The sequence below is a fragment of the Indicator indicator genome, chromosome 2 (genome assembly GCF_027791375.1).
Source record: "Indicator indicator isolate 239-I01 chromosome 2, UM_Iind_1.1, whole genome shotgun sequence".
NCBI lineage: Eukaryota > Metazoa > Chordata > Aves > Piciformes > Indicatoridae > Indicator > Indicator indicator.
The window spans coordinates 40,371,268-40,640,171 of NC_072011.1; the positions used below are offsets into that span (position 1 = coordinate 40,371,268).

At 39.1% G+C, this 268,904-nt stretch overlaps 1 protein-coding gene across 1 annotated transcript; it reads left to right on the plus strand.

Moving 5' to 3' along the window:
- Positions 1-32,822: 32,822 nt before the first annotated feature.
- Positions 32,823-224,297, plus strand: LTBP1 (latent transforming growth factor beta binding protein 1). Its single transcript, XM_054398281.1, has 33 exons — positions 32,823-33,265; positions 33,974-34,044; positions 49,425-49,707; positions 84,011-84,186; positions 98,245-98,412; positions 117,380-117,604; positions 121,022-121,299; positions 131,461-131,563; positions 136,658-136,729; positions 150,366-150,488; positions 151,336-151,503; positions 154,504-154,737; positions 156,661-156,683; positions 157,681-157,783; positions 158,376-158,474; positions 160,483-160,608; positions 161,751-161,876; positions 162,594-162,716; positions 165,766-165,885; positions 170,122-170,244; positions 172,239-172,361; positions 176,139-176,261; positions 180,804-180,929; positions 187,961-188,086; positions 190,167-190,310; positions 198,200-198,382; positions 199,664-199,750; positions 201,946-202,074; positions 203,358-203,498; positions 206,974-207,144; positions 219,312-219,434; positions 222,797-222,946; positions 224,128-224,297. The coding sequence occupies exons 1-33, from the start codon at positions 32,823-32,825 to the stop codon at positions 224,295-224,297; spliced, it is 4,983 nt and encodes a 1,660-aa protein (XP_054254256.1).
- Positions 224,298-268,904: the final 44,607 nt, after the last annotated feature.

A 268,904-nucleotide genomic window follows, 5' to 3' on the forward strand; every position in this document is an offset into this window, starting at 1 on the left:
ACAGAATCGTTAGGCATTTGTTTTTCTATCTGAACTTGCAGTGACAAAATATTTTAAGTACAATAACTACTTCAAATACTATGTATTTAGTATTTAGGTACCATAGTACAGTTGGTTTTTATCAGAGAGATGAGAGGAGTGATACCAGAATATAAAGAGTACATTTATACATACACATTTTATTAAGTAAATATTTTTTAAAAAATATATTGGGATATATTTCAGTCAAAACAAATACTTTATCCTATGTGTTTGTGAAATCAAAAATCTGGTCTTTCTGCCTTTGTATTTTGGATCTCTGTGGCATGAACTTGACTTTCAAAGTTTCCATATGACTGTCCAAATTGGTTAGCTATTACAGCTATATTGTAAAGTTTATTTTCAATTTTTCTTGCAGTCTGTCTAGTACTTATCAGTTCCAGGAAAAATCTTGACATAACAACTGGGTCATTTTTCAATTTTGTGAGGGGGTTTGTGGCTTTTTTTCTCCTTATAGTTACAACATAATTCCATATCATTGAGCTTTGCAGATGAGGTCTCTGCTCACAAAAAAGAAGATAGAAACACAGTTCCAGCAGCGCTCCATAACAACGAAATGAGATAACTCAGGTGCTATTATGATGGAATTACTGCATGAGATTTTATGGCTTGTGTGATTAGCTGTCCAACTCTTCTGAGGAGGGAGGGTCATAGACTAGTTGTGGTACCTTCTCACTTATCATGGCATAGAGATGAGAGGTCCTGGATTGAAGTGCTTGGCTAAGTAGAACTCAAGGTCTTCATCACTAGGTGATGGGGAACAGCAGCAGACATTCTTGGGAGGCAGATGCAATCTGCCTGAATGACATGCACAAACTGGCACTTTGTGTGCAGCAGGTTGGGGCTACACAAACATTTTTGTCTTAAAAAACTCCCAAAACTCTATCATAATCACTGTATAGAAAATAGTTTTATGAGCAGCAAAGCTACCGAAGTCGTCTGATACACTACATGTAGCTTTCTGTCTTATGGGTAGATCTTATCAAATCTACAGTGCAAATACCAACCAAACCTGTTCCCAGAGCTGAGATACACACATTTTGCATTCTCTGATGTCTAATGCTGTTGTCGTTTTTCAGTTGAGCCAAAATGGAATCTTTAACAGTTTAGCAACCTTGTAGAAATCAAATACGTTTCATATATTCCTCTTGAAATGTGAGTGAAACTGGCCATGTGCTTAACATTTAAGGGAAGGCACATACCATGATTACACATTTTCAGTATCTTATGAAACTAGGCCAAGAGTAATACAAGTATCAGGATGTTTCTGCACACAAACTCTCCAGGTTTGGCAGGATCTAACTTGGAAAATGAATTATGCATTATAGGGGCTTGCTGCAAAGTCCATTGTCTGCATATTCCTTAGTAGGACAGATCTCTGTCTTCTGCTTTTCCCCATATGAAAGACAGGTGGTGAAAACAGATATGCATTAATTTATTTAGAATTAATTTATTTGTAGAAAGTCAAAGGGGAAATGAGTTTGGATGGATTACCTACTTTCAACATTATATAACATAAAAGGTCTAATGTCGGTCAGCCATGTCAGAGGGAGTCCATATGTATTCACTATTTGTAAAGTTAACTAAATGTGGATTTTGGAGTTTCACTTTAGGATTCTACTTCTTCAAATATTTAACACAGTAAGTGATGTCTGCAGAGATGTTTAGTACATGCTTCACTTGAAGTATCTGTTGATTCCTGAAATAAAGTCTCTGATTGTCTTTGGAAAAAGCTACTTGATTGGTCTTTTAGGATAAAATCTAAGTTAAGCAATTAAAAGACCTCTTTGTACTATCTTATAATGAATGCGTAAAACCAGAGTTGCTTCTGAAGCAAACAAAAATATTCAGCAATTTAAGCATATCTTTTGGGGAAAGATGGAGTTGCTTTTTGATATATTCCCCTACACCACCCCCCCCCCCCCCCCCCCCAAAAAAAAAAATCAGGAAAATAAAAGTGGAGCAAACACTAAAAAACAGGACTGTGTTTCCAAAATTATAAGCATTTTTAAAATCTCAAATCAATAGATTGGGGAATTCTTCCAAATGTCATAGTGGCACTCAGATCAGAGGTCAAAAAAATGGTAAGTTTAAAGACAGGAGGAGTTATTAACATTCATCTTTTTTAGCTTTCCTTGTAGGACAAACTGTAGAATTTCACTCTGTAGTTCTTGATTTGTGCCCAGAATATTTGAGCTAGGTGTGGAAAAAAGTCAGTATTGACCCAGACTTGAAGTCCTGGAGGATTTACTGGATCCATTTGTAAGCCGTTTAGCTGTTTAATTTCCTCACAGCAGAAATTTGTGTGCTTTATCTTTTTGAACTTCTCTAAATTATAATCTACTAGCCATAAGATCTTGTTATGCACAGCATTAAATCATCTGTGAACACCACTGCCTGCAGTGAGGCAGAGATGTCTGCTCATAGAAATGAGGTTAACATAGAAATGTGTTTTACAACTCTGACTGTGTGAACATTTTTCCCAAAGTTAGTTACCAGGAACAGAAGTGAAAGACCAGGCAGTTTTAGTACCAGTTACTAGTTCCCCATGTGGCTCTCTTTAGTGGTAATATCCTATGAGAGACTGCTTTAACACAGCCGCCACACTGGCACATCCTCCAACTTCAGTCCATTCAGACAGCAAGATATCCCAGCTAACGTGTCCTAGGAGCCTGCTGCTGAGGTCCAGGCAGTGCTTCAGGGCTTCCCCATAGGACCACCATGCTGGGATATCTATTGAGCCCAGCATGACTTGATTTGACTTCTTCAGAGCTACATGTCCCATTGCATCCTCCAGCCATCCTGGCTCCCAGGGAGGCTTTTACCCATGAACCTGGATGAACAAGGACAGGACATGTGCTGCATTGATATACACCTCTTGCCATGGTCCTTCAGGGAGCACCTTGCCAGGGAGGTCAGACACAACCTAATTTTTTCCCTCAGGCTGAGGAAATGCATACATGTCCAGGCCTGATCCAGCCAGCTGTGTTTATGATTGCACCGGGTCTCTCCTGAGGGCTGCCCTATCAACCCAAGCATAGCCAGAAAAGTAAGTGCTCCTGAGGCTCCAACTGTATAGAAATCCAGGCACCTCAAAAATCGAGGTATTTGATGACTGTGGGACTGTGATGAAGCAAAGTGAGGGATTTTTTGCTTTATATATATTTCCAGCTCGAACACTGAGGCTCTTTGTGGAGTTCAGCCTAAAGCTCAAAGTTCGCAGTAATACCTTGCATGTGTTACCACACAGGAATGCTTCTCCTTCAGATACGACCATCTATCTTTACTGTTACAAAAACTTTCATCTGAATTACGCTGTAAACATATTTTCCTATATAATAGTCCAGGAGCAAATAACATGAAACACTACATCTATGAAAGAATCTAAACAAACACAGAAACTGTTTTGTAAAAACTAACTGCTTTTCATAGGAATACATAAGGCAAAGAGAAACAAATATGTGTACTCTGAGCTTCATGGAAAGATGAGGTGAGGGTAAAGATCCATATCATTTTAATAGCATGTCTTTTGTAAACTGCTACTTCTCCTGCTATTTATGATTCAGTTCATGAGATTAACTAGCCTGAACACAGACGATAGCAGTATTCTGCAAACACTGTTTTTTAGTCAACATTCATGCTCAGAGAAGCTTAGCAATATCTGTGATTGTGATGGAAATCTGTGAAACTATGCTTTTAGAATACAGAATCTGATGTTTTCAACTAATCTGAAAAGTACCTTACATTCCTGCTTATAATACCACACATAGTGTAGTGTCATTATGCTAGTAGAAATGGGCATGTTTACTTGGGTACCTTGGTTTTGTGTGTGTTTCTGCAATGTCACACATCCGGTGTTTGTCTCTGCAATCACTTTTTGATGGTTTTGGTCTAACACATCTACTGATAGCTATGGTATCTACTGTCCTGTAGCAAAAAAAACCCAAACAAACAAACAACAGGTAATATGCATATTGCTGCGTCTGTGTTTGTTTGCTTGGTGGTTTTTTTTTGTTGTTGTTGTTGTTGTTTGTTTGTTTCCCACTTTAGAGCAGTGGCATTCATGCCAGTATAAAATAGGGAAGCATCAGCAGTTCCTAGTGCAGTCAGAGACCCACACACAATGACTAAACTGGATTTGTTCAAACCTTTGCCATTTCAATGTTTCTCAGATGTTTTGTGGGGAAGTTTTTTGTGCTCCGACAAGCCAGCTATTTTGTGTGTGTGTTTGTTTGTTTCTTTGCTTTTTAAGCATTCGGTATTTTTGAAAGTTCATTTTTATGCTCCAATGACTACACAAATTGTTACTGTCCATTAGTATTTGCTTGGAGGATTAGGACTAGCATTTAGAATACACACCTGGCATCTCGATTATTACAGAAGTGCCACATGAAGTATTATTCGGTGGCAATTTTATGATGTGCTCCAGTGGGATAAAATATCTGTTTTATTTTTAAAAGAATGCACTCAAGGACAGTGCAGAGGGACCCTGATACAAATGTTTTGCAATGGGACACATTCTTATGAAGTGACTTAGTGTCTCAGCTGGGATTTAACTCCCAGGGAGAATTCCAGAATTGTCACTTACTGATAGTGGTTTATTTTCAGTGGAGAATGCTGACTTCTCAGAAAAGGAGGGAGGGGACTGAAGAACCATCTCATTTCTTTTATCCTTCTATTTGGTGGGTCAGGGCAAAGTTATTTAAGGGCAATTCTGTTGCATTCCTTGTCAGATACTCATTTCTCGAGTGCTGAGCAGGGAATTTTTATTGCTTTCACTTGGGATAGTTAAAAATAATAAATTTGAAAATAGGAGATGCATTTTATGTCTCTTGTAAACTTCACACTCACAGATCTCTATCAGCTGTGCAAATGTTCCATCAATCCTGTTAGCATCTGGCAAGCAGCAAATGGGAAAAAAAGTCACTTAAAAATTTTGTATTGTACTATTCCAAAGTGAGTTTTCAGCTGGGGGTGGGAGGTGTCCCTCTCATTTTGCACAGGCCTAAAGCAATTACAATTTCTTAGAAAACAGGCTTCTTCCACTGACAGTTCCAATTCAAGTGTGATTGTAACTACTGGACTGTCTTGTTCAAACTGAATTGTTACTGATGGATTTTGGAAAACTGAGCCTTTGAGTTTGACGAGAGTAGTCCTTGTAGGACTGTAAGTGACTATACATCTGCAGTCAGCATGTGACAGTAGGAGATGCAAAGTTACATGTCTCCTTGAATTTTAACTGTCATGGAATGTAAATCAGATAGATAAGAGGTACAAACACTCATTTTTGACAGCTATGTTTGTAACTGGAAACCATTTGAGTTCTGATTAATGAAACAAAATAAATCTACTTTCAGCATTGCTTTCCCATAGAAGGATTTTTTTTAATGCTAAAACATGTTATGACTAGTCATCCTGTGTGTAGGTGTGTCCATGTATACACAAACAAGGCATGTCCATCTCTTGGGTCATTCAGAACCCACCTGGATGCATTCCTGTTCAGCCCACTCCAGATGAACCTGCTCTGGCAGGAGGATTGGTGTAGATGGTCTCCAGAGGTCACCTCCAACCCCTGTCATTCTCTGATTCTGTGAAAGAGGAAACTGGGTTTAAGTCATGCCTGAAGAAAAGTCAAATTCTAAGGTATAGAATAGACACACATGCAAAAATGTGTATTTTGGTTTTGTGTGCTAGCAGTGCCTCTCACCACTTCATTTCATAAGAAGTCCTACTCAGAGTTAAAATATGCTTTGGAATTTTTCAATATTTGTAATATTTCCAGAGAAGCTGTCCGTGCCTCTTGCTCAGAAAATTCAGAGATTATCTCAGGGGCTCCAAAGATTGGCAGTATCTATTTTACTTACACATATATGCCTTACTGGTACCCAGAACTATCCATTCCCTTCTTTTCAATTAATTAATGTTTAACTTTAAAGGCTCACAAGGCTGTGGCAGGGCTCAGGCTGGACACTCTTTGAATGACAGGCACCCATCTGTGAAGTAACGCACGGCAGTGATGCCATTCTTTCTAACAAGTGTTACTTGCTGTGAGATGCAGGTGGATGTTTGTGGCAATCCAAACTCACCATATCAATGTGAAAGGCTCTGACAATTTATCTCTACATGATGATATTTTCTTATGATTTTAAAAGAATTTACTGAAAATGTGAAAATCAATTAATAGCATTTTAAATGTAGTATTATTGCCAAAAGCTATAGGAAAGGTTATCTCTTGCATCTGTCCTTAAAGAGGGTCTACAGAAGGGGATTATTTTGTTTTCTCCATGTGCCTTGTCTTCCCTTTTCAGTCCTGCAGACGGACTTCTGTCCCTCATATATGGCAGCGCAGAGATGGCAGAACCAGTGAATGCGTGGTGGAGTGCAGAGAGGTTTGGGCAGAAGGACAAAAGAAGAGGGACTGAAGGGAAGTGAGAGTTACTTCCACTGCCTGCAATTCACTGTGAGATGAGAAGCATTTTTGAGAGGACCTCAACTTATTCTGTAAAGGTTCCTGAAAGAAAGGAAGAATTAGAGAAGACTTGTACTTCCTAATGGGAGGTCTGACCAAGATCCTAGAGGATATCTCAGTTACAGATCTCCCTGGGGCAGCATAAAGATGCTGGGAACTCCAGTGAACAGGCAGTAGGGTTTGTGACTTTTGAGTTTTAGAGTAGGTAAACTTCAAAGTAAGTCAGCTCCAAGCAACCAAAACTCTTGGGTACATGACTGGTATCCTTATTCTTTGGAGGTGAACATGTACTGGTTAATCACGAGCTAAATTGTCACAAAATTAGTCACTGAGGCTCTTTCACTGGAATGTTGTATGCTCAGTTCAATGTAAATTGTGACAGAGTAACTGATGAACTGGAACCACTTGAAGTTAAGTGCTAAATAACTGCAAAGCTTAAAGCAGCAGAATGCTTTGAGGAAAACACCCTCTAGAGTGTTTGTGTTTAGGCAATTTCTTATTCCTTTCCTCTAACCATCCACAAGGTTCTGCTGTGTTAACTGTGAGGCATCTCTCTCCATTTTCTGCTGCCTCAGCAGAGCCTTGTAAGCATCCAAATCAGGCAGGTACATGTGGCAAGTCACAAAATACGGGGGATTTTCATCAGGACATTCTAATGATCTTAGCAGATGCCTGGCAGCCATATTCAGAATTGCCAATGCCTTTATTTTTATCTCACTTAGTTTGTTTTCAAGCTTGAACACGTGTGTACACTAAGATTAGAACGATTTGCATGCCAGATTTCAGAGCTCAGTTATTTTTGAGTTAAGTCCATTAAAAAAAAAAAAAAAAAAGGAAAGGAAAAAAAGTAGATGGCATTTGATCAGGAGGAAAAGGGGATATGGTATTATTTAAGGCAGTAATAAAAAACTATTCTTATTTCAAATCAGATAATACTAATAAAAAAAAAAGGTCAAAGTTATGCATGGAGATCAAGCACAGGAAAATCTGGTTTATTGAAGGAAGTATTCTCTTTACTTCCTCCCTTCTCCAAAGGTAAAAATAAATTTAATTTCTGGGTCCATGGAAGCTGGTCCTTATATCCCTGTATGGGAGGTCTGCTGCATAAGGAATCTGCAGCACTTCAAGTGACATAATGGCCAACTGCACCAATACCTCATATTTCTACACCAACGCTTAGCTATTTTTTTAATTAATATTTTTACTTTCCAACTAGATTGAAGTGCATTTGGATCAAATACCCAGCCACATACAGGTTCCATATGCCTTGAAGTTAACATCTCCTTGCAAAGGCTTGTGCATATAAAAAGAGCGCTTTCCTCACAACTGGTAGATTGCTTAATAAGACTACTGATGGCATAATCTAGCTTCATGAAATCTGGTGGCTACTAATTCTCTTTAATGCTAATCCTGAATTAATGGCATTTTTATATGTGAAGGTCAGAAAAAGGAAGAGACTTTCTGTGAATTTAGAGAAGCAGTAAAACCACTCTGCAGCTGCCACTGCATTAGCCAGACTGCAGTTAAAGCCAAGACTCTGAATCTTTGCATCGGTAGAAAGGGCTCTCAATTTCTAGATATCTATTAAAAGCAGAACAACATCTGGCTCAGGAAATCCATAAACTTATGACTGTCGGAAACAGGGAAGATACTTTTTTTTATTTTATTTTTTTGTTGGAGAGAGAATCACTCTGCACACACCCTGTTCTTATATTCTTTTCATAAGCATCTGCCTCTATCTTATGTCAAAGGCAGGATATGGGCTGGATGGATCTTTCATCTGACCCCAGATGACAGTTCCTGTGTGTCTGGGGGGTGGAGTGGGGTGTGGCGGTGAACCTCTGTCTTCCAGAATATAAGGATCCCATACAAGGCTTCCGCTCCTGCCTAAACCTTTATGGTTGTAGTGCCTCATCTATTATCTCTGTTCCCCAAACCCTGCACATAGCAGAAGTGCAGCATAAGGGGAGAGCTGGCCTCTTCCTCAAGGGCTGTGTGGTTTTATGTGTTTATGTATTTATTTTGGCTTGGATGGAGATTTTTTTCCCTTTTTTCCCCCTCTGAATAGGTAATTGAGAAAAGCGACATAATTTTTAATGCTTGACAGTTTACGGGCTTTGAAAGAGTTTCTGGATAACACTGAGCAATTAAGATGCCATTTTATTGGTTCTTTCAAGTGAAATCAAGTGAGTAATTAAATAAAATTGAATAAGGGCCATGTCAGGCCACCCACAAGCTCTTATATCCACTACAAATAGATGAATAAGTCAGGGTGGGGGACAAATGCATTGTGCTTAAGTGGTCCTATTTATGTATTATTGGGTAATTCTAGGAAGGAGGCTTTCAGCTGAAAGTTCTGTTTTCTTTGTACATTGTTTTCAAGCAAGAGCATACAAGACTATCAAATGCTGTTCAAGCAGTAGTAACTTTCCTGTCTTTTTAAATTCTACATGGTGGTGTTAATGCCATTGTTTTGCATAGATGACCTACTGTAAAAGTCACAGAACATAAACAAGATTTTTTTTTACATTAGATGCTGGATTAGAATTTCTGCTGCCTTACTATTTATATGATTATATGTGGATGCTTGTTGAAAGTTGCTTTAGAGCATAAGCATGGAGTATGATATTACACATGCTTTGCATTCATTTTACACATATTGAAAGAGCAAAATACAGGCAAGGGAAAACCAAGTGCTTTTGAGATTTACAGTATGATTAAGCAGAGACTGATGAAAAGTGATATCTCTTTGTTGCATATAAGTTCATTTTCTTAGGGGGGAAAGACCTCTTTTTTTTTTTTCCCCTTTTCTTTAAGACTTTCCACTCTTACATGTTAAATTTTGTGCCAGGATTTCTCACTATAATTAGAAGTATTGACTGAAAACTGTATTTCCAAAGTGTATTCTTTGTACTGTAGTTGGGATACCTAACCCTGTCTTAGATCTATGCAAAATACCGATAAAATATTGATGATGGAAAAATATCCCATTTGAAATTAAAACAGAAATATCAAGATGATGACATTCAATACCAGTTTTCAAAAGTTGCATCTACAGCATTACTTTTCCTGAAATAACACAGGAGGAGGCAGTGGCTCAATACAACAGCCTAAACTATCTCAGTTATTTCACATACAGAGTCACAGAAAGTCTATTATTCCTCAAGAATTTCCTCTGTAGGACACTTTCTGAGGACAGCTGATGGAGTAAGTACCCTACAGCATTCCCTGCTCACACCACATAAACTTGCTTTCCTTTCTTCTCATCAGTGTATTGCAATCAGCTGATGATTGCTCAGTACCTGCAGATGCTACCCTAATACAAAGATAAGCCGTTTTCTTCCTCTCCTGAAACATCATTCTCTGTTTTTACAGTGAGTCTGGGGCGATACAAGCCCCCTCTGGTGGTCAAAACAACACCTGTACATTTCTATGGGATTTCAATCTCAAACTGTTCGCCTGAGGGGCCAAAACGTCTGCTTTATGTTTTTAAGTCATATGACCATACCAATTCATTTTTCTAAGAAAACCTCGGGAATGAGCCAAAAGGAGAGAAGAAAAATGTGTAGGAGGGATGTTCCAGCATGTGTCAGGTCCCAGGAATGCATTTGGTGATGCTGACAGAGGCACATAGAGACTAGCTGCAAAATTCATTGCACCAATTCTCCCTGCCCAGCTGGAAAGCAGGTGTAGGGATGGCACTTAGGATGCCAGGACTGGGCCCACTGCTGGAGACAGGAGAGATCATTAGGGAGAAATAGGAAACAAACTCTTACTGTGGAGAAAAAATACCTGACTAACGTTACAGACCACTCTTTCTCTAATCGCTGTAAACCACAGGGGTACTGGATGTGGCCTATCAAGGTAGAGAAAGTGAGTGTAAGCTGATTTACCAGTTTCTATGGCACCATTTTAATTTGGTAGATTTGGCCTCATGATAACAAAAATATTTGGACTCACACAGAGGATTATAGTATACAATACTTAAATGTAGAAGACTCTCCTAATAATTTTCCTGCTCTTTTTTTTCTAATATTCTTCCATGTGAACAAGTGGCATTTCCCTTTGCTGTTGTGAGAATGTTTGGTGTCATCCTTTCAGGCAAGATATTTCAACAACATCTGACTTCCTGGAGGTTGAGATGGTTTCTGAACTTGGACTTGGGGGTACTGATAAATGGGAAGCTGGACATGAGCCAACAGGGAACACTTGCAGCCCAGAAGGCAAATTGCATCCTGGGCTACATCAAAAGAAATGTGGCCAGCAGATCGAGAGAGGTGATTCTGCCACTTTGTTCTGCTCTAGTGAGACCTCACTTGAAGTACTGTGTCCAGCTATGGGACCCTGTTGTGGTTTAATGCCTGTGGTGGAAATCCAACCCTCTGCAGGCTCACCTAAAGTGGGTGCAACCCAACCCCCAGGGGAGGGGTCCCCTGATCACGTTATTCCCTCCCATTTCCTGCCTATCCTCTATATACGGGGGAGGAATTTCCAGCGTTGCTCTCTTGCCTTCCCTACCCTGCCTGGTGGGCTGTTGCCGCTGAGAGCTGCTGCCATCTGGTGAGGCCTACCTCCATGCGGTCAGGCCTCCATCCAGGGAATCCATTACCATCCGTGACTGGGGGTTGTAGATATCTATATCTAATCCCTTCCCTAATATCTCTGTGCGTCCCTTTTCCCTAAATACCTTCTATTTTTTGTTAAAATTGCTTCTTTAACTATGAAGTCTGTTTGAGTCCTTTTGTTTACCCCTTACCTCCTCTGCCTATCTTCTCCCTATGGGGGAAAGGGCAAGAGTGGGATAACCTACATTCTGTCCTGTGGAGTTTTTGCCCTGAAAACTTATATGGCAACAGACCCCCCAACACAAGACTTGCTGGAGTGGGTCCAGAGGAGGGCCACAAAGATGATCAGAGGGCTGGAGCAGCTCTTCTGTCAAGGCAGGCTGAAAGAATTGAGGCCCTTCAGCCTAGAGAACAGAAGGCTCCAGAAAGACCATGTAGCAGCATTTCTGTATCTAAAGGGGACCTACAGGAAGGCTGAGGAAGGACTGTTTAGAAGGGCTTGTAGTAATCAGACAAGAGGCAATGGTTTTAAACTGGAGCAGGGTAGATTTAAGTTGGACATGAGGAGGAAGTTCTTTATAATGAGAGTGGTGAAATACTGGAATGGGTTGCTCAGGGATGTGGTTGAGGTCTCATCCCTGAAGACATTCAAGATCAGACTTGATGTGGCCCTGGGCAGCCTGGTCTAGTTAGAGGTGTCCCTGCTGACTGCAGCAGGTTTGGACAAGATAACCTACCTATGAGGGTCCCTTCCAACCTGATGCCATCTGGGAAACCGCTGGGAAAACCAAACAATGTTTGAAGTTCCTATGGCATCCTTAAAAGCAACTATCAGCCATATCATCAGGAATAGAATCTAATTGTTTGTCCAAAATCAGTCACTAGCCAAGGCTTATCCTTCCCAATTGAATCTGGATGATTCTTGTGCATTGCACAAGCTTCCACTGGCATTTCTTAGCTTTTCGCCTAAGCCCTTGACTTGACTTTCTCTCTGCTGCCTCCCAGCAGCCACACATAACCATCCGCTACTCAAAGGATAAACAAGTCCTGTCAACACAAGAGCTGACCAAGAAAAAAAGTAATTCACCAACATGTTTATTTTCTCAAGAGCACTCAATCAATTCTATCGGTGGTGACAAAGAGGATTTAATAATAACATACAATAATTCTTTTGTTGTTTTAAAACCTCACTAGCCACAATAATGGCTGCTGAAGTGCTCATCATTGTCAAGTGATTCTTGTTAGCCTATTCTGTTCTAATGTTTCATAAAAATATTTATAGTGTTATTTAAGGGTTTGTCATTGAGACTGTTGGTTTCCCAGAATCCCCTGCTTTTATTTGTCTCCTAGTATCACTGAATCACAGAATGGCAGGGTTTGCAAGGGACTTCTGGAGATCATCTAGTCCAACCCCCCTCCTAGTGCAGGTACATCTAGATCAGATTGCACAAGAATGCGTCCAGATGGGTTTTGAAAGCCTCTAGAGAAGGAGACTCCGCAACCTTTCTAGGCAGCCTGTTCCAGTGCTCTGTCACCCTCAAAGTAAAGAATTTTTTCCTTAAGGTCAAGTGATACCTCATACATTCTAATTTGTATCCGCTGCCACTTGTCCCATTACTGGGCACCACTGAAAAGATCCCAGCCCCATTCTCATGACCTCTACTCTTTAGATATTTATCTGCATTTATAAAGTCCCCTCTCAGTCTTTTCTTTTCCAAGCTAAAGAGCCCCAGGTCTCTCAGCCTCTCCTCGTAAGGGTGATCCTCCATTGGACTTTCTCCAGTAGTTTTCTGTTCCTCTTGAACTGGGGAACCCCAAACTGGATGCAATACTCCAGGTGTGGCCTCACTAGGGGGGGAGGAGAACCTCCCTCGATCTGCTGGCCATGCTCTTCTTAACGCACCCCAGGATACCATTGGCTTTTCTTGGCCATGAGGACACATTGCTGGCTCATGAGGAACTGGTCCACCAGCTCTCCCAGGTCCATCTCCACAGAACTGCTTTCAATCAGGTCAACCCCTAACCTTGGGGTTATTCCTTCCCAGGTGCAGGACTCTACACTTCCCCTTGTTGAACTTCAAGAGGTTCACCTCTGCCCAGCTCTCCTAGTAGCTTTTCTGAAGACCTGGGCACTGCAAAAAATGGCTCTGTGCCATAATACACTGTGAAGTTTTAAACCCCTGGTAGCAGAGGTCATCCTTGACCAAGGGCTTCTGAATGTTGTTTTCTTTCTGTAGTAGGTCTGAAGGTGCTTCACAGTTTGCTGGTAAGTGTACGCTACTGGCAGCTACAGGCCACCATCAGAAAATAAGTGAACTGCCAGAGCAGCTGGACTGGTTACAGTTAGGTGTGTATGTTTGGTTTTATTTTCAGGTTTATAAATTTATATCGTAAATAGATATTTCCAAGGTAGAAGGTTAGAAATCGGTACTATTATTTATTTTTCTTTTCAATATAATTTTTATGAGACTGCTTTTAGTTATACAACTACTGCCATTCTCCATGTCCATAAGCAATATTTGTGCAAAAGGCTATGCAGAGGAGAACGGCTTTAAAAGAGAAGAGGTGGAGTATATGGCTGCCTTGGACTTTCTTTTTCAGAATGCCAAATGCTGGGTTACATTCAAAAATAGCTTGTTCATCTTAAGAAATGGGGATACTATTCAGAGCAACCTTCAGAGTCCTTTTCCTTTGCTGAATTGAACAGTTGTTGTCAAAGTCTTGTTATTCATGTATTAGTTTCTGAGTATGGCAGTCCTTAACCTTCTTTCTGATGAGCTAAGTGGTCTGGATTCCTGGTCTTTTTCATATCTGACATTTATTTTCCAGGTGGCTAACTGGCATCATGTGAGCTACATGAAATGCAAGCAGTTAAGGCATGGTTACAAAAGAGAGTGAGTCACCAGCCCATCTTTTATCACACCATTTGTCACACCTTTCCTGTAGTGAGCAGTGGGACTCCTAGGGGATCAATATTCTGTTGATCATTCTGGAGTTTCGCGTTCTGGCTTTTGATCAAAGGAAGGCAAAGGACAAAGAAGATTGGTCATGTTCCTATTAGTCACTGTGGTGGCTTTTCTCTGAACTTTGTATAACTTATCAGCATCCCTTTTGAACTGCAGGCTCTAACCTCGGGCAGAATTCTAGCGTAATTCCTTAGCATGCAGACATATGATAGCCATCCTGCTTGCTTATACCTTGGGTATATGCTTGTGTATCTGAGAGCAGCATTGTGTCTTTATAGCAGAATGTCACATCGGGAGCTCCTGTTCAGCTGACAAAGCAGCATGACTCCAATGTGTTTTCAGCGACCTAAAGCTCATGAAAGAGATCCAATTTTTTTCCCTGGCTGCAGTTAATCACGAAGGGAAACAAGATTACACAGAGGTCTTTTTAACCATTTTTCCCCCTGGGGACCAGCTTCATTCCTGTGCCCTAGAAACAAAGACCTTAGGTATGAATTGCTAAATGGCTGAAAAGGCCTGTTCTCTTTCTTTGTTCAGGCAGTATACAAGAGATGCCAGCAAAGGTATTGAAAGAACTTCTGGTATGGGCATGCATTCCTTTAACTGAGTGCTTGTGTACAAGAAAGTTTATGTAGTTACATTAGTAAGAGCTGATATTTGACTACTATTCTTAGTGCAAGCTATAAACCAAAGTTGAACAGGACTACCCTATTCATCCTGATGCTGATATTGAGAGCCACTCCAAAATGCTATTCAAAAGTCAGGAAACAAATGCCAAGAAAAATACAGTATATAAGCAAGTTGAGGGCAGGTGTAACAGGCACATAGATATCCCATTACTCTAAGTTGGTATATTCATGTGACAGAATCTGGCTAAGATCCTCCATCTTTCTTTCTCACTGCTACTGCTGGGAACTCCCTGAGCTCCTGCCAGGGAAATCCAGCTCCAAGCTGCTGTAAGCTGTATGCTCAGAAGCCTGAACATCAGAGGCTGATAAAGATATCGGGTCATGATCAAGCAACATAAAGAACTGAGTGAGGAATTTAACAGCCACACACAAGGGTGGTGTTGAGAAATGATGGAGGGAGGGAGACAGGGTTGTTTAATAGGAAGAGCCCATTTACCTGTAAGATCAGGTTGGGACAGAAAAGGAAGATGAGCTGGTAGATCTAAACAAAACAAACCAGGAGTTAGGCCATAATGTTATGGTGTCCTCCATAGCAGCAAGAAAGCAGGCAAAGAAGCATGCACAGGCTTCATAGCAAACTCCCTCATAGTGCTGTGTACTTGGCAGACCCCTGGCTCACCCTGTGTGACAGAGGATTTTCCTGGCTAAAGCAGTCTGTTGGCAGATGCTCCTCCACCTCAGACACAGAGATACCATCTCTCAAACAGCCTGTGTGACTAAGAGGAGGCTGACTGTATTATCATTACAGTATCCTGAAAAATACAGATAGTGATGATGGTTACAGGAAAAGCTTTAAAAGCCATGCTTGCAGGAACAGAGTGCTTTATTATGTGAGGCTACTTCCAGACAGATTTTTCCCATAATGGAAAAATTTTGAAGGTAAAAGAAGACGCTTACTTCAAACTATCAATCTGTAATACAAAATTAGAAAAAGTAAACCAAAACACTATGGAAACTGCATTTGGTAAGCATCCTCTGTGGGCACAGGAAACTGCAAGCCTCTGTATACCCCAGCCATGACATGTGCTGGTGGGTGCTCCGAGATGTTGTGCATGGCTTTTAGGACCAGGCAGGGCTATTGCCTCAGTGGAGACATCTTTTCCCAGCCAGGATGGCAGAACTGATCTCTTCCTGTCTTGTCTGCCCCACTTTCATGGCACTGGAATACAACACAGTACTAAGGGGATTATGTCATGTCTTCCCCCTTTCTCCTGAAACCTTTCAACCTCTAAGGTCACTTGGTTAATATTTCTATTGTATACTGTAATTAGCACATTCCTGGCTGCAGGCTACCTTCTCCTGGTCTCTTTAAAACACAGCAGTCTATATAATATATATAATTTTTTAAATGCTAATTGTGCAAGAACCTTTTAGGATTTGTCATGTTTAGCTTGCTGTTACCTTTGCATAGGATCTGCCTGTAAAATAGATACTGCAATCCACTGGCTTCTGGCAGACTGCCAAAATCCAAGCATTTTACCACCTCATCCCCTGCTTACAGTTTGTTAGATTTCTGGGGAACCCTGCCATACATGTTAGTACAGTGAAACCCCATCTGTATCTGATCCTTAACACCCATTCTGTAGTGTGTCAAACTGAGAATAAAAGGTTACCTTTGATTGGCATCTGAGGACATCTGCATTTGTTTTTCAGCAGTTTGAGAATAAGGATTAGCCCAGTGACCTGCAGCAGAGATTTCCATTTCTCAGGAGTTGTGCTCAGGAAGGGCTCACCTACCCAGAGGCAAAAAGTGTCTTTGATTTTCTGCTGCTATAAACTCTGGAATCTTACAGCAGCCTTAATGACACTGGTAAGCGCAGGCATCATCAAGCCCACTGAGTAAGCTCACTCCACTTCAGTTGCCACCTGTGAAAAACTGAAGAGAGATACAGGTGGGATCTTTTCTGGAAAATAAGTATCTATTGAGAGGTATCTATGATAAAGCAATCATGACAGTGACTACAACAAAATTTCACAAATGTCAACCTAAGCATGCAGTGACAGAGGCAGATCTCAGAGGAGGGTAACCTCTGGCAGAGGAGAAAAGAAAAAGCAACAGTGAGCAACTGGGATGGTGCCCAGGAGGTTCAGTTTCTGATCCAGTTTATCTGCAGATGCACCCAGGCAAAGCCTCAATAACAGCTGTATAAATTTCTGCAATATCTGAGTGTTGTCTGAAGGTTTCCCTTGAGTATGCCCACATGATCTGAGCCTCACTCCTTGTGGCTGTAGAATATACAGGAAACAGTAACAATGGTTCTTTTTAAGAAACAGATACCAACACCTGAAATAAGTCACTGTGTTTGACTAAGCCAAACCAGATTCCTGATGTCTAGAGTTTTGTCTGTCTAGTGATAGCAGGATTAGATACAATATGCATGAATATACTGCGTGACCATGCAAAACCAAATAGTGCTACAAAGATAATTGTGGTTTAATTAATACAGTCTGCTGCTCCATGCTCCACCAAGTTTTTGTTTGTTTGTCCATCTTTAAATTTTCAACAAAGCATTCCTGCACAGTGAGATGCCTTCAGAAAAAGAAGACAAATTGTATTTCCCTTTCCATTTTGGAAATTTGACTTGATTTCAAACCATTTCATTCAATAATTTTGTTGTTGCTGTTTATTAACAACACGTTTGGCCTGTTCATTTTTCAAAAGCTTTTGAGATTCTAAATCTCTGTGAATTTCATAAGTAAAGAACATGAAATATTTTTATATCTGGCAATTTGGAAAACTTGCTTTAGTTAAGGATATAAACATGTTTCTGAAATACTAAGTTTACTTGTTAACTTTGTTTAACAGTTTTGTTTTCATGTCTCAAGCTCCAGTTTTTAAAAACATATCTCTCAACTATAAGATGGTACTTTTGCCCACTCACAGCAGTTGACACAGATTTTTTGTCATTATTATTTAGTGTAAAAGACTAAAAATAAAAATGTATTGTTCTGAGGATTGTGGACAGCATTTCCAGATAGGGAAAACAGAGGCTTTTGTGACTTAGGAAATCAGAGTGCCCAGAGGGCTGGTCTGCTTTGCTTCCACTCTTCCCATTAAGATTTTCTGAAAACATTTCACTCACTTTTGACTCTGCAGTACATTTGTAGCCTCTTATTTTTAGGGTTTTGTGTGTACCTCCCATGTGCATGTTCCAGCCCTGCCTTCTGCCTGCTTTCCTATGCTCACAGAGGTATTGCAGCATACTTGTTTACATTCACTCCCTCAAATTTGACCTAAGTTTCAAAGTGGCGGGGGTGCCTGGTTTTGGTTTTTGCCTTCCCAGGTGCTGACAGAAATTGCTTTCTACTTATAATGAGTTAGGCTGAATGTTCAGTCTTCAGGAGGGAGCAGCCCTGATGAGAAGGGTACCCCTCAAACCTCCAGCCTGGGGTGTTCCCTCATGCGGCAGGCAGAAGGGCAGGCAGTAAAGCTGGGCTTTCTGGAATCCTTTGGCTTCCTCACCCCACACCATGTTTCTCTCCTAGTGGACAGTAGGCAGGAGCTTCAAGGAATGTTATATGTGTGCCCATTCATTTTCCAGGGATATTCCCCAGTGGAAGTCTATGCCCTCCCCCTTCATTTGCCAAAGTAAAAGCTATGCCGAAGCAGCACAGCAAGGTCTGAAATGCCTTTGCCTGCGCCCTTGTTATCCCGAACAGCTGGGTTAGAGCCACACACAACCTGTGGCTGTGAATGGCAATATTAACTGTAAAAAGAAAATCCTATTTTTGATTAGCTATGCCAGCTGTTTGATAGCACAGCTTTCTAGCAGCTCGGAATTTCTTTGTAAATAGCAAATCGCTACAGAATAGGGAACAACATTATAGGAAGACTAAGATTTAAACTAGGATGGCCAAATTTACCTTCTAGTTGCAGCTAAATTAATAATCTAATTTTGAAAGGAAATCAGAACCTAACAGCTGTTGGTAACTTTTTACAAACAGTCAGATTATATTTTTTCTGATTGAATGCATATGGTAGAAAAATTTGTAGCCTATTTTTAGAATATATTTCTGTTCATTGTTGATTTTTTTGACCTAGCAATCTAACTGGTAAATGTACAAATGCCTTAAAACTCAAACCACATAAAAAGTATTTTGTACTCGACAGAGGTGACCCAGTGTGTATTTCTTGTTCAACACATAAGCCATGATGAAATTAATTGGCAAGTAACTCTATGCTTCCCAATGTTGTTTTTTTAAGCTGATAATCTTTACTGTCAGACTATTTATTATTTGATATTTTCTAAAAACTGATTTGTGTTTTCTCTAATGTCTCTATTTAAGCCATAATTCCATGCTATTTAAATGTTTTCTTAAGGCTAAAGCTTAGTTATTTAACTGACAAATCTGTTAAGTCTGCTTACTAATTCTTAAACATCACAGATCTGTTAGTGGTTTAAGTCAGGAACATTGTCTGCACCTCTTGAAAAGGAATTAACATTTTACATTAACAACTGAAAGGTGTTAGGAAGTACACTAGATATATAGTCTTCCTTTTACATCAGAACTGGAGTATGCTAGGAAAGAGTCCTGTATTAACATAGCAGTTATTAATCCATAGGTGATGTGCCAGTAGATTTTCAGTTAACTCAATATGCATGTTATCCACTTGGGAAAAGTCCTTAACTCTAGGCTAGGACTCTCACACCAAAAGCAGGGAGTCGATATAAGGTGGTGATGAATAAGTGGAAACTGGAAATTAAAATAGTGTGTCAGCCTTACAAAGAAGTGGTGGGGCAAAACTTCTGCAGGCTATGAAAACTGAGGCTTGATATCTCTCTCCACTATGGATGATGATGTTGCTCCTAACAAGGAGGATTGCAGTGTTGGCCCTTCTAACCCTGGAACCTTGCCTTATGATATGGTTTTGTTCTTATGTAATTCTAGGTGTTCAGCTTCCTGTTTTGTTAAGTTTTCATTTACCTGGGCATTGTAATCAAAACTGGACTATAAATCTGTTAATGTTTCCAATAGAAGGCAGGAATATGGACAGATGTCTGTGTGGAAAAATGCTAAGACTGCAAAACTCAAAATAGGGAACTCCAGGCTTAAATCTGTCTTCACACTCCTAATTCACATTTTGCCAGAAGCAGGTGCACACTGCACCTCATTTATATTCCAACTCCCCAAATTAAAAAGACATTTAAGCAATGCTTAGGGTTTTTGCCGGATCCAAACTTGAGTGTATGAGTTGGAGAGTGTCCCCTTCCCACGTCCTTCCCTGAAAGCATTTTCCCTCACTATCCTGGGAGTTTCTGCAGTTGTGTCCCTCCTTACAGTCTTCTCCCTTTTGCCTTCCCTCTGACCCATACACTAACCTTTCTAAGGTTCTGTGTCTACCTCCTCTTTATTTCTGCTTATTGTTGTAATGTGGGACCAGGCTGTGTTTGGATGTAGCGGATGTGCTGCCACACTTTGGGCTTAGCCCATCACGCCCAAAGCACAACCAGCTGTGCTTGCAGGAGTGTGGGAACACTGCCGGGTCTTTGGCCTCATAAAGGGCTGCACAGTTGAAGCTCACTGTGGCTAATTAAACCCTTTTCCAGCACACCAGAGGGAAAAAAAAATTAGTCAGCTTCTTGCCACCCAAAGTGCAGCATGAATTAGAAGCATCAGTCTTGCTTTCCTTGAGTTTTCCCTAGTGTAAAACAGGGCTATACCTGTGCCAGTGTGCTGCTCTATAAATGAGAAGGGTTGTATAGGTGTCAGTATTATTAGCTGCTTAATAGAAGTAGGTGATGTTAGAAATGAACCTCAGTCAGTGAGCCACAGCATTGTCAGTTTAAACCCAGTTAGCTAAAGTGTTTTGCTGAGAACTACTAAAGTGGAAGGAAAAAAATTAATTAATTCCTGTAACCCTGTCAAAGGCTTCTGTCTAGCAGAATCAAGTGCACCAGAGACAATGTAAGTCCTGCAAGGTTACCAAGATCACTTTTTGACTCAAATTTTTCAATGTAGTCTTTCCCCAAAAAGCCCATTTTGAACAAATGGGCTGCCTTGTCCTCTCAGAACCTTACAGAGAGATTTCCTGATAGGCTAACATGTCCTCTCATACTACTGGCAGCTCCATGCTCAGTGCGTTCATGCCACATCGGTGCTTTCCTTTAGATGAGATGACAAGGTCAGTTTTGGACACCAGGAAAGCAAACGGATGATTTCCCATCAAGAAATAAGCTTTGGATGAACATATCACCAAAGTTTTTTTCTTACAACGGCTCACTATGGAGTGGCCACAAGCAGAGGTGGCAGGACTGTGATCCCTGCAGTGTTGTGGAAGAAAATCCTGTGAGACTAAACTGGGAAAATTGAAGGGATTTTCTGAGTTAACTTCTCTAGGCTGAGAAGCACTGGGATGTGTGCAGCTATACAACATACATTGCAGCTGCACCCAGGACAGGGAATTGTCTTCTAACAGAGACAAACATGAGGTTTTTCTCTCTCCTGCCTTGCGCTGTTACTTTTTGATACAATACCCCAACCACTTTTCCTCCGACCCTGTTAACACCTCGTAAAACAGAGTGCTTGGTTGACTTGGTAGGAAACTGGTATATGTAACTTGGAAAATTTTTTAGAAAGCCTGTTTGTATGGTTGTTTTTGTTTTAGTGTTCTACTTGCAGCTTCTGAATTCACAGGCTACCACAGCATTTCCACTGAATTTCAGAGTTTTGGCCCCAAGTGCCAGTGGGTAAATTGTGCCTAGGATTTAATGTGGGAAAATGTGGGGGTTTACCATATTTTAAGTAACAGCTATATTTGGAAATGATACACTGAATACTTTTCTACAGTACCTACAGATGTAACATCATACCAAAAAATCTGTACTGATTTTTCCTAAAGAACTTGGAGACAAAACAGTGTGACCATTGTATTTCAAACATTAGAGCAATTGTTCAGTACATGTGGTGCAACTCTAAATTTGTGTGTCAGAAGGCAGTGCCAGCTCTGAGTCTCTGTACATTACGGTCCTGTGGACATGTACATGTTTAAACACTTGCTTTCCTGTCTTCAGTTTATGTAGCCATATTTATGTCTATGGTTTGTAAAAGTCAGGCAACACTCTAAAGAGATAAAAGGGAACCTAAAACTCATGCTCCTTTTTCACACCATCGTACTTTTAAAACAAAGCAAAAACAGTTACAAGGCTTAGGCTTTTCCTCTGAGTACACTGGCATTTGCATTCTAATGATGTTTATTCCTGTATACCTTAACATCTGTAGGTAGAAAAAAGAGACTTAGTAAACCAAATATAGATAAACAAAGTATAAATTCATTGCCTGCATTTGAAAATGTTTTGTGCTATAGTTTGTGTTACTCCAGTATACTCATAAACCTGTCACTTTAAACAACGTTAAATTTCAAGTTTAGGCAGCCAAAGTATTAGTGTAACTCCTTTTGACTTCAAGAGGCTGCCTAGTGGCTTAACATGGTACTGAAGGTCAAGAGAATATAATTCACGCTCCACAATGCCTAGACATCACCAAATACACTTCTGGAATTATCCTGGACGCTATGAAAACATTCCAAACACTTCAATGGGATTGTTGTCTATGACAAGATCGTCTTGGACAATACGCAAATATTTGTGCACACATCACCACAATATCAAAAAAAAAAAAAAAAAAAAAAGAGTTCCTCCTTGGGGTATCTCTGCTTGCTGTGTACACTGTTTCACATGGGCTGGTAATATGTGGAATCAGCACTATCAGTAACAAAAATGAATGGCTTCTTGCCCACATTGTCAGCTTAAGAAGTCCTTGTTCTTTTGAATGTGTTATTTTCTTACTTTGAAGAAGTTTCCCAAGTACCATGCATAACACCTAGCCCTGGAAGATGCTAATCAGGGTGCTGTATTTCCTTGTTTGCACAAAACAGGTTATCCTCTCAGACACTATTTTACTTTTTTATTTAAGTCACAAAAGTAAGAACATTTTCTTTTTTTAGTTTTCTTACTGGAATTACCCTGTGGAAACAATGGTTGTATAGAATAGTTATGACATCGTGCAAAATTAGTTAATTGTGGGATCAGCCAGTATGCTCAAAGAGTATTCACTCTTCCCAAGACATGAATCTTGCACAAATTAAAAGTAACAGGCAGTGCTAGCCCTTGAACATAGGCTTGATGTCCACCACCACGTTGCTGCTGATTTCAATCTAAGCTTTATTCACTGGAGTGGTGAAAAGAATGATCACATGCAAACAACATAATTTCCTAATGCAAGTGCAATCTATCTGACAGTATGAGAAAATAAGAGCTTCTCCCTTACTGAAAAATGTTAAGAAGATTGATGTCTGCTTCAGAAATAACATGAGAAACCTAAAAGGTAAGTGTGTTGTTTTGATTAGAGAGCCAGACCTAGGAAAGCAGAAAGAGGAATGGCAAAGTAAAGAAAACTGCAGAAGGCAAGGAGGCGAGAAGTGTGGTTTGTAACTGCAGAGGGCTTTTAATCTTGTTAGTATTGAAGGTTAGTATTGTTTTCAGCTGTAAAGGATAATTTGGGTTACGCTGATTTTATATCACTGAGGCAAGGAGCTGGACAGATTCTGCAGAAAAGAAGTGTGTGACTCATGGAAAGAGTAACTAGTGAAGAACTTGCTTGACTTGAACTCTTGCTTATAGAGTATTTATTTACCCCTGGGGAAGGGTGAAATTTTCCAGTTTGGCACAGAGCTAAACTGCTTTACCGGTGAGAGAGAACTTGAAGCCTTCTTTGCTGAGAAGATAAGCTTTCTTGATAAAGTATGAAAGCTAACATATATTGAAGATTATTGCACAGCAGGAAAGGAAAACAATGCCTTTGAAGCATGTTTCTTTAACTGTGAAAACTAGCTAATGGGATATTCAGCACATAACTTGTACTTAATTAGATGGTCACATTCATTCTTCTTCAGTATACAGGACAAACTATCACACATTTCTTTACAGCAGACACACCAAAAAATTAAAAGAAAAATGCTCTCTGCTTTGAGGAACTGAGAATCCATAGTAAGTCCTTCCAGAACATGATACCCCTCTTCTCATTCACAAAATCTCCATTAGAATATTCAGTCAAAACTCTCTTTTTAAATTTTTATTTCTAATGAGAATAATAATTCACCTGCATGGTGACAACATTACAGACACAAAAAAATTTTGTTGCGGAATCATTTAGGAAGAGTCACATTTAAGAAAATAGCTTGCTAAAGAGGTTTAGCTTAAATGCCAATTCGGTCTCAGCTCATCTGTACAAACATGTTTTAAAAGAGAGGGAAAAAAATCCCACATTCCCTGATGTGCTGATCAGAGCTCTTAATAGCAGTCTAAACCAGGCGTAAGTTAAGCAACACTCCCCACTTTCTCCAGAACAGGGCACAACTTAATTCTCAGATGAAATTTGGATGCAGATTCCAAACAAACACTTTTAATACATGAGTTATGAATATGGATTTATTTTTTTTATACAAACTCTATATCAAATTGTGAGGAAATATTTAAACTGCTGTTGTGAATCTTTTGTTCAGAATAACTATTGATAATTTTGTAAAAAGATTTTATTCTACTTAATTTGGTATCACATCATCTAGATCCTCTCTGCAATAAAACCAAATCTTTCATTTTAAAACTAGTAAAACTTAACAAGAGGTAGTAGGAGTGAAAGTTCAGTTTATCAGCAAAGCTAAATCATTCAAAATATGCATAACACAGATTACAAGAAAAGACTAAAGAACTCTTTGAATGTGGCTTGCAAAAGCTGCTTTAAGTAATGAGACACTGAAGTTGAAAATGTCACTATTTGATGAACTGAAACCTAAGGAATCGTAAGAGGTTCCTGCAGACCCTAGGAATGTTGTGTAGTGCTTCTGGCTAGAAGTCTACATAGGCAAAATGAGAAAAAGGGAAAAAAAAGAGCTACATAAGCTGAAACTTAGTGCTACAAATACTTGCTTTCCTGGAAGACTCTAGTCTGAACAGATAATGGCTCTACTCCTTAACTCTCCAGCTACATGCAATTCAAACAAATGCATCTCACAGACTGACTGTTCAGTGCTAAGGCACATCTTCAGGTTATTTCCAAACAGGAATACAGGTGTGTGTAGCTAAAAGAATTTGTGCATGCTGTTCCTATCTGCTGCATGTGATACTATATTGTCCTGTAAATCTGTATTCCTGTAAACCAGTGAGCAGATGTGTAGGGGAAGTGCCTGCTTTTGTGTGCAGAGAGGCATATGAAGAGACAATCCGCACACCACTGCAGAGACACTGCCCATGCTGGAGACTGGAGCCCCAGTGGGAGAAGTAAATCCCTGAAGAAAGGAAGAAGTGAAAGGCTGCCCCTCAGGTAGGCTCCCTTTGCTGGCAGTGAGGAGCTGCAGTTGTGTGACTCAGCGTCTGGCCGCCACGGGAATGTCTGAGCATGGGACACTGTCACGGGCATGCTGTGGATGGACCAAAAGCTGTGCACTGCTGAGATTAATCTGCTACTGCTTTAGGGAAGCATGGTAAATTACAATGGCAGGCATAAAATAATCGGACATTTATATCGACTTAAACAGAGACATTAAGGGATGATACAAGTTTATAATTTTCATAATCATCCTTTGTTTAGGTGCAGCGTCCTGAGCCCAACAAGCAAACACTGCGAAACAGACCCTAATCAACAGGGATGGACAAAGGATTTAGTGATGTGACAGACTCTGAGGCTGGTTAAAGCTATTGCACAAAGTACTCCATACCTTCCCACATACAGGCTTCAATGCAGAGACCAGCAAAATCAGTAGAAAGTCTTTCCACTGATTGCAGCTCACTAAGATTGAAGCCTTTTGAAAAAACCAGAAATCTACTTGTTCATGCCCATGTTTCATCCCCTTGTGGCAGGTAGTGTTCATTCCATTACACACAACTGAGGATCACAGACCTTGCTGAGAACTGCTAGGCAGATGCTGTCTCCATTCTACTTCTTGTGTCCCAGGAAGCCCACACTGGAGCAGTGCTTCTCGCTGCTGTCCCTTTGCACAGGAATGCAACAGCATCTGAACTACTGCTGGGTGTACTTAGTCTGCCTCATATAGAAAGACCTTAATTAGAGACTGGGCATGAGGCTAGTGTGATAAGAACGAATCAAGTCACTGGCTTCCTCTGATCTCTGCATGCCTGTTTTGCTCTTGCAGGCTATTTGGGACAGCAATAGTTCATCTGCTTTGGAAATAGTCACTCATAACTTTGATCTGGCTGGTTAGAAACCATATTTTGATGATCTGGTATTGTCAGCCTCCAACAGGCCCTTCTTGACTAAGACCCTTTGCTATAAGGCCAGACTGAATTTCTGTTCTCTAAATACAGGTGAGGCTCTCTGCTGGGCTGGCATATTTCCCTACAATACTCTTCTGTTATAACCTGCCTGGTGGCAGTATCAATTCAGGCTGTGCCTGGCATCATATTTGAGCTCAGGTGTTTAGCTTTTTTTCCAGGGTCTTCTTCATCCCTTCTGGCATGTCCCAGCTTTTCCAGTTCTCAAGCTCCTTCCTCCTTGCAGCCTGCACCAGAAAGCCTTGTACATTATTACCCTACAGGCTTACTTGATTTCTGGCCCACTCCAATGAGCATCAGCTGTGCCTGTGTCCAGTTAGGCACAATGTGACACCTCATCACAGATTCACACAGTAACTGAGATGGAGGAGACCCTCAGAAGTCCTTCTGCTCAGACCTGTGTCAGTGTTCAAGTATCCTGATGCAGAACACAGACACATTGCAGACTGACATTAAACACCTCTACAGACACCTCTTGCAATGGAGGTGCAAAGAAATTGCAAAGAAAAAGCAATGGAAATGAAAGCCAAGCATTTTTCTCTATACCTACTTAAAAAAACCAAACTTGTAATTTTAATTTCATCACCTTCCACCACAAACTTTGAAAGAGCAGCAGAGGACCTACACACATATTCTCAACCTCTAACATTGGTGTGGTTGGGAGCTAGTCCAAATACCTCATTAAAAGTAGTATTCTGTCCTGTTTTTAATCCAGAGAACCAGGATCTGCTGCTCTGTGGGCCCAGCTGGTATTTATTGTTTACCTTGACAGTCAAGCCCAGGTACTAGTTTCTAGCACAAGTCTAAGCAGAGATTGGTTACTCTCTTTGTGACAATCATCAAAGTTAAAGGAAACAGTAGATTCCCAAGCTGTCCACCCAGCATCATTTCAAGCTGTCAGAGGGTGAGACCAAGCATGGACAAGGGGGTGAAAACATTGCCTTTCAGGTTGTTAAGCAACTGCTGCAGGGAGAATCATGGCTGCTGTTCCTACGAGCTGTGGCTCCTCTTTCCATAGCCTCATACCGTTTCTGTATATTTCTCTTCCACCTATGCCAGTGGGCTGATCTGCCTGGATTGTGTATAATTACAAAATCCTTAAGGATTTCATTCATGTCAGGAAGAGTTTTTTTCCTTCAGCTTTCATAATTCTGAGCAGCACACAGTGCAACAGTGAAAACTAAGGATCCACTGCTGAACTTTAGTTTTGCAGAGGTTAGTATTCTTAGCATACAACATAGCCATACTGCAAGAGTTTTGAAATGTTAGTTATGATATTTACTTTGCCTTTGTGAAGTATGTATTTGTTTAAACATGTCTTCTAAGGTAAAGTAAACCAATTACATGTATTTTCTCATTTATGGTTCTTTCCATCTAATTTCCTCTATAGTTTATTTATTTTCAGTGTATGTGGGACTGTACAAAGAAACAAGCAATTGCAAGGAATAGTGCAATACAAAACTCTGTTTTGTAGACAAGACATATTTATTTCCTTGAGGGGAAGAATAATTACAACAGTACAGTGTAGAAATTTTAATATCTTGAACAAAATCTTGTTTTTTTCCTGAATGAGTTAGTTTATATATGTGAGGATAACTGCAAAACTGCCAAATACTCTAGTACAGGAAAATGGAATTCAAGGCTATCCAAATCCACACAACTTCTTTTACTATGACAGTTATGTCAGCAACTTGAAAAGAAGCCAACTTCTACTTGTCTTAAACATGTGTTTTGTTGGATATGGCAGTAGTCAGTAGTGATAACTTTGCCAAATGGATCCACCTTTTGGTGTGACTTGCTAAAATAGAAAAAAAAAAGTTCTTTTGGCAATCTCTTTTGAGATTGCCATTACCCCAGCTATCACTAGTCTGTCTTCTTTTCCCATCCAGCCTTGTAGCTGTGGAGACTTTTCAAGACCTGTCTGGATGCATTCCTGTGTGACCTGTGCTAGATTCTACAGTCCTGCTCTGGCAGGGGGGTTGGACTCAATGATCTCCTGAGGTCCCTTCCAACTCCTAACATCCTGTGATCCTGTGACTATTTGAATGTTAATCTACCTGCTTCAGCCACCCAATGCCACACAGGACCCATATTTGCTCCAAGGTATGAATTCATACACAGACCAAACTCTAAGTCTCATCATCAAAGTTCCATCATGCCTGAAAAGGTAGTCTGCTTCAAGACTCTGTGACTCTCAATCAGAAAAGCTGGTATGGTTTATCTGCTGGTACATGTTTATAGTGACTAATGCTTCAGAGCCCTGATCACAGGGGTAATAGTGATGCATTGGGAGATGGTGACTTCTTTCAGAGGAGGTGCTGAAGAAGGCACTACAAAGATGCATTCATGGTAGCAAATCCAGGGAGGGGAGGCAGAAGGTTGTTTGCTCAAGGTAACGCAGTGTGAGTCTGGAAACACTGAGATGTGCTAGGGTTGATCATTATAGATCTCCAAGTCACAAAAGGCCACCAGTAGTGAATGGGTTTAGCAAAGCTAAGACACTTCCTTCCAAGCTTCACAGATCCACCCAGACGCAGTCTGACTATCTGAGTTCCTTGGAAGTGAATATAAGTGCCTACATGAATAAAGTGAGCAGGACTTGTCCTTTGGTGAAATAGTTTTAATTATATTTATACCGCAGTAACACTCAGGAACAGTTGTGGCCTCAGGATATTAGTTGCAAACCATAATTACAATTTCTGCCTGAAGGAACAAACAACAGTCATGGTTGGAAGGTACAGTTCTGTTCAAAATATCCTGTGAAGAAATTACATTATCATGTCTTACTCTGCAAATCTACTTCATCTATATATTCAGACTCACATGTGCTATATACTTTAGTGACAATTGCTTCTTCCCCTCCTCTTATGTCGATGAGACTAAGCTGTTCTCTTTTGTTCAGAAGAAATACCTTCTAAATTAGTCATGTTACCTGTGCAAAGTTGTGGCTAAAGGTATAATTTAGCCTGCAAAATATTTTTTTTCTTCAGATACTTGTATAGTATGGAAAAGGAAAACAGCAGATACATGCCTCCAACTGATTCTCAGCTTACAAGAAATTACAGGGACTGCTTTTAGTTGTTTGGCTCAGAAGTTTGAAGTAATACTATTGAAGCTAATGGAGCTACGCTACTATGAAAGGGCTGTTCTCTAGCCAAAATTGGGACTGAACACAGCACTCAACCTTGTCAAACTTTTGTTAACTGTGAGCTCCCAAGCCAGATTTCCTTGAAGGCTAAGGCTTGCTGCCTGGTGGATCTAGAAGACCACTAGCTAGCCCTGTAGGTTGACATATTGCACATTGCTGATCATTTAACTACTGCCCCTTTAACCTGGACATTGGGTCACAGGGAAATACTGTGGCACTGAGCTACTGAAGGAAAGCTGAGTGATCACCCATGCTCAGATGACTTCAGTTCCCAGTCTTCCAGCTGGTTCTGCCATTCTCATCCCCAGCTAAGCTCTTACAGCATAGCACCCTGTTCTTGTTTTTGCTGGTACAGAATCACAGACAAGCAATGAGGCCATTAGCAGTTTTGAGTCAGCCAGGACAGCTGACTTGAGTTGGCTCACAGGTGTATCCCATACCATAACATCATACTCAGCATGAAGAGAGAAGTTGCTGAGAAAAGGGGAGCTTCCTGCTCTTCCTGCTTCCTCTTTAGTATAACTGCTGTACCTTTGCTGGGCTGAGTGTAACTTGGTACATTTCATATTGACATTGGTATCAGTTTTTTTGTTCCATTAAATCAATGTTTATTTCAACCCACAGGTCTCTTTTCCCCCATCCTCCTTCTCTGCTAGGGAGGAGACATTGGGTGATAGAGCAATTGCTGTGGTTTAGTCCCAGATATGGGCTAAATGTAGATGTGAGTTAGAGGACTGTTCCTCTGGCAAGAGGTGTATGGATTAAAGACTTTACTTTTGTTTCCCTATGTTTAGTCACAACGAAAAGGAATAGAAACAGCAACAGCATGAACTGCTTTTCTAACTCATAAAGGAAGTGGTGTGGCAGGTAGGTGGTGTGAGATAGTAACTCCTGTAATTGCACTCAGTTCCAAACAGGAGGTGGGGAAGCAGCTAAAGCAGGTTTCTCATGAGCAGTGATACTACTTAATAAAGGATCCTCAGAAACTTTAGTAGCCACCCAGGTTGTTTTTTTGAAAGACCAGCATCTAGCTGTCTGATTCTGGACAAATGTGCTTTTTCTCCTTTGGAAGGAGGGATTTCTATGTGTGAAGAAATTTTGAACACTTCTTCAGACTGCAGTGGTGGTTCACTGAAGTTCTCTTAGCTGTTAAAACTTCTACAGCCAATCAAATATGTTACTACACCCAAATGAGGTCTCTAAGACCCAAGACCCTCCAGACTTGGGGGGTGGGGAAAGTGTGGTGGGTGAAAAAAACTACTTTACCAAAACCAGACAAAAGGTGGAAGAAAAATGTGGATTTCCTTGTTACTCTGAAAGAGAACACTAAAAGTCTGATCTGCTATGTGAATTTGTGAGGAATGCTTGACCTCAACCAATTAATCTCAGCTAATATTTAATATTTCTTTCAAGAATGTTTTTCAACCTCAATCACATTATGTAAGGCATCCACCTTTGTGGATATAATTCCTTGAGGTCCCTTACCATTTGCTGTACAGTAGCCAGAAATATACCACATTTGCCCCCTGCATGACATGACAAACTCCACATTTCTCAAAAACAACTGCCTTCTGCTGTGGAATGATGCAGTTTTTGCCCTCTGTTCAACAAACCCAGCCACACACGTAGTTGTGATCTCATTCTGGAAAACTTCTGAAGGACAGCAGCCTTGTGCAGAGCAACAATCCCAAGTACCACATCAGTTTCTTTCCGCTTAGTTGTCACCCCACCTCTCTGATTTCAAGGTATTTTTTGTTCCCTAACCCCTGCAAAAATTTTTAACATACTCAGGATTGACAAAATTATCCTCAGCAGGCTGAACAGTTTAGTTGCTGAGAATGTCTTCCAAGCTAAAAAAACAACAGACATGTATGTTTGCTGAGAGAGGAGGCTGTAGTCTTACAGCTAACTTCTAAGTTATCTTCATGCTGAGGCTCCTTTGAGGTTTTATCTCTGTTTTTTTTTTTTTCTGAACCACCACGGAGTTTAATTCTAGCTTAACCCACTGTGAATTCAGAAAGCCCCTGTGCTAGTGGCATTTTTTTTGAACACTGGAGGCACAGAACAGGAGCCTTTAACATCAGTGTGGCTCCCTTACACTGTGACTATAGAAAGCTCCAAACTCTCATCTATTTAAAACATCTATTTATTTTTGAGCAGTTTTAAATAGATGAGAACTAAGGAGGAAGGGACTGTTGTGCTCCTAACACAGGCTCTTGCCTGGAATCCTGTCAATGTAAAACCCTCCTGTTCTCTGTGCCGGCTGTGTAGCTGTGCCAAGAGCATTTAAGAGCAAAATCTCATCAGTTTGGAGCCAGGGTCAATGTCCTTAAAGCTTTGGAAAACAGCAGAGAACTTAGATGCCAAGCCATTGGATTTGCAAACCGTTTGATTCTCTGCAAAGTTTCTTCGAAAGAATTCTGACACACCAGCTTCTGAGTGTTTTAAGAGAGGTAACCTTTGGGTTATTTTGTGACCTTTGGGTTTGCAGTGGTTTGGGTTTTTTGGGTGTGTTGGGGGGGGGAGGGGTTGTGTGTTTTTTGTGGGTGTTTGGTTGTTTGGTTTTTTTTTTAATATTTACAATGCTAAAGGACGACATCAGTGACACACTGGAGAAAAATGTAGGCAGTTTTGTTTATATATTAATTCCAAGTGTACAATTATGGCTGGTATTTTGTTCTTTAGGAATACATAATGCCTTACCAACACAAATTAAAACAAGAATATGGTCCCTCCTAGTAAGATTTCTGCTGAGAGCAATTGCAAGCCAATGGCTTTCATCAGGCACTTTAATGTGCATGAGTGCTCTCATTGAGTTCCTACCTACAAAACGAAGCATGTATATAAAGCTTTTGGGGGTTTAAAGCCTTAGTTTCACTGAAATAGAATTACTCAGCTATTGCAAAAGAAGAGGTATACTACCCCAACTGCACGGGACAGCTTTGTAGTCTTTGCCACAAGTTAGCACCCCTGAGTTAAAAATATGTATTTTTGAGGCTTACTTAGCCGTGACGGGTCTGTCGCAGGGTCTAATCGCCCCGCTCCCCGTCCCCATCCCTTTCACCTGGCCCCGTCCCCCTCCTCTCGCCCCGGGAGCGCCGCCTGACATCACGGCAGCCCCAGATTGGCTGCGCGGGGCCGGCACCGGGGCCGGGGCACCCCAACTCCCCCGCCCCCCTTCCCTCCCGTACATACTCTAGGAGCCACTCTTAAAAAGAGAGGTGTTTTTTTCCAGCTCGGACTGGCTTCAGGGCCATTTCTTACACACACCCGCAGACCCCTGGCAGCTCCAGCAACCGACACATCTGCTCTCCATTGCGACCACCCCCCTCCAGCAAACACCCTTCCCCTGCTGCTGCTCCTCCTCCCTTCCTTCTCCGACTCGCAGCTTTGCTCGCACTCGCCGCTTCCTTTCTTCCAACGATGTTTTCCTGCTCCACGGGGCGACGTGTTTGCTGAACTTTTCTAACAGTTTGGGGGGCGGGCAGGAGGGACCTGAAGGTTTTTTCCTTTTACCCCTCTGGGGCAGCTTGCGGGGAAGCGAGCGGACGAAGGATCCGCACCCGGGCGCAGGGACGTACACGTCCTTTGGAGGAGAGGAAATTCGTGCACTAGGGGTCTGCGAAGTTCGGCGTCTGCAGGGGCTCCTGCTGTGGAAATGGCTCGGATCAGATGGAGCTTCCTCCTACTCGCTGCCTGTGCACTTTTGTCACCAGCGCTCGCTGCCTCCGAAAAGGGCAGACTGAGAAGGATCACGTACGTCCTACAGCCCGGCCGGGGGAGCTCCTCCGGCAGCCGGCATCAGCACCCGACCCTCCTCGGGGGGGAGCAGCAGCAGCGCACGTTTAACGTACAGCTGAACACGCGCTACGGCGGCGGCACCCTAGAGCGGACCCGGCGGATGAGCAAGTCGGGCGGCGCCGGCGCCCAGCTCCGCTTGGGCCCCGCCGGGCAGGTCCCCTCCAACTCCGCCGCTCACGTCTCCTCTATCGCCAAGCCGGCCCGCTTCGGCCCGAGGCCCAAGTTACCGCCGGGCTCCCACGGCAACGGCAGTGCCGGCCTGCCCCTCCGCCAGAAGCACCAGTTGCCGCCGCTGCCGGGGTAAGGCGCCCTCCAGCCCGCCGTCCCCCGCATGTCTCCCGCTCCCCAGCATGGCCGAGGCGTCGGCGGTGCCGCTCGACCGCCTACAGCCTCCCTACCAACCCGAACATCTTCGTTGCCCCCTCTGTCGCCCCTTCTCGGTGGGGGAGATAAGGGCAGGTGACCGGGAGTCCTCCTTGGGGGCACCGCGGCGTTACCTGCCCGTTGCTGGTACCTGGCTGGCTGGCAAACCCGCTGTGGGCACGTAACCCCCCGATTCTCTGCCGCCTCCCCTCGGCACTTGAGGCCGGGAGCGGAACCAGTCACCCCAGCAATCCACGGCGGCTCCCGCGGCACCGCGCCTGGGCTGAGGCGTCGAGAGCGCGAGGCGCCCGGCATCTGCCCCCTGCTTGGTCCTCCCGCTGGGGCGGCGGGGTTGGCCCCGGACCTGACAGGGCCGCGAGTTGCGGCTACTGCTTTCGTTGCTTGCATCCCTGAAAACAGTGCTCGGGATGGCCTTCCGTCCCCAGCCCTCTCCGCCTTTCCAGTCAGAGCTGGCGCCGGGCTAAGAGTTCCCTCAACGCTCCTCGGGACGTTTAATTCTTCCCGCCTTTTCCCAGCCCAGCGCCCGCCCCGCTACTCGGCTGGGGATGGGGAGCACGGATGGCCGCCAACGCGGCGCCTGAAGGGGCTCCACTGGACCCTCGTCCCTCTGTGCTGTTCCCGCAGGGTCAATGTCTGTGGGGGGCAGTGCTGCCACGGCTGGAGCAAGGCCACGGGATCCCAGAGGTGCATCAAACGTGAGTAGTCCTGTGACTCGGAGATGGCGGGGGAGGGACGCCGCTGCCGTCAGTGCCGGGGAGACCTGTGGGAATCGCGCTGTTTTCTGGCCAGGCAGTGGATCCCGACATGGGTTGTGGGTGAAGAGGTGCCTGATGAGCTGCAGATTCCACCTGCGCGGCCCCGGCGTGGTCAGCCAGCGCGCTGGTTCGAGCTCTTTTTTTCCCACAGCTTCATTGTGCGCAGCAGTGTTAACACTTCAGTTTTCACCCCTAAATCCTTGCTTGTTAACTTTCAGCTTTGCTAAAGGATGAATAATGGAGGCCTCTTACGTTTATTCTTAGCACAGGTAGTAGCCTTTTTGTTAGGTTTGTGGCGGAAGAAAACAACGTTAATGCTTGGGTGTTAGGAGTTTTTGGAGCAGAGTGGTGAAGAACCTGCCAGAAGAGCACAGGGAATTGTTCTCTACTCTTATTGTCCCTTTATCAGCAGTCCACATGATGATCCTGTGCTTAAGGCTTCAAAATGGAATTTTTGAAGCATTGAAAAAGACAAAAGAAGCTCCTGTGGAGGGATGTATGTACCTTTGCTGAGGTATCTAGAAACACAAACCATGTGTAAGATAACACCAAATCAAGCCTGCCCTTTCTCATATGAAAGAGGAAGAATCTCTGCTGATGTAGGCAGGATTCAGGATGATTGCAAATAGCATAACTAAAGTGATGTTGCTACAAGATCATGGAAGACTGGAATGACATACCTGTTCAGGAAGTTGCTGTTAGGCATCAAGCAAGACTGGGCTGATCTTGGAACATTGCTTTGAGCGAGCAGGACAGACTTCTGTCCCTGAGAGAGTAGCAGTAAACAATTCTCCAAAGACACAAACTCTGTTTTTTTTGTTGTGTTTTTTTTTTTTTTTTAAATAGTGCCTTTTGTCCCTGTGTGGAATTTTTCACAATAGCAAGAAATCCCATTCAGTAAGGTTAGGTATCTTTGACTTGCATGGAGCTGTTTCTAAGAAGCTAAGACTTAATTACAGTAGGCTGTTAAACACAGAATGTCAGTTTCCCTGACCAACTTGAACATACATTTCAGAGGGTCTTCTGAAGTAACATTTTCATCCTAAACCACATACTGCTGTATTAGGTTAGTCACTTTTTTTTTTGCATAACATCTTTTACAAGGACCAGAATGATTTATTTCAATTTATGGTCTTTGAAACGGCATTTTGAGTCTCATTGCAGAACTTGGTAAACACCTTTGCTGAAAAACTAATCAAAGTAGAAAAAAAAAAACCTCTTAATTTCAGGAGATTAAAAGCTGTATTTCAACTACAATGCTATTGTCAATGAATTTTATTTTCACTGTTTTGAATAAAACCTATCCTTTTAAACTTTTGTTTAGAAGTTAAGTTGTTTTCTTTGCTTTTTGTCCTTTAAGTTTTGTCTTTTTTTGACTTCCCAGGTTATCCTTCAACTGTTTCCTCTTTTTCTGTGTGTGTGTTTTGTTTGTTTTGTTAGTCTTCTCTTTCTTTTAATTCTAGTTTTGGGACCTTTCAGTAAGGACTAAGTCAGTCAATTAGATTTTTATGGGATAGCTGTGTAGAATCTCATCTAAATAAATTAATCACTTGCTTCATTTATGTAGTTATTGGAGGAATAGACTAGTAAAGAAAGAAAATTTCTTCACCTTTCTTTTAACTCTTTCTCATTTTGTCTCTCTGATACTGGGTTCTCTTTATCATTAGATATATTTACTGCCGCCTCTGATAGTACTCCGATACCTCCAAGCAGTGGAATAATATCCTTGGCTTGGATCTCGGTTTTACCCCTGCTTGGCAAGCTAAGGGAAGCACTAAATGTACAGAAATTGTCTGTTTTGTAACTTAGGCAAACTATGAGATAGCACTGGCTTGTTTTAGCTGTGGAAGATTAGTCTCATAAAAGCCACATATCTCCTTTTCTTGACCTTCCAAATGTGCCTTTCAGAAGAATAGAAATCCCATAACCGAAGAAAAGTTAATTCCTTTGTTTCCTGTAAAACTGAGTAGTTTTGATAGTGGATTCTCCGTTGGTTTTGAGTGGATTATTGCTGTTGTGGATTAATTGTGCTACAGGTGCAGGCACACCTGAGCTGATGTCATGCAGAGTCAGTTTGGATCTGTCAGGGGTTATTAGCTCAGGCTCAGTATCACTTAAATAAGCTGTTTGGCCTGTAGGGCCAGTTTATATTTTTTGTGTAGTGCAAAGCCTGAGCTAATAAACCCCAGACCCTTGCCAGAGCTGCTTTCCATTTGTCTGCATTGTGCTTCCAGAACCAGAGTGCTGAGAGCCAGCTCTGGTTAGGGAAGCTTATTAGCTCAGGTGTAAGCCCAGGCTGGAGAAAGAACCACATGTTTCTGCTCTGCTGCACCTGTGAGAATAAGCCTGCCTGTAAGCCACAGAAAGAGGGGTGGAAGGGCAGAGGAATGGTCTTGCAGAACAGGCTATGTTAATCTTTATGGCTCTTTGTCTTACATACTGGTGATTGCTAGCACTAATTTCTCATGCATGGAGCTATGTTTGAGGCTGCCATTCCCTTGGGTAACTTCTAGCCCTCAGCTGGGACCAGGGGCAGCTGTATCACATTTCCCTCTGTAGCAGCTACACGGGGTATTTTAAATGGTTCTGTGCAGGTCAGAGGGCAGCATCTGCACGGAGGAGGCAAGTGGACTTTTCAAGTCCTTTTTCTGAATTGTAGTTTGAAGCTGAACTGCCTGTTTGGTTTATAGTATTAATTTCTCTTGGAAGCCTTATTGTATGTCCTCAGAAGGTGATCTGCTTTTTCCTGTTATCTACCTATAGTAATAATGTCTACCATATCTGATTTTAGGCATGTAGGTTATCCCCCTCTGTACCTAATACTTGAGTTTTGCATTGTGAAGTTTTATCTTAAGAACTCCTTTTTTGAGCTTGGTGTGACTTTATGAAGAATTGCATAATTGTAATTAAACAGATGAATTCATAAAGCTCATCATTAAAATTATTTGGAATTGCTTTATACTGGGAGAATGATGTCTAACAATCAAAAATTACCCTTTAGAAGCTTTCAGAACATTCAGCTTTGGGTAAAGACGAAGATGAGAAAAATTCAACCACAGCAGTAAACACCTTTGAAAGTTATAAGCATTTGAAAGGGTTTATGACAAAGATTGTCTTCAGTCATAGTTATCATAGGTTATAATCTGTTTAAGCAGAATAATAAGATACCACCAAGGCTGGAGACATCATGTTTTGTTAGTACTTGTTGCATGAACTGAGCATTATACAAACCTTAATTAGCTCTATATCATGGCTGTAAGGCAAGGAGAACCTAGAGTGTGGGGGTTTTGTTATTTATTTAGTTTATGAAAATTGAGCCATAGGTTAAACAGGCCTTGGACAAGTTACAACAACTAGCTGGAAGGCCTAAGACGGAAATTAGGAGTTCCTGCCTCTCAACTGCATGTCTGTTGTATTGAAACCTGTCATCTCCTGCTTTGTTACTTGCTACTATTGAGGTAATTAATGCTACTGCCTACAAACTATGCTTATCTATTTGTTCTGGTTTTGTTTTCTTTCTCTAAATGGTTACCAGGATCTGTTTTTCCATGTTGGGAAGTCAAGAAATTATGTATTGCATGCAGGATCACAGAATCGCACAGAATCAGTGACCTTGAAGTGACCTTGAAAGATTGTCTAGTCCAACTGCCCTGCAAGAGCAGGATCACCTAGGTCACACAGAAGTGCATCCAGGCAGGTTTTTAATGTCTCCAGAGAAGGAGACTCTACAACCTCTCTGATATCTTAGGATAGGATATCTTAGAACAACAACAACAAATCACCACCACCTTATTGTAATAACAGACCACTTCTAAAGTGTGTCATAATACACTTTGTGGGTGTTCTCAGTTTAAGTTGGATGGTTTTAAAAAGCATTGCTGGAAAGAATTCTAAGCTTTACTAACATAACAATGAGATTTAACTAATGCTAGTAGGAAGGAGAGAGTTGGCTGTAAATGGAATACTGAAGCATGAGCTCCTTATTGCAGAGGTGTAAGAAAGGCTTGTAGGGCAAACAGATGAGGAAGTGGATTTTGCAGGATTATGTTTAGGGAGGTGAATTACTGTCTATGTAGATGTAGAACCCACATACATCACTGTAGTCAATTAAGAGAAAAAGAATCATTGTTAGCTACAGGTGTTGTCTGTGTGCATGCACGTATTCCATGCTTGGGCACAAGGTGAAGATTCTGGAGTTGGAACTGAACTGGATTCTTTCAGTTATGAAGTTCTTCCCTGTCTGTTGTGTGCTTAGACACCTTGGAAAAGTCACCAGAAAATAAGACAAGCAGTCTGTTTTTTTGTGTATTAAGATTATTATGCTCATTCTCTTCTCTTTCGAAGATTTCCTGACTCAACGTTAAATAAATGTGCTAAAGATAAAGAAGGTTTTGTTTATTTCATAGTAGGAAAATATGCGGTGATAGAGACATTTGGCTGGAGAAGGAGACTGAAAAAAAGGTTGCTCTAATACTTGGCCAGAGGCAAGGTCCCCCCCTTCTTCAGTTCCGGAATCTGCATGTGTATTGCTACTCAGTTTGAGCCAACTGATCCCTAAATCTCCAGAGCTATGCTTGTTGCTGTTGCTGAGTTAGCATGCTACAGTTTTGTGTCTCCTTCAAGACAAAGACACATCAGAGTGTGACCAGTAGTTCTAAACCTTCAGGTGTCCAAGACCTGGATGGAGCACACCCTAGGTTGCTTCTGGCTTGTGCTGCTGAATTGTCTCTGGAAAGGTGAGGGAAAGGTTGCATGCTTAGATGTTGTTCTGATACAGGGTTGGGATACTGTCCTGAAAGCTTGGAAGAACACATGGGCCCCCTAGTTTAGATATAGAACTCTGTACCACTAAGTATTTTAGTATTGGTTGTTCAGAATCTCCATTCTTTGTTTTCAGTGCAGCTCTTAGAAATGGTGGTATCCAGGAGAACTGTACTTATTGGAACTGAGTACTTCACATGTTTGCAGCTGTGCTTCATGGAGGTTTTCTGGTTATAAATGGTTCCTGAGGCTTGTACTTAATTTGTGACTTTGAGTTTTACTAAGTTCTGTTTATTTACTTCGTGTATACAAAGCTTAACTATAACATACTTTCCCCAAATGTTTCTTCTTATTATCAGACTATCATCTCAGTAAAGACAGTATCAGTCTCCTTCAAATTATGTCTAAATCAAAATGAAATATCTCAGTTTTAAAGAGGTGTAACTACTATGAGCTGATGTAACTGATCTATACATTAGTCCTTTTTAGTGTGTCCTCTGATACTGTTTTTAAATGCTTCCAATTTGAAAAACTGAAACCCATTACTTGAGTGGCTTAGGCTTGCCTCTGCTATGCTTGCTACTGTAATATTTATGTAAATAAAACTTTTGAATTTCATATACAAGGCATAGATTGCCTTTTCTAGTGGGAAAGCTCTTATCAGCCCTTCGTGGTAGTTCTACTCTGTTTTATTTTTTCTTTGGTGTCCTTGGAATGGAAGGGAACAAGAGGATCCAAATTCTTGTAATCTTTGGCTTTCTCTACATTAGCAAGCAGTGTGGACTAACTGGAGCAGATCTATAGATTGCTCCAAAGCCTTTGAGTTTGATGACCTGAGGTACATGGTATGCATATTTCAGGGCTTAGTGCTTTATTTCAAGCTAGGTGTAGTCTGGTCTCATGGAATGAATGCCAGTACAAGGCTGAAATACATTGGGTGCATTCATGGAGTGTTCAGGATTTCAGTTTAGTTTTTCGTTATGTTTACTTTTTTTTTTTTCCTTCCCCCTCTGCATTTGAAAGTAATAAGATGGCCCCACAACATGAACCAAACTTTGGTGAGTGCAGTTTGCAAGATACCCTTTGAGAGAATCCTGACCCCAGGTAAAGCATTATTGCAGACTTCGAACACAGTGGTTTTATCCAGGTCACTGATGGCAGCCGGCCTCCCTCCTGCAAGTGGGGGCAGTCAGAACTGTGAGAAGGTGGGGAGATGTTAGCTGCTCCATGCTGTATAGACATGACTGTGCTGTGTGCTGTTGCCTTGAAAATGGTTGGGGGGCTGGAGCATCTCTGCTGTGGGGAGCTGGGATTGTTCTGCCTGGAGAAGAGAAGGTTCCATGGAGACCTAATTGCAACCTTCCAGTAGTTGAAGGGGGCCTGCAAGAAGGCTGGAGAAAAGTGTTTACAAAGGCCTGCAGTGATAGGACAAGGGTCAATGGTTTGAAATTAAGAGTAGATTTAGACTGGATGTTAGGAAGAAGTTCTTTACAAAGAGGATAGTTGAGCACTAGACCAGGTTGCCCAGAGAGGTGGTTGAGGCCCCATCCCTGGAGATAGTCAGGGTGAGGCTTGATGGGGGTCTGGGTGACCTGATCTAGTCGAGGATGTCTCTGCTTACTGCAGTGGGGTTGGACCAGATGACCTTCAGAGGTCCACTCCAACTTGGATGATTCTATGATTTTCTGGTTTCGGTGAAGAAACCTATATCTACAATTAGTATGAGCCATTTCTTCGTGAGTCACTTGGGACTTCACTGTGAACAACGTTATAATGATACTTTGTCTCTATTTCATACCAGTACTACATGTGTATATGCATTTAAACCAAAACAAAGAACCTTCAATGAAACTTCTCAAGATGTTATGCTTCTGTAATGAAGCAGATGACAGATCTATAGTAAAGGTGTTCAGCTCATTGCAGCAAAAGAAGCAGGATGTAATAAAGTTTTGGTAAATCTACAATAGATAAAAAGTCCTGAACACCTCCTCTGTTAATGTATTATCAGACGAAACCCAGGAAGCTAAGAAGCTGCCTTTTCTTTTTTTTTTTTTTTTTTTTTACCTGAGGTGTATTGGCTATTTGTTTTCAATGTCTAACTTCAGAGTGGTGCAGAAAGCTGTGTAGGTGCCGGGAGGAGCAGTGGTTCATCCAGCAATTGTGCAGTGTTCTGGTTCTGCTCATGTGCAGGAACAAAATGGTGTGTTGACAGTGAAGTGACACTCTAATGCTTGCAATGCAGTCTTGCACATCTGTGTGGCTGCTCTTCCTGAGTATAGAGAAGGGAAGAGCTGGAAGCAGGACATGCTCCCTTCTCCTTCCTCTCCAGCAAAGTGAGAGAGCAGGGCAAAACGGCTGTATGTATGGGATCAGTGAGCCTCCTGGTCTTTGGGAAAGTTGGAATGTGCTGTGGAGTGGGATTCTACCTTCTCTGGGGCCTTGAAGTTAGGTGCAGCACCTCTAAAGATACACTTCTTTGCAGCTTCCAACAGGAAAGGCTTCTTGTACCAACTGATCCTACCTTAAAGCAAGCTTAGATGACCTGGAAGCTACTGGTTTAGTAGAGGGTAGATGGTAGGACACGCGCTTCCCTCAGTTGGCTCCTTTTTCAAGTACTGCAATACTGGGTGTTAGAAGAGGCTGTCAAGTGAGTCTGTGTTCTGTGACTAACATGGACTGATACGGTGTTGGATTTGAGGTTTATGCCTTCGAATTTTTTGTTCTGCCTCTGAAACCATCAGTACTTGACTTGTGTAGTCTAATTTATTCTTAGAAAACAGATCCACTCTCCAGTGACTACAGACAAAAAGCAAACTTTAGTATTTCTGACTGCACATAGAAAAGGAACAAGAATTTTACATCGTAGTGAGGCAAGATATTAATTTAAATACAGAGCTAAAAATAGTTCTGCTTTACCATATTTTTTTTTTTGGTGAAACGCAGATAGCAATTCCTGTATAAACCTAGAGTTTTGGAGAGCTGCTTCCTGTTATAGGACACAAAACAATCCCCTTTTGTCAAGTTTCTATTTTCATAATTCAAATTTTTAAATTATCCTTAGAAGGTAGTTTAAGCCTGGATTTTCAAAGAATCTCAAATAAATAGTGAACTTGTATTAAGAGTTGGTTTGATTTAGGAAAAATTTTATTAGCATTTTAATTACTCTAATAACCATTTATCTGATATTTCTTTTCTGTGACACTTCAGTTGTCTGAATCCCACGTATGGTTAAAAAAAACTTCAATTTGCTCTTTATTGAGTTTGTCATTTCAGTTTCCTTTATATTTCTTGCAAAATATTTTGTAACAAAATGAATAAACACTTCAGTGAGAAAGATTAAGATAATTAAAAGGATTTCATATTGGAGTGCTAACTACTCCAGGAACCAAGAACAGCATGTAACATGTGAATCTTCTGGCTTCCTTGGCTTAGTCCATTCTGTAATGAATACTCTTTTGATACTGAAATGATAGAAAGATCTATAGCATCTGAAATGTTTATACTGTAAGAGAATGTATAATTGTAATCTCATAATTAAGTACTTCAATATGTCTCCCAAGTTGTACAGTCTAACTTTTTATACTATATGAACTCCAGCAAAACAACCTGATTGAAAATGCCAAATCTCAAACAGCACATTGTATTCTTATGACTGATAAAATAATACATCCTTTTGCTGAAGTTAGGCTTTTGAAATGAGTATATCTGCTATTAAATTCTGATGAATCTTGGCGTTTAGAGATATTACTATGAAAACACATAAAAAATAATAAAATGTTATGTTGTTGTTCGAAGAGACACTGTGAATTTTGTTTGTTTGAAATGAAATATGTATGCTAAAAAAGCATACCCAAAGCACTGGATTTTGTTTCTCTCCTTTCTTAGAGGTCACATTTGCATAGTCATCCACACCAGTGTGGGAATGCATCAGATATTTTGAAGTGCATCAGTGAAGAATTCCAAAAGTGACACATGCTTTTATTTGAAGTGTGTTTAGAGAAAAAAAAATCTTTAAGACCATATAATTGTGATAAAACTAAATTCCTGTGTAGGAAGACACAGATGGTTGTAATGCTTCCCCCATTAGTAGTGTAGAGGTCATATAAGTTTTCTGTGGGTAATGCCATTTCTTTTGATAAAGTAATTTCAGCTAATTTTATTGAATGGTCTTACAACATGGTTGTCTTTAACACAAATTCCTCTCTTCGCTATCCTCAATGAATGCATAGAATTGTTGGATATAGTTCTGGTAAAATTCAACTTTTGAGAACTGGTTGGAGGGGGAGACTCATTTGGAGAGCTACATTCCCAGAAAAGCATTAGATGATGAGCGCTAAGTGTTGCTTTGGTCAGCTTTGGGGTTTCTAGTTTCCAGCTTGCATCTTCACAATGACTTAAAAGATTCTAAAATGGTATCCAGAATAAAAGTCTTAAACTGGTGAGGTAATCAGGAGGGCAATTTGGAGAACAGTAAACCATTGTAAACTCTGCTTTTCTCCAGGGTGTCAGCACCACATTCAGATTTTTCTGAGGGAAATTGGAATATTCCTCTTTCTTTTCAGAATTTGCTGTTTGTCAGTCTTCAGAGAAAGTGCTGCCTTTCTTTTGGAATCTGTGGGAGGTCGTCACTTGGTCTTTCAACACAGCAGGAGTTAAAGGTGCCTTTGTATCACAGCTTTTTTGTTTAGGATGAGCAATCAACCAAGATGAGCTTTGGGTTGGTTTCCTTGTTTACTTGAGGAACAGAAATCTTGAATTAATGAAATACGACAGTATTTGCTTTGTTTTTAACAGTATTCCTGTGCTGCATGTAAAAGGACTTAAAATTTCTGCTCTAAGCACAGATATGTTCATGAAACAGTGCTGGGTTTTCCCCTTCCTGTGAACTTGATGCATGCGTCATTTGTCAGCCATTTTATGCTGGAATCTGAAACAGAATCACACTTAAAATCATCTTTGCAATTATTATACTTGCTATTATTTGCCCTCTAGCATGTATTTTGCCTGGCAGGATTTACGTACTCCTATGAGGGAAGTTGGTATGTACTGTACCAGTATGCACAGTAATGAAATTGTTGGAAGTCAGTGCTTTTTGCTTGACTACCTGTTGTTAAGAGGATTTTATATTACATTTTATGTGGAAACAGAAAAGTTCTAGTAGATGGGCTCACTAGAAATAACACAAAATTCTAAACGCTGTTGTAGTGTAATCCCATCAAAGTTGGAGAAATTTAGGAATGAGACTAAAATTTAGCTGAGACTAAAAGGGTAGAAACTTGGGTGCAGGAAACTGTGGGGACATTAACATTTTTTTAATTGTTTCTCACTGAAAAAATACAGTTTTATGAATTTCAGTTCTCCACCTGATCTAGAGACACAAGGAAATAAACTTGCAAATGAGAAGTTACTTGAATTTTACCTTGATTTACAATTAAAACAGTAATTTGCATAAGAATTGGAGCTTTAACTTCCTGGTAATTCTTCAATTAAGATATTTATATAATAGTTTTTTTTTTCATGACAAGCAGAGCTAATTGTACCAGTATTGTGATCCTTTCAAAAGGGCTGAAAAAGAAACTTTTATCTAAACTTCAATCTATGATAGTATTTTTCTACTCAACAAGTTAAACATAATTTGTCATGTTAAATCAGAATGCATTAGAACAGAAACATGTTTTGTATATGTAGAAGTTGTAAAATACTTACATATTTTAAAATGTCATGAACCTTTTATTTCAGGTCTTGCTCCTGAATGTTTATATACTCTTTAACCAAAATAACATTAACACATGGACTAAAAAGTCCTTATGTATAGACCAATCCCCAACCAACATACAGATGTGTTTTTGAAGGAGTGTGTTTAAGCCTAATGTTAATATTGCTACTTTATAGTTGCTTTTCTGAAAGAATGTTGTAAATACAACCATGTTAGGTTCAGGATGTGTTTCTCTAATCGAATACTCTCTTTGTCATGGTGGTGAGAAGTAATTGATTAGGGAAAGATGCACAGAAGGGATGAATATGTTGGGATACAGCCACCAAAAATGCTTTTCATGTTCCTTCGCCATGCTTCCGGAAAGTGGGATGAGTTCAGTTGTTTTGTCTGTGCCTGGCCTTCCAAGCTGTCCGATTTCCATAGCACAGCAAGTTTTGGGTGCTGAAACTAACAGGTTCAAAAAGCAGATTATGAACTCCTGAGGAAAAAACAAAACAAAACAAAACAAACCCCCAAAAATCCCAAAACAGCAACAAACTGAGGGTTATTAAGCAGAAAAAGAGCTTTCTTGCTCAGGAAATTGCTGACCCTCAAATTATTGAAGATTGTAGTGGTACAAACTTTTGCTCCTCCTCACCCTATTGTTACACTTGTCCTTAAGCACCTTAGTAATGTCTACCTTATCAATGGAGAGAGGATCTTTATGTGACCTACTAAGACTACTCTTGCTATTTTCTCTTTGCCAAGCTCAATTTTGACTTTCCAGTCATGACCTCCTTGAATTGAATAGGACCATGCCTATTGTCTTTAACAGGAGTATATTGGCCCACTTTTCAGTTTTAAACTTAATACTTCCATGCTCCATTTTTTTGAAGCTTAGCTTTATGGAAAATAATGTTGTTTTCAGTTAGATGTGCCATTATTGTTGTCTTCAAATGAAATAATTAGGTCATGCATTTGGCACACTGTGGCTGTCTTGAAATTTTTAAAGCTAAACTGCTGTTTTATGTCAGTTAAACTGTTATTTTTAATTTTTCCCTAAAAATGTTATCTTTTGTCCTGTTTTATAATCTCCTGTTACACAACATTAATGAGAACTTCAATCAAATCAGATCAGGTTTTTAATGGATTGTCACCATTCACATCACTTGAGACAAATTGTGTCTTTTATAATGTAGTTGCTGGATCTGCTGATGTTCCTGAAGAACTTTGTATGATTTATGTATATATAAATCTGAGCACCTTTGAGGGTTTATATTGCTGTCAGTGAAGTAAGAGTCTTCAAGTCTGGGTAAAAGAGAGAGGTCATTTTAAAACAGGTTTTATTTTCAGCTGCATAGTTTTAAATTCATCACAAACTTATTGAGTTCACTTTGGTAAGTGGAAAAATAAGTTTTCTTAGGCTTCTGAAGCACAGCTTTGGTTCTTAATGTCAGGAAATAGAGTTGCAGTTTTCTCAGGGCTGTCTTCTGTGTGTGTACAAGTTGTTATTTCACTTTTGAGAGCTAAGTTATACACAATGATCAGTGCCCTAGCCGAGCAGACATTTTGTTATAATGACTTTTGGAGTGGTCTGTTAGCTTGCTTGTGTTTTTTTTTTTTTTTTAAATAACTTATCAAGAAACTTGGATATTAATATAGATGAATGGCCATAAATCTCCAAAAATATGTTTAGTATGAGTGTTTTTATAATACTGGAAAAATGGGACTTGTGAAAATCCTGATTTTAATTTTTTTAACAGAAGTACTTGCAACAGTGCCCAAAGTTGTTGTGGGTTGTGTTTTTTGTTGTTCACTGTGATCTTTGCACACTTTCTACAGATGACCTGGATGATGTGGTCAGTGTTCTGGAGACTCTCTAAAGCCAGTGAAACTTAATTAGAATTGATGGCTCCAATTAAGGAGCTTTGTTTTCCAAAGATATAACTAATTTCAGTCATGTGCATATAAGTGGATTTTTACTGCTTGTGACAAAGTCCCTAAAGTCCCCCAAAGTCTTAAAAGCAAGGTGCAAGAAAGAGGTGGCTTGTACAGTGTAACATATGCTTGTTGTCAATCGCTTGTCAGGTTTACAGTGGAAATGATCTTCAGTCTTCCAGCAGCCAAAGACAAAATACAGTCTCAAAAATAAACAGAAATATAAGTAAGCAAATTATTTATGTTTTGTTGCCAGGTAGGTTCAATTAAACCAACTCGGCTTGGTAGTGTTGGAAAGGAGTTAGGTTGCTGAACATCATTTATAAGGGGGAAGTGTGCGTGAGAATAACCCTATGTAAAAGCTCAAGCTGAATTGTAGGGCAATTTTGGTATTGTATTACCAGTTGACAAATTAGTCCTCCAAATTAACAGTCTCATCCCAATAAATGTATGCCTGTGTGTTTACTTCATATACATAAGTATATATTAAAACTTGATTAAGTGCCAGGTGCTCAAATTTATTTGAACCAGGGCTATGGACAGACTTTGGAAAAAAACTAAAACAAAACAGAAACTTCTCCAATTGGCTATACCCGAGTATGGCACAGAATCACATGTCATGGTTTAAGGTATGACCTTGCCTATTTTATTAAAACGTGTAGACTTTATGTTGTGCCATATCATTTTGTCTATGTTAAAAGCTCTTTTAGCGTTATTAAAAGTATGCTTAGTTGGAAGGAGCAGAGTAGCTTAGCAGTGATTTTTCTTCAAAATGCTTCATCTCTAATGAGACTAATGAATAAATTATTTTGATGGGTATTCTAATTAAAATTGTATTTTACTGTTATTGTATTCTCTGGATAAGAGAATTAACTTGGTTTGCCATCTTTGTGTTATTTTAATATTCTCCAAATACAATAGCATTTTGAATTTAAGCATCCAAAATAAATTCTCAGATTAGACATACCTTTGCTATATTATGTATACATGTGATCAACAACTGCTTTTGCTTTTATTTGCCTTTTTTTCCTGGAATGGGAATAGGATTTACTGCTCTTCAAAGTTTCTTGCTCTTTCAGAATGGAATTGATCCTATGTTAATGAAGTCTACAAGCTGAGTGAGTCTAGGCTGATTACTCAGACTCCCTCTGTAGTCAGTGGATAGAACAAAACAGTGTAATTAATCCTATCTGAAGACAGGTATCTAAAAGTGAATTATCTTTTGAAGAATCTCATCCCTTTTCACTTGTGGTACAAAGAATCCATAGAAACTAGTTCAGGATAATCACAAACACCCGTCTCTTCAAATAATGCAACCTCTAAGTGTAGCCACGTCTTCTTTTTTGTTACGACAGTGGTGATATCAGAGGGAATTTCACTTGGGATTTAGAGGGGAAAGGGTCGAATCACGTTATGCTTTTCTACATTGTTTTGGTTATGTGCATGACTGTAAGGATTCCTTCAAGGTACCTTCAAGGCCTGTTTCATTGGATGCAATTTGCTTGTTGAAGGGAGGATGCAGTGTGACATCCATGTCTTAAGTTGGAGAGGTATGGATTTGATGGGTGTACTGTTCAGTGGATAAGGAGCTGGCTGGATGGTTGCATTCAGAGTGTAATGATCAATGGCTCGATGTCCAGATGAAGATGAGTGACAGGTGGTGTCCCTCAAGGGACCATACTGGGCCAGCTTAATATCTTCATTAATGACATAGACTCTGGGATTGAGTGCAGATAGTACCAAGCAGATTGGTGTGGTTGATGTGCCAGGGGATGGGATGACTTCCAGAGGGACCTGGACCAGCTGGAGAAGTGGGCCCAGGTGAACCTTATAAGGGTCAACAAGGCCAAGTGCAAGATCTTGCACCTGGGACAGGACAATTCCACATTACCAGTACAGACTGGGGGATGATGTGATAGAAAGCAGCCATGCATAAAAAGGCTTGGGAGTATGAGTTGATAAAACGCTGAACACTGACAGACAATGTGCACTTGCAGCCCAGGTGGCCAATGGCATCCTGGGCTGCATCAAAAGAAGCATGGCCTGCAGATTGAGAGAGGTGATTCTGTCTCTTCACCCTGCTTTGGTGAAACCTCACCTAGAGTACTGTGTCCAGATCAGTCCCCCTCAATGCAAGACGGATGTGGACGTGATGAAGAGGGTCCAGAGGAGGGCCACAAAAATGATCAGAGGGCTGGAGCACCTTTCCTACAAAGACAGGCTGAGAGTGTTCAACCAGAAGAGAAGTCTATGGTGAAAACTTATAGCAGCCTTCCAGTACCTGAAGGGGGCCTACCATATAGCTGGGGAGGGACTATTTACAGAGGAGTGTAGCACTAGGACAAGGGGCAATGGTTTTAAGCTAGAGAAGGGTTTATTTAGATTGGTCCTTAGGAAGAAGTTCTTAACTATGAGGGTGGTGGAACAATGGAACAGGTTGTCCAGGAAAAGTGGTGGAGGCTCCATTGCTGGAGACATTCGAGGTCAGGCTTGATGGGGCTCTGAGCAGCCTGACCTAGTTGAGAATGTCCCTTCTTACTGCAGGGGTCTTGGACTAGATGACCTTTCAAGGTCCCTTCCAACCCACTATATTCTATGGTTCTATGAAGGAGACTGTAAAAGGCCACTAACAGTAATTTAAAATAATACTGTATTTCTTGATTTAACATGTGCATTTCTCCAGCACATTTCTCCCGTGCATTTGCTCACCAGCATTTTACTTCTTTGAACAACATTTGAAGTTTTTCAAATGTGCATGTCTTATGTAGAAAAGCAGTAAAAGCTATGTCTTTTGTGGAACTTAGTGATGTTGCTCTCTTATGCTACATTTAACATTAAGAATGAATGCCTTTTCTTATTGTGGGGAGGGTTTGCATTTTGAATCATGCCTTGTTTCACAGGTACTTTTAAAAATATCTTTTCTTAGCTAACTGTGCACCACCGTGCCAAAATGGAGGGATGTGCCTGCGACCTCAGCTTTGTGTGTGTAAACCAGGAACAAAAGGTAATTCCTGTGAGGATACAGTCATGCAAGACACGTCTTCCACTGGAGGCCGGAGCCCTGTTGTTCCCCCGTGGCCCATACCCCAGCAGGCAGTCAAGCAGACCTTCTCCCAAAAGGTTCCACCAAAGGTTGGCCCTATGACTCAGATGGCATTCACCATCAAGCAGAAGCCTCCTGTTGGGTTACCTCAGCAAATGCAACCACAGTAAGTGTTTTCTTTGCTTTTCTGGTCCAGTATGTCAGATTTGCAGAACTGATCCTTGGAAGTGTTTTCAGATAATCACACTTGGAAATGTTCACAGATTTTTTTTTTTTTTTTTTAAAGAGCTTTCTATTTTAACTGTCAGACTTCAGTGGATTTTTAAACTTCTGTTACTTGTAAGCCAGATCACCTCATCTGAATAGAGTATCCCATAATAGCAGTCAGCTTCTGTTTTCCTTAGAATAACAAAACCGTACTATTTTCAGAGGAGTTATTCTTAATTTGCAATAGTGACTTTTGGAGTTTAGCCTAGGACAATCTGGCATGGAATTTCAACACCTCATGAAACTGAGGAGAGTAAGCTTTGGTGCTTGTGTTCTGTTTTCTTTCTTCCATTTGCATTATATTATTTTTCAGATGAATGTGTATGGCTTAACTACAATGGATACTTATGCTTGATGCCATTGGAAGTTCAGGATTTTATCTGCATGTCAAATGCAGCAAGAAAGCACCCTTCCTGCTTGAGAAGGTTTTTCTATGTCTCTTTGGTAGCTGGTGACTTAGATTTTGGTCTTACTTTCATTGGTTTAAACAGGTCAAGCGAGTCTGAAATTTCTGTGACTATAATGCTGTTTTATTGATGTGTCTGCCTTAACTTGTTTCAAAGCTACATTTGATATGAGAGGTGCACAGGAGGATGATAATCAAATTGAACGTAGACAGTTTTAGGTGTCTACAGCAGTTGCTGTTGTTTCAGTTGAAGTCAGTGACAAAAGTGTTTCCATCCTTTAACAGGTGTTGGTTTTGGATAGCTGTAAGCAGTGTGTAGTCTCTCTCTCTTTTAGCTTCCAAAGCAAGATAATCAGGACTGGGAAATTACTTGTATTTTCCTGTCCTCAAAATTATAAAAATGAATGCAGGGTGGTAGCGTGTGATTATAAAAGTCTGCAGATAAATAATTACACACTCCTGACAACAAAGTACATCCTGGCACCAAAATCCAGATCTGAGAGTAGAGGTCCCTGGGCACTGCCAAACATGTTTGATGCTATCTGGTAACATCTTTATCAGGTTCTTTCCTCCTAAATCCTTCCAGTTCCTTTTACTGTCGTCTTCACTCATCTTGCTGTGGAGCTACAAGCAAAACTGGGTTCATACATGTCTTCTGTAATAGGAAAGAGGAATTTGTCTTAGTTCTCTTGAAGTTCTAAGCTCTAATGCAGTATGTACTTTGGGAAAGGTAGGTGGGTATGGGTGGTCTTTAGGAACAATTATTACATCCATTGTTTTGAAGGACAGAGAAGTCATTACCCAGTTTTAGTTGAGCCAGTAACTGAGCCAGTTACATTCCTATCAGTGAAGCCAGGGTTATCAAAGTGACTAATGTGAAGACGAAATTACCTGTTGAATCATCAGGCTTTTTCTTCTGCTCCTTTCTGTCTAGACCAGCAGGACTGGTAATCCTCAGCACTCTGCTTTTCTGCTTGGCTCCACAAAGTACAGTGCAGCAAATCACTACAAAGTGGCCAAACAGTTTCCATCTTATAAGTACTGATATCTGTGTAGTGTACTGTGTCTTCCTCCTTCCACACACACATTCTCATGAAATTCTTCTTCCTGTTGTGATAATGGTCAATTGTCCAAATTGAGTAGTGAAATATACTTTAAGAAAAGTAAATGCAGTTTGTTCTTGCCTGAAAAAAAACGAATCTCTCTTCTTCCAGGTGCTCTGAAACTGTGATTAGAAGACTTGCAGGTGCCTCTACAGAAGACTTCTTTTCTGTTATTTCTGGAAAAGTAAAGTTGGGGGATAAAGGGCTCCTCTTGAATGCAAAGATTATGTTAACCTGATATTCTTCTATGCTACGGTGATAGTTGCCAGGCTGTGATGCTCAAAGTGTTTTTAGAGGTTACCTACAGCATGCCATGCTTCACTAAAGTATTTGCTCCTGCTGGCATGAGACAACATGCCAGATGTAGAGGAATCAACTTCAGACTAATAAAACCTGTTACGTGCTATCCAAAATGCCACTGCATGCTTCCTATAAAAGTGTTAACCCAAGTGGGCTTCGTTGTTCATGTGACCTTTGTCAACCTAAGGGTTTTCCCCTAAATGTAAAAAGAAAAGCTGTTCAGGTAGATAGGACTGTTAGTCTTTGAGATCACGTAAGGATAAATCTATTTCAACCAGCTTACTCATAAAGTAGGAAAATGGAGGACTGAGTCTTTGGAGTCATGAGAAAGCCAGGCTACAAACTTGTCAGGAGCCAGACATAGGAGTGGGAGAAGGAGAGGAAACAGGTTCCTTCACAAACTGAAGAAGTTGTGTGAAGTGCAGCAGAAAGTGGTGGATTTTTATATATGTGAGTGCTGACAGTAGTTCTTGTGTAGATGTAACAGTGTGAGAGCTGAAATTCCTGTCCCACACTGACAATAACCAGGCTAGCTCAGTCTGGAAGCAAATGAAAGCTGTGTTTACAAGCAAAAGTACAACCTATGATGAAATGCAATGAATATGTACAAATATACACTATTCACAACATTTACAAATATGTACAATCTACAGAAAAGCACAACCAAGCCCCCTTTGCTATTCCCAAGGCCCCCCCCCCCCCCCTCCCAGCCAGAAGGAATCCCCCTAGACTCCCCTAGAAGAAGGCAGAGAGTCAAGAAGCAGAGAGGCTGTTTGACTCAGCTTGTCAAGGTCAATATGTTATCTTCAGCCAGAAAAGAAGAAGAAACAGAGAGAAGTCGAGCAAGCCAAGAACTGCCCAACTCCCCAAACCTTGTTTTGAGTAGAGATTCTTAAACATTCTCTCTCTCCAATGGAAGTGTTTAGAATAATCATTATTTTGCTTTCTTACACCCAATAGTGACTTATTTACATTCTTTCACTTTCTCTGCTTGAACTTTTTGAAGAAAAATTAAAAAGACAGTCTTAGAACCATCACAATCCACCCCTTCTAAACAATTCCATTGGCTGCTACTACTATCCGTCTAATCTGAAACAATATCTACAACAATGAGTGAATAAAGTTCATAGTCCATTCTGGCTATCTCAGATGTAGATGATTCAAAAGTTTGAATCACAGGAAAAACAGAAAGCAGCCTGTTTCCTCGCAGATGGAGCGAAGAAAGGAACAGGGACACTCAGGTGGCTCAAGGCTCTCAGGATTCTTAGGGTTCATGCACCGTAGATCTCATGGATTCTCCTCTTGGGCGCTATGTCGTATCTGTACAACACTCTGAATTTAACCTCTTTCAGCCAAAGTTAGATTTCTTTGTGGAATACACTGAATTTCACCCTCTTGCACACTGAATTTCACACTCTTGCATCACCCAATAGGTGTGCCCAGGTGTGCTTGTTGCTCAGGACCTCCCTGGAAACTGTTTCTCTCCAGTCACATCATATAGAGGTTTCACAATCTGACTGTATCCAGGAATGTGCAGTCTCCAAAATCCCACTATGCCTAAGAAACGCAGAGTTTATTTCTTATTGACTGGATTTGCCATGGCGGAGACTCTGTTTATCACATCCATTGGGATGTGACAGCGACCATCTTGCCACCGCACTCCCAGAAACTGGATTTCTCTGGCAGGTCCTTTCACCTTGTCTCGCTTGATAGCGAAGCTGACTTTCAAGAGAATGTCAATGATTTTGTTACCTTTCTCGAGGACTTCTTCAGCAGTTTTAGCGCAGACGATGATATCATCGATGAACTGAATGTGTTCTGGAGCTCCACCTTTCTCCAAAGCATCATGGATCACTGCATGGCAGATGGTTGAACTGTGAATCCACCCCTGGGGCAAACGATTGAATGTGTACTGAATGCCTCTCCAGGTGAAAGCAAACTGAGGCCTGCATTCCTCTGCTATGGGAATAGAGAAGAAAGCATTAGCAATGTCTATGGTAGCATACCATTTGGCCTGCTTGGATTCCAGCTCATATTGGAGTTCCATCATGTCTGGTACAGCTGCACTCATGGGTGGAGTTACTTCATTCAAGGCACAGAAATCAACTGTCAGACACCATTCTCCATTCTGCTTTTGCACAGGCCAGATTGGACTGTTGAAAGGTGAATGAGTTTTGCTGATGACCTTCTGACTCTCCAACTGACGAATCAAGTTTTGAGTGGGCACCAAAGAGTCACGGTTGGTTCTGTATTGTCTGTGATGCACAGTTTGAGAAGCAACCGGCAGCTTTACATCCTCTATCTCATGTTGTCCCACAACTGCAGATTCATCTGAAAGCTCAGGTCTAATAGACAGCTTCAATTTTCCTCCATCAATTTCTACAGTTGCTATTCCAAAGGCCCATTTGTAACCCTTAGGGTTTCTGAAACGCCCTTCTCTCAGAAAATCAATTCCCAAAATACAAGGTGCATTAGGTCCCATTACAATAGTATGTTTCTTACACTGTTTCCCAGTTAAACTTATATCAACCTCTATCTTAAACAACTCTTGAGATCCACCAGTGACTCCCTGAATAGTTATAGATTCTCCCCCTTGATAATTTGATGGTATTATGGTGCACTGAGCTCCTGTGTCAACCAAGGCCCTGTACTTCTGAAATTTTGAAGTGCCAGGCCACTGGATGTACACATCCCAATAGATTCTGTTATATCCATTTTCCCTTACTTCCCCCTGGTGGAAGGCAGGGCACCCCTAATTATGGGGATTGCTTCCATGTGTATAGCTGGCACAACGTTCAGCACCGGAATTAGAATCCCTGTTGGAACTATTAGAGTTGTCCTGGGAAACTGAGGAAGTGACAGCTACCCTCCTGGTATTGTTACCTTGGGCTGTGCCACTTTGCAGCTCCTGGAACCTCCTGAAAAGATCTTGGAGGACATCTGTTCCTGACAGCTGAAACTTGTATCCACCTGGAGGAAGAGAAATCGGCATCATGCCCCTTCATCAAGTTGGATATGGAGGTTTTAAATTCCTCCTTCAGCTCTTTCATGCAATTCTTTATCTCTCCAGACAGAGTTTCAGTGGCTGAAACCAAAGAAGTACATGCAAGGCTATCCTCCAATTGCCTCATTTGATCGGTGAAATGGCCAAGAGTAGGAGGCACTCCGCCATAATTTCTGACCACAATTCTGCTTGCCAGAATAGTAGCATAATTAGGAGGAGCAAGCTTAATGAGCTTTTTGGCAAGGCCTGTTCCCACAGGAATTTCATCAGGATTCAGCATCTTATGATCTCTATACATCACTTCTCTCACAGCATCTCATTTATTGTGGTCCAAGGCTTAGGGTTCCGTGGTTAATCATCTCTGCTAGGGTACCTCATAAGGACTGCCAGTCGGAGGTGTGCCCACCTTGTGCCACCAAGAGAAACTTGACCAAGGCACTTGCCTGGGTGCCTGTCTATGCCTATATCTTTCAAGAGCATCCCCAGCTGGGAGGCCGACTTGTCACCTACCACCAAGACTGGGATTCCCATATCGAAACACCTGCTTAACCAAGACAGGATTGGCTTAGTATCTCCTCTGATGTAATCTTTCCTTACATGCCTAATTTCCTGTCTGTGTGCATTAGCTGACTGTATATCATCATCATCATCATCTTGAGCTCACTGTCCCCATATTCCTGCTGCAATCCTCCGTGCAAATTCCTGGAGTTCAGAGGCACTTCCAGCAGTTGCTAATTTACTAGGTCCCATATCCTGTCCTACATCTCTATCATCCATATGAGGTCTCAAGAAGTCTGCCACACTTTTAAGGCTAACCTTCTCTTCCTCATCAGAAGGATCTTTCTTAACAGAGGGACCCTGAACAGAAGGATCCTGACCTCCCTCTTCACCCTCTCCTGCAGCATCTGCACCTCCTCCTGTGGCTCCCTTGCACTTTCTGGTGAGAGTAGCAACCAAATTCACTGGTTTAGCTTTCACATTCGCAGCAGAGTCAGCAGGAATGGAGAGATTCTGTGCAGAGACAGCAGGTACTCTTTGAGACCCTGCAGCCACTGCTGCTTCCATATCAGCAGCAGAGGGAGGAAGAGACTGTGCCTCGTTAATGGCGTCTGCCTGTGTAGCCATGGCTGTTATCTGAGGTCCTGGCAAAGTTCCTGGAGCTACTGGCAGAGTTCCTGCAGCTGCTGCTACTGGCTCTGAGCCAAAGCTCTTGGCAGCTTCCTCATAAGCTTTCTCTTCTCTACACTTAATTGTGATCTCCTGGACACTGTAATCAGAATCAGAACCTAATTCTGGATCTCTCTGAGCTTTTCTGTGTTTTCTTTTATGTCTGTGCAGACTGCTAGAGCAAGTAGCCCTATGTCTTTCTCGATACAGTACTACCAGTAGCCATATGACTGTTACAAGAAACAGCAGATTCAAGCTCAGCATAAAAATCAATTTAGGGTTCCATTTGTTCCCATAACCCTCTGCAAGAGGAATAGCAAACTCATAGGCTTCTGCTGGCAGATTTGTAGTTGAGTTGCCTTAACTCCTTAGTCTGATAAACCAGAACAATACTCAAGAACTTTCAGTAACTTGTTCTTACCCTGAAGAAAGAGTTTATATGCCACATATCTCACAATCTTGTCTATCCTGATAGAAATGGCCCATCTGTAAATCACCACGGTCAGAAAAGAATACATAATATGCCAAAGGATCCAAAGCAGCATCATTTTGCTTCCTAATCTGAGCAGAAATAAATCATACAAGCAATTGCCTCACGTTGGAGCACCAAAATAATGAATTGTAACAGTGTGAGAGCTGAAATCCCCATCCCACACTGACAATAACCAGGCTAGCTCAGTCTGGAAGCAAATGAAAGCTGTATTTACAAGCAAAAGTACAACCTATGATGAAATGCAATGAATATGTACAAATATACACTATTCACAACATTTACAAATATGTACAATCTACAGAAAAGCACAACCAAGCCCCCTTTGCTTCTCCCAAGGCCCCCCCCTCCCCCTCCCAGCCAGAAGGAATCCCCCCAGACTCCCCTAGAAGAAGGCAGAGTGTCAAGAAGCAGAGAGGCTGTTTGACTCAGCTTGTCAAGGTCAATATGTTATCTTCAGCCAGAAAAGAAGAAGAAACAGAGAGAAGTCGAGCAAGCCAAGAACTGCCCAACTCCCCAACCTTGTTTTGAGTAGAGATTCTTAAACATTCTCTCTCTCCAATGGAAGTGTTTAGAATAATCATTATTTTGCTTTCTTACACCCAATAGTGACTTATTTACATTCTTTCACTTTCTCTGCTTGAACTTTTTGAAGAAAAATTAAAAAGACAGTCTTAGAACCGTCACAGTAGACTATTAGGACAATTTACAGAACTGAAAGATTGTTCTGAGAGCACGTGTCTGTCACTGGTGCAGAGCATATGGTCTAGTTCCTGCTTCAGTGTCTTTGAATGTTGTCTAATGTCCTACATTGTATGGGGGCGTCCAGATATTTTTGGAATGGCACTTTTCTGTCCCGCTCCTACAGATAGATACAGGGAAGGTTATGGCAGGAGTGGAATCATCCATTGCCAGTACGGTTGGTACACTGCTGCTTTGCAGAGCTGTCAAGAACTGGTGAGAGTCAGGACAGAATCCCCTACTAAAGACTGAAATAAGCTTCTAGGGGAGGCTTGTCTCTACAGTGTTTCTGAGTTGCCATCATTTATCATTTTGTTTTCTATTTTGTGTATGAATGCAGCTTTTCCAACTTCTGTCATCAAGGTGTGTTCTTACATGTTTTCTTAGGATCATGGTGGCAATGGTATTTAGGGAAGCAGGGAATTCATATGTATTTCTTTCCAGAGATTTTTATTTTTTTAAAGAATATGGCACTAGTGAAGTCTGTTATAGCCCTGAGCTGAAGGTGAATACTATTGGATACAAGGTCTTATCTTGGAAGAATGTTAGCAGAAGTTGTAGCTGGCTGTAATTGAAAACAAGTGATGTCTCAGAAACAAATCTGCTTCTTATGGGAACCTGGGAATTCAACGTGCTTTGTGGTCCTGAATTCTAGTGATAGCTCTCCAGTAACTCCAGATGACCCTTTCACATCTCATTCTCTCCCTTGTTTGCAACAGTATAGCCCCAACAGCTTGATTTTCTGCATTTACCAGCTGTAGGATCAGAAAATTTTAATTCTTTTAAAGAGAACTTTTTTAGTACAATCTTGGAAATGGTCCCCAAAAGGAGTACAGCATCAATCAGCTGAAGCTCCATAATACAATTAAGTGTCACATTATTGCTCCTACAGCCTCCTTTGGAGGCAGTTGGTAAAATTGGAAGCTTGCTTTTGCATTGGGCAAAGCAAAGTTCATCAAAAGAGGAGTGGATGCAGACTTTTAAGAGGCAGATTTGGACTTACTGGTGTCTGATACATCTAGAAATGTTGCCTAAGATGCTCCAAACCAGTATTCCTGGATCACTGGATCTAGTCTCATGCTAATATAGGCAGGTGTATTGTCTGCTAGTTTTAGTGAACCTGTCAACCTGTGTCTAATGAAATTTTGTTTGCCCTTCTGTTGAAGGATGTAGTATTTTTTTCCAAATTTATCTGATTTTAACTGATGTGAGATTATGAATTGAGATAGGGGAAAAAAAATTGAACATTCCGTTGTGACCCTACTGAAATGAGCAGTAAGTACAGTTGTAACTGAAAATGGAGAGTATTTGTCACACGATCTATTATTGTAAGTTATTACTGACTTTGTTGTGCAAACTCTTGGTTGAGATTTACTGCAATATATGAGACTGTTCTGTCTAGCATACTAGTTCTTTACATATAGTCAAGCATACAAAAAATTAGATGGGTTGGTTTATGTGATGACTGACGATGTAATGATATAAAAAGAAGATAACAGGTATGTTTTTTGAAGGTTAATAGCTAGTGTGAGAATTGATAGCTTTGGAGGACATCTATTTTCATCACCTTTTTTGTGTGTATGTGTGATAAAGAGATACAGAGCAAGTGAAACTTCACTACTTTTTTGGTTAGAAGGGCCCTGCACTTCAACTCAGTTGTGAACTTTTCCCCAAAAAGACCTTGATTTTTTTTTTTTAAATAGAATCAGAGAACAGCAGCAACAAACCCACAATAAAACCAAACCAAACCAACCTCCAAACTTTAAGAAAAGATAGGACTTTGGTAAAGAAAGGACTTTGGGGTAGGATTGGTCTTAGAAGCATGTTAAAACTTAGGTTGGAAGTAGAGGCAACCTGATCCAACCCTCTGCTTAAAATGGGATCACCTGTAAGTGGTTGCTTGAGGCTTTGTGTGGTCGAGGTTTGACATTGTCAAAGGTGCAAGGTTGAAGATTTCACAGTATCTCTGGAATATCCTCTTGTAGTTTTTGACCACACTTGGGAAAAAAAAGTCTTCTTGTGCAGTTGCAATTTCAATTATTGCACATGGATTGTTTCCCTCTGTCTTTTCACTTGGTCTGTAAGATGTCTTGTGCAGTCTTGTGTACATATTCTCAAAAGGCAATTGTAGATTGCAGTATTATCCTTTGAGCTGCCTTGTCTTAGAGCTGAGCCAACTCACCTCCTTCAATCTCTCCCCATGTACTATGTGTTCTAATCCCCAACATTCTTGGTGTCAGGTCTGTCTTTATTTGAGGAGACCATAATTGGATGTAGTAGTTGAGATGCAGTATTACAAGCATCAAATACAGGGAATAAATCATTTTCTTAACCCTGCCTGGCTATGTTGTTGCTAATGCAGCCCAATATATGATTGGCAATCTTCACTGTGAGCACACTGCTGGCTCACGTTCAGTTTGTCCACCAGGACCTCCAGATAACCTTTTGCAACTTGGAGTTTAATCTTGGGCACAATAGTAGTACAGTTTAAGAAAAACAAAGTGAAGGAGCCACAATGGAAGATAATGTATCAGTTCACAATACAGAAACAAGTAACTGTGAAACACCTCACTAAAGCTACACATTACATGCAAACACTGAATATTGGGGGTTTAATCTTAGGCACATGCATACTTTAGGATATTGAGTGTATAGAGGGGCCTGAGCTGATCCTTGCGTGAGCCGTGACTACACTGTTAAGGTACAACCATGGATGGTTATCTTGGGCTTCAGAGCTTTTGTCCACAAGTCATGGGCTACTGGATTCAGCCCTCCCACAGCCCAGTGTAACAAGTGTTTGATTTGCTCTAAGAAAGAGTATCTAAATCCTGTTAGCTTGTCTCAGCACCAGTGCTTTGCAACATCATGGTGTTACTGTTTCTCAAAATTTAACTCCAGTGGTCAAAGGTGAGGTTTTTGCAGCAGTTTCTGATCCCGCTGGTTTGTGTCAGAGAACTGACTGCAGTGTTGAGCTGATGACTGTATTGCTTCAGCGTAGGCTTCTAACATGCTATAAACTCATGGTGTAACTGTTACAAGGTTTACTAATGCAAGGTGGCTCTAGGGGGAATCAGGAAAGTTAATTTTGTCCTTGTTGGCTGTCTTCCTACATACAAAGAGTCTATTGTCAAAATAAATCTGTACCTTTAACTTCCAAAGGAAGAAAAGCAAAGTGAGAATAAGATTATTACTGATTTCAGGTGCAGAAATATGATTTAACAGTATTCTGTCTTTAGAAAAATCTAGGTATTTTTGTTCAATATTGTAGTGATCAAATGATTGCTGAACTGGAGAAACTTTCCTCTGTTTTAGTATATTGAACTTGGAGAAAAGGCTTGCTTTGTGTAACTTTTGTCATCATGTCAGAAATCTTGTGTAATATTTGATCTTTAGGCTTCTAAAATAAAATTGGCTTCAACTATTAGCTGATTTGTATGTTGTTGGTATTGTCTCAACACTTACAGTCTATAATGAGCACTCATTCACAATAGCCTTATTAAAGAGCTAACAAAGACACAAAGAACAGTTCTTTGGAGGATTTACTTAATCTTAACATTTAGCTAGTGTAAAAGATAACTAGATTGGTCGAGAATCTTCATTCAGAGAATGATGTGGGCTGTCCTTCGATGAAAGCAGATATATTTCCAGAATTGGGCCTGTCTGATTCTTCAGCAAAGAAATTCTTCATCATGAGAGTGGCAAGGCACTGGAAGAAACTGCCAAGAGAAGTTGTGGAGGCTCTGACCCTGGCAGTGTTAAAAGCTAGGTTGGTCTTGAGTAACCTGTTCTTGTAGGTGTTGCTACCTATGGCAGTGGGGTTGGAACTAGGATGGTCTTGAAGGCCCCTAACAACTTAAGCCATTCTATGATTAATTACAAATGCCTCATTGATTTCTCATCTATGAATAGCCTGTTCTGCTCATGGTTTAGGAACCCCAAGAGATACATACTAAATCTCTAGGAAACTTTTCTTCTTTGGTGCTGAGATCTGAATACTACACTGTTTCCCACTGAGGAGTTTCCAATTTACTTCAGCTCCTTAAAGGTTACATATGACATGTATCCTTGTACTTTGATAATTCCTCCCACAAATCCCAAACTATTCTTTTACACAATGTGTAATTAGTTGCTAATCTAACCACTGCCAAGGATGGCATCTGATGTTGATGTTTGGGTGATACTGCCATCAGCATTTAGTGAGAGAGAGATTTTTTTTTTTAATGAGTGAATGTAAACACTGAAGAACGCTAGGCAGCTGAAGGAAGCAAGGTCTTCTCCTGATGTTACTGTTCAAATATCGATTGGTAGGATCTTCCCTTATGTTACTGTTGAGACTGCAACCAGCCAGTAGTCTATTAGAGGGATTCAGATCCTTGTTGATTTCCCTCTTTAGCAGTCTTTCTCTGAATTATCTCATATGCCTTAGAAAGAGGTATTGGCTAATTTGAAGTGTTCAGCATAGATAGTGTTGAATGTAAAGATAACTCTTGATAGTGTAATTCAAAGTTATGTAGGCAACTGGATCGTTACCACTTGACTGAGTTCAGCAACTACCTGCGCTAAGCAAAGGATCTATTGAAAGATTCTTTATATGTAGGAAAACAAATACCTCCAGAATAAGAACTTATGGAAGCACTGTGATTGTTTGAGAAAATTTCTCCATGCTTGAAAACAAAAGGCATTGTTTCTGCTGCTGAGATGTAGAATTTTGAGAATGAAGAAAGTATTACAGCCCTGGTTTGTTACTAATGTAATCTATAGATTATAGCTTTAAAAATACTTTCTCCAAATGTGTGTACAGGCAAAAAAATAAATATTTTCTGATAGGCTTTATCTGTTGTAATGGGTTTTTTTTTTGTATTGTGTGTTTTGGTTTATTTGTTTTTAATTTCAAGTACTCTACACAGAAAGCATATCATGCAGCTGAGGCCAGACTTTATTAAAGCCTGTAGCACTACTAGAGGGTATTAAAAGGAATTATTTTTTCAGATTGGATGCTATGATAAATGATGTTTGAGGGTTGTCAGGGATTTTATAAGAATTTAAAATTCAATTAAAGGAAAGGATAATTTTGGATATTCTGTGTGTTGGCTTTGTGGTTTCATTAAAAAGAAAACTGAACATGCAATTCTGTATGTTCTGTGTCAGGGAAGTTAGTTTCAAAGCCAAGATAGTCTGTTAAAAGGACATAGTAGTAGTACATACTATTATGTCATTGGGCAGTAGGTGGCAAGCTTTACTTTTTTTTCTACTTGGGATTTATTTTTATGTTGCAGTATGCCAGAATTTGCTAACAGAATGCTGGAATATGTAATTTATTGGCATGACGTCTTTTTGAGCAATCTATTTTTGTTCATTGTGTATAACTGTCTATTGAATGCTGAAGTGAGGCCTCTCTTCTTCAAATGACAGACACAAGTTAATATATGTGAACTCTGTTGTATTCTCTTACGGCTTCATCAGGCAGATTACTAATACACAAATTAAAACCAAGTGAGTTGCAGTCACAGTCAATCCCAAATTATTTGAGATCCTCCTAAAATGTGATTTATACTTCTATCTCTGTAGCTAATAACTGAAAAGGAAAAACAGCAGAATGTTTAGTTTACCTTTCTTCTATATCATTGTTCCTGTTCTCCCTGCTCTATTCTACTACTATGAACGAGCTGTTGTAGCTCCCCTTTACAAACTCAGCCTGCTCTGCTGATGTGTAGGGTCAGGCATGGGGGCAGTAAAGCAGAAGCAAACTGCGTAATTAAAACTAGGAGTGTGTAGAGTGTGCAGTGCTTGAGTGCTTGTCCTTAGATACTTTCTGTTGTCGGTGACTGTTAATGCAACTTCTTTGCTCTGAATTCCTACCCAGTCGTCTGACATCCCATGAATTAGCAGACAGCTCTGTATCTGTACCAAGGATTATGAGGGCACAGCACCTGTATTCCTGTGCAGTTTGTCTCAGCTGTTGTCCAGCTAGGACATCCTCAGCTGTTGTCCAGAACACATTTATACCTGTTAACCAAGTTAATTCTTCATTGAATTTTCTCATGGTGAGTGAATTAGCGTTCTTTTTGCTTTGCTATTAAAGTTTTTTAAAAGTTTGTTCTGGATTAACAAAAGCGTAGGTTCCTCTTGCTCAATCTGCCCTGCATGCACTTTATAATAATTATTTGAAGGAAGATCAGCTGTCTTGGAACTTCTTGATCCCAAACTTAAACACATTAATATAGATAGCTGTTTAATTATGTCATCCTAGAAATTCTAAAACAGTAATTGGCATTTATTATTTCTTTTTCTTACTATGACAGGACATTCTGCACAAGGGTCTTCTTATGTAAATAGAGGATGCATATGAGTTTATGTCAGTGTTTTGAGATTCTGATACTGCAGATATTCTCACTTCTGTAGTCTTTGGCAAAGCTGTTGATGTATGTGTGTGCTATAACAAAAACTGGTTCAAAGGTGGTTACTCATCTCTGTGCTGCCAGGCACTGAGTCAGTCCTCAAGAACACCTCCATTCATCATTCTAGGGGAATGTAGTCATTGGGCTGCAGGAGCTGAAGTCACTGTTTTATGGAAATGTCTGGTCTCCCTCAGGATAGGGATCATTTGTGAACATGAGTTTTTTGATGATAATGTTAAGTCTTAGTCCTAGTGCCCTTTTGGAACGATCTTGCTGCACACTTCAGTGCTACTCCATAAACTAACAGATAATTTGTAGTTACCTCTGTTGAATTGAGTATGCTTGCATTTTGTGACTTGTTTGTAAGACCTTTTGGAAATGAACTTCTTTTCTTAACCACGCCTGTTTTGGTTTAAATCCTTGGAGCTGGAAGTATCCTGTTTACTTAGGTTGAGAGCCCAACAAAGACAACTTTCAATGGACTGGAGCTAGGTGTCATCTGGTCATGTCGGGAACTATGCATAAGCAGTGAACTCTCAGCACTATACTGACTTCTGTCCACCAGAAAAGCAGAGTGGTCTTGGAAGGAATTCTGAAAATTAAAGTATCATCATTGCACCACCATTTAAGACATTCATGAGACTCAGTTGCGGTGTCCTACACTTTGGATTATTGATGTACCTGAGATGAGTTAGCCTCTCATTGTGTGAACATCTTTTTTTATCCACACTTCAGCTATCCTCTAGTAAAGATCCCACAGAGAGGCATGTTCAGTGTTTTCATTAGTATCTTTGGTAGGAAAAGAATTTTCTTACAGAAAAAATGAATGCCTCTATATAACATAATGATTCTAAAATATTTTTTATAATACAAGAATGTTAAGTTCTTAAGAATCAGTCTAATTAAAGTTGTGGTGTGGGAAAAGGTCAACCAACATCTAAGCTTACAGACTATAAGCAGTACTCCTTTACATCAGTTTCATAGCTAGAAGATTTACAACGTTAATACATTAAAAAAAAAAAAAAGTCTCACTGTGGTTCTGCACTGGGCCCCAGTTTGTTGCTCAACTACTTTCTGAACCACATTACCAGATCACCTTGAAACAAAGTTACTACTTTAGTAAGTCAGATGTTCAGTGATCTCTTCTGGAAGGCAGTATCTGAGTCTTAAATCAGTTTAGATTTAAATGCTTCTTTTAAAAGTACTTTTAGAATGTCACTGTTTTGGGAAGCATAAAGGTAGACTTGTATAGGTTTTACACTGGGAGAGGTCTTTCCTTAAACTCTTTTACATTTTAATAGCCTGTGTATGCTTCTGGGAAAGGTAGCAATCGGATACAAACTGTACAGTTAATGAATACTCTGCTCTTAATTACTACTTTGATCTGGATTCTCTTCTGGCTTCTGCATGGTGGACAAAGATGGTTGTAGAATTGATACCATTGTCAAATTAGTAATTACAGTGAAGCAGAAATACATTTATAAATCTATATATTTATTTACTGGAGCAAAAGCTCTGGTTTCTCTCTTTCTTCCTACACTAGACTCTTGAAGCACTGAAGTAGAGGACAACTGCTGGTCACCACAGTCCCAGCTGTGCTTCCTTACTGCTTTGAACAGCTTTTGTTGTTGTTATATAATGCCTGTTTGGGAATTCCAGATGTTGCACATATGCAGATCCTTTACAAGAAGACGACTCCCTCTCATCTCTTGTTTTCTATTCCAGTGGCTTTTCACTGCAGTGTATGTTTTGTATCCTGTAGTATTTTTCTTCTGTTGTACCCTGAAGGGCTGTAAGTATAATTTTATTTTTTTTATGGACTGTTTAGAAATCTAGTGAATTCCAAAGCTGAATTGCCTTTCAATGTGCTTCTGGAAGTGAGATTATAAAGAGATGTAACCCACAGCTGTACATTTAGATCATTTGTAATGGGAGGTTGTAAAAGGAAAAAGAGGTCTATAACTGTATAACTTCAGTGGTGTGTGGTGATGTTGGGTTTTTTTTGTTTGGTTGGTTTGTTTTAAATTATTTTATTTGCCTCCCTCCTTTCTTCCCATTCATTCTCAGGTTCTGTGGATATTGAAACAGTAGAAGGGAACTGCTCATCCTCTGTGTGGTGCTTCTTTAAAGAGATCATTCAGGGGTGGTACAAGAATAGTCAATCTGTCAGTCCTTTCTGTAATAGCTAGTCTGGAAGAATGGCATTTCACCTGCTTTTCATGTTCTTATTGGAAAAGGGAGATACAGCTTCCTGTTTCTATAGCTGGGATGCCATTTTTGGAGGGGGAGCAGGTTTTACTTCTGATTGCTTTGGCTGATCATGGCCTTAAAGCAAACACAGACACCTTTTTCATAGTCTTCCTGTCATTTTACCTTTCTTCACTCAGGGCATCTTTGGAGAAGTGTTTTGTGTGGACATTGTCATTTCTTGTTGAGTGGTATGCTATTATTTCTGTTTAAGTAAGAGCAAATTACTGAGCCCACTGTTATGAATGTAGTTTTTCCTTAAATGTTAGCATGCTTTATGGAAAAGCTCCTTTTGGAGGTATCATAGGGGTTAATCTTCAGTCTACTTGGTTGTCTGGTGGAATATGAAGTGATACAGTGTAGTTGTGTAAACACTGGATAGCTTCTGTAATGAGTTTTTAACCAAGGATGAGATCTGGCAAGGCCTGCTAAGTATGGCGTGAGGCTTATAGTTCTTTTAACTTACCCTCTAGGTTGCTTTATACAGGTCAGCAGGATGCTCTGATGTTACCATGTGCTGTCACATAATGTGGACTGCAGCTGCATATTCTACATGCTGCACAGGTTGTTCGTACCATGGTGAGATATTATAACTGCTGCCTGCTTAATTGATATTTACTTGTATTGTGGTGTTATTGTTGAAAATGAAAGAAATTATTTATAAAAAGCATCTGGAGGAGGTCTGGTGACAAATTCTTTTGGAGCTCCACTTCTTTCATTCCTAGTTCCTGTAGTCTGTATAATCCTTGTGCTGTAATTTCTGACTTGATATGTACTTTTGAAGTGTTTTACATGGCAACATTGAAATCATGGTTGAGGTATCTAAAGATTTACACGGTATTACTAGCAATAATATTATGGAAAAAAGGTAAATCATTAGTTGCTGTTTGTGTCTTAAAACTACCTATTTGTTGTCTTATATTTAAACCAAGGCATTAAAAAAATATTTGAAATGCCAGTTATTTTCGCTCTAAAGAGAAAGGGGAGGGGGGGCCTGAAAGAATGAAACCTGTGGTGGGTATACTGTTGTAGGTAGAAAATTCTGTGAGAAGGCTTGTTAAACATTTCTCTTTTTGCGAGTACAGTGCAAAGTCAAAGTTCATTTTCAGTGCTGAAAGCCCTGTGCATAATAGTTGCCAAGTTGCTCAATATGCTGAACTTGGTATGGTTTTATTAAATTTGCATCTCAATAATATTTATGAAGTTCTATACTACTAGTAACATATGTGGAAAGTAGTTGCTATGCTGATTCAATGTACTCCTTAACCATATAGAAAACAATATACGTCTGTTCTTAAAATCTTTTGACTTTGTAACATCACAGTGCTTGCTAGAGAAGACTTATTTCTACAGACTTTGAACATGCTTGGCACAAGCTTTCAGAATTGCTTTTTTCAACAGGACTCTTAAACATATGGTATGGGGACCCATAGATGGTTTTGACTGTGGTTGTGTAACTCAGGTAAATAATTCATTTTAGATTCAGTTAAACTATGAATTACAGTGATTTTCTTCTGAAAAGATATTGTTTTAATTGTTAAACTTAGAATTAGAGAATTAAAGCACTATGTGCCTCTACTATAAAATTCAAATGTTGGCGTTTGGCTTTTCTGTGCCTTCCTGATGCTCTTCTTCCCATCCCTCTTGTGTCGTTGGATGGCGGGGGGAGCAAACAAAACCAAAGTTGTATCGTTTAAATCAGTTGTTACTGTTGTGTGCTGTATTTATTGTAATTGTTTTCTGAAGTGATTGATAATTTAGCAAAATTAAGTGATTGCAGTTTGTATGCAGTTCTGTCATTTTCATACAAAAAATTTTGGAGTTCATAGGAGCTGTAATTAGAACTCAAATGATCAGTAGGCAGGAATAACAGTTATGGCTGGAAGAGCACCCCAGATTTTAACACTTGAATATGTTGTTTTGAAACCTTCATTTTTTTTTTATCATTACATGTTATTTCACAGTTAATAAAGCACTTGAAACTGCAAAACTGCAGAGCCTCATACAATACACCACAAAGCTAAGAACTGTAGCAGCTCATGCAGTAACAGAATGCATGAACAGAGAATGCAAAAAATTATGCAAATTAAAGGTACTTCTAAAGTCAAAATAGTCTCAGCCTTCAACTGGATAATTGTAGTAGCAAATAGCTGTGTGCCCTATACTTCTGAAACCGAATATTTTTTCAGGTACTTGTGGGTTTTTTGTCTTCAATTCCATTAAAGAAGATAACTTAGGATGTTTCATGGATAAGTGTTAAGTCCATTTGTGCTGCATCAAGATTTAAGATGAACTGTAAAAAACCTGCTCTTTAAGAACAACTATGCACAGGAGATTATTTTGGTGTAACTAGATTGTTTTCATTGTAAAAATAAGTCTCTCTACTATAGCTGAACAGGAACCAATCTCATGATGGCAAACTGCCTGGCCTGCAAGTGCTTATGAGAGATTGCAGGGCTTCCATATCCTCTAGTCAGCTGAAGGGGCAGAACTAGGGTCTTCATCACTCAAACAAGGTGTCTTTGGTTATGCATAGTGGAGTTTGCGGCTTTTGTTCATTGCTTGGGTTGTATATCTTGTGCCAATAAGCTCGTATCTGAAGGGATTAAGGCATTTGAACAAGCCAAGCCCAAAGCAGTGTTTAAAGAACTGGAGATGAGCAGTGACTACTCCATCTCTTTGTTCCGAAGCAGCATGTTAAGCTCAACTGTGCCTATTCAACATTAAACAGTGTATAAGGGTAGGTACCTATGATATTTGTTGCTGGGGTTTCTAAAAATAGCTTTGAGCTGAGTCCTGCTAAAGGACTCAATGTCAAGAAATTCCAGGCAATTATTGGAATGTTTAAGCATTGGAAACAGGAATGTGGTCAGAATCATTCTAATTCAAAGTAGTAAGTGACCTGGGAATGTGTAACATTGTCAGTTTCATTGCAGCATCCACAGCTTTCTGAAGTCTGTGTTGCTTTGTTAAGGTGAAGGTGGATTAGCCTCATGCAGAACCAAGGACTGTGGAGTTTCTACAGGCTGTTTGGATGTGGAGGTGAACACATGCCTCAAAAAGGTCTGTTTGGCACAAATGCCAGATTCCAAAAGTTCACAGGAACAAGTTCTGCCTGGCTGTTGAGGACGTGTAATTCACAAACCATATGGCACCACCTAATAGTATGCTTTCAAAATACAGTCTTTTATTAGTGGTCCTGAGTTACTTAGCTAATATTCCTACTGCAAGAACTCATCTCAGTAGATTTTTGTTTCCAAGATGTATATATTTTAATTTGCTCCTAAGGTGCTTTGATCTGTTTTGTGGTGCAATATATTAGCCTATGCAGATGTTGAGAACAATCAGTTTTGTGTTGGTTTTGGCAATGAGGTGTCACTGTTGGTCATCTGATTTAAAAATACAAAATTTGATTTGGTTTATAATTAAGATACCTGTTTTAGTAACAATAATTTTGTCTTTTTTTTTCCTTTGCAGCCCAAAATATAGCTACATTAAAGATGTTTTTTTCAGTTCTGTATATAATATAAATAAATAAATATTAAATTCTCATTTCAATTTTGAAAAACTCTATATTAGAACTCATGGTTGTAGAGGAAAATGCTGTTCTCTAGATTTCTGGTTTTCTTTAAGTTTGCAAACCTAGGTATGTCAGATACTAGTTAGAATGATACTGTGAAGTGATTTTTAGATTTGAATTGCACAATTATGCATAAATGATATGCCATGAAAACCTTTTGTGATATATACTTTTAGGAGTTTAAAAAAAAAATCTCTGTTTGTAGGTTGCCATGGTGCTTTAACAACTTGAACAAACTCAAATTATATATAGATGTATATTGATGGCACTCTTTATTTACATTATTTTTTTTTAATTGTGTATGCAGTTCACCGACTTCATAGTATATTATTTCCAGAAGCACAGTCTGCTTTTCTGGTTTGCCGAGCAGTCACTAGGTGTTTTAAGACAATTTAAATTAGTTAAATATATTTAGGAGTTCAAGCATGTATTTCTTTGAAGTCATTAATGAGGAAAGAAAAAGAACTCTAGCAGGCATTTCAGTCATGAAGCCTGCAAATCAAAGGAATGTGAGGAGAAGCATCGAAACTGAGCCCTAAGGATGTAATTTCAGACACCTTGTAACCTGTCCTTTTTATAGTTTAGACTTGTTGGAATGACACTGTTCAGCTTACATTTAAAAAAATCCTTTGTGCGAAGGGAAAAATAAGTACTCTGAAATGTGGTTTACTGTTGAGCCAATGTATAACGCAAACCTGTTAATCACAAACTTCAGTAACTTAGAATAGATGCATAATATGTTGTACCAAAACTTGTGGACCAAAACCAAGGACTGGGACAGTGTTAAAAAGAAGATATATAGCAACTGCATATTCTAAAATTTCACTTTGAAAAATATTTCTTATAACAAAGCTTGTAGCTTTAGGGAAATCAAAATTTTACATGTAGTTAAAGGAGTACAGTGAATTTTTGAGGAGAAATCGGAGACATCCTTAAAAACCAGAGGAATGCCTCACAGACTTCAAATTTACCAACTGCAAATAGGAAAACATGCTATTCCTAGACCTCTGGAATGTGGTCTGGGCTTTTGGTCACAGTATGTTTTTTTTTTAAGTAGGCAAAGTGGTTTAGAATAAATGATCCAAGTTCTTCCAGACATTGTCGGTTCAGCTGTATGTCAGAAATTCCTTATAGCTGCTTTCTTGCAAGCTGAACTGAACTGTAGTTAGACTTATTTTTATAATAAAGAATTAGATTGCTTCCATATACTTTATCCCTGTGTTGATTATAGGCTGAAGTTGGGGGTACAGTGTTCCTTAAGTTTGTTTGCATTTCACTCCTTCCAGGGTGACAGATGTGTGTTTCAGGAACTAGAGTTAAGAACCAAGAGGGATCTCTGTTTTGGCATTTGAAGACAGGGTAAGGGCTGCTGAACATATCATTTATGGGTTTAAAGCCCAAAGGTGCAAAGCTGTGTTTGACAAGTAACAAAGTCTTGGGATGAAATCATGGCCAGCAATGAAAGGAATGAGAGCTCTGCTGTTAACTTCGGTGGAATCAGGATTTTATGCTAGTGTCTGGGAAAATGGACCACATTAAGCCAGTTTAACAGTGTTGGGATGTGTACCCAGCACTGTACAATTTTAAAGACTGTTAAATACTTTTGAGCATCTTATTAGATTGTATGTAGATAATTTTTTTTACAGATACAGAACTGGAGAGGAGAAAAAAAATGCATGCCTATTTTAAACTTTTGTGCTAACTTCTCAGTCTATGGCATACACTGTATTGCTCTGTATAGCAAGATCAGTAGAAAAAATGAGATTTCAAACAGTTTAGCTTTCATTGTTGACCTCAGTGTACAAGGTAAGCTTACCTTCTACCTAATTATTGTAGAAAGAACAAGAGTGCATCATTATAATTATACTTACAGAATTAATTTGGCTCATTAGCAGTGCAATGGTGAGTCACTATTCACTGACATCTATGTTCATGTTTAGCCCTGTAATCTTTGCTGAAAATCATGAACCTTTCTCAGACAAAAACATTAATGTCTTTAGATTATCTGAGTTTGCTTTCTGAAAGATCATTTTAATACTCAGTATTCAAGCAACCAACCTTTTTCTAGCAGAATTATGTTAAGCAATCAAATTAGAAAAGGACAGCCTATTTTAAAATCTTGATTCTTTGAACCCTGTTTTTAGATTTACTTGCTTGAAATGTTACAGTGATTATGCTAAGAGTCTGTGTTAATATGCTAAACTTTTTTTTCTTCCTCTAATGTCTGAAGTTAAAAGGTATATTGTACCTCTCCTGATTCTGGGACACTAAGCTAATAGAGCTACTCCTCAAGTGTGGCTCCTTTTAAGCCTTAAAACAATTAGTCATGTAGTTAAAATTGCCTGATAAGCTGATAAATAGTGTTTTGGTGGAGTTGCATTATTTTTTTGGTGGTATCTCTAATAGAACTATAAATAAAGCATGTTGACTTTTGCTAATATGCTGTCAAGGTTCTTCCTGCAGAGGAATTTCCCAGGTTTTTTGCATCACTTCCAGGCTTACCAGATGTTACAGGAAGCGTGCTATGGTTGCATCACTTAAATTTATGTGGCTGCTGTGGAGGCAAACTTGGATTAACTTTCTTGGGTTTTGCATTTTTTCTTTACTTTCCATCCTTAGGATTGCTAAATTCTGTGGTATAATTTAGTAAGAGCAGTCCCTGGGGCATTTCAGGGAGTGTATCCTCTAGCCAGTACAGTCTGTCAGAGCTTGTTGATGATGATTTAGTATACCAAAAGAACTTCTGCTGAGAAACACACATACTGAAGTTGGAGTCTGGATTTAATGTTGAAATTTTCTTGTCTTGCCTGTCATAAAATACGATGCATTTTATGCTTCTTGTCAAGTACATTTAGAAAGCCTGCAGTAAATATGGTTAAGATAGTTACTGTGCAATGATCATCTCTCCATTCAAACATGTGAAGACACAGGTTATTCTCATATAACACATGGCACTTTTTGTGTATAATGCTTGGGCAAAGTCAGCATACAGCTACATCTGCTAGTAGTTGCTTATGTAGGAAACCTGTGTGTTACAGAGAGTTAAAGTGCTCTGACTTGTGCACTTGTTGGCTCTTCCTTGAGTGGAGAAAATTAAGGTTTGTTTACATTGTTTATTATGTAGGAAACTGATCCCAAGAACAGGGACTCGTGATTTTTTCTTCTTTTTTGTGTGTGATCTCATCATCAAATTTGAGATGTACTCATCATCCATTTACATTAGCAGGCTTGGAAGTAATTATGATTCATCACATCTTGTGATAGTTCTTTCCATAAACCAATGATGAAGTATGTGGAAAAAGTATTTCCTTTTCAGTCTAGAACTTATTTAATTTAATTTTGAATTAAGGATTATTTTGTGAATTTCTGTCATAGATTCTCTATAGAATTTTCTCTGGAATTGAACAGAGTCCTGGACACTGTCTGGACACTTCATGAACTGTTGTTTAGATATGTGGGTATCAGTGCTTCTAAAAAAGTCTTCCTTGTTATTTTCCTTCCACTCTTTACACTTAGTAATGCTTTAAGTTATATATTTTAATCCAATTTTGTACACTGGGAGCTTCCACCAACCTGATGCTAAGGTCTCTTGGTTCGGTGGCTGCAGTCAGTGTGATGAGTTCTGGTTGCTTCTGATGCAGATTGTTGTGTTTGTAAGTGTTGGATTTCATCTGTAGTCCAGGTACTCTGAGGAGTTCTGTCTTCCTGTCTAGCCGTTATTAACTGCCTTGAGTTTTTGTGCCTTTTCCTACTAATCTAATTTACATCTACTAGTCTAATTTATGAACAGGTTTAAACTTATTATGTATTTTATATTTCTCAGCCCTCCTGAGAAGTTACAGTTATACTAGCAAGGTCATACTTTTAAAGCATTTCCTAAACATAACAGGTTGTAGTGAAAGAACATTTTTGCCAATCCATCTACATCTACACAGAAACTTGATGGTGTAGTTGCCTACTCATTGCACTTCTTTGTTTTGTAATCATGACTTAACCTGTCAAAATGTCAGGCATACGCCAATGTTTTAGGTTCTTTACAGGTACATTTGTTTAGTTATTGAATTCCTATATGACAAGTTTCTGCTTAATTCTGACAAGGCCATGAATTTTTATTGTGCAAATATATACGAAGATGATTAGGGGACTGGAGCACGTGCCATATGAGGAGAGGCTGAGGAACTGGGGCTTTTTAGTCTGGAAAAGAGAAGACTTAGAGGGGATTTAATAAATGTTTATAAATGTCTGAGGGCTGGGTGTCAGGAGGGAGGGGTCAGGCTCTTCTCACTCGCTCCCTGTGATAGGACAAGGAGCAATGGATGTAAGCAGCACAGGAGGTTCCACTTCAACACAAGGGGAAACTTCTTTACTTTAAGGGTCACAGACCACTGGAACAGGCTCCCCAGAGAGGTTGTGGAGTCGTCTTCTCTGGAGGCTTTCAAGGCCCGTCTGGATGCATTCCTCCATGACCTGAGCTAGATTGTATGGTTCTGCTCTGGCAGGGGGATTGGACTTGATGATCTCTGTGTTCCTTCCAACCCCTGACATCCTGTGATCCTGTGATATGCTTGCTAGTCTGGACGACCAAATTAGGTTAAAGGGTTTTCTGAGTTACTGTAACAACATTTCATATACTTAGAAGTTACTTAAGTGAAGTGAGGTATTGCCAAACCATATGTATTGGTGGCCTTCAAAAGGACATACTATAATTAATACATGTCCAAGAAAAAAAAGTATCTGTTCTGTTCAATATCTTTACCCTTTTTCAGCTTGCACTGTTTTATAATTTAATTTATTAGTAGCCTCTTGTAAGATAAGTCTTCAAAGTCTTTTTTGAATTTGAAAGAAAGTATATTAACCAGCTAGGCCGTTTGTCTGCTATTTTGTTTTGCATGCTAAAGAATTTGAGTAGATTAGTGATGCATGGTTTTGCTTTGCCGCAGCTGTGCTCATGTGCCATCCATTGTGGGAGTTTGTCTCTATTTTTAATGGTCATTTCAGCATATTTTTCTAATACCAAAGCCTGTGTCCTGAGTGGATGGATTAGAAATTATTCGTTGTTAATCTGTCTGTATCAAAGTAATTTGTTTATTATACACTGTCAGTTTAATGTTATGTAATATGTCACTAGTCCTATGGAAACAGAAACAAATTTTCTGTAGAAAATGTCATGTGAAACAGGTCATGTTAATTTAGTAAAGACTATGTACTGAAGTTGCTCAATGCTCTGGTTAAGTAAGCTTCCCACTAACTATTGAATTTGATGTTCAGGCACAAACATAGTTAGTGCCTGAACATCTATTTTTTAATGCAAATGTTTGTAAGATTGGCAGCTATTCTTACAAGCTGAAATATTGATGACCTCTGGTTTCTAGAAGACATAGATTTAGTGTTGCTAAACATAATGCCCTGAAAAAAAAAACCAACAACAATAAAACAAACCAGCAAACAATCAAAAATTGAAAAACAAGCCCCAAATGAAAATCAACAAAAGCAGGTCAACAATAACAAGTCAGCAACTCACATAGGGTTTCTTGGTTTGTTTTGTTTTCTTTCTTTGCCTCCTTGAACTTTGTTGGTAAGAGATGCCCGACAAGTTGAAGGTGTATGTATGGCTGAGAACCTGTACAAAATTATCTAGATTTTGAATTAATTTTTATTCTTGAAGAGCTTCACTGGTGAAGTACTGGTGAGGGTCTGCATAAAATAATGAATAATTTGTAGCTTCTAGTTGCTGTTTTGGTGCATGGTGAAAAGGGGGGTTAGCAAGTTTTTTGCTGTGAGACTACAGGTGCCTTTTTTGTGCTAATTGTTCTCTCATACTAGATTTTCCTAGCCTTCATACAGTTTCCTTAAGTGCTGGTTTACTTTGAGAATAGTTAAGACTTACATGGTAAGAAGATTTTTAAATATTTGCCTTAGTTATGTCTTGATGGCATTTTGGGAGCAGGTTGAAACAAACCTTCTGTGTCGGCAATCTTGCCTTTTTCTTACTGATAAAATAATTTCTGTAATTTCATTCATTTTCAGAAGGTGTATTCTTCAAACTTAACCTTTAATTACTCTGTTATTCAAGAAATGCTTGTCTGCTTTTGCATAACTTGCCAGAATTGTAGCTTCCGTCAGGTTGTGTCTGACCATTTGTGGTTTTGTTCTGTATGTAAATATTTGACCAACAGATACATTTCTTTTAAGAACTATTTTTCTGTTTTTTTGACATCTAGGAAATTAATCATTGCTTGTAATTCTGGAGAGCTCAATGTGCCTGTTCTCTTTAGAAACCTGGAAGAACGTTCATATTGTACCCGTTTCAATTTATCGTCTTGTTTGTAGAAGATGGAATAGAATCAATGGAGTCATAGTTGCACTTAGTTTGAAAATGCTGTTTCACAGAGGTTTAGTTCAGCTATTACACCAGCTTGAGCTGGCAAAGGGTTTCTAACCAATGATCAATTTAGTTGATTCTACAAATGCAGGGCTAGATTTATTAGCAAACTCTAAAGAGTCGATAATACCTAAAAATGTCTTCAACAAGGACTTTACCACAGAAATTATATTTAAGTTGGGCAAAACTGGCAGTTGTGGATAAAAGATAATACTTTCCATTTTTTGTGGGAAACATTAAAAACAATTTTGATTCCATATTTACCCTTTTTACATTAAATGTATTTATTAGGATTTGTAGTATTGCTTCCTTTACAAATCAAATCAACTTGATTATGATCAAATAAGGTCTTGTTGATAGTGTAAATAACATCATAATCTTTTAAAGAGGTAAAAAAGGTAAAAGTCAGTAACCTGAAGATATTGTTTGAAAGCAAATTAGTCATATCCAAACTGTGATCTTTGCAGATTTTTGCCTGGGGAAAAAAGTATCACAAAGATATGAAGTCAAGGCAAGATTATAATGAAAAAACAAATGCTACCCTGGTTAGACTAGGGCAGGCAGGTCTAAATGCTTCTTTTGCAGTGTTTGCACTATATTTCAGGAGTAGAATTTTTGATTATGCATTAAAAATACATTTTTTTACACAAAATTAATGTGGGTAGTTTTTGCAATGGCAAAGAGAAAAGCTTGAAGGCTTCTGTTCTTTCATCTGTTGTGAATGGTAGAACATTGTGAAACAGGCCATGTTTGATTAATGTTGAGTATGATAATGTAAAGGGCTTTGAAGAAATCCCATCTGTTCATCATCAGCTGGGAAGTTAAACTTTATCATATATCTTAAAAAAAATTAGAAAAGCAATTTAAGCAGTAAACAGCTGGCAACGGTCAGGCTGAACTAGCAAATTAATTTTAATAATTTACAGGGGGTGGATTTAGTTCCATTTTCATGCCTTTTGAACTATTCTGCATATTGTAACTCATAGTTTTAGAAAATGCTGCATTATCTTCCACTCATTCTGAGTTTGAGCTGATGTACTGAAGAAGGAATTAATTTGTAGGCTTGTACAACACAATTGTGTTAGCAATTGAGGGTTTTTTTTAAGTATTGCTAGCTAGGAGCTAAGCATGGGCTCCAGACTTACAGTAAATAAAATGAAGAAAACAGCCTGAGTCAGACTTGTCTTTAGTCTAGACAGTACTTTTCATGCCAAACATTGCTGGTCTCATTTCTGCTTGCCGGAGTTACTCTAATACATCAAATTCCTGATATGCTTTTATCAAGTGAGAGAGCTTTCATTTGCATGACTGTTAGCAGCAACAAATGTTTGGTTCTCCCTCTGTAGTGCTTTTATAACCTTATTAGTATTTATCATATAGTTTGTTTCTTGAAAATGCAGTTGTATATTTGTCTGCCTAGTGTACACTAAAGCAATGGAAAACTTCTTGTGAAGTTTATTAAGTTAATGTCAGTTTTGACCATCTAATTACAAACCATCAGATGAATTAATGACATAAGCTGGTGTAATGCAAAGTTCTAAAGTTGAGATGTAATACATACATTCAGTTGGGATGATGGCTGTTATTAATAGATAGATATTAATTCTCAATATTAAATATAGTGGCCAGGAATTGATGAGTTTCATGTATCTGAATTAAATTATAAACCCCTTATTTACAGTGTCTGCTTATATTATAAAAAACACATTTACAGTTACTATTGAGTACTCTCTTGTGGGCTATGATAGCAAGAGAGCACCAGCTCTTCATAGTGGCCTTGAGCCTTGAGTAGTGTTGTGAAGAAATTAGCTTGTCCTACTACTTATTAATTTGTATATTCCAACAGGAATAATAGATGAAGATGCTCCATTCAGTGCCCAGCATTGTTGTAGCCTTAGTGTACTGTGAGATTAAACTGCCTGAACCATTGCCTTGGGACATCTTAAATGTATGATAAAAAATCAGAGGGAAGGCTGACAAAACTGACATCTTGATTGGAGTCTGTAATAGACTGGAGTCTGTAATCCCAACCATGATGAAGAGGTAGATGAAGTATTCTACAAACAGCTGGAGGTCATCTCCAGATCGCCAGCCCTTGTTCTTGTGGTTAACTTTAACCTGCCAGATATGTGCTGGGAACTTAACACAGCAGAGAGGAGGCAGTCCAGAAGGTTCTTAGAATGTATGGAGGATAGCTTCTTGGCACAGCTGCTTATTTAAGCAACTAACCTGGAGAGTACCTTGGGAAGCAGCCCTTAAAAACAAAGGGGGTCCAGGATGGTTGGACCTACTTCAAACAGGAATTCTTGAAGGCAAAGGAAGCGACTGTCCCATTGTGCTGAAAGATGAGCTGACAGGGAAGGCAACCAGCCTGGATGGGCAAGCATCTTTTGAAGGAACTAAGGAAAAAAAACCAAGGTATATCACCTTTGGAAAGGGGGGGAGGTAACTCGAGATATGTTTAAGGATGTTGTTAGATCATGTAGGAGAAAAATTAGAGAGACAAAAGGCCAGTTAGAATTCAAACTGGCCACTTTTGTGAAGGACAATAAAAAGCATTTTTATATGTATATTAATGGTAAAAAGAGTGACAATAAAACCCTCACCTCTATTGGACTTGGAGGGGAATATTGTAATTAAAGATAAGGAAAAGGCAGGGGTACTAAATACCTTCTTTGCCTCAATTTTCAACAGTAAGACAGGAGGGCTTCAGGATAACTGGCCTCCTGAATCAGTTGATGGGGTCAGGGAGCAGTACAGTCCCCCTGTAATCCAGTAGGAAGCAGTTACAGACTTGCTGAGCCGCTTGGATACTCACAAGTCCATGGGACCAGATGAGATCCATCCTTGGGTACTGAGAGAGCTGGCAGATGAGCTGGCCAAGCTGCTGTCCACATCATTTGCCGCCAGTCGTGGCTCACTGGAGAGGTCCCAGATGACTGGAAGCTGGCCAGTGTGATGCCCATCCACAAGAAGGGCTGGATGGAGGATCCTGGAAATTACAGGCCTGTCAGCCTGACCTCAGTGCCAGGCAAGATTATGGAGCAGATCATCTTGAGGGCAATCACAGTGCACCTGCAGGATGGCCAAGGGATCAGACCTAGTCAGCACTGATTTAGGAGAGGTGGGTCCTGCCTGACCAACCTGATCTCCTTTTATGACCAGGTGACCTGCCTGGTGGATGTGGGGCAAGCTGTGGATGTAGTCTGTCTGGACTTCAGCAAGGCCTTTGACACCATCCCCCACAGCAAACTCCTGGCCAAGCTGTCAGCCTGTGGCTTGGACAGGAGCACTCTGCGTTGGGTTAGGAACCAGCTTGAGGGCCAAGCCCAGAGAGTGGTGGTGAATGGTGCCACATCCAGCTGGCAGCCAGTCACTAGTGGTGTCCCCCAGGGATCAGTGTTGGGCCCAATTCTGTTTAATATCTTTACTGATGATCTGGATGAGGAGATAGAGTCCCCCATTACTAAGTTTGTGGATGACACCAAGTTGGGAGCAGGTGTCGATCTGTTGGAGGCTAGGAGGGCTCTGCAGAGGGACCTTGACTGGCTGGACACACGGGTGGAGCCCAACAGGCTGGCATTCAACAAGTCCAAGAGACAGGTTCTGCACTTTGGCCACAACAACCCCATGCAGCACTACAGGCTGGGGTTGGAGTGGCTGGAGAGCAGCCAGACAGAAAGGGACCTGGGGGTACTGGTTGACAGCCGCCTGAACATGAGCCAGCAGTGTGCCCAGGTGTCCAAGAAGGCCAATGGCATCCTGGCCTGCATCAGGAATAGTGTGGCCAGCAGGAGCAGGGAAGTCATTGTGCCCCTGTACTCAGCACTGGTTAGGCTGCACCTTGAGTACTGTGTCCAGTTCTGGGCTCCTCAATTTAAGGACATTGAGATACTTGAACGTGTCCAGAGAAGGGCAACGAGGCTGGTGAGAGGTCTCAAGCACAAGCCCTATGAGGAGAGGCTGAGGGAGCTGGGGGTGTTTAGTCTGGAGAAGAGGAGCCTCAGGGGAGACCTTACTGCTCTCTACAACCACCTGAAAGGAGGTTGTAGACAGGTGCGGGTTGGCATCTTCTCCCAGACAACCAGTGACAGAACAAGAGGACACAAGTCTCAAGCTGCGTCAGGGGAAGTTTAGGCTCAAGGTGAGGAGAAAGTTCCTCACAGAAAAAGTAATTAGCCATTGGAATGGCCCAGGGAGGTGGTGGAGTCACCGTCCCTGGAGGTGTTCAAAAAAAAGATTGGATGTGGCACTTGGAGCCATGGTTTAGTTGTCAGGTGGTGTTAGTTACCATTTGATATGTTGGACTTGATGATCTCTGAGGTCTTTTCCAACCTGGTTGACTCTGTGATTCTGTATCTGAGCATAGTAGCAAGCTTGGCTTGTGTTTTGCACCAGTGGCCCCTAACACAGGTGATGTAACTGTGGATACAGCGGCTGAGCCCCCATGCAGAGACAGGAGCAGCACGAGGGCTCGGACAGAGCTCCGGAATTTGGCAGAGGCCACCTCACAGGAAAGGGAAGAAGCAGTAGTACTTCTGAGCTGGTAGGAGGTTTATGTGGCAAGCTGTCACCAACAGTCATAGCAAAAACAGCTGCTTTTTTGAAGAATTGGGAATACATGGTAGTAGAACTTTTAAAATTATTTAAAAAGAATCTCAGTGGGGACTGGGGTGATGCTTGTTACCAAACCCAAAATATTTCCTTGTGACATCTTCCATTTTTTATTAATCAGTTTCAGTGCTGATATATTACTTGCCTTCTCTCTGGAGCTCAGGCTCTCTCTCTCTTCTGAGATCAACTAGAAGGGATAGTTCTGAAGATTTCACAGTGATCAACACAAGGGAAAAGACCCCGAACTCCTCACTTTGTTGCTGAGCCCAGTAGAAATCGTACCTTCTTACTTAGAGGTCCTGCAGCACTGATTGACCCTCTATGTTCTGGTCTAGGAAGAGAAAATCCAGGTCCTTCACTGGCATCTATACCCTAACTGTTGATAGAGCTGTGTAACTGCTATCAGATAGCTTCCATGATGTACTTAAGTGGAATTTCCTTCCATTCTAACGGAATGTGCAGCATCCCAGCTATACAATATCCTTTTGATTACAAACTAATGTCTTCAAGAGTGAGGTTATGTTGAGAAGAATTTGAATATCAAAAGAACAGTCAGAAGAGAAGAATTTCATAAATGCTTTTATGTTTGACCATATCAGCTTTTACTGGAACTGCACTTCTGGTGAGTAAGACCAATGAAACTGATTGGATGGCTGGCAAAAACTTGCTGTCAGTTAGCTTACATTCACAGTAGCAGCAGACACCCAATACCAGGCAACTTTAAAACATGGGAGTTTTATACCTATGCTCAAGATCATTGGTAGTAATACACCAAGACCATAAAAGCCAAGCACAAATGTGCAAGAAAAAGGGTCTAGACAAGCCCTAACTTTGGGTTCAGGCAACTGTTTTAAGCATGCACCTTGATAGGAGAATAGGTGATTTATTGTATACCAAAACCAAATCAGCAACTTGCACATCAGGTGAAGATGTTTTCTTTTAAAAGCTGGGAGTTTCTGGAGTCAAGATCACAGCTTTACTGTGTACTTCTGAGTAAATCACGCCCTTGTGTTTCATAGAGTCATAGAATGTTTCAGCTTGGAAGGGATCTTTTGAAGTTATCTAGTCCAACCCTGCAGTAAGCAGGGACATCTGTAGCTAGATCAGGCTGCTCGGAGCGCCATCCAACTTGACCGTGAATGTTTCCAAGGATGTGGCATCTTCTGCGTCTCTGGACAACTTGTTCCACTGTTTCCCTACCCTCACTGTGAAAACTTTCTTCCGTACATGTAGTCCTAAAGCTACCCTCTTTTAGTTTAAAACCATTACCCCTTGTCCTGTCACAAAAGGCCTTGCAAAAATGATTATCCCCATTTTTTTATAGGTCCCATTTAAGTACAGAGAGGCCACAATAAGGTCTTTCTAGAGCCTTCTCTTCTTCAGGCTGAACAACCCCAATTCTCTCAATCAGTCTTTATAGGAGAGGTGCTCCAGTACTCCAGGCCCTCCTCTGGACCTGCCTCAACAAGCTAATGTCCTTCTTGGGTTGAGGATGCCTGCTCTGGACACAGTACTTGAGGTGAGGCCTCACCAGGGCAGAATAAAGGGGCAAATGTGCTTTCCTCAACCTGCTTGATGCAATTCTTTTGCAGCAGCCCAGGATATGATTGGCCTTCAGGGCTGTGAGCACACATTCCTGGCTTACACCCAGCCTTTCATCCACTAGTACCCCCAAGTCTTCTTCCTCAAGGCTACTCTCAATCCTTTCATGTCCCCGCCTGTATTCATACCAGGGATTTCCCTCACCCAGGTGTAGGACCTTGCACTTGACCTTGCTGAACCTTATGATGTTCACCACACAGGTCTGCTTTTCCATCTCATCCAGGTCTGTCTGGAAGCATGTCAACTGCACCACTTCACTTGGTATTGTTTGCAAACTCACTGGGGATGCACTCAATTTTACTGTTTATGTTGTGGATGGAGATATTATACAGCACTGGTCCCAGTACCAACCGGTCCAATGTCCCTAAAGCCTCTATTTGATCTACTGGTAGGAAACCTTAAGACAATGTGGAATGTACAGTATTTTCTCTTAATCTGGGTTAAGGACTTTTAATAAGTATAACTAAATTGTAACACTATTAGAAAAAAATTGACCTTGAGATAGTCTGAGGAGTTAGGTTTCTGTTGTGTGTAATAGTCATATAATGTCTCTAATGAAAGCACTTTTTCTCAAACAGATCCAAATTTATAAGCATTTGTTGTATAGAACAAACTCCCATTGTCTGTCCTGACCACAAACACAGCAGTTACTAAGCATCCTTGAATAACATGACTAAGGAATCAGGTATTGCTTTGGAGACAAGGGCTGGCTCTGGCTCCATATGTCAGAAAACAATCTGACTTCTTACTCAGCTGTAACTCTTCAGTCTCACCACTATGGGGAAGTGCTGCTCAGCTGTCCTCTGTGATACAGGGTCCATGCCTATTCTCAGAGGACAGTTATTTACCCTGTAGAACTGTTGCTTTTTGAGGAGTGGTTGTTACAAAGCCTGTAACTTTCTTTTCCGCTTGTGCAGACTGAGCTTAGCACAGACCCTCAGTTGAGAAGAAAGTGAACGAGGCTTACAGCATCCCGTTCTTTTATGTCTTCATTTGAGCAAAGGACAATGTAGTCCTAGTAGCCACTGTCATTATATTAGTAATTGATACTTCTCTTTGAGGAATGCATATCTGTACATTGTGATCTACACTTGCTACAACTTCTTGAAACCTTGCTATTAGTAGGTTTGTTACTCAAAGGTGTGCTGCTACTTGCTATACAGTGGAACCCTGCAGCTCAGAGCCCCATAGTGGCCTGCAGTTTCATTGCATTTGGCTAACAGCTGTGTGATTTGCTCCCTTGCTTGTTTATCCTGGGTAGCACTGTGAAAGAGTGAAGACAGTTTCTTCTGTTGTTGGTGGCTAAATAACAATGTTTTTCGAGAGAAGGAGAAGGGAACTTCTAACGAAAGCTCACAAGGTCTTGTGCAGGGAGAACCTGAGGTCTTAGGGAGGACCCTAACAATACAAGTAAGAAACTGGGATTGACTGGCAATGAGAATTGGTGAGCTTGAAGGAATCAGCTTGTTTTACAGGATGGGAAAATAGTTTTGCTACTAAAGGAAGCCATACGGTTATGAGACATTTGTTAGAGACGTTCAATAGTGCAGGCAAAGACCAAGTGGATGGGGAAGGTAATGTGGAACTGGGAAACAGAGACTTTCTGGTGAGATGGGAGGCAGACTGAAAAAGGGAAGAGGAACAGTGCTGTGTTCTATGGCTTAGAGGAGTATGGTGGGGAAGAGAAAAGAGTTTCTGGGATCAGAGAGGGAAAGTCAGCTAGGCTTAGGTTCTAGTTAACATACCTAGTATTAAGTGACAGCTCTAAGAAATAGAGAAAGGTTTGAATGCACTTTGCTTCTTTGACCAGTCTGAAAGCTCTCTGTGTGAACGAAGTTGAGCACCAACTCAGGATTTTAAGGAGGGCTTTTTCCCATTCCTCACTGTTTTCTGAGCTGTCCATGACATTTCTCTTGCTATGTCAAAAAGGAAGTGTAGTCTTTTTCTGTTCCTCTAGTCTTTGTTAGGTGTTTGCTGAGCTAACGAGACAAGGAAAATGAAAAATATATGGAATATCAGGTACTTAATTGTAAGCTAGTAAGTTTCCCAAACTGTTTCAAGAAATTGGGGTACAGATGAATTTGTCTTTATTTTCTTTTTTACCAGTAGTTTCTAAGTTATTGTTACCTCATTCTGTTCCTTTTTTTTTTATTTCCTTCCTAAAACAGGATGATACCCCTTTCATCACAGACACTAATGATGAATCTTCATCATGGCCAAACACAGGAATATGTGATCAAACCCAAATATTATCCAGTGAAAAAAGTGATTTCAGGAGAACAGTCCACTGAGGGCACATTACCACTGAGACTGGGCCAGGATCAACTTGTATCACCTTTTCAGTGTGAGTACAACTGCAAAAAGCCTGCTCCCTTCTCTCCTTCTCCCCCAAAAGTCCCTCCCCCTTTTTTAAGATCGAAAATTTCTTTTGTTCACCTTAATTGCCATTAATACTTCAAGGAAGAGGTTAAACGAATTAAATGTGAGAAAATTCTTAGATTAGCAAACGTGCCAACATTCTGTGTCCTGCTGAGAGGCAAAACAGACTTCCTGGATGAAGAAAAGAAAATTGAATTGACTGCTGGAATCTCATAATGCTATTTTGGATGGTAGTTTTTCCTTCAGATGGAGGGTGCTTTGTGAACACTTGCTTGAGTAGGCTTTACTGTGAGTGTAGTCAGTATAAGATGACTGTACCCTTCGTTCAGTATGATGGGTACCGTTACTGGAAAGCTGAAGTCCAGGATTGTGGTCTCCCTGGTGACCCTTTTTCTCTGTATTTAGTTTGTGTTTATGACCTTCTGCACACTGTGAAGGCTGCATGAGAGTTTCTGCCTCATATATTAAAAAGGGTTGTATAGGTGCCCAGTTTGTAGCCTGGGCTCATGCCCCCTTTGTGTGAGGAGCTCGAGGATAACTTTATCTTAAAAGATGAAGATTGTAGTGGATTATGGGTTAGATGTTTCAGACCATCTTCTGGCTTGATTTGGAGATATGGTTTGTGTGAACATCCCTGAATTTCTGCCTCACACATCTTTATGGTCTGTCTGTTTATACTTAAATGCAACCCTCTGCTTCCTTTCCCTGAAGTGCAAGTTACATCACATCAACAGAGCCTGAAAATTCAGTACGCCATTTGGGTTACAATCATAGAATCATAGAATCATAGAATCATGAAGGTTGGAAGAGACCTCAAAGATCATCGAGTCCAACCTGTCACCCTAAACCTCATGACTATCTAAACCATGGCACCAAGTGCCACGTCCAATCCCCTCTTGAACACCTCCAGGGATGGTGACTCCACCACTTCCCTGGACAGCCCATTCCAATGGCCAACCACTCTCTCTGTGAAGAATCTTCTCCTCACCTCCAGCCTAAACCTCCCCTGGCGCAGCATATAAAGTCACCATGAATTGTGAAATGCATTTACCTGCCAGTAGCCATTTCTACTATCAAGCATTTTGATCTTTTGTGCTGTGGACCATAAGCCTTCTCCCGAGACCACCCAGCATAATTAGTCATAAAGCTTGAATAAAAGTTTTGAGTTGTTCAGTGCTAAATCCGTAATTCTAATTCATTGTGCTTAATGAGGGAGACTGTTAGAACCGTTTATACTGGTTTTGAAAAAGTCTTAAATTTAAAAAAAAACAAACAAAACCAAAACCCTACTCTAGAAATTATATTAAAGACTTTGAATTAAACTTTTAACTTTTTTTTTTTTTTTAGTTTGTGAACTCACTCAAATTCTCAGAGTAGTTACATTTTTATTTCGTAATTAATTCTGAGTCTTTATGCCCAGTATTGTAACACAGTTTTATTTATTTGGCCATATATTGCCTTTTTTTTTTTTTTCCAAATGGCTCATCCAGTCTTTCCTTAAACACCTCCAGGGACACTGACCCCACCACCTCTCTGGGCAGCCCATTCCCATGGGCAGTCACTCTTTCTGTGAAGAACTTCTTTCTAAGATCAAGCCTAAACTTCACCCTACACAGCTTGAGGCGGTGTCCTCTTGTTCTGTTTCTGGTTGCCTGGGAGAAGAGACCAACCCCCCTGTCCCCCCGCCCGGCTACAACCACACTTCGGGTAGTTGTAGAGAGCAATAAGATCTCCCCTCAGGCTCCTCTTCTCCTGGCTAAACACCCCTAGCTCCCTCAGCCATTCCTCATAGGGTTTGTGTTCCAGGCCCCTCACCAGCTTCGTTGCCCTTCTCTGGACACATTCAAGCAACTCAACATCATTCTTGAATTGCGGGGCCCAGAACTGGACACAGTACTCAAGATGCAGCCTAACCAGTGCTGAGTACAGGGGCACAATGACTTCCCTGCTCCTGCTGGCCACACTATTCCTGATACAGGCCAGGGTGCCATTGGCTTTCTTGGCCACCTAGGCACACTGCTGGCTCATGTTCAGCCAGCTGTCAACCAGTACCCTGTGGTGGGTTGAAATTGCCACCAATATTATCTTCACCAGACTAGCTCAGTTTGGAAGCAAATGAAGCTGTATTTACAAGTGAAACTACAATCTACAATGGAATGCAATTAATATATACAAAATATACATAATTTACTATATTTGCAGGTATTTAAAATTAATGGAAACAGCACAAAAAACTTCCTGGCCAAATCCAGGAAAGCTGGCTCTCTGCCTCCTCCTCTTCCACCCCCTGTCCAAAGGAAAGAAAGAGAGAGAGAAGCAGAGATTATGTTAGAACTTGCCAAGGTCAGCAAGCAGGTTGTTATCTTCCCCAGCAAAGGAAGCAAGAAGAGAAGAAAACACCCAGTTAGACTGCTGCAGCAGAACAGACCAGACTCAACCTTGTTTTGAGAACAAAATCTTAAGGGTGCTATCCTTCCAACTGAATCTTTTAGAATAATGATTATTTTCCTTTTTTACACCCAATAGTGGTTTATTTACATTCTTACAAATTTCTGCTCAAGATCTGTGGAAAAATTTTAAAGGCATAGCCCTAAAACCAGTACATACCCCCAGGTCCTTTCTGCCTGGCCACTCTGCAGCCTGTAATGCTGCATGGCGGGTGGGGGGTTGTGGCCAATGTGTAGAACCTGCCACTTGTTAAATCTCATGCTCTTGGACTCAATTCAGAGGTCAGGGAGTGATGCTAAGGCTGTGCTTTGATTAAACAGGTATAGCCAGCAGAATGAGTTGGGTAAAAAGAGAATGAACAGTTAGATGGCTAACGAGTAGAAATAACTGAAAAATCACCACACAGTCTATTTAGGGAGTGTAGAGTCAAGTTCACTTCAGTCACTCATGGGAACCAACATTCATGTCATGTTCCTGAGGTTGTACATAATCAAATTCAAAGAAGAGAATAGGGTAAGTGTATGAATGTCAGGGACTTTTTTTGGTTTGTTTTCTTAAATGCAAAGCACTTGCATGTGTGTTCAAAGCCTTTGCTTCCATGAAGAGGTGAGGGGAACTTTTCAGGAACATTCTAAAACATTTAAGAAAAGGGTTTTTTGGTGCAGTCAGCACTCAGGTCAAACAACAGTGTGGCTTTTGTGATTTTTAAAACTTGAACTATTTTATTAAAGCATCATCCATTTCCTCTCTCCCATTGAAAAGTATTACCTATACTGCTGTTGAAAGAAATAGTAGTTCATAATAGCCATTTAAACTTTGGATTTGGTTCCAGTGGGACTTGGAAACAAGAAGCTAAACTCCAAATATAAATTAAACCTGATTCACACTAATGCAGTTAACTCTATCAAATCATCCAGCACATTTATTTTGCATTTTCTTTAAGAAGTAGAGTGACAAAATCTGAAAAAAAAAAAGTGTAACAAATCAACATAGTTGCTTTGAATTATTTTTTGTTTCACTGGTTGTTTTTTGTTTGTTTTTTGTTGTTTTGTGGGGGTTTGTTTGTGTGGTTGTTTAGGGGTTTATTTAGCAATTATGAAAGATAATGGAGTTCTTTGAAATCCTTGGAGACAGCACAACTCTATAAATACAAACTGATTCTGTCAATATACTGTAGCTGCAGGCACTTTAACAATACTCTTTCTAATCTGTTTTTGTGATTGTTTGTACATCCATAAAGAGCTCACAACTGAGAAGGCCAGTAAATCAGTACCCCCAAACAAGTACTGTTTTTTCCTCTTTGACTCAAAAGATGTTATGGCCCTGGGCTCCCTAGTAATTGCATATCTGCATGACAGGTAAAGGCTGCTGATGCTTTTATAGGAACTAATTTAAATGTTTCATTAACCCAAAAATGAATTATGATCTCTCTATACCTTAAAATATGGAGGCCAAGGCTGATAAACAGCAGTGTGAGGGAAAATGCTGGAAAAACAGATTGCTGATCTGGCAAACAGATTCAAAATCAGTTCAAAATGTGTTATAGGTAGGGGAAAACAAAGTCCGAGACAAATGCATTTCAACTGCTATGATGAAAGAGAATTGGCTTCCAAACCCAAGGATTTCTCAAGAAGTAAAACAGAAGAGGCTTTCCAGAAAACTCTGCAAGGGAAAACCTCTATGATGTGTTTGAAAAATAGTAATGTAGCTGAATATAGAGTCCAATTAAACTCACACAATTAAATATTAAAAGTCCCTTAGCCAAGCTAACTCCAGAGTTGCTGTGAAACAAGCCTTCAATATCAACAATTCATTCTGACTGTTGCAATTAGCTAAGTCTGGTTCTACTTGTAAGAGATGTGGAGGTGTTCTTTGATGTCAATACTGTCGTCCTTGCCAGAAGGAAAGAAAAAGTATTGACCAAAAAAAGTACTGCAAGAAGGTCCTCTCATACCCAGTGAAACTGAGATTTCAGAATTGGTGATATCCTTATTTCTGTTATTTTCTCCCCCTTCAGAAAATTAGAGGAAAAAAAGATCTTTGCTTTATGAATTGCTGAGAGTTGAGTAGTGATTCAGCATGTGGAGTGGGCTATGTTCATTTATAACTTATTTATAACTTAATTACATGACTTGCTGTCCTTTATTACTGTTTACAGTTTGACTTCCTTAGTGCATTTGAGTTGCTTCCTTTCAGGAAACGGATTGTTAAATGGGTATAGTTAGAAAGGTAATATTAGTTCAGTTTTTATTTCCTATTCTTTCTGGAAATGGTAAACGTTTTTAGAGTGTAGCACTTTAGACTTGATTCTCATATAAGGGAGTCATGTATGCTTGAAGTGGGAAACTGTCTATCTCAAGAATTTATTTTCTAAAGTAACACTCTTGCAGCTTAAGACTTGTAATACTGTCATAAGGCTTGGTAAAATCTGTTGTCATGATTGTGAAAGGAGCCAGATAATTACCTTAGGCAAAATGCATAATTTCATATGAATGAAATCAAGTGGGAATGAGTCTCGTTCCTGATGTATGAAGGCCTAAGTGAGACCTTTTTGAAAGAGTCCTATTGATAAAGTGGGCAGTACTGATTGTAGTTATCTGGTAATGATAAGATGTCAATGACAGTAATAATGTGTGTTCATCTGTGCCCACCTGAGTTTGTGTGTGGCTGTAAGTTTTTGTGTGTGAAGAGACTGACTTCACTACTGGGGTGTGCAGTTCCTGCAACAGTCTCTGCAGTAGCCTTTGTGAGTGGAAAATTGTGGTGGACTGTGAAGCCATTCCTGCTTCATTACAGCTGAGATGAACACTGTGTAGAATGGCTTTCTGTCCTAGATATATGTCTGTATCTAAATGTGGCTTTTTGCCTTTTGTTCCCTTGTCCCCTCAAGTTCAGATCCGCTTTAGGTACCAAAGAATCTGGATAACTTGAATGGAAGTTTAAAAAGGCTTGTGGACCTGAAACCTGTGCTAGGTTGCTTACAGCTGGAGTTGTCTCCAACCCCCAAACCTAAAGCATGGATGTGAACTTCAAAGCACAAAGCTCCTGAAGAGCTTGAAGTTTTGTTTCCAAAGTGATTCACTTTGAAGAAGGAAAGCTATCTGGGTGCTAATATTTTGCTTAATTCCTATCTAGACCTGCAGCTGAAGCACTTGATTGTACTTCTAAGGATAGTCAGGCAGACAACTAAGGCTTGTTAAACTCTCTTGCAGGATTAAGCTCCATAAGGAGCACTGCAGTATGGTCATGATGGAATTTGGAACCCAGCTGTGCAGTGAAGAATTGCCTACTTCCTCAAAGAAACGTGTCTGAGCCCTAAAAGGATTTGAACTAAGCAATCTTACATCTCCTCAGTGTTTCCCGTTTAATGGGTGGGGCACATTCCTCTTCAATATGCTGGTTAGGCTGCTTGCTCCATGCAATGAACTTTACTCATCTCTTATACAAGAGACCTAGAACTGATCAGTGGTACAACTCAGGGGTAAAATTTAGGGTTTTTAACATCTCATCCATTTGTGACTCTAGTCTACATATAATACCTTTAAATTAAAACTGAAAACAGATTTAAATAATTATCCCTAAGTAAATTTAACCGAATAAAACTGAGGATATTCCATCAGATATCTCAATACATTGCAGTCTCTTTCTCTTTTTAATTTTTTTTAAATTGTTCTATTTTTCTGGAACATTCTGAACTGTGCAAAGGGAAATGGTCATTATATTTCTCTTGATCAGCTATTGATTAGAGGTTTTAATTGCTTTAACATGAAACTGTAATTCAGAATAGGATGTCCATTGCCTGAGGGTTGCATATGGAGAATATTTGTAGTGGTAAAAAAGGAAGACAAAAGCTGATTCATTAAACCTGCTTGACAAATCTCAGATTCTGAATCTGTGTGAGTTTATGTTATGCACTTGCACAGGACAAAAATTTATGTAATTTCTGTGAATTCCTCTGACTTACTCTAAAAAAGCTGTGTGAGTAGGAGAATTTATCAGTGAAAGGCTCTGGCTCCTGCAGGGGACATGTAAATACAGTTGTGAGTGTCTTGTTCCTTTTGATACTTCAAGTGACAGTCATCCCTATAGAAGAAAACAGAAACCTGTGTTGTAGATGGCAACAGACAGCAAGTTTTGCTGTAGTAAATTACTTCAAACAATATACTGTTTACCTTCATCTTTTTCTTAAACTGAGATTAATAGAATTATGTAGTGGTTTACTTGCCTCTCCTAGAACTGACTAAAAACTTTGTTAATTTAGGTGTAGTTTTTTGGTTTTGTTTTGGTTTTGGATTTTTTTTTTTTTTGTTTGGGGGGTGTGCATAGTGAGAATGACAGTGATGAAAACAGCAGAAATCCTTCTTCTCTCTGCTGTGACAGGGAGCAAGGAAGAAATTGTATTTCCGTGATAATCAGGAAGGGAAAAGGATTTTCCAGACACCTTTTCCAGGTATCTTCTTCCTTAGCTTGGGTGCATCAAGTCTTCTCAATGATTTACTTGCCTGTCTGTCACGGATGCTTTAGAAGCAAGCACATGATGATTGTGGTAGAAACATTTAAACAAGACAGGAGGAGGAAGTGATGTGAAGATGTAATGACATGGCTAATCAGAAATAGGTGTATAAAGAAGTGTGTGTTATAGCAATAGTGGCAATAAGAATGGACACAAAACCCAGCTGGGGAGATCACTGCTCAGTGTTGTAACAGGCAGCTGGATCATGTTTTGCTCTTTGAAAGCCCTGTTGGTTTTCACAAAGACAATATAACTGAGTACTTGAAAGTGACAAAATATCAAAGGTTAAGCTGTATTAACTAATGAAATACCTGCCAGATCGTATAAATGCAACTAAAATAAGGAATTACAGAAATAGAAGGAATGCTGGAGTTAATTATATGTAAGTAATATGTAGCTGTAACTGTCCAGACAGTAATTAAAGTACAGCTTGATACACTGACTCCTTCAAAATATTTGACTGTGTGGGTATGCACACATATACCTCACCTCATGCAGGACTGGGCAGGGATACTTTCAAGCATCAGGCAAGGCACTGGATCTTGGATTAAATAAAGCTGCATCATCTGATTTTTAGTTTCATTGCCATGCCTATTTTTTACCAATGCTTGTGAAGAGAACCAAGTGTCAGGTGTCCAAATGTACTGTAACAAAGTTTCTGGAAAGAGCGAAGGTTCATAACTGTATCTGAAAAGAGACATTCTATAGTGAAGACAAAACTGATATTACCCAGTGGCTGTGCCTTGCCTTTTTGAATCCACATGGTTTCCAGAGTTGCTTTTGCTTTTGACTGTTACAGGAAGAATAAAGCTTCTATTCTGCATAGTTTTCAGATGGATGAGGTTTGAATGAGGTTTGAATTCAGAAGGTTTTACTCCCATGCTCAGAGCAGAGTAAGGACCAAGTTCATTCCTGCTAAGGTTGTGTAGGGTACTTTCCACATTGCTTCACTGGGATGACATCTGTAACAACAGTACAGAAAGGGGATTTGGGAGATCTGTGCCCTTTTGGCCTAGCCTGTAGACTGGTTCTGAGCATGAGGCATTAATAATGAACTATTGCAAGAGAAAAATAAATTATACTCACATAAGCATTTTACATAAGATGTGTTAAGTAATTCTGCTGCTCTCCACAGCACTGATCAGACCTTGGCTGCAGTATTGTCTAGTTTTGGACAGCACATTTGAAGAAAGGTGAGGACCAAGTGAGTGGTATCAAAAGCAAACCAAAGAATGGAGGTATGCAGAATATGGCCTGTTAAACTGAAAATAGGCTTTGGTCTGGAGAAAGTGAGACCAAGGGATGTTCAATGTAGCAGTCTTCAAGTACATTAGAAATTGATCCATAGAAGAGTAAGATTTTGTCAGAGTTTGCTGTAGGTAAGGCAGATCAGTAACACACTTGAACTGCAACAGAGGATGTGGGTCAGGTATTAGGAATACCTTTATGAGAGGCTGAAGTACTGGAATACCCTCCTTAGAGTGACTGGAATCTGTATAACAAGAGTTTTGAGAGTAGGATGTGCAAACTTTTTATGTACTGCTGCTCTTTCATCCTGTGTTAAGAAAAAGAAGAGAGAAGGGATCAGGTCACCTCTCAGAATCTTTTTTGTGTTCCTTTTTATGCTGAACAAGGGATATATTCTCTCAACATATGATCTGAAATTTAGGGAAGATCTGCCTGTGGTCTGTATGTGAGTCTAGTGTCTCTTTATTGCTCTTCTCTCTTTTTTTCTTTCTTTTTTTTTTTTTAACTTTTTCTTCTTCTCCTTAGCATTAGTAAATCTTCCAGATGTTGATATACCTAAGACATATGATAGCTAAGTTTCAATTTATTCTTATCTTTGGGAACTAGGTTTTGGGGTTTGGTTTTGTTTTGTTCTCAATTTATGACCAAGTGGTGATAAGACAGAACTTCCTCATATTGTCAACAGTAAAAAAAGTCATTCAACAATAGTTCTAAAAGCTTAGCTATTTTACTCGTGTGGTTGATTTTTATGCAATATCAGCTTTCCTTTTGGCTGAACAAGCATATCTAGTAGTAAGGACTAAACCAGGTGGACTGACAAGATAACTAGGAGATACCTGTTTTAGGAAATAAGTAATTTCCTTAATTTCCTTCTTCCTTTTTTTTTTTTTCTGTCAGCATTTAATTAAGAAAAAAAAAAAGAGTTGGTCATCTGAGAAATTAAAATGTGAAATCTATTTGCTGTTTAAAGCTTATTGACTTTGATTTAAAAAAGATTTTTCATTCCAAAGTTCTTGTGCATCATGGTTGTAATTTAAAAACATGACATTGTCTAAGATAATTTGTTGTGAGGAGGAGAATGTAATTTTGAGACAGGATGTCCAAGTCTGATGAGATTCATGTACATACACATATGAAAACATACTGGGTTCAGTGCAAAAGTGTCATGAAAACAGGAGTGTCTGTCATTCTTGGAGGTACTAATGGTAAAGTTTACTTAATTCTGTTTCCTCAGGCGATTAGCCTTAGGATGTTTACAATATGTGAAGGTCCTACCAACCAATAGCCAAACACAAATCCTTCTAAAAGTAGAGTCAGAAAGAAGTTCTATGCAAGGTTTATGGTAGAGGTATGTGTAAACTCTAACAGATAAGATGTCATTTTTATTGTGAATAGTTTTGATTAGGTCACTGGAAGCACAAAAATATCATGCACACAGTAATATAATATTTGTCCAACATGTTAAAGTGTGTTCTTCTCTTCATCCCACCTGACCTGTTAGGCAGTACTGTGCAGATGTATTTTAAACCAAATACCAGTTCTGCTTTCACTCATGTAGCTAGCCCATTATCTTCCCACAAAACAGGGATATGTCACAAATTCTCTGAGACCTACTCTAGCTGTTGAACACTATCTAGTTAAATCTTTGCAGAATTATGGAGCTGTAAGAGCATCCATAAAACCAAGAAAAATATGTGTTTATAGAAATCCTTCTGGAAAGAAACAAAGGCTGAGTAGTATTATAAAGGGACTGAGGAGGTTGAGGTGGAATGCTTGCTCTTACAGAACTCTTCTGAGACATGGCTATGTGAACAGTTGTGACCACCTGTACCTAAAACCTACTGGTTGTCTCGTCTTAACTCGTCACCTTCTTTGCTAATGCAGAAAAAATTTAAAATCGTCAGTTTATCATAATGGACAGTGGGGGCAGAAGGGATTTTATGAAGAAATCCTCTTGCTTATGTTTTCCATTTTACCAGCAGTTGTTGCTAAATCATAAATTTATCACAGCAGGAGCTTGCTGTGTTCGTAATACTCTATCATAGTGACTTACAGAGATGGAAACAGAATCTCATACATGTGGTGCCAGTTTGCAAGTAAAGTCTCAGCACTTTACCCAGGCATCTTTGGTTTTTAAATCTGGCTCAAGAGTTTAACAGATTTTGGAAATTATGAATATGTTCTTCCACTGATCTCTCTGACAAATGTACATCAGAGATCTTAGGTGTGCACCTGAATTATGAGGCAGGATCATGGTACGATTGGCTAAGTCTCTTCATGAATTTGTTGCCTAGCTCAGGGATGAAGCTTTAGCCAGTATTAGTAATTCAGATTGTTGTCCTAATAAAGATGGGACAATCTGAGTTTATCTCTAGTACTGCCATTTTCTTGGTACCTTTGGTATTCATTTGATGTTTGTATCTTCTGATTTTGTTGTCATTCATTTATCTGTCTTGTCTCACGTTTTTTTTTTTCTTGTCTGGTGGTATATTTAAGAGCAGACTGAGGTGTTTAATTTCCATATGCTTAAAATTTATTTTGAAGAGTTTATGATATATTTTTGTGTACATATGAAAAATAAATTCCAGGTGTGTTGCAATAGCACCATCAATTCCCCCCCCCCTCCCCCCCCCCCGAAATGAATCTGAGATAATCTGTTGCAGATCTTTCATGGCTATGTCACCGTGGCGTCATCAGTATAGCTTCTGAAGTTTAAAGAGGAAAATAGTGTGTGCTACCTTAATGCACTCTGTCCTCCTTTACTATGAACTAGCCCAAAACCAAAAGAGGTCAAGGCCATATCAGTAATGAGTTTTTCTCTAACTCAGAACTGTGATGTTTAATATTAATACTGCTAAAACAGCTAAGACTATTGAAGCATACAGTTTCTCATTTGGAATTAATCATACCCTCTTTGGAGAAAAGGGAGGGAAAGAGCCATAAGGGAGAGGATTCAAGGAAGTCCAAGAGTTTGGCAGAGTTTCTGCCAAAAGCTCTCTTTCAGGAGAAAGGTTTGTGGTGTATTCTCAATTTAAATCTGTTAGGGTCACTAAACCTTAGGATGTGTGAGGATAGTACTGTCTACTTAGGTATAATGACAGTGAAGAATGAAGATAATGTCTCTGCTTTGAATCACCTCCTCATACACTGGTCCATTTTCAGCTCTGAGGCTATAATTGGCTTTGCATTCTTCCTAAATTTCTCCAAAAGAATTGAAGAAGTTAAAAGCTGTGGAATGCTAGGCAAGGAGAAGAAAATAATAGTTTCATTATAGCTTTCATAAATCTGAGATAGAGAAAGTCTTCCCATGTCAAAAGAATATGAAGCTGTCCTATTTCTAGCTTTCTGCAAATAGTAAACCAGGAATATCTGTGAGAATTGACTTTGCTTTATGGCACAAGCATTGCTGAACAATCTTTCAAATGTTAGTAGGGGCTAGGGCTTACTTTATGTTGGTTTTCAGTCTTCTTACTTCCCTGAAAAGTTGATAGAAATATTTTTTTCATGGATACTCTCTACTTCTTTATATACAGACCTGTGGTTTTTTTAAGGTACTGTTGAACTAATGTTCCTGTTTTGTTCCTCCCAAACTTACAGGCTAGCATTTTCTCACCCAAAGGGGCTGAGAGTCAAATCTACAATTTCAGTTCAGTCTCAAATTAAGGTGTCTCTTCTACCACAAAACCTGGTCCAATCTGAATGGTATGATAAAAGTGACTTATTAAAATAAGATTGTTTGTTTGTGTGTTGTTGGTTTGGTTTGGGTTTTTTTTGGTATAAGCATGTCCAAATTGTGTTACAGCTCAGAACTCAACGTAGTACAGAATAATATGAAGGAGAATGAAATCATAGTTTAGTTTCATCTATACTGGCAAAGCCAATTTTTAAGATATTTTTTTTTTTAAGCTAAGCTGGAAAACTTGTGTGGATACCCCAATACAGTGTAGGCAGAACTGACTCTTGTGACTCAAACCATATTTTTTTAATTAGATCATGTCCTAAAGGAAAAATGTTACTAAAACATCTGAAAATATAAAACATAAAATGGATTGGACTTTTCTAGGAAAAGGTATATATAACTATGCAAATAAAATACAGAGGTGGCAGTATTGCTTGTGTAGCTGTACTTAACACAAGGAAAACTTAGAAATTCTAGCTTTAACAGTTCACAAATCACTTATTGGGAAAGATGTATTAATAAGTTGTGTTAAAAACAAAGAACATCCCCACCACCACCACCACCATGCCCCCAGAAAAACAAAACAACTGCAAGCAAACACAAACAAACAAAACACACCAAAACAACAACAGCAACAAAAAAACAACCCACAAAAAGAAAGCTTGGCATCCCTGAACACAGGGTGTCTTCTCAATTGACTAAGATCACAGTACTAAACTCCAGCTGAAATATTTTATTCCTCTATTTGTCTGGGCTGTGCTTTTTCTAGCTGTTGTTTAGGAAGAATAAGGTGGGAGCATCTGTACTACAGCTGCTGTTGAAAAAGAGTAGTGCCTTTACAGTAGACAAAACAGTTGGCAAGATTGTTTTATTTGTTTATGAAGAGCTAGAGGCTTTATATTCTTTTGAAGTAGGAATATTTTCTTCATTGTACTGAGATTTAAAAAATATATTTGTCCAGAGGGTATTTCACAATGTTGGTTAGAAACTATCTGCCAATTTCTTTTTTATTTCTGTGACATGAAGGAGATTCTTCTGGTTTTGTATGTCATTTCTTGGGATTGCTAGGTTTGATACAAAAGTATTTGCTCATAGTGTCCACAAAGCTGCTGTTATATATTCACTCAAATTAACTGAATTTATTAGTAAGCGTGCAGAGGATAAACTGTTTTCTTTTTAAATAATTGCAAATGGAATCTATTTTTCCCCCTAATTTTCCTAATGAATAGTTTTAATCTCTTTTTCTGTCTTCAGCTGTTAGATGTGGAATCAAATGCATCTGGTTTTAAATCAAATTACACAACAAGAAGTTCTTCTAATTAACTTAATTTAAAATTGTTGTTGTCTTAGTCTTTGTTCTGGTCAGGTGTTTAAAATTACTGTAAGGAAGTATATATAAAAAAGACAATCTAGTGATTATTTTATCTTTTGAGTTCAGAACCAGTATTTTTAGGCATTGATAGTTAGCCTTTCCTCTGAGCTATTTATTAGTTAAAGGTTGACAGCATAGCTTAGTCTATAATATGTAAATCTGTGTGGAAAAACAGTGCCAAAAAAATGAAAAAATGGGTCGAGGCAGCTGCGTCACAAGGTTTGACCACTTCAGGCTGGGGTGCCAACAGATTTGAGACAGATGTTTTCAGACATGCCGCATGCCTAAAACATTTCCAGGGGTCGAGCTACAAATAGTGACTTAATAAGTGCAGAAACAGGAAAAGTATGCAGGAGGACACAAGAGTTTATTCACCCTTAGGTGCACAGCCAGCCTCTTTACATTACATCTGCCTGTCAGGGTTGGCTATTTAAGCTGTCATGCCCTTGGTATTGCTCTTTGTCTGCCTGTGAATAAAGTGCAGCATTGTGATTACTAATCCCACTCCAGTGACTTGACTTTAAATGTGGTTTTGGAGCAGATCCCGGAGTTCTGTTTGCTAAGCTTCCTACTCCTGTTTCAGAGACACCACTGGAGATCTATGAGCGAGCACGGCAGACTGCCCTCCTCCTGTAGACCTGTCGCCTTTTTCTCCCCGCTGCCTTTTTTTCCTCTTTCCTTTCTTCAAAACTTTTTTTAAGGAAATCAATGGATACCAAAGTGATCTGTTTATTTTTCTTTTTTTCTTTGCCTCCACTGACAGTGGGAAATCACACTGGTCGCATTAAGGTGGTCTTTACACCCAGCATCTGTAAAGTAACTTGTACCAAAGGCAACTGTCAGAACAACTGTGAGAAGGGAAATACCACCACCCTCATTAGTGAAAACGGCCATGCTGCTGACACTCTGACAGCCACTAACTTCCGAGTAGGTAAGTACCCTGAAACTGTTTGTCCTTAGCTGTCCTCTCTTGACTAACAGAGGGAGGAGATGTTTTATTATTAATACCAGTTGTGCATCTGTTGCTCTTTGTTTGAAAGGCTGTGCTGAGTAGGAACCATTGTATGTTAGAGAAGCTTTCTGGTATCCTTTGGAAATGTTCCCAAGAGTTCATTTTGTGTCATAGAAAAAAAAAATCTCTCTGAATGTTGGTCTGAATTTTCAGCTGCAGGGCTGCAGCGTGCTAAGCTGAAGCTTTTGGCAAAATTTATCCATTAAAGTTTTTGTTGGTAAATAGAGAAAATGTCAGATTTCTCAGAAACTTACGTTTTCTTTTTTTGCTAGTTGAATAGGTATCAAATGCACATAAAATCTAGCTACTGCAGTGAATCTGTCTTTAAAAAATTGTTCAAGACTTCCTTAAAATTACAACCCTCTTAAAAAATCCATCACCTTAAACCTTTTTCTTACTGCTGAGAGTAAATTAGATTTCATAATTACCACTTTTAGAAACCAAAATGCGGTTAAGTCCAATTAAGTTATTGAAGCCAGTCATTTCCCTGATAATGTGTATTCTTTTTACTTGCTCAATAGAGTCTCAGCAGTATGCTGATACCCTACAACTGCTTGACTGTGGTGAAACAAAACCTAAAAGCTATCTAGGATAATGATTAGCATGTTTTAACTGTACACTATATGATGTTGGTAGGAATTTGTGTACAAATATTAGTTCTGTAAGCTAAGAGAAATAGAGATACGTGGATATACACTTAATATTTGTTTCACATTATAATATCCTCAACAGCTCTAGGAAAATATATTATTGTTATCCTGAAATATCATAGTGTTCTCTTCAGAAAAACCAAACCTAACAAAAAACCCCAAACACAAACCAAAACCCGACAAAACAACACAAAGAAACAAAACCCAACCCATTTTAAAAAATAATTATTTTGTCAATTTATTCTCAAAGAATGCCAAATATGAACATTATCATTTTATTCTCTGTCTAGTATAAATATGATGTCAGGTAAACTGGCCAATACTGCCCTTTTTAAAGGGCACTATAATGAATAGCATGTTCCTTGATGATACACATGTTTTTAAAAATATATGTTTTGAACTAATAATAATAAAAGCAATATTTAAAAAGAACAATGGAGCACATTTTGAGTCTGTTTTTGCTTGTTCTGCAGGATTAAAAAGAAAATAATTTTGCAAAGGAATGGGGAATCTAATACTTTAAACTTGTTCTTGCTTTCAATATGTACTTTCACCAATGTTTTGGCAAGAACCACAACTAAATAAGTATTTTTTTGTTTAATTTTCCAACTACTGTGAAAGGATAGGGTTGTGCTTCTCTCCTTTCATTTGACCTAATTTTTTAATTGAAATTATGAAATGTTGAGAATGGGCAGTCATGTAATTTGTCTGCTATGTGAGTCTATGCTGTAACATGACCTTTCAAATACTTGAAACTGGAAACTGACCTGTGAAGACGTGTTCCACACCTTCCTTTCTGGCCTCAGGCCATGCAGATCCTGACTGTGCAATAGAGTGCTAGAAATATTCAAAAAAAGCAGCTTGTTATAGTATTTGATGGAAAGATAAGGGAGGGTTGTGTTAAAAAATGTATAAAAACAAGTTACTACATATGTGTAGGGATTTTTAACCTGCCTGTAGCTATCTGTCTTCCCTGTTGCTTTTAAAAGACCGAAAGCATTCCCCGCAGCTTTAAGTTTCATCATTTTTACAGAACAGGAATAAGGAAGAGACCTAAACTGTGACTTCAAGACGTTCCAGTGAAAAACAGAAGTGCTGAATGAACTTAACTTCTTAATGGCCAGTGAGGAAAGATCCTGCACCTGTAGATTGAGCTTTTTCACTGATTGCAGGTTTTCAGGAGCTTTCAAACCAGGATTTAAATTACATACTACTGAAATAATTTTTCTATCTTTTCTCTAACTAGTGTATCTCATTAGCTTAGGCTTGTCCTGATAGAGTAAAGCAGAAATAATCTGGGTCTTCTGAGATCATTTATTTTTGTTATATTTTTAACATCTGTATCGTGTTTTACTTGTACTTTTTTGCTTTTAAGTTCCTGTTCTAAACTAGATTATCCAAAATGCGTAAAAATTCTTATTCTGATTATTTGGCATTTAAAAAGTGCAATCATAAATCAATGTTGTGTCAGAAAATACATACTTAAAGTAAGGCACAGCATGTTTTTCAATATGTTACAGTTTTTTTAAAAAGTATTTGTTCTTCTTAAAACCAGAAAAGATAACTTCACATCCTCTATTAGGGAAACTAACTGTTACTGCTAATAGCATGTACTATCAGTGAGGAAATTAGGAAACTTCTTTAGGTTCTTACATCTAAATACATTTCTGGAGCAGGAGCAGCATTCTAGTGTACAAGATTTAGTTTATATTCTGTGATGACAGATTGCAGCTAGCCATCACTTTTCTTAGTTCTTAATAATCCATTATTTCTAATAATGAACCAGAGTAAAATTTTGTGTTTGTGTTTCAAACCTTATGCTGAACTTTGTAAACACAGAGAGAATAAGTTGCAGTACCTATAGTAAAGCTGCTGAAGTTTTCCATGGGTTATTTCAGATTCTTAAAATTTGCTCAGTTTGTCATTTCAGCTGCAACGTGGTACCAATGAGTCCAGGCAAGGAACAAATAGGTTTCCTGCAATGGATTAGCCATTAAAAACACAAATTCACAACAAGAAATAACCTAAGGGGAAGTATAGCTTTTCAGGTAGCTGAGATTTTGGTTGTTCTCATGCTGTTCTCTAGTATTTCAACTTAAGGTGATGGAAGCTTGGTGTTTAGAAGGAAAGATCTCCTTAATTGCCAGTTTGCTTCAGTGAAACTTTAGAGGATTTTGCAGTTTCACTTTGTGAATGGGATGTGTTACATAGTTAAACTAACCAACCTGTAATATTTCATTGGCTGGGAGAGTTAAAGCATTTAATCTAAGTGGAAACTTCTACTGAATACATGATTCTTGGTATTCTATTGGACTGATGCATGTGCAGTTTGTGTGGTATTTCAGTCTTCATATATCTACAGATGCTTGTAGAACAGGGTTGATACATGTGCATAGAAAGGGATGTATATAGAATAGCATAAAAGGTTTTAGTCTCATTCATTGTTGAAGTTACTCAGTGATGTGTGCTGTTTCTTTTCAGAATTATTCCACATTCCAAAATACCCTTTTTTTTGGCATGAATTTTCTCTCTGTGGGCAGTAGGAGGGCAGCATCTAATTTGTAACTGTAAAATGATGCTGTAAGGAATTAGGAAATGTCCAAAGTCATGTTCCTTGTGCTTTTAATTTCCCCCCTATTGTGCATATGTATGTAATTACAGATTTGTGTTCTGTTTTTTTCTACAGCATCCCCACCTCAGTCATTGCACAGAAATGACAGAACTTAGTAAAGGAAGCAGTTACTTAATACTTAGGTTTATGTTTGCGTTCATTTGTAGCTTTGCGTCTCTTTTGAAAGTGCTTCATTCAAACTGTTAGAAAAGTTAAAGAGTTGCATGCTATTCAGTGGAGTTGCGTGCTATTCAGTGGAATTGCATATCATTCTGTAGAAATTTTGTGTCTGAGCACTGGGCAATATCCATATCAAGAAGGGAAGCAGCAGCATTTTGTATTGTGGAGACCAAAGAGAGTTTAAGACTTTTTTCCCAAGACCATAGGAGATGATTGTGGCAGAGGTGGTGACAGAATTATTACCCTGCTACTCCACTTTATGTCACTCTTTAACACTCATCAGTATCTCTTCCTTTAACATTCCCCTTCCTGTTGCTTTTAAACCTTTTTCATATAGCCTGCACAGTTGTCCTTCCTGGTGGTGTTGTGCACAACCAGTGTTTGCATGGGCCATTATTTGTTGAGGGCTTTCCCTTGGAAGAAAGGCCGATTTTTAGGAACCCTTTATTTTTTGTTTCACTGAATTTAAGTGAAAGTTACTGTTTCTCCTATGGCTTCACTGGTCTTCACAGCGGAGTTGTGAGCTTGAGAATGATGTTAGATGTGTCACATATTAATAATATGTGACATGATTTGGTGACATGGTGTCATGGCATCTGAAGTGAAAATATGTCTGGTTCTTCCTATATTGAAGGCCCTGACACATTTATTTAATCACAAATTTTAAAACTTTCAGCATGGATCCCTACTATGCATATCTTGTACCCTGTCACAGTAATGCTCAAATTATATTGCCTGTTGAATTTTTACACTTTCCCTGTTGGAATTTTATATCAAGGTTTTTTTCTGTTTCACTGTGTTAACTCTGTACAAATGGTTTTGGACAATTGAAGCTGCAAGCAAGCCAGCACATTTCTCTTGTAGTTTGTGTATGGCAGGAAACCTAGGACCAAGGAGTGACATTGTCTTGCTACTATTTATCTAATAAAGTTGTTTCTTTGCTTTGTGAGATACATCCTACACCTATCCTACTGCATTTAGGAGTTACTGTACAGCTGTTACACTTGAGGAAGATTTTTCAGTCTTGTTTGATATGAGAGGGCTTTTATTGTCAATAATATTGGAGGATGGATTTTATGACATATAAAGACATACATGACCAACACCTAGCAGAAGTATTTGTGTAGATTTGTAAGAATTTACAGACTTTGGCAGCTTGTGAGTTGTACAATCTTCAGGTTTTTTACCTATTATATTTTGTTCTTTGTTTTGTTAGAGTGGGTTTAATAAGAGTTGCTAGAATGTCAGTATGTTAGAAGAGATGCTTTCTTGCCTATTATGAAGTGATGTTTCCTATTCAGTGAAGGATGTCAGGCTGGGTACATAACTCATCATGTCTGATCTCCGTAAATTATGCCCCAGTAAATCAGTATTTCTGGGGCTTAATCTAAGACTTCGCAGATGTACATGTAACTTCTTAAATGGAGGATTTAACATAATTGATAGCAAATGACACACAGAGATTTGTGAATTCCTTTTGGTAACATAACTGGGAATGGATTTTTTTTTTAAATGCTTTAGTTTTCAATTTGATTATATTCCATCAGACATCCTAATTGAAAAGGAACTTATTTCTGGAATAACTGCTTAGCTCAAGAACAGTGTGTGATAATTCATAGTCTGCTTTTAGTAGTGTGCTGTCTGGATAAGAGGGCTGTGTTGCTTTGAAATATCTTTGGTTTTTACACTTTCCACAGTATCCTTTTCTGAAATAGTTATCTAAGAACCTTGCTATTCCACTAGTATTATCAGTTTAGTCCTTTTACTGTAGAGTGGCTACCTTGTAGCCTTATTTGGTAAAAGTTTTGTTTCTGGTGTTTCTGAAGTAATTATCATATCTGCCTTGTCAGACTTTTTTGCTTTATGCTCTTTTTGTTGCCAGATGAAATATTTTCTATTTTAACAGACACTGGCAGACACTTGAAGGTTTCGGAATTCTTGGACAACTTGGTTGAAAGATTAACTTTCTAAACTTTCTGCAATAGTAGTCAAGAAAGTTGTTCAGTCTGTGGGTGTCTCTTTCTCTGGGGTGGGGTTAGGGGGGGAAACCAAACAAGGATCAGAACACTGGAGTTTATTTACTGCTGTAGATGGTAATTTGAAATTTTATCTGTATAAATGATGACCATGTTTGAAATATTTATACAAGCAGCAGCATTGTAACAGCTGTGACCAAATGAAGGCCAAGTGTTTTTCTCCAGACTCTGCTCTGAGTGGCTAAAATAGAAAAAAGGGCAAATAATGGTGAAAATATTTCCCAGAATCACAGAATGTTAGGGATTGGAAGGGACCTTGGAATATCACCTAGTCCAATCCCCCTGACAGAGCAGGATCACCTAGAGCAGGTCATGCAGGAGCACATCCAGGCAGGTTTTGAATGGCTCCAATAAAGGAGGTTCCACAACCTTTCTGGGCAGCCTGTTGCAGTGTTCTGTCACCCTCACCGTGCAGAAGTTTTCCATCATGTTTACATGTAACCTCCTATGCTCCAGCTTTCACCCATTGCCTCTTGTCCTATCATTGGACATCACTGAGAAGAGCTGAGCTCCATCCTCCCAGGACGCACACTTCATGTATTTATAAACATTAATGAGGTCAGCCCTCAGTTTCTTCTCCTCCAAACTAGAGACCCAGCTCCTTCAACCTTTTGTCATAAGGCAGCTGTTCCACTCCCTGGATCTGCATTGGACTCTTTCAAGCAGTTCCCTGTCCTTGAACTCAGGGGCCCAGAACTGGACACAGCATTTCAGATGCAGCTTCACCAGAGCAGAGTAGAGGAGAGAGGAGAACCTTTCTCGACCTGCTAGCCACACCCCTTCTAATACACCCCAGGATGCCATTATCCTTCTTGGCCACAAGGGCACATTGCTGGCTCATGGTCATCCTGTTGTCCACCAGGACTCCCAAATCCTTTTCCCCAGACCTGCTCTCCAAACAGATCAGCCCCCAACCTATACTGATATGTGGGGCTGTTCTTTCCCAGGTGCAAGACTCTAAACTTGTCCTTGTTGTATTTCATTACATGTCTCCCTGCCCAACTCTCCAGCCTGTCCTGGTCTGGCTGAATGGCAGCACAGCCTCCAAGTGTGTCAGCCACTTCTTCCAGTTTTGTGGCATCAGCCAGCTCGTTGACAGGGCACCCTGTTCCACTGGAAACAGGCCTTCAACTAGACTCCTTTGCTTACATCGTCTGCCATATAGAAGGTATTAGGAAAAAGGTATTTTCCGGTCTGAAGAGCCAATGCAAAATAATTTAGGAGGAACCACTTATCATGAGCATCAACTTAACAGATACTCCTTTTTTTCCCCCAGATTCCTTGTGTTCTATAAAGTAAATTTGAGCAGACAGGAGAATGAATTAATTTGCTTACAATCCAGGTAGTGCAATGTAGGAGCTTTCCTAATGTGAACTCTACCCTGTAATGTAAATGTACCATGCTGCAATTGAGCAGCGCTCAAGGTTTTAATGCATTTTCAGTTACCAGCCACCTATACTCAAACTACAAGGAAAAATTGCATCTTAAGGATTTTGTTGTTGTCCTTGATATCTACACCTGTTCAGAAGAAATTCTTTCTTTCTTTCCCCCATGCATTTATCAGCACTTGTCACCAAAAAACAGTTCTGGTTTTTACCCTATAGCTTAGAGCATCTGTAAACTCTTCATAATCTTAAAATAATTATTCAAATTTAAAGTATTTCACTCTGATTCTAACAATTGTTCAGCCAGATGATTTTAATAAGTTTGAACTTAAGCTTTAGCAACTCATTTCCACTCCCTTCCTCACCTTAAGGACTTCAGACTATCACTGTGAAGAAAAAGTCTGTCTATTCTCAAAGCACTTATCAAACCATATATTATAAAGAGCACGGTTTTTGGATGTGCAGTCACAGGAAAAACCACAAATGGAAATGGTACAAATCCACACCCGCAGCCATTCAGATACACACAGAGTATGTTTCCCTCAAAGTTAAAGCAAAATAGAACCCAAAGTTAAAATGCATAATGTATTTTTTTAATGTATATGGTTATAATTTATAGGGATTAGTTTATGTACATCTGATGTGAAGTACTGTAAAGAGAACTTAGAGTGCATTTGTTTGAATGATTAAATTGTTGCAGTGTATTCAAATCAATACACTACCTTGTACAGCTATAATTTTGTTACTGCTAAACCAAATGTCTTTGCACATATCTCACTGAAGATCAAGCATACTTTGTTTTAAAAAAGAGGAAAGGTACCTTTGATTATGGAAACACCAAGGAGTCTGACAAATTTCTTTACTGGTTAAAATATGGCATTTCTCATAGATAGATTTCTTAGCATATGAGTTTGTATTTAGTGTGTCTTTTTGGATGTAACACAATCAGAAGGAAGCCAACAGCTGTCACTGCTCCACTAATCACAATTTCTCCCCATTCAGCTTCTAATGTCTATTCTGTTTTTGTTTATTCTGCTTAGATAATTTTTCTGTCTCTGCACAGCGTAGCCTGTAACACTTTCACTTATCCATTGCACCTAAAATTAACTCTTAGATTTGGGTATCAATGTAATCAAGAGGCCTGTTTTGTAGTGTAGTGGTACAGAGATTTCTGGGCCTTCTTTTGGAAGATAAGCTATATTTTCAATATACATGTCTTCATTGAGTTGAAGTCTGTGGAAGTTCAAACTTCTTTTACAAATTAGTTGCAAAGTCCTGAGGAAGGGTGATGAGTTTTAAGATACCCAGTCACAGAGAGTATTTCTCACCTCTGTTTTATTCAGCGAGACAATGTGTTAATTTGTCATGTTGGGTATATTTTCAGTTTAATTTAAAGATTACAAGCTATGGAGTCAAATTTTTATACTTGATATGATTCTGATATTTCAAGTTCAGGGGAACTTTCAGCTTTTCATGTCATAATTTAGGAACACAAGTTCTGTGACTTCTCCCTGAGAGGAACTGCCTTTGTCCATATGTTGTATAAAGCAGTGGTCTCCAAACTTTTTTGATTGCACACATCCCTAGCAGTAAAATCTCTTTGAGCACGCTCCCTCAGTATATGTATTAATAGACTATATACATGTACTACTATATATATCATATATATAGGTACATTATAAAGCATAGAAATATAAAATGGATGAGATAAATATGAAGTAAACTCTATTTAGAAAATACACTTTATTTATTAGTGGTGCAAATGATATTTTTCTCCTAACGTCCCAGTAGATTGTCTTGCACAAAACCTGGAGTGAACACACCCTGCTTTGGAGACCACTCATATAAGGAAACAAAGGAGGCCAACTTTGTTACATAAGCTATAATATTATCTTTCTGCAGTTGGTGTGTGTCCATCATGTCTCTTTTACTCGTTTAATCATATTAAATTCAGCCTGTTAAGTTAGATGCTGTAAGTGCTGTAACACCTATTTTTCAGTCTAATCAGAAGCTACAAAGGTCCCAGAGGCAAAGGGATTTTTCTGTGTGCACACATTTCAATGCATGGGGTCGGGTACAACACTGCAGCAGAGTGAAGCTTGTCAGTGGGGTTGTTCCCAGGGAAGTTGGATGCTTGTTTTAGTTGCTTGGAACTGGACATGACTCAGAGCGTTAACTATGTGTTAGGTTTGTGCACCTTGCACAACAATTTATGTAGCTATTATGCTTTGTTAAAAGAACTGCAATGAGAAGTGCTGATATCATGTGGGGTTTTTTAATGGATTTCCAAATGTATGCTCTCTGCAGAGTCATCTTTATCTTTTTTACTCATTAGCACTGAGTCTGTTCCTTTCCTCCTTCAGAACTCCAGGATTTGAGTCTCTTGCTTTTCATTTGGCTCTTATGACCTAATTTATTACTCGAACTCTGAATAATATCCTTCCCAATGCTCTCGTGTCACCTCTTCAAGGTCAACTCCCTAGGAAACTTTCCAATTTCTTGTGATGTAGCCAGTGCCATAGATAGTTAGATTTTCATGTTTTTTAACTAGTCCAGGAAGATCTGGATTATGAGCTATTATTTGTATGTTAATGAGCAATCCACTTGAATCTGTTCCTACTTTATTCTTTATGTAAATATTTTCACACAAAAATGAGCGCTGTGGTAATGTTACAGTAATTGAAGAGCAGTCTCCTGATGTTTGGAAATTAGGAAAATGTTTTGATTGAGTAGTTTTTGAGGCTTCTCTTTTTCTATTCTGGAGAATTTTGTTACTGCAAGATTTCTTGTAGAATGGGATGTAGTGGATCAGTGCTTATAGACTCTTTAGATCTAAGGTTTGGGGTTCTTGCCACTCACTAAGTCATACTGAGGTGCTTGAGAAGCCTAGCAGTCAGTGACGAGAGCAACCTTTGTGTCAGGTTGGCATATGGGTGGCCTGAGTGGCCTGCTGTGTGAGCCTGTCTTCCCCGACAGAGTGGGAAACCTTAGATGATAACAATCCTAACTTAGATGGCTTGGGAAGTCCCAAAAATTTAGATGGGATGAATCTCAGTTTAGCTATTTATTATTCAGTTGCTATAAATGCTAAGGATGCTGATGTCTTTGGCCAGTATAAGCTTTGCTGCTTCTGTGGTCTTCAGAGCCTTTACCTAACAGAGGAATAACCAATTGCTTAAATGTTTCTCAGGACACTTTGCCATTTTGTGTGACAGTTACCAAATAGTTTGATGTTGAAGAGCAGCTCTTTGCTGTACCCTACTGCATGTTACTACTTTTTTCTAACTCCATGCAAGAGTTCAGTATGTTGGTTGTAAACAGCCTAATAGGAGAATGGTGTCAGAGCAGAAAGTCAGTTCAGTGACTGTCAGATTGTAGCAGTGCATGAGCAATAACAGCTTTGTGTCATTATGGTCAAGTAACTGGTCAATCCTGTAGTCCTTAAAAGTACTGCTGCTTTGTAATGGTAATGTACTGCTGCTGGTAATGCTGCTCTGCTGACACAAGAAGGAAAGGAGAGTGCAGCCTGGAAGGATTGTGTAACAATAAAGATGCTGCTTGTTCATTGTTATTTGCCCTTCCATTGAATTCTTGTTCCATCTTTTGAAAATGGATACATTGCAGCATTGACTAATACATGTTAGTATTACACATGCTCAGGCACATGCAACTATATAGAGAAGTGTCTTTAATAAAAACACTGGGAACATAGGATAGGCTAGTCTTCACCAGACACTGATCACCTGCATTTCAGTGTTCCCACTTTCACAATGGCAATTAAGCTATTGAGGACTGTTTAAAATGATACCTATAAAGTCTTTGTGCTGCAACATAAAATTTTGCAGTCTGCTTAGGTTTTGTTTTCTGCAGGAAATTATTTGAAAGTGATAGTTTAAAAAAAAAGTTGCTAACTTGCTACACTTTCAAGATGGACCTTTCCTAGAGACTTTATTTCAGTTGCATGTCTTGCACAAAGAGGAAAATTAATATGAATACACTGCAGAAATCTGAAGAAATGCCTGGAGTAGCTTTTCTGTATGTCCTAGCATGATTATCAAAGGTTTGATATTAGCCATTTGTAATGCATTAATTCCTGATAAACAACAACCAGTGGTTTTGTTGTTTGTTGGGGTGGTTTTGGTTGGTTTCTTTTAGTATACTGATTCTAGGCTTAACTCTTATGTTGTACTCAGTATAATGAGGGCCAGCTCTAAGATCAATAGATTCACCAAATATGATCAAGGTAAGAGTGAGTCATCCCTTTACACTGTCTGTCCCCTTGGCTTTAAAAATTGTGTCTCAACCATCTGATACTGAGAATATTAGAAGCAGATTCAGCAAAGAGTTACTATAAGCATCATGCCTGATAGTAAGCCAGAATCCTCCAGTCAGTCATTTCTCAATTACCATCATTTTTGCTATACACTCTTTATGTTTGGTAACCACAGCTCTAGGCCATTTTAATACTGTTTGTCAACCATCCCATACTTTCCACATTGCAACATTTAAATAGTTTTTTGGCAGCTATTGTTAAATGGTGCTAGATTCAGCCACCTAGACGCAGGCCTACAGTTGTATTTGACATGTCTGAGGATGGCTGACTTATCAAGGGCTTAGAAGGGTATGATACAGGTTCCATAAGACTCCTCCTACACTGAAGGATGATTGAAACACCATGGGGGCATATCACATGTCTGTTAACTGTGTACACATCCGCACATCTTGCTGATCATGATGTTTAATCAGCAAGTATATATTTCTCTAAAATGTGTCGCAGCATTGTCCTTTATAATCTGAACTTGTGTCCCAGTTTTCAGTATCAGGACGTCCCATAGTTGATAACATAGCCTCCAATTAAAGAATGACTGATAACCCGATATCGGTACGCTCTTATACTGAAAAACTGAGACAAATGGCACCAGCATGTAGTCTGAGACTGCTTGAATGTCGGCTTCTACATAGGAGATGCATGTTGAAATTTACATTACAGACAATGGAAATTTAAAGATTTGTTCAACTCACTCCAGTACAGACACAACTATCTTATGGGTAAAGAAGAAGTTATATAGAAAAGGAAGTGTTATAGAAAAAGATAAAGAAGTTTCTATAGAAAAGCATCCATACATGGCATGTACATAGATGTCCTTACTCTGGGATTTTTAGAGGCAAACTGCTGCTTTGGTCATCTTGACAGAGTTGAATGTGGTTGCAGTTGAATTAGAGCACAAGAAAATTGTGGCTACTTGAATATGAGTCATTCTCTTGCTCAAGAATTCTTTATTAGTTGAGTTCATCCTTGCACTCTGTCTGCTTACATCTTTAATGTTAACAGTCTTGAAATGTCTTGTGTACTCAACTTCAAACCAGCCAAATAACCCCTGCAATTAGCAGTAATTACACCCCCCCCACACACACCCCTTTTCCCCCCTCCTCCAAAATGTGCATGATCCAGACAGGGTAACACCACAAAACTTGTTTATTTTGGCAATGATTTTGTTTCATTGCCTGGATAAACAACATTACTTACAGTCCGTTCACAAGTTGCATTACTTTGTTAAAAGTCCCCTTAGTAGTAATGGTTTAAAAATACAAGACAAATTCTAGTGAAGTCAGTGATCATGTTGATTCATAATAGCTGAGAACCCAGTTTAGTAGCTGCATATTTTTTGTCTGTACCATTAAGTCTTGAGTTTAAAAGTTCCTGTTGAAAATTTTTTCCTGCAGTGAAACAGAGGAGCCGTCTGAAGTGTCTTCATTATTATGTCTAGTGTTTTAGGATGTAAAAATTTGTTTGATAAGATCTTATAATATTTGAGCATCTACTGATAAGCACTATGAAGGTGACAGTGCACTGGACCCCTTTCAATGTAGTTCTTCTGTATCCCTTTTTTAGTTGGAAATCGGGTGTAATGGAATATGCCACCTTGAACTGCATTAAGTAGATTTTTTCTTCTACTTACGAAAATTCTCAGTTGTTTTAGTTCTTTCTCCCTGAATAAGTGTTAATGCACCCACTGAAGTAACTACTGCATTTTTTCACAAGATGAAGATTTGAGCACAGAATAAGGAGAAACAAAACCTTGGGAGTATATAAACAAACTAGATTTTGGTGTTCTCACTCACAAAGGGTTTTCATCAGGTCTGATAAAAACAGCCTCTGATAATAAAGACGGACACTTTGAGTAAAGATGTTGTTTGAAGTATGCCCCTTATCTATACTGTTCTGTAATTCCCACTCGTGATTATTACTTGTAAAAATATTACAGTTTAAATTCATGCCATTTCAGGGGAATTGGTATGTGTGAAAGCAAATTTTAAACTATTTAAACTAACAGTAAATTAAATAAAACTGTTTACTGGAGAGATTTAAATATGGCAACTCCTCAATTAAGTTTTTTACTTTGTATCTTTTTGGTGTACTTGAACTGATAAAAGTGTGCACTGTTGCTCTACCTACCTCTCCTATACTGATTTTTCCAAAAAATGTAATCGCATAGTACTATGCATATTACAGGGTTCTGAGTTCTTGCCTTGTACTTAAGCCATTGTTTATGCAGATTGAGTTCAACTAAGTGAAACAGAGGAGAGCCTCAAAACATCTTTCCCTTCTTGTTGAATACTAGAGATTTCCTTAAAAAAGGCTGTGATGGGGAGGCTTATCCCACACACGGTACTGCCATTTGTCACACACCCTGACTGCTCTCTCAGCAGTAGCAGAGAAGCATTTCTACAACATTGCTCACATCTGGAATCATGCCTGGTGGTGTCTTCACTGTTTGAATAACAGTGGCACATAACATAGGCTTTGTGGGTGGTAAGTAGGCGATTCACGTGAGCAGAGCATCACAGGCCTGTCTTAAGTGGTTAGCAGGGAAGAACATTTTTCATCTGCTGCTAGAGCTCTTGCCATCAGATTTGCTTTTAAGAATTGTGCTTGGCTGTTGCAATAGAATGTTTCTCTTAGAAGTTGCCAAAATACAAACATTAGAATAAATGTAGAGGTGAATGTAGAACTGTTACCCTTACTAAATCAAGGCTACTTAAATTTTCTTACTCTGCTTCCCCAATCACAAGCTGGTAATATCAAGACTATCTTAATATTACCTTTAAAAAAATTAATTGGTGACATAACTGGAAACTTCTTTACATAGTATCTCTGAATTAAAACCAGGAATCTAAAGAGATTAGTAGTTACAAAACTGGGAGACAAAAAGACAGATGTTAAAAAAAAAAAAAAGAACAAAAGAAACTAACCAAACAAAAAAAAAAATCCCAACCCCAAAAAACCCTAAACAAACCCACCCCCAAAAAACCCAACTAAACCAAACAGACACACAAAATGCAACAACAACAAGCAACCAAAACCCCAACTCAAAAGATGTAGGGGAATAGGGACGAGTCCAAATGGGAGGATATCATTACCATAGCTCTTGCCTCTGTGCCTTTTGTGAGTAACAGAATTTCTGCAGTTAGAAAGTAAAAATAAGTTAGGAGCAATTGCACAGATCTATATGTAGCACTTACGAGTTTCCACATTTACCTAAAGTATAATTTTTTAGAGGCACTCTATTGTAAGTATGTTGTATATGGCACTGTTTCCTCTCACTGATGTCGGGTTTTCTTCCCTGTGAAAGACTGTGGAAGGCCTGTGTGCTAGTCCCTGCACTTCCCATGTGTTTAGTAACAGCATAGATGAAAGATGCACAGGCAGCTATGGAGCATGTAGTAATGCTGGGCAACTCTGGAGTACTTGAAGACAAAAGTAATCTAATTTGTGATGCATCCAGTAGAAATACTGTAATGTAATGAGCAGTTTTAAGATTTTCCTTTGAGAGCCTGTTGATGTTATTGAATAGTGTTTACACTTGAATTCAAGTAGAAAGGACAAAGAACCATGAAGGAAAGTGAAATAGAAGCTTGTGTATTCCCTTGTATTTGCAGTCACATAAGGAATGCTTCGAAACACAACTTCATTTTCTTCACATTGGTTGCAGGTTGATCCATTCTAAGGGCTTTTTTTGGTAAGCATGGGATATTTTTTAAGGATTAGGAAGATTTAAGTGCTTGAAATTTGTTTTGTTACACATTATTTTGATTAAATCAAAAGGTTCAGACTTGATTTAAATTAGTTTATCTGTAACTGTTCAAGGTCGTTTAAGTATCTTGAAAACAAATTTGATTATGTAATTACATGGACAAAGTGCATATCAGTGGTTTCCAAGTTTCTTTCTTGATTATTCCATACCCTGTTCTTGTATTTTCAGTGCACATTCGTGAGCATTATTTGGATACATATTGCAAATGCTTTCCTTTTTCTATGCATCCAGCTTTTCTTGATGCACTTTCTCTGCTTGGCTCGTTTTGAACAGTGACATCCACCAAGCTGTGCCAGGCTGGAGAGAAACCGAAGCTTGTTTTTACCAATTAATTGTCCAAGGATAAGAAAAATACTTAAAATGTTTCTAATTCCTCAGACCTGTCTTTACATTTCTAAAGCGTGGATCTTCATTTATATCAAGAAATTGTTAAATTTGTTCAGTTGTATGTTGGCTGATCCTTAAGAGACAGTCAAGAGACTTAGCTTACATAAATGAGGAATTTGTTGTCTTTGTTAGGTCCATTAATACTTTCTTTGTTTTGTTTGTGAGATACCCACACACGAACTGAAATGTCATCTCGCACAGATCTATCTCTATGTTTTTATCACACTCCATGCAGCTAGAGAGTTTCACACCATAATGGATATTTTAATTCCTTTTTTTCCCTTCTCCTTTGCAGAGGAAATGTCAAGAGCCCAGTGAGAGTCAGGCTCCAGTGTGCCCTTTGTGAACATATGTGCAAACCCAGCATCTTCTAATGGTCTTTTCCAGGGAATGGGTCTGGGTTTTGTCAGGAATGTCCCTGATATATCTGGCAGTGTTCAGGCATTCTATTTATTTAAATTCTTTAACCTCAATGACAAAATGAAACAAAGCAAAAATTTTCATCAGAAGCTGAGCTATTCCAACCTATCCTGTTCCTATCTTAAGTGGTTGTTTCCTTAGGGCTCTTTGGTCTTTGTTAACCTGAGATTTGCCTTGTCTAACAAAAGTAGCATTTCCTTCCCTGGCTTTGTAGACCTTTACTCCTCTTCAGCTCACTTTTCTCAAATGATCTGTGTGTGATTCCAGCTCTGGTGCAGTTGCATGCCTGTGATTTCCAGTACCAGTGTCATAATCATATGTAGCCCTTTCTCCTGGCTATAAACTGTATCAGGAAACATTGCAATTTGTGTGGATATGTTCTTATTATACCAGCTTAAAATTATCAGATCTTTTATTTCAGCATGTTTCATTCACAATTTTGGGGGGGATTTCTGTATTTGTTTTTGAATTATTATTTTTTAAAGTTCTTATATTTGCCATTTGAGATTTTCAGCTTTTCAGCTTAGTTTAGCAATCACGTCCTCTTTGTTTTTACATATAACTTTGAAGTTATATCTTTCTAATTTTTTTATTATTATTACAGGATGTTATATTCTCACAATAGATTTAATGTATTCTTATTTTCAGTTACATTAGGTCAGACCTTCAAGGGGTGACTGAGTAATTTACACCACATGATAATACGAGCAGCTTGGAATTTTTATTTTGTTTTATGTAAACACTGAGAAATTAAACATTTTTCATTATTTAGCTCTCACTAGACCTTTCAGTGGCATTTGTTTTCACTTTTTTGCACAAAGTGTTTGTAGAAATATCCTAAGCAAACAGTTATGAAAAGGGATCTAAATTAGCTCTTTTTTTATTGGTATCTTCCTTCATGACATTTTTAGCACAGACTTTTGTTGGCTTTTTGTGTATCCATTGTTCACCTGATGGGCTGCTGCAGGAAAGAAAAGACTGAAGAGTGCCATGTAATGCACAGATTCATGTGTGAGGTGGCCTTCCAGACACTGACTGCTTTATAGGAACAGGAGCTTGAAGAAATTATTTTGGTGGAAATAGTTGGTATATTTATATTGTTGAAAAGGTGGATTTTGCATCTTAATTCATTGCCTAAAGGCTTGTGACAGCAGGAGGAAAAATATGTGTTAACAGACTTCTTGTACACAAAGAAAATTCCTCAGACTATTTGTTTGCCTTTGTTACACTGTACTTCTTTCAAGCATAGAATTGCTGTCCCAGTAATGCTACTTTGCATTATTTTATTGTGCAAAGTTACTTTTGCATGAAAGGAACCTCAGCTTTCAACCTTACTTAGGCAGGTCTTTACAAGTACCTAAAATTCTTTCTATGTTGTCACTAATACAATAGACCTGCTTGTTTGTGACTGCTCAGGGAAAAGTGGTAGCAGAGAAAGAGAGCCTTCATGTTTCAGTTACCGCTGGGGTCAAAAAGCCTTCATTTTGCCCTGAAGTAACAGTCGCCATGTAAGGACATCTTTTGTGCACTCAGATAAAGTCTGAACATCATTGGGACCCAAAACAAGTGGGGCCTGTGTTGGCATGGATCACCTTCTAAAGTCAGCTGGGCCTCCTAGAATAGTGCTACAGCTGGAAGTACTTTCAGTTTATATAAAATGAAAATATGAGACAAGATGGATAGAATAGTCACTATACATTTACAGAACAGGGTAGAAAAACAATTCTGTCTGTTTACGTTTGTGCATTGACCTGTCTGCTGATCAGGAGTCAGTGGTCCAGACTCTGTCAATACAATGTGAGGGTGCTCCGTAAGGAGCCCAGCTGATGTGCCATTTCTTGAGCACTCTTACTGAGCTAAGCAGGTTATGCAGCTGGGTTGGAATGTCCTACTTTGTCTTGTGACATACAACACAGGGACTCCTTATCCAATATTGATGTTTTGTGGTATTAATAATAGCAATAGGCTACAGTCGCCCAGAGATTACACCACTTGGAATAATAAGCACTAATTGCCTTGCCTTGTAATTCAATATAGACCAAGCAATATCAATCCAGATAAATGCTGTAATTAAAAGTCTAGATTTTTATTAATTTATTTCTACAGTCAAAAATCTTATCATAAAGTTGACAAATGTATCCTAGTTTTCAAAAAATCTTTGATTTCTGAAAAAACAGCCTTAGTTTGTCTTGAATGAAATCTGACAGTATTTTTCCTACATTATTTAGTTCTTGAAAATGTTGACAGCTGAGCTGGATTATGGTTGATTATAAAGTCCTACATCATACTTTCAGAAAGTGCTGAACCATGCCTTTTACTGTTTATATCTTTTGAGTTAAGAAATATTTTTCATTTGATGTTGACTTTTTTGTGTTTCATCTGATAATTTATTTAGCTGTAAGTGTGCAAGTACTGGCTGGCACAGAAGTAATTACCCTTCTTTCTATATTAAAGTTAAAAATACTTTAATACTTTGAAATTTATCTCTGAAATAATTTGGTTGGAATCTCTCAGTATTTTTAGGATCTTGATGGATGGGTATACAAATTAGCTTCTTTTATCTGAGAGAAATGCTAAGCAAAAATACAAATGCTTAGTAAGATGTGGCTTTTCCAGAGAACAACCAGAGCTTTCAGTGAAAAAACCAGAAAATTTATCCCCAGTACTGTCTACTCTCTGGTGAGGTTTTCCCTAGTCTTCTAAGGAAGTGTAGGTGGTCCATGATTTTCAGAAATGGGAAGCTGACTAAATAGGAATACCTGTACCAAAGTATGAATAAGAGGTGCAGCCAAGCACGATATTTATTTAGCATCATGAAATAAAGTATGTGGGAATTCTGAGGGAAGAATGTGCTTGTCCTGTTTGTCATGGAGACATGATGTGAACTGGGCAGAGGTCAGAAGGAGGGTTTGTTGTAGAAAAAGGATATGAACCAAATAGAGGTCCCAAGAGAGAGAAGAGGAGGCAGGTACACGTGCATGTCATATGAACAGTCATTCTTCCGATGCTGGAAGAATGAAGGCTCCCAGCCCTGTTCCTTTCTTCTTCAACTTCTGTGTATTATGTGGTCAGGTAATGCTAAAGTCTTTTACAAAAATTTCTCTCTCTACTTTCATTTCAGTTATTTGCCACCTTCCATGCATGAATGGAGGCCAGTGCAGTTCTAGAGATAAATGCCAGTGTCCTCCTAATTACACTGGTAAACTTTGTCAGATTCCTGTGCAGACTGCCAATGCTCCAAAACTGCACCATCACCCACAGCAGGTGAACAAGGCTGCAGGATCACAGATTATCCATTCTACTCATACTTTACCACTGACGATGTCTGGACAGCAAGGGGTAAAAGGTAACTTTTTTCTTGAAAGATATTTTTTCCTTTGGACTTGATTTTAGCGAGCAGTTTTGGGTATCCAACTAGTAACCATAGTGATCTGTCTACATAGTCTGAATCTTGATACCACAACTTGAATCATGAGTTCCCCAGAATGAATGGGAAGTATTTTGCTCAGTGACTGAAATAATAAGAAATAACAATGCTCTTGAGAATAGTTTGTAATTAAATATGCTTTGCTTTGTGATGGAATTGAATTCAGAAGGATAATGCAGGCGACTTCTTCTAGGAGTTTAGACCTATGGCTGATCAGAGTCTATAAATTGCAGTATACCTACAAAGACAGTTGTACATGATTCCATAGTTAATGGTAGAGGGAAGAAACGAAATTTAAACCTAACGTAAAGCTAAAAATACAATCCATGTTTACCTTAGTTAAATCATTTGGTAGAGTCCTATAAGTTAATTTTGTGGTGAAGTTTTGAACACAAGCCGTGATATGATCCAATTAAACACAGCATTCTTTCCAGGTCATGTAATGATTCCATAGGAAAAAATGGTGTTTTCTACTGCTATTGCCATGAAGAAGGCAGAGGATCAGAAACAAGAAAAGCTGTGTTGTTAATCAAATTTTGCCCAGTCACAGAAAGTTTCAGCTTCAGAGTTCCATTTCCCCTGGAACTTTTTTTGTGAGGTGACAAGTTCTGATGACTATGAAGAGAAGTGTTGAATTTGTTTCTGGTGTGTCCTATGACTTTAGACACTTTTTCATCTGGGTGAGTTCCTATCCATATGGAAAGACTCCTGCAATTTTGTTTCACAACATTAATTAATGTGGAGTGAGTTTGTTTGAATTGCCACATTGATTGATATATTTTTTTCCTTGTTGATGGTAACTTTACAATTACCTCTCCAAGACTGCTGCCCCTGAGTTTTAAAAAATGTATGGGGAAAAGATATGAGTAGGCTCAGTTCCTGGCGACTAGTTCCTGAATAACTTTGGTGAAAGAGGCCATATTATTTCTACGCTTGTGATAAATTTAATCTAATGTAATAATTCTGTTTTCAGAAAGGGGCATAACTGTCAAGGAAGTGTTGACAGTATTCTCCTGGAAACATAATATTTTATAAATACTTTTAAGTATCTGCTCCATCTTTTCAATGGATTTGTTCTCTAGGGACTGCTACACAGTCCTCTGGGAAATAGTTTCCACCGACACATTGGAGTATTACTCCCTAAAACGTTCAAGAACTTTTCTGACTTCTGAGAGAGGATTAAGAGAAGACGAGAATACATTTAGCAGAGCAGCAATTTATTACTATGACCATTTAATTTCAGATGAAATTGTTTTAGACAACATTGTGGACCATGAAAAAATATTTTAAGAGAGCTGTTTTTCAGGAGTAGAGTTGCTGCCTTAAACCACACAGTGGTTTCTTATTGTTAAAGAGTCTGATCTCTTAAATTTATTTTTTTTCCTCTGGTCCTCAAGTCTTCATGGAACTATCAGCAGTCACAATACCTTTTCTTCTCTTTCTATGCCCAAATGAGATTGTTGGATTGTGGAGAAAGGAATGTTCCTTTTCTTTCAAGGAAAGAATGAAATAATTCATCCTGAAATGGCTGGCAGAAATAAAAATTAATCAGCACATCTAGGCAGTGATCCAAAATATGGAGAAGATGGTAGTAATAATATTGCATGGGAAGAACCAGCCTTAGTGTGATGGTTTTATGTGAATTGATAGGTTAAAGCAGAGCAATTCAGTTATGTCCTCTGAAGGTTAATACAGTTTTTTATCAGATGGAGATTTAACATCTGGAGAAACTAGTTCAAGGGATCTCTTTTCATGCATTAAAATCTGAGATAATAAGTTGGGGGGTGAGTTTCATGCTTTTCACAGCCAAGCTATTTTATCTTGTCTGGCCCTGCAAAACCCATGTAATAGCCTAAGGCCTTACTGCTTCTCCCTGTGACACTGAATCTTTTCCTTATGGGCTCACCTGTAACTCATCCAGCATAAATTTTACTTGAAGGCTTTTTTCTGCTACAGGCAAGATCTGAAGAGCCATTAAGGTCCTGTAATCATATTTTGCTGACCACCTTTTTCTTGATACTTCTGTCTGCAATATGTTGAAGTTTTATAAATGAAACAATGCAGGACAGAGTAAAAATAATGTTGTTTCCTTTTAAGAAATTTCAGTGTAAGACCAATCAATATTGAAGTGTGCCTATTGAAATGAAAATAATGTGACAGATCAAAAGCCATTTCTACAAAATAATATCATTTTAAAGTACCTAAAATATTTGAAATGTGCTTCCTGGGAAGTGGAATTGTGAGACTGCAGTTTGTGAATGAGAACAGAAAATGCCTACACAAATTCTGAGGCAAGGATTACAATTCAGAAGATTCAACCATCCAATGTGCATTTTAGAGGAAGTACGTTCAATGATATTTATTGGCTCTCGATGTTTCAAAGAGGAGTTAGGTCTAATGGATTGTCTGGCCCCGAGTTGTCTCTGCAGTGCTTGCTGGTGAGAAAGACCCAGCCAGATGCAGTAAATGCAAAGTTTATTATTACAGTGTGCCAACAACAAAACTTATTACACACCTCTCCTCCCTGCCTACCCACCCTCTGCAATAATTTGAGTTACATTTGTGTTTAAATGATAAGAGGCTGGAGCATCATAGACAGTTCTATGCACACTGGCTGAAGTTTTCTCAGTCTATATAGCCAGACTTGAAACTACAGCTGTATTTTAAAAAACAGAAGCATCTGAAAAACATTTCTTTCCCCCTTTATCTGCCAAATCCTGAATTCAAAGTTCATCAAAGGGATTGGCAATTATAGATGGTTGAGATGCTGGCAGCTCTTGTAGGGGCAAACTTGGGGTTTGGCAGGTATATCAAGGTGAAGGGATGAAATCTGAAGCTTTTTCTATGTTCCAGAGAAAGATGATGGATCTGAAAAAGAAAATAAAGTTTACTATATATCCAAAAATAACTCAGTAGAGTTTGAATTCTGGAACTTTAAATGGGATTCTTATTACACAGTATGACCACAAATATTAGTGTCACACCAGCCAATTTAGACATCCACGTTTATATAGCAATCTGTACAATCCTATATTGTTGCTCTTTTCTGTGTGAAGACTTGTAGGGTTTTTTGGTGGGTTTGTGTTTTGTTTGGGTTTTTTTGGTGGGCTTGTGTTTTTGTTTTGTTTTGGGTTTTGTTTGGGTTTTTTTCTTTTTTAATTTTTTTAAATTAATGATATTTTATTTAGGTTTCATTTATATTTCTGTCACTTTAAGGCACTTTGTAAAAATTCTCATGTACAAAAAAGAAATGCCTTAAAGGTGCCAAAACTTGTATTTTTAAACATACTTTATTACCAATTTTTCTTTATGTGCTTTTTCCTTCAATTGTTTTAGTGAAATTTCCTCCTAACATAGTGAATATCCATGTGAAACATCCCCCTGAAGCCTCAGTTCAGATCCATCAAGTTTCAAGAATTGACAGCACATCAACAGGACAAAAAGCAAAAGTACCTCAGCCAGCACAACCACAGGTCTCTTACCAAGGTCTTCCGTATCAGAAGACCCAGAAAGGACATACTACTTACACAAACCAACAACCCATTCCTCATATGTTTCCTGTTTCAGTTAAAACTCAGCTTGGGCGTTGCTTCCAAGAGACTGTTGGGACACAGGTAAGAAATGTATACTAAGGCTTTTGAGACAGGTATCCTTAAAACACTAATATAAAGAAAAAAATTCACCAAGCACCAGGAAAGGATACATCTGACTTTTTTTTCCAAAAGAAAAGTATTTTGAGAACGTAAAATGTTTACAAAATAACATGTTTCTGAACCTCCTTCTCCTTCAATCTAATGTATTTTCTGCAGGTGTGGATCCCTGACATTCTGATTTCATTTATTTTAAAAATAACTAGCCTAGCTCTATCTCCTCTGATGAAACAACTGTGGTTACACCATCTTCCATGGCTTATACTGTTGTTTAGTTTAATGAGTCTTTTTGCATGCGTACCTCCACAGGCAGTGTTTTTCAAGGAGTTGCAGTTTTCATTGAAATCCCTGTTCAGCAACGTGGTGCATTTTACAGTATTGCAGGCTGTTTTGAATCTGTTAAAATGTGACTATTGAATGGGTAGAAAAATCATGAAAGCCTGTGTTTGCTAGAGCATTAAAACCTTCATTCAGTTTAAAATATGTTCATATCAGTTCTTACATATGACTATTCAAAACTTCATATCTTCTTTCAGATATTGAAAACATTTTAATAAATTACATTTTACGTTAGAATAAGTTAGAATTTTCACATTTTCATATATATGTATATAGGAAAAAGGCATCTTTGAAGAGATTGTGAAAAAGTTAGTAAGACACTGTTATTTATTGTTTGTCACCTGGCTAAAATGTGACTTTTCAGATTGCTGTTGGTTTCTTTTTAAGGTTGAATACATGCCTAATGCTGAAATTTTGTGGTAGATATCAGAAAAAGCATCCAATTGTTTTGAGGGATGATGTGAGAGAATAAATATGTTGTTTTATGTAGGCTAAAAAAAAGTACGACTCCTTCATTGAAGATTTGGATTCTCTGTATGCTTTGAAGTAGAAACTTAAATTTATCATGAAGGTTACTCTGCCTTTGATCCTTCCAGTAATGTGCATACAAAGTTAGTCAATTTTCAAACATCTAACCCCAGTCAATTTTCAGTATGTTTCACAAACTTTTTTAGATGTCGGAAGCAAAATTCTCCGAAGATTTTACCTGCACAGAGCGTACGGTCTTCATTCCCCTAAAAGGACAGCACCCATCATCCTTGAAATGCAGGACTAGAGCAAAATGTCCTTTACAAGTGTTTCTGGTATCTGTCAGTGAATTTTGTGATGCTGAGAGTTAGAACTGATGGCAAAGAAACTCCCAGGCAGTGCACACAGACACACACACACACACAAAATAAAAGAGAGAGGGGTGGGAAAGGATGGGAGAGACCTCACTCATAGCGGGGCAAGGAACTTTGAAGAGGCTCAATAATGGGGAGCAGGCAGGAGCAGAAGCAGGATGCAGGCAGAAGCAGGTTGAGAATGTAAATACACTTGCATTGTCCTCATGTCTGACTTGGAATTCTATTAAATGCTCACTCTCCAATTTTTATAATTTTTTTTTTGTGTTCCCCTGCAAAATGTCTGCAGTGCTCTCAAGAAAGGGTATTGTCTTCTAGTATTCTATTCTTTTTACTCTTACATAGATCTGTTCTAAAATAATGTTAGTTTTTTTGTTTGTTTGATATTTCCTTTGCTAAATATGAGAGTTCTTTTTATTTGTTCAGATAATATGCTAAATTGAGCTTTCTGGAGTTTATTCTGGATAATTTTGATATCTGTACTTTTTTGAGCAGTCACCACTGTTTGGTGAGGTGGATTATATATTTGGCTTCAGAAATGTTTTATTAAATATCCTGGAATCAGAGGTGACTGTACTGTCTTTAGAGCAGATTGATGGAAGGGGCTGTGTGTGGCATCTTGTAGGCAAACCAACCAAGATAATAAAGACTTCGCGAAACTTACTTTTGATCCAGGCTGAAAGCACAGGATAAAAACAGTGTCAGAATCTCTACTGTTGTTTTTGTGTGTGTGTAACCTCTAGCATTCTTTGTTTCTCTTCATCTATTTTTCTCTCCTTCTTCCTTGAATTTTCATCTGGTTTTCAGTTATAAGTCCTCTGATTTAAATGCTTTGTTTTTTTCGTAATCTTCTATGGAATATTTTTCATCTTCTAACATTCTCCGTCACCTCACCTTTAGTTGAATTCCTTTAATGTATCTCATTCAGAAACAGCAGTCCTGCAAAAATAGTAGGATAGTTGCTATACTCAAACCCCAAGGCAGCCCAGGCATGTTTTCTGCCCATATTTCCAGCACAGCACAAACTATTAAAGTTAGCAACTGGAGCCACCCTGTACTGAATCTTGGAGGTCATTATGGTACAGATAGTTGAAGAATCTGAGCATATTCTCAGGCCTCTGATCACTCCTAATTAACATCATAGAAATTCTTCCTGATCTCCTGTACCCTTAGTTGTTTATAGTGACTAACCAAAGACAACAGTCACAAGAAAAGGATGGTAAATGATGTGTGAAAAGATCTTGATCTACAAGCTTAGAGGGAGACAGGAGCTAGAGGAATGACACTTCCTAGAGAGAACAAGAAATCAGAGTAGATAAAGATGTACAGTTCATAAATACGTATACTCTCTCAGCCAGTCCTCACAAAGGAGGTGCTTTAGCCCCCTAAGCTTTTCATGTTGCCATAGCTTACCTTGTTATGAGATAGCTTACTATGATATGTCCCATACAAAAGTTGTGTTTCATCAAATGCTTTCCTAGTGCCAAAGAGGTTTTTGCAAGGTATATCATAAATCAACAGTTAAGCTGCAGGTCAAAAACCTACTTTTGTCATAAAAATCAGTTAATAAAGCTTCACCTAAACTTTACCTTTTTAGAGAGAAAATAGTGTTGAGGAAACGGAGTCTTGAAGCTGGGAAACACAATGGAAGCGGTAGGATAGAAATCCCACTTAAGATGGAAAACAGTAAATGTCTGGAGAGAGCTCTGTTACAGTGCCCTCAGAAGCTGGTGATTCAACATGGTGTTGTGCAAGGTCCTTTACAGCCATGTAGTTCTGTGTTTCTGTCAGTCAAGGAGTCTGTCATCTTAGACCACTGATTCTCTAAGTCCTATTTAAAGAGCAAGCAAATAAGGATGATTATGTTTCTCTTCCTGAATTCAATTGCTCTTCTTTGGCAGCTTTTCATTTTAATTCTAATTAAAATGCCTGTATTATGACACTGAATATCTGATTATTTACCAAAATACTTTTACAATGTCAGTAGTGCATCTAGCAATGATTCTGTTGGTAATGTGTCCTGTTAATTTTGCATATAATTACTTGACTTATAAATCAAGAAAAGAATGCAGTTGCCTACTATCACCAACAATGAATATAAAGATAACTAAGCACTGCTTTCTTTTCCCCTTCAGGATCAACCTGAAGTGTCTACCAAGTGTATTAATGTGTTTTCCTGTGGTTAGTGCATTTCAGTATTTTGTCTAAAATAGGTTTTTTTCTCAAAATTCATTTGGTCTCTTTTTTGCTTAACTGTAAAGAAGGAGGCATTTTTTGCAAAGCAGCAAGCCATTGGAGAAGCTGGTGTTTCCAAATGACTCAGGCTCTTTCTAACTAGATTCAGAAGTAATGCTGTTCTCTTCAGCAGGTATTTTAAAGCATCAGTTTTACCAAAGGAGACTTCTGGTGATCTCAGCATCTAGAAATGAAAACCAAAATTAGGAAGATTTATTACTCCAAAGAGAGAATGATATCAAAGTTCCTTATATGGGTGAAGGCAACTTACACCATGTTCATTGACAAGGTGACCTGCTTAGAGGATGAGGGAATGGCTGTGCTGGTTGTAGATCTGGACTTTAGTAAAGCACTTGGGACAGTCTCCCAATGCATCATCTTGGAGAAGCTGACTACTCATGGCTTGGATGGGTGGATGCTTAGCTGGATAAAAAACTGGCTGGATGACTGGGTCCAAAGAGTTGTAGTGAATGGAGTTAAATCCAGCTGGCAGCTGGTCACTAGTGGTGTCCCCTAGGCTCAGTAGTGAGGCCAGCTCTCTTGAATATCTTTATGAAATATACTTGGATGAGGGAATTGAGTGCTCCCTGAGTAAGTTTGCAGATGACACTAAGCTGGAAGGGAATGTTTATCTGCTTGAGGGTAGGGAGGCACTACAGAAGGACCTGGAGAGGCTGGATTAATGGGCTGAAGCCAATTGTATGAGATTCAACAGGGCCAACTGCTGGGTCCTGCTCTTGAGTCACAACAATCCCATGCAATGCTGCAGGCTTGGGGAAGAGTGACTGGAAAGCTGCCCAGCAGAGAAAGACGTGGGGGTGCTTATTGAAAGCCAGGTGAATATGAGCCAGCAGGGTACCAAGGTGGCCAAGAATCCTGTATCAGGAATAGTGTGACAAGCAGGAACAGGGAAGTGATTGTCCCCTGTACTCAGCAGTGGTGAGGCCACAGCTGGAATACTGTGTTCAGTTTTGGGGTCCTCACTACACAAAAGACATTGAGGTCCTGTAGTATGTCCAGAGCAGGGCAACAAAGCTGGTGAAGGGACTGGAGAATAGGCTTTATGAGGAATGGCTGAGGGAATTGGGGTCTTTGATGCGTGGAGAAAAGGAAGCTGAAGGGAAACCTCACTGCTCTCTACAACTACCTGAAAGGTGATTGCTGAGATGTGGGTGTTGGTCTCTTCTCCCAAGTAACAAGTGATAGGACAAGGGGAAATGGCCTGGAGTTGCACCAGAGGAGGTTTGTGTTGGATATTTTTCATTGAGAGGGGACTTTTCCAACTGAAGCGAGTCTGTGATATTTCAGTGTGATCGTAACGCTCACATGTCCATTCAAATGTGTTTCAAATGCAGCTTAGCTCTGATAAATAACAAGTATTTCTGATAAACAGATGTTAGTTGGTTGTCATCTTTAGTGAGATAAATTTCTATGGAAAGAGTTTATTTAATAATGTGTTTCAGTAATGTCTTTTACAGAAAACATTTGTTTTAGATAGAGAAACACTCTTCTTTCTGCTGTCAGGTTTGGTAGAATACAAAATCGGCCAAATGATAGGTGGCAGCTGGAAAAGGTCAGAAACTGTCATCGTATCACAATGAAATCTTTAATCTCTGCAAATCTTTAACTTGGTTCAGACAAGAACGTACACTGGACAGTTAGTTAAGTTTGAGAATATATGTAAAGTTTTTAGGGACTGGACTTAGACTGCTGATCATGATGGGAAATGTTAAATGAAGACATCAAAGTTTTTAAGTTAGAAATCAGCAGCAAAATGTGTTGATAGCTCTTAATGCATAACCACTGTATGCAATATAATCATAGTGTGTGTAGTCTGAAGGCAATGATAGTAGTAGTATGTGAGTTGAAGTTATTAATTCAACTGTGTAAATATCTCCAAACTTCAGGTTTAAGAACACATTTCCTATGGAGGTAAATTTAAGGTATTTTCATTATTTGACAGCTGTATGGAATGAACTACCCTATTTATATTCTTCGGGCAGGAAAAATGATACAAGTAAAATTCTGTACCTCATACTGGTACTTTTTGTCTTAGAGCACTTTTAAAACCTTTTTTTCTTCAGAACAATCTTTAAAATGCCATCTCCTAAAATAACTGTCTGGAATTTCTTGAAGCTCATGATTTGGCTTCTGAAGTTTTTAAACAAATAGACTGTCAGAAATCAGTGTGGATTCATTTCCAGGATTAATGCTTCATTCACAATAGATTATTTGCAAGATCAATACCCTGAAATATCAGAAGATTAAAGATGTATCAGATACCAAAACCACCAACATTGTTTTAATTACTCAAATAGAAGAAAGCTGGATAATTTTTACTTGCCTATTAAGAATGTTCTGCTTAAGCCAAAACAAATTCTTAACCAGTTCTTTTAAGAAGCCTGGAAGTATTTAAGTTTCTCTCCTCTGCTTATGTGACAATGCCTATTAATGAGCCAGTGGGTTAATCCTCTTCATTTGTAGCAACTTGTCATTCAGCTGGCCAGCACACTAATTAAGTGTGTTTGTTAATTGTTTCAGTAATAGGGTTTATTAAGTTTGAGGTTTTTTACTCTGTCATGCCTACAGGAAAAAAGAGAGAAGAAACAGTCCAAAGTCTATGCCTGTGGAATAGTTTACAGAAAGTTAAACAGTCTATCCATTCACTTCTGCTATTGTGGTATGTGAAATGCAGTCTTTTGAGCTGAATCCCAGAGTCATTAGCCATTAAGTCATGCAAAGCACCTATCCATTTCAGTCATAGTTAAGCATATGACACTCATTTGTTTATGTGAGTGTTGTGATTTTAACTGACAGCCCACAACAGGGATTTGTAGACCGATCACTCTGGAGTGGTAGTCCCAGGAAACGTGGCCCTTTGGCCAGAATCCTCTGCATTTGCCCTGAAACTGATTGCCAGACCAGGCTCTCCACAAGGAGCCAAATAAATTCCTTCTACTGCTGTAGCAAAGGGATTTTGAGTGTATTATCCTTAATTTTCCCAGGCTTTGGAAAACACGTGGAACTCTAGTGGCAATGCACAGCTCAAGGGTTATTAGTACTCCAAGACTGTGGAGATGGGGCAGAGGCTTTCTCTCAACAAAAGCACAGAGAGGTGATGTGGCTTGGAGTAACCTTTTTTACCAGCACAGGGTGAGACAGAATTTCCATCTGCCATTGGTAATTTTCAGTATTTACTTCAGTTATATAAAATATTGGCATAGAAGCCTAGGCACGCATGGGGAAAAATATGTGGATTTGAAACAATACTTTCAGTGTGTTCGAGTGCTTAACCCAGGAAGAATTTTGTTTTATAGCAGTACCATGTGTGCCTCACACTGCTGCTACTGCTGAGCTTCTTTCAGCACAGCTGAACTTTTTTATACCAATCATTCCTGAGTTCTTTGCCTTCTGAACCACCAAGAATTACCTCCAAATCATAAGCTTGTGACAGAAGTATAATTCATAAAAATCTGTGCTCTTTTCCAGAAGCCAGGAATACAGGCTAAATAAGTTAAAATATATGTAGACAGTGGACAAAAAAAGTGTGAACCTTAGCTTAGGGAATGGCATCATCTCCATGCATAGTGCAAGCATGGAGCTATATGCTTGTGTTTTGCATCCCTGCTTATTTTAGCCTCATATATGTGTGTTGGAGTTATGGTGAATGGTGAGACAAACTAAAAATAGTTACAGATTCCCACAAGTGACTTTTACACTCACTTGTGACTCAGAGACTGGAACAGAGTGTCTGAGGAACTAATGAGTTCTTGGTAGGAAGTGGGTAGGACTTTTGAAGTGGATAGGAATTGCCTAAAAGTTTTTGAACCTATAGAAACAGAGCTTCGGTTCATTGATACTTAGGGTTTGTGAAAGGGAGGAGCATTTTAAGAAACTGTAGCTGGCTTGGAAGTAGTTTATGCAGTGCCATGAGTGTTGAAGGTATCTAAAGTACTGTTAGATGTATCAGGGAAATCAGGGTTTATCAGCCATAGAATAGCTCTGGTTCTGCTTGGCTTAGAACTGTTCAGAGCAGTCATTTTTCTGATGCATAGCTCAAAAATTACACATATCTTACACCACTAGGAGCCCCATGTGGTAGTGGCTTTTCCTCACTGGCTAGTTTCTACAATGATCTGGATATTAACCAAATTATCATTGATTCTTCAAGCTTTAATTCACCACAGAGGCAGTGGGAGCAGCAGCATTAATCATTGCCAGTTTTTTACTGACAGGACTGAAAACCACAGTTGCCAGATGACTCAGACTTTGGCATCCCTATATTTGTTCATGGGTTTTATATGGAAATTTAAAAAAGTTACGGCCACAGTGATCATGATTTTCACTATAGTACAAATGCACCACACCTAAACTAAAAGTGGGCTTTAGTCCATTTTCCTCCTTTTTTTTTTTAATTAATGTGCTTTTAATTTACTACTGTTAAATGATACCTTTTAGTCTGAGGAAAAAGAAAATAAAACCCAGCCAACCAACTTCATAGTAGAATGTTGGCTCTTATATTAGTAGAGTCTTGCCTTAACACATACGAGCTGCAAGGATGTGTCCTTGAGGCTTGTGACCCTGCAGAGGACTGTGTGTTAAGTAATGTACCACACTGCCCAAATGCTCCATTTCTGAGATCATAAGGGGAGGTGCATCACCAGCCTTGATTCCTCCCTCTTCTTTTTGGAGAGAGGAGAGTTGTAAAACTGAGGTGCACAGAGGGGAAATTTCAGTGCAGATTGTTTTATTTGACTCTCAATGGCAGCCACAGCATGTGACTTTAGTAAGTGGCTTTTCTGTCTTTGAGAAAGCAGTCCCACCTCTAGAAAAGGAATTGAGCAGCTGTAATTATAAAATAAAAGTGAGTAGCTGTGATTGTAAAGTAAAATGGTCTTTCCTAGAGCATGCTCACCTGGGAGGCAGATTAAGAAACCAGCATTGTGTGAAGACATAACATGAATTCTCTAAGGTTTTAGGGCAGGCACTTGAAGGAGACATTAGGAGATGTCCTGCTGAAAGATTTTTGAGCTTCTGGGAACTGCAGCAAGATCTGTATCTGTTTGTCTGCCTAGCTAGAGGCAGTTGAAAGAGCTAGTTCCAGATTTGGAAACAGCCAAGCTGCTGCAGCAGCAGGAGTTGTGCACATCATTCCCTCTTTGTGCAACTTGATGGTCTTTGTGAGGTGCCACACCAAGAGCTGCTTCTGGAAAGAGAACTCCGCAGACTCTGACTGAATGATTGGGAATAGGAATGGTCAATGTGGTACTAAAGTGGCCAAGACAGGGGAAAATGCAAGACAGCCTGAAAGACATGGGTTCACATAGTGTAAGTCTGGGCCTGCAACCACAAGGCCACGGTCTGTGCTATAGGATGAGCCAGCTATCTTGAGCTGAAAGCTAAGTGTCAGTGAGCATTTGGGTCAGAGGTTTATATGGTGTCAAGAAGGAAAGTTCGATTGGGGAAGGTCTATTCAATCCATACTGAGGATTCAAGATTTCACATTTGAACTGTTTGTTGCAGTGCCTGTTTATATCAGCATTTGTTTTGAAAGTGTTATTAAGTGCAGCTGTTATGCACTTCTCTTGTGCTTTGTGCTCTTGCATTAATACCTAATTAACAGGCTTAGATGTATTTCTTTTTAATGTATGCATCTCAGAAATAATTTAAGCTTTCTTTATCATGCAAAATGGAAGAAAATTGAAAAAAGAACATAAATATCACCTTGTAAACTTTCAAAAATTAGTACTCTTTTTCATAAAAAAGCATAATAAATATATTCTTCATTGGGGAAAGAAAAGTAATTTTGATCTCAGAAATGACTGAAAGATTAAATATTTGCATGAGGGAAAATGTTAGGAATAACACTAGCTGGCTTCAAGTCATCTGTGTTCCCTTCTTCAGTATCTGAACAGCAAAATCAGTCATAATTTGGCAGTTTTCAGTAAGTGGTCATAAACATTAAACATAAGTTGGCAGGAAATAGAGGCTTTTTAAGCAGAATTAACATTCTAGAAATCACAGTCAAACTTCTTGTCTTTCTTTAAGAAAGTAATTAGAAAGATATTTTAGATAATTTATGCAGCTTTTGAAAAAGTGGGCAAGCACATTTTTATGAGGAAAAATGTAAGATATAGATGCCAATGGCATGTTACTACCTTGGAAATATATTCACTCATCCTGTGACATACTGTTTATTTTCTTCTATTTGTTTCTCCTTCTTTTCAAGCTGATACAGGGAAACGTAACCATTTACTTATGCCTGTGTAGAGTGCCATTGCAATGCATGGACATTATTTAAGTTCAGCCAAGAACTCCAGTGAATCTTCAGTGTCTCAGCAAGAGGTTGACCCAAGATGACTGAAAAATAACATTCTACTAGAAATGAGCATCATATGGTATAGGACAAGGGGCAATGGTTTTAAACTGGAGCAGGGTAGATTTAGGCTGGACATAAGAAGGAAGTTCTTTACAATGAGAGTGATAAAATACTGGAGCAGGTTGCCCAGGCATGAGGCTGAGGCCCCATCCCTGGAGATGCTCAAGATCAGACTTGATGTAGCCCTGGGAAGACTAGTCTAGTTTGAGGTGTCCCTACTGACTGCAGGGGGATTGGACAAGATGACCTTTGAGGCTCCCTTCCAACCCAATGCAATCTGTGAATCTGTATCACTAACTAACTAGAACATTCTTTACCTGACTTTTCCAGTGTGGCAAAGCACTTCCTGGCCTTTCCAAGCAAGAAGACTGCTGTGGAACCGTGGGTACTTCATGGGGTTTTAACAAATGTCAGAAGTGTCCCAAGAAGCCATGTAAGTAGTTTTTTTTTGTTGTTGTTATTCTCTGGATCAATTTATGACCTTTTTTCCCCCTATTAAAAAAAAAAAGTAGCCTGTTAGAAAGAATATACGATGGTTTGATTAGAGACAGGTTGCAGAAACTGGAATGCTCCTGCATGACAGCAGTGTTATAATGTGCAGGCACTCAGTACAGTGAACTTTTTCACCTTCCTTCTCCTTTAAGTCAGTGACGCACAGTTGCATTTTCTTTGTGCAAGAAAGATAACATTAAATTATGTTGCCTTTTCCAGATGGATTTATTTTTTTAAAAGTTTGCCCAGTCAAATTACAAAGGCGCCAGTTCCTGCTTGGAGAGAATGCGGTGACCTCTTGGGACTGGAGATGAACTTTCAAGTTTGGAGCCAAAGTTTTCCAGGCCCCAAATTGTCAGTTATATTTTCTTTTTTGCTTTGTTCTTGGAATATATTCCTCAACAATTAGGCATTGACCTAGACTTTCTTCACAGTTTTGTTCTGATGTGATATCGTATTATAATGAGGAAAAAGTTTAAAATTATTTCTGTGATAGATGAAGCTAGAGTAGTAAACTTTTTGTGAATTATATTGTTATTTCATTGTAATACTTCTGTCATGTCATATTTTCATCACTAAATGAACGATGAGACATGATAATGTAATCTCTCTTTTGGAGATGGAGTGGACCTGCATTTAGTGGGCCAAAAATAGCACAGGGAGTTGCAGTCATTCTTATCTAGGTATTTTAGGGCCCTGTTATTTGTACAGATAGCAATGCTGGAAACATGTTCAGTGTTTGATATTTTTTTTAAGCATATTTTTGCCTGCAAGTCTTAATCTGAATGTAAGTACAAGTCCAGCAGAAACCCTGCTGTTACTCATTCTCTGACTCTTCCTTCCACAGGTGATTCTGATACAAATTTATGATGATTCAATCTGATGTGCTAGTTTAGAAAGCATTTAAATTTTGTGTTTTGGAGTATGTTTACCATCTGATGTGCTTTCAAAAGAAAGCCTCCTTGGGGTCTTTGAGGGCTATGTTATGTTATTCCTGTAGCACATTAATACAATGGCTAACAGAGACATGATCTTGTATTGATGTATGAATTGTGAAATATGTCCTGATTTTATAGTTTTCTCTAAAGTGGCAGCAATTTAACTCCCACTCAAAGTCTTGCTCATCAGAAGCATATGCCATGCGGAGTGTTGCTTGGTGGGTGTAGGTAAGCCATAAGAAAAATCATGAAATTCTGAAACATGCTTGAACAAGAAACTGGTTAGAAGTACTAATACAAATTTTTGGTGCCTGTTTCAAGGGGAAGCTCATTTGCTAGTTCTTCATCACTCAGGTAACATATATGGTTGTCTCAACCTGGAACTTAGTAAGAACAATTTTTTTTAATCCCTAATGAGATGAGCACTGTCCTTTTATTGTAAAAGCTTAATGGCTAGCACACTTACTCAGAGTTCCTTTATCTGCCAGAAGTATTTCTAATTTACATTTCTTACCTATGAGGAGATGTCCTAACCCATAAACTGTAGAAACAATTCTTGGAACAGGATTGGGAACCCAGTTTCTTTCCCAGTGTCCTTAATTGTTTATGGTATGAGTCATGCTCACTCCTACTTTCTGGCTCAATCTGGAATTTTTTTTTTTTTCTTTTGTGACTGTATGATTTTAAGAGGAGACAGAATCTTGCCACTTGGAATAATCCTCGCCTTGTGATTAAAACATTCCTGGAAAGTAAGACTTTTTGTCTCCTAGACATAATGAGATATGTTTCTCATCTTTCTAGGTGGGAGCTCTCACTGTAAATTAGTATTTTATAGCAATTTATGATTTATAGCAGTTCTGCATGAGCATAAGTGGTGAATTTTTAGATTTCTTAAGGTGATAAACTCAGAGTATTGCAGGAGTTTAAACATCTTACAGCATTCTAGAGTTTTATAGGTATTCATTTTGAACTTAGGCACACAACTTAACTTTAAAATCTGTTTTGAACCTGGGCTTAACTATCATTTGGGCAAAGCTGTCAAATTAAGCCTCATGTCAGAAGTGTTATTCTTCTGTAGAGCACTTTCCAAAGATAAATGTGCATTTATTATAAGTGTGGAGTGGTTTCTTAAGGATTTGTATTTTAAGTTTTTTATTAGGGGTTTTTTGTTTGGTTGGGGTTTTTTACAATAATGAGAACGTTTCATTGATAAAAAGAGTCTGTGTGTATATATATATATGTGTATTTTAATGCATATTTATATATATATATTATATTGGATGGAAAAAATTTGAGAGTCAAGTGAATTATTAGTAAGTTATCAATTAAGTGATGCCCATGGTAATGTCTTAGTAGGCAAATTAATCCCACATTAGTTCCATGTAATTTTGGCCTGTTGTGATACTTCACTAAACTGATATTACCCTTTTTATTGTAGACTTTTTGGAAACAAACATACTTTATTTTGCTTTTATGGTTATATGCTTCATATATTTTGTTTAATATTGATCTGTGTCATCAGGTTGCATTTAACATGATCTTCTCTGAAAGCCACTTGAGCAAAACATTTAAGCATATACTTCAGTCTTGTTAGCCAGTGCTTTATTTCTCTCTTCAGTCAACTACTTTAGGACGTACATAAGTTTGCCTATGTCTTGTTCCTATGGACTTAAACAGGGCTTTGTCACTTTGTGAAGATGTATTTGTGTATTGTGGGTAATAGCTGCTGCTGTCAGGGCTGCTGTTGTGTTTTGAAGTCAAGTGCCTTGGCCTGAGACAGCTCCCATGTCTGTGAGTTTACTGGTTATTTGGTATTGCTGAAAACCACAACATTTTGGAACAGATCGCCATTTTTGAAGGCTTCTACAGAAGACAATTTTTAAGACAAAGTGAATTTCTGTGTTACATGGGAAATGCTATGATTGTTCAAGCTCCTTGCTAACATTTATTAATTACAAACAGGTTGTCTAAGTGAGTAAAGGGTAAGTAATGTAGGACTCAATCCAGCTCCCACATGGAGCCATCATTGAACAAGCTCCTTGCTCTACTGTGACCTGCTTATGTTGGGGCTCTTTGTGGAAGGAAGAAAACATCTGCTAGTAAGCTGCTGTTTCCTGTTCAGTGCAGGAGTAGGAGGATGAGGGAGGGAGAGGTTAAAATCTCTGACCTCACTCCACCACTGCACTTTCTAGAGCAGCTGAGTCACCCTGGAAGGGAAATTAATTGCAGCACTGGAAAAGGCCTGGCATAGCTTATGGGCTGGTCTCCATCTACAACCAGAAGAACTCTGCTCTTGCTCTGTGTTCCTCTGCCAGGCTGTACTGCAAGGTACCTTTTAGGCCTACAAAAAGTTGAGACTCAGTTGGGTTTAGTGTGAATGGCAACTAGGTCTGTAATGGCAAACACAGACAAGTTGGGACACAATCGGTGCAATTATGAGTCTGATTCTGTCACCATGAGCATTAGGAGTTTGACATTTTTGGAGACCAGAAGTAGGTTAATGCATTGTGCTTTTGAAAATCTCACCCTTAAATTTCAACTGGTTTTATTATTAACATTGAGAAAAGATTAGAGCTGCCACAAAAATAAATATGTAGCTGCCACTTTATTGTGAGAGATTAAATTTTCAATTTTTAATTTGTGTTAAAATGGTTGTAGTTAAAGATGGACAAGTATGCATTCAAAGCTGTAAGAACTATGTTGTTTTGACACACTATTTTTATATTTAACCATTTTCTCTCTTTAACCAATCTCTAAAGAGAACCCTAATGTTCTAATTAAGTTATTATTTTAAATAATTCACAGCAATTTTAAATAAAATTATCTCACCTCAGAAAGTACTACTTGAGATCATCACTTAATTTTTTTTTAAGAATAGGAAAAGCTTTAGAACTGATGTAAATTTGTTCCCCCGTTTTTTGCAACCTTATAGTTACTCTTTTCAAAATGAGCCACAGGGATAAATGTGCAATTCAGGCATTATAGTGTGAAGTGAAACCAATTGAAATCATGATCTCACTCAGTTGTTCTGCCTTGACAGTCTATATACAGTAAAGATGGAAAGTAATGCATTTGGGTTTGGTTTGGTTGGTGGTGGTTTTTTTTTTTTTTGGCCTGATGAATGTTTAGAACACTTCTAAATGAAAACAACAGATCTGACCAAATGTAAATCTGTTGTAGAATTCAAATTAGGAAGAACTCTCCTGACTTTTATCAAAGGTGCTTTTATGATCATAGTACCAAATGTTTAATAAAATAGTGGGATTTGCCAGGAGGTTGACTTTTAGGTTGGTGCATAACCATACTGTTCTCAATTATGATGTTACAACGACTTAAGAATCAGTATGTAGTTGTCTGTAATCTCAAAGTCAACCTTAAGTGAAGGAAAGAAATAAGAAATAGACATAAAATCTAATTAAGGAACACCTTTGATTTTGGCAAAGTTGAATTCAGTCTGTATTTTGCAGCGTTGTTATGCCTTGACAGTTTACGTTGTTCAGCCAACTAAGTGACAGTCTTCTAGAATTCAGCGACTTTGTTAGGTAAATCTCAAATGCGTCTCTTTCTTCTTACCTCGTTTTAAAAGTTAATTTTCATCTACTTCCTCTGTATTTCAAGTATTTTTTAAATTCACTGTAGCAGGAGAAATGGTACCAAACAATTTTGCTTAATGTTGAAGATACTTCTTTCTAAAATTGCTCTCAGTTTTAAAACCATTGAGTTTCCATCATGAATCCTCAACTTTATCTTCTCTTAACATTGTATTTGTAGACAGTTTGGGAAAGTAATTATTTGAATATTTGTGAGCATCTAGGATGAAAAATAATGTCCTGATTGCAAAGATTTCATTTTTGGAAAAAATATGAATTTGAATGGATATCTGAAGATTTCAGTGGTATGCAGGTGGAAAGAGACAGAATTAAGGTTCCCTGAACAACCTTCATTTGTTATTTCTTGACCTTTTATGCTTAAGCATACTTCATAAAAAATTACAGTTTTCTTTTACAGTTGCATAATAATTTGGTTGTGAGGCTCTCTAATTAAGTGTAGAAATCACCACTATTTAACTGATGTAATATTTTTCTTTATTTATTCAGCTTATCATGGATACAGTACTGTGATGGAATGCCTACAAGGCTACAAGAGGATCAATGCTACATTTTGTCAAGGTATGATATTGCCCAGAATTGATTATGTTTGTTTTGAATACTACTTTTATGTGACAGAATTTTTTATACTTCTGACTTAGATGAATGAATCCTGTCCATTGATTTGTATTAGGGGAAATTTTTGAGACTACTTTTAGCTCTTTCCAAATATTGGCAACTCCATATAGAGTATATTTTTGCTCCAGGGTGAAAAACTTTCAAAACCCTTGTTTTCTTTGCTGATGTGTAAAGATGACTTCACAAGGATTCATTTATGTTGTTTTTCAGTTCTGACTGAAAAACATTGTTCAGGCAGGTCTTTTGATAAGCAGTTAACCTGCAGACTTTTCCAGTTATGTGAGATGAAACTAGCAGCAGAAAATTATTTCTATAATTGTGAAAGTATAGCGTAATTCTTTTGGTCTTCAGAGGTTAGACATAACAGTACTGAGAACAGCCAGATAATGGCACTGGCAAGTGGAAATGAACAACCATGTAAAGCAGTGACTTGTGTACTTCAAGAATGTGCATAGTGCAGATGAGAATATATGGAGTTAGACACTGCTGTATTACTCCAAGATTATAACTTATGTCTTCTAGCAGTGAGGATAGAAGTTAGCAAAATGTATGGGACTGTGAGATTTTTGTGATCATGCAGCTACACAGAAAGGCTTGAGGCACTTAGATTCTCCTGGCCTATGTCATCTGTCTGATGACCATAGACATATGTTTGTTTTTTCAGTGTATTGAACAAAGGTGCCAAATCAGGATATAGGGAAAAGCGTGATTGCTTATATAATTTGTTTGGCAAAGCTCAGGTAAACAACAGAAAGGATCTCCAAGAAGACGGGGGCACTCCTGCATTGGTATTCAGGAGAGAGATTTGAGAAGAAAGGGAAGAATGAGTTCAAGCGAGGTTGGCACTGAACTGTGGTCAGGTTTGTTAGTCACTGTTGACGCTACAAGGGTAAGAGAGGTCCCAACAAATAGTATTGTTGGTGGAGAGAGGGAGAAAATGACAGTAACTGGTGTTAAAGGACATATGTAGTTAATGTTATTTAACTGAACACTTTAAGTTAGCATGTCAGTAAAGGAATGTACAGCAGCCAGTCACATAAAGAAATTATTTTACCAACCAAAGCCATACAGTTTGTAGAGTACTAAATACCAAGGTCTGCCTGCTTCCACTGCTGAGGGAGATGTGAGTTGCTCTGTGAAAGTATAGCCACTTGAGGCGATCTGCTGCTCAGATCTCTATCTAGTGGTTTGGCAGCTTGCATGGTAGGACCTTTTGGAGGATTGTGAGAGAAAATGGTGTTGGGTCAAAAGTGAAAAAAATTAAGTAGAGGAGGTCTGCAAATTGTGTCTTCAGTTTGTTTCCTCATCTGCAGTGAAAGACTGTAGAGTCTTAATAAATAAAAGGTATGGGAAGATATTGATGACAAGCTACTAATGAGGACTCCAAAGTAGAAGGTGAAGGAGGTGATTGTAAGGAATAAATGGGGCACCTTTTTGTGTCTCAAGTTCAATGCACAGGCAGTGCATTTATTTCAACAACACGTTTCCAGCCATTTTGAAAAAGATTTTCTCATTCAACATACTAGCTACAAGATTTTTCAGAATTCTCAAAAGTGAGGATTTCTGACTTTGAGCACAGCAAGTGTTTGGAAGATGCCGTGATGCATTAGTATCATCATGCATCCCTCTGAACATGGTCCAAGAAAGACAAGAGCTTTTGATATCTCCAATAGTTGTGCACAAACCCTACTGTATACACAGTGGTTTCCTAGACAGCAGCAACCCAACAGGCATTTAAAGGCAAGTACAGCATTCGATTTGTTCCAAGGGGTTGTGTGGGTGTTGGCAAAACTTACTTCAAGGAAACTAAAATCCTTACTCAGGGGCTACGTGCAGTTAAAAAAATGGTCTGGTGCTTGTGAAGGTTGCCAGAAGTAGACCAGGAAGTTGTTTCACTGAGCAGTGGCAGGCTGAGAAGGAGAACGTTTGTTTCTGGGTAGAAGCGTAAGAGGGAGCTAGCTCCTGCCATGGCATTGTTTGTTGTACTGAGTTTTGATAGTTTTTCCTCTGACACATTTTTGTTTTATGTAACTAACATTGCAAAAATATGAAGCTTTAAATAGTTTGGTTTATTATTGCTATTATTATCCTACAAGAGAGAGGTGTAGAGGCTAAATATAACTTGTAGTTGATACATAGAAACTTACAGCCTAGAGTTTAATCAGACAATGGAAGTCAGATTATCTCATCAGGAAGGAGATTGTTGATGAATTGAGAATGGGGCCAGTGTCTTTCTGGAGAAGACAGAGATGGTAACTGAAGCAGGTTCCCTTTACTGTCTTAGTGAGGCTTGCATGACTTCTTTGTCATTTACTAACCAACCAGCGCACTCAAAAAAGGAGGTACGAATAAGGAAGGAACTGGAAGAAGGAATGCCCAGGAAACAAAGCCAGAATTAAATTTAGTCCTACTGAAGTAGGTAACAAGATGACCATTTTCTTCCAGACAGTCATAAATTTTGACATGTTTGAATGGTCTCCAGGAAAGCCAGCTTCATACGTGAAAGCTAGTGGCAGGATATGTTTTGGTCCTGAAATGGTCAAATGGTCATTAGCATGCGCTTCTCATTGGATCAGGAAAAGTGTTCTGTTTGTGTTCTTCTGAGGCAGACAAGCTTTTCTAGAAGACAAGAGGACAGGCCTAACGAAGAAAGAGCTGTCATATCACAAACACAAGGCAAAGCAGCAGCAATACCTGTGAAAACTTTAAGCAGCTGCCAGAGGAGTATTTGTATTCCTGTAATAATCCTTCCAATTAAATTGAAAAGGAGAGGCATGGCATGTCCTTACGCAAGTATATGTCCTGGTTAGATTATTCTTTGTCTAACGTTTAGTGCTCATGTTATATCCATACTCAGAAAGGGCTGACGTTGCCAGACCAAATTGTAATAGGGATACATTTCTGAGTCCCTGCTCTTTTCACCTTGATACTGTCCAAATTTAATTGCCTTTGCAAACTCAAGCCTAAAAGTATAATTAACCTTTTGTTCTACATTGATTTTGCAGTCAAAGGCCTCCTTAATTTACAAAGTCTATGTAGTATTAATTTGATAATAACCAGATCATATTGCGTTTTTCTTGAGTGAATGAACTAATGTAACGAAATATTCTTCTCTCTAATGTGTGTGTAGGACAACAAAGAACCATCTGTGGGTATGCTAATTTGAACAGATTAGTGTAATTGCTATCAAGAAAGCCTTTTTTCCCCCCCTCAGTAATTATCTTTTCAATGGGGTGATTTATTACACTACACACAGGAATGCCTTAGGGCTGTCGTTTAAGCCAAAGTACAGCTTATCAGAGTTGCAACTTTGTCAGAATCCACATGTGATGCTAATTTTTGGGTCTCTGTTTAGAATTATACTTACTGTTTTCTTCTGCTAATGGTTTTCTTGGAAAACTAAAATAGAATGAAAAAAACAGCTAGTGGAAAGGATTGATTCATTTTCCGGGAAACTAACATACTGCCAGTAGAGCACTTTAAAAATGTTATCTAGGAGAAATGGAAAAATACCTAGACACTTGTTATTTTTCAGTAAAGTAAAATGTTGTGCATAGAAGTTCTTGAGAAGTCCCCATATGCTTAAAATTAAATGTAGATGAGCTTGCAGGAACTAGTACTTGTATGTTGATAGATCAAATTTTGTAATCATGTGCTTGGGGACTTCAAGCTCTTTTCTTGGCTTCATCATGATTTGAAATAAATTGTGAAGGTATATTCTGCCTTCCTACATTTATCCCTAAGATAAAGTAATTTTTTTTCTCTGCATCTTGCATATTTGTTTTACTGCTTCTAAGTAATAAAAGAACTTAATAAGAAATGCTATTTAATGTTCCTTAGCTACTAAGTTAACAAACTTCTTTTAAAAATGTTCTTTTATGATGATCATACTGTGAAGTAAGTATATCTCCAGAAATTGGGCTGGGTTGCTGTTTGAACATTGATTATGTGTTTGAAAAGTGTGGCTCTGCAAACCTACATTCTGGTAAATTCCACACAGAAGCAAAAAACAAGTTGAATTTATTTCTTCTGCTGCTATTCTGTTAGCTCACAGAAATCAGTGGTTCACTTCATAGAATAAGCAACTAATTTTTTTTCTAATTAAAATAAAAGAAAAAGCAGCTATAATTTCATTAGCAACCAAAACTTGTTGTTTGTTTCTTTTACCCCTTTGTTTTCATTAATCAGGTTATTATTGAAACAACTATAATGAAGGCAGTAAAATCTAGATATTATATTTTTCTTAGAACTGAGGATATTAGTAGCAGTTAACAATATAGCTACAATAACAGTGGTGGTAGTAGGGACTGGACTTGAAAATGATGCCTGCATATTGAGTCAGTTTGGGATCATGCAGTCATATGACACTACTAGTGAAGCCCAGTATATACCTACCAGAATGAGTCAAATTTTCACAAATTAGACTTAAATTGAATATTCCATCTCTATCATGTATATTAAAACCCTTACTGCGTGAAAATGTCTGCCAAAGCAGAACTTAATAGGTAATGTCTGACTACTAGATTATTTCTAATGAAGAAGCTGCCCAGTACTTTGACAAATTCTGATTAGTATATAATTCATTTAGAAGGCTTGTTTTGCTTAAATACAGCAAAGTTTCTCAAGTGTGTGTGGTTTTTATTGAAAGGCAAGTTACTTGCTTTGCATCAAAAGGAGATTAACATTTTCTGTGCAGTTTTAATACTTAGTCATTTAAACAAAGTCAATTTTTGAAACGGATAGAAATCTGATTTCAGAGCTCAGTCCAGATGAGTCCCCCTTCAGAAATTGGCCTGTCTGTGTTGCTTAGGCCTGGAATCACTTGGGTCTGCTTGTATCCTCTGGCACAGGCACTTGGTTACAAGAGGGGATTAGAAGGCCTGCAGTACTTTCTACCCCCAAGTTGATTCTGAATATTTCAGTACAGCTACTGCAGCTATGGTGATCTGAGCAGGCTTTTCTGCTTGTACAACTTCTCTTTCTTGTTCCAATTCATAAGAACCTTCTGGATATCATGACTGGCCTATCTGGAGGCTGTTGTATATTTCATTTTTATGCCTTGTCATGTGTTGTCTTAAACATTGTCAAATTATAAGTTATTTCCTTTCATTTATGCATCTAATGTAGCTGGAAATCTGGGTTTTTCCACATTTTTAAGACAGCTTTATTCATGTAATGAAAGATCACCTACAAAATAGAAAACACATTGTCAATAAATGAGACTCATGGTTTCAAAAGACAGATTATTATTATTTTAATTCAGCCTTAAAGAAGGCTGAAGTGATTATCAAAATTTAAACGTCTTTTGGTTACTTCAACAGAATATAGTAAAAAATGAACTCTCATCCAATTTTGATTGTTTCAGATATCAGTACTCTTGAAATGTGACTGAATTCTTTACCTGAATAGTAGCAGTGATTTCTTTCTAAAAGCAAATACTGTTATTGTTTACATTTACATTATTCAAAATTTTCATTGTGACCTTTGACTTTTTTGAGCTCATAGACTGTTTTTCTTGAGCAAAAATATTTTCTTTAAAATTAATAGATAGATTTAAATAATACACTGTCAGAAGATTGTGGCTTTGATCCGAACACTTTAATAAACATACACGTTCAGTACTAAAATTCTGGTTTTAAGTTAAATGCGCCAAGCTGTGATGATTTTGATGAGCATAAATTCAGTGCATTTAGCATGGAGATGAAAGAATGAATTTCATTTTATGGGAATGTTTCAAATTCCAGTATGTCTGTGACCAAATATGGGCCTCACTTGCTATCTGAAAAGGGTAGAGAGGGGACTCACACCCTACAAGACTGAAGGCAGAGAAGACAGCTTTACACCACGCTAGTGTTTCCTGTGATTCCGCATTAGGCCAGCTGGGCCTGGGTGGTCTGAAGAGCTGTTATAATGGTTAACACAGCCAAAATACAGTGAACTTCTCTTCCTAAATTCTTTGCCAGCTGGAGGCTGTCAAAGGGAAACACTACAGAGCTGATATTCCAACTGTCAGCTTTTGCAGGTTGGTCTATAGCAGATCAGCTCTCTGCTGATCAACTAGTCCTTCTGCACCACTTCACTTGGCTATAGTGGGCATCAAGTTCTTCAGGTGGTTTTGACCTGTTAATGTGTAGACCAGTAGGTTATAAAGCATTAAAGCATTTTCATATTTACTTGCTGAGGAATCTAGTAAAGTATTTCAGTAAAGTGGGCAAATTAAAGGAGGTTACAGTAGATTTCACCCAGTAGATTTCACCCAGTAAATCACTTGACATGTTTTACAGTAACCATCAAAACATATTCGTTCGTCAGTAAGTGACAGGTACAGACCTCGTTTAAAGTAGGTACAGGAATTTTTCCTAGGACTGGGCGTTTACACTTGGCGTGGTTTGTTGTTCTTGGAGAAAGGATACTCAGGCTATGTTATGGTGTGATTAATCCTGGGATAAAGCTGAAGTGATTCACTTCCTGAATATGATTGAATTAAATACCCAATTGCTTGAGGAAAGGTAAGAAAATAATGCGAGTTTCCCATAGAGAATCAAAGTAGTGTTGAACGGTAGCTAATGCAGCCCTGCACTGTTGTAATTGCAGTGGGTTGAAATTACCCCCCAACTAATTTGGAGAACTATTCCCCAAAATAAAATTGCCAGACCAGTTCAGTTTAGGATGGAAGCAAATGAAGCTGAATTTACGAGCAAACTAAAATCTAGAAATATTAAATGCAATGAATATGTACAAAATATACAATATTTACATATATTTACAATTTATAAACAACACAAGGACCCCCTGGACAAAACTGGGGGGGGGGTTACCAGTAGCTTCCCTCTCTCTGCCCTCTTCCCCCCTGTGCAAGGGAAAAGAGAAAAAGAGAAGAGCAGAGAGTAGTTTGTTAGTTACTTAGCCACAATCAAATGCAACCAAGGTCAGCAACAGCCAAGCAAAAGCCACCAGCTAGTATCAGCTGGAGCAAAGAGCCAAGAAAGAGACAGAATAGTTTATACAACTAACTTTATGTTAGTTGTCAGACCAATGGGGATTATTTAGACATTATCATTATTTTTCCTTTACATCCAATGGTAATTTATTTACATTCTACCACTTTCCACTCAAGATCTGTGGAAAATTTCCTAGGCATCAGCCTAAAACTGCCACAGTAATCTACTTTAAAAGCCATTGTAGAATACAAGCAGAAGATCAGAATATAATAGTTTCTGCGGCACATCCTCCCCTCCAGCACAGAGTTCTTCATTCATCATCACACAGCAGAGAGATTAAAAGGTTCTGACAGGAAAAGAATCTACTACATTGTACCCTTCTGTACAGAAATAGCTGTATATTAGCTAGAGGTAAGCCTTCCGTTAGGTGTATAAATGCTTTGTCACTTTAAGTACCGTAGAACAGAACTTGATCCCACATTTAACTTCTCTCTTTTTAAAATTTTGATTCATACATTTCTTTATCAGTCATCACAATTCCCCAGTGTATAACATGTGTAAGATTGCTGAACGAGTAAATAAATACTTGAGCGAAAGAGCCCAACACTCATAATCTAGCTTGAAATGTTGAAAAGGCACAGGGGTTTAGGATCTTCAAGAAAGAACTGTTTAAGGAAAAGTAACAAATAAAGATTAAGTTGTTTTTCAAAAGTTTTCCATTCTTTTAATGTCTTTTAGATTATTCAGTCCTTCCCTAAATCACAGTTCCTAGAAAAGAATAGGTTGTTGTAGTAATGATGCCTGCATATTGAGTCAGTTTGGAGATCATGCAGTCAGATGACACTGCTAATGAAGCCCGGTATGTACCTACCGAATGTGTCAAATTTTCACAAATTAGTTTTACATTGAATATTCCATCTTAATATGCAACATGAGCATTTAGACTTAAAATTCAGTTCAAGCCATGCAATTACAAATGTGGGGGGGTGTATGTGGTCAGGAGTCAGAAATGAGGTCAGTTATTCATCTGATTCTGTTAACTATTTGTGGAATGTGATTCTGGTAAAGCGCTTTCAAATCACCATTGTGTTTTGGAGTATTTCTAATGTGAAGCCATGAAGATTACCTTACACTGGACAAAAATCAAAGTAACATTTCTTTGTGAACATTTTTAGAAGCCATGAGTAAATTGAATTTTCATTTTGATATCTATTATCCATTTCCATCTTCTGTCTACTAATTAACATATGTAAAGTTCTTTGAAGATGAAGTTATTTTTTGATTTATTTGTATAAGTAACATGGTTTATAACAAGGTCAGCATTAGCGTGTTCTTTCTTGTTTGAATGAATACCATCTTGTGTTGTTATCTTCCTGTTTCGTGGGTATTTGCTTTTGGAGGGTCGGTCAGTTTCCTTTAAGTCATGAAAATTACTTTGTAGTCATACTCTTCACATGAGCAGACAAGCATTCAGTTAGGAAATGGTTGGTTTAGCTTTTTTTTTTTCCCCCCTTAGGAAATGCAGTGGCAGTGAGTCACTAACACATTGCATTTTCTGAGAGCAGGTTGACCTGACACCCAGGAGACCTATAAAAATCTCTGGATAGATATCAAGCACTAACTATTGTTGTTAAGAGAGGACTGTTTTAAGTTCTTCGTGGGGAAGATTGTGGGATAGATTAACAACAGTTTGGCTACAGCATCTGGGTTGTTTAAGGCTAGGAGCCTGGTGCTGGATTTGGAGGAACGCATGGTGGCTGACCTCACTATATATCAAGCTGTGTGCTTAGAAGAGTACATAGGAGCAGCTTTCATTTTCTTGTCAGACTTCGATGGAGATTGACTACCAAATCCAGGAGGCACAGTTCCATTCATTTGGCATACATAATATTGAAGAGTAACAGCAAAAGGTCAGACTGTCAGTGCAGAATGACATTTCTTTCATGCCAATGGGGTTATGCCACTTTATTACCATTGAGAAGGGTCAAATCATTCACATTATCAAGCATCAACTATTACAAAATCAGTACTTTACTTACCAGTTCTTTATATATCATAAATAAGAGCACATACTGTGAGAGTTTCTTGTGGAACCATGGAAGGTGCTCTGTGGACAAGCTTTGCTTAACCTATTCTTTTCTGTATCATGAGTTCAGAGACATTTTAGCAGTGGAACTTTGTTACTCTATTTTCCTTAAAAACTGAAAATTAATATTTAGTTGGTCTTTAGAAAGATTTATTTATGTATGTGTGGTTTTCTAGTACTGCTTTAAAAGTTCCTTCTGTATAGAAAAAGGTGTTTTATCAAATAACTTTACAAGCATGTTATCAGTTTGTACTTCTGCACAATGAAAGATTATTAAGACAACTTCAAAGTAGCTTGTAGTAACTAGTAACTCTATAGTTTTTAGTGGACCAAATGAATTTGCATTGGGATACTGATTTAAAACTGACATATTTTGTGTCCATATACAAGAAACAGAGGACCAAAAAGCTTTAAAGAAAGAAAGAAAAGACTGTTAATCTTGAATTAGATTTCTTTTCCAGCTGCCCGAACAAGTTGATTCCAGTGCAATTTGCACATCTGGGCAGGCTGGTAGTTGGTAGGAAACAGTTTCTGTAGGTGGCCTTTTACCAAAGTCTGAAATAAAGTGAAGTAGATAGTAAATCTACTAATTCTATGATTCTGTAATTCTAAATCTGGAAATAATTTTCCCCCAATCTAATATTGTGAAATAAACACTATTCTTGAAGGGTTTTTTTTAATCAAGTTGTGGCTTGTTTAGCTTGAATCCCTAGATAGCCTGATGTAGTTCAGCATGGAGCATTAGCTCTGTAATTCTATGAGCTCATTGAGAAGACATGATTTGGAAGAGAGGCATTAAAAATACACTAAGGAGGTTATGGTGAGGCATCAGAACATGCACAACAGTTAACTTCAAAAATGGCAAATTTAGCAAGAGGACTATCTTTGAAAGGAACATTCATTGGTATTTGCATAGGTATGGGCTGATTTTTAAATGTAGCAGTGCCCACATTAAATAGCAGTAACACGGTATTTGTGGGCAGGACATTATATATTTAAATACTAGATGTACAAGAGCAGTTCATCTAGGAGGAGATTTAATACAGAGGCAGTAATGACAGCATCTGTGAATGTTTCCCAGTGAATGATTTGGAAAGAAAAATGACTGTGTATTGATGAGTTATAGGAAGATCCCATCTAACCACAAATTAACCACTTTGATAGATAATGCCATGAAACACTTGCTATTAGTAGGCAAGACTCTGAAACAATATTCTCCCAGTATCACCAGATGCATCTGATATGTTCCTGTGCCAGTTTTTCTTAGCAGTGGTGTAAAATAAAGTTCAGATCTGCAAAAATGTGCATAATTTCTACTGAGATTATATTTGCATTCACTTTATAATTCACAGTTACAGGTTATCTGTATAAAGACATAGATGTAAGCTTTGTTACCAAAAAAATTAATTATAAAATCCAATTATCACAAGTTTGCTATGAGATACTCCAGATCACTCAGCTAGCTGAAGTCTAGCAAATTCTAACCAGAATTTGTTTAAGTGAAAAGCCAGATTTTGTACCCTGTTCTACAGAACAGACTTTTTGTTTCACTATAACTCTGTGTGTTTGTATATATATATGTATTTATATATATGCATGCATTTCAGTTCAGTATTTAAGTTATTTAAACAGTTACTTGAATAACTGTGAATAACAACAACACTATTTTTATCTTCTACAACATACTGATATAGTTCTGCAAACTTAAAAGATATAGTTCCTTTGAATAGTACAAATAATATGGTGTTGGGAATAAAATTACTCAATTTCAAATTTGAAAGCAAGTTTCATATATATTTTTTGTCTTCTTATCTATTTGTGGCTTTGCAGGATTTTACTTTTTGGTTTTTTACATGCCTATATACTTTCACTACTGAAATAGAATTTATCCATATATTGATTTCTAACATTCCCTAAAATTAATTTTGATGCAAACAATGAGCAAAATCTTCATCTAATAAGTGAAAAAAATGTATCATTAATCACTTTAAACGTTGATGGTATGAAGGTACTTAAGTTAGGTAATTACATATCCTGCTTAAATACCGGTACAATAGTAGAGTTATTCTTCTAGATAGGAAAGTGCCAAATCAACATTTCTGATAATTCGACATGGATATATATTCCAGAAAAAGTTAAAATAAAAAATTACATGTTATGTTTGTCCCCTGGGAGATAGTGACAGTCAGCACTTCATCAAAGCAAGCAGAATTGTTCCATAGTTTAACGTTTGAGGACTGATCTGACAACCCAAAACACCAACAGGTAGAAAATTCGACAGTGGTTTCTTCAGTGTTCAGGAAGTCTAGGTACTTCAGTCTCCTTTAACATTATGTTCCTTGTCATACCTGACGTACAAAAATGGAGGCTTAGCAAGATGTCCTTTCCTCCCAACAATTTTAACAGCATCAATATATGTGTATTTAGGGATGTTTCAATTATATCTTTTGCTAGCTATTATGATTTAAGTTTACTCTTTCAAAAAGATCACAAATTATGTTGAAACAATGATGATCTTCCTTTTGGAATCAGTTTGCACTGGGCAGATGCCTTCAGTTATATTTTGAGATTTCAGGACAAAGAAAGAACTGAACAAACTCTCTATAAAAAAAAAAGAGTGCATCAGAAGAAGTCTGGCTTACTAAATATTCTGTATTAATGAGATTCATAAATAAGATACTGGTTTACTTATATGGGACAGCTTCCTGTTCAAAGATTGGATAAGTCAAAATATAAACTGCTGTAGGAGAAATTTCAGGAGATTTTTGTGCCCTTATACCATTCCCCTTTTATAATAGTCCACTCTGTCTGAGGTCAGAAAGTCATGTAGTCTGGGAATTTCACTTGAAAATTCTTTTGAGGAAGAGCTGATCTTTTGTACGTTCACGTGTTTTCTATTACATTTCATCCAGATTTCTAGGATATAAATTATCACTCACTGTCACGTGTGCCTAAGTGCATAGAGGTGAAGTTGATTCAGGTGATGTCAAGATACTAGATTAGGTACAGCATTGGAAGAGCTGAGGGATTAACTCAGCACTGAATATTTGGAAAAAATTGCAGCTGACATAGCAACTGTGAATTTAAGTTGTGCACTTCTGTGTAGTGGGACAGGTAGCCAAACTTGTGGAGAAAAACGAAGAAGAATGTGATTCTTTCTGTAGGTTTCCAAAAGCAAACTCCTGCACATCTGTTAATATTTTACATACTCAACTTCTTACCCTTGTTGATTGTGTACAGTCAGGCAGCAGCATACAATGAGGCCAAATAAAATGGTAAAGGTTTTATAAAAACTGAGAAGAAAGGTAATAAATACTAATAACTGATTTCCAAGGAGCTAGCTGGAATATCTGTCTTCCATTTGTAACCTATTCATCCAGCAAGGCAGGCAATTTTCCCTAGCTTAAGGATAGGGAAGGTAAGTCCTATGCAGAAATAATGCCATGTAAATATTTTAAAGTATGCCTGTTTGAATGTGCTGTCTCTATTTTTCTGAAAGAGGAGACATGATGATTTATGACAGAGACAATTATAGGTTGAGGGGGGCTTTGGGGTTTTTATTGTTTTTCTATTTTAGGGTTTTTGTTATTGGTGCAAGCCACATCATTACTGTCTCCTGAAACAAAATCCTGGTTTGGCTGACTTAGTTACAGATGGTATCCAGCTGATTGCCAGACAGGTCCTATTCTAAGGAGCATTGGAAAAGGCTTCCCAGAGAGGTTGTGTAGTCTGCTTCTCTGGAGAATTTCAAAACCTGCCTGGAGATGTTCCTGTGCAATCTGATCTAGGCATACCTGTGTTAGCGGGGGGCTGGACTGGGTTATCTCCAGAAGTCCCTTCCAATCCCTGTCATTCTATGATTCCATAACTAAGTGAATTATAGGAACAACCCCAAGTGTGATAAAGGCTTGGAGCCCAATGCTTGGGCTATGGGGAGAATAAATTAGTTGAGACTCTGAAAGGAATACTGATGAGGTAGCGTGGTAACAGAAAACTTTATCAAAGCAGTTGTTAATTGTTACAAAATTGTGTTCCCGTGGATGCAGTCCTCCTCACTTCATATTGCATGTGGTCTGTGCTTCCTGAAGCATATTCTTGCTATTAAAAGGTAAGCTCTTTAGGCTAGAGATGGTATTTTTCCATTGTACTTCTTCCAGCACAATGAACCTTCAGGCTCTACTTAATACAAATACTAATAAAAACTGTATTAAACGTGTCAGTGTTCCGTCATGTATAAAATGTACATTGCTTAGAACCTGTCTTCATGAATGTTCTTGTGTGTTGTGTTTGACTGTGCAAGCAATCATGTAGTCAATAAAACAGGAGTTAATAAGCCATTCAAAGTGTATTTATTTTTTAAAATTCAGAGTACTTGAGAATGATGTATAAATGTAATTAGTTTTTTGTTAATGTTCTCAGCAGTGTTGCCAGTGTGGGAAAAAGTGTCAGAGTGTAATAGTTCTCCTGCACAAATTTAAAAAAAGGTAGCATCTGAAGAAAGGAGAATAGCAAAACATGTTTCAGTGTCTGATTATTTCCAATTTTCCCACAGATATCAATGAGTGTCAGTTACAGGGTGTATGCCCTAATGGCGAGTGCTTGAATACCATGGGCAGCTATAGGTGTACCTGCAAAATGGGATTTGTGCCAGATCCTACCCTCTCAAGATGCATACGTAAGTAGTGTTAATCAAAGTACCAAAACAAGACTTTTATTTGGCTGGCCCTAATTCTTTCAAGTTGTCTCTGTCTTTTTTGCTGTCACTGCATCCTCACTTACACTGTTTAGTCAGTCCCAGTGCTCATGTCTGTTTTCCCTCTCTTTGTCCTGGCAGCCTTTGTCTCCACCGGTGCCTGTCTGAAGTGCTTGCCATCTTTTCCCGGATTTCTTGTCACAAAACATACACTCAGTCTTTCTTACCAGCCTGGAGTTCTCCTTGTCACAATTGTTTTTTCTTTGTCTCTGCTAGTTTCCCAGTCAAAATCATCTTTGTGTCCTGCCCTACTCTCTTCCAATTCTGCAGCTTTGACCAGGGTAGTTTCCATTACTAAACAGTCAGCCCAGGATGATGTTTGGCATTTTTTCCTTCTAATTAGGAAGGATTAAAAATTAAGAAATAATTAGGAGAAAGAAAAAGTAAAACAGCATGGATGCAAACATTTTCCTGTGTTAATCAGCTTTTACTTGATTTGAGAATCAACTACCTCAGGAAGAAAAGAAGGGATAGAGAACAACTAAATTCTCAGCTTTTGGGGAAGAATGTTTACATTGGAAAATACCTAATTTCCTAAGCATCTTTTCTGAGCTTTATTGTGACAGCATGACAGCTGCTGGTTTGGAATTTATTTTTATTTATTCTTTTAAATACTTTTTATATTTGGTTTAGGATGAGTTAGAATTCAGGAATGTTTGATGCAACGTAAGAGTTTTCTGTTGTGAGTACAGCTTGAGGCAGGTGGTAATACTGCTTTGTTTTGCTTTTTGTGTAAACAGTACCATCCTCTCTTCCACTTCCATTGCAGCTGATAATCCTATAGTTGCTGAAGAGAAAGGACCGTGCTACCGGTTTGTTAGTGCTGGAAAGCAATGCATGCATCCTCTTTCTGTTCAGCTCAGCAAGCAGCTTTGCTGTTGCAGTGTTGGCAAAGCCTGGGGTCCACACTGTGAGAAGTGTCCGCCTCCAGGGACAGGTAAGAACTGCCCATTAATAATACAAGCTCTTGACCCTAAAAAAAAAAAATTTAAAATATTAAAAAATCTTTGATAATTTGTGATGGAATTCCAGATTAACAGTGTTTGCATCTCAGAATTTATCCTTGAAATTTGGTTCTCCGTTACATGGAGATGAATTTATTGTACATTAAATTCTGACTATAGAGACAGACAAATTAATGTAAAATCTAATTAATACTCTTTAGTTGTTAAAGGCATCAGTGAAAGGATAGCAGCTTCTGAGAACTGGTCACAGAATGTCATGTGTTGTAGTTTACATAACAGTTAGTGGGGTAAATATGGGAGAATCTCTTCTTTCTAACTTTTGTACATACCTTTACCATCCATTTTGAGGAATGTTCTAAGTATGGTGTTGCCTTCTTAACAACAAACTGCTAATTAAACGTTTCATGCCACCTTTCACTTAATTTCTTACTTAATACATAAAGCTCACCTGTTTTGTCAGTGTTCACTTGGAGTCCTGCTGGTTTTTAAATATGTAAGTACTTGGAAAATACGAGCTTGGTTGGTCACCACCCTTATTTAGGCTGTTCATAGGTTAACGTACCACATAATGTAGATACTGATAACTGTTTTCAAGGATCTTCTCTTCCTCAATTTTGCTTAAAACTTAAGTAACCAAAGTTGTAGTCCAAATCACTTCAGTGTTACTTTTTTGTCCAAATGTATGGTCAAATTAATATTTTTTCTTTTTTTTTTTTTTAAAGCATCGTTGCTTATTGCAATGTACATGACGTCCAGACCGTTCAGTATTTTAGCACAAGCATTTGTAATGGTAATCTACTGTTCTTACTGAAGTTGCTGCTACAGGTGTCACTGTTATAATACAGGTCATGTATTTCTCTGGAATATTTTATAAATATTCAGATTTTCAAAGTATCTAGCTGCTTTGGAAAATCCAAAGTTGGCATTAGAGACATGACAGCAGCAGATTGCTTACTTTTTAAACTTAGGCTTACAGAAATGGAAGTGGCTGCTTTTGAGCATTTAAATTAATTTTTAAAGCCATTGTTTCCTGTGTGACCATTGGGTTACTAGATCACTGATAAAGATTTTTAAAGTCTGGTTCACTTTCAGATAGATAATCTTTCTATGGGTTTTTAACAAAGAAAAAAAAATATTCTCCTCAGTTGACTTGCAATGTAAATGCAGATGCTTTACATGTGAGAATATTGAATGAGCCTTTATGCTCAGGTTTGTGTATTCTGGAGCAAAGAATATATCTGTTTTATTGACTACTTTCTTGTCATAAAAACTACATTGTTGAATATTCTGTGGAATCAGTTCTTTTAGTGATTTTTCTTAATGAAAAGACTTCAAAGAAAAAAACTGAGTGGAAAATTCTGATGAGCTGTGTGGGAAACATATTTCCCATTTCATGACAACTTTCATGATTTAAAAACATGTTCCTTTCTAGGACAGGTTAAATTCATATTCTTTCAGCGTTTTCTATGAAAAATGTGTGAAAGTGAGATACTCCAGAATGGGGTAATGTATTTATTGTGTCATCCAATGTTAATGTAAGAGTCACTAGATTAAAAAGCCATGATTTCATTCCCTGATATCTATTCTACCAGAACTGTGGCAGATTCTGTGGTAGAACTGTGGTACCAGAACTGTAGAATAAAGCTCACATTTCTATTCTGCATTTGATTGACTATGACCTGAAACAAGATTTCCTACATCCTGAGTATGTTTCTGAAGGGACAGGCTTGAAATTTTCCTTGTCTTCCTCCTTTGACCAGAATTATGTTTAAGTAGCAAGTTTTGATACTAGCATTTCCCAACAAAAAAGTAGTTAATCATTCTGGAGCCACTCAATTGAATTAGTTTGACCCTTCATCTTTTCTGTTACTGAGGCACCACCAGAGAATAATATGCAATTAATGCATACTGATATTTAATGTATAATTTAATTAATTTGTGGAGTACCTATAGCTAGTATTTTGTGGGTTTATTGTAGATGTTAATTAATTTAAAAACCCTGATATATTCAAAGTAGAATTTGTGAACTCACCAGTGCCTTACTCCATACATCTCTTAAGAAGCTGTAAGAAATCACTTCATACGGGAGACTAAATCTTTGGTGTTTCATCCCCACATAGCTATACCTAGGGCAATAAGGACAATGAAAAACTATCTTCTCAAGACTCCTGAAGGTCTCCCTATCCCTGACAGGATCGTAACTATTATCTTTGATGGGGAGGAAGGCTTACTTGTATTTCTTTTGAATTCTAATTTTCTGCTGTAACTGATGCTCATGTAGAGCAGCTGCATAGATCAGAGCAGGTGGTGCTGTCTGACTTTCATTACCTTTTTCTGTAGCAGCTGTATGAATCCGATTATTTCCCCTCTCTTTCAGTGGTGATTTGGCTTTTAATGATCCCCATCTTTTTTTTAATGCAGCCCACTGAAGTGCAAAGACTTAATCAATTCAGTGAAATTTGGATTCTGGATGGTATGAGACCCCTGATGTAGTCAAATAGGATCCTGTGAATGAATATTGTTACTGGTTGGTAATCTGCTGCTGCTTTAGTACAGGGATGGTGAGCTTTTATCCTTTGGTTTCTGCAAAAAGAATATTGATAAACATAGTGACCTTCCATATGCAAGGAAAGAAGATGATGATGAAAGTTTGCATATTCATAGTCAGAAAGGATATGCTATTTGAAGAGGATTAATACAAAAAATTATCTAGATATAATGATAGATTAAACCTAATTGAAGAAATATGGTAATCTGGAGTGGAAGCCTTCTGGGAACAGCAGCCAGAACATTCTCTTGGGAGAGTGCTCATTCATACCCTCATGCAATGCATAGCTCATCTTTATTTTTTTGTAAAAATGTTTCTAGAATATGAGATTAAATTTATTAGTGGTAGTCATTATATTTTCCACTATGTCAACATATTGCACTTTTAGACTCCTAAAAGGAATATTTTCCCATCCCAAATCTAGCTGCTTTTAAGGAAATCTGCCCTGGTGGAATGGGTTATACGGTTTCTGGCCCTCACAGAAACAAGCTTTATCATCACCCTGCAGTTAGAGTACAGCCACCTGTCATTGGCAAGACCCCGATTACTCAACCTGTTGCTAAAGGTACTTCTCCTCCACCTCTCCCAGCAAAGGAAGAGCCAGTGGAGGCACTAACCTTCTCACAGAAAAGTGAGACTGACACGGCTGTGCAAGAAGGTGAGAGTGGGAACATTTAGTCTTTTTGTGTTTGTGTGCGTGTGTCTTCAGTGGTATGTTTCTTTGTGATATAGCTGCATACAGTGCAGGACAAAGAGGCATCACTTCCTGCAGCAGAGCACTCCATGTTGTGGAGTGTATTGTACTGCATGGCTTGACTTCTGAAATTTTATGTTTAGGTCCTGCCAGATGCTAAGAACACCATGGAGAGAGAGACTGCTTTAATCTCATTAATTTTTATGATAGGAAGCAGTAAATACTTGTAAGACTTTAAAAAATATATTTATAATCTCCAATTTGTAATAAAGGACTCAAGCTTTGATTTACTAGTATTTGGGGTGGCAGAAGCTAAGTTTTCATTTTCCTTCTGTAGAATCCTGTAGAGGAGCACCACCTGATGTGGGCATGCATCCCCTTCATGTGGTCTGCTCTCACACCTGCAGCTGTGCATTCCCTCAGTGTGAGCCTGTTTGATCAGCCCCTCTTTTCTGGACTGTTTAAAAAGTAGTTTACTCTAAGATACTTTCCTCAGACTTTGCTTTCTGCAAGGTCTTATAAGAACTTGTAGTAGCCACAATTGTCCTGAGTCTAAAACAAATGCAGAAGCAAAGAAATGCAGAAAGAAGCTTCATTATAAATACATTGCCAGCAAACTTGGTGTGAACTAACTATAGAAATACAATACTGAAGAACTCTTTCGTGGTATTGATTAATTAATAGGTAATTTCCAAGTAGCGGTTATGTGTCTGTATGTCAGACTATAATTAGAAAGTTTCAGTCAGCTGACTTAGCAAAATTGTATGTGACGTGTTACTTCCCAGTCAAAATCACTGCGCTAGTTTTGCTTTCAAAAAGAAAATGAAGCTAAACTGAATCTGGAGAGAAAAAAAAACTACTTTAATATACTCAACAGGCTGTTGGATTATAAAATCTCACATAAAACTCTGGTCTTTTATGTGTTACAAAGTAGGGAAAGGTGGTGTATCATTGCTAAAAAGATTGCTACATTCTAGTAAATCTCAAAACACTGAGAAGCTGGAGAAAAAATAATTTTGTGGTTTAATTTTTTTTTTAAATGTACTTACTTTAAGTCAGTAATGATGCATACACATTTGAGTTTTATATTCCATTTTTGGATGTGTTTGCATTTGAAATTTTTGAGATTATACTAAAAGCTCTTCCAGATATCGAAATCCACTTCCCAGCTAGTACTGAAGAAACTGGAGCAAGAACAGTGAATATTTAAAAAAAAAGGAAGAAAGAAGGAAAAAAATTGTTAATGTTTCTTACAGAAGCATATAGATTTTAATCATTAGAATATAAATTCAAAAAAAGTGCAGTGGAAAATAAAATTTTTATGTGAAATTTCTAGCTCTCCTTCCCAGGGGAAAAAAAAAATCACTTTTTTTGGAGAAAAAAAAGAACATAAACCACATTTTTTTGCTTAAAGAAGCACACTTCAGAAATTTATTTCCCCCCTGCCATAAATTAGCACAATTTTTTAAGGGCTAGTTATATATCATGATGATATTAATTTACCTTTAAAATAATTACAAATGTTAATATTCCTAGGAAGGAATTTTAAAAGTTCAATCAGTGAATTAAAAACCTGTGAATTTTAAGATTGTTTCTAAGGAAACAAACAATTGAGAACACTTTAAGGTAGCTGAATCCTGAGTAAATAATTATAAGCATTGGCCAGAGTGTAGAATCTTATTCTGGTTTCAGGTTAGTTTTTACACTTGCTTCAGGAACATCAAGTTGGCACCATTTTGCAATAAAGTTAGAGCCTGAGATTGTTCTGCATTGGCAACTACCACTTTCAAATGTGGTAGCATTTTAAAATAGAATGTGTAAGTAAATGTTATGTATGTAAAGATTGATTAATTTTCTTTTTTTTTTTTTTTTCATTTCTGGTTTCAGTGTCAACTGCAGCCCCTGATCAGGTAAAACATGATGTGATTTACCTGGGAATTGCAATGCAGACCATGTCTATGAAATGTGATATAGTAACTCTGAAAAGGATTGAAGGTTTATGAGGAACAGACAACTCATTGTGGACTTACATTGCAAATCTTGAGGCAAAAAGAGTTTGTGTTACTATTATTATACACAGCAGGCAGGTAGCAAGGTACAGGAAGGAGATAAGTTTAACCTCACTTTAAGGTATTGGTGGAGGGGTCTAGTACTATATTGTTCTATCCTGTTCTGGAACCTGTATACTAAAGAGGATATTGAAAAATGCAGACAGGATAAAGGAGAGCCCCGGATACTGACAGATGAAGAAAATTAATTCAAAAGAAACAATATGAGGCATTTGCAGCACTTGCTTAAGAGACTTGTATTACTGCCTCAGTTACTTACTTGATCTTTTTAGGGTTGCTCTGTATTCAGTGGAGAAGAGCAGGTCTGTATGTATGTTAAGTCCCTCGTACTAGAAGTTCCAGGTTCTCTGTGCTGAAGATAATAGGATTTGTTAGGAAGAACTGCAGCTGTACTTAATTTCATTTTGCTAAAGCCTTACAAGCATTTAACACTTGTATGAAAATAAGATGATTAATGCAATAGCTAAGAGAGGACCTTTCACAGTAGTCAAAAACTTACAGACGTATGTGATTATATACCTTTGTGTGATGCTGGACTGCAATTAAATACTATTCACAAAGACCAGAGGATGGGAGAACTATGGAGTAATAAAGCCAAAAACACAACTGGAAGCTCCATGAAATGGCTGCTTAAAAGAAAATCGATGTGAAAATTTGTGCTATCATGTAAAGAGTATCTGTGTCCTTTCAGCCTTAAATTTGTGGTAGTGAATGTTCTGCTATCCAATAGCTGCTCAAGAGAATGTTAGCAGTTTCTCAAGCCAGGAGTTTTTGAGTTGTTACGATAGTTGAATTAAGAGAAAGTTTTCAGAATGTAATTTTTTAATCATTCTTTTAGGAACTGGCTTCCTTTGATCAAGAAAAGCAGCCTAATCTAGAGCCTGGGCAGCCTCAGCTTTCACCCGGAATTTCAACAATTAACCTCCATCCACAGTTTCCAGGTAATTTGTTCTGACTCGTCTTTTAGTATGACCAAGTGCTTACAATTCTTCAAAGAATGGGAAGGTAGCAATTGTAACAGAGGTTAATGAAAACTTTATCTCAGCTTCACAAGCAATTTTTCCACGAGCAAAATACAGAAAAAAAATTATGGAAGCTGAAGTAGGAGGAATTCAGACGTTGACATCGGCTGGGTGACTTGTTAGTGGGCAAAGACATATTTTAGACAAAAGTGATAACCTGGCATTACGTACATGAGAATTTTAATATCAGCAGAGTTGAGGTCTTCTACCCCTTTGAAGAGGAAACCTTCCTTAGGTGCCTTCTTTTATATTTACACATAACTTTTGCTGAAAAAGTTTTACTGTTTTGTGCCTGCTTTCTTTAGCACCTCATATTGTTTCATAGGCAGTAGGATGGTGGAAAACCGAACTATGTTTTCTGCTCCAGATCTAAGTATAAGCTAATGAAAAGCTCCGTAGTGTCTGGCTCATTCAGTATCAAGTGTGATTTTTTTTTTTAAGTGGGTGGTCGTCTTGAATGCTTTAAGGGGTGTTTTTTGGATGTGATTGATTTCTATTCCATGTCACACAGTAGTGATTGAGAAAACATCTCCTCCTCTGCCTGTTGAAGTTGCTCCTGAAGTCTCTACTTCAAGTGCCAGTCAAGTAATTGCACCTACTCAAGTTACAGGTATTGTACTTCCTTTTTAGAACTAAAATAATTATTGAGTTCCTGATGCTGTAATTTGTTCCATGCTACTTCTGAATCATGATAGCAAAGAGAAGGCAGCTGTAGAATAGAAGAGGGAATATCCTAAAGAGACATTGAAAGTACAAAACAGCACTGCAATGAGAGTAATGTCAACAGAGCTAGGACTGGGCCCACCCAGGATGTACCTGCTGTTTTTGTGCCCACAAATAAATTACAGAAGGAAAAATGAGTAATTCCACCTCAGATTACATGGGCTGGAATCAAGGTTCAGAAGTGAAGACTTCTTGGATAAAAGTCAGGCCTTTAGATAGTCTGCACATGTATTCGTGTTCTTTGAAGGATGTAGATTGTGGGATGTAGATCAGCATGTTCTACAAAAAGCAGATGAGTTACTGTAAGATCCGTTTTGAAATGTTTTTTGATGTTTGTCCTTCTTCCTTGTTTTGAGGTACTAAAAGTGTGTCAAGAAGCGACAATAAAGAAATGCAAGTAATGCTCCTGTCATAGCTGAGTCTAAGTGATGACTGTGTCCAAAAGGCATGAAAATTTCACTTACTGTAAATTTTAAAGCAAACAGGTGCACGTACTATGCATATATACATGAGAGCATTGCAGTGTCACGTCGGTTAGTTTCTCAGAATTAACAGAGGCTTTGAAATTATTGTGATATCTAGGTAAATGAAGTATTGCATACGTTAGAGGAATCTAAGCCTTCTAAGAGGCTTTCCTGTTTGCATTCATAGTGAGAAATTACACATGCTTTAATAGAAGTTTAATTCTTCAGAGACAGCTTTCCTTCATGCAGGGCTGGATTTGAATTACACACAACATGTGCAGGGTCTAAATCACCCAGTTATTTCAAATATAAATCTGTCTGTAGTTAAATCTTCCTGAATCTACTGTAAGGGTAGAAAGTATCCTGTCCTTCTGTAGGCATTCAGCTGGCCCCTTCAATTGCCTATAGCTACAGCTCATCAATTCCATATGAAAATTCTATTAAAGCTGATTGTCGATTGAGAATTTGGGAGTGGGCTGTACTGTGACTCTGCCCCTTCTGACAGCCAACTCCAGCTTTACAGAGAGAGGAGGTTACCCTGCTGGGAACTCACATCAGTTAGAATGTAGTAGAAAAAAACCAAAATGATACTTGTCCATGTTCCACTGTTTTTCTCTTTCCTAAAGAAAGGGAGTGCAACTAGAAATTGCTCTGTGCTATAAACAAACAAATCAATCTGTTATTCAGATGTAGTTCCAAGTTATGTTCAGATACATGTGAGAGAGTAAAATACAAGTGAAGTAAGACTTGTAGGACAAAAATCCTAATTTGGATTTAAAACCCCAAATGCTGTTAGAGTTGAGAAGTTTCTGAATGTATTAATACCGTACTTTAAGATTTAGTTAAATTTAAATATAACCTGGATAAATGATTGTTCTTTACAGATAATAACTTCCTTTTCAGGAATCATGATTTCATGCTACTGTATAACCTTAGTTTATTACAACTAAGGAAACTCACTAGTGTCTGGGGTTTTTTTTTTGCAGTAACATATATACTTTGAGAATTTCTAAAACTGCTGTATGGGTTTAGCACCCAGTACTGCCTGTATCTGAATCTCTTTGCTTTACAAAATATATCCTAGCCAGTAACACATGAGAATTCTGTAAAAATAATCAGAAATACACAAAAGCTATTTTCTTAATTTTCAATGCAAAGATAAAATTATTTAATTTTTATTTTATATTCTCTTCATGTTACTTTATTTTTATGTACTCGTTTATGGGTCTTGGATAGGAAATGAAAATATGTCGGTAGGAAAAGCCTAGATGGTTTCTAGATTCTTCCATTACAGAAACTCAGAAGTTAGAAACTTTATTCAAAGATGTTTTCAGGCCCGATCTTTCTACTTGGATTGCAGAATATTGTGCTCTCAGGGAACTATGTGGGGAGGGTTTTAACATTACACATTTTTGTTTGTTTTTTGCATAGAAATCAACGAATGTACAGTTAATCCTGATATCTGTGGAGCAGGACACTGTGTTAATTTGCCTGTGGGATACACTTGCATCTGCTATGAGGGGTACAAACTCAATGATCAGCAGACAAAGTGCTATGGTATGAATGGATGCTTTCAAAACTCTGAAATAACCATGCTATAAAGTGCTTGAAATGTAGAGTCTGGTTAGGGGAAATATGCTACAGAGCAGTCAGGAGTTGCTTCCTCTACTGAATGCTTCCAAACTACACAGAAACTGGGGTTTATATGTCAAATAAAGTTTGCCAGCTAGTCTCTGATATAACCTTTCAGCTGCTCAGAACTGAACATTAATTTGACTAAAATGAATGAAAGCTTTGCCCCCACTGTAAGATAAGAGAAAAAATTATTAGAGAGACCATCTCTTCTCATCTTTATATGGGGTATCTAAAATCATCAGACTGCTAGGAAGAAATACACTTCTGTTTGGAAAAAGAATGACTGAATTAGTGCCTGTTTCTTGGAATGATTTACCCAGCTACCAGCTCTGCAGCTGGACTGAATCCAGTCATTCTGTTAAGTCTTTCCTTTCAACCTTCTGCTGAAAAGAGAAAGTATGTCCTAAACACCCCCAAAGTACATCTGCAAAGTGAGGCCTTTATCCCCTTCTAAACTAGCAATTTCTGGAACAGGCAGCTCAGATGAACATGAAGCAGAGCCCAGACTGGCTCTCCATAAGCCATTTCAGATTTGAAAGCACATGTATCACTATGTTTACTTCAGAGTATGCTGGTTCCTCTGTAGCTTGGATCAGAAAGAGCTTATTATATTGTGTTACCATGTTACATACTGTCATCATGCTACAAAACGTTCAGTAACTTCACTCTGGTACACATGCTATCAGGCGCAACTATGGTATTGAAAAGTAATTTACACACATACACAGACAAATGGCAACTTAGTACAATTTGGATGAACTAGAAGGATTTAATGTTTTTGCTTGCAGCTTGTGCTCAGCTTGCACTCAGTGTAGTGATTTGAACAGCAATCACATCACATGCTTCAGGCTAGTGCAATGTTCTTATCATCTAAGCCCACAAGAGTATTTTTTTTTCCAACCAAGGCTATTGAATACATTTTTTTGCAGTTCTGAGGGGAGAGGAAGCATACTTTTTGAAATAGTTGAAGTAAATACAAGATCAGTCTTTTCAAAAGCATAACACTAAAGGAATTACAATTAAATGTGTTATTCTGTAGTCTTATGATTTTATTTCTTTTCTAGATATTAATGAGTGTAATCAGGCACCCCATCTCTGTTCCCTTGGACGCTGTGAAAATACAGAAGGAAGTTTCCTATGTATTTGCCAAGCTGGGTTCATGGCCAGTGAAGATGGAACCGACTGTGTTGGTAATTACTGATATCCTTTATAGAAAATAAAAATTAAAAATTAACTAAGAAACTTGTCTAAACTGTGCCACAGTTCTTTTTTCAGTTTTTTTTCCTCAATGTTATTTATCAATAACTGGACTAATGTCAAAGTGTTTCTAACTGTCTCTCACCAGGTATTGTGGCAAGGAAAATATTTGAGTAGTTCCTACTGATTTTCAAAATTATTATTTGTTAAAAAACAAGAACTTATTAAAAATTTCAGTATTGTCCTTATTTACCATTTAGTAAAAACACCTTCTGTGGTGGAAAATACAAATATCTAAAACTTTTAATCACTAGCAGCTGTAATAAACATGCACAGCTTAAATACAGCTGCAAACTGATATGGACTTCACAGAGCAATACCAACAGCCTAAATTGGCTGTGATCTTCCTTAGGTTAGTGCTGCCTCAGGCACAATATACACACAATTTTGTAGCAACCACAGGGGTACCCAATGGCCTTCTTCCTATAGCCTGCTTGTTTCTAAATCTCATTCTCTCTGCAGTTACAAGCAGGGAGGTAAAGATGGAACTGCTCAGTAGGATCAGCTGTAGGGCTGTGGTATGCAAACAGCTTCACAAATCCAAACTTACTTGGTCAACGTTAATTAAAACAGAGGATAGGAGAAATGCAAGCATTCAGTAATTTCATGGTGGAGCAAAGTTTCTGTTAACTTCTCTTTTTCATCTGCAGATTTTAATGAATGCTCAAGACCTCATACTTGTGGGGAAGGCTTTTGTGTAAATACTGTTGGGTCATACAGATGTGAATATTGCGATAGTGGATACCAAATGAACAGGAGAGGTGAATGTGAAGGTAGGTTTGGACTCTTCACCAACAGTAATAATTGCCAAGTCAAACTATTGACTATAGTCAAACTATTGACTATAGGATGAGCCATTTATTCACATTTACTGCTGTTATTGATCTCAGCAGAAAAAAATCACACCTATTTCCTTATTTTTGAAGAAGTCTGGCCATTAGGCGGAAATATTAAAATAATTCAACACAGATTTTTTTTCATGTTTAACTTAGTAATTTTGTACCTGTTGTATTTCTTGTAATTTCTTTCACTTTCCATTTGGATATCTGTTTTCAGATGGAATGTCTTGACACAGTGGCTTTATATATTTTTGTTTTCAGAGTTCCCTTTCCCCATCCCACTCTTTGCTTATTTCCATGGGTAATTTCTCCATCTTAATCTTACCGCTATATTCTCTCTTAGCTACTTTCATTGTTTAATTGACCTTCATGTCATTTAATTTCCCCTGTACACATGTCTTGCCAGCCCTTAACTCGTTAGTTAGTTGTTAATTGTTAGTCCTTCCCTGAATATTTTACCAAGATTCTAGCTCAGAATCCAGAAATCTCTAATTTTTCCTGTATTAGCAGTTAGCAAATGATAAGTCTGCTAACAGTTGCTAACAGTTAGCAAATGATAAATTTGACTTTTTTCTATTTTGGAAATATGTATCTAGCAGGTATTTCATGTTGCAAGAGCTTCTAGGACAAACTTCACATTATTGTTAAGCATGATATTTTTGCCTTTTTTCCTCCTCTTTTATTAATTTTCAGCTTGAGTTGTGAACTAAAGATCGCAGGCAATCATTTCAAACGTAGTTTACTTCATGCTTTAGTTTAAGTTACTTAAGACAGAGTAAAGATGCTAACTTGTAGGGTTGCTTAGTAAACAAGCAGTTTAAATCTGCTGTGGGATATATTTGCTGCTCTGATCATTGCTAAAAGATTTCTCTTTATGTTGAGGCATTTATTTAAATAAATGTGTCGCTCCACTCTTACAATCACTTTTTCCAAATCTTCTCTTTCATTAGGGAATCTTCAATTAAAATAGGCTGGAAATTGGAATATCACAATGTGTCAAATTTCTTATTAGCTTGTAATTTATGTAATGTGGTGATAGTTCTCTGTCATTTAACTTAACAATATGTAATTTCTGAAACCAAACTCTCTACTGGAAGTTATTTAAGGTTGCTTAAGGGAAAAAACCTCCTACACTAAATCTATCAAACTAAGGAAGTGACACATTCACAGAATCATATCACTATGTCATTACACCTACACATTGTAGTCACCCTACTGACAGATTCCAGATTCCACAAATAACTGCTTTCCACCTCCTCCACACATCAAAAACAAAGGCAAGAATCCTCCAACCGGCACCCAATGAGCACAGTTCATTTACACTGCCTCACCTCATCTTCTGCCTTCAAGCTTGATTCACACAAGCTTTGTCACAGGCCTAGCCTGGGAAATATAAAGAATGGATATATGTTGTTGCAGAGTCTGTTGTTTAGTGTTACAGGCATACCCGAATGTCATTGCATTATAATTAAGGATTTCTATGAAATCTCCTTGCGATTTCTTTAAGCTTCGCAGAATTTGGATTTTATTTTGACTGAAAACTTCTGTTGTGTGTTTTGAGACAGATACAGTCTAGGCAGTTCTGAGAACAGATTTCAGCAGATTTTGCTAATTAAATAAAAAAAAACTCACAGTTTCACTGAGAAACATTTGCAGGTCTGCATCATTGCAACTGAAGCTGCCTGTTGCTTTTTTTTTTGTGAGAATGTGTTCTCAGATGGACAATCATGATTCTGTGAAAAAATGTGACTTGCCCACATACAGTGAGTTGTTTGACTCTGGGATGTTCCAATTCACTAAACATCAGAGCATTGTCCAGTTAAATTACAAGCGTTGGAGGCTATTTTCTTTCCGTCAGCTTGTTCCCAAAGCTAAGAGTAAATTGCCTCCCTACTATCTGTGCTGAGGTAGCAGTCTGTGATTGCAGAAGACACAACCTAGGCTTGGGACATGAAAGGGACAGGAGCTTATAAAGCTGTGTTTAGGGGTCTCTTTGACAGCTTCATTAGTTCTGTGCAGGGCATGAAGCAAGTATTTGGTTGGAAAGGTTATAATTATTGTGTAATTAAAGACCATATTAATATTATAAATTGATACTCAAATACAGGAGTAGGCTGGAATGAGGCTGCCAGCACATAATTCCAGCATCTTCTGATCATTGGTCACTTGACAGCAACTTGGTTTTAAATGTCATTTTTGTATATGGTCTCTTTTAAATTGCATGTATTGCATGTATTGTGAGTTTTTTTGGTTCAGGGTAAGAAGTTCTTGATAGATGCTCAGAGCCTGGACATGAGACCCATTAAGTCTTTCCAAGATCACTTGTTTTGTCATAAGTAAACTAGGACCTCTCCTGATGCAACAAGTCCCTCTGTCAACGTAAGCATTGCCAGCCTCTGACATGCAGAAGTGCCCATATCACTTCAGTGGTTTGTGATGCTTCTGCCTTCTTTCAGACATAATTAATGCCCTACTCCCTGTAAACATCTTTGATTACTGTTCATGCACATTTATAGTCCACATAGTACTTACATGCTGCATAACTAACTCTAAGACACTGAAGAATAACAAATTCCTCTTTGCTTTGAAAGCCAGTTAAATATTCTTGTGACTGCCATGGGCTTCCAAAATCAGTTGAGACTGACTATAGCAAGAACCTCAGGACACTTCAATATGGTAAAGGAGTGACATAAGCAAAGTTCTTCTCAGGTATCTCAGCCAGAAATAGGACCTGCTGTGTGTTCTGGAGGGCCTATCAAAGATCGCGGTGTAACACAAAATTCAGTTTCATCTCTCAGAGATGCCTTTTAGGTGGTACAAATCTGTGCGAACTGGTACCTTCCTGGGTCTCTAACAGGTAAAGTACACAACTCTTTAAAGGTGCTGGTATAGTATGAGCACAGTCAGAATAACCAGATTGGTTTATTATTCAGTATTCTGTTATGGTTTTGACAAATATTTCTGTCGATCTTCTCTTTTGAAGACATTGATGAATGCCTGACTCCAACTACTTGTCCAGATGCACAGTGCATTAACGCTCCTGGCTCTTACCAGTGCATTCCTTGCAGAGTGGGGTTCAGAGGCTGGAATGGACAGTGCCATGGTATGTTCATTACTCTTCGTATCTCTGGCTATAATCCTTGTTATGAAATACTGTATTTCCTATTCCATCACTGTAACAGTCACATGACAGCACAGTGCCCTAGGTCCCCATTTCATTTTACAGTAATTGAATAAATGAGATTTTTAAAATTACTTTACACTCTCAGACACAGTCTGAAAGCATCAAGTTTGATTTCTGTAGCTACTTATGAAAACAGCCTGGTTGAAAATGCCATGGCATAACTTTCACTTGTTTCATTCTTACTAACAAGGTTCACAGGAGCATAATGGCAGAAAAGAAGTTGCTAATCTGCTGAGATTTACAAATAGAACTAAGTTATGTAAGGGATAAGTCTTGGTTCCAAATTACTGATACTTTTTTTCCTTGTATTACTGCATGTAGTTTTGCTTTTTCCTTTGTTTTATGAAATGTTCTAAGCCTAGACATCTCACTTACATCATTAGTGAGTCTTCATCAGTCTTCTTTTTCTGTTTATCCTAGGCTTACATCATGTTGGAAATGAGCCATATACATTTTAGAAAATGTAATGCAGACAGTTTGTTTTAAATTGTACCGTATTGCAAAGATACAGATTTAAACTCTTTGGAAAGGAAAATACATCCCAAATTATCTGTGACGGGTATTTAGGTCCATTGTTCCATACATTAATTTATTCCTGTTGTTAGTTTAGGTCAGTTGTAGCTCTGTAATTCATTCCCCAGTGCTGTTCTCAGTATTTTTTTTTTTTAGCCTCACCTCATTCCTCCGCCTGCATTTTACGCCCTAGAAAGTCTAGTGCAGCAATCCCACAGTGCTCTGAGGCCAATGATACTGTAATATCCAGTACTTAAAGCCAGGAATATATCTGCTTTTGTTCAATAAAGGCAAGTCAGTCAGTTCAAGTGAAACTTGTGTAGAATACATTTAATTGCAGTTTAGTTGGAAATATCCAAAGTGAGATGCATATTGGAAGAAATAAAAAATGGCACCTGCATAACCATGCCCCCTCATTTTCTTGAAACTGGCACTGTCCCAGGTCCCGTAATGCATTTGTGTCATACAGGGACTATTTGAAATAAGATCTTTTTTAAGTTTACTTGGAATCCCTGATTATTCCTCTATCATCCTTCTCTCTCCACATTTGCACATTCAAGTGAAGTGATATTGCACGATGCAGAGTAACAATAAGTAACGTGAATCTAGAGAACTCTTCTGTGTGTTGATAAATGATTGAAAAAATAGATTGGCAAAACTTTCTAGATCATTTCATCATCATGGTTATCACTGTGGTGGGTTTTGCAGCTGTGTGGTTAACTAACAATATTCATCTTATATGGCACTGAATCAGACTTCAAGCCCAATAAAGTGGTCAGCAGAGCTGATTGATATACCTCTAACTCTTCTGTAGGGAGAATCTATAGAATCAGTTACAGCTGTAGACTTACTCTCAGAAGATTTGGATTCTGTTCCTGGGAAAGTCTCTTGATCTTTGAGTCCCTCCCAGAAATCAGAAATAACATCATAGGATTAATTTTCAAGCAGCAGATGGAAATGAATCTGTGAAAAGCAGATTTGTTACTCAGAAATTCATGGGCCTGACTGCCGTGTTAGGTTCTCTGTGCTGTAATGATTATTGAATTAGAGCATTGATCATATACATTGAGAGCAAAGGCTGTGTTTTGCCGAGCAAGCACATTTTGCAACAGTAGGGATTTGAGAAATTAGACTTGCAGAAGGCTGTAAGTAGTATCACCTACTGAACTGCCATAGCAGAGCACCTGTGGATCTGTGCTGTCATCTCCTGGGAGGATGCTGCTTTATGTTCTAGTCAGGCTGCAACAGGGCATCTTAATTAAAGAGTTAGAGGCTCAGGTGAGGAAATGAGAATGGTAGGTCATCTGAAATATGGACAATAACAGTGATTTCATTTGTATCTGGGGAGAAATGGGCTTTGTCAAATTCAGTTTGTGCAAGGGCCTGTCAAGAGCCATGAGTAGTAGTTATTGTAGATATTCACAATAGTTCCTAAGAGCCATGATGATGATTTAAAGACCTTTAATCCAGCTCTCCCTGTACTACAGCTGCCTAATAGCTCAAATAATCAGTAGTCTTGTTCTTTTATGTTGATAGATTTTGTGTGCTTTGTGGTGGCAAAAGAGGATAATTTGGAGTAAAATGATTTCTGGCACATAAGAGCAAATAAGGGGTAATTCTTTTTCTGCATCACTGAAGCTAAAAAATACAGCTTTTTTCCATACAAACAGGGGACACCTGCTTGTTGTTAATTACATCCCCAAAATAAATACAATTTGACAATTAACCTTTTTTTTTTTTTTTTAAGTGAAAACCACTCTAGGAAAAAGATCATATTGATTATTTCAGAATACTTAATTCTGGATGGGTTTATTTATTTACACATTGCTGCTTTTTCTTTGTTGATTTATACAAATTGTATTCAGAAGGAATTCTTGAAAATTAATGTGTCAACTAGTAATGTAGCAATTTTCATGTTGGCTAGAGAGTGGCCCATCTGGTTAAAACCCCTCTTTAAGAGAATGATGAAAGTCAGTTGTTGTGGCTTAACCCCAGCCATTAAAAAATAAACACCATCAGCTGCTCACTCACCCCTCCCTCCTTCCAGATAGGATGAGAAGGAGAATCAGAAAAAAAAGAGGTAAAATTCATGTGTTAAGATAAGAACACTTTAATAACTAAAAGTATTATATTAATAAGAATGAAAAGGAATATAACAAAAAAAAAAAGGAGAGAGAAATAAAAACTGAGAAAAGACAAGTGAGGCACAGTGCAGTTGCTCACCATCTGCTGACTGATGCCTGAACAGTGACCTGCCCTGGCCAGCTCCCCACCAGTTTATACACTGGATATGACATTCTGTGGTATGGAATATCCCTTTGCCTAGTTCAGGTCAGCAGTCCTGACTATGCTCACTCCCAGCTTCTTGTGCACTTTGTCAATGGCAGAGCATGAAAAACTGAAAAGTCCTTGACTTAGGATAAGCACTACTTAGCAACAACTAAACCATCAGTGTGTTATGAGCATTATTCTCACACTATGTCCAAAACACAGCATTGAACCACCTACTAAAAAAATTTACTCTCTCCCAACCAAAACCAAGACATAGGTGTCTGTGGGATAACTTAGAGAAATAAAGGTTCTTTCATTCCCACCTGTAAACAAAAGATAGTGTGTGACCAGGAATAGGGATTTTGCTTCTAAAATGTCTGTTATAAAAGCATCATCCAATGGAGTTCCTTGTTGCCAATGCAGAGTAGCCTTACAGAAGGACCTGCATGAAGTGCAGAAATCCCCTTGAAATTCCTCTGGTGTCAGCTCAGTCCTTTAGAACCTGCCCTCTTTAAGTCATCTTGGAAAATGTCCTCTAAAGAAGTCTCACGTAAAGTCATGCACTGAAGAACTTTCCAAAATTCTGTACGTTAATTGACTTAGCTTTAAAAAACAGGAAAAACTCAATAGCAGAAAATGTTTCTGAGGTCTGTTCTAGCTTCTGGGAGGACCTTCTGCTCCTACACATCAGTAGGTAACCCCCAAATAAACAAGCAGAGGCACAGGTTGGGGGATTCTGACCAGAAGCATGTGTTTTAAAAATGGTTTCAGAGAGAAGAGCTTCTAACACATCCTTGCCAACATGAGCTGCATCTGCTTTTCTAGACTGTTCCTTGCAGTACCAGATGAGTGGTAATGTTACAAGGTATTGGCAGCTGCTAGTGCTTTTTTTCACTGGTATGTATCCTAAGGGTAAATCTGTGTAATTCAGCTTTCGCTGACCTCTTCTCTGTTTGGAAGCTGCACTGGTTCAAGCTAATTGTAGGAAATCATAGGCAAAATAGTCTTATTCAGGTAAGGATGATGTGGACAGTCAGTTCATAGTGCAACTCCTAATAATAATAATTAAAAAAAAAAAAAAAGGAAGAAGAAGGTTTGTTAGCCTAAACCACAGTCCTTGCAGTAATGGGATGAAAGCATTACTTCAGTTGTGCAGGCTGCAAGTGCAGCTGAGTGTTTAGCACAAAGAAGCTCGAGTTCAAATCCTTGTTTAAAATGAGAATTGCTGCAGAATTGTCATGGTCAATAATATACAGGAAAATCAATTTTAACCATACTTATGGCAGGATTTTAATAAATTCCCAAGATCGGGTGAAAAGTGATTGTACCCAAGTACCAATATATACACTCACACTTTCTTTGTATTCACAGACATAGATGAATGTCAGTATGGCAATCTCTGTACAAACGGACATTGTGAAAACATGGAGGGGTCTTTCAGATGTATTTGTGGCCAAGGTTTCAAACTCTCTGCATCAGAGAATCAGTGTGAAGGTAGGAAAAATGTAATTGAAATTCATAAGGTTACACTTACCTTTTAGATACTATTTTTCATCAAATAGTATTCCTTTTAATGGAGAAATAACAAATGGACAACACCAAAGCTAAATAACCAATAATGTAAGAATAGGTATTTCCATTTTATGGCTTTCATGGTCACATTGCAGATTTTGACCTTTGTTATAAAGCCAGTCAAAACACTTAGTAATTTTTATATTACTGAGTTGGAATTCCTGCAAAACCATTGGTAATTCTGTTGTTTTGGAGGGAGGACTGTGATTTTTGCTGCCTTAATTGCTTTTCTTTACATATTTTTGTTTTCTTTTATGTGGGTGAGTGGAATCAAACTGAGGCTGCACCCTCTTGGTGCCCAGGAGGTAACACTGAGCTGATGCCTGCAGTGGTGTCACAGCATTTCAAGTAGTACGTTTAATAGAGAGAGTTTGGTGTCATATTTCTTAGAAGAGCACAGCTACTTACAAAGTGTCAGGGTGAGCACTTTTTCTACATCTAAAATTTTCATCAGGACTGCTCCAATGGAACAGAATAGGTCTGAAGTCAGAGTGGAGTGCTCCGAGCCAATGTAGAGTATGTACAAGAGGTATGAATATTCTTCTCCTTAGGGAGAGAGGATTTGATGAAACTTGTTGAATCTGGGAGAATGATTCCAAGCTTTGGAAAGACAGAGAAACTTGAACATTTCTTATCAGATGATGTTTTTTTCTTTTTCCCCCACCTCTGCCTAAATGTCTGTGTATAGCATCAAACATCTTCATATTTCCAAGTGCTAAAAATAATACAGTAAAACTACATGACTGTTCATGTAAATTTGTCAGGAAGTTTGAAAGAAAACACTAGTGTGAGTTAAGTGTCTTGAGTGAATTAAATGTGCAGTCCAGGACACACAGCAGACTGGTCTTGGGGAAAGTATGTAGACAAGGTTTGACTGCTTCCTCTGAGCCTTTCATGGAAAAGGGGCCTTGCCAAGCTGAGCTGGCATGTGCAGACTGTTCTTCTTAAAGTGCACGCTCCAAAGTAAGGACCTGTGTATGTGCCCAGATTCTTCATGCAGCCCCACAGATTTCCATGATCCTTAAATTAAAAGCTCAAGAGGTCAGACTATGTAGCCATAACTTAGACCTCAAAAACTCATTGAGTAACTTTCTCCTGTTCAGGATGTATTTTCAGGAAGACATTCAGCTGTGCCTAAATCCCAGAAGTTACTAAGAACCTACTATATCAATTTAACTACTGTTCCTTAACAAGTCATTTATAAATAAGGGAGGAAAAACAGGCTTCCTAGCTCAAAGAAGACATGCTATGTTCTGAATTTAAAGTGCCACTCCCTTCCAATATTTTGAGTTTTTCTTAGGAAAACTTAAGTTTCATGTTCAAATCCATCTGTTAACCTCAGCTGACCCCAGTTTATGGGAACTGAAGCATTGAGGGAATTAGCAGTGGTTGTGGAACCAAAGAGACATTTCCCCATACTTAGAGAATTAATACTCTAACAAGACAAGTATTTTAAAGAGCCTTAAGGTACAGTTTAATAGGGGAACAGCCTGTCAGTGTGCATCGGGGAACCACACCTTGTTAAAAGGTGGTGATCCTGCTGGAAAGTATTTTGTGGATTTTGCTGACTCACTGGAGTGGATGGCTTATTGCTTTATTTAAAGGAAACAAAAGCAGCTCTCAGGCAGCATGTGTGTGTATTGGCGTGTCTCTGTGTACCCATTTGTACCTTGAGGGGTATATTGACACCGCAGGAGAGAATGCTGAATGCAGGCATCTCAAAGAAATCCAGTCTGCAAATTCATGTGTTTCTATGCATTGTATCAACTCTCTTGCCTTTGTTAGTAAATAAGACCAGGAGAAGCAGCACTGAATATTGATACTTTGCTGTTTTTTCTCCAGAATTGGTTATTACACCATTTGATTAGTAATTGGTATTTTCAGGTGTTTTATGTTCACTGTCTCTTCTGCTACAGATATAGACGAATGCCAGCACCGATCACTCTGTACGAATGGACGCTGCAGGAACACAGAAGGATCTTTCAGATGTATTTGTAGCCAAGGCTACATAATATCATCTAGTGGAGATCAGTGTGAAGGTAAGCTTGTGGGCTTCAGCAACTGATTAATATTTTTTTTTCAATAAGATCTTGAGTATTTCAGTTATAGGCATGAACTCTTTTGAGAATGGTACAGAAAGATTTGTTGCTTCTCCTTTACTGTCAAGCATTCAACAGTCCCCACCTACACAGATGCATATTTAATGAATTCTTAGAAATAGTCCTTGTCATCTTTCCACATACAAGAAATCAGCACGTGTTTCCAACAGTAAGGCTGGAAGAGCGTTTGACATTATTACCAAAAGTAATTAAGTCTTTCCAAACTTTGTTGCTCAAATTCTGACACAGAGGTTCTATATTACAAAAGCTTCTGCCAGCATACATTATTCACATGGGGACCTGCTAAGTTCAAACTTCTTCTCCAGCTGGTTTTGGGAGCCTGTAGCCAGCCAACACAATCCCACATGTGAACTGGCAGGACAAAATATGTACTGTAAGATGAACTCCAGGGGGATCTGTTGAAGCTCACAGCTTTCACTGTCTCAGAAGGCAGTCTACATACTAAACTTGTAAAAGCAAAAATAAGAGGTAAAAGACATACAGCAAATGTAAGGAGAAATACTGTGTTATAGAAAACAGGAACATTCTGTTACCTCTCAAGTAGAGCAACTTGATTGCCCAGTAATTGGGAAACAGATTTTTTTTTCTCATTAATTATTTCAAAGCTACTCCCTCTTCTCCATTGTTAGCCATACCACCTGACACAGTACATCTGCTGCACTGCTCAGTTGTTATAGAAGTCACCTTGAACTGAAAAAAAATTGTGCCTCAGTTGTTTCCTTATTTCACCCTAGGGGGAAAAACTCTCAATTAAGTTCTCACCGTAGATGTGGTATTCATAGAATCATAGAATCAGTCAGGGTTGGAAGGGACCACAAGGATCATCCAGTTCCAACCCCCCTACCATGGGCAGGGACACCGCACACTAGACCAGGCTGGCCAGAGCCTCATCCACCCTGGCCTTAAACACCTCCAGGGATGGGGCCTCAACCACCTCCCTGGACAACCCATTCCAGGCTCTCACCACTCTCATGGGGAAGAGCTACTTCCTCATGTCCAGCCTGAATCTCCCCACTTCCAGCTTTGTTCCATTCCCCCTACTCCTGTCACTACCTGATATCCTAAAAAGTCCCTCCCCAGCTTTCTTGTAGGCCCCCTTCAGGTACTGGAAGGCCACAATAAGGTCACCTCGGAGCCTCCTCTTATCCAGACTGAATTGTAGGTATATAGGTATTAGCACCTAAAAGGTTTCCAGTTGCTGGTAAGCTTTCTGTAGCTGGTGATAACCATGGAAGACACAGCTTCTTACTGCATTTGTACACATGCATGTGTTAAAGGGCGGTAAAAAGTACTGGCCATTTCAAGCATGAGTCTCTCTGATTTTTCTGGACATTTTTGTGCAGCAAGAATTGTGTCAGAGAAAAGGAAGTTTACATGCTGTGCAGAAAACAGCATTCATTTTGACTGAATTTGGCCAAAGACACCTTGTTGTTGTGAGATTTCTCATAAGCTCACCACAAGGCAGTTGTTAATTTTTTTTCTCATGCTCCTAGTGAAAATTAATTGCTGTTTTAAATAAACAAACCACAACTTATTTCACAGTTGAAAATTATTGTAAAACATGCAGTTATCAAAAGTCACAACTCTGTCAGCATTAAACACAGTTTTATCTGCAATACCATTAATTTATGTAAGAAAGCTGTCCTTATTTCTTATTTTTATCAAATAGATGAAATCCCAGGGATAGTTGCACTGTAATGTAGTGTAATCTTTCCAGAGAGAAGTGTAGAAATGAGGTCATGTTCTCTTTTTAAATTACCATTGTTATCAATTCCAACACAGGAAAGAATGAGAATTCTATCAGCTAAAATCCATGCTTAAGAAATCAGAGTAATCAAAGACAGTGGAAAAAGTCTTGGATAATTGTTTTTCAAAGGACACTATCTGCACCATCAGAGTAATAGACTGAGTGAATGTGATGGTTTGAAACTGTCTTTTTAATTTTTCCTTGCAAAGTTCAGAACAGAGAAAGAGTGTAAATAAGTCACTATTGGGTGTAAGAAAGCAAAATAACGATTTGTCTAAACACTTCCATTGGATAGATAGAAATGTTTAAGAACTATTACCCAAAACAAAGTAGGCATTCTGCACATTCTGCGTTCTGCAGTGGGGGCAGTTGCTGGGCTGTCTGGCTGCTGTTTCTTCTTCTCTTCTGGCTGAAGATAACACGTACTGACCTTGGCAGCTAAGTTAACAACTTTCTGCTTAACTAACTCTGCTTCTCTGTCCAAGGGGGGTCTGGGGGGGAAGCTCCTGGGAAAGGGAGGCCCCTTTGGGAAGGGTCCCCTTGGGGGGAAGCAAAGTGAGATCGGTTGTGCTTTTCTGTTGATTGTATATATTTGTGAATGTTGTGAATTTTGTATATTTGTACATATTCATTGCATTTCTCTGCTTGTAAATACAGCCTTCATTTGCTTCCAGACTGGGCTAGCCTGGTTACTTGTTGGTGGTGGGGGAATTTCAGCTCACACCGACACAGTGAATTTACAAGGATGGGCACTGTGGAGGCAGGGGGAACATGCTTATGAGATACTTCTTTTATTTGGCTCTCATTTTCTGTTTGTTTTTAAAACTTACAATTACAGTCATCAAATACCTTGTGATCTTAACTGTAACAAAACTGTATAATATCACTGGAGTGTAGGGAGTTGCTGAGTTAATCCTGTACCCACAATAGCTGTGTTCAGTTTCCTCTATTGGGCTGCCTTTAAACCTTTTGAAAGACAACAGGGAAGAAAATAGGTGGAGACAAGGCCAGTGTCTTGTTCTTGAAATATTTGATTACTTTTGTCTAGTTTGTATCCTTAAACCTGTCCTGTTATGTGTCAGAACATTTATCCTGTGGATGTCTACAGGCCTCAGGCTTGATGCTGGGCAAGTCATGTATAGGCAATTGGGAGCTAGACCCTGCATGTCCTGCCTCTGGAGCTGGATTTATGACTGTGCAAAAGCAGCTATTCAACTTTGTGACCAAGCTGCTATGCCTGCAAAATGGCTGTATTGCATTGCATGAACTGCATGAAAAAGTGATTGTTAGCACAGCAGTATGCACAATGTGAGCCCTGTCCTACAAGCCTCGTTCCCACATGGTGGTTTTGTGAGTAGTCTCTGCAGGTGTGTCTCCTCTGATGTGACACACCAACTATGTCTGGGCTTGCCCATATTCTGGGGGATGTCTGAGTCAGGTCACTTTGAGCTCAGGGATCTCCATCTAGTGGTCTAAACATGTCCAAAGATGGATATTGAAAACCACAAATCTGCATTAATAGGCATTTTTTTATGTCTGTCTGGTAAAGGTAGAACTGCTTGGATTTCTTTTTAATTGCATTATTGTAACATCACTTTCATCATTAGAGCAGGGTAGAGAGTGATGTAGCAATCTTTTATGATAGCTTTCATGAGAGATGCAGATGGCACATTAGACAAGTTTTCTAGGAATAAATGACATGCAAACTCAAATTTTAAAGCTCTTTAGAAAAAGAACAAGTTTGATGTGAAAGAAAAATGTTGTACAGTATAGTAAAACATTGTGATGTGAAAGAAAAACATTGTAAAGTGTAGTAAACCTGACATCCACACATTCTGTTATTAAAGGACCTTGTAGCTTTGAGTGGTTACGTTAGTATCAAAGTATCACTCTGAAAAGTTTCATCAGTTTTTATGTCATCTAATAATTCATTTAAATTTTCGTTTCAGATGTTGATGAATGCATTCAGCACAGTGATATTTGCCATAGAGGAAACTGCATGAATACTGATGGGTCTTACAAGTGCACTTGTCCAGATGGTTTCCAGCAGATAGCAAACAGGGGATGTCAAGGTATGAAATAGCCATAAAAAAATACCTGGATCATTATTTTAAACATGCAAGTTTGTAAGCATGACTTGGGATTGGCACAGATCATTCTGTGGAAGAGAAACTGGGTTTATTTATTGTTTGTAGTACTTTTTTGCTCTTCTCGTTTTATATTCCCATCTGTAAATATATGCTGGAAAGTATTAGAATAGGCTGAAATCTCCACCCTCAAAACTTGCGAGAGAATCTATGTTAGAACTGTCAAAGTGCTGCATTTTCCCAAGTCCTGTAAACATCTAGTTTGGTAAAAACTTCTATGTTTGTGAATCAGTAATGGTAACAGAAAGAACAGTATAGTAAGCATCAAGTCTCTCAGCTCTAGAATACTTGCATTACTTTGTGGAGGATGGGTGAGGAGAAAGAGAATGTGTTATCTGAGACTGAGTCAGCATTGCCAATCCCAAAAAAAATATTCCCAGGTTTTAGTTCTGAACAATCCCAATTCCACATTGGCACAATTCCCAGTCATGCCTCACAACAACCCTTTGCCATACGTTTTTGTTTGACAAGAATCATGGTATTAAAGCTGCAAAGTGGTAACATGTTTGTGCTCTAAGTGACTGGACTTTGATTTGACTGCTCTCTCATGCACAATTTAGACTTGAACTGAGAGGCTGTGTTCCAGCTTCTGCGTTTGAAGATCCAACAGCAAATTCTCTGTGAAAATTTTGAGTGTTCTATGTGATTGCTTTCCAAGTGAGAAAAAGTTGCATTAACATACAGAAGTGCTGTATTGGGCCTTACTTTAGCAAACAAGAAGAGATCCAATGATCCCAACCTATAAATCAATTCCAGCTTTGGTTAACTATTCTTTCTGCTCCACTATGTGAAGTAGTAGCATATAGGCTTCATGTTTTAAGTGGATAAATGTAACAAAGCTGAAAGCACTTGTGAGTCAGCTAAGGGACAGACAATATAAACAGTGTGTTCAACAGAAAAATGTGTATTAAAATTGGAAATAATTTCAAGTAAGAGCACTACACCTGAGAAAGAAGACCACCAACACCAAAAAATAGCAACTTGCTGCAGAGGGGAGTGAAACTGCTTGAGAAATAGCCAGATCAGTATGGAAACAAATGGAAGGAAGGAGGAGTTGATGCAACGAATACAGACAAGTGAGAATAACAGAGCTAGACACGGCAAAAGAACATAAAGGGCTATCTTTGGCTAGCAGAATTGAAGTATGGTTGGGCTTATTTTACTCTGTTGACTACTTGTTGTTAAGCTGTTACAGAATGCAGTAGTGGAATTTCTATTTGTCAAAATGGAAATCGTTAGTATATTTTCTTGTCCTGTATTTTGTACTGGGCAAAAGTAGCAATATATGTATCATAAATGATGACTTATTTACATTTCATAGACTCATAGAATGCACTAGGTTGAAAGGGACCTCTAGAGATCATCTGGTCTAACCCCCTTGCCATAATCAGGGACATCCCCAACTAGATACTAGATCAGGTTGCTCAGAGCCCCATCAAGCCTGACCTGTCTCCAGGAATGGGGCCTCTGCCTCCCTGGGCAACTTTTTCCAGTGTTCACCCTCTTAGTAAAGAAATTTTTCCTAAGATCCAGTCTAAATCTACCCATCTCTAGCTTAAAACCATTACCCCTTGTCCTACTGCTACATGCCTTTGTAAATAGTCCCTCCCCAGTTTTCTGGTAGGCATTTCTTGTTGTACCTTTCAACAGTAGAGTGAAAATATTTTAAGCAACAGCTAAACTGAGACATTTATAAATGACTGAAAGTTAGTTCTATCATAGTTCTGGGGTAGCATGGAAAAAAGCATAACGTTTTTGAGAGAATTTACCTGGAGAGATTAAGGGCATGGTAAATGATCCCAGATGATAGGCCACTAGTGCAGAATAGTGGTGAATCTATGGTATACTGGATATGAGCAAACAATATCTTCCAATATGTCTAATTCTGTGCTGAAGTAAGAATCTCAGTCATGCTTGTAGGATAGTGGATTTCCTTCTGAGACACAGTCACTGAGAAGGATTTAGGGGTCAGAGAATGTCAGCCATTTATGAGCTTCCAGCGCAACCCCATGTCCAGTAGGGTGAATCCACTCCCCAGAAGTTTGAAAAATCAGTGTCCAGCAGGAGTAAGCAAGGTTTGCTTACCTCTATTTCACACTGATACAGCTGCTCTTGGCACGTTGTACACAGACATTTTGATGCCCACAATTCAAGGTGAGTGCTGATCAGCTAAGGAGGATGAGAGATGAACCCAAAAGAGGTAATTGGCCTGGGGGAGAATCAAATGCTTTTAAACTGTTTATTTTGTTGAAGAAAAATGACTCAGTTATAGCCTTACTACATTCACAGGAAACCATAACTGAAAGTAGAGAGCTGTAAGGAGCAAAACTGAATAGATTCCAAAAGATGAGTAACTGTGCAGTTTGCTCTTTCAGATGTGTTATACTCTGGTTCCATAATATCGTTCATCTTGTTTCCTGTCTTTTAATACATCATTCTGCCTTGCATAATCAGTTGTTTGGTTTCCAGTATTTTTCTGGCAGTTAAGACACTGACATCTTAGTCTTGAGAACAGTGTAGGTCCAGAGGAGGTACCATACTGTCCTTGTCATCACTGATCTTCCATCTTTACTGACTTTTGGAGAGCTTTGGGAACTACATCACTGGTCTGCATTTTCTCTGAGTTCAGAGAAAACTTTTTACATGTAGGTGTTGTGTGAAGTGCAGCACACTTATCTTTTCCATGTGCACCTCATACAGATTTGCAGATTGCATCAAGTTGGAAGGGACCCTTAAAGGTCATCTTGTCCAACTCCCCTGCAGTCAGCAGGTACACCTCCATTTAGACCAGGCTGCCCAGGGTCACATCAAGTGTGATCTTGAATATGTCCAGGGACAGGGCCTCAACCGCATCCCTGGGCAGCCTGTTCCAGTATTTCACTACCCTCATTGTAAAGAACTTCCTCCTTATGTCCAACCTAAATCTACCCTGCTCTGGTTTAAAACCATTGTCCCTCATCCTATTGCTACAAGCCCTTCTAAACAGTCTTTCCACAGCTTTCCTGTAGGTCCTGTCCAGATATTGAAATGTAGCTATAAGGTTTCCCCAGAGCCTTCTACTCTTCAGGCTGAACAGCCTCAATTCTTTCAGCCTGTCTTCACAGGAGAGGTGCTCCAATCATCTTTGTGGCCCTCCTGGCCCCACTCCGGCAAGTCCATGTCTTTCTTGTGTTGAGGGCCCCAGAGCTGGACACAGTACCTTAGGTGAGGTCCCACCAGACCAGAGTGGAGTGGCAGAATTACTTGATCTGCCGGCCATGCTTCTTTTGATGCAGCCCAGGATGCAATTGGCTGCAAGTGGCTCATGTCCATCTTCACATCCACCAATAACCCCGAAGTCTCCAACCCCCAAGTGCAGAGCTGTTGTCAAATTCATCATCCTGAGGACCTTGCACTTTGCCTCATTGAGCTTCATGAGATTCTCCTCAGCCTACCTCTCCATCCCCAGATACTGCCTTTCCACAAGCTGCCTCTGTCTTTTCCTCACACGTGCCGTGACTTCATGACACTGGCCTACAAGGTTTACTCACAGGACAGAAATAGTCTGTATCTAAAGAAAATTCTGCGATGGATACCATGGATCTTGAAATGATGGTGTTGAAATAATATTTCTAGTCTACAAAATTTCTGTCATCCCCCATTTTATATGGCTGTGACTGCCCAGAATTGAAGCAACAAAAGGCAAAGTTAAGAATAACAAAATTTTATATCTCTGATGATGGATGAATGAGCCACTTCTGAAAGTTTTATTTGTAAATTTGTGTTTGATCTCAGCATGATACTGAAAATTTCTCAATGGGTTTTTGTAAAGCAAAATGCAAAAGTGTGATTACAATGTGACTGGCAAGTCATGTGGAAGTGGTACCTCCTCAGTGAATGAACGCAGTCCTTTTGTTATCCAGATTAGCCACCAATCAGAAAAATTACTGTTTGAAAGGTAGTGTTTTAAAAATGCTTTCTAAGTTTGAAAAGAAAACAAACCAGTTACAGCAGGCTCCTATAGCAACCATTCTCCACCAGCAAAAAAAAGAAGATTTGGTTTTAAGTTACATAAAATCAGCCTACTGGGAAAGATGCTACTCCAGACCTGCTGGTAACACGTGGAGCCAGATGCTCAAGTTGACCAGCACACAGCAGTCAAAAAACAGTGAGACAGAGCCATCTGAGAAGTCCTCTAATGCAGAAGAAATGTTGACTAGTATGGAGCTTATACTGATACCTCAAAAATTGCTCTCATCTGCTCATCTTCATCACAGAGTGAGAGTGTGACACAGCAGGACACACTGATGCTTATACAGAGTTTAAGAATCATCCTGGAAAATTTGTTTACTCTGAAAAATGAGTCCCTTTTACATACCTATTTACATAGGTGGTAGAAATGAAAGCTGCTTTTAAGACTGGTTAAACTTAGTCTTAATATCAAGGATATGATGATTTGCAAAGCCATCAATGTCTCTGTGTTTTCAGATATCAATGAATGTGAGAGATCTGACCTCTGTTCACCACATGGGGAGTGTCTAAACACGGATGGTTCCTACCAGTGCATCTGTGAGCGGGGATTTTCTGTGTCTACAGATGGCCGAACATGTGAAGGTGAGGCAAGTTACAGTATTGCATTCCCATTGATTTGCTGTTATTGGTTGGGGGAGAAAAGTGGTCTGATTCAGTGTCTAATACCCCAAAGTTACTATTAAATCCATAATCTGCCACCTAACGGCCCTTTGTTCTGTTTCTTGTTAATGCACCGTGTGCTGTGTTGCTGTTTGAACCGTAAGAAGTATCACAGGAAATGTATAAATTGGGCAGCACCAAGGTAGTTAACAAGCTGTGGTTTACTTTTCCTGAGTTTTAACAATTTCACTATGATATTTGGATTGTGTTTTTCTCGGGGAAAAAGCAGGAATGCTAACTGAACTGTGGGAAATGATGGTGAAGGAAGGAGTGATATTCTTATGTTAAGGTATATGAAAACAGTGGGCATCTGTAATAATATAAAAACTTATTCAGAGACAGGAAATTATTTCTATCTTATAGCAAGAGTGGAAGGGAATCATCTAGTCCAACCCTACTGCCAGAGCTGTCTTGACTTTTTTTTTTTTTTAATTGTTAAAAAAAAAGATGCAGCTGAATCATCCATGCAGCAGAAGTAATTCCAGGGAGAAATTGTAGTAAAATGCTATTTGTGATAGAACTTCAGGCATTTTGAAATGGCTGAGATGGAATAAATAACACTAATTAAATCTTTGCTTGCATACACTTAATAAGCTGGCTTTAGCAATGTAAACTTAAACAGGTATTTTTTATAAAAGGTTGTAAAAGCTGCTCTGGTAATAACACTGCTGAGAAACATCCAGCAGGAGCCTAGAATTTAGGTATAAGTAGAGTTTATTGGTTATAGATGAGAATATATCCTGTTTCTAATGGTGTGCACACACTTGTTAGTGATGCTACTCTCATGCCCTGATTTTAAAATAGGTGACTTAGGCTCAATGATACCAAGAATGGTTTTGTGTAGTCCATGCTGTTGCCAGAGAAAAAAAAATCCCTTAACTGGATGAAGTATGGCTGTTCTTATGGATAGGAGAACTGTTTGAGACAAGAAGCTTTGTGGGAAAAATTCAGAAGGGGAAAAAGTTACATGGTAGTAGTTCAACAGAATGCATGCAGATAAGGACTGAGCAGATGATAGCTCACTGTTAAAACCTATGAGTAGTGAATCCAAGAAGTAAGCAAGCTGCTCCCTCCAGAGTTACAGGCCAGTAAATCCCAATGTGATTGGTTTTCATGGGCCCCCCCTCTTCTCATAGCTCTCTTGGCAACAGTGAAAATGTTCTTTCTTCAGTGCAAGAGATCTGTTGAAACTTCTCACTGTTGCACTTACTCCTTCTTTTATCAGAGGAAAAACAGCATCACAGTCTTATTACTTGAGGCAACATACAACCTGCCATAGAGTTAGTGATACAATAGCTAATGAAATGAAATACACTGCTGGCAAGAATAGTTATGCTGATGTAAGAGAATAAGTGTTGTATATTTAGATATAGCAGGACATCAAACATGCTATTTGTGTTTTGATTATTATTGATAACAAAAAAAGAATTCTGCAGTGCTTTTTTCTTTGTAAACCCTTACTTTATTTTGTAATCATGGCTTAAGTTTTAAAGAAACATTCTGTTACTGCCAAGATAAAAGACTAGTCAAGTAGGCTAGAAAGAATGAATAACTCCAGTGACTGATGGGCAGGGCAGTCTTTTGCCATTTCAGTTAATGAGGATAATTCCAAAGCACATTCATGGACCCTTTTGGCAGCATGTATACATTTCCTGCAGTGTTTAGGAAGGATATGGTTAAATATCTCTGCAAGAAAAGTAGTAGCAGGTGTTTTGCCTCACTGTTGAGCATAGCCAGGAAAAAAAAGAAAGTGGTCAGAGAAGAATGCAGCCTGCTCTTTAGTAGAAACCAAACTCTTTATTCCAAAGTAACGTTAGAAGAAATCTAATTAATCTTGTGAAATCAAACTCTCAGAATTAAAAAAAAAAAAAAAAAGGCACAACTTTAAAAAAGATAAATTGGTGGCATCTGATTTTAGGGGGTGTACCAGAAACAATGAGCCCCTCTCTCTGGGTCTCTGACAGTTAATGAAGCATCACATTTCCTAGGGAAGGGTTACTGTCACGTATGATGAAGAAATACAAAGTTAATCTCCACTAGAACAAAAAAGACAAACTTTAACTAAATAGAAAAAGATGAAATCACAAGATCTTATTTCCAGGATTGTGAGTGATTTTAGATGAAGAATAAAACAAGAAGTGCAAAACCAGCTGAGCATGCTTCACAAGTAATTGGTGGTGTGTATGGAATACAGATCAGACTTTATATTCAGCACTTGGAAAAGTATTTTAATAATTTGGCAAAGCAAGGGTACTTCTAGTCTTCTGAGCAGCAGCAGCTCCTTTTCTGCCACAATTAGTTTATTCATTGTGTCGTTTTAATAAAAACAATTCTAGAATTGAAAAATATAATTTGAAGGGAGGACGATGGCATCAGTGTTAGTATTTGTAGTGGTGTGAGCTTCATGCAAAAAAGCAAGACAAAACAAAGGGGCTAAAAGCAAAAGGAATGTGTGACATTCCAAATACTGAGAAAGGATGTGGCTTCCAGTCTCAAGAGCTACTGTTCTTTACACTGGGTGCCTCTGTGAATTTACTTCTAGTTTAGTGAGAGTAACTGTTTCTACCATCAGAGAAAGAACCTGAGGAAATTCTGCTGGATTCAGATGCCTCTCAGTACCTGGGGAGCAGATTTTCCATATCTCCAGACTGGTTTTGTATGAGTTTGACTAATTTTTTTTGAGAAGTCAGAAACAACAACATAAAACATTTAAGAACCTCTTGTGGTTCAGTTCTGGTATGGAGTTTTTCTGACCATTGGCCAACATAAACCGAACAGCTGTGGAGACTCTGCCTTCTTCCAAGGTGCAGACGAACTTTTGTTGTAGCCGTGACATTCCACTGCTGCCTGGCCCCAGGCTCAGCAATTTGCCTGTGCCAAGCTCTCTGAACAGGAGGCTCTCGGAGTGCTCGCTAGCTTCATGTCAGCTTCTCTGGGGTTCCTGTAAAGGCAGCTTCACTCAGTTGGCTGCTAGTCAACTTGGGAAAAGCTCAAGTCAGAGGTTCTCTAATGCTTAAGTGAATACCCTACCAGAGAGTAGGTATTTGCTGTGATTGCACATTACAGCCACAATTCTGCCCACGTTTAGGAAAGACAAGTCAGGGGAAAAGGTACTGTAAATGTAAAACTCCTTTTGGGGCAGAGTATTATCTATTGTATGGAGTAAATTTTATGCAATAGACAACTTCAGAGCTTCACCAATTAAGAAAGCTCAGGCTTCTGCCAAACATAGATTCAAGTATTCATCTGCAGAATGTTCCTCTGCAATCTACCTTCATATTTCACAGTGAGTAATCACAGACTTCACCAGCCTTCTCATATTTTCTTGCAGAGATGTTTTAGAGGACCAATTACTTCTTATCTGAATGCCAGTTAGCAAAGTGAGAACACAAAGGGAGAAAAAAAGAAGCTCTTTCTTACCCACGTCGTTGCAATGTTGAAGTGACCATCCAGCATCGTTGCCTCTAGATGGCCAAAGTCTCTATTCATATACTCACTTTTCTAATTTTCTCATGACAACAGTTTTTATGTATGGTGTCATGGGTGACCCTGGAAGGCTCAGAATCAGAGCTCTGTTCCCCTAAGTACTGTATGGAACTGTCTTAGGAAATAGTTCCTCTTCCAGAGACTTTGCCATGTAATGAGATTTCAGTGAGATTTCAATATCACACCTGAGGTTAAGTATGCCTTCATCTTGTTCAGGTTGGCAGAAAACAGGAACACAATGTTGAGTTGAATAGGAATGTGCTTGAGCACACACGTTTGCCTTTCCTTAGATCCTGATGATGTTAGATCAAAGGACTTTTGATTAAAGCAGGCAGCACTGAGTCATGCATTCTGAAACAGGTTGTAATTACAGAGAATTGTTTGAGTCGTTGTGCAGATAAAGAATATATTAGTTTCATATTTAGTTTTTCTCCTGCTTTGTCTCTATACAGCAAGAGGATCACCATTTACAAGCCTCATACATTACAGGGTGATTAAAGAAACAAATGCCCTTTCTGGCTGTAAAGCAGGAGTTCTTTTAGTGAGCTGTCTAGACAAGGAAAAATATTTGGTGCTTGGATCTTCTCTTTAATTTCCCATACACTGAAATATCCAGTCATGTTCAGACTCTGCTCTTTAAAAACAAAACCATCTTCTGTGCCTGTATTATATACTAACTTAGGAGACTTGCCTTAATCACAGGTTTTGTTTCTGCAGATTTTTAGTCAATGACCTTAATTTACCTTTGGAGAACCAGCTGCACAATCCCTTCTCCTGTTTCCTTTAACACATGAAGTAAGAGAAATATTGTCATTTAGGTAGTTCTAAAATCCCCAGTTGTAGTTTCTTCTGTCTAGGATTTTAACTGAGCAATTGTCCTGTGGCTCAGGAACTGCTACTATTAAACTATAGTTGGCCACTGAAATAAACCCACTGCATTATTGTCTGTTGTCTTAAATTCCTGTGGGTCAATCCACAGGAGTAAACCTGTGGGTTTACTCACATTGAGTTACTTTTCTTAACAGGTGTCCAAATAAGAGATAAGAGTATTCAGAGTTTTTTGACCAGATATGTGAAACTCTGATGATCATGTGGCACTAAATATTAAAATACGTTATGCAGGTGTAGTGCACCAGGAGGGAACAGAAAAATACAACCACAAATTTGTATCTTCTTCCTCCTAGTAACTCCATATGCATCTATGCAGTCATTATGGTAACTGGAAAAGAAAAGAGTATCAAAGATAATATTTGACTTTTCACCTTTGACAGTGTCATCAATACTCTTACTCTTTTAACTGAATTAATTCTGCTAGAGAGGGATTGTGGTAGATTTTAATGAATTCAGTATGCAGAAACCATTCAGTTTTTCATATTCCTGAAGAATAGGCATGCTAGCTATTGTGTATTCTTTGACAAATGCAGATAACCTTTTACCTTCAGTAATGCCTTCAGTATTTTCCCTTCATTTAATAAATCACTATATAGAGACCTTTAAAACCTTTGTTGACCAAACTAACCAACCAAATAAATTATTCTGCAAGGAATATTTTTACATTAATTAGTTATATGTGTCTCCTAGATTTCGATGTACATAAGACATACAGGTTTTGCGCTGATTTTGTATTTTAGCTGAAGGGTGTTGGATCAGTTCAGTAGCAGAGGTGAGTTTTCTATCACTTAAACACCCTAAAGCGAAATCAGATGCCTTTCTGAAAAAGATGTTAAAATTCCAGAGTTTAGTCCATTGGTGCATAAACTGCCAGGCAGTTTTTAATCTATGTAAGAGGATGTAGATAGTCTCTTCCAGCCTTAAAATCCATATGTGATTCTAAACCTGTTCAAACCCCAAGCCCAGCACATAGGAAAACCTGATCTTCAGTACTCCCCACACACAGAAGTGTGTGTGAATGAATCTGAGCAGTTAGGGAGCAGGAGGGCAGCACAACAGTAACTTGGGTGGATGGTAATGATGTGCTGCTTTATGGCTTGGGGAGCTGTGACCATGTGACTGTTTTACGAGCAGGAATTCCCTTTGGGCTGAGCATGACACAAAATTTAAAGTTAAAATATCCTTGCTGAGTGAACACTCTTAGGAGAAGAATGAGGTGCATTTTTGCATTTTTGCTGAGTTCTCTAGGCCTTGTTTGACACAGCTGTAAGAGCTGAAGGAGTAGACAGGACTACGTTTGAGCCCTAATCTCTCCTTTCAGAAAGACACCAAGCAGCAGTGCTGCTCATCTGTTCAGAGAAGCCCTCTCTCTGTGGCAGTGCAGGATTCAATCCCACCAACTCAGTGGGTGCCTACAGCCCTCACTGGAGGTAGGCTTCATTGCAGAAAGATGTACTCTAATGCACAGAAATAAAAATAGTAGCTAGCACCCAGGTAACTCAAAAGCTAATCTTTATTATTTAAAATGTAATTACCTCTGAGGCACATTGCAGAAGACAATTCCAAGTGGACAGCAACCTTACTTAACACCCATAGTGGTTTCTAGGAAAGAAATATAGTAATAATTTCTCTGCTTCAAACTGCAGAGGAATTTAGAAGGCAGAAGGTACTAATCCTGATATCCTAGCAGGTTTCAAGTTTCAGTTAATGTTGTTGTTCCTGAAAAACACACCATGACATCTTTAATGACCACAGATGGCCAGAGCCTTGGATTTAGGTCTTACTTTGGGTGACAATAAAAATAATGCATTCCTAGCACTTGCAATATGCTTACAAAAATAAAGTACGTTCTGCCACAGTCAGCCCTTCTTCATTATAGATTGTTGGGCAGCTGAGTCAAAGAACAGACTTACTCATGCAAGTCACTCTTACTTGTAAAGCTAGCAAACCACAAAAGGGAACTATAAATAAAAGGGCCAGTACATAAAGCATGCAAGCATTGTGATTACTTTGCTGACCTGATTGAGATTATTCACGTGTGTAAATTTACAAGATTAAAGACACAAGGCTCAGTACACAAATATTTACCACTTATCATGAAATTCCCTTCTATGTCAAGAGCCAGAATGAGATCTGTGCAGCACTTCTGCACAATGGATGCAGCCCTACCCTTGAACTCTTCCTGTAGTCATAGTGGGTTCAGTTTCACACACATTGTTGACTGTCCAATGCTACTGCACTGGCAGAAGCTGTAAGTCAGCCAAAGAGATGGTTATATTTAAGCTACAACTTGCTCTGTGGTATGTAGCATCACACCACAATTGGCAGGTTTCATGATACAGATGGGAAACAGTTGGCCAAAACTGTTGTCTGACATAAGCTATTTCTGGCAAAGTAAACATTGAAACAATTTCTTACATTGTACATGTGCTTACACATCTTGTCCTTTGTGTTTTCTTCCCAATGTATAGAGCGATGTTGCTGCATCTGTCTGGCCCATGTGTTTTTCTGCATGCTTCATGAATGCCTGCCTTTGACCATCACACAGCCTCTGATGTTAAAATTCTTTCTTGCAGATGCTGATGAATGTGCCAATGGCACAGTATGTGGCAATCATGGGTTCTGTGAAAACATGGATGGCTCTTACCGCTGCCTCTGTTACCAAGGGTATCAGGACACACAGGATGGGCAAGGTTGTACAGGTGAGTTCTTAGGTGCAAGTAGTCATTTCTACAAGACTCTGGTAAGCAAGCAGCAGCATGTGAGCAAACTGCATTTCTTCACAAGAACATTTTTGGGTTTCATCATTTTTTATTGAAGTTGTATCACTTACTAGTAAAATAAGGTTGAGGTGTGCATTACTTTCTGAACTTGATGCCAGAAGGAAACTCAGCTGTGTGTCTGTTTAATGAGAGCCTGTTAGGACTGAATGGAAATCAACATTTTATCTCTCTAAAAGAAAACAAACCCCACTATGTCTGCATGTCAGGACTATTCACAAATACAAATCATAATAGAATTTAATACTTCAGCCCATTTAAATGCAACATCTGTTTAGTCTCTTAGCTGCAGAGCCAGAACTCTGTGCTACCCCCTACAGGAACTAACGCCTGGCATGCGGTACAGCCAGTCTGACTTCGGTGGTGTACCTCCCTAGACATATCCTATTTGAACAGATTTTAACACTGGCTTGGAGCTCCAGGAAAGACACCTATCACCATGAAAAGATGTGAGATTTTTGTAGATGTGTAAATTCTGCACATATATTTTGTGAGTAATAGGTTTCCAGATCTGCTGTTACAAGTGATAGTTGGACCTGAGAACTGTCTGAGGCAGCACAAATTTCTAATATAAAATTAAGACCAGATCAAGAACAGGTATTCGTTAAGCAATTTCTTCAAGCCAGATTCAGGATGAAACACACACACTGGGAACACAGACCTAAATGGAGGAGGAGTTAAAATTAGAGTTTCTATGTGTTTTCTAATATATTAAATAGTTTTATTACAAAATACTTTATGCCACTTGGCATTTACTTTGCAACATACCAATGCATATTATTTGAATATAGTGACTTTTCACAGATGAAAACAAACAAAGCAAAGAAAGAAAGGAAAAAAGAAAAAGGGCAAAAAAAGGCAAATGCTAGTGTGAAATTGAATTTAATTTTGACTTAGCAGTGAAGCAATTCTGCACCATAAAATAATGCTTTTTTTTTTCTTATATACACCGTGTAATATAAAATGCCCTTATAGTTTTTATGCTAGTTATCTACCAAAACAACTTTAGGAGAAAGTAAATCTCTTCAGTTCCTGGCTGGGCAAGGAATTTTATGATAAGGATCAATCAAAAAGATGAAGAAAAAATGTAAGCATTTTAAAAGTGCAGAGCAAACAGTAAATTAAAATACATGTTTATATTAAAATACACAAACATCAGCATTCAGTCATATGTCTGTTTTTTCATTCTTGATAAATAAGAGTTAAAAAGGATAAAATGTCTCACAAGTTATACTTTAGACCATAGTCAATTATAGACATTTCTGAATTGTGATACATGAATTACAATACTCAGATTCTGTAATTAGTAGGCCAAGTAGATTGTCAAATATAAACTTTAACAACTGAAAAGAAGATAAGTGATCCTGACAGTACTTGGTAACCCTTGTTTAAACAGCAGACAACTCTTCCATCGATCAAAAAAGCATTTCAGGGTAGACTAGTTACCAGGTTAGAAATACGTGGGGGCTTGGGGGAGAGAAGATTTGCAGTGTTCAGCAGGGACTCCCTTTGTGACACAGGCATAACCCTTGTGGGTTCCAGAGCAGCCTATGAGGCTGTGCATACAAGATGCACATGGTGACAGTGGAGCTGAGGCATTTATTTTTCAGTGGATGTTTGCAAGGAAAATAGGATTTTGAGGAGAAAGGGGAATTATTTTATAGTGCAGTCTGAATCACACTGAAACCTGCTCATTTTGCTCCTTGAGTTCACTGGAATTTTGATAACAAAGAAAATAATTGAGTCTGAATCTCATATGCCAAGAAGAGTGTACAAATAAAAGCAAGTGTTTAAAAATTAGAAATTCATACCACCCTGAAAAAAAAAACAATGTGAAAATCAGTGACTGAGTATTTATGAATCCACTTAGGTATTAGTGAGTTTTTAATCCTTCCTCAGAGATCACATCTATAATCTGGCAGACAATATTGGCACAGATACAGCAGGTAAAAGAACTAACTAATGGGTCTGAATTGATTTATGTTTGGGATTTTTTCCCCAGATGTGAATGAATGTGAAATGCTGAGTGGAGTATGTGGTGAAGCTCTCTGTGAAAATGTCGATGGTTCTTTCCTGTGCCTGTGCTCTGATGAGAACCAGGAATATGATCCAATGACCGGACAGTGTCGCTTCCGTACCTCACCAGGTAAGATGCCAGCAGGTTTCTGTGTGCTTGGCATGATTTCCACTGTGTATGTAACCAATTGAAAGGTAAAGTTCAATTAAATGCTGGTATTGCATTAGCTACAACAGAAAAATTTTAAACTTTGTTGTTTTGAAAGTACGTGCTTGAGAGGAGACATTTCTAGGATGGAGTACATTACAGAAACACCTCCTAAATTTTATACGTCAACAGACTTGGCAGTAATCATGAAGAGTAACTGCAGTTAAGAGTAAACAATCACTTGTTTGCTGTACTCTTAACAACAAAATGTGATATGGAATTAAGTCTGTGGCCCAAAAGGTTTTATTTTTTGTCCACATTTTTGCAAACATGCACTTGTATGCTCAGACAATGCTTAAAGGAACATGTAGTTAAAACCTAAATGTGTATATAACAGTGTCCTCTAAACATTAGCTAGTACAAACACAATTCTTCAGAAAAAGTAGTTAGGAAAGCAAAAAACCAAATCACAATTCTTGTCAGTCTGTTTGAGTGCTCTTGCCTATTTTGCTCCATCTTTCATCCTGTTGTTTTTGATAGTCCATTGTATTGGATTTATGAGTGTTTGTTGTCAGTTGTTTGGGTGTTGCAAATACTACTGGAAATTCACTCATTGAGTTTAGAATTCTTAAAGTTACCTCCACATTTCTGCACTGATCCAGTTTGGAGAAAGGAAAGCCTAACAATATGGAGCAACAGAGTACAAGGAACAAAGGGATTTACTTGCACAGCTCTTTTTCCCCCCTCTGTAATGTAATTCTTGGTATTTTTCTTAGCTTGTTTGTACACTGCAGGCTGATCTAACCGGCTCTGGTGCCAGGATGCAGACTCTACAACCTACAAGACTGGCTGTTTTTTCCTATCAGAGAAAACAGACGTGTAAACAGACTTGAAATATCTGTGACCTAATTGTAACAAGTTTTTAGATCACTGAATGTAGCACTCAGCAGCATTTAAGAAGTTGCCTGTGAAGTATCATTAACAGCTCACTGATAAACTGAAACCTTGGCAAAATCTTGTGAGAAAGATTCAGGCTTACAGAGGCTTGGTTTTGAAGGAGTGGAAAAAAGTTAAGATGACTGAAGCAGCAGAACAATGCCCAAGTGTACTGTCTCCATTCTTTTTGCAAGGAAAAATACTGCAGTACCTTTCCACCACGAAGCAGATTAGCTTACATACCTTCTGATGATAGCTGAAGTAGCAGCATTTCAGTTTCTTCCATGAATTTATGGAAGATTATTTATATTATCCAGATATGCAGGAGGTGCAAATGCCATCTTTGTTTTGGTATTGTGAGAAGGTAGTATGTGAAAGAATTCAGTTGCTGGTCAAAACAAAACCAAAGCTAAAGAAGTAGCAAAGGACCTGAGCCTGTGTAAAATGAAGTCAAAGTCCAAGGAGCATACAGAGACATACCCAAACATAGTTTTGGGGAGGGAAGAGATGAAAAACCCCACGTGACCAATTGCACTGTCAACAAATACTCCTCTGCCATTACTAACTCCATGTTGTTACCAGTGAACATAGCTTTACTGTAATCAGTTTGGAAAGAAGCCATTCTTCCTTCCCCTACAGCCTTCCCTGGACCCTAATAAAATGCACTTCATCATTAAGTCTTCTCTAATTAGGTCATAATGAGGAAGATCTGACACTGGAGACCAGAATACATACAAATTGGGATCCAGTGAAATGTACTTTATACTGTATGCTCTTGAACAGCAAACAGTGGCACTGGCACTCATTGCTATAGAAGCCAACTCTCTCCAGCTTTGCAGCAAGGTGGTGGAGACTGGGCCATGCCTCCCTGAGCTTTATCAGGGCACTCCCATTCTCACACCATCTGCCAAATGCCAGGTCCTGCACTTGGGTCACAACAACCTCAAGCAATGCTACAGGCTTGGGGAAGTGTGGCTAGAAAGCTGTCTGGCAGAAAGGGACCTGGGGGGTTCTAATTGACAAGCAACTGATATGATCAAGCAGTGTGCCCAGGTGGCCAAGAAAGCCGATGGCATCCTGGCTTGTATCAGAAATGCTGTGTCCAGCAGGAGTAGGGAGGTGATTGTCCCCTTGTACTCCACTCTGATGAGGCCACACCTCGAGTATTGTGTTCAGTTTTGGGCATCTCAATATGAGAGAGATGTGGAGGTGCTGGAGCAAGTGCAGAGGAGGGCAATGAAGCTGTGAAGGGCCTGGAGAATAAATCTTGTGAGGAGCAACTGAAGGAGCTGAGGCTGTTTAGTTTGAAAAAGAGGAAGCTGAGGGGAGACCTCATTGCTGTCTACAACTACCTGAAAGGATGTTGTGGAGAGGCTGATGCTGGTCTCTTCTCATAGGTAATTAATGATAGAACAAGAGGGAACAGCCTCAAGCTATGACTGGGTAGGTTTAGACTGGACATTAGGAAAAACTTTTGCACAGAGTGGTCAGGCATTGGAATGGGCTGCCCAGGGAGGTGGTTGAGTCGCCAACCCCGGATGTGTTTAAAGGTCATTTGGATGTGGTGCTTGGGGATATTGTTTAGGGGTGAACTTTGTAGAGTAGGGTTATCGGTTGGACTTGGTGATCCTGAGGGTCTTTTCCAACCTGAGTGTTTCTGTGATTCTGTGAAAGTATTAGTTCTTCCTAAAAAGGATCCTTGCTTTCCTGTACATCTTGCACCCTTTGCTAGCTTTCGGGTTGCCTGTTCAGAGTTTTTTTCTTCTCTTATCAGTTGGTTTCTGGTTCTGAGGACCTGAGACTGACTGGTCAAGTGGTGACATTATCCCATGTACCTCTAGATTTGACATATCAGGAGATGAAAATACACACTTCATTCTTCTACATCTGCTGACTTTACTCGTTCTTATTTTGTTCTGGGAACCAATGGGTGGCCCTTGCATAGCTGTCAACAGAAGAGGGAACAAAACCAGTCTTTTCCTTGCTATTTGTGACATACGTCCCATGTGCTCTTGCTGCAGGACAAACAAGTAACAGCTATGTTGGTTTGCCCAGTGATAAGTACTTCAGCCTCTCCTGAGACCAGCTGCAGCATGATTGTTTAGAAATACCATGGAAAGAGTGATGGAATAGCCACACATCCTCTGGCTTTGACAAGCCACGTATTCGAGTCAGGCATGGTGCTGTGAGAGCTCCGACAGTGCATGTGGACATGATCTGTCAGCATTAACTTGCATCATGCCTGTTTCAGAAAAGAAGAATTCAATCTGCATTATCTTGTTGCAGATATCTGTAGTTCAGTATGGTTTACTCAGCCTTTACTTATCACCCTTTTTATATTTTTGTGCATAAACAAATGTTCGTCTACCACATATCAAGTGCAAGTAAGTGAAGATTTTTCAAATGTTACTTTAATTTGGGAACTTTCTTGCATGTGGTTATAGGCTGTTAGCTTTGTGGAATGCTGTATGTACTCATTTTTCTTTACTTGCCATTAGGGCTCTCAAGACTTAATTCTATTTAGATTTCACTTGATGGAAATTCATCTGTTGTTAGCTGTGTCCTGAAACAATCTTCTCAGTGTGTGTATCAAACCCATATGGTCATGCTCCAGTAACAGAAAAAAAAATTAAAAGGTGCAAGGTTTGATTGTCTTATTGCCCTCCTCTCTGCCCTGTCATTCACAAAATGCTTCAGAGGAAAGGAAAGAAGGAAAGAACTCTCTTTGTATTAGATAAAAACTTTGCTGTTGCACATCTTTATACCTAGGAGATTAAAAATGCCTGGTTTGGGTTAAAGTCTTATTTATTCTTTTAACAAAATATACAAATCCATTTATGATGAATTTCTAGCAAATATAAAGCTGAATGCAGTTAGAGTAATAATCCATAACATGGTTATAATTATTTATCAGTAAGAAAAAATGCATCTTATAGTATACATCTAAACTGCTAATATATATGTAATATCACAGAATCACAGAATGTTAGGGGTTGGAAAGGACCTCCAGAGATCATCAAGTCCAACCCCCCAATCAGGATCCACCTAGAGTAGTCTGCACAGGAATGCATCCAGGCAGGTTTTGAAAGTCTCCAGAGGAGGAGGCTCCGTAACCTCTCTGAGCAGCCTGTTCCAGTGCTCTGTCACCCTCCTCATGTTCACATGAAGCCTTCTATGTTCAAGTTTATATCCATTGTTCCTTGTCTTATTACTGTGCACCACTGAAAAGAGTTTGCTCCCCTCCACTTGACACCCACCCCTCAGATATTTATAGACATTGATCATATCCCCTCTCAGTCTTCTCAAGACTAAACAGCCCCAGGGCTCTCAGTCTGTCTTCATAGTGGAGATGCTAACATCTCCTAATTATCCTCGTGGCTCTCCGATGGACTCTCTCCAGCAGATCCCTGTCCCTCTTGAATTGGGGACCCCAAAACTGGACACAGTATTCCAAGTGTGGTCTCACCAGGGAAGAAGAGAGGGAGAGAAGAACCTCCCTAGAGCTGTGGGGGCACACTTTTTCTTGATGCACCCCAGGATACCATTGGCCCTCTTGGCCACAAGGGCATATTGCTGTCCCATGGAGAACTTGTTGTGCACTAGAAATCCGAAGTCTTTTTCCATGTAGCTGCTCTGCAGCAGGGCAACCCCTAACCTGTACTGGTGCCTGCTGTTATTCCTCGCCAGATGAGGACCCTGCACTTGTCCTTAGTGAACATCCAGATCTCGGATGGCAGCAAAGCCTGAGAGGGTGTTGGCCACCCCCTGAGTTTTGTATCATAAGCAAACTTGATGAAGGTACACTCAATCCCCTCATCCAGGTCATTAATAAAGATATTGAAGATACTGAACAAAACTGGACCGAGTACTGATCCCTCGGGAACACCACTGGCCACAGGCCTCCAAGCTGACTCTGTGCCACCAATCACAACCCTCTGAACACTGTTGTCAAGGCAGTTTTCAATCCACCTCACAGACCAGCCGTCTATGCCTTCCTTGGCCTTTCTTGTCACATCTTTACATTTTCTGACAATGTTTCAACAATCCTCCCAATTGCCCGGACCTTTTTTCTACATATTGTAAACCTTCTTTTCGAGTTTTTCCAAGAGCTCCCTGCTTACCCACGCAGGCCTCCTGCCTCCCTTACTTGATTTTTTTTTTCAAGGGAATACATTTTTCTTGAGCTTTGAGGAGGTAATGTTTGAATATTAACCAGCTCTCTTGGGCCCCCCCTTCTTTCTAGAGCCCTAGTCCACTGGCTACTTCTAAGTTGAGTTTTGAAGAGGGCAAAGTTAGCCCTCTTAAAGTCCAGGGTTCAAATTTTACTTATCACCCTGCTTCTTTGTCTAGTGATATTAATATCACTTTGTCGTAGTCACTACAGACAAGATTACCCCCACCCTTAACATCTACAATGAGTCCTTCTTTGTTTGTTAATACAAGGTCCAGTATTGAATCCAGGAGGATAGTATATATTTGAGGATTATAAAAGGTATGATTTGAAACAAGAACTGTAAAGAGAAGTGTGTGTGTGTAAAGACAAACATAAAAGCAGGAATCTGGCTTACGTACAAAAAGGTCAATAAGATCACAGATTTGGGTTGCAACTCAGCCAGGTAAAACAGATCCAGTGAGAGAACTCCACTAAGTTACCAGGACTCACTTAGGTACCTACAGCTAATTTAGACTTTGTTTTCTTCTGGTTATATGAAATGTGACCAGTTATTTATGGCAAGATATTTAACAGTATTTTCTAGGGTTTATAACTGTGTATACATATATGTATAGCCTTTGGCAGACAGATAGCTTGCATTTTCTAACAACAACAAAAAAACCTGAAACACCAAAGATACAGCAAAATAACCATCCAGTTCCAATCATACTCTGTGAACAAACCTAGTGAAACCAGGTTTCAAAACAACCTATTTACTAAATGGTTAATAATGTATGAGATGGAAACCGTAAGCTTGTAGACACAGACTGGTCCTGTTTTTTAAAAAATACGTGGAAGATTTGTGTGTTATTTGCTTTCCAAACATTTATCATGCCTTTTTGACTAACCCTCAGTCACAGCTGTATAAACAACAGAGTTTTAAGCTGGTGAACAGATAATGGGAGGAGAAACCACCACATCATATGTAAAACAGGAATAAACAATGACAGGATGTCTCTCCTTCTTCTCCAGGCAGCTTCTGATATTCTTTTTCTGGTAAACAAAATTAAAAATGGCATGGCTTTCTTCTTTTGAAGATTTGGCTGTGATTCTGGTAGACAGATGGCAAGTGGCCAAGGAAAATGTAGAATTCGGTGGCTAAAGTACTGCTCTCTCACCTTGGAATAAGAGACTTAGTTCAGTTGTGTTTCTGTGACACAATGGTCTTAATGTAGTTCCTATTGGATAGCAGCTGATGCCACAAACCCACCACACTTCATGAAATTCTGCACGTTATGGAAAACTGTCGTTATCTAAGCACTCGGCTGGGTGTTTCCTTTAATGTACAGCTTGGTTGTATTGGCAAAACAGTCACTTTTCTCAGGAAAACAGAAATAAATTGAATTGTCTGTTTGGAATTAGAAGCCAAAAGAACTATTACACACATTCATACTACTGAAGTGCAATAATAGGCAATCCATGTTGATGCTTTTAAACCTACTTTCCTCAGAACAAATCTAGTATTTGCATGTTCAGTAAAACTGCCTTGTCCCCTCTCCTTGGAGGAATGTGAGTGGGCAGGGATTATAGGCTTCAGATAATGAGAGGTGGAGTTTGTTTAGTTTCTTCAACATTTGTTGGATAATCATGATCTTCAAGCTTCCACCTCTCAGATGTTATTTTTTTAAGTGGATGGGATTAGAAGAAAATCCATCCTGTAACTGGCATAAAGAGGCTGATGATCTTGACCTCTAAGAAACAGAGTCAGACAGACGAGGTGGTCAGCTTAACTTGGCTTTCCCGGATATGCCAATACTTGTAGATGGGCCGGCCTTAAGCTCTTTCTTGAAAAGAACTGCAAGGCAAACCAAAGTGCCTTATATGCCACAGCTCTTTGGAATTTACTAATCTTCCCCTATTTTGTAATGCACAGTCACTCAGGTATAAAATAAGTTTTGCTTCTTGCTCGGATACATGTGTTACTCAAGAAATGTCACATGATTGGTATATTGTGCAAGAGCCTGAGTAGAAATTAATGACATTTAAAACAATGGAAAATCAGCCAATGTGTAATAATTTTTAGTAGGGTTTTGTGAATTAAGTATGTTATGTGCTAAACATAAAGAATTTCACAAGATAAAAGGGAAAGAAACTAGTTGCCTCAAGATTTATCTGTCTTACGTTCCTGAGCGAAGTTTTGGGTTTGATTAATAGATGTGAGCATTTGTAATTTTAGAACTTGGTTACTTTATGGATGGCCTATGAGAAGTTTTTCATATTGATTGAGTGTGATTGAGGTGATAGTTTCCTCTTCTGAGCTCTTTGTGAGAATTTTTGTGGAAGTAAAAGGTTAGATAAATTCTGCAAGTATAGAAACTTTAACTGGGAATTACTTTTCCAACTTGCTTCTTGGTGTACTTAGTGCCTTGCTTTAGAAAGGTCTTTGACTATTAATAGGGATTTTTTTTTTAATCTAGGGGAGAGACTACTTTGCCTCCAATCCTTACAAATATTGTGAGAGAATTCACTCAGCTGCTAAAGGCAGAAAAGTCTGATTTCTTGGCAGGGTGGTTATTTTAAAGAAAAGCCTACTTTACAGTAAAGCAGCAAGTCAATTATCTTGACTTCAGCATATCTGTGTTATATTCCTCTGCCTACCATGGAGTACCATGGATAACAATGCAGCCCTTCATTGAGGTGAAACTGACACACTGTGGCTCTTCTGATTCTCCTATAGAGCTGATGTCATCTTATGTGGTTTATGTTTTCTTTTCACCTCTAGAATTGCCAGTCGAGGCTGATCAACATGAAGATGGAAAGAAGGAGTGCTACTACAATCTGAATGACGCGAATTTCTGTGACAATGTGCTTACATCTAACGTAACCAAACAAGAATGCTGCTGTACGTTGGGTGCTGGCTGGGGTGATAACTGTGAAATTTTCCCATGCCCCATCTTTGGAACTGGTAAGAGGAGGCCTTCTGTTCCTTTGCAAACTTCTGAAGCATTGTGTTTGTGTTAACAGTAGTGTCCTTTGCCTTCAGAGAAGGCTTGTCCATTACATCCCATATTCAGTAGATGTTGGTAAGCTTAAGACATGGGAGACTTCCCCAGAGGAAAGTTAATAGGAATAATTCATAGCTGGTGTAAATCCACTTGCTTCACTGCAGTTACCCTAGGGATTAAAACAGCCTGTTACTGAACAGCATTATCTTCAACTGGTTTTAAACGAAGATGGATTCTCACAGAAGCTTTTTCCAGATGTTAAGGTAACAATGTTACATTTTTCCCACAAGCTGGAAAATAAAGCCAAGCATTACAATGTTATTGAGCCTGCAGCTATTGTAATGTTGTTCCTACAGCACTATAAATTACTGATACATAATATGATGGTAGTTTTACATTTTGCTACTTAGTGAACAATTCATTTAATCATGTTGTCTGCAGACCATTGTTTAGCCTCTGTAGTTTAAATCAGAAAACATAGCCCTATGATATTTGTCACAAATGTTGAACGCAGTACTTGAAACATCAGCAGTGATAGCTGAAATTCAGAATCCAGCTGGGAAAAAAAATCTTGTAAGAGAACATTCTGAGATTAAACACTAAAGATTGCTTTTCACACAAACATATCATCATGATTAATTCCCATGTTAGCTATATTTTAGAATCAGTGAAACTGAAATGAAATGAGCCTTTCCACATGCATAGGTTTAGTTAATTCCATATAGTCTCCAAGAGACTTCAAATAATTCTCCTCTGTAATCCACACCATATTCTTCTGTTGCAGTCAATTAGCGTTTTTCCTATATAAGGACTGAAGAACGTGGACAGGGGTTTGCATCTCAGTTGGGGCATGTCTAAATTGCAGCCTGCAGTACAGCTCAGAGAGGCCCATGCTAGCTTTAATTACGATAATTTGGCTACTGCTATTGTTACAACTGCAGTGCACCATGAAACCCAGAAAGAACTACACTCTCCTGCCAAGAAACAGAAGAAATGAGTTTGTATGGAGCACTGTGATGCTCTGGGTGCTCTGGATAGGTTTTTTTAAAGCTAGATCTCCAAACTCAGTGTGATTATAGCATTGAAATCCCCCATTTAGCTAAAGGTGTGCATGACTGCCTGATAGCTGTGACTATAGTGAAATACCACCTCAGATTTCTTGAAATACCATGAAACACCTATGTAACCTATGTATGTGACTAACTTTTTCTTAACACAATTTTGTGCTTTCTCTCTCCTAGCTGAATTTGCTGATTTGTGTCCTGAAGGAAAAGGTTTCATTCCCTCTGGAGAATCATCTTATGGGCTTCTTGCTCAGAATTACAAAGGTCCGTATTAAGTTTAATTATTTCTGGCAGTTGATTGACTAGAAATATGAGCCAGTAATGGAAACATATTAATTCAAATTTTACTAAGTGACAAAACCAGCTTGTGATACAAAACATTACTGAAAATCATCATTTGACAGATTGTTGGGAATATCAATTACACAGTCTCTGTCACATTCTGGGTTAATTTCTTCTAAGTGCTATATACTGTGAGAGCAGGGGCTGAGACCACAAAACTCAAATACTCATTTACATAAATGTATAGGATGTCAGGAAAGAGGAGAAAAGCTCTCTTTAACATTAGACCTACAAGTGAGAATGAATATAAAAATTTAAGGAAGTTCAGCAATGGTATTTTCATTAGAGAATTTAATGAAATAATTATTGATCAAAAGATGGTAGAAATATGTGAGTGATAGATGGAGTGGGTGGGTGTGGGCAGTAGGGAGTTGGCATCACTAAGAAGGAAGAGCGAGATCAGTGAAATTTTCTGCTTTCGGTAAGTTTATTTTGTAATAAGCTTAGGAATGGCACAAAGGACGAACAGTTAAAGGAGAAGTACTTCTAGTAATGTGATCCTTCTCTGTTACACTAACTCGGATGTTCCTGTCGCTTTTGTCCACAAGTTTGTAGGAACAACTATTTTCTTAACCAGAATTGTGTGTCAGAAGTGAACATACTCAGTTAGCTTTCCTTGACTTTACTCCCAGGCTTTCCTATTTTTCCCTAGACACAAATTCATGTTCCACAGGGAAAAGACTGATGTGCACATGAGATTTCTTATAAACTGTTTGCTTTGTTCTTGCTGCTGAGCAATGAAAATATTTAATGTTTGAAGCAACTCAGTGGCTGGAAGAGTGGCTGTAATAATAAATAGCTTTATAGCACTTTTAGTTCTTCTGGGAAAAGTAAGCACTTAAATAATACACCTTTAAAACTACTGTACAGCTTGAAATGACTGCTTTGGGCTAAAATTTGTGTTTCCTCAGAGTAAATAGGGAGTGAATCTATAGAAGACAGTGGATTTAGGACCATTGATATTGAGAGAACCACCTACTTTACACTGTGCTCTTTACTGCCGTTTCAATATTAGCCTATCTTTAACACACTAGTCTTGGTAATTCTAGCAACTGAAAAGTAGGTTGTTAAAAAGGAAGTGAATGAAATTCCAACTGTAACAAATACGCAAATGCAAGACTGGGAAAAAGATGTGTACAACTGTGAAAAGCTGTATCTGAGCTGTCATATTTTCCATGAAACCTTCCTGAAAATATTCAGCCTCCTTTGAAAGTGTCAACAGTCGTGGCTGGTCCGGCCACTGAATGTGTGTCAGATGCTCTCTATTAATCATTCTACCCTCCCAAAGGGGAAGAAAAAAGAGAATAAGGGAGAGAGACTTACGGATTGGAAAAGAAAACTAAAACAACTTTAATGAAACTAGTAATAAAATAAAATATATGCAAAACCAATATCAAACCAAACCCCCCTCACAGCAGTTACGTCACCATCAGCACTGATGCTGTGGGCAGGCACTGATGAAATCCCAGACTGGACTCTGCAGCTGGATTCTGAAATGGAATTGAGGAACACACAGAACAAAGTCCTCCTTGGACACTGGCCACTGAACAAGAACCCTTGTGATCCTCCAGTTTTGTACCAAATATGATGTGTATGGACTAAAATACCTTGTTGGTCATTTGCAGGCAATATGCATATGAAGATTCTCTACTATGCACAGTAGAGTCACCAGACTGTATGAAGAGAGGAGAGCAGTCGCAAAGCCCATCCATAACCACAGCTGCTTAGTTTTGTAATTAGATAGTGTGATGAAATTGGAGCCATGCTGGGAATCCCCCATGTGAAGGAAATTATACTGGAAAACACAGGCCATACTCTTTATTAATCTGTTTTGCTAAGAGCAATGAGACACCAAAGGACAGAGAAGGGAGCTGCTTATTTTCCAGTGTCTGTTTGCCACAGGACTTATTCTGACAAGGGAAAAGGAAAGTCATGATCTATCCATTTTCATTTTCCATTCTGGCTATGAGCACACTGTAGCCTCTTCCCCACCAGTTGTTTTTTTTTTAAGGAGAAAGTTGCTTGAACAGCAAAGTGTGTAAGCTTTATTCTATCTTGCTCCTCTGCATGGCTTCATAATAATTGTGGTAACACAACCTGTAACGTTTTCTCCCCAGATGCTGATGAATGCCAACTCTTTGGACAAGAAATCTGTAAAAATGGCTTCTGTTTGAATACACAGCCAGGTTACGAATGCTACTGCAAACAAGGCACATACTATGACCCGGTTAAGCTCCAGTGCTTTGGTAAGTTTGTTTAAAGTGGTCTTGTCACTATAATGGTATGCAGATGGACAAAACAAGCAGACTCATATGGCAGGATTCCCATCAGAACTGTGGTATTTTCAGCAAGAGGAGGAATGCTGGGCCTCCGAATTCCTGTAGCAGCTTTTTAAGAGGCATTGGGTCATTTCCTTTCCCTTCTGCTTGGCTGGGCAGCAATTGTGGCTGACATGGTGATGGCATGTAAAGCAGGGTTTGCTTTACTTGCTTCTTTTTCCAGCAAATTGCTCCCAGGAGTTTGCATCTCCAAAACAGCCCCATTTGCTGCTTTGAATGCATAGTCTAGAGTTGGTACCAGCTTTCATGGAGGCAGCACAAAGTGATCGGCTCCCTTCTCATATGCACACTCTGCCAAGGTACAATTTGGCCTTCTGTTCTTTGTGTTATGAGGTGAGCAGTGAAAGCCTGTCTGTTGAAGTTCACCTTTCATTTGGTAAGTGTGCTGGTTTTGCTGTAAGAAATCAAATTAATGAAGGTCAGTTTTTTTTCAAGAAGTTACTATGCAATGTGAAATTTCAGTTCAGGTCATTGATAAGCCCATTTTAGTCTGCACAACCTTGTACTCTTTTGGTTCTGGTTCACTTGAAAATTATACTCATAACCATGACCCTGGCTTTTCCTTTGTAAGCAGAAAGCCACATATAATGTGCAGGGTAGCATAATGAAAGGAAGTAATTTTTGCAGCTGCAATAGGAGAGCCTTTCACCTTGGGATTCTATGGTTGGTCTTTACCAAGGATGAGGTTTTGCTGATTTAATGTAATTTATTTCAAGTAAAATGCCTGTTCTGCCCTATAAGCTAAATTTCTGATTTTCTCCTCCAAGACAAACTGAGGAATAGAACTGCTGTGGCTAGGTAAGGTGATCCCTTCTGACCAGCTCATGAAGAATCTCAGAGAGTATGCCCACCTCTAATGCCTGCTGGTACAGTCCTAAAGGCACAGGAACATGGGAAGCAGCTGTCGCTGTGCTGGGTGCAGGGTATGCCTGGCATTACAACCCCAACAGCAAGCCTCTTCATCCAGATGCTCCCTAGTACTTGAGGATTAGAGGTCAGCATCCTGCTGGTGTGTCTATCCTTCTCCATGGGCACAGACAGGATTTTGCTGCCAGCAATTGGTATTTGTGGTCATTAACAGAAGGCATGCAGGGAAATCTGCTCCTACTACTGAAAAATATAAACATGGATTAACAGAATGCGACTGCTCTGTGCTGGCTCTCCTTGATATATTTCCTTCCATTTTAAAGACATGGATGAATGTCAGGACCCAAACAGCTGTCTTGATGGCCAGTGCATTAATACAGAAGGATCTTACAACTGTTTCTGTACACACCCAATGGTTCTGGACACAACAGAAAAGCGATGCATCAGACCAGCAGATTCAAGTGGTATGATCCATTATACATATTACTGAAGTGAGTACACCTCTGTGAGGTGGTGCTGACATGGCTACAGACCCCAGTAAGACTAAACTGGGTCATGTTTGGATGACCCTGCTCTGTTAGAGGATTTTGGAAGGCAATGCTTGGACCATCATCTGTTAATCCAGAAGGCATCATCATGCAGGACTCTACAGGGCTCCACTTTGCCAGCGCAGACAGAAGATTGCTGGAAGTAGTAATGAGATTAAGCTTGGGCTGGGAAGTCTTCAGCCCCTCAGTTCACCAGCTCTGTCTGCCTCGTCCAGCCTTATAGGTAATGAGCCACAGCCTGCTCACTGCCTCACTAATGCTGGAGTTTGGCTGTGGACTAAATAACTCTGCAGGTACAGTTCAGAGTGAGCAACTGCTTCTACAAAGCAAGAAATACAACCAGGAATAACAGGATATAGGAGAAAATAGCTGAAATTGTGTCTTTGTTTTGAATTGATTAATATTGAGGGTACATTGAGGTCATATTTTCAAGATGTGGGCTGCAATGCCACTGTAAGATTTTTGAATGCTCTTTTAATTTCAGTAGACACTGATTTCAGAAAAAAAAGTATTAGGAGATACTTAAAACCATGTTGTCAGAAATCCAGAGCACTAATGCAGACTGCACAGCTTTGTCTATGCCACACACATCTTTGAAAGAAATGTTACAATGGTTTTGATTAGTGTTGGCACTGTATAGCCACAAAATGCAGAACTCTGATCCCTGCAACTTGCAATGACTTTTTCTAAGATGCTTCTGTGAAAGGAGATGGGAATACAGACTGAATGCCTACTTTAGTCACTCCAAATTACAAGACTGGTACTTGTTGAGAAGTAGTGTGGTCATCCTCTTGCCTGAAACTCTGAAAGAACCACAGCATTTCTATTGTTCAGTCTTCAGTTAAACAAACCAAGAGCAGGATTGTCCTTTGGGTTCATCTACAACATGAAGCAAATGCAAAGGCCCAAAGGGTCTTCCATCATGTGGGTCTGACACAGCAATCATCTTCTCACCCAGCACAAAGCACTCGAGCCTTGTATCACTACTGGCAGTGTCCTCCCTAACACAGAGGATGAGGGAACAGGCTGGTTCCTTTCCTGCCAGCAGAATTTCGAGTTGGTTGCAGAAATCCACTGCTGCTGCTCACTATGTGTTTTGGAAAACTCAGAAGAGGTATTTATTCTGATGACCTTTGAACTTTCAGAACCTACTGCTTTACTTTTGAGCAAGGTTTCCATTCTGTACTCACCCATGCACCAGCACATCATCTACAAATGCAGTAAATAGATATGCACGGACAAAACAGAGCCTTGGTTTGTGGCAACACTTTTTTTTTTCACTCTGTTGGAACAAAATCAAAACTTTGCAGAGGTCTTTACAAAACAATTGTGCTGAGGTTTTTACCAAATTAAATTTACAGTTCCTCTCCCTTCAAGCCGCAGTGATCAGAAATTGCTAGAACTAGGAACTGTGCCTACTGAGATTTTTGTCAAAACTAGTATGCCTCTGAAATATTCCAGCTTTGACAAAAATACATAATTTTCTTAATGTTCATAAGAATGTGACTGTAGTTCACAGTAGTATTCTGTCTCTAACAATAGCTGTAAGTAAATTATTAGGGACCAGAAGAGCAAATAAACAATACATTTCCTCACCCTCCCCAGCACTCTCTCAGCCTCCAGCTATTTTCAGCTCAGGGGATTTCCTGAGCCTGATGTAGTTGGTCTGTTTAGTTAATGGGACTCTCTTCCAAGTATTTGTCCAGTCTCCTTGAGGCCATGTAAAATTTTTGTTCAGCTCTGCCCAGTTCTTTCAGATGCCATCAATGGCAATATAAGAAAAGCAAAATAACTTCTAAAGATTCATTTTGTAGATGGAGTGCCCCACATATTCACCTCTGTCCTAACACTGGCTTTTATCAAGCTCTGTTAAATTCCATGAAAGCAGAGTTAAGTGACTGTTAACTGTTCAGCAATGACTAATGATTTATTTCTTTGGTGTCCAACCCGGTGTGTTTTCAAATCTGTCAGATCAGAACCTTTTAACATTTTTGCAAACCTGAACACCCAAGGGTTGAGCCACCTCAGACACTTAAAAATGGTCAAGACTTCACAGAATCACAGAATATTAGGGTCTGGAAGGGACTTGAAAGATCATCTAGTTCAACCCCCCTGCCAAAGCAGGATCACCTATACCAGGTCACACAGGAATGCAGCCAGGTGGGTCCTGAATATCTCCAGAGAGGGAGACTCCACAGCCCCCCTGGGCAGCCTGTTCCAGTGTTCTGTCACCTTCACGGTGGAAGGAACTTCCACCCACTGTCCCTTGTCCTGTCGTTGGGCATCACCGAGCAGAGCCTGACTCCATCTTCTTGGCACTCACCCTTTACATATTTATAAATATTATTGAGGCCACCTCTTAGTCTCCTCTTCTCCAAGCTAGAGTCCCATCTCCCTCAGTCTCTCCTTATAAGGAAGATGTTACACTCCCCTAATAATTTTTGTGGCTCTGCGCTGGACTCTTTCAAGCAGTTCCCTGTCCTTCTTGAATTGAGGGGCCCAGAACTGGACATAAAACTCCAGATGCACCTCACCAGGGCAGAGTAGAGGGGGAGGAGAATCTCTCTACACCTACTACCCACACCCCTTCTAATATACCCCAGGATGCCATTATCCTTCTCAGTCACAAGGGCACATTGCTGGCTCATGGTCAACCTCCCATCCACTATGACTCCCAGGTCCCTTTCCCTTTCACTGCTCTCCAACAGGTCAGTCCCCAACCTGTACTGCTCCATGGGGTTGTTCTTTCCCAGGTGCAAGACTCTAGACTTGCCCTTGTTGAATTTCATTAAATTTCTCCCTGCCCAACTCTCCAGCCTGTTTTAAGTCTCACTGAATGGCAGCACAACCCTCTAGTGTGTCAGCTACTCCTCCCAGTTTTATGTCATCAGCAAATTCGCTGACAATGCACTGACCCCTGAGGGACTCCACTAGACAGAGGCCTCCAACTAGACTCTGTCTCATTGACCACAACTCTCTGACTTCTTTCCTTCAACCAGTTCTCAATCCACCTCACTACCTGATCATCCAGACCACACATCCTCAGTTTAGCTGCAAGGATGTTGTGGGAGACAGTGTCAAATGCTTTACTGAAATAATGATAAACCACATCCACTGGTCTACCACATCCACCTGATTATGTCCTCAGAAAAGGCTATCAGATTGGTCAGACATGACTTCCCTTTAGTAAAACCAAGCTGACTGCTCCTAGTGACTCTCTTGTCCTTGATGTGCTTAAGGATAGCACCAAGGATAAACTTGAATTTGTATTCAGCAAAGTCTGTAAAGCTAGGTTATTGTTCTAATCTAAGTTAGAAAATTCTGCCTTTTGCCAGTTTCTTTTTCATGTAACAGTGCTGCGATGATGATCTAATACTCTCTTCTCCATCAGAACAAACTGAAGAAACTGAGGTCTACCAGGATCTTTGCTGGCAGCATCTAAGTGATGATTTCGTTTGTAGTCGACCTCTGGTTGGAAAGCAGACTACATATACTGAATGCTGTTGCCTGTATGGTGAAGCCTGGGGCATGCAGTGTGCACTGTGTCCTATGAAGGAGTCAGGTAAGGAAACATACATGTCAGTTCTTGGAATGAAACCCCAAATACTTAATCAGTTTAATCCCTAGCATTGATACTTGGACTAATAATGTAAGAAATAACAAAAGACCCTAACCATTCAAGAATTTATGGAAATCCTTCTCATTAATTAAGGGTAAATCATTACAGTCTAGATTTTTAAAATTTACCTATCTTTATTTTTTGGCACTTACAGGACCTATTTCCTTTAGGTGAAACTATCAGTGATTGGCAACTTAGAACATTGATGGAAACAGGAGGGTATTTTAAGGGTAGCAGGGCTCCTTAAGATGACTGACAATTTAAAAGCCCTTTGTGAAAACACAGATGCAGTTCATTTGTGCAGCTATATAATACTCAACAGATTACATAACTGGTTTGGATTTTTGTTGCTGGTATTATACATTCAGATCCATTTTTCAATGTGATGTTCTGCCAGACTGGCTGCAATTAGATGTGTTTGCTTGATAAGGATTGGTAAATTGTGGTTATCAAAGAATGAGTTGTTATTATGTGGCTATATACTCAGATGTTACAAAATGTACAGATGAGCAATTTCAGATAGATAACGGAAATAGAGTACCAATAAGGACTGATGAATTTCCAGAGAATATGATTTAATGTTAAAGCAAGCTGATGGACAGTCAAATTTTTAAATCATAGAATCAACCAGGTTGGAAGAGACCTCCAAGATCATCCAGTCCAACCTATCACCCAGCCCTATCCAATCAACCTGACCATGGCACTAAGTGCCTCATCCAGTCTTCTCTTGAACATCTCCAGGGACGGTGACTCCACCACCTCCCTGGGCAGCCCATTCCAATGGGCAATCACTCTCTCTGTGAAGAACTTCCTCCTAATATCCATATACATTTGTTTATGTGTTTAGAAATTAGACATGGTTCCAAGGTATTTCAGACAGAATCTGCTTCTTGTGGTGGCTACAAAGCTAAATGGGGGTATAGAGGCAAATGTTGTCATTGACACACAGACTAATTTCTGGGGACTGGAGAAGAGACTAGTGGAAGCAGCATAGGTATGTGTCAAGCTGTGCCCAAGATACGTCAGCCCTGGTATACGCAGTCTGGTACCACACAAACTTCTTCCCCCATATAAATTATTTGAAGGCATAATTTAGATGTAGCTTTCTTTCCACACTAATAATATGATACTCCATGTAGGAATACCATGCTACACTAGTGAAGTGTTTTATTCTGATCATAACCTGGATTTTTACTGTGTTACTTTAACCATAATTTTGTGGCTAAAGCAGTACATGTTCTATTTCTAGCAAGAGCCCTGGAGTTAAACTACATAGAGAAAAAGCTCAGTGAAGGATTAATGGGGCTGTTTGTGTCTTCTTGGGTTTTATGTTTTTATAATTTACTTACAAGGTCCCTGAATCTGTTCTTATATATCTTTATTTGTTTGAGTTTGCTTTGGAAGTGCAGCAACTAAAAAAAGTGCCTCGTTTGGATGATGTTGCCTGGAGTAACTGCAAGCTGATGCTTACCTAAGAAACAATGAAGAACAAAAACAGGGCACGACAGCAGCTTGATTTATAAGATATGGCAATCTCTGGAATGTTTTTGTCAGAACAATCTTAAAGGAGGACGTTCACAGACATTGAATTGCTACACCTGTTAAAATAGCAATTGTAATGGAACACAATGCAATAGTAAAAAAACAATACAGGGCAAGCTAATAGCAAGAACTGTTGCTGTGGTCTGGAGCTCTTCAGGTAGAAAGACAGAGCAGAATACCGTTTTTCTTTGTACAAAGTCCATCACGTTGTGACAGTGACCCATTGGTGTCATGCAAGCATGCAATCCTGAGAGATAGAGGGAAAGCTGCTCCTGGTAGAAGAGTTCAGATAGATATGAAACGTGCTTCTCAAGATTTCTAGCTAGTTACATTTAAAGCAGGATAAATCTGAAAAGGAACAGAGGAGGACTAACAAAATTGTTAGGGAAGAGAGAATCCAAGGAATGATAAAAAAACCAAACCTAGGCGCAGAGCAAAAGCTGCAAACAGTAAGACTCTCTGCTATGCAGCACAATCACAGAGGATTCCGACAAGCTTTTAAATTAACCAACAGTACTGATATGAGGAAGAATTTGGAACAAGTTCAGTCTGAACCTATTTAGGTTTGAAATTAAATGGACTTTGATCATTAGGACCACAGGATACTGGTGCAGCAATCCTGTGTGGGTTGCAGTGAGGAGCAGACTCCAACAAGCTTTATGAAGAAACTTAGGAAATTTATTTTTAAAAATGACATAATGGTTCCTGATGGATAATGTGCTCAATGTCACTTGGATGACCCTCAGTCAAAGCTGACAGGCAATATGTTGGATCATAAAATCTTTCTCCCTCCAGACGTAAGATCATTTTTACGTGAAGTTTAATATGCACTGAAAAGTATCTGCTTTAACTCGAAACTACAAGGCATACTTTGATCCAAAATACATTAAATGATCCTTACAGATTGGAACATAGTTAAAAAATAAAAGCATATTGAATCTTTCATATGTCAGGACAAACATACAAGCTTACATTTCTTAGTGGGGTGGAATATGCTTATGTGTCCTCGCACATGCGTGCACACATACACACAGAAACCTGGAATCCCTTCTCTGTTTTCAGGAACATTTACTAAGAAAGATTTAAAGCTGACTGAACTGAATCAATTAATCGTTTCACATGTCTTCAGTTTGTAGCACTATAAAGTGATATCATTGGCTCAAGAGAGTGCTTTCACACCTCTGGGCCAGTAGGTCACAGGTTCAAGTTCTGGCTGGAGAACCTGGAATTTTTCCATTTTTAAATATTTGTGCATTGTGTTCACCAGATTTACTACTGAAAATGTTTGCTTATTTCACAAGTTCTGGGAGCATTTAGGGGCATTCTGAAGATTTGTAGCATATAGAAATACAGAATCATAGAGCCATAGAATGCCAGGGGTTGGAAGACACCTCTGAAGATCATCAAGTCCAAACCCCTTACGCAAAGCAGGATCGCCTACGGGCAGGTCACGCAGGAATACATCCAGACAGGTCTTGAAAGTCTCTAGAGAAAGAAACTCCACAACCTCTCTGGACAGCCTGTTCCAGTGCTCCATCACCCTTACAGTAAAGAAGTTTTTCCTTACATTGAAGTGAAATTTCCTGTGTTCTAGTTTACATCCATTGCCCGCTGTCCTATTGCAGGACACTATTGAAGAGAGACTAGTACCTTTGTCTTAACACCCACTCTCCAGATTACAAACATTGATAAGATTGTCTCTCAGTCTTCTCTTTTCCAGACTAAACAGCTCAGGTCTCTCAGCCTTCCCCAATAACACAGATGTTCCCGTCTATTCATCATCCTTCTAGCCCCCTGTTGGACTCCCTCCAGTAGTTCCCTGTTCTTCAAGAATCAAGAATCAAGAAGGTTGGAAGAGACCTCAAGGATCATCGAGTCCAACCTATCACCCTACACCTCATGCCTATCTAAACCATGGCACCAAGTGCCACGTCCAATCCCCTCTTGAACACCTCCAGGGATGGTGACTCCACCACCTCCCTGGGCAGCACATTCCAATGGCCAACCACTCTCTCTGTGAAGAACTTTCTCCTCACCTCCAGCCTAAACCTCCCCTGGCACAGCTTGAGACTGTGTCCTCTTGTTCTGGTGCTGGTTGCCTGGGAGAAGAGACCAACCCCCTGATGGCTACAACCTCCCTTCAGGTAGTTGTAGACAGCAATGAGGTCTCCCCTGAGCCTTCTCTTCTCCAGGCTAAACAGTCCCAGCTCCCTCAGCCTCTCCTCATAGGGCTTGTGCTCAAGGCCTCTCACCAGCCTCGTTGCCCTTCTCTGGACATGCTCCAGCAATTCAACATCTTTCCTAAACTGAGGGGCCCAGAACTGAACTAGGGAGCCCAGTACTCCAATACTGGACACAATACTCCAGATGTGGTCTCACCAGGACAGAGTAGAGGGGGAGGGAATCTCCCTTGACCTGCTGGCCACACTCTTCTGAATGCACTCTAGGATACCATTGGCTTTCTTGACAACAAGAGCACATTCCTGTGCTATGGATAACTTACTGTCCACCACGACTCCAAGGTCCTTCCATGGAGTTACTTTCCAGCAAGTCAAACCCTAATCTTTACTGGCGCATGGTGCTGTTCCTCCCCAGGTGCTGGACTCCACACTTCCTCTTGTTGAACCTCATTACGTTCTCCTCTGTCCAGCTCTCCAGTCTATCCAGGTCTCACTGAATGACTGCCAGCCCTCTGGTGTATCAGCCAATCCTCCCAGTTTGGTATGATCAGCGAACTTGCTGAGGGTGCCCTTTATCCCCTCGTCCAGGTTATAGAGGAAGATGCTGAATAATGCTGGACCCATGCTAAAGAAGACCCGGGGAAGTGAAAACTGCTATCGTCAGAAAACTTTCACCATGAAACTGGATCATGAAACTGATCTGTGGTTTCCTTTTACCTTATTTATATTCCACTTGTACTTGAAGATCTAAATATAATGCACTTAGAAAAAATGAAATACAGGCCTACCACCATGACATTCACAAGGCTCTTCTAAAAAAATCATGTTTAATAAAAATTACCTCTAACTTTCACATCCCATCTTGTCTTAAAAGCACTTCCATTTTTCATTACAAGAATTACATGTCCTGCTTGAGTAGCATCCAGCATAAAAGCAATGGGAAGACAGAAAACTCCTCTAAGAATTGGTACCTACACATGAAAAAGAAATCCAGCCTTTCATTAGCATGGAAACAGAATTTACATAGCTGCTAAGATTTCTAAAAAATAGTGACAGGTGCTTGATCAGGCAGACCCCACTGAAAATGATGCTAAACTTTCAGAGCCTGAGGCAAAAATAAGTAGCACCTGTTGAAGTATTGCAACTGAACAGCAACATCTTAAACAGTAAGACTGATAAGTATTTTGATGACAACATCAAGGAACAAACTCAAAATGCTAGTTCAAAGTCCTAAACAAAATAGCGCAAACATGAACTGTAGTGATGTGACTGAGTACTTGTTACTGTACAAATAAAGTTGTGGGGCAGACCTTCTTGTCATTAAACAAAGGAAGCAAAGGCAGTTTTCAATGACATTGGTTCTAACATTATGAACTTATGACATAATTGGATTACAGATATAGGCTTTCACATTGCATCCATGCTTCCAGATTGCATCCAGTACCAAAATATAAATTACTGATATGTATTCTCTGTGGGCTCATTGTGGTGTGTTAGGGTCTACTTGCCCAAAGAACTTGTAGTCATTATCCTTAAGAAACTCCTGTGTTATTTGAGGTTTGTGATTTGCAATCTGCAATAACTGGCCAATTAAAGGAAATTAGGAAATTGGTTACCTCTGTTTTAGATAACAAAAGTGAAATACCCTTTCTTCGTTGCAGCTCCCTCCAAGTTCTGCTTCCATGGCCAGTTCACTGCTAATGCACTAAGACCCATCCAAAGTCCACACTCTAGCAACTGGCAGCAGGACAGGCAGCTAGGGGTTCAGGAACTTGGTCAAAGCACCCGTGCCAGACAATAGAGCAACTGGTCAAGACTGGAAAAACATCTGGTCTATAGAATAATATATACCTTGTGTTAACCTGAACGCATAGCACCTGAATTGTAAACTTGCTGAGCTTCCAGAAGCTCCTGTAAAACACTTACGGGATTGGAGTGGATTTTAAACAAGGTGTGCTGTTACAGGAAATTTGAGAGGAGGAGCTAGAAGTAATAGTAGAAAATGCTGCGTAAGGTGGTGTGTCAAGGTCAGTGTTTAATTTAGGAAGACTGCTGGTTTTGTACTTGTAAAATTATCTTCTTGGAGTTTGTTACTGCAGTGCAGTACCACCTTTGCTTCACCTTAGGATGCTAGAGAGGTGAAACTATGTGCCTAAAGATACGCCAGTCTGTTAAGAAGGGTGTTTTGTCCTTCTGTAGCTGTCTGTCTGAAGAAGTTTTAATATAGAAAAAGGGAGTGAGGTAGGACTGAGAGTCTGGAGTTTTAACAGAGATTTCAGTAACTATTTGTGAAGGGTGGGGGTGTCTTAATACATCGATAGCAAAAACTTGGTGACTTGACCACTATGAAAACGTCTGAGCACGTTCTTAGGAAACAAGCATTCCATTTATCAGCCTGTTTATTTGTGTAAATTTAGACATACCTTTTAACTCCTTCACTGTACCTTTTAAATTCATGTAATTCGTGGGGTTTTGTGAAACGAGTTGACATTTCTTTTTATCACCATCAGAGCATTTGCGAAGCCCAGACTAGAAAGAGACTGAGGGCAGTGGGTAATGTGAATCATCTGGGGTGTTGTACAATGTAGGAGTTCTCTTGGCCAGTTACGCTGCGGGGTTTTAAACAGAAACTGACGTCAGTGCTGGTCCTGCCAGTTTCCTTTCCCATCAGTAAGGCTCCTCAGACCTATTCTAGACATCTACTTAGTATGAGATGGTGTCTTAGAAGTAGTTGTCTTCCCATGGACTAAAAAGGGGTACTGGACAACTAATTCACGTGCAGACCTTTGGAGAAGCCTACGTATCTTCTGTCAGAACAGATTGTTTGGATTGCATTTTTGTCGCAGGGAATTCTGTGTGTCCTTTGTAAACATTCTAAGTTAGTTCTGGGGCTGAGCTTTCATGCTGAGAATGTGGTGTTCCCTTCAAGCTCTGGCTAATGTCACTCATGAAGATCTGGAAGTGCAAAGAAAACCAATCAATACAAACGAAAGACAAGTTTCCATCTGTCCTTTTTTGAGATGGTAAAGATCAGCAGGGAGACACTGGGTTCATTTCTGGAGACTACTGTTTGTCTTTCTGTTTAGGAAGAGATTGTGCCTCCTTCCTTTCTGGTAAGGACACTGGAGAAGTCAATTATATCTTGGGCTCAAAATCCTACAGTGATTGGGCCTCAAATATTCAAAGTCTTATGCTCAGTTGTGCAGATTTTTGCTACTTTCGTTTCTGTGATGAAGATTTTCAGTGGTTTTTCTGAAGTCTAGGGGAAACATGCAGAATAGCCTTGGAAGGGTTTTCTTCATGGAACCTCATATTCCAAGTCTACATGGGAGCCAGCAAAGAGTCAGCTATTCGCAAAGTTGTGTCAGAAACAACCTGACTCTTATTACAACTTTTAACAATTTGCCTCAAGCAGTAGGAGAGAGATTGCTTTAGAAATTTGAGCAGCATTAGTTGAGAAACAGAAGGTGATTGCCAAGAGGTTTTGAAATAATCCATTTGGTAATTACTTCCATTTTAACAAGAGCTTTACATCCACTGAGAGCTTTTCCTCAGTGATTTCATTTACAATATGTCCATATGAGGATATGAATATCTTTCTCAACTCATGAGAAAAATCCTTTAAGACTGCCTTCCTTCCCCTTTTCTTTAGCACCAAGAGTTGTAGAATACATATGAATGCTGTCCACCACAAAACTTGGCATCTGTTGCTGGAAGATGTCAATGAAATTATCTATATTGTCAAATAGCACAATCTAAATATAGAGCAGAAATATCTTCAGCTTTGATTCACAGATGATGCAGTCCCCAGGAAAAGCATAATCTTAACCAATTCAGACTGATATTCAGAACCTGTGGTTGGGAAGGGCCACCTATTACATGTAATAAATGCTCTCTTGGCTTTATCCTTCTCTCCAGTGATTCCTTCCATTGTGAAACTTGCATTTTTCAATAATTTGAAGGAATTCTCTTGGTATTGATATCTTTGGGTTCTTTTATATGTGTGTGATGATCGCAGTTGTGAGCTTTAACAGAAATAAAGCTCGCTTCATGGGCAGGAGCTAATATTGGCTGTGTTGTTCCATGGTTATGTCAGGAAAAGCTTTTTTAGATATAATATTTTACTTTCAACACATGAAATATGGAATATTTCTTCTGACTAGAGAATTTAGGATTTTTAGGCCTCTATGTATAAATAAGGTCCACACAAGCTTGCGCAGCTGCAAGAACTGTATGTGCAGATTAGATGCACATCTGCACAGCTGCACTTGGGGTAACAAGCAGCTAAAAGCCAGTCAGTCCATCCAGTTTATGTTGCGTTGTCTCCTCAGCCTAGCTTTCATCACCTGTTACAGCTAACATCTGTGCCAGTACACCTGTATATCTACCTGTAATCCACTAACACACACCTTATATGCAGACATCTGACTTTAAAAACGTCCTTCACATTTTTGGAAGCATACGTCAGCTTCTTTTTATAATAGCTATCTTAAGTTATACAACAAGATTTCTTAGTGCTTCGTTTGCAAGTTATGAGAAAAACTTAGAAACACAGGGAGCAATGTAGACTGAATTACATTCAGAACACACTACAGTTGTACTGTGTCTTATCACAGCCAGGAGATGAGTGAGCAGAGAAAATAAACCTATATAGAAAAAATGTCTTATCTTTGTGAATTGCAGGAAAGTAAATTTTTTTTTCATTTTACATGTAAAATTCTTTTGAAAGTACTAATTTCTGTGAAAACCAAAATCTTTTTATCATTCAGAGGTAGTTACACATTCTGTCTTGCTCTCTGCCCCATTACTACCTTCTTGAACTAAGTCTATGACTGTCATCTCCCTAAGGCAATATCATCCTGTTCTATCATTTGTTATACTTGCTGCAACTTCTTATGCACCAGTCATGCTTTTATCCATAAATCTTGAGAGCTCTATTCATTGAGTTCCCTTCCTGGAAAACTCTGATCAGCATACAGTACAACAACCCAAAATATTCTCTTTTAATTTGAACTGCAGAAACAGCATAGCACAGAGAGAAGTTTAAAACAACAAAAATTGTACATGCATACCTGTCTTTCTGTAACTTGTTCTACCCTCCAGAGGGGAACTCTCATAGCTTCACTTTTCTCAGGCATCCTTATTTCAAAACATTGGTTCTTGTGATGATTCCAGAATGTGGCCCTCTGAAGAGCTTTCAGTCTTTGTACTCTCCTCTCTGTCCACCCTTTACTTCCCTGGAAAAAGAAGGAGGAAAAGGGAAAAAAAAAAAAAAGAGAGAGACATGCTCAGCAAGGTGTCATAGATTGTCCCATTGTTATCAGTCTTGACTTTTTACTCTTGGTTTCATAAGTGAGTTGCTGTTGTTCTCCTTGGATTTCTCTCTTGAGCACCTAGTAACTGTATCACATATTACAAAAGACAAGAGATAGTCTGTATTACTTGAACAACTAAATAAAACATATAGTATTAAGAGCATTATGGATAATTCCAAATCATTATAGTATGTATCAAAACAATTTTATAAATTACATATAAGGAGGACAAAGTGTATACATTCTAACTTAAAGCTATTTAAATGCTCTGTCAGCCTTTGCATTAAAGCTGTATATACAACAATGTATACATTATTAAAATATTATAATGTATTAACAATGGTTAATTAAGCATAATAGACCTCAATGTAGTTGCAGCTCTTCATAACAAATACTGTGCTTACAGTATGTCCTACAACAGCTTTGCATCATTTTGTAGACACTAATTTGCTTACAAGAAGACCTAAAAATCCAGACATCCAGAACTTGATTGGCAAAGGACAAAGTGTGGCAGGAAACAAGTTTTTATTGTCAGCATTTCTTTATTCTTCTTTACATAATAAACAATTTTACATTGGCAAACGTGCAATATAAAATAGTCTTGCACAATCTTAAAACTGCCTGACTCTCCTATACGCAAGAGCTCCAGCTTTATGGATTTTTCAAATGTTCCAACTGCTTCCTTCCGAAGAAAAACATTGTTTCTACTACAAAAGTATCACTAAGTGCAGGATCTGAGTAATCAGACACCAATGTCCAGGTTCTATCCAAATCTTTCCACCAGTCATATTAATGTGGGAGTAGTAGTGATCCCTCAGACATGCTTACCTTGTCTCCTTGCCATTCACTGCCTCAGTTTGTGTGGTGGTTTCTTCCACACAGGTGGGATGAATTAGTGTTTTGTGGTAGAATACAGATTTCCTTTGCCAAGAACATTTGCATGTATCTGTGAAAAACTGCTTTTACTCTTCCGCAGCTTTTTGCTGTGAAAGTATCAAAGCTTTTGGGTATTGTCATGGGTTTCACCAATTGATCTGCTAATGGATATTCAATACCATGCCAGCCTTAAAATGAAAGTACTGTCTGGAGCAAGGCATCACAAGGCTTGTAGTTCAGATTGTAATGTGAGAGGCTTCCTGCTTTGGGTTGCTGCTTCCAGTTTGGGACTGTTGGTCTTTTCCACTGAGCTGGCTGGGGGACAGGGGGGTTGTTTTATCAGTGGCTTCTGCTGCTTCTGCTTTTGCTGTGCTTTTCTGAAAAACAGGCTAAGGTAGCTGTACACTGCATTATTTCATTACAATCCCTATCTCAACCCAGGGCTATTTGTTATTTTTCCCTCCCAATCTTTGCAAGGGGAGCTTTCTTGTGAGAGCAGGCTGTCATAAACCAGTACCGGTATAATGAGTAGGTCAGCACGAAACAATGAAGGGGTCAGTCTGAGATGATAATCCAGCTGTTCCCATATGGGTTAGATGTGAGGAAGGAAAAAGAGGGTGCTTCTGGTCCTGTGGCAGCTCTTTAATCATGTTATCATCACATCTCAGTAGGAAACTGTGCATTAAGGAATGTGAGTAACGTTTGCTATATGCCATTTATTTTCTCATGCTTTGTTTTGTGTGTCATGGGGTGTCTTGCTTGAGCATTGTACTTTTCATCTGAGAGAGGAGAGGGTTGCTTGAATATAAATCTTAATGTATATAAATATATTCCGGAGGATACATATCAGACTAAATCACCTTGTACTTGAAACAGGTGATGAGATTCACAATGATTTCTAAATTCTCTTGGGAGTTCATTTTGCAGACTCTGATAGGCACCCATGACAGTTCTGGTTATGCACAGACAGACTTTGCTTATACTCTGCAGTCTTAAGCTCCCAAACAGCCAAGTTGTTGACCACAGAATTCAAACAGACATTTTGAACACTGTGTTGTTTTCAGTAGAAAATAAAGCCATTCCAGGTGGAGATACTACCTGTGAAAATAAAATTACAATGCTGGGCAGCAAGTAGAGCTATGTGTAGCACCGTCTGGAGACAGTCTGAATTTATTCAACTATTTGCTGTCTGCAACAGTTCTACACAGCATGAGGTTTCTGGCCTTGTAGCCATCTGCAATTCTTGGATTTTGTATCTGCTTAGGACTTTTTTTCCTCTCTCTTGGTGGTTTTCTTCCCTTCCTCCCTCTGCCTGATTCTCAGAACACCAGGCAATCTTCACAGAAACAGATGCTAAGTAGTCTGTAGCAAGAGCAAAGGTACACCTGGATTGCTGAATTTTAACAATGTTTCTATTTCAAAATACATTGTCTATATTTTAGTAAATTATAATTGGAACAGAGGTGACACAAAACCAAAATAAAAATTAAAACTCTCCATCAGCATTTCAGGCATGGACTCTGACACCTGAAATGAAGAGATGATTTAGTTTGCTTCATCTTGTGTAGTATAGCTATTGGAGAGAGGCAGACAAGCACAGTATAACTATTTCCCCTTGCCCCTTGGTTCATAGCCAAGGAGACTTTGAAATGCACTCATACTTAAACCTGTGTTTTGAAGATAGAGTTTGCAGATGAACATGGGCTATTTTAGAAGGATTTTTCATTCTGTGATTTCTGCCGGTTGGCTGACAGTGCCAGAAATACAGACCCACCTGTTCTAGTTTGCTTCCTTTGGGGTGGCTTCTGCTAGCAGCCATGACAGTCTAGAAAAGCCTTCCTTCCACTAGAAGGAGGAGTGTAGGGTGTACTGTCAGCAGGACACACAGCATCCCTCCGCTCTTGCTTCCCACACAGGCCAGAAGAACCCAACCCATAAGTTTTTTGTACAGTTATTGACTCAAATCTATCCCTGGTGTTATTCCTATTATGACTTAATAGTCTGTATTTGGCTCATTAACATTTAATGGCATTCTTCTTAAAGAGAGAATTCTTTCTGGAAATTGCAGATTTATGGTGTTTCTAGGAAGATAAGTTTATTTCCAGCTAATATGAACCACAGCTCAATGGGACTAATGTAATGCGGCCTGTGTTACAACTGTGTTTAGTTTTATATCCTATTTTCTTTCCCTCCCCAGAGGATTATGCCCAGCTGTGCAACATTCCTGTTCCAGGATCTCGACGGCCATATGGACAAGATGCTTTGGTTGACCTTGATGAGCACTACACTCCAGAAACTAATCCTTACTTTGCTGAAGACCGTAAGCAAGTTTCCCTGTTATGTAAAATAATTGAAATAGGGGTTGTAAGTTGAATTATTTCCCTGTAGCTGGCTTCACTCTTCTGTTTGCTTCTGAGTAATGTGGTCTGTTTTATGTTTTAGTTATTCCTTTGACACTAGCTTTCAGTCAGGTGTTCTGGCTCAAGAGCTGGTGTTGTATAATAGTCTGGTTGGGCTCAGAGTACAATATTGATTTTCATTATAGTGAAATAGTTTGTGCCAATTGTACTCAGTTTGTATTTACCAACAGATTTACAGCTAAAGGTCAAAAGGATTGCCAGTTTCCCTTCTCACAAATCAATTTTCCTTTGGAGAATGGGACAGATTTCTTCAGAGTGTGTTTAGTTTAAAAGAAAAAAAAAAAAAAAAGTCCTTCATGCCAACTTTCCATGCTTTTCCAGCAGAATTTACATGGGGGAATTGAAAAGCATGCAAGTCATTCTTGCTCAACAGAGAAAATGTACAGCACAGTATGATCAGGGAGTATATATGCATATAGCCTTCAGGCTCAATGGATTGGCCTCCCAAGCAGGATATGAGGGATTGTATACAGCATCTCAGTTGTACTTAAGGAATGGTCTAGCCCAAATCACTGTTAAGAATTGTGTGAGAGGAATGCTTACATATCTCAGCATCTTCCTCAAAATCAGCCACCCTGCATAGGTCCAACATACTTCATCACAGTATTAGAGGAAAAAAATAAAAAAAGGAGGTATTAGAACGAAGCAGCAACTTCCCGTACTGGGCCTACAAGTTGTCACTATGCTCTTTCCCAAAGTGCTTCTCCTGTATAAGGAGTTATTTTTAAAACAACAGTAATAGGTGAAAACAGAGCAGGGTGATTACAGCTCACTATTAAAAGGGTGATACACGTTTCTTACAAACATTGCACTTCATACATTTATACAGAACTATGCAAATCAGGTTAATGAGTTTGTCTCTATTTAGCATCTAAATGACCTAGCTCTACAAAGAAGAGAATCTCTAAAGAGAAGGTCGGAAAGAAGCACTTTACAAGTCATAAGCAGTCATGAATAAATAACAATAAAACCATGGACCATTTTGAATCCACAGCTGAGTCCACTGTCTTAGGGACAGAGGCTAAAGAGCTTTTGTGTCTTGCTCCCATCCTATCACTGAATTAGATACAGTGGCAAACTAATGTATAAGAAACACCAAAACACACAGCTATACAACTGTCCTTGGAGGCATATACCCTGACAGATACAGTTGCAACATGTTTAGAGCACCAAAGACTTCAAGGTCACAATCCTGCTGTGGTCTGTATGAGGAATACAGAAATATCTTCTGTCCTGTGGTAGGGCCATGCACTTTAATGTAGCAGTTGTCACCTGTGTTCAATCAACTTCTACAGAACCAAACACATGGGTTAGAATTACAGCCCAGGTGCCATCCAGCTGTTTTGGAGTATTTTGTGAAGTAGAACTTGCTATGCATGATAAATACTTTGTTTTAGCTAGATGACTATAATGGACTGCATTTATGGGAGATGGAGAGAAAAAAAAAACATTTTCAAGTGTAGATGCATATATATGTATGTATATACTATATGTCAAATAAATTATGCCTTTATTTAGAAAACATCTATGTATTGGAGGGTAGTACCTTTTAATTTCTTGGCACTGTCTGTATTCTAAATTAGCAAAGATCTTCACTTTAAAGGACTCTCTTGAGTCCTCTGCAAGCTCTATTAGAAGACTCATAAATATAATGAAACTTGGTCAACTTTCTTACTACATTGTTACCATATAGCATGACTGTCTGCTCAACATCCTCAGTACCACTGCACTGTAATTTACCAGGTTCGTGAAAATGATTGTAGTGTTTCCCACTTAATGCACATTTGTACACATCCTTGGTATTGTATGTTCTTGAGATGAGGCATACGTCAGCAAGTACTTCTGTCACATTGTGTTTAGTGTCTCCAGAATCTATTCACTGTATGACTGACCAGTATGATCCTTACTAAGAATCCCACCATGGCAGGAAAAATCCAAGATAGAAACCATGTCAAAGAGAAGAGAAATGGAAATGACAGTGCAGAAGTGTAATGGAGGATTGTATGGAAATGGCAAAGTAGGAAGGGCAAGGCAGGACAAGAGAATAAAGGGCCTCAAGAACCAAGACAGGATGGAGTAAATACAAAAAATCAGGACAAGCACAAAGAAAGTTGGAGAAATTCATATTCCCAGGTAGCTCTGCAAATCTACATATCAAAACTGTTGCAAAAATACAAATCAGTAAACAGGGTTTAGGTAAACCAATGATTTGTTTGTGGAGTCACTGTAGTAACTGTATGTTATGGGGACACATAGAGAGATGTATCCTACTCTATTCCATTCCAGCTCCAGTTGCCTCTCCATTTCTATGCTATATGTCCATTATGCTGGTAAACATACAACTCTCAAATGTTCTCAGCATTTTCCTCAAAAGTATTTTTAATGTGATGGACTGCCATCTGCAGTTCTGTTACACCACTGCCCCACAAATAGAAAGCTAGTGAAAAAAATCGTGCAGGACTAACAGGAGCAGTTCAGTCCCAGATAGAATCTCCCAGCACATAAAAATGTCAAATGATTTTTTAAGTTCCTTATACATAAAAGCGTAGCAGTCAAAAAAGCCCTAAGACAGGGAGCACAAAAGTCACTGTACAAACCACTGGATACAAAGACAACTCTTTAGCTTTGACTGCTCACCATCCAGAATCATGACAAGGAGCAACTGGTAGATCATAGGTATTTGTATTGGCACCAGTCACTGAAGTACCGGCCAAGAAGTTGTTAACCAAATCCACAACAGGAAAGCAAGTCTCTCATTTCTTCTTACTTTCCTTAAGGCAGTTGAGATTTTCTTTTTAATATGTTTTTTTCCTAGAGAAATTAGAATGCATCTCTTCCCCCTGACATACCTTATTTTCCTAGAATACTGTTTTAAGAAACTTCTCCAGACTGCACTACCACTTCTTATTTTTGTTTCCATAAAAGTTGATACACATAGGAATTCAAATAAAGGGTGCTATTTAGAACACACTGATTTATCCTTTAAACAAATACTGCCAAATTATGCAGTTTCCTTTACCCCACCCCCCAAAACTTCAAAGTTCACAAAGTTTTTTAATTTTCATCTTGAAATGTATCACAGTACTTTTCTAGTGCATTCAAAACTCCAGATGGTGCAGATCTGCTAAAGCTGACCTATTTTTCACAAAGTCAAGTCACATTCCAGTAAACTTCTGAGAGAATTTCAGCCTCTGACTATACATCTGTGTGTACTGATTGAACAACTCAGTAATTAATTGTTTGCAATTCTTTCTCCACAAAGGTTTTCTGAACAGCTTTGAAGAGTTACAAGCAGAAGAATGTGGTATTCTGAATGGATGTGAAAATGGCCGCTGTGTAAGAGTCCAGGAAGGCTACACCTGTGACTGCTTTGATGGTTATCACTTGGACATGGCCAAAATGACTTGTGTCGGTGAGGACAACATCTTACTTCATCTTCTTCTGTTAGTCTATCGGTTTACTGTGTCACTAGCCCCAAGGAGAGGCTGGAACAAAGGGATTAGAGATAATCACCTAAATTGCTTTAAAGATGCCAGCTTTGTTTGATTTACTGCAAAGGCCAGTAAGTATTTTTACAGAAATAATTCTATTGGTGTTTCTCAGTTCATCTTGTTTATTAGAGCTGTTTTCAATTAAGAGCCTAGAATTAATTTTAACACTACTATAGAGAACAAATGTGAGCTGAGAGGGTGGAACTGGATACAGAGTAGAAGAGTAATTTTAGGAGCTGATTTTTAGAGTGGTTCAATCACCTAAATATGCAGATAACCACTTGATGAGGTTTAGCCCCTGACTCTCATTTATTTCAACAGCCTCAACTATTCCTTTCACTCTCAGACTAGTAATCTGCACAACTACTAACCAGGACATCTAGGGACTATGTCTTCAATTAAGAAAACATGGGAATAGAAAGTGTCAGTGAGAAGATGAACCAAAACACCCCTCAATGTAGAAGCCTAGTAGAGACAGTGCTTGGGTTTTTCAGTTTAAGGTCTGTAGTAACCACGGTTAGCATTACACTTCATAGCCTACAGGTCAGGTTTTCCAGCTGTATCATGATAAGCTGCTTGCCTGCCTTGTAATCTTTAGGACTTTATGGCAAGCTGGCCTCTTTAGCAAGAAAAGACACAATTCCTGCGTATTTCGGGCAAATGCTGCAAAATATTGAGTACAGGTGATTTGCTGTTCACAACTATTTAGTTGATAACAGCTGTTCATAAAATACTCTATTTTTAAAAATACAGATGTTATACTAAGACCTTGGAGCTTCTTTCTTATAAACCACTTTTCAGTCATCAGATAAAAATTTATAATCAGTTATTACATTTTTGTTTTGCTGTTTAGGCTGAATTTTGATTCAGTAATCTGACAGTTTAAGGTCATTGAATACACTACTGATTTCCTGTGACTTCTGCCTCTTTCCAACTCACCTGTTACAGCTTTTGACCCAGCCTAATTCCACCTGACCTTAACTGAAAATAAAGTTCTCTGTGTATTCATACAGCAAGTTCTACTTCTGACAGTGCTGGAGATGAACGAGTTTTACCTATGCACAGACTTAAATACATGTCTTTTGATGTCCCCTTTATGTAGATGTGAACGAGTGCAATGAGTTGAACAACAGGATGTCTCTCTGCAAGAATGCCAAATGCATTAATACAGAAGGTTCATACAAATGTTTGTGTCTCCCGGGGTATGTACCTTCAGATAAGCCAAACTACTGCACACCACTGAACTCAGAACTAGACAGTGAACTGGAGTAGAGGAAAATCTCCATATCATAAGCCCATACACTCTGCACTGTATAAAGGAAGAAAAAGTATTTAACTTCAGAAGAGGAGGCACCGGAGTAGCAAACTTAAGGGGAGAAAAGCATTAAAATGTGTCAAAGTTGAGACACCATGGGCTGATTGTGTATCAACTTCACTAAAGTGACAGATCAAATGGACACATTACTCTGTATGAAAGAAACAATCAAGCATATAGTGTGTTCATAAGGAAAAATAACCTTTGAAAATAAGCAAAAACAGTGCTGTTATTTTAAACAGAAGAGCTTTGGGTTTTCGTTTGTTTTGGGTTTTTTGTTGTTTGTTGTTTGGTTTGTTTTTGCTTTTTTTTACTATTGCTTGATTAATTTGGCATTTAAATAGTGATGGAAATATTTTATATTACTATGGCATTTTTTCTGATTGTTCAGTTCTTTGCCTACTGTTTCTTTTCAGATCTTTTTTCTGATCAGTACAAGTTCTATACTACAAATATTCTTAGGCTGTTTTATAAGAACTGTTACACAGGGTAATGCTTCTCCTCTGGAACATTGGTCAGTGACTTTTTTTTTTTATATTTGCTAGTTGTCTGCCCTGTGGAGCAGGCAACATTTGTTTTCAAATGTTTATATACCTTGGCGAAAAGTCCTTATATTCATTTTTGTATTCTGTATGGTTGTTACTGCACTTAAAATCTCTAGAACCTTTCTTGCCAAGTTCAAAGCTGCTAGTGGACAACATTGGATTCCTTTTGTACATTAAACCAAAAGATTTTTAGCTCACGTCTGTATTGTAATATGTAAATTGAACACAAGAGAGATCTTGTATGATTACCCTAACATATTAAAGTATATTAACACTCAATAAAATCACCTGTTTTTTAGAAAAAAGCTATTTACTAACTGTAGGCATTTTTTTATTTATTTATTTCATTGGTGTTTGTGTTCCAAGAATTCACTCCTCAAGTGTTTACAGTACTAGAGTTAATTTACATTACAATATTTAAAAGGAGTTGTCTGGCTGGTTTTATCTTCTCATGCTGTTTTAATAAGACTAGAACTTGAATTAGTTAATGCCTGAGGTTAGGCTTCCAGAGGGAAGATTTCAAACACAGTCTTACAGAAACTGTTTGACTTGGAAACTGATTCCCATGGAATTTTTCTTCTTTCCTGGTTTAGGCATGTTTCCCACTACATCTGCAAATAAGGCTCTTCAATATCATGGCCTGGTTTTCAGAAAATAGTGAAAAGAAGGGGGAGAGTTTCTTTTTCTGATAAACTATATCCTTCCATCAGCTCTACTTTTCAGTAGAAGGAGAGAAGGAGATTAGGAGACTGGCAGATGTTTCACTTTGACCTTATCCAGAGTGAAAGAGTTTTCTTTGGAAATCCCAAAACAGGTCCTTTTCGTATTTTCCAAATGAAACATTTTTGCTGTGTCTTTTAGACCTGCCCTGGATTAAAAGGAAAACAGTAACATGAGACTTTAAAAAGTAAGTCAAATTGGGTCCAATTGTCCAAAAATTAGATTTTTATTTCTTATTTCACACACATGAAAAAAATTGGTTTTGTTCTGAATCAAATTTCTTTTCCAGTGTTTTGGTCAGCCTCTGAACCAAAACCATGAGAAGTTATATTCCTTTCAGTACTGCACACTCAGTAGATGTCATTAAAGCCCATGTGCTTCTTAACGTGCAGAAGCATCTGTCTTTCCCATGGTTCTCTCCTCTCTATCTGCTGGAATTTGACAGTAGAACTGCTGAAGATATTGTACCTTTAAGATCTGGTTGTATGTTAAAATGCAAGAAAAAAAATTGAATAAAAAGGTGGGGGGAGGCATCTTTAAGGAGGCTTTGTAATGTGCCCAACTCCCTGGACATTTCTTAATTAAGCAGGAGGGGGATGGAGAGCCAGTCAGTCAAAAGAGAGAAACTACAAACACTAGAGTTGGTCTATAATTACAAAAAAAAACCCAAAAACAAACCCAAACCCCCCCCACCCCAAAAAAAAAACCCACCCAACAAATGCATTCTCTTGCGTAGAAGAAGGAAGGTCTGTCCTGTCCTGAAGTCTTGTCTTACTGGAGAATTCCAGAACTAAAGAGCTCTTAGTCAGCCTGCTTAAGGTTAATCCTACAATCTTAATAAAATATCAAAGTCAAAGTTACCACCTTTCACTAGATTGAAGATGAGCTCTCATCTGCTTTCAGCTATTACACAGACAAGACACTGCTCCCTTGACTCCCACCTCCAGATGGCCTCCTCCTGCTTCAGAAACTGGTTTCTGTTCATGTTTGAAAGACAGCCTAGGCCCCCAAGCTGCCATTACAATCAGCACCACAGCTTCAGATTTTCAACATCCCAATACCCCAACAGTTCTTCCCTAGCTACGGCCTTAAAATGGCAGTACAAACCGGTGTTTTTCCTGGGAGTACACCAGTGTGACAGCTGAGGAAGTAACACAAATTTCAGTACCCTCAGAATCTCTACTTGGGCACAAACACTGTACTGCAAATGGAATTCTGAGCCACAGGACTGGCTCCTGGCTCATTTATTACATCTTTTTAAAACAACAAGTTTAGAATAGCCTGGGATTTTGCCATTCTCAGACACTATAGACTTGGACCACTTACTTTGTATTATTTCAGACCAAAAAAAAAAAAACATCAAACAAAATACCCTCGCCCATGCTGTCCCATAAGCAACAAAACTAAAAAATGAAGCCTGACCTCCTATAACCTTTCCTCATAACTTTCTCCTCAGCAGACGAACTCCAACTCCTTGCATCTGTGAACAAGCAGAGGCAGTACCCATCTGCAGCCGAGGGGGCCAGGACAGGACAAGGGATGCAGATGCATTGATGCACCTGCTGCCAAACTTGATGTTGTCCATGCTCTCAGCAGGGAGTGTTATCCTGGTCACTTGTCTCTAGCTGTTCATCAAACTTCACAGATTGTACTGGCCTTCTTGTCTTGTTTGCTTTACACACATGGTTGAAATTGGTCACTGGGTTAAAAGCTACCAGTAAGTTCAGAGAGATGGCATACACTGGCTCTGGTTTCACAGAAATAAACCAACCAGCAAACCAAAGCCTAAATGGCCTCTTGGCCTATCGACTTATGTTACCAGCAATTCACAAAAGAGGTTTCAGTGTGTCCAGACACCTTCCATCTTCTCTGCCTGATTCAAGAGGACAGAAGTTGACCCAAGCCCTGAATGAAGCTTGAAAATGTTATTCTGGTGCAATAATCACAGCCTTATCACAGCTGTGCACTCATGTGTTACAGACTATATAAGCAAACAACATACTTTGTGCATGCTTCTGCCTTTCCCTGTTGCCTCTTCTTACTTCTAATATTCCTTAAATTGCACACAGGGAGATGAAAGTAGACCGAGCAGCCTAAACTCCACTTACATCCCAGTGCTTAGTATTCCACATTGCCTGGATCCATGCATTCAGAAATGTTTTAACAAAGAAACCACAATTGAAGGAATTAAGGGAAATTCTGCCCATCTGACCTCAGCCACTGGAGCCCACCTACTTTGCTCCAGTGTAGCAAGGCTGGTTCTGTCATTTCACCTTAAAACCTGCAGGATTTAGGAATAAAATTTTGAAACATAGTTAAACATTTTCTTAACATCGTTAAGTTGAGGGCTTGGACACCATGGATGTAGCCATTTACTTGTTAAAAGAGCTGTGGTTTAGGTGAGAGCCCTCAAAATACAGAAACCACCATGTAGAATTCCATGATTCAGGTTTCTGAATGCAACAGTCTGGAATTGATTACAATTTATACCAAATGGCACCAATACTTTTTACATCCATATGGACCCTTAAAAAAAAAAGGTCCCTTTTCAGTCAGCCATTTCCTTGCTATAAAAAACTGCTGACATGGTAGAATTGAATTCTGCTAGTTCCTTTATAGTGCTGCTGTGCTAATGAGAACATTAAGTTGCTACCAAACTAAAATTACATTTCAGCTAGAAAGACATGTGATAGGAACAGATGCATTCATGTTGGGATACTATTTAGTGAAAAATTAGCCAATGTTAAAATTACTCAAAATGAGCACTACCATTGCTCAGGGAAAACAGTCACAGCTGGACAGACCATTTCAAGCCAAGAGAAAACTGGCAGCCAGGACAAATACTCAGCTAGTCAGTGGCAAATGGCATAAATAAATTCCTAAGTGAAGTCCTAAAACACTAAAGGCATCAAAGTGGTTGTCATGACCTACTAGCTCACAGAGATCTTTATCGTTATGGGGGTTTGACTCTGAGTCTGAAAGCAGAGGGGCTCCTGGTTTTGGCACTCTTTCCTAACTTCTCTAAAGGAAAGGTGACAACACCCATTGGTGTGTGTCATGGGCCTGCTCTGGCCAGCAATTAAAATGGAGAGTGTAAAGCAAACTTAAAAATCCTTCTGCTGCCCCTGAAAGAGACTAGAGTATTGTTCTTTTAATAATGCCACCCGCTTTGGAGAGTAGTTTTCACTTGCTGGGGACTCTGCTAATACCAAGCAGGCCAAGGGAGTTATTAAGGAGCCATTCAAGCAAAGAAGAGGTGAATTGATGTGTTAGAGAGGCTACTGCTCACTTCTGAAATTATTGTTTGCTATTTATATAGCTTTTTTCCCTCTGAGCTGAAATTTACATCAGGAAACTAAGTGATGTATCCAAAAGAGAAGCAAAATAACTAAGAGTGAATGAGGAATAGCAGCCATTTGCTGAAGGCTCCCCAATGACTGACAATGTCACCTTGTGAGAGAGTACAGTGTTCTTTGTGAGAATGCCAAGGATGGCACTACAGTCATTACATTCACCTGCAGGAATAACTTTATATAGCAGACCTAGAAAATTTGGACCCTCGTGGGGCACCTCCTCCACAGATGGCACAAGCTGTGTTTGCACAGCAAGCTGTGAAAGATCTTGAACTCCAACAACACACTGTTCCCACCAACCTTTACCATTTGAATGCCTATGGATCAAAAAGAGAACATGTGCTGAAACAGGATTATCGTGTCACAACTTGCATTAGTAAGTGATTTTACTATCCAGTGTGGAAAGAATGACCAAAGAAACACAGGATGTCAGCCATGTCAGATTTCCTTCAAGCTCATTCAATCACCAGGTACATATTCTGACTCTGAGACTCCTAATGGAAGTCTTCAGGCTGCATGCTCTATCCCAGCTGTTTCTGCAGCCTGTGATTGTTCTGCTTTTCTCCCTCTCAAGATGTAGGGCTGAAACAACAGCCCTGTGCCTCAGCAGCTGAACAACCTCACTGAACTTTGAATTCTTTCCTGCCCACACCAGGAGTTTGCACCTTGAGAGGTCCCTTCCAAGCTACATTTTTGTGTGAAAGAAAGTTGTGACCCGATACAACCACCTCTGGTCCCTATCCTTATAAGAGACAGAGAACCTGATAGAGGGGATGTGACCCTGTGATAGTTTCAAGCACCACAACAGACCCCTTCACCTTCTCCCACACCCAAACATGTGCCAGCAGCGTACCTTTCACTTTGGAGAAACAAGAGCATTAATCTGCTCAGCTCACCTCAGGCACTGTTGCTTGTTATCAACTGATACATTCTGGAAGAGTTAAGTAGCAACCTCAGGTAGAAGGGAAATTCTGCAGTAAAGTTTTTGTCCTGAAAATGACACAAAGAAGAGAAGTAATTAGGATGTTCTTATTTCTTTCTACACTGACCTTCCCCTCTCCTCAAGTCATGCTTTGCCACACATTGCTTTCCATTAGCTCTGAACCAAGAGGGATGGAGAGGATATTGCTAGCCAGCATGGAAAATTTCTACGTGACAATTTCAGCATCACCTCCAATCCCTATCTACTCACACTGCCAGGATTCATTTTGGGCTAGATTTTTCCAAAGCATTCCATATTGATTTAGCTGTCCTCCAAATGAAATCTGTGGCACCTCTATAGATTCCAGTGGGAGCAGAGCAAAGGCTGTGTTCAGCTCTTTTGAAAAAAATCCTACCATGTATGTTTAACAAGGAATGTGTCTGGCAGAAAAGTTTTGAGTACGGCTAAACAGATTTTTTTATTTCTTTCACATTATAAGTTTAATTCTGCCACTTCTCATCCAGGCCTGGAAAGCTGGGTAGGACCTCTTCCAAAACCCCCAGCAGGATATAGTCTGTTTCCACTGAATTAAACCTTTCTGACATCTAAATGGTTCCTGTCACTTTGTGAGTGAGTGAGCACCATCCTCAGGATCCATGCCTCGACTTCCTGCTGTAGGCAGCTATCCATCTCAGCTCCAGCCACAACAGCATTCCCCACTTTCTGTGACATTCAATATCCCTTTTCATGGCCAGTCCTCACTGTAGTTCTGCTTCTGCACACCCTGTCATTCACTCAACACTCAAAGCCTCAGCATCCCATGCACCAATTCCTTCCTCTTCAATGGCACTGGACTTTACAAAGTACTTTTCAGTGTCTAAATACAGACTTGGCGTGTGGTGAAATGGATAGCTACCATGGGGTACTTAGAAAAATCTTCTGCCAGGATAAACTGATCACATTGAGCACAGCAATCTCACCCCTCACTGCAATACAAGGCACTACCATGAAGTCAACTTTGTATTCTTCCCAAAACTATCCAGAGAGATGTAACGTATTCATTTTGCTTCATTTACCATAAGCAAGAAATATCAAGTATGCTTTCCACAATTAATGTATTCTTCTTTGGCCTGCAGCATCACCAAACTGAGCTGAAAAGCAAACATGGAATAAGGAAGTTTCAAAAATAAAACAGGAAAGGGGAAATCCTTTCATTTGCACAACAGTGAGCTGAATGAACATGGAATTTTCATTCACATTTGCTCATGCTTAGATGTAATTTGTTTTCAAAAACCAAAGAAAAATAGAAAACTGTTATTTTTAAATTCCCTTAAGACGAAAGAAAAAGGATAAAAGTAACTACATGAACTACATTACTCATTGTAATGTTAGCTCATTTCAGTACATTGAATATAAACCAAAGTAGGTGATAGGGAGCATTTGAGGGTTTCAGTATTGAATAAAACAATACACAGAGCATCCAGACATATATATTAATTTCACATCTGGTAACAGTTCTGGTACTGTGTTACTCCACCAAAAGGCAGCAATAACTATTTTTAGCCAAGGTGGACTTTACTTCATCCAGTAAAACTTGATTTATGTTTGAGTGTTTGCTAAAAACATAATGTCTACCATATACTAGAGCTAACAAAACACTTGCAAATGTGTACCACAAGCAAAACAGTCTAGGAAAATCTAACACTACAGGTATTTTCCCTGTCTAAACACCTAATTCAAAACAGCTCCAAGAGACTCAGCAGCATACAGGGCTCAAGGGCAAGGGCTTTGAGCAAGAGACAGTCTCCAGGGCAGACCAAAGGGCCCTGCAGCAGTTCTCTCTCACTGTGACTCCCCAATACTTCTGTCTCTGTTTTAGTTCTGACTTCCACTGTCATCTCTTTATTCTTCTGTACAAGTGCTATTGACAGTATCTCTATTAACATTTACCATGATAATTTTGGTGTAACTCCACTGACTTCAGTGACTCTTACATGGAATACGTGTGCTCCCAATATACAATGAACCATAGCATTTCTTTCTAACACTTCGAAATTTAAAAAAATTAAACCATTCAAAACTATGAGGAATAAAGCGTTTAAAACATTTTGAAAGAGAAAGTAGACCTTTGCTAATAATTTTTTCTATGTTTCAAAATATCAAAATAAGTAGCATCTCATTGAATCCTTCCAGCTCCCCTGTTGGCAATACAAAACATGAACCAAGATCTACTTGCAATTAGAAGGAGAAATCTTAAGAGTTGAACCAATCTTTTAAACTCTGAATTTTGGGGGTTAAGTTATCTTTATATAAAGCATTTTACTGTAGGATCATAAATGGGATAAAGTAACATCAGCTTGCAACATTTATTACTGTTATAATTAATAAATATTAACAAAAGCTTGCATAATTCTCCCACTGCACAACCAGCAGAAGATCTGAATACAGAACCAGCTGTTCAACAACTGGACAGAAATATTATCAAATATCACAAAGATCTGGAGATACTGTAGGAGAGATAAAGCTCTTATAATTTGTTTAATCTAAAACCTGCAGAAAGCAGGAGAGCTTGGGGAAGCCCTCCGTTTTAACAGCAAAGATCCTTCTTTTGCCTTTGTCACTAGAGGTCAGCACAGCATCTGAAGTAACACATTTTTCACGTTTAAGGAATAAGAAAATCTACAACTCTTAGAGGAAACAGTTGTCTTAAGAAACAGCTCCAAGAAGATAAAATCTGTGTTTCTGCAATGCGAGAGATGTGAAATGAGAAGCCTCAGGAAAAGAAGAACAAAGCAGCAACCAAAAAGCCTGAATCCAAAATCAGCATAAAAGCAAGCTACAGGTTTAAAGGTTCCCAAGAGCATCTGGAGCCCAATAGTGACTATTTTCAAAACACCTATTAGCCTAAGGTTAAAAACTATCACTTAAAAAGCCCAGATGACTAACATTCCGAGGACTCTTTCTGATGCATGAGAAATAATTTATTTAATCTCCTGGTACAACAACATTCCTATCCCAGACTCTGAGTGGCTGGCCTAGCTCATCTAAAGCTAGCTCACGTAAAGCTAACTCCTACATGCAGGTCAAGGAGATAGGGAAAGCATTAACTGTGCTGGTTCAGTTCCTAGGAATGCAGGGGGAAAACCCCACAGGCACTCATCTTTCCCGAAACAACAGAACTCACTGTGTCATTCCTGACCTTTTGAAATTACTGGAGAAACCTCATGGTTCAGGAGTCTCACTGTGCACTCTGGTATTTGTGTCCCCTGGGGCCTCTCTAAGACCCAGTTACTGTCAGCCAGGAGGTGACAGGCTTTCACAGCACCTGACAGGAACAGAGACGGAGCAACTCCTTCTCTTCCTTTTAGAAGAGGAGATTGCAGTGCTCTCAAGACAAGTGCAGGTAACAGAGATTTGGCTCTGCAGAGATGTCACCTTGAAGCGGGGCAAATCAGTCACCTCCCCTCCCAGTACACGTGCCAGAAAAGGGATCTGTGTTCCAGTATTGTTTATGGTGTTCAATTCACAGCTCCAGCACAGGGCACGTTTGTCAGTATGTCAGTGTGTCAGCTCTCTCCAACAGGAGACTACCCTGCCCCAAATAGCAGTAAGGAAGCTTGGATTACAGAGTGTTCCAGAAGATGATACAGCTTAATCTGCCTCCCCTGTTCTGGCAGATACTGGAAAGCAACACCTTGAAATCCAGAAATGTTTGGACAGCAAACAGAAGCCCTTTGGAACAGCGACAAAAGAAACTACAGGAGAATAAATTAACACTGACATATGGGGAAGGTCACTCATCATGGTCAATGAATTATAGCAATGGCAAATAGTGTAAACAAGAACCTAACTACATCAGCCAAGGAAAAAAAGCAGGTGTATTTTAGCCATTTAAAAATATTTTTCTTTCCTAATCTACACCTGGCTACAAAAGATGAGTTAAATGGTGTGCACCCAGCCTCTAGCAACCCTGAAAAATTTAATAGATTTCAGTAGGGAAGTCCTTCTGCTAGAAATGCATTACCTGTGAAATACACTATTGCTCCTTTATTAGGACAATATATACAAAGGAAGAAACAAATTTGTTACTTTTTTTTCCTCAAAAAAATCCATTCTAAAAGACACACATTAAAATAAATACAAGAAAGGATCAAACATCTAAAAGCTGAAGAGGAGGACTATAATGCCTGAGGTCTTCTATCCATTACTAATATCTTTGAGTCATAGTGGGAGTCAAAAACGGGCATCTTGTTTTCCCAAGTGCTGTTAAAAAGGCTTTTTCTCAACAGAGGTATAAAATGAGAAAGTATGATGGATAGAGGTGGAAAAAGTATACAAAGAAGTATTGAGGCAGTCCTAGTAATAGTGAGAGCAGCTTCCTACTCTGTGGGTGGTCAGAGATGGGAATCTCTGACATGGCATCCCAAACAGAAAAATCCACCCACAAAGATAGGCAGCACCAGAAGACAGCTCAAGAACCTGTTGAGATTTTAAGTTGTCCCCTTTTACCTTTCTGGGATACATACCACCTGCCACCCTGCAGCAGCGGTGTTGACGTTTTTGCAGGATGGTAGAATAAAGGAAAGTTATACAGAAAAACAGTGAGGTAATGTCACAAATGTTTATAGCAGCTTCTCACAATTAAGGGTGAAAACACAAGGGTACTCACATGAAAATTTTACATAAAATGAAACATAAGGTGAAATCATGAGCTGGCTGGAAGCAAATATCAACTCTGCTAGAGCAAATTATGCACAGACTAAGCAGAACAAAAGTAGAATACAAAGAAACCTGAATACAAAGATGTAACTAAAAAGGGAATCGGAGACAAGTAAAATAAAAAGCAGGAAAAAAAGATGAAAAACAGAGACAACAAACAGAATAAGCTTTCCAGATAAAAGTATTACTTCCTGTGAGACCTTTGGCAAGTTACTCTATTTCCTCGTCAATATCATGGAGCTGTTTCTTTCTGTCACTACCTGCCTAAAAGCTTTAAACTCCTGGTGGTCCAGAAATCAATGGCAGGGAAGAGATGGGAATGTACAGAAGGTTTGAGTCTTAAGAACTTTAACATTTTGTAAATGAATCTTTAACTTTCTTCACTCTTAGGCTGCCATCAGATTTGATGCATATTTGTTTAAGGTGCCAAGAAAAAAAATATACATTGTGTTTTGGTAAGCAAGAAGGTGAAAAACAATTATGTCTATTCTTGGCCTCCTTTCCTTACCACACAACTGATCTAAACAATTGATCTAAAACAGGCAGTTTATGATTGTACTGAATGTACTAACCTTATGAGGCCACAAACACACAGGGCAGACAATCAGCACATTATCTTCTATGTGTGTGTTCACCCACAAGCTTGAGTCTGACTTACGGTTTCCCTAACTTCTGTTTTTAAGATCACAATGAACTGTTCTTCATCTTGCCCCACAGCTGTAAGTGGCAGATCTGTTAGGATATTTCTAGATTTTGATGATTTGCTTCAGTGGTGGAAGGGAGGAGAACAATGAGGACAACAGTACGTTTTCTATGCAGTGAATGTAAGCTCCAATTAGAAAGGCCCTTAAATTCACAGCTTCTCAGCTGCTATAAACTGTCACAGATCCACTAAAACCAGTTGGCCAGATTCCCTAGACAGCTCAAATCCATGTCGCTCCACTGAAGCTGATGAAGCAACACCAATTTGTATCTGGCTCACAGTCTGCACTGCATTCCAGAAAGACCATCTGTGTTTAACAGGATCAGAAATCAAAAGGAAAGTCTGTGTCCTTATACTTTACTCGATACTACTAAGACAAGTGATTTCCATGGTGTTAAGTCAGGTAGACTAAACAAGAACTGTATGAGATAAAAAACTGTTTATTGTTTCTTCCTCAGTTATCTTTACCAGGGACAGTTAAGTAATTTCTTGTAACATATTCCATGGGGCAATGAAATGTGAAGGCAGGAAGGAGATAACTGAGAAGAGAAGACAGACAGGAATAACACTATAAAGAATTCAAGCTATTTAATGAATTATAGGCATGACAAACTAGAGTGTACTGCCCTGCCTTGCTCATGCTCACTTTGCCAAGCCCATTCCCACTGAAGTCAGTGAAAAGAGTGGCATAACACAATATTGCTCAGCAGCACAGCGAGTAGCAGCATAAAAACATAGAAGGCTCAGCTTTTTATTTTGGAAGCTGTTCTAAAGTTTCCCTATTCAAATTTCATGGGAATTTTGACCATTCTAATTGTGAAAAGACAGATGCAGACCTAGAAATAACTCAGTAATCAGCACTAGGTGGAAAACCATATCAAAGCATCTAGATTCATGTTTTCTGCCTCATTGGTAGAAATCAAAATTACTTGTCTGAAGCCCTTGGAGGTGTTCAGCTAAAAGCAGTGTTTTTGCCATGCTGCCATTTGATAGCTAGTCTAAGTTTTATGTGGTGAAGAATTCACAGCTCTCTTTTCATGAGTAAGCTGACTCCCCACACTCAGGAGCTCACTGAAATGAAAGTTTGCTTACATCCTTAGCACATGCACACACTCATGTATTTTTAGAGTGCAGAGTGTAAATGAGCTGTGAAGACAAGATGCTTTGAATTCCAGGAGACCAAAAGCATTCACACAAGATCTGGGCACCACAGTGTTAACTGGTCATGCAGCCATTTTTTTGTCATAAAGGCTAATGCGTGAGAAAGAATGAAAATGGGGCTATCACAGAAAATACATCTCTTCTGCTTTGGCACAGAAAAACATAACTGCATTTGCACTCAACAACATTTTCATCCTGCTCCTAACGGTCTTGTAGCTCCACCAACTACCTGATCAATCCTCAAAGGAAACTCTGAAGAACTCTCCTAAGACAGACTCTCCTCAAGACTGCAAGGGTAAAGCGGGAATGAAAAAGTCTGCACATTGGGTGAGAATTTATTCCAGTGTGTAAAGTCAGAATGACAGAGGAAAGAAATCCTGCTTTAGCGTTGCATTCTATTTTTTATGTTTGGAGATGTTTTGAATGACACTGAGAAAAGATGTGTGTGTTTGAAAGAAAGGCTACCAACAAAATCAGTGCAAGAAGGATCCTGCAACTGGTCTCTATTGGCACCATGCTGACACAAAAAGAGCAGCTATTCAAGACTAAGCCTCTCCAGGGCTCTTGGCAGTGCTTGGTGCTAACTGCACTACGTGTGATGCAATTCATGTCTGTAATCACTAGCAACTCATTGAGCAGATTTAAGATTTAAACTAAACTGCATTTGAATAAAAGTATGCACAAGTGAAATAAAGCTAAGCAGCTTTGCATTTTGGTGCTGTTGTACTGTAGAGACGAACGTTGCAGAAACTAGGTTAGTTAGGCCAACTCCACAGCTGCTCTATAATAACAAAAAAAATCACTCAACTTTTACACATTGCCAGTCCTTTAGCCTTGGTCTGAAAGAGCCAGAAAGGCTGCAGCTTGCCTTCAGTCATCTCCAGGACAGAACTGTTTCAGCTAAAACTGATTCCATGATTCGATATTTGATCCACTATTCACTACAACGAATATCCTTTTTGTCAGATTTGTAGTATGTGGTCTGCAAAGGACATTTTCCTAAGCCTTTAAACTTGTTTGGTAATTATAAATATTAACACAAGAAAAAAAATCATAAATATTGTAACTTCCAGATTCTTTTATAAAAATGAAAATACTGGTTTTGAGAGGAGTTTCATTTGAGCATTCAATTTTGGTTTAACTTTATAAAAAGGTACTTTCAAGGAAAATGTTGGTCTCGGCTCTTATCTATTTTCAACAAATCAACAAAAGAGTTTATTCACCCACCACTCTTATGTCTCTCTCTCTCTTTTTTTTTTTTTTTTAATAAACAGTCACATTCTTGTAATGAGAAACACAATTTTTGTAAAGTTCTCAACAAGGCAGGCACTTTCCTAAAGATGCTCCTAACTTTTATATAAACTGCTCTGGTATCTTCCAGTCTACCTAAGGCTAAGAGAGATTTGCAAATTCCTACATAAAACACCGTATTAGCTAACAGTCATGATCACTGCTACATAATATGACTGAAACAAAAGGTTTAAAGTTTTCCAAATTCCTCAAATGCCACGGGTCCTTAACCCTCACCACCTCCAACGGGACCACCTTCATGTGTACCCACAAATCTTAAACAGAAGAAAAATTACTTATCCACATAGCAACATCTATGTTTTAAATCTTGGCCTTCCCACTAAAATAATCCCAAACCCCACACCATGCATTACAATCTTTACTATCTTCAATAAGCATGGTGCTGTTCTAACATGAAGCTATCATTTTAAAGACCAGCAGAAAGCTTTTACAGCAGTTTACTTAATCTGTATAAATCAAAAGAAAAAGTGGGAATAGGGAACAAAAACAAAGAGCCAGGTACATATAGTACTATATTATAATCTTAATTTATTATAATGTGGAATTTTTTTTTTAAAGCTTGACAGAGCTTAGAAAGCTTCTGATAAAAATTATGCAAAGCTGATCAAAATAATTCTTTACCTCAAATTAATTCATAAAATTTATTTGATGATTATAACACAGTTGCTGTTCAAGAGCTATAGCTGCACAGGCATTATTGCACCTTACTGAATACCTGCAGAAAATTCTGTTTCCCTGCATGTAAATGCACTTAGTTTGCTTAAACACTTTTAACCTCCTAGTCTCTGGCTTGAAGCAGCACAGGATGTCTCACTGAAGAGAAAGGTACTCAGATGAATGATGATTCACAGACTTTAAATGTCATTCTTAAGCATGCAAGATCTGCACCTCCTATAAAACATATTTTATCATCCTAAAACGTTAGGATGTTAGCCATCTTTGTCCGCTTTTCTAAGCCAAAGAAAATCTACGTTCTAACTCTCTAGTCTCACCAATTTCCAAGTTTTAATCAAAATTAAATACAGGAATGATAATTACTCAAGAGACTAAGGTTGAAAGGCCTAGTGCCACTATGTCTCCTCATTTTTCGTACAGTACAAAAGATGACATCCCAGAATGGTTTTGAACAAGTCTTTTCCTCATGCAAGACAACTGTGTCTGCAGTGCAATATTTACCAAATTCTTACATTGGTGATGGAGGGCTCTAAGATCTTTCCTTTGTTTAAATGCATTTCCTGCCTTCCTAATTGCTATAGACTGTGTTGTGGCAGGCCTATTTATAGTCCAAAGAAAGGAAAAAGCACCACTGGAGGCAGGAAAACTAAGTTGGGAAAGAATAGAAGGAAGTGTGGCTGCCATTTAGCCAAACAATCTAGAACTAATTGAGCTCAAAAGAGTCCCAGCCTCAGTGAAGCTGCTGGGAGTGAACAGCAGCACAAGCCTGCCTCCCTCTTCAGGGCTGCTGAGCGTGACAGTCATGTACAGGACACTGCTTGGCAGCAAATAATCTCAGCATTTCAACATTGTGAGGAGAATACAGGAGTGTGCTGAAATTTAGACACATTCAACTAAGGTAAGTGTCTCCTGGCATTTCTGCTTGCTGCATTCTCTGTGTCTTTTCAGATGTGGCCAAACCGGTACCTGAAAACAGAATGAGTTTTAGAGAAGGAACCATATCTGATTTTTAGGTAAAGATTTGGCAGGATGTCTGATTTTTAGATAAAGACATCTGAACTCAGTTACACATTCTTCAGAATTTTTCTTAAGCAAAAGAATTCCTTGCTGTCTATTCGTAAGATAACATTGCATTTTCCTCACCAGTATCATGTTCATCTTATAATCAGTGATCAAGTACTACAGAAATGTTGATGGTAACTATATGCCCCTAAGAAAAACAATGAAGTCTCTGTATCAGGTTAAATATATAGATTTAGAGACAGAGGGAGAAGTATATGTAATATATAATTATACAAGATGTGTTAATTTGGAATACATAAACACATCACAATGTATGTAACTTATATTTGAAGTTTTGTGAGAATTTAGTCATTCCGTCATGAGGAAATTAGGAACTTAGCCAAAATTAAAGCATCATCTATAATTTATTATGTCAGGTAATTTGTGTGTCTGTGTGTGTATGCATGTACACAAAAACATACCATATATGAGTATTGATAAATATCATTCCTTGTGATTTAGCATTTAAAAACCATGTACCTACCATTCTGAGATCTAATTTAAATTGACAGTAAAATGAGTGGAAATTTTAAATCTGATTATTTTCAGATACTGTATATAGATTTAGACTATCATGGCCACGTGTGTAAAAAGCTCCATTTTAAGGCATACTAGTGTACAGATATTAATTTGTTAAACTAGCATTAAAAAGACAGACTTTTAAAGGGAAAAATGAAACGTTATTTTCAGATTGTGTTTGATTTCTTCAATTTCCAGTATATCCTTTGCTCTTCTGACAAAGGAAACACCATTGTGATTTGAGAGGAGGATGGAAACTGTAGAATACTGGATTCCAGATTTTATAATTAGATTTTTTTTTCATCTTTGAGTGATCTATAAGGGTAACTTTTGCATTAGTCTCCCTTCTGTTAACACATTACCTCTACATATATGTCATTCAGATTATTCATTTGTTATTCAGACTTTGCTTAAGATTAGTTATTTATTGTAAACAGTTGCTGGTAAGTAAAAAGGAAGTGTGATGTGTTGTTATTCTACTGTATCCTCATAGGATGCTATTACGTTTAGAGTCTGTTATTGTGAAGATAGCAAGGCAGGATGTCATCCATGTAGGTGAAAAGCTGTGATAGGACAATTGTAAACAGCAGCAGTCAGCTGAAAATCTGATCCAGGGAGGTACTCAGCAATTCCAAATAAGCATATATTAGTTAATGCTCCTAGAAAGGATCAGGCTCTTCTTTGTCTGATTTCTAAGTACTCAATTATTTACAGTAACTTTCATTTCCAAGAATGAAATGAAGGTCCTGTGAAGAATAAAAATCCTGTAATGGAAGCCTTTTAGACTGCAATTTGAGTAACCAGCACTCTTAGGTAATGTTCCTTGTTTTCAGTTTTGGCAACTGATTGCCCTGCACAAAGGCAGAAAACAAAACAAAACAAAAGTTTTCATTTAAAAATTTAAGATTAAAATGTGTAACCACTGCTATATTTCATAAGCTTTCGTAAAACTCCTTGGGTGGAGAGAAGGAATGGAAGCAAATCATCAGAGGCAGTTACCGAAGCAAAGAAGCATGTCAATTTCTGCTGGTAAACAAACGCAATCATTTCCCTGAGCTGTCAGTTGTAAAGCTATTGCAATACAACTGAACAGCAAACATGGGATCATTTGGATTTATTCAGGTCTGCAGCACTCACCACAACATCATTTTAAAGCTCAGTATCACTGCATGAATGCAGCAAAACAGAGACCCTTGTTCAGCCAAAAGAAGATCACTTGTAAATCCGCTAGTTACAATGTAATACAGAAAAAGGTGATAATATACTGATACACTTTCACGTTTATCTGTGGTAAAGATATTACAGATGGTACTTAGAAATTGCCTCATTAATACTCAATAAATACGTATCTGTAAAGGAATTTCTCATGAGAGGCACAGACACAAATGCACTGAAGCCAAGAAAGTTGTTTCCACCACTAAGAACAGAGTATTTTCTTCTGAAGGACAACCTTCTGCCACTGGCTGCTCAACTGGTTTCTGTTTCTCACAGTGTGCTGCGGGAGGAATAGGATAGTAGCTCAAACTACCCTACTCTTTCTTCAATCTCTTCTCCCATTTTAGCATCTTGGAGAAGCTCAAAGCAACTCAGAATGGAGGAAAATTCGCTAGCAGTATAGCTAGTGGTGCTCAAAAAAATACTATAGTTTCCAAGTAAAACAGATTGTCTTTAAAAAACCTGGCTTAGAAACTAGTGCTAGGTTTTCCTTCTTCAAGCACTTAACACCAGTATTTTCAAGCTTGTCTCTGCAACTGCAAGAGTTAATATAACCCTAGTTTTAAAAATGGCAACTGCTTCATATAGTCACAAAATCACAGAAGTAGCATTTGGGGGCGGGGGGGAACCACACACACAAGAAGATTTGTTTCAAAATTGTGAAAGTTCACAAGTTTATATGTTCAAAGTCTGCAAACCAAGAGTTTTGTCCTGAAGATACAATCATTCCAGAAGGCCTTAGAACGAAGCTTACAGCCCAGCACCTTATAAAATCTTACTACCTGCTAGGGTCTAACTACTTTGCAGGAGATTCTTTGTACATAAACAAGTACATAAACACTTTTGAGTGTTCACAAGTACTAACAGAGTTGTAACTAAGGCTCTAAGCTAAAAAATTAAATAAAATAATTTGATATACTAGAAGGAAGTGGAGGTTCACATGCTTTCTACCCTGCCATTATTCTGCCAGGAGATATAAAGAAGTCTAGGGTTGTCAAAGAAATATTTTATGGAATTCTAACCACCGTGTGGGCAGTATGGGTCTGGCTCCAGCAAAGCTGAGTGACTAAAAGTAAAATCACATGACTTAAAAAATAATGCACTTTGGGTGAAAGACAAACCATGCTATGTTTTCATGCAAAGCTAGCTCACATTTAGTAGGATTTATTATTCCTCATGCAATTGCTCCAGTGTTAAGTATCTTAATTTCTCCCTAAGCCCCTATTCCACTACACCATATGCTCTTACAAGGGAGCTTTGTGCTCCAAGTCAGAGTCAAGTCCACTAACACTACAGGGTAAAAAAGAGGAGAGGCTTAGAAGTACCAGTGTGTCTGCTTGGGACAGTCAAAGCAGCATTTTTTGAGAACATATGTACAGTCTACAGTAGTCTCACTCAAAAAGAACTGGTATAAAGGGAACACAAAAAGAAGCCCAGTTAAAACACAGTAAGAAATCAAAAGTTCAATATTGGGTAACACTAAAATAGCTCTACAAAGAGAAGCAGCTGCTCAACAGCACAAATGTCAGTGCTAAAAAATAGTATCTTTGATAACATCTAAAAAACCCAGCTTATGTGTTGAATAACATTCTGACTCATGCAAATGTTTATACAGGTGCTTAAATTTAAGCATATGAGTAGTCCTATTGATTTTAAGAAAAATTATTTCAACAGGCTGATAAAATATAAAGCCAGGGAGTCATTAGATCATCTAGTCCAACTTCAAACACAGTACACTCATTTTATCATTCTTCTTGTCTGAAACCCAAAAGCTTGTCTGCTTACAGGCAACAGAACCATATGAATATAGTATGTTCAAGACAAAAGTTTAAGGGGAAAATCATGATGATCTGCATGCATGAAGGGCAACTAACCACAGTGAGAATTTTTCACGTTGACACAAATGCCTTATGGGAATTAAATGGGAATTAAACATTGCACAGGCTTTGTACCATATTACTGTACAAGGATGAAGGTCAATGTGTGTATAGAGGCAAACTGTTTCTCCCAGAAGTCTATGTGCTATGAGAAAAAGCCATTAGCCTTATTTTAGATACTTTCCTGCTCTTCTACTAGACTAGGGAAGTACTATTGCATAAGCAAGGATGAATGAAGAAGCTGCTTTACAAGTCAATCTTCGTGCCAAAGTGCAGCTCTATTTTTTGCCTTTGGTTCTCTCACTTCCCATGGATCACATGCATTGTACAAAATAAGGAGCAACCGTTCAGAAGCAGATGAGACAAACAAATGTTAAACAAATGGAGATATAGAGCAAAAATAGAATTGCCAAATCTCATATAACCACTTGGAATACACACAGACAGTTTAAACAGGCTTGTTATTTGGGAAAAAAAAAAAAAAAAAAAAAAAAAAAAAGAGACAAAAGTGGGAGATGATCTGGGGCCTCCTTTACAAGGATCAGTAACAGTGGGGTTACACTGCGTGAACACACAACACCCAAACAATGTTGTGGATGGTTACACCATACAGTCACAACGAAATACAAAGGGAGGGGGAACAAAAACACCTGTCTTGGAGTACAAGTTCACCTTGCCCACAATTCATATTCTGTTCCCAGGATTCAAAGATCTTTGACCTCAAAGGATCTCCACATTGCAGCAGAACAGAGGAGCTGGATTGTACAGCCTCCAGGACTTCTTTGAAAACACAGCTAAGGGAAATGGGATGGCCTGTGCTTTATATGACTAAGAACCTAAAGCCACTGAACTTGATATATGTTCCAAGTGACTGTATTCAGAGAACATCCTGAACAATGTACAACTCCACTGTGTGACATTGTATTACCAATACTTGTTCACAGCAAAATTTAAAATAGGACACACTGGCTAAAGACTCTTTCAGTGAGCCTGCAAGTTCAGTAACCATACAGGCATCTTCACAAAAGAGACATGTTGGTTTAGAGAAATATTCTTGTCCTTACACTCTTCCTATTTCCACCGAGTTTGAGTTGGCAATATTCTTTTTAACTCAGCACAGTACTTACTGGGAGGCAAAGGGGTACCTTAGGGTAAAAAGAAACCTGCCCTAACTCTTGACAGCTGGGGGAAATGGCAAGCACACTACTATTTCAGTCCCTGGCTCTTCTGTAAACTACTTTTAGCAATTTGTTCATTTCTGCACCAGATATCATCTCTGAAATGACCATTCTCAGCCACTTGTTTAGTAATGGCTGCAGGCCAGTTTACTGCAGTGGTTCCCAAACAGACTCTTTGCACAATGCAAAATACAGGCCTGCTGTAACAGTTCTACAACATAGGACTGCACACTTCCAAGAATACGAAAATATAAACTGGCCAGTCTGTTGCTAGTATTCCAAAGAAATGATACCACTTGGTCAAGGTAGCACAAAGGTAGTAAACAGCCAGAGCAGTTACCATGTGATATAAAGTATTGTGGGTAGTCTGCTCTGCCAACATGATTCAACCATATGCACAACAATTCAATCTGAGAGGGGGTTGGGGGAGGATAGGGATTTAATATCCTGCCAAGTTAACAGGCCTGGCATTGTCCCACTCATTAATTCACCACAGTTTACATTGTAAACCTATAGGTCACGTCACTTGGAGAGAACAAAAATTAATATATTGCAACACAGCCTATATGGAATTCTGGACAGAGCACATCATTTTATTGTAGTCTAGTCTACTAATTTCACATCTATTCTACTAGAGTAGGAAGATGGATAACTGTCTTAAGCTGTAACTAAAAGCAGAAATAATATAAGAAAGCAAATGGTGTCCCCATACTATCAAAACCCATGAAATTGATAAATTAGAAACAAAGGCCCAGATTCAAACAAGTGTAATGAATCCAGTGGTTACGCACAGAGAGACCTTGGCTCCAAATGGCTCTGGCATACAAAAACAACAGGTGTTCAGAATATAATAAGCAAATCTCACAACAAATGAGCATGAAAGCAATAGCCTCTCTCTTGTCTTTGCAGTGGGTACTCATAGAGTACACAGAAGGCACAGATGAACCCAAATTCACTCACCTCACAAAGTAAGTTTGGAAGCATGATCCCCAAGATGTTTGTATGCAATGCAGCAGATCTCAGGGAGGTTGATGGATAACACAGTCTGAGTGATAAACATGTTGTGTGTTGGACTTAGTGGAGGCCCTGCTTGCCAGTTCTACCAGGTTAGGCATTTGTGATCCACACCTTGTTTTACAGTGCAAGCACAAGATTAAACAGATCATTTTTTACAAGGGAGTGGTACATTATTTTTTAATATCTTGATCAAAACTGGTAAAAAAATTGTTCTTTTTTTTCCTTCCTAGGAAGAGGAAGGAAACAGGTTTGGTTTTTCACTCTTCTCTGGGTCTAGACTCCATTGTTTCAAATCCTGTAAAGCCAATGCAAATGAACTTTGTCAACCTGCAAGGTGGGATGTACTGCTTCAGGGTGATACTCAGGTACTCAGTACCAGCTTGTGCTGCCTCACTGAGAGGAGACTGAATTACCAAAAGAAGAACCACTGTGACATCAGTCGCGTCAACATGAACATCAAGATTAAGAAAACAGAGTAAACATTTTTCACCACTTATGTATAATGCAAAATTGGCAGAATTACATTCTCTCTGATGTACATAGTGAGTGAAAAGCATATTCAGATGCGATTTATGCAAGACATAGCTCAAAATAGTTGAACTTACAATAGGAGAGACAAGTAAAATACAAAAATCCCAGAAAGCCAGGTACTTTCTATAAAACAGAAATAAATACATTATAAAACATATGTTCATTAACTTGAAACCTCTTTGTGCAACTATCATTCCACTTTGTGTCTGAGAGAGGATGGAACAAATATCTCTGAAAAAGTGCTGATGTCATACTCTTGTTCACTTGCAATGATTTGCGTCTACTGTGGAAAAAAAAAAAAAATACTCACTGAAGATTTTTAAATGGTAAAGGAACTGCTGATTAGCTCAAACTTACTAGATGCAGAAAAGACAATAAAACTGAGAGCTGTAATTCATCAGCAATGTCCCATCCTTGTTCAAGGATAGCTGGAGAAACCTAGAAAACACATCTCTGCTAAATACTCTGATCTGTTTAGAAATGTGCAGCTTCAGAACAATTAAGGTAGTATTGGGGAAAATCACCCTTTACGACAGATTTGGGGTTTTGCTTAGTGGTGCTACTGCATCTAGGCCTAGAATTACAGGATGACACTCTTCAAGATCTGTTTCTGAAATTAGCATATCCCCCCAGTGGAATATAACTATTCAATATAGTGGGTAGCAGACAGTGAAGAGATTAATACATTGTTAGTGCTACAGAAGATGTCATCACCTGCTTTGCCTGCATGGCACAATTTCACCCCATCCCTTAACAGAGGCAATACCATTCAAACCCAGCATTCACAGCGCAGAACAACCTACACTTGTCAGGCCATCTCTGTGCTTCAGGGAATCCAAGTGAAAATTTCTTATTTGGGTCTATAAGAATAAAAAATAATTTCTAAGAGAAACTAATTTTGTTTCAATAACTGAAAATGCAAGAAATGCATACACATTCATCTATCAGTTGCTTTGGATCAGTTATTTCATTAAATCCTGCTGCTTTTATAGAATTGGAAGTTGCAGTACTCAATGAGAAGCATTGTGGATAAAAACTCAAAAGCAGCATGCAGGCTCATCATCACACAACTAGGAATCTACTAAACAAGAAAAAAGTTGCTGAAAGCACTAAGAAACTTGAAACCAAAATGCCTTATGCTGGATACTGTTGGTCACTTGATGCCCATCAAGATACAAGGAATTCCTCAGCATGGTCTATCCAAACACCCTGACATCAAGGGACGTTTCTGATGCAATTCCATGTTTGAAGACAATACACTGGATAAATAACAAATTTATTGCCTCACATATCACTTAAAATAACTTAAAATATGATGAGGGTGAATATTAATTTTTAAAAACCTCACTTTCTACTACAGCCTCTTCACTGCAACAGTCAGCACTCAGTTTATGGTATGGGCTTTCAACAAGGTGTTACCTCTTACAAACATGTTTTGTGTTTCAGTAAGTTTGGATTTTGTTTGAGCAAGTTTGAGGTTCTCCATTCACCCCATTAGTCATCTCCTTTCTAAATCTGGGGACTTAAGGTACAGAAAAATTAAGAACACCAACTACTTTTCATGCCAAATTTGTACCATCCCTAAAATGTAGTATCTCTCTACACTTCTTCAGAGGAAATACTACATGAGGTAAGGCACAATTACCATTAACAGAAGCCACAGTAACAAACATGACTGAAAAGGCTGCCTTCAGCGTTTTCATCATGCTATTCCCTCCACTCTTATACAATCCACTCTTATCACCAGACTTCATCCTTCCACCTTCCATGTCTCCCTCTTGGATCCTCTCTCCTTTTATGTCATACATCTGAACTTCACAGACTAGACATTGTAGGTGCCTTCCAATGGAAATATTCTATTCATCTCCTCTGCACTTTAGCACCTTCACTGCATTTCCCTCCTCCTAACTCCAGAATCCTCTTCGCTATATTCCCCTCCATTCCAGTGACACTGCTTCTTGGTTTTCCACTATGCAGACCATAGTTCTTAACAGAAAACCAAGAGCCATCTGAAAGTTGGAAGGTGGCCAGAAGACAAGTAGAAGTGCCCCTCTGGGGCATGGCATTAGAAGACCTAATTTGATGATAGCTTCTCAGCTTTTGCTTTCTTAACCATGACATAACTATGGAGTATACCCTTGGGTATGAAAAGGGGAAGCACACAGTGCATTTGCCATACTCCTGTGCCCCCTAGAGCACTGTATTGAAGAATTGCTAGGAAAATAACATAGCCTATAGACATTCAAAACTGATGTAATGTAATGTAAGGTTGGGAGATTTATATACAATATTTTCAGAAAAATTTCTTTTCCATTATGTCTTTCAGATGCCCTTTAGCTAGCAGCTTAGTGTAAGAGCTGTTGGACCATTTGTAGCAGACTTTTAAACCACATTTAGATATCTATAAAACGTCCTGTCTAGTGAAGGCTTCTGTGGTCTGCTTTCTGTGGCACTGAGGTAGGCCAGCAAAGAAGACGCATTATCAAAGCACTGATACGCTCTTTATCAGTGATCAATTTATAAATGAATTCACCTACAATTACTTAAATGACACATAAGTAAGACATAGCCAAGTATGTCTAAAAATGGAAGATAAACAATAGTTTAAAACAAGCCCATAAAATAAAACTCTCCCATGGTAAGGAAAGACTCTGGATCCATTTATCCAGCATTAATAAAAGCAATCTCAAACTGAACCAGAAAAGGCAACTCTTCCATACTTAAGTCCTTTCCAACTTTTATAAAAGCTATCCATACTATTTGACATTAAATTTTTAACCTTACATATCCCCATCCCTATCACAACTGTATTCCAGTTTTTGTTTCTTCTGTTCAGTATTTCTCAGAGCATGTCTGAGAAATATGTTCATTTCTTAGTTTTTATTTGGGGCATCAATGTCCATAGAGAAAAATGTACCCTTTTCACTCTAGTGCTGCGTTGTTTTCTCAACAGAAAGAGAAGTTAATAATCAACTGTGTAACAAAATGCAAAGATTTTGTCATACAGGAGATGCCATCTGATGCATTTAAAAACTGAACATTTATTCATGCTGCCTGCATTAGCTACTGTATCTTGTTGTTGTTGTTTTTCTTATCAAAAAAAGGAAAAAACAAGAAAGAAAACCTCTATAATTTTTTTATATTTTCCAGGATTTAAGCTCATCTTTTTCTCTGTTCTACTTCATGATGATTTAAATTGATCCATCTAGGACAAGGAAGTGATAAACTTTTCCCTGAATAAACCACAATCAGAGTTTATGGCATTTTTTACTGAGCCCTAAAAAAATCATTTATTTGTCTAGTCATTTCAGAAAACACAGAGGACTGTTTCCCTCTTAGGAAGTGTAATCCAAGTGGAATATTGCCATTCAGTCATTATCAACAAATTATGTTCCTATATGGAGCATGACTAACAAATTAAAATGGGCAGCTATTGAGTGCAGACTGACGTGTTCCACTCAATCAGCAGGGATAATTTTGTAAAAAGTCTGTAAAGAAATTCAGGATTCATCTTAAAGCTGCATATAAATTTTTGTTACACTTGATCTCAAAGGAAAATGCCTTTTCAGGAAATGAAATGGCATTTAACAAAGATAACTCGTTTGGTCAATGGGCCATGCCCTAAAGCACAGCAAATTCTTTCTCCTTTCTCTGAATTAGACCTGTTAGTCTGCACCCAGCTCTGTGAGCAGCCATCCATGGCCAAGGTCTGCGGGAGCTTTCATCTCCACTCTGCAAGGGCAGCTCTCAGTTCCTCTTAAGTATCCTAAACATAAATTAACTTATTCCTCATGGCCTAGTTCTCACTTTCAAATTTAGTTTTTACAATCTCCTCTATCCCTATTTTAAAGCCTCAGCAGCTCAGAAGACCCTAGGGTTACAAAGCCCCCACATACTGGTACATACTGAGAGGCCTGATTAAAGTTCCCAAAGAAGCTTCAGGAGGCCTCCTCAACGCAGCCTCCGAGGATGGCAAAAAGAAGTAACTTACTGACGTGTTGCCAAGGCTGACTGTGCACTGCGACAAACTGCTGCTGCACACCTGTAGCAAACATTTGCTGTTTGCCTCGCCGTTAGCCTACTATTCCAGAAGCATTCTGGAATATTACCTGATCTAGTGTGAGGGGTCCCTGCCCATGGCAGGGGGGTTGAAACTAGGTGATCCTTGAGGTCCCTTCCAACTCTAACAATTCCATGGTTCCTCCTCGCGCTACACTTACTCAATTTGCCAGTGCAGAACAGAGGCCTGGCATCATATTAGCTCTGGTCTCCGAGGCGAGGGGGTCTGAAGCTCCTACAGCGGGGACCTGAGGCCGCTGGGGCTGCTGTGGGGCTTCCCCGCAGCGCCTTTCAGGCTCACCGCCGGCGGGAAGCACCCTTGGTCCAGCCGGCGCGGGGTGCCCCTCAGCCGCCGCCGGCCAACCTTCTGTCCGTGGCCCTTTCGCGCCTCGTGCGCTGCTTCTGCGCTTTTAATGTCCGGTCGGAAGGACGAACCCTCTGAGAACTACCGCCGCCCAACGCCTTGCGCTGCCCTCTGTGAGGGTCCTAACAGCCCGAACGGGCGGGGCGCGCACCAGCGGCTCTACCCGAACACTGGGGAGAGGAGGCAGGCTGCCGCTCCGGACTCAATACTCCCGGGGAAAACCAGGAGCGAGCCTCCCCGTACGTACACTGCAGACGTTCAGCTGATGCTTTCTTCTCACTTATTAGTTCTTTACCTACGCTAACAAGTTGTGAGTGCAGAGGCACACGAGGGCAAACAGGGCATCGAAACCTTCCGCGTCACGTCACCAAAGGAATGTTACGAGTATGGGAGGGGGACTGGTGGAAGGCCTCTCACTGAGGCTCCGGCCGCGGGTCCTGGGCGCACCCTCACCTCCCAGACTACGCACGAGGTCCCCTGTGGGGCTGAGTACACCCATGTCTGGCTGGGTTATGAGAGTCTGTGTAACACAGGAGGCTTTTTCTATGAAAACGTGTCAAAGAATCTCAACGCCTTACCCGTGGTACCGCGGACAAGAGCCCCACAAAACGCAAGAGTAGTTAGCACGAGGGCTTCTTCCCTGCTCCAGGCTGTGCTGGCAGCGCTGATGGCTGCATGGTTTCATAACCATGTCTGAATTTATGTAATACGAAGAACTGAGTAAGGTCAAAGGAAGCAACCTGAGTTACCTTCCCTCCCTCCCCTGCAGCCCTCATCACCAGTGATTTGCAGATTCATCAGTTTCTGCTAGCTAGGTATGCTGCTATAATTTAATAATTTTAGCAGGCATCTGCATCTGAGCAATTCCTTGAGCTTGTTCAGTTGCAGTTTCAGTACTATTAGTTCAGGTTGTATTTCAGAAAAAATGTCCTAGAATGCTCTTTGTAATCCAGTGAGACTGTGCGCTCCTTCAAGATATGGGTTGCTTACCAAACAATAAAATGCCGAAACCACATCCTATACTGGGGTATGGCAATTGCCTGTGTCCTGTCAGTCTTTTCAGTAAGGTACCACTAGAGTTTCAGCAGAGTGTCTCCTGTAAGTGGGATGGGAATTAAGAATTCTGGAAAATGTTCTGCATCTCACCCTCCAAGTCCCGTTGACAGTATGCCTTAAATACCTGAATATCTTTAATTAGATACAGACTCTAAGCTGAATTTCAGTAATGTGTGGCTACATATCACCATAGAAAATTCCGTCAGAATCTGTTAATTTCTTGATTTCAGTGTTTCTCCTTCGTTTGTCCTACATCTGGGAACATGGGCATAAGGATGCTTTGGTTTCCTATTTTGTTCTCTGTGTTTAGACTGATAGTTCTCACCTCAAAAGAACCGTCACAGTCTGAGTAGACAACGTCTGGCACAATGCAGCCCCATAATCCATGCTGTAAAAATGCTAGATAGCAAAAGTAATGTGATCTCAAGTATCAATAAAGCACTCATCACTCTACTAACCAAACACAAAATGTAATAAACTTGCCCCTTAAGAACAACTAATTGCCAGAAGTGTGATTTTTCACATATTTTGCATGATCTATGGAGTGGCCTGGTCTCAAAGATGCTGTAAATGCCACAGAATTTTAAATTGTCCTGTTCCTGATGGTTTAAGTTTGTAGATTTAAACACACTAAATTGTGAAGTCAGAAACAAACCTGAAACAATCAACAGGGAGGTGTTTGATTTTCCATTTGTGCTGCCCCTACTGCCGATTAAGGCTTATCATGTGCTTGGTGTTACTCATTTAAGAAAAAAAAAAGTTATGGAGCACATAGTGCCAGTTCCAGTCAAATGCTTTAGCAAAGGCTGCTGTAATGAAAAGGATTTTCTAATAAGGGGAATAATGATCTTCAGATTCTGACCTCCTGGCACAGTACTGAGATTTATCAGGAGGGGCATGTGACTGGTTAAGACACACAGCCCCAGCTTGGAGGAAACAGCTGCTCATTTCATGCTTTAGCACTTGGCAGCTGGACAAGGAAGGGTGATGTTTGTGCTGAATACCTCTGCAGGACCAAGTACAGTAAGTGATTTTCCCTGTTTTTGTGGGTTTGTGTGTTGGTTGTTTTGTTTTTTACTTTAGTTTTTTTTTTTTTCCAAAACTGCCACTGCTTTCCTATTTTCATCCTAGACCTTTTGTAAAAAACACTTAAGGGCATATTTTCGTCACTTCATTGACACGCAGTCATTCATGGACAGAACACCTATATTTTTCTGACCTGCAGTTAGCAACAACATTGGTTTTGCTCATGCAGGAACAAGACAGGTATGGTGTTTTGTTCTCAGGCTAGCTGGGGAGGGAAAATAGTGTTTATTTACTCAGATGATGGAGTGGAAAAGGTTGTTTATGATTAACTTATTTTCCTTTAGAGCTAGTAAACAGGTAATGATGCAACTCAAGTATAGAGTAATTTTAGTATTTGGCTTAAAATATGTAAAGAATTGACAGAGGTACACCCTCAAAATAGTGTGATCGATCTGAAGAAAGTTGTTTGTAACTGGTTGCTTTTCAGAGGTGAATGCAGAGAATATTTTTTTTAAAGAAAAAGGTAGAAAGAGAGAAATACAGGAATACAGTGGAGATGCACTGATTAAGATATAATTGAGTCATTCTGGATAATAATGCATAATTACATTGTGAAGATTTAAAAAAAAACTTCCAAAAAATCAGGGAATGTCATAGATGCCTCCAAGTTTTTAATTTTATTTATTTATTGATTGATGTATTTTTGATGTTTTTGCTTCATGAATGATTGATTTTTCCAATCTGACAATGTATGACTGTTATGCTCTGAAGTTTTGCTTTAAAACACTAGAATTGGAGTGTAGGATATATATAAAAGAATTTTTTATCATTATTTTATGTAGAAATTAGTTCAGATTTTGGAGGAAGGCTTAGGAGGAATGGAAACAAATGAATAGGTGATGGATCTTGATAAGTGATGAGACCAAGGGATGCCAGTTGCTTTGGAGAAGGTTAAAGAGGGGCAGAGGTAGAGAGCAGTGGGGTCATGTTGAGGAAAGTGTATATCAATTCAAAAAGCCTGAATTTCAGAACAGGACCACAGGTAAAGTCTGGCAGTTTTAGTGAACCATGTGGTTGCTCCTTTAGAGATAGTAAAAAAAAAATCCTTATTCAAAGACAAACATTATGTATTTCTCCCTGAAAACTTGTCTTTTTCTTTTAAACCATAGTTTATGACTTTGCCGGTTAACTGGAAATTTTATAGGAAAATGTCAATGTTTCAATTGTTCACAAAACCAGAAGTCTGTCTGGCTTCCTGCCTCTTTGTGTTTCCCAGGGTAGAATCCTTTTGAACGAACTCAAGTACTATCGGGCTGTGGTTACGCTGCAGCCCTCCACTGCAGGTGGCCTGCAGCACCATGAATGTAGCAGGCCTGAGGAGCTGCAAAGTGCCTGGCTTTGCATTCAGGAGTCCCTAGTTCCCCAGGAACAGTGGCTGCAGTGGGGCCCCTCAAAGGCCTGCCGGATCTCCATCCCAAGTGACACAGGGAGGATGAATAAGTGTTCCCATTCTCACCTTTCTATTCTGATCCCAGAACAACTAATTTTTTTTTTTTACCATTGTAGGAATTCTAAATTTTATGCTTTTTCCAGATGATGTATCTTATGTTTGTGATGAATATTCTCTATTAAGCAAACTGCTCTGTCAGACAAAAAGAACTGCTGAAAGAGGATGCTTTAATCCTAAATTAATTCCAAAATCCACCAGAAAATAGATAGAAGCTCAGACCATCCCTGATTTTATTCCCAGGCATACCTGGGAAGTAAATGTAGTATAAAAAGAAACTAGTGGTGGTTGCACAGTAAACATTAGAGAACTGCTCTGCTGATCTCTCTCCTTCAGGCAATAAAGTCTGAGAACATGTTGTCACAGAAGTCACTGAATCGTCTCAAAGAAATGTGGTCAGACAGCTCAGTTTTGTGTTTCAATAACTCTTAAGGTAATTTATAATCAAGGAGAATAACTCATCACTTGGACCTGCAAAGGTTAAGGTAAACACCCCTACTTTATTTACAGCTTATACCTGTCATTGCTGTATCTTATTTTGTATTAAATTCAAGATTCATAACTAGATTTTTAAATCTTCTGTCCACAAAATAAAGAAAACTTGATAAACATTACAGGATTCTCAAGGGTGCAGTATTTTCAGTTCTCATCACCCACCCATTTTGGTAGGGACACTTACTCTTAAACAGACTCTATACTTTTGAGAAACTAGTGTTGCAGTCTTCAGGGACTCCTTACTTTGTGGCTTTTCTAATTAATTCCAACTGCAATATCTGTTTCTGTAGCATTAGTCATGGAATACCATTGGAACACCCCCTGATTTTTGTGCTTGAGCAGAAGACACATGGTACTACCACTCTTTTATATTATTTTATAGTATCCTCATCTTGCAAAAAAACATGCTGAGGTTTTTTTCAATATACCCACGCCTCCATGATGTTCGTGTTAGTCAAGGCAGGTCTGCATAGACATGAAGTACATGAATTAAATTCCAGCATGTTTTGTTTGAGGAAGTGCTCAGCCATTGCATTTCCCACTGATGCATCTCCAGAAAGTCCAATACCCAACAGCAATTGTTCATGCTGGATTTTTTTTTTATTACTTATGGAGGAGATTCAGTAACAGCATGACCATTGCTGTCTCTCTGCAGAAGCTCAGTGCATGCTCATATCACTGAGAGCCTTGTGAGGTTCCTGTTAAATCATTTTTTCTTTACTCTGAGGCAACCTTACAGTTCTCTGAATATTTCTGTGCTATAGCAAAACATCTAGATGGCTATTAACCACAGTTTTGCCAGCCCCTCTCTCTAGCTGAAAATGCCATTATACAGTGAAGCCACTCCAAAGAAGTTCCTGAATGAAGGAAGGAAACTACTTTTAAAAATAATAAAGGGGCAGCTGTGTGGTTTTCCTTTTTTCCCTAAGGTGTTCAGTCCTGGCTACAGAACACTTGTACAGGTACTCTAAACAGCTTGCACAGAATGTTTTCTGTTAACATAACACTTTTCACTGCTAAATTTGATAGACCTGTTGGTCCTTTCTTTTTAAGTCTGGAATGGCAATGTCTTATACCTGAGTGTTTGAATAAAAAAAATGAAATAATTTGTCAGGTCTTCTGTTTTTTCCTGTGCATTGCTTTTCTCTGTGTTTGGTTTTTGTTTTGGTTGGTTGGTCAGTCAGGGTTTTGTTTGCTTCTTTTGGTTTTGGTTTGGTTTGGGCTTTTTCTCATTTCAATGTGAATAGACAGTACTTTTTCATTAATAAATTTCCCTGTTGCTATAACATAAAATTATGTTAGAAGCATTGGGACAGAGGGAAGCTTTTGTCTTATAATAAAGGTAAAATAATATCAGCCACAAGCATGGCAATATTAAAAAAATAAACTTAATGAGTCCAGTTCAGATACAAGGAATAATCCTGCAAATGCATAGGTATTTGCTGAGCTGAACTCATGAGTGGTTCCATCAGAAAGTTCAGCTTACCTCTAAGTGTGCATGGGGTCAGGATCGAAGTGTAGCCATGTGGAAATACCCATACGACCAGTGTTTACACCTCAGCTGAAAATATAATTGCCCTTGGGAATTACTCTGGTTGTTTTGTTGGCCATCTGCTATCTCACTTCTCTGAATAACTGCTCCCCTTACTGCAGTGTCCTCTGACCACATTCAGATAAGTGAAATAGTTTGACTCTCTCTACACTGTGCTCTCCCACCTGTGATTTATGCATATTCTCTTTACGAATGATCTGGAGTATCACAGGCAAGGGGAGAAGATTTCAGCATCTGAAGAATCTGCCAGGCATAATAATCTGTGCAAGATTAGTGAAACCTGAGTTATTCTTGTTCAGTTACTAAGCTAATATATATTGATATTATACGTTATGTGTATCAGTACATTTCCATATACAACTCCTTCTGCTACTGCTAAAATTGCCTTTTTACCCCTACTGTGGAAATAGAAACTCTACTCAGAGTAGTGGTGGGCATGCACAAGGTCTGAAATGTGGGAAGTGTGTGCTGGAACAGGATCTCCAAGATGGACAAAGACTTTCCATTCCTTTTGAAGTATAGTTTGCTTTGCATGTTTGAAACAGTTTGATGATTTTCAGTGTAGAAATTAGCGTTAGAGTCTAATATTTAAATCAGTAATACATAGTATGGTCAAATAGATTGAATGGGATTTGCATGCTTGCCTTTCACACATGACCCAAGGTTGTATATATTCTTTGTCATAATGCTATATTCTTTTTTGTATTATTTAAAAAGATCTAACTTTTCTCCAGCTTCAATTCTGGCCTCACCAACTTGACTTTTCTTAATCTGAAATAGCATTTTTACAGATAGGCTTCCATTCATAACCCACACTTAGGTCCATAATCTTGGTGCTGGTTTATATGGCATGCATTATCAAGTTAGAATCACAGATTGCACTGGGTTGGAAGGCAACCTCAAAGATCATCTTGTCCAATCCCCCTGTGGTCAGCAGGGATATCTTTACCTACAGCAGGTTGCTCAGGGTCCCATCAAGTTTGGCCTTGAATGTGTCCAGGGATGGGGCCTCCACCACATCTCTGGGTCACCTGCTTCAGTATTTCACTACCCTCATTGTGAAGAACTTCCTCCTTATGCCTAACCTAAATCTACCCCAGTCTAGTTTAAAACCATTACCCCTTATCCTATCACTACAAGCCCTTCTAAAAAGTCCCTCCCCAGCCTTCCTGTAGGTCCCCTTCAGATATTGAAATGCTGCTACAAGGTGTCTTCAGAGTCTTCTCTTCTCCAAGATGAACAACCCCAACTCTCAGCCTGTCTTTGTAGGAGAGGTGTTCCAGCCCTCTGATCATCTTCATGGTTCCCTTGACCACTGATGTAGTCACTTCACTGTAGAAAGCCACTAAGTTGGTGAGGCAGGAGTTGGCTTTGGTGAAGCTGGCTGTCTCAAATCACATCCCTGTCCTTCATGGACATTAGTATACTTTCTAGGAAAATCTATTCCATGATATTCCTGGACACAGAGGTGAGACTGACTGGCTGGTAATTTCCAGGGTCCTCTTTTCTACCCTTTTCAAAAAGTAGCACAATATTTCCCTTCTTCCAGTCACCAGAGACTTCACCTGACAACCATGACTTTTCAAATTTCATGGAGTTTATCATGGAGCTGCTTGTTTTGCAGTGCCCAAGAGCTTGTTTGGAAATTTCTGGTCTTGCTAGGGGGAAGTTAAAACAAGCAGTTTATGCAAATATGCGATTGATTACTGGTGGGGCAAATCACATCAGAAAATAAATTTACTGTCTGAATATATAGTGATTTTTGTCATCTGAATCAGAATAGCCATGACATTCCAGCCTTATCACACTGTTCATGAAATAGCTTTCTTAAAAGACTAATAATATTCTCCTCTGCTAGAGATGTCTTGCTGCTTTAACTTGCTTACTCATGCTCTGCTTTACCAAATTCATGAACACATACTTCCTGGAACAGCTGCCACCCATCCTAAAACTCTTTGGTTTCCAGGCCCTGCCCTAATGACTATCTGTATATTTTTATCTTAAGTAGGCATTGGGGGAAGAACTAGAATTCACTTTTTTTTTCCTCCACTTCTTGAGCGAGTGCTCTTCCCCTTAAATTACATGATCATACTCTTTCTTGCTTTCTTTCTCCAGCCCAAAGATACTATATTATTTCATTTAATATTATTATATTTTTATTTCATTTAATATTATTTCATTTCATTGATGTTGTGGGGCTGATAAATCTACTTTGTAGTCTCAGCCACTGTTTTGTGTGAGATTTACTGTCTCTCCACTAATGGGAAAAATTGATTCTGTATCTCTCACATCTTTAAGGAGTATTGAGAAGTCTTACATAAAGAGCATCATGGCTGCACCTATCTAGTATGGTAGTTATGTGCTACGTGGGACCAGCGGATTCCTTAATATAGGCAGGACAGAGGTTTTTCTGATGGGCTGATCCCAAAAGGATTTAGGACTGACCTAAGCAGTGTTTTCCTTGATGCTGCTGACTCTCAGAGGCTTCTCAAAGCCTACTGTTGGGCATTTAGGTACTTTAATATCGAAAACAAGAAAAAGGTTAAAAGCTCTAGGCAGTCACCTTCTCAGGTGAGGAGATGAGAAACAAGAGACCAGGCTCAGAATCACATCCCTGAGATCAGGCTGAGAAAGTGATAGGGAGCCAGAACTTAGGAGCTTAATCCTCTTTTGGATCTAGTTCTCAGCTCACACTGTGGAATCAAAATAGGAGGTGTTTTTCAGATTAGTATATCTTAAGTAATGGTTCTTTTGCAATTTGCTTCGTGTCTGTGTTTCAAAATCTGATTTTTTTTTTTTAATTCTTGCACTGATGTAACTATATTGCTTTGGAAATCGGTGTAAATGCTGACTTGGGCAGCAGCAAGGTGTTTTGAAAACTTGACTGCAATAGCAGTTAGTCTTTCAATGCTGAATACTGGGGGAAGAAAAACAAGTTCCTAAGCCCCTATCTCAGCTTCTAAATCAAGATCTTACTAACACCTCCTGCCTTTTAATTTCCTCCCCTTACTTGATAATTTTTTTCACTTCATACTAGATTTGCCATGTAACTGCAGGATTTTTTCTTTTTTGAATCATTGAGTTAAGCAGACCCTTCCAGAAATTCTGATATGCTCCTTAAATTTGATAAATATATGCTAAGGAGTAAATAGTTATGAGTTTTCTCTATAAACAAAAATCTAGCAGGCTTAGATTAATTTAATAAGTGTCTTCCAAGTTGCTTGTGGGAGTGATGTGAGGTATTTAGGATGGCCTGAACCAGCCATTGCAGAGGTGTTACACTAGCAATTAATTGAAGAGGTTTTATTCACACAGCCAAAAGAGTACTTGATGGAGTACTTGTTACAACAACTGCAGATCTTCTTCTGATCTTACTCTTACAGGCAGAAAATACAGGTTACACTACAAATTCATGACCTTTAGAGAATTAGTGTTGTATCTTAAGATATAAGCATTGCAAACTTAACCGATGGGTTTTGGTAATGTTTGTTTCTTTGAAGTCCTGTTGTAGCAATGTGTTCTGTGGTTGTGGAAGTGGGATATTTGTGTAGCTGCAGCACTGTGTTAAAGATTTTTTGTACAATAAATATTTAACTACCAAAATAATATTAGCAAACTAAAGATCAAAGTTACTTGTTTAGTGTATTACTTATTAAGGCTGGACCTGTAATGTGCTTTTCCTCTTTTCTTTGAGATAGATATTTTTGCACTGCTCCTTACCCTTTTTCTAGTTGTCTTGCTGTTCTGTGTATTTTTTTAGATAGCACCTTCTTCAGATGAGTGTTTGAAGTCCTTTGATGAGAAATTTCTGTGTTACCATTATTCTTTTTAAAGAAGGCAGCTAACTTGTTGGCTGCAAACTGTCTTATTGTTAGGAAGGTACGTGGTTATTAATAAAACTCACTCTGTTCCGAAAACTTGGATTTAGGAATCAACTATGGTGACGCTATTCTCATATCCTGTACTCTGTAGTCTTGTATCACAAGCAGTTTTGGAGTTTTGCTGTGTGTCTTCATAAGGTCATACTAACCAGTATGTGTTTCTTAGTAGACTGTTTAGTACACAAACAAGTTCAGTCAGCTGACTGATGATTACTTTGTTACCTCTGAAAAAAAGTACAAAATCTAATCATACATGCTAGAAAGAGCAAATAATCTTTTCCTTGCTCTTCTCTGTTGTAGACCTACAAGTCTCTGAACTGAATGCCTGTGTTTAAAATACTGCCTTTGCATCATTAAGAAATCTGAAGCACCCATTGTTGCACCCCTTTTCCCCAAAGAAAACTCATAGAAAATAATTAGATGTGAGGAATTCCTTATGCATTTTGATGTCCAGCACCTGCTGACAAAATTTCACAAAGACAGACGTTGGATCTCTCCTGACCTCCAGGCTGTGTTTTCACTTTACCAACTTTTTTGCACACTTGCTTGCCTGTGAGTTGTAAGTCATCAGTTACTTCTGTGGATGCAAAACCATTGCACTGCACAATGCAGGCATCCTTGATTCATGCAAGTGCAATAGACAGCAATTTGCATGAGTTCCTAGGATTACACAGCAGGTCTGTCTATTGTCATGTGTGTCTGTCAGTGTTTTCTAGAGCACCATTTTAATTTGCATCTCTCTTTATAGAGTAACTGCTCTCAATACAAATGAGAAGCTGCCACCAGGGAGAGAAGAGTTACTAGCCATTAGCAACTGGTGCTGTCTACCTCCTTGTCTGACACCTGTTTGCACATCTGTGGGGAAATAGCAGTTACGTGTGAACCATTTTCTACATTCTTCCAACAAAGGAAGATTCCATTAGAAATGCACTGTTACAATCATGAGCAAAGGGAAACAAAGTTCTGTTCAGCCCCTCTGTCCTTTTAACTCTGTCTTGCTCCATCTCAGACATCCAGTTTCCTATTACTTAAGTCTCTGAAAACCTCTTCCTGCCTTTATTGTTTTGCCAGTTGCTGCCTTCAATTTACTGCACTGATAAGTACTTCCCAGGCTGTAAATGTGTAGTCAAGATACTTCTGAAGCCAGTTCATGTTTTGATTGTAGTCACAGGAGGAAAGGTCAGCAACAGAACTGCTCTCACTACATGAGAAAGGCCACTCCTCACACCAGGATAGGTACAGGTTGTTAATTCATGTGGAGACATGTGAGGTAATGTATGGGATGACAGAGTCAAGACCCCCTATGGGTAAAGTCTTCCTTTAGCTCTTACTTTTAACTTAATACATTCTGGGTAATTGTACTACCTTGACCAGTGAAAAGTGGAAGTAAGATGTCATCATCATAGTCATCATCATAATATATGGAATAACTCAAGGATGTATGGAGTTACAGTTACAGAGGCTAATGCTAACATGGCAAATTGAAGAAACAGGTACAAAATTGAATGGACAAAGATGAACTATGGTAGATAACCAGTTCCATAAAATACTAGAACTACAACTGAGAATGAAAGCTTTGTTGTTTTTACAAATCCTGTTATAAAGTTATCCATTATTTTAGAGGATTTGTAAGTGAGGAAATCTGGGAGTGGGGTGGGGGTATCATCTTGTTGTATTTTTGCAGAAAGTGATAAGAATGCTGAACAAAATGCTGTCTAGGCAGCTCAAGCATTAATCAAGTGGCTTTCTGATTATTGAAAGTATTTGATCCTCATTAGTTCTGTAAGCTTCTCTTTTATGTTAGGTTAACATCTATTGTACCCAATATACTTATTTAGGAACTTCTACAAGGCATTGTGTGGCTCTGAGCTAATAGTTAGGCAGTGCGTATGAGTGGATCCATATATCCACTTGGTTTCTTACTTATGGTCCTATTCATTTTACTTTTTTTCCTATAGAAGAGTAGATGTCTAGGTCCCAAAATAGTTTATAATACCCTTCTGTGTTAATTGGGTGACCTGTGTTAACCTAAAAGTAGATATTTATCTCAGTGGACTCTTTTCTCAAAATTAAGCATAATGAAATAAATTTTGACAATCTGTAACTAGCAAACATTTGTGCTAAAGAAACAAATGCTCATCCCCTAGAGGTTCTATTGGATGTAAATGATGAAGTTTTGGCAGCAGAGGAGCTCCAGGCATGATCTCCTCTGTAGGAGGAAGCCAAGGGCTACCCTGTGTTGGAGACAGTTACTTTCATCTGTCTTTGCAAAGGATCCATCACAGACCACAGGTGAGTTGATGGCACCTCTGTAAAAACGCATTTAAAAAAAGGCAGAAAAGGCCAAAGGAGAGGGAACACAGAGGGAAGATGGTAACAGAGAGGAGAAGGGAAGAACAGAAGCAGTAACAAGGTCAGAGAACGAGGAGGTACTTTGTGGCAAAGCAGATACTTTCCTGAAGGGACTGTGGCCTATGGATAAGCCCCTGGCAGAGCAGTACACGTCTGAAGGGATTGTGGCCTATAGAGGACTCATGCTAGAGCACAGGAAAAGAGTGAGAAAGAAGAAGCAGCAAAGAGAAACTGCTGTGTACTTACCTTGACCTCCTGCACTGCTTGTTGCCTCATCAAAGGGACTGCATGCAATCTCCAGCAATAACAAGGGGGGAGGAGAGGTGTCTGAAGTGAAGCTGAGCCTGGGAACATGAGGAGAAAGGTATTTTAATGTTTGTCTTCTTTATTTCTCAATACTCAAATCAGTAATTAAATATTTATATTATTTGGCAATGAATTAAATTTTGCAGAGGTTACTCTGGGCTGGGGTATGCAAATGAAAGGAGTTGGTGAAACTTTATCCCATGCAGTCTATAAAGCTGTGGAGCCAAAACATCCCCTGTGCAGCATCTGTTGTTAACATGAGGTTTGGCTTAGCCATCCACCAGCAGCATACAATTAACGGTCCTCCTGTCCTCTCCTATGTTCAGACATGGGTGTCCCACTCTGTGTAGTGTCTTTTTAATTCAAAAAAGAGTGAAATAAAAGTAATAGAATGCAGACAGTTACTGTGGTTTGTTGTGTAACTACACTTAGTGGAGGTAAGAGAGAAAGTTGGGAGGAAAGAAGACTCTCCCTTAGTCAAGAAGGTCTGGATAAATCGCCTAGACAGTCTGGTCACCCACAAATCCATGGACCCCAATGGGGTCCACCCACAAGCATTGAAGGAGATGGCTAAGTTTATTCCTAAGCCACTCTCCATCATTTCTGAAAGGTCATAGAGAACAGAGGAGGTACGTGAGCATTGGAGGAAAGCCAGTGTCACCTCAATCTTCAAAAAGGGCAAGAAGGAGGACCCAGGGAACTACAAGCCAGAGTGCTTCACCTCCATCCGTGGAAAGGTGATGGAACAGCTCATTCTGGCAGTCATCTCTAAGCACATGAAGGGAAAGAAGGTTATCAATAGTAGTCAGCATGGATTTACAAAGGGGAAATCATGCTTGACCAGTCTGATAGTCTCCTATGATGTGAGGAGCTGGGTAGATGAGGGTAGATGGATGTCCTTTACCTTGACTTCAGCAAGGCTTTTAGTACTGTCTGCCATAACATGCTTCTGGGTAAGCTTTTATATGAGTTCACAGTGAGGTGGATTGAGAACTGGCTGAATGACAGAGCATAAAGGGTTGTGATCAGCAGTGTTATCTCTAGTTGGAGGCCTGTGGCTAGTGGTGTTCCCCAGGGGTCAGTACTGGTCCAGTCTTGTTCAACGTATCCATCAGTAGCCTGGATGAAGGAAGAGAGTGTAGCCTCAGCAAGGCTGCCGATGGTACAAAACTGGGAGGAGTTGCTGACACTCAGCAGGCTGTGCTGCCATTCAGCGAGACCTGCACAGGCTGGAGAGTGGACATAGGTGAACCTCATGAGGTTCAACAAGGCAGGTGCGAATTCCTGCACCTGGGGAGGAATAACCCTATGAACCAGGACAGGTAAGGGGTTGACCTGCTGGAAAGCTGCTCTGTCCTGGAGAAGGACCTGGAAATGCTAGTGGACAAGTTCACTATGAACCAGCAATGTACCCTCATGGCAAAGAAGGCCAGTGGTATCCTGGGGGTCATTCAGAAGAGTCAGTAGATCAAGGGAGGTTCTCTTCCCACCTTTACTTTGCCCTGGTGAGGTCACACCTGGAGTACTGTGTCCAGTTCTGGGCTCCCCAGTTCAAGAGGGACAGGGAGCTGCTGGAGAGAGTCAAACAGAGGGCCATGAGGATGATCAGGGGACTGGAGCATCTCTCTTACGAGGAAAGGCTCAGAAATCTGGGGCTCTTTAGCCTGGAAAAGAGAAGATTGAGAGATACATATAAATATCTAAAGAATAAATGTCACGATGATGTGGCTGGGCTCTTTCCTATGGTGGCCATCAATAGGACAAGGGGCGACAGGTACCAACTAGAATACAGGAGGTCTCACTTGAACTTAAGGAGAAACTTCTTTACTTTGAGGGTGACAGAGCACTGGAACAGGCTCCCCAGAGAGGTTGTGGAGTCTCCTTCAGAGGCTTTCAAGATCTGCCTGGTTCCTGTGCAACCTGATCCTGTGTATCTGCATTAGCAAGGGGACTGAACTAGATGATCTCCATAGGTCCCTTCCAACCCCTACCATTCTGTAATTCCATGATACTGTCTGAAGAGTAGTAGCAAAGGTGAACGAGCACTGATAAGTCACATCATATGAGCCCAAGACTCCAGTATTTCATTTTTGTTTTGCTCCTGTCCCCAGCAAGACTTGTATCTTGCATTCATGGAGCAGTGCCACAATCTCTCCCTTGTTCCGTGTCCTTGCTACACATGATAAGCATTGTCAGTAATCCAGATGTGCCATCCTGCAGCCAGCTAATGGTTGAGGTCATGGACTGGGACAGAAGTGGTGGCATTAGGCTGCCTGACAGGCCAGCATCACTGTCCTTTTCTGCCTGGCATAGCTTTGGCTCATATCAGACACTAAAGAAATCTGACCACATACATCACTTGCTGAAAGTTTTATAAAAATGCACTTGTGTATACTGCAGTAAACAGACTGGTACTGAGCACCTGCAAGAAACATTTAACTGCTTGGAGAGAAAAAACTTCAGGCATCTGAAGACCCATGTTGACCTGAGCCCAAACATATGTCTCAATTGCACCTGTGTAGGTAAAGGTGTAGCCTTATCTGTCCCAGCTGGGATTCTTATTATGGTAATTACACTAATATGTGTGGAGACTAATCACACAAAAAAGCCTCGTCGCAAGACCCTCCACTACATCTACAGGGCATCAGATGAATTCTGTCCTGGAGAACTTGCCCTGGACAGGAGCAAGACATGATAAAGGAAATGGGTAGCAAGGGAAGTTACCCTTAAACCTTTTTGTGAGACTTTGGATTTCATTTTGACTTCCTTTTCTGCATACTGCTACTGACTCTATCTCCCCCTTCAGCTGCTCACATTTAGCACCTTTTCTCCAGCAGCCAGGTAGAAGCCCTTAAGGCAAGCGTTCAGTGGTGTGTTGTGTAGGCTTGTAGCAGGAGATGAAGGGAGGTCTGGTTTATTTAAATCCCCAAGAATGTCCTAATCTTGTAAAGAATATGAATCTCCTGTGTGCAGGTCTCTAGAGGGTTTATGGATAAACTGAGATCCATAGAGCTGCCTGTGTGTCAAAGCTGAACTGTTTGCATCTGGCTCTATTGTCCCAAAGTAGAAGGAAAACAGCCCGCTTTTAATTAGTGGGGGAAAATACTGCATGTACATTTACTTTAGCTTGGGTTAAAAGCTGTTTAAATTTTGTTTAGCTAAATAAATATTACTCTGAATGTCAAATTTAAGTCCATTTGAGTCCAACTTAATGGTTTATCTTGCACCTGTAACCAATAGAACTTGTTTGAAATCCATGTGAAAGTGCCCACAGAGGGATTTGTACTGGCTTGACATTTTAATATTATTTAAACTGCTGTGTCTTGTAGGTGTGGACTTCCCCTTAGTAGCCTCCAGCAGTAAAAGTGATGTCTTTTGGTTTTACTAATTACAGTAGCCAACATTTAAAACCTAACTGCATGCTGCCCACTCTGTTCACATGCTTCAGTGCTTTTGCAGAAAACTACATGTTTACTGTCAGAGTATTGTATTTCTTTTAAAAACTAATGTATTATATGTGATCACATCTGTCTTAGGAGCTCACAACATACACACTGGTTTCAAATACATCTACCAAGACAGTCCACAATAGCACTTTCTCAAGACTTTCAAAATTATGAACACAAAATGCAATTACAGTGCATGAGAGTGCTAAGGAAAGCCATCTGCTCAAAGTAACTATGCATGTGGCAGTCAGGGTGATGGAAAGATTTGGAAGGGACTCTGTGTCTTGTAGTTCAGTCTATTAGGGACTTCTAACTTACGGGCACATCACTGCAGAAGTTTCTGCTTTGCCTCCAGATACAAAGTCACATCCAGTAACAGTAATATTTCATGAAATAAAGCATGACGTATCTGATACCATGACTTGGTTCATAGGAACGTTTATGGCTGTATCTAATAACTTAGTGAAGGGAATCCTTGAAACAAAGCTGTTAGCTTTGATCGTTTTCCTAGCATCCTTCACCCGGTCCTGATTATTGCCCTGAAGTCCTTTCTCAGTGTGTGGCAGGTTCACAGCAAGACTCATAGTAGAATCTGTAATTTTAAATGACCTGATTAAGAAGTGAGAATGGATAGCTGTGGAGGGTTGTGTGCCTTGTGTCCTTAACAGCCTCTGTTAACCACAGTAAAACAAACAGGATTTATAGTTCTATTTTAAGGCAAAAACATCTTTTTTTTTTCCCCCCAGTTTCACCATAGTATGAGATCATTCACTGACAGTGTAATCACACTGAGACAGCTCTGTTTTTCATGTCTAACTTTCCTGACTCCTCAGGATGGCAATGAGGTGTCTCAGTTACATTAGGAAGAGCATGGGGGCAGAAATTCTCTGGCTTATCTTTATTTGGAAGTCTGATTGCCCCTTTGGCAATCAGTTTTTTAATAGGAACCACTTATTTCAAAGTTTTCAGTCCTTTCCATGTTTTATCTATATTGTATACATACACGGTACATTTTTGTATACACAGTATTACAATATACATCACATACATGTATTATTGCATGTACTTCTCGTGTTGATCCATTGACTATGAAAATATGTATTTAATTTGTGTAGATGAAATTTGTAGTTGTATTTTACTATGCATCTTTCGAGTTGGTGTGATTTGAGTACTGCTGTGGCATGAAATAAACAAAATGTTTATTGTTCTAGCAGAACAGCAGTGCTTAATCACACAAATAGTGATGTAATGTTGTGGTTGTAGGAGTCTAAAGTCAAGAGATGTGGCACCAGGTTTTCTCTCAGCTGTGGATATGTGGCTTAGCCCCAGTCAGCCAACTCTTCCTCCAGTAGAAATGTTTCATTTTTCTTTTAGAAGCATTATGAGAGTAAAACCATTTAGTGGTCAGGTAGGCTGTTTGGGGCGATGGTGCTATAATCTCAGCATCTAGGTATCAATGAGTTAAGTAGATAAATCCTGCAGTTTTACAGGGAGCATTATTTCTTGTTTACTATATGGCTATCTTAATCCTGTTGTCAGCACAAGAGGAATAATATTCTCCTATGCTATATGTTCTAGGGGATAGTAATACTAACAAAACTGGCAGGGCAGATCAAATCTTTTCCCCTCCTGCATTTCATGCTCAGCAGTTTTCAAGGAATAGGCAGAAAATGCAATAGCTTTTCTCAATCCTATATTTTAAAGAGCTGATATTTTGAAGTAGTGAATGTAAAATTTATTTCACTTTTCTCCTCTTGAAAATGATACCTAAGTCTGATGAAGCTGAAAGACCTAGGTAGCTGTCTCTGTGCAAAATCATGCTGAGAGTTGGATTCTAGCAAAAGTTAGGTGCCGAAGTTCAAAGTTGTGTTCCTGAAAAACACTACTCAGCTACTGGCTAACTAAACCAAGCAAATATTCTACTTTGGTTTTTTTCCCTTTAAATATATAAATGGGAAGAAAGACTGAACCTAGGGTGACCCTGGCTCATGTGTGGCCAGACCAGCAGCTTAGAGAGTCATATATCTCCCTGTGTCCTCTCTCTGGTCCACCTCAGACACCTTTGGGTTTTGTGAGATGATACAGCTTTAGCAGGAAGAGTTGAGGCTTCTCAGCCTAGCCACAGACCTGTTAGGATGCCTTCTGCTACAACACCAAGCATGGGTTCAAAGCCAAGAAGCACTGTGTACACACCTTCCCATTTTTCCTAGGTGACTGCACTGGCTGCTTAACCGTTGTGTGAAACGAGTCATTTTCCCCCAGTTCATTGCAAATAGGAGCTCATCTCAATTCCTGGAAAAACAGATGTGTGTTCCTTCAAGAGTGGGTTCTGCGTCACCAAACTCAGAGGAAAGTGCTTGCTTCCAGCTGGGAGAAAGGCATCGGTGGCCAGTTCCAATGCATGCACCTGTGTGCTCATGTTTCCTGTTGGCTGACCTGGGCAGCTGCAGCATAATGTGTGCACTGACTTGAAACTCCCTGCTCCGTGAGCTATGCTTGTTTCTCAGCTTCAGGAAAAAGTGTGTCATGTCTAAATGCTTTTTGGATGGCACCAGAAAAAGCTAGCTTTAGGCACCCATCTAAAAACAACAGCATCACTGGATGAACAGTGCATATTGAAGGTCTTCCAAGCTAAATGCTGTTGTATGCTTAGAGCAGCCCAGGCCCTCCAGGACTCTGAGGCCAGGTTTGCAGAGAATTATCCAGCACGGGACACTTTCCAGGTGCTAGGATGCAATATGCTGTGCTGCTGGGGGATCCCTGACCAGACAGTGATCTCCTAAGTGGATCTCAGGTGCAGGTGGGAGTTAATATAGACCAGCATAGGCAGTTTGCATATGTCAACTCTGTTCAGCAGGTTGAGAGACTTCACTGGTGTAGACAGAGTGCAACCTGTGCTAGTCGGTCTCAGCATTTGGGAGCTTGTTCAGCTCAGTAGTGTGGACCTAGGTTGAATGAGCAGCATTTTCTTTCCATTCTGGGAAGTGGGAGCTGTATCATGATACACTGGCC

Excerpts from the sequence above, each read along its gene's own strand:
- LTBP1 (XM_054398281.1), top strand. The coding sequence starts at position 32,823 with ATGGCTCGGATCAGATGGAGCTTCCTCCTACTCGCTGCCTGTGCACTT. Across the intron at positions 158,475-160,482 it reads TGCACCTACTCAAGTTACAG|AAATCAACGAATGTACAGTT; the intron begins GTATTGTACTTC and ends TTTTTTGCATAG. Across the intron at positions 198,383-199,663 it reads ATGCCCCATCTTTGGAACTG|CTGAATTTGCTGATTTGTGT; the intron begins GTAAGAGGAGGC and ends TCTCTCTCCTAG.